Below are 273,088 nucleotides of genomic sequence, written 5' to 3'. Positions count from 1 at the left end.
CAGACTCTGCTACAGGAGGACAATCTATTCAGTGCAATTTATGCTTGTTCAGACGGTCCAAAAGCTTACTTTGAGCAAGCCCAAATGAACAACACTGTCACATTCTTCTTCCTTGTTGCCTTCTGAAGAGTCTTCCTCTTATATTTTAGTGTTAATGTGGCTTCTTTCACATGAAGAAGGACCCGCAGCGCTACTAGATTTAAAGGGCTGATTGTATGGAAATTCCCCAATTGCTTTGCTAAATTACCTGGAAACATAGCAGTTCATCGAGCAAAACAATTACCAACAGAAACAATTTCTCATCATTTCAACGCTTTGTTTGGTATAAGATCTTTTATGTTTTTATGCATCATAACTTCTTTACCACGACGCCCAATGATGAAGGAAGCACTGAGAAGATCCTTTACTGAAGTGAATGTCCTACTAGCAGAGAGTAAAAATTCTCTGTCATAAGTAAGAATATGTAATAATCATTAGTAATTAATATGTACTTAAATGACTAAGAGTAAAAGTGTTAAGGGTGGGAAAATGTTCCATGTCATCATATACAAGTAGATCATTGTTATAATCTTATGTGCACATTCATGGAAAAATGATGATATGACTTTTTAAATTAAGAATAGTCTGTGTAAAAAGTGTAATGAAACAAAACACTTAAACTTGTGCTTGAATAAAGTACTTGAGTGAATCTATTTACCTACCATTTACTTGTAGTCATACACACAAATTTTCTACTGACCACATGGAGGCAGTAGTGCCTAAGTTGTGAAGTCGCGTCATTGGTTCGTAGCCTCAGCAACCAGGCGGTTACAGTCCCATTATCTGTAGGAAAAAAATTCCAATTACAGAGCATCTTGCATTTTATGGTGATACAGTAAATCCGTCTGACACATTTCCATCTCAAACTTCTCATTTTAAATGCCACTAATTTTACAAATTGAATCCCCTGATATATTTTTTCTAATACTCAACCTTTTCCTTTGCTCTGCTCCCTTCGATTCTCTTCCATTTCCATTCTTTTCGATATAATTTAGTTTTGTGTTCTCAAAGCTGGCCACAGCAGGCGTTACGGACTTCCTACAGAGCAGGACTTTCTCAGTGGGTTCTTTTGTGCCTTTGTTCATCAACCCCAAAGGCACCACAGGCTTCCTGTGAAGCTGTAGCTTCAAATCCATGCCGGTGGTCTTCCTCTTTTGTAGCATACCCTAGAAGCTGCAGCCTGCTGTTAGAGCAGTTTTCTACTGTATATGAGAAAGGATATGTCCTTGTAAAAAAAAAAAGAAGTGCATTTTGAATAGTTGAGAAACAAGCAGTTTCCTTTGCATAGATGATGGCATACTTGATGTAGTATGTATACGAGACCTTATATAGTAGTGGAGTTGCACTCAACTGTTTTCTACTGTCATATGATGTGTGGTTTGGATATAACTGACGGCAAGATGTAACTGGAGGAAATGTTCTCTTTGTTATTATCTCATTTTTTGAGAGGACAGCAGAAATGGTCAAATCTCTCAGAAACCACTGAAAGAGAAAATCTTTCTCCTCCCTAGTCACACATGCACACACAATGCTGGGGCCTCCTGGAGAGGAGAGCAGGCATGGCCTGGGAGCACAGCCAGAAACACCTGCAACAGATTAGTGCTCCTAATGCTTGGTAATAAATCCTCTCACCCTTCTCTAGCATCTCTCTCATGCATAGATCTTACACGGTGAGGAGCTTGCAACCGAAACATAACTTACACACACAGAAAATATAGCAAACACCAGAACCTTAATGCATCAGTGAATGCATTGTCTTTTCTAGTGATGTGAACGTTTCAAATAAAACTTCACTCAGCTTGCGTAATAACCATATTTCTTCCGTATCACTGAAGTTTTCCCCAGGGTATAGTCTGGGCTCTTTGTCAAGATCAAACAATTTCATTATGACTGCAAACAGCCAAGGCCAGGACCAAAGCTGAGCCTGGCTGACTACTCATAAAACTTGAAAGGTGGCAGGCTGATTAACGTATCAGACTCCTACTTATTGAAGTTTGTAATGGAGGTTGAATTCTGCTTATCTCCATATCGCAGAATATAATTTCATGTACAGACACAGAAAGATTCTAGGTGTCTTACATTCGTAAAATCAAGTGAAAATGTAAGCCTATAAACTTTTTTTGGCATAGCATAAGCCCACTGTGTGTCTTCAGTTTTATATTTGTGCGCAAAGTTTGCTGATGCAGCAGGCATGTCATGATTCAGACCATAAATAGTCACTTATCCGTGACCAGTCCCACACACCTCAACCATTATACATCAGTCCCATGCTGTTTGATTCTTCTTTTTTGTCCTGCTTCTTTGAGCACAAAGGACACTGCTCCACAAATCTCTGCCAAACTTCATCCATCATTTACTTTGAGCTCTACAGAAATGAAGGCCTTGATGTACACACATACTGTATTTTTTGAGTTCACTGGCTTCCATGGATTCTCTATGTATGTGTTATCAATCATGACCTACCACTGGGCTGAGAATGGGTGACCAATTGGTGAGAATGGGACTCAGGAGCCTTGTGCGATGAGTTGCGCTTAAACTAGGGGCGGAGAAGCTCAGTGTTGTCGAGAGGTAAGGCAAGAATGTACAGTGTCTGTATTGGTGTAAACAGTTTACAAAAGAAAGACGTGTACGCTACATTACACCTGGTTCTTTGTTACTTAAAAAAAAGGTATTTTATTGACTAAATGTGTTCAGAAATATCCTTACAGGAATAGTTAGGCATCCTGTTTGAAAGCTTTAGGCCAAATTCATGTCAGCCTTGTCTGCATAATGCTAATTGATCAGGTCTCTGTGAGTGTACACCTAATTCTATTTATACTACAACCTAGGTAATTGCATCGAAGCTCTCCACAGATGCGCATTAAACTGATCCGTCCTGCTGCATTGGTGAAGCCTTGTAGAGGTGTGGATAACAGTGTCTCTGCTCAAAACAACCATCCATGTTGTGCTTGTCCTCCGTTCATTCTATCAAATCTGATTGTTTGTTTGTTTCTTTTTTTTTTTAATGGGAGAATGATCCAGGCGCATGAATTTTCAGCTTGCACAGTTCGAATATTTGGGCCACATGCAATTGGCTGCAGAGGGACGTGATGGACCCTCGAGGACTGGAATCATGGAAGGACAAAATTTGCGAGGCACAGGCCTGAGTGGATTAATAACCATGAATATGACTTTACTGGTAATGGTAATGGACCCCTTTACCATGGCCAGTACACAAAGTTATCTTTATCTTTGCTTTCTGTCTTCCTCCCTGTTGTGAAACATTTTCACCCGAAACAAACCACCAAACGATTTCAATAAGCAGCAGAAAGCAGCATTGATGACATTTAGGGCAGCTGACAGATTGAATGGTGCTTGAATGAAGAAGGGTGGAATTTATAGCTGACAAAGAGCCAAAGAGGTTTCCAACAGTGACATGTCGATTTTATATTAACTTTTGGAAAAGATATAAATTGAGCCCCTTTTACACTAGTAAAAAAACAGCAAACAACTGCCAACATCTGAACTTTAAGTGCAATGGTATAGTTTTCAACTGACATTTAGTTCTGCATTCAATGCATCTGCATTGGTTTTGGACATTAATCAAACTTGGCCCGAGTCAGGGTTTTGAATAACAAAACACTTGCTTGCACATGCTCATTTTCACTGAGAGTCTCATGCTCAGGACTACAGAAGCAGAAACAGCTCTCTCTTCTTTACAGAAACATATGTTTAGTTACCATATCCTAGCACGTGGAGGCTCTGAAACTGACAGCAACAAATTGCAAACAAAGGGGATGAGACTGATTGATAGTTCCCATCTGCAAGACAGTTGGCAGCTCAATCTCAGTTCCAGTGGACAGACTTCTATGGTCCAGTCAAAAATGATAAACTAACCTAATTATCTCAGAAAACCGTGCTTATCAGTGTGGTCTTACACTGCCTGCAGGATGCAGTGGATTACTCCACGTTCATGTTGTCCCACAGCTTAAAGTTTTCTTCCCTGGGAGGTGGTGGTTACTGGATGTATGGTAAACATGTAAATTCTGGCACTGAGAAAAGATTAAATCAGCTTGCCTTAGGGGGTGTGATTGTGTTTTTGAAAAAGTAAATATATCAATAAACCCACTGTTTTTGGTGGAAATGTTATTACAGTGTTTAGCCAAGTGTAAATTTTTCATCATTGCTAATAATTCCTGTAACTAATGCAGACATTTGTCTGGGGATTGAATGGTGCTTTGGTCCTGTCAAACTGATGAGCTAGATGTTACTTGGTCTTATTGTTTTGTTTTTTTTTTACTTTGAAGTTTATTTGACAGGGACAATAGATGAAACAATGCTAGAATGAGAAAAATGCAACCATAACAATGTATGAATGGACCTCTAGCTATGACTGATTTGCAGATCTTAGGATTTAAATGAAAACATACAAGCACAGAGGAACTGAACAACAAGAGTTCCATAAAAAAGAGCACAGTTATTAAATAAATACAAACAAGAACAGAAGAAAAAGAGACAGGCAGTGAGGAATCAGGTCTTGACTGTGTATTATTGTGTCCTGTATAAATTTAGTGTTCTCAGATTTGTCTTTGTTTCAGCCATTTTTTTATGATTGAGTTTGTTATCATTTGTATACATGCTGGCAAAGTATTCTAAATTTCAAAATCTCTGTCACGTAAAACTGTATCAGCATTACACACTTGACCTCTAATCGTACTGTGCATTGAAACAGCTTCTATAAAGTTAGAGCACAGAAAACGATTCTTAAGTCTCTATGAAACTCTTAGAAGTATGATTTTGAGCATTTAATAACTTGTTGTGAAAGGTTTGACATTTTAATCTTGTATTGAGGAATTTTATGGTTCACAGTATCGGAGGCCTTTTTCAGGTCTAAGAAAAACTGCCCCCTCTACCTTATCACTGTAGAGTGAGCAGTGTTCTTTCTGTCTGCTGTAATCAGTTAGCAAATTAGCTTTAGCAAAAAGCCTACTAGCTGGTTTCGCTATACTGTCTTTAGTCTTCAGATTAAACATTTTGTGACAGGGAAACTGAAGTTGGTAATAGGTGGATTTGATTGCACTGGAACAAATTGCCAACAAAAATGAAGTCATAATCAGATAGATATTTTAAAGATGGAGCTGTATTTTAAGTCTAATGGACATGTCAATTGACAACCTGGCGAATAACTACTGTGAAAAATTCACAGTTTATATCCAACTTAATCTTGTAATAGGCGCAGCATATACTGGACCAAACTATTACTTTTTCATAGAAGAATGATGAATTGAATTAAGATTTTTAAAGGGAGCTGTGCATGAGCACATATGCATACACATACAATACAAACAAATATAGCTTTCACGTACTGACTGAACTGAGTCATTTCACTTAATCCCTAGGCATTCTCACTCAGAGGGGAGTAAAACAGAGTCAAGTGTACCATTCCAAAGCCCCCCTCTCATTTAGGCTACCAGTCTATGGAGCCTACTTCTCTTAAGTTACTACAATGTACACATCATTCATGACCTACACTTGGAACGTAACACAATGTTCCGATTACGCTGCTTCGTAATGATGATGTAACGTTGACGTATTGCACCGTCTGTGCAGTAGCCAGACTGAATCATGAGCTTGAATCATAGTGCCAAGGTTAATGGACCTACATGGTGAGAAGAAGTCATTAACGACATGTTGTGCAAATGAGACACAGAAAAACTTTTGCACAAATGGCCCAGTTCTTATATACAGGCACCCTATGTCGCCTCAAAACCGTCCAACAATTCATTTGAATACTTTTATTATTGTAAATCTTTTCAGAATGGTTTTGAAGGTTTTAAGAGCAGTGCAGCAGTGTGTAGCCGTGTGTACTTACATAGCCTGAAAGATTCAAATTGTGGAACATAAAGAATCCACAAACATGCTGATAATCAAAAAGAAAAGTTAAGATATTACATTTAAAACTGAGTGTCCCATTGAATCCATTTTGTGGCTCTTTAAGTAAGCAGCCATTGATCTTTGTGGTTGTGTGAGCTGATTAATGTAGAAAAGAATGTTAATCTGCCTGAATATTGAGCTTGTGCATGACCTCTGAAAAGTTTTCACAAAACATCGCCCTATGATAACAAAAGGAGAGTGTGAGCGAGAGGAACAGAGGAAGAGGGGGAGCGAGATGAAAACCTGTGAAAGGGAGTGTCAGCGTGAATAAAAAGTGTGGGTGTGAGAGGTGGCTGAGGTGGCCCTGTGACCCCTGACCTCCTTCCCCCAGGTCCATTCAGAGCAGCACAATGGTTGACACCTGTGTCCATTCACTGCTGGTTGTGTTATTATTTACATCAGTCAGTAGCAGAGAGAGTGGGAGACAGAAAGAGGCCAGAGGTGCTGTGAAGCAGAGTGCACCAGCCTCATGCCAACATTCCCCCCACCTTCTCCGCCCCTCACTCTTTCAAAGACAGGTGCCTTCATATCTGTGCGTGTGTGTGTTTGCCAACCAGTTGCTCTCTAATTATTGCAGATAACTCCAAACACGATGGCGGAAGGAGAGGATCCACAAAGAGGACAGACAGGTGTTTTTACATCCTGTACCTAATGGTCTGACACTGCACAATTCTTTCTCCTCTGTATCACCATTAACACAGAGGGCAGCAAATTAGGGGGAACAAATCTGAGAATCTTACCCTCGTCGGATCAGCATTGCAGATGAGTTTAGTAAATATTTTTCATAAAAGTTGGGACAGTCTCAAACAGAAATTGCAAAATACAATGATCTGAAAATCTCATAAAACAAAAATTAATTCACAATAGAACATAGAAAACTTATAAAATGTCTAATAAAAATTTTGATCTGAGATTTGCAAATCATTGCCAAAAAGTTGAACTAAAGAAAAAAATTGAAATAAAGTCGAATATCATTTCTAAGGTTCAGACTTTAAGTGCTTTTAAATAAATGAGAATTAGTTTTTATCTTGTCACACAAACAGATTGTGAAGTACAATTTCACTTGATTTACAGAGGGTGTTTTGTGACGGTAGCCATTTCACATGCATTGATTTATGTCCTGTTAGTTTGAGTTGATCTCCAACCACAGTATGGTTGAAATGTTATCTTCATCCTCAACATAAAAGGAAAACAATCCAGACTGATTCTTCTTCTTTTTCTTATGCCTAGAGCTCTTACAGAAAGTTTCAGAAACTTTATTGTCAACACATGAATTTCATTTTCGAAATGCAAAACAAACAAATGAATACATAGAAGGTCCCTTTCATTATTTTCTCCTTAATGTCACCTTAATAGCTCTTCGAGGCACAAACAGAACATTTTCAGTTCCATTTCAGTAAAATATGGAGCGTGTAAAACTCTAATGATGTTCACAGGACAATCCTTTCGTTATGTGCTTGTCATTTATCCCTCTCTTGCTGATCAGGCTGGTGGGGAGAGTCACAGGGAGCTTGGGTGGCAGGCTGGGGGGATACATGAATTCTTCTTTTTTTCACTGGGGGAGAGAACGCCCAATTAACAAAGGATAAGAAGTGAACCGTAAACACCCTCAACAAGGCCCAACAAACCTACAAGAATAAGGGCTCTCTCTCTCTCTCTGCCCCCCCCTCCTATGCTGATCATCCAGCCCTCCTACCCCCTCTTGCGCACTCACTCTCTCTTCCACTTCCCTTACAAAAGGAAGGCTCAGAGCTTACAAAGTGCCAATTAACACTGAATGTTTGCCCCTCGCACCTCCCTCTCTGAACTGCTGACAGCTCTGGTGTTTGGGTTAATACCAAAGGCCTGCAAAGAATTATAATTCTTCTCCTTGCCCCATCCCCCCTTCTCTCCCTATCCTATTCTTTTATTTTGTTTCCAATGGGGTGGTTTTACAGTTCAATGCACAGTCAAAGGGTGATATAAAATGACTTTCCAAAGAATTTCATTTGGGGAGAAGAGGGGCTGTGTTGGATTGGGACGGCCAGGGGTGGGGAGGGGGGGGACAGTGGTTAGACAGTGAAGTGGGAACTTTGGAATTAAGGTAAATGATAAATTGATTGCAAAAACATAATAAAAATACATGTGTGAGTTTTACTTTAATTGCTCTGAGAGGGCTGTTGCTTGTTTCTACAAGCCTTAAATGATGAATTTCCCTTATCCCCCTTATGTTTACAATTTCTTCCTTCATAATCAGCTTGTTGTATGGAAAAAAAATTATCTTAATTCCAGTTCATACACTCACGGTTCCTTTCTCATGCTTTGGAACTTTAGTCCCACTTGAGATGAAGACAGCAGTGTGGGTCATTTGTCAAAGGCAAGGCTGATGGCTATACTATGCTTGTTTTTCTCCCTGGTGAACCCCAATAAATCAGCACACTGAATAAAGGAGCAGCCAAAGAGAAGAGGCAAGAAGGTTAAACTCTGGGAGAAACAGAGGCCACTAGACTGTTTAAAGGGAGCTTCTGCTTGCACTCAATTCCCTGCCTAAGCAGGGTCTGCCTCCACAATTTATGACCTCATGGGATTGGGTCTGTATTCTCCTCTTTCTTTACTTTGGGATCAGATCCCCGGTCAGAATGGATTTTTCTTGGGAACAGAGAAGAGATTGAATTGGATATTGCTTTAGTTGAAAAATTGTTCCTCTACTATGGAGACAATATTTTAACTTTTCAGATTTTCATGGAATAGTTTGCTGGTTTTGGGTGGGGGGGGTTACTTAAATATTCTTTGAAAGATAACAAGAGTAAAGCATCAGAATATTGTCGAGTCTTTCTAGTCTGCTCAACAACTCCTCCAGTCAAAAAGACCATATTAGTAATTTGCTCGTACCCTTGAATACGACAAGTGTCAGCAGTTAAATACAGCTCATATTAGCAGAGGTTGTTCTCAAGTCTTCACTTTAATGAGGAAGAAAAAAAATCAACATAAATCACAGGCAGTGTTTTTTGGCCATTCTGTCATTCAGATTTCCATTTGTATTCATAACTGAGCAAATTGGCTTTTAAGGGTCTATTTCAAATCAGTTGCAGATCAACAGAGTGGTCAGTGTCAGTGCATCTCTACTATTTTACAGCAGACTACCAGTTTTGAGGAGGAGACATATGGGTCCATCAGCTCTAAACTTTCCTAGGATGGAGAAAGAGGTGAGTCCCACATAAATCCAGCTGAAATTCCATCACCTGTGTGGTAGCCCCAAGATATGTTTATGCACGACCCCTCTGAATGGACTCCCTGAGCATGGTTATACCTGTATTTAGAGCTGTCCACTGTGACATGCTAGTACCAGGTGTGAACCGCATCTTCATGGTAATTGTTATTTCACTTTGTTTCACCTTGAACCCTTTGTTCTAGGCTCTTGTTAGAGGTGTGAGATCATTTTCAACTCGTATTCTTATTTACTGTCAAGTTAGGTTTAGGTAACAAAACCACCTGGTTAGGGTAAGGAGTAGATGATGGTTATTACGTTAAATACAACTGTTCAAAACCCTGCATGCTCTTGATGTGAGTGAGGTTCTTTTGAATGACAAACATTGAGATTAATATATCATTGGTTTCTCCAAACATTAAATAGCAACATTTTACTCCGGCATATGGCCTGAGCCATGCCAGGATAACTGTTTCCCATCGTTACTTGTCATTTTGTCTAGCCAACTTGCTGGCTCATAATTCTGCCACAGGTTAAAAGTGCAGAGATAAACAGCTGGTCTCACAGAAATATGTGAGATTAGGAGGAATTCTTCACACTGTGTAATAGAGGCATGAACAAAAATGATAGGAGGTTTGGAGATTGGCATAGAACAGGTCAATGTGCTGCACAGTGTCGTGGTTAGCAGCGTTGCCTCACAGCAAGAAGGTTCCCAGTTCAAATCTCAGTTGGGGCCTTTCCTATGTCGAGTTTTCATGTTCTCCTTGTGAATGTACGGGTTCTCTCTGGCCCTTCTGGCCTCTTCCCACAGGCCAAAAACATGCGTATTGGGGTGATACATGATTGACTGTTGGAGTGAATGTGAGCTTTCCTCTTTGTTCGTCTCTGTTTAAACCTTGTCATAGATAGCCGACCTGTCCACAGTGCACATTGCCTCTTTTCCATTGACAGCTGGAATAAACCCAAGCCCTGAACTCTTCAAACGTCCCTTTGCTTTGTTTTTACATTACCTTGATTTGTATCAGTATTGTCATTTATCTCTCCACTAGAAAGCAGTATTTCCCAAAAGGTGAAATTGTTTTTAAAGCATCTAAACTGAACAATTTCTCCATTAAGGACATTAAATACTCAAAAAATAATTATAAAAGACCTTCCTGTTAGGATGTTGTCTGTTAGCCTTGACAAAGAGTAGTGCTGGTGATGTGGAACCAAGCCAGACTGGCTTTATTTACATTCAAGTAAGGGGAGCTGAGCAAAGAGCTGACATGACCTGACACGGTTCATGGTTCCACCAGTGAGGGCTGGCTGGGCCTCTACCTCAACCCTGAGACACAGGGGGTCAAAATACTCTGCAGCCTCTCTGGGATGAAGGCAGCTGGAGAAACATGTGACTTTGGCCTCCACTTTAAATCCAGATTTCTAAGATTTACTTAAGATAAGGGGAGTGCAAAATGGGAACTTATAACCTGAGGCGATAGATGAAGAATTCATGTGGGAGTGAAAAAAAAAGTATGCAGTGGTAGAGAATCAGATTTCCACATTTCCAGACATATGATAGAGTTACACCATATCATTTTTTATCTTAAGATTTATTTGGAAACAGGTGCTCCTCCTCTGGCTGAGCTGCAAAGGAGTAGTCAGTCTTCCCTCTGTAACATCTGATTCACATGTACCATAATTTCTGCTTGCCAAATGACAGATCCAAAGGTCAGGGATGTGGCTGTGTCAAATGAGGGTCATGAGAAAAGCAGAGAGGAGCACATGCTTTGAATAAGATGCACGTCAAATTTTGCTCAAAAATGGATACAAGCAGACTCATTTTGGCTTGGTTAAACTTGCAGTTCTCTCTCAGGAAAACTGAGTTTTATTTTTCCTTCATTTTAACATTCTTTTCTCCCCCCACGGCAGTGTGTGCATGTCTGGAGTCTGTGTGACCCCATGAGCGCTGAGCAGAACAGAGCGGACCGTGGATAAGCCCTGTGGGACCCAAATTCTGGACCAGGATACACAAGCATACTGCGCCACCCTGGATCCCAGGCTGCAACCCACCCTCACCCTCACTGTCTGTGGTTTGGGATGTTGTGGAGGTCAGGGTGAATCGCAGGTCAGCCATGGAAAAGCTTGCTTTATTGTCTGTCTCAAAGAATGAAGGATAGAGGGATGAGTGAGGGATGATAGGAGGTGAGGGTGGACTGCAGAGGAGGGAGGCTGGAAGTTGTGCCAGCGGGTAAGAAGCGCAGGAATGAATTGGACATTAGGACAGAAGTAGAAGATTTCAGAAAAAGAGAGACTGAGCAAAAATGTGTAAAATCTCAAGGTAAAGAGATGGATCCCAACTCGGCATATCAGTTTTCCTGATCTTTGATTTTTATTTTTTCCATATGGCAGAGTGAAAGACAGATTCTCAACAGGAGAAAAGCTCCAGGGCACATGGGTTTCTTTTAAGCCATGCCAATACCCCTGACAATATTATCATCATATAGCAAACCCAAAGCAACTTTTCCACTGTGTATGTGCTTCACATTATAAGTAAAGTGCATACAAAATTCACACTGAGTGCACTTGACAACTCTGAAAAGCCTCACTGATAGGATCACTCACACACAATGGCAAGAATATGTAACTCTATCATTCGCATAAGGAGATTTGTGGATTTCTCTAATTTATCAAATGGGATGATTTCTTACAGATTTTGGGTGTCAGAGTTCTTTGTTGAAAGTGATTGATGAGTGCTCAGTTAATTCTCCATTGTGAGGAGACGTCAGAAGGAGACAGCGTGTCACCTCGCAGTGAGAGTAAAAGAGCCGGCAAATGGAAGTGATTAGATCTAATATTTCCCATCTGGGAGTGATTGCCTCAGAAGACGAGTTTCAAAGAGGAGCGAAGCAGGGAGAGAAGAAGGAGGCAACAGTAATTTGCACAGGATTTACAAATCTCCTGCATCAAATTTGGAAATCTTTGTGCACATCTTGAGCTGTTCCCTCAAGACTATCACTCACGAAATGTACGCATGCACACATAAACAGCATTGCTCATGTAAGATAGCTAGTTGCGCAAATTCCAACAATGACAGAGAACAAATATGAACTAAAGCGAGTTGGATTTGGAGGCTCACACACGAATACTCAATATATCTCACAGTCTGTCTGCGAGCAATCACAAACCACCCAAGAAATGGATGCCAGTGTGTCAGAGTTGAGCGGGAGCCAGGTCAGAAGTGATCAAAGACTGCTGAGGAGAGACAGAGGGGGTTATCTGGTCCCAATTACTTTCAATCATGGGAAATTGGCAAAGTGCACAGCCAGAGAGATCTTCATGATGAGAGCGGGAGGCCAGATGAGCTGAGGTGGTTTACTGACATCTCTGACTTCACAGGAGAGATTGGAACATTAACATCGGGACTCTGGTCGTAATGTTATTTATTTTTTTTTCCCTCTATGGTTGCAGTGACAATGACTTCAGCGCTGTCTTCTTTTTATCAAGAATTTTTCATTCTTGAGACTGGAATTCAAAGAAAGAACAGATTAAAGCTCATCCTGCTACTACAAGACGTAGCATCAGCTTCAGAAGAAATAAAAATGAAATTTATAGATTAATTAAGGAGGAAAACTGACAAACTGATGTAAAACAAAGAATTGAGTAAAAATGTAGGATGATATAAAATGGTAATATTGAAACTGTTGGTATGATCCAGGCTGCGACTTCCAGAAATACAGGCAACTTTTTTTTCATCACGCTGTGCGCTGTAAATAACAGAATTGAACAAAACGTTGTTACACTTACAGTTTTCGGCAGCGGTTCGCTTTGCAATGCATTACAATAATGTGGCTTTCAGCAGAACTAGAGGAATAGATCCATTTCTGCATCACAGCCACTGATCGCTGTAGAATTGCAATGAATGATGAATGATAAGGTAGTTACAGCCAGTGTTTATGATGTGAAACACTCCCCTACAGCAGGTGGCAGCATGCAGCATCAGCACTGGAAATCGTTTGCAATGCCAGTGAAATTTAAAATGTAAGCATGTAATGTGTAAAGCATGTCAAAAGGTTGGCTGTTCTGTTCTGTTCTGTTCTGACAGTTAACATCAGTACTACTGCAATCTTGAAAGTGCCTGGTTATAATCTTGTGGTGTATGAAAGAACAAATAGCTCGCTTGCTCAGAGATTACAGGAAGTTCATGACTCAGCAATATGAACTTGTGTGGTTGCACAGTTGCCATCTAAAGAGTTACACTTTAGATCTTATATCATTTTATAAGTTTATTTACAGGCTATGAGCTTCCTCTAAGCAAGTGACCTGCAGCCGACACATTTTCTATTTTGATAGAATGGGAATTTCTGGTTCCAATATATTAACCATGTACTTGTGAACATTGCACTGCGAAAATGTTTATATTTTCACATGGATAAACTTTTTCTTTTTTTAAAAGAAGGAACTTTCTGGTTCTAACGTTGAATGCTACCCAGCCTTTAATAAGAGTATCATTAGCTGAAATTAATGAACTTTTGTAAGGTTGTAAATTCTGTTTGGTTGCTATGTTGTGACAAAAGACAGGCGGGAGAGAGGAGAGACCAAGAACTGGGTGAGTAAGAGGACATATAGACAAAATTAAAGAGTTAGAAACATAAATACCATATGTTTGATTTGTTAAATTGTGTATCATTTGGTAGTTGCACGCAAAATGTTTGTGAATTGTCAAAACTTCAAAGAAAGTGAGATTGTTATCTGACTAGTTTGCTTAGGTGTATGAGGTTTATTGTGAGATACTTTTTCCATTGCTCGATGATGCTGTGGACCATCTTTGTATAGTTCAGAAACTAAGACAATATTAAGTAAATTTCTCCTCTTATTTGCTTTGCTGTAACTTTGCTCTTTTTTGACTCCTACAAGCATTTCAATAACTGATAAAGCAGGTGTATCCTATTTGAGTATATTCAAAACACTTCTCATACAATGAAATACAATGGCTATTCGGGTTGTCTCTGAAGTTAACAGAGTGTTAGTGTTTGAATAAAGGTTTGCCAAAGTAAAACGGGTAACTACCACAAGTTACTAATGATCCCTTGAAAGTAAGTGTTGTAAGTTAAAGCTCCATAATTACAGAAACGTTTTGTTTCATCATCCAGTGAAATATGTAATCTGCAGGGAAGGGGAACACTTTTGAAGGACACTGTTTACAAAGCCTTTTTTACAGTGGTTGAAAAACATGCAAATACCCACTAACATCTGGCTTTTGAGTTCACTATAAAAGTGTTTAATAGGCATTCAGTTCTGCATCAAATGACTCCGCAGTTGTTGCGAGTATTAATCGGTTCTGGTTCCAATTGAATACATTGATGCAACATCTGGGTTACCATGTTCATTTTCACTGAAGTTGCTGCACTCTGGGCTACGAGAGAGTGGACTCAGCTTAGTCTTTTTTTTTCATGGAAACACAGGCTTACTGCTCACAAGGCCTCATATGGAGGCTCTGAAACAACTTACTGACAAAAAGAGACGAGATTGTTCAACTTTACCTCTCAGCAAAAGAGCTGGAAGCTCCCTCTCAGTCCAACTGTGTGGGGATAATGTCCGCAGAACAGTAAAAAAAAACAAAAAAAAACAAAAAAAAACATTACCCAATTAAGTCAGCAAATGCTGATTATCAGAAACTGTGGTTCAAAACAGCCTGTAAGACACAGTGTAATGCTATTCCGCCATGCTGTCATACCTCACAAGCTTGGCCCCATGGTGGGTAGTGATAGTTACCTGATTGGTTCTGAAAACATTGTAGCCCCTAGAGCACAAAGATCAACTTCCTACTGATAGAAACATGTAGAAACATTTTGATAGATTTGGTGCCTATGGAGCAGGACACACCATAAAATAACAAGGCCAGTAGACATTTCCAACAGTCGACCATTGGGTCGTTGGGTTTAAGCTTTTATGTGGCTGAGGAAACAAAATGGGATTTTGTCTCATTTACAGATCGTCATGGCTACTATGTCACCTCAGTGTTCCCATCAGTGGTGCAAATGGGGGAAAAAAAGAGCCTTTGAAGATATGTAGTAATCAGCATCAAGTTACTCTAAGAGTCCCAAGAACTGTTCGTTCCAAAAGCACCTTTTGAGGTTTTTTAAGAACTTTTAAATTGTAAGTATTGTGATGTGATTACCGTACAGTTACCTGCTGAACTATTGATATGCAATATGCAAACAATTGCATTTCTTATTTAAACTTGTGTAACACTGCATTTAAAATATTCTTCAAATAAACTATTAAACTCAAGTCTGTGTTAATGGAGTGACAATAACCAAGATCGGGTCTGGAAAACCATTGAGAATAACTGATTTAAATAATTAATCATTGACAATGAGGGACAATGTGGTGATAAGTTAGGGAAACTTTAAAAGATGATCCAGCTCAAACAAAGGCTTTTATCTGTATACAATGGTGTTGAATAGACTACATTTCCCCATCTAATGAATGCTGATAAAAAGAGAGGAGATAACCAAACAGGCAAAACAAAAGGGATTTCACTTACTGTGGGTTTCACTCCGATTTGTCAGGTGGTTCCTTCTCATCTGCGATTGGTCAGAAGCTCCAACTAAAGAATGCCAACAAAAAAGTGACCCTCCACTGAGCACCTCCTCCCTGAAATCCCTCCATCCCCCACCTTACCCTCCCTGCTCCCTCACTCACCCCCCCTTTTCCTTCTACCCCCTAGCCCTCTACCACCTCTCTGCCTCACGCTCCCCCCTCTATCTCATTCTCTCCCAGTTGCCTCACGGCTTGCTTTGACCCATCTTGCACCTCCCGAAGCCCACAACAGACGCTTGGTGTGTGAAGAAGGTCAGGAGTTCAGGCTTGGCTGAGGCTCCATTCCTCCCTCTGCACAGAGGAGGCCTGCCCTGCGGGTTTATAATTATCTGCCGTTGGCATTCAGCACAGGTTCAAGCACAGTGCAAGCGCTGGCACCAGCGTGGGGGGATGCGCTTGGCTACACACTTAGTGATTAGTTGTCCCTAATTGTCAGTTCCTTGTTCCTTTTTACCTTTTTCTTCCTCTCACCGTGTCCCTGTCCTTCTCAGTAGTTAATACATCTTTACACAAAACTCTGGCTGGCTCATTCTCTTGCACTTGGCTATGCTTCACTCTGCGTCAAAATTCTTTGGATTAGTCTTTCAACTTTTCTTCTCACAAAACAAAAAGAGTCCACAGGCATCAGGTACCGTCTCACAGATTCATACAGACGTTGACTCTAATACTTGTGTTCTGTGAAAAACTGCCGAGAACTTAAAGAGCCTCGCTGTCAATGCGCGGAATCTTTCAGCTCACCGAACGAGACAGGTGGAGTCAAAGAACCAGAAAATGTCCCGATTCTTTGCTAATGTGGACAGATTTTTATGATAAATTTGAATGTGTCAAAGATATTCTCATAACAAATAACACAGTGAAGTGTAGTGCTTCTCTGACATGCACAGAACATCATGAAATCCTTTCAAGGTGGAAAATGAGGGCAGCCTAAGTTATGCCGGCTCCACAGATGGGCTGTACAGGCCAGAGTCACCAACATGGGAAAACCAGGTGGCCATTAAAACTGCGGTACTCCTGTTTGAATTTGCTTATTGCGGGGTTTCCATTGCAGTTTTTTATGCATATTTAAAAGGATGTGAGAATGCAAAGGCGAGTTATAAAACGTGAATGGAAACCATAAAAATTTCAAAAACTTCATCTAATGCAGCAAAAGTTACACGCTCAGTGGAGGCGGTTTAGAAGAAGTCTTGACACACTTGGAAACAAGTTTAAGAATCCAATTTGACCTGGAAGAAAGTAAAATGATGTGACTCACAAGCGGTTTCAAGTCAGGGCAATCAAACAAACTCAGGAGACTGACTGCTATTATCTCAGGTATCAAATAGTATCCCAGACGTTCCCAGACAGGAACGTTTTTCCTGACAAAGAGCTTTCTCCATTTTCCTCATGTGGTAGTCCACCACTATATCTGTTTTCTCTCTTGTCTATGTGAGTGAATAGCTCTAGTTTTTGGACTCTTACTTCTATTTAGTTACAATTACTTGCAACGTAAGCTATACCACCACCCTCTGGTGACACTATGCAGTCTAGTTTTTTAACGTCAAACCAATCAATGCAAACACGTCTGATTCATATTTCTTTTTTGCAGCTTTTCTTAAGATTGCTTCAGATTTATTTAGCTGGTTAAGGGAAACATGGCTACTATCTCTGGCTGTAACCACTGTCCTCCATACTCACCTTCAGCTAATAGGGTACTTCACAAAATTTCCAAGGAATGTACGCTTTGTTAGCTGCAGCATGTTCTTATGATGTGAATTTATTTTCAGTTTTAACAGGAATACAAATCTCTCTCGCTTAGATGTTGCAGTCATACTTTATCTTGTAATTCACTGCAGATTTTCTCCCTAGTTTCTGTGGAGCGACTGAGTCAGTTTCACTCAAAGGTGAATGTGTGCTTTCCATCAGGCTTTTTATATTGGCACTGACAGGCAGTGTGATAAATGACACTGGATAAATCCATTCTTCAATGCCTTCAGAGATGTCTCCGCGCCATTAGTCACTCACACTAGAGATCTCTGCAAGAGTCCATCATTGCTGCTCTGAGAAACACATCTGCAGACCTTGAGACAGACCCTGAAATGGGCTCACAAGTGAACCAATACTGTTGGGGGCTGTTGGGTGGAGGGAGGAAAAAGAGGAACAGCAGTCAGACAGATGTGTGGCCTGGATTCCTGCCAAGCAGCACCGTCATCCTATAGCAGACCCTTCATCTCAATATGAGTGAGGGGGAAAGGCAGACCGAAAGAGAAGGAGATGTGGAAAACAGCAGGGAGAAGAAGGAGTAAAGGGAGGACATGGAGAAATTTAGCATGAAGGCTATTCATCTAAGAACATTCACCAAAGTTCCTGGCTCAATTACATCGTGACTGCACACCCAGTGCAAGCTGATGTTAAAAAGCAAAAAACTAATTACGTTTGAAATAATTTATTGTGCAAACACCCAGTTGAATGCAACACCTTGAATAGCCTATTATTCTGTGACATTTTAGTGAAAAGTTGAGTTATTCCTTTGAGTCTTCCATAAAAATCTATATTTAACACATGCACAGATGGTTGGAATAAAAAAGAAACACACACACATTTGCCCCTCTTCCCTTCTGTTTTTGGTGCAAGGAAGAAGTTGAGATTTTTGCCAGTTTCCAAGAGCTGTGTGAGATGAGACATGGACTTTTGACAGGTGTTTGTTTGAATATCAAACAGAGCCGTTGAGGCCTGCAGATGGCAGGCAGATTGCATTCCAGACAGGGGATTCAGTCTGAGCGCAGAGCAGTGGGAGGGAGCCCATCTTTGCTCTTCGATGATTCTCTGGAGGAATTCACTTCCAAACCTCTTGTCTGCATGACTGTTATTGGCGTCATCATCAACATCACTGACTTTACCCCTGGACCAGATGTCTGTGGACACTTTGTCCACTGTGGAGCAGCAAAGAACTGTGCTATGTGCAGAGATGGGCTCAGCGTTGAGTCACAAAGACACGAGATAAGAGTTTGATGTTTGCTTTTGTGTGTTGGCAATGTTTATGTGGTTGAAGTTTGCATAACAGTTTACTGCTCTTCCATCTTGTTTTTCTGAGTTTATCAGAAATGATAATCATTCAGAGGAGATGTTGCATTGAAGATGTAGCTCACCTGCATACGGGTTTCATGTACACAGTTTACAGCATTTAATCGGCAGCAAAGGCCAGGCTGCAGGCATAACATTATCAGCTAATAGCTGCAAATATTCAACACTGTACACACACAAATTTCTTTGTTCAACTCTGACCTACTGTGAAAGAATAATGAAATAATAAAGCAATGATTATCATGGGCATTGCAAGCACTCTTTGTTTAATTTCAAAGGAAGTTATATTGAAATTTAGGCATGTTTACATCTGAATAATCCCCGGTCCTTTTTTTTTTATCAACATTCGATAATCAGAACTGAGGATACCAGCTGCAGGACCTTTGGGAGAGTAATGCTGTCCCATTGATGTCAGATACAGGATTTTTAGAGCTGGTGAAAGACTGGACTGCCGGTGGGCCAGTCCAGCACCCAGACTCTTCTATGCTGCTGTAATAGATGCAGTATGTGGTTTAGCACTGTCTTAATTAAATGTGCAAGGCCTTCCATTACAAAGACGTCAAGTGGATGGGAGCATATGTTGCTTTGAAACCTGTTTATATCTCTCAGCATTGATGCTGCTTATCCAGATGTGCAACTTGCCAGTTACATCGGCAATAATGCACCCCCACACCAACAGAGATGCAGGCTTTTGAATTGCGAGCTGATAACTAGCAGGATGGTCCCCCTAACCCTCATTAGTCTAGGCATTCATGATTTCTCCTTCAATTCGTCTGAGCACAGAACAGTTTTCCACTTTGCCTCAGTTCATTTTAAATGAGCTATAGTCCAGAGAAGATGCACAGTGACTTATGTTCACAGTCAATGGTTCCTGGAAGGGTTCCTGAGCCCACGTAGGGATTTTCATGACCGAATCATGCCAGTTTTCAATGTAATGCTGCATGAGGGCTCGAAGATCAAGGGTATTTAATGCTGATTTTCAGCCATGTCTCTTTATGCATGCATGCATATTTACATTTTACAGGGTCACATCTTTTTTTTGGACCAGCATCAGTGGCTTGTGCGCGTCAGTGAGCATTGTATAAGTGTGAAAACATCCTTCATGCTAAACAATATGGGCAAATTTTGGATTAAAATGTGCTGCTATCCAGGCAAGTTTTCTGCATTTCGAAAGGACAATGTCTAACCACATTCTGCTTGTAGTTCAATAGCGTCGCTCAGGAGTAAAAGAGACCCATTCACTGCATTCTGTTTTACTTTACTTTCAAATGTTCCAATATTTTTGGAAAAAGACATGTCGTAAACTCGATTACCACTTCCCACAAAACTTAAGACACTCATCTGAGCCCTAAGCAGAAGTTTAAGGACCATAAGTTAGACTGCTTCAAAGACTTTTGGCATTACCAAATAAGAACCGGGGCATTCACCAAGACACAACATTGTTGGGAAAGAAGGCTTTTATTAAGTTTGAACTTTCCTGTTACAAATGAATCTTCACTGCCAGGGAATGCAGGAAAGCCAAAGCATGAGATCCAGATACAACGTTTTTCCAGTCCTTTACCACCAGGTGAGTGTGTCAAGGTTTGACCTCAACAGCTAAACAACTGACATCACCTGTGATGCTGGTCGCCTCAGAGAGAACATTGTTTATGTTCTTTGCTTCCACAGGACGGAACAATGGTGTCAAGCTTTTACCGTCATTATTCTTTGTAGTTTTTGGGATAAGGGTGTCAGAGAGCTTTCTTTGAACATTTAGTTACTTACAAGATTTGTCGACTAGCTGATGGCAGGTTTAGCTGGCAAACTGACAAATGTACTGGAAAAAAAAGAGTGGGGGAAGGGGAATGAATAGCTGGCAAAAGATTCTTCTGTGAGTCAGCAGACACTGGCCACCTCCATAAGAAAAAAGTGGTGGACGTCTTATTGAATGGCAAGTAAATCAGATTTTTCACTCAAACCTGCATGCTCTGTTTCAGTCTTGTCAATGTTAATCCTCAGTCTTTGTGAGCCTTTTGTCATTTGCTGTCACTTTTTTTTTTCTTCACATCGGTCCTGTAAACATGTGAGCAGGAACGTGAACGACTGAGAAAGGGATGACAGGACCATACTCAGATCTTTCCCTGACGACTGGCCCTGAAGAACATGGCCAACTATAACAAAAGCCAGGCCACAGTTTGCAGCTCCTGCCCACTCATACCTCACCTCTTCGGGTCTCATTACATAACGTCTTTAAAGAACAAATGTTCAGTGTGCTGTTACTTGCTGCAGGTTTTTATTTTACCACAGAACTAAGCAGCTGTATCTGTGTTCACTTTTGCAGGGTCTTAATGCCCAGGAACACCTTAGGGATCAGCAAGATAGTTCATCCAAAAGGAAAATCCCCCTGGATTCCTCTTTCTTTTTTTTTTACTTTTACTTTTTTGTTGAATTAAGAGACTTTAAAAGAATCTAAGACCATCTGCACTTTCAAGAAAAAGGTCCACACAACATGTACCAGATGTGCTTTTAGACTCCACAGCCAATTCTCCATCAGCAGTCTGCACTCTCCTTCCCCTGAGGGTGGTGGGCCGACAGCATGCATAATGCCTGAGCTGTTTCATGCAATAGGTAGCCTCAGCTTCCACATTCTCCCCTGCAGCTTCGTAGAACAAAAAGGAATTCTGAAGATTTCTCTCCATGAACAACCCACAGAGCAGAAGAGAGTCTGTTCACCCCACTGCTCCATTGTGACTATCCCCATGCTGCTTTTTTACTGTAACAATGACCTGTAGATAAATTCACCAGCTCCCACCCCTGCCTCCACACTTCCCTGACCCCGACCCACAGTGAGGTAAAGGCACACTGTTATTTTTTTAGCCCAGATGTAAAACAAATAGAACTTCCAAAGAAGGGATCCAGGGGCTAAACTTGTCTTTTAATTCTCAAAAGATTGCCAAAAAGGCTGTGCAGTCTGGAATGTTTGACTCCCATTTTTCCAAGGGTTGGATCAGGGGGAGCATATGTTAGTCGAGTAGAACCAAGGAGTTAGTGGCTCTTTACAAGGAGGTTTCTCTCTTTTAGTCATATAACTTCAATCGGGGCTCTGAGAATTGCTCATCCCATAAACACGGAAAATGTTCATTGTACTTTCCCTCTGACAGAAACCACATGACACGGGTAATTGTGAAAAGCCAATAAAATAGCCCACATGCTAATACCGGCCTGACATTAGGACAACAGACTGTGACCACATGCCGCAAATGAACTGAAACCAAACAAATGGCTCCTGCCACTGATCTGTGACTCTGCAGAAAGTCAAACTCTCTCTGAATATATGGATCAAATCTCCCCCTGCAGCATTTGTGCCAGAGAGGCTGTTACTGAACCTCACCTCGTCTGACGCTGGTTAAGTCTACTCATATACAAGAGAGTTAAAGAAGAGGAAAGCCCCCCAAACAAAGTCAAACTTTGAACAAAAGCGGGATGGAGGAATCTGTGCTGAAAGAATGAGGCTCCTCTTTCAGCTGCTCGTATGCTCGCGGCACCTCCTGTCAAGAGAAGAAAAATCCCAGGAAGAAACAAACTGAAGAAATGCAAAACAATGCCACTCTCCTGCTGCCTGCTGATTGATTGATTAGGACTTGTCACATTTCTCTTCCTTTCATATGGCTGTAACCAGTGAGTCTGGACCTCTTGTTTAATTCACATGATAACACTTTGGCTTTTATTTAAAACACCTTTTAGATTCTATTAATGGTCTTTGAATGTATTTACATTCTAATTACCTCTATGTACATACTGTATAATGTACTGCTAGTGGTGAAATCCACCATCTCCACTGAAATCCAAATAGCCACAAGCATGAGGGACTCTTGGGAAACAGCTTTTTATGTCATCACGTTGATATCGGCATCAGTGTTTAGTGTTAATTTGCCTGTTACAGAACTGTGCTAAGTTCCTGTTAATGCAAACCAAACCACTCTGCCACTTCAGCACTGAAAGGATGCAATTAATCTTCTAATTAGTTTTCTTCGTCTCTGTGAGTGACTGACAAGGTGGTCGGGAGGTACCCCACCACTCGCCCAGTGGCCAGTGGGATAGGCTTGTCCTGCTGTGACCCTGAATATAGTGAATAAGCAATACTCCAATAAGTATGGAAAATGAATTAATTTCTTTAAAACAAGCAGCCCTTTCAATAACACGTTCATGTAGAGTGAAAATACTGAACACCAACAGATAATCATGACTTATAAATGAATAGCTCAGGACTCAAGGAAACCCAGCAGGGGTCTCCTTGTCACCAAGGATTTTTCATGCTGGTTTGGTCTATTAGAACCTTCTTTCTACTTCTCAGCTTCACTGTGTACTGTAACTCTGTGGAAAACTACTTGTGCTCCACTGCCAACTCCTTAAATTTGTTTGGGCGAAACATCTGGAGTGTTAGTGAACGTGTCTCATGTCTCTGGTGTGTAATGCACCCTTTGCACTGTCGGATCCCATCAACGTTTTATGAAAAATTTTGTTTTTAGCAGATACAGGAAGTTGAATCAGCATCAGATCTGTCAGTAAGGGAAAACTCTCTGACTGGCTGTTTAGCATACGTATCTGGAAAATCTATAATTTCACTCACTTAGTGAAATGTCACTTTATTTTTCCATCTGTCATCTTCATATCTTTTGCCACAACCAATAGGCCAAGTGTTGCCAGTGTTTGCCAAGTGTTTTGTCACTCCCAAAACAAAATCTTCATCTGCCATTTCCCCCGAGCTACACACAAACTTCTACAATGAGCGCCAGGCAGTGGTATCATAATTAGCAAATATGGCTTTGTTTATGTTTTCATCGACAGTCTTTTGAATACTCTAGATAGCCCCCCTGGCACAGGCATAGATGATATGTTCTGGCTAGCAGTTGGACATGTCCTTTGCAGTGTGTTTAGGCACTATTTTCCTGCCCAGACACTGATGATGCAAGGAGAGCAGACAGGTGGCCCTTTTGTTGATATTGGCATTGACATAAATTTCAAAGAGTTTACTGTGGTGTTAAACCTCACTTGCAGTAACTGTGGTTGCCAAATAAGTAAGATTAAGAACAGGGTTGAAGCTGTGTAAGTTGAAACCAAAATGCTTAACAGCATTACTGCTAAAAGAAAAAAAAATTCTTTCAAAAAGAATGAGCTAATCTGCAAGTTTTAGTTAGCTTTTTTTCCAATCCTATCCTAGTCACACACAAAGCGACTGGTTTGTTCTTCTCCTCTTGTTTTGATTTCCTCTGCTCAAGCTGCAAGTCTTTAGTCAGAGCTTTGCTTTGACAGGTGAAGATCAACCCAGAGTCATCGCTATTGGCAACCATGTGTGATTGGAGGGGAGGGGTGGCCACAGGGTCAGCGGCAGCAGAGTTATTCTATACCTATGCAATAACACACCCGGCCAGGCCAGAGTTCGCAACATGCCTTTGTTCACTTCCTGAAAGCACACTGAAGCATTATTTCAGATGTAACTCCAAAGGCAACAAGAGGAGAACCAGTCACTCATTCACTACCTGTGAAGATTCCTCTCCAGTCCATGAGAAATTATAAATGGCATCAATACAGGGGCATGAGTTAACTCACATTTGTTTTCCTTGTCACATGTACCATTAGAGGAAGACAGCTATCCTGTATCCTGCATCCTGTTCTCTGATGAATGGTCAGAGAGGAGTTGAGCATTTGAGCATTATTGACTTCCGCTGCAGACACTTAAAATGGTAAAACAGCGGTTGGAGTGATTAAGCAGTAATCACATTTGTAATTATGATAATGTCAATTGAGCTTGTCAAGGATGAATAATTTCAGGGGAGACAGTAAAATATACCTAACAAGGCTTTTCTCAGCGGTAAACATGGGGCTTTTAGAGCTGTAATTAGCGTTTTAATGTGTAACACATGGCTTACAAGCCATCCATGGGCCCAACTTCCCTTTGCTCAACCACTTTCCCCTTCTCTCTGTAGGACACACTTTTCTCATAGCTGGAAATCTAACCGCACAAATAGGAACCTCTCTCTGTGGAGTGGGGTTGAGAGATTTATTTCAGCAATTGCAGGACAAATTGTTATTTTCCTGTTCTTATAATAGACATACGGGTGATGCATAATAATACCTTTACTGGGCCTACCTTTAGCTGCATGCACTGAATTGTCTGTATAAAATTCTCCTAAGAATTGTGTACCAAATTTGCTTATTAGGAAGCTGAAACCCATGTTGACAGGATATATTTCACTGCAATCCCTCTGAAAAGTAAATAAAAGGGAAACGATCTGAAACTAACAAATACATCACCTTACTTTCAACCAACACGAGCGCACCCAGTATCTCAGCCTCTGCTACAAATGCCCATCCTGCGTCTTCTATATTACCAGCCAAAGCGTTTAAAAACTCTCTCTTGAGAGGCAATTTGTTGGCAGGTCACAAAGGGACCTTCTGTTCACACCCGACACAGCCGTATACTTCACCCATCTCTGTAGCCCTCTAGTTGTAGCCCCTCTGACATTTCCCCCACCATGAGCTCCACCATCAGGCAAAGGCTCACCAAAATATGGTCAATCTCACTGCCATAATAAACCTATTGGGTCACATGCCTCTTCTGACCCTGACCTAAAGCCCCTAGTGTCTAGCCTCCTTATGCCTCAAGGACTCAGTGACATCGCTGGAACCTTTGAATCTGTTACAAGTTCTCTTTGATAAAAGCTTTCCCACTAATTACAGATTCACTGCTCTTCATAAACGCACCTGATTCATAACTCAGCGTATTTTCCCAATCGAACTCCTGTCAATGATGACGATGTCAGAATATCTTTTTTGGCATGGGTTTTGTTGAAGTATGACCTACTATACAGATAAGGAACATTTGTCTCAGAAAGCCTAAGTAAGGGATCTATGCTGGAGAGCACATTTACACTCATGCAACGATGTGTCTGTTTTAGTCTACAGTCAGAATCACAAATGCTAGCTGGAGGTGAGGTTTCCTTGCCGCTGTGTCGAGTTTCGTTGTGTACTTCACACAAAGGCAACTGAAATAAAGTTACTTGATGTAACTCAGTTCTTTCGCCAATACCATGGGGATGTTGTAAGTCCCAACAATCAATTTTAGTGAAATTACTGCAGCAGGGACGATGGGTGAGGACATGGTGCATACTACCACTGAACTGAGTCTATACACAGATCGCATGCAGGTCCTTGAAAATGAGAAAATGGCATATAACCACCCCGCAGTGAATGGGTTCTAATTCACAAAATCATCCACCTGATCAGTCAGGCGATTTGATTACCAAAGCAAAGCAGTGCAACCAGAATTCAAAACTGTAACGCAAGATGTCAAGGCCATTCAGAGTTAATGAGAAGTGAAAGGCATACATATGAATTCTGCCTAACTGTCCAGAGGATAAAACAAGCACACCCATAAGGAGGCAGTAATGCCAGCATTTTAAGTGATACACACTCAAAGTGGAGAACACAACAGTTATACCCACAACAGTGAATCTGAGTGCAGACACAGTTTTGAGGTGGGGCGGTGCATTTTAGCACACAAGCACAGACTTTTTCTCAGTGTTAACGTAGAGTTTTGAGGGAGAAGAGTGCAATAACTGAGCGTGACAACAAGAAACTAACAGACAAATCAAAACATTTAAATTTCATGACAGAACGTGAAATTGCTACACTGGCCTACAACACAGAGTACTGCAAAACTGCAATACGTACGTTTTTTTCTCACTGGTTTGTCGGTACATTGATGTTCTTCGCTATGTCACCTTTCTATGTCTCCATTTGTTTGTATATGTGATGACATCTACTTTCCATTTCTCGTGTTCATTTGGTTACAAAGGCATAAAATAAAAGGACAATAGGATGGGGGAAGGTGCTAATCCCTGGACCTTTGTCTAAAGTATCAGTAACTTGAGAATTGTCCTGCAGAAGCTTTTTCACAGCCATTGCACTTTTTTGCTTCCCTCCTATGTGAGATTTTGTACTTTTCCACAATACTTTCACCCACATGGTTTGAGTTAGAATTAAAGTGGATGGTTAGGTGTAGATGTTACAAAATACTTGGTTAGAAAGTTAGAACAATCTACATGATGCTATATCCATCATGTCACATAGAAGCTGCCCCCACTGTCCAGATACATTGCCATCTTACAATTTGTAATTACAGTGAAACTATTATCTATTGGAGCATGGAGAAATGACTGGTCTGCACCGTCAGCTATATGTGATATATGACGTATTCGTCTTCTTGGGACCCCATATGAAGAAAAAGCATTATGACAATATATCAAATAGTTGAAGAATTTTTACAGTGGGTTACAGAAAGGTGAAGGTCCCATACTTTAGAATCACTCCATGAGTTAAGCTGATGAAGCTGGAACATTGTGTAACAGGCTGACAGTTCTGTCTGATGTCAAGCTACTCTCTGTATAGTACTTCTGGTATCGTGGCTAAAGATACACAAGTACAGAAATATAAGTAAAAGTCCTGAGTTTGATCAAATTGGACATGAGACACATATGGAACATACATATGGACATCTTACTATGTCGATTCCCTCAGGTAGAAAGTAGACTTAGGTTCATAACTTTATATAATGTTGTCCAGTTTAATTTTCATTTTGTAAACTTGAGCACATTGGAATCCGTCTGTATGAAAATGAATAGAGATGAAAAATACGTTCTGTCCTTCGTAAGTGCATATACTGAAGTTTAGCATTGTGATATAAGGCCCAAGTGTATGCATTTGTACTGCCTGTGGCAGGGTAGTTTAATCAATATCAATAACTGTACTTAATAATAACTGTATATTATTTCTGTAAGTGTTCAAATGATACTGTACTTGCTAGACATATAATCAATTTTCTGAAGCAAGAAATCAAACTATTTCTATTCTATGTCTTGGTAGATTTTCTTTTTTGTCTTTGATACAGTGATACTAAAACTTTGAGAACAAAACCCAGTCGTTCTTTTGGGAGTCACAGAGTGTTCAAACAGGAAACAGGGGAAAGTAGTGCAGCATGTTTCACCTTCAGTTTCTTGTACTTTCTCCCTCTTCTACCTAGCATAATGGATTGCATGTGCAGAGTCAGTATTGTGCTGAATACTAAGAAGACTAAAACAGGCATGAAACAGGAGAAAAGGAGGCGCAAGTGGGAAACTGGGGGTGGTGAAAGAAGTGAAAAGAAGAGAAGAAAAAGAAGGACCAGTGAGCATTGAGAAGAATTATATGATTACAATTCCAGTCACAAACTAGCACAGCAGTTTGTGTGCTGATCCTACATTTCTGGAGCAACCTCACAAAGCTGTTCCCAAGGGGCTCGTGGGAAGGCATAGGTCAACCACCCCTTTCCTGACTCACCACATGTTAAAGGAATTCAGCAGTGCATTGTGGGATATCACACCAGTAAACCCCTCAACTAAGTTTCCAAATTACTAACACATACATTCTCAAACCTGTCTGCCATTTCAGCTTTGGAAAAATGACAAATGTTGATGTAAAATGGGAATATGTAAAGTCATGCTACTAATACATGTGGATTAAAAACAAATGTGAACAAAAAAAGAGAAGGCGCATATAGGTTGTCATTGACTGAATGTGTTACATTTCTTTAATTATTCATTTAGCTATTAATATATTATTTGTTGATTTAATTTTTAGGTGACATAATTCCAGGTGTAAAACATGACACCACCTGTTCTCATAACTGTTCTCAGACTAAAGATAGCCCAAAACAGATCTCTATGATGGATGACTCCCAAACTCAAGTAGATTTGTTAGTATTTAATGAACTGTTTATCACAGAGCTCTTATTCTTATCTGTTTACTAAATGGAAACAGTGCGAGCTATTGTTGTGAAAAATCCAGATAAGACAGACAAATAAGATTGCTCCTCACATGCAAATGTTGACAATACAGTTCCAATAAGCAGGATTAGTTTCCTTTGTTACATTCCTCCTCTGTTTTCTTTTCTTCTCCTACCAAATTACAGGTTATTAGTTATCAAACCCAAAGCTTATGGACTGTAACTATCTGCAACCCAGCTGAAAATTGGGTTATGGAGATAAGGAGAACTCAAAGATAAGGAAAGCGCAGACTTGAATTTTTCAGATTCAGGGACAGAGAGTTACTGTATGTCATTATTAGATGAATTTGCATTGAGAAAGTTCCTGCCCAGCAGTGTGCTGCTTAAAGACCCAGACATAGTTCAGTGAGAGGAGAGTGATTAGAAGTCAACTGGAACAAACTTGGAAATTAAAAGTTTTTCTGACAGCTGATAGAATGATTATCATTATTCTGATCCTCATAATTATGGTAACACGTGTGGAAAAAAGTGACTTTTTGCACGCCGTCAAGATCCCGACAGCCACAATACTGCGTGTTCATGTAAGGGGCCCCATTTCATAGCTGCTTTTGCCAGTTTCTGCTCTCACTGTGGGGCCTGAAGCTGTGTTGGTGTGGGAGCAAACAGTGGAGCTGATGGACATCTGTCAGCCAGCCTGCTGAATGAGAAACAACCCATTAAAACTGGCAAAAAGAGAGAGATGTGAAGAGAGAGGAGAGTAAACATTGCTCTGATCACTTACTCAAGAATTTCTTTTGCATTGGAGGACAAATAGGAAATGGTTTATTAAGGCAGACATAACAATTAGATTTGTTCAGTCTTAGAGGGTTTTCCCTTTACCCCAACATCTCTAGCATCCACAGCCTGAGACCCTGTGAGCCCAGAGGGACTATTTGGTGCCACAAAAGGCCTAAGGGAAGGCCAAGCCACAGGTGGTATCCAGCAGCTGCTACAGCTCTGTACACACAAATACGCATAGCCAAGACTGATGCACATTCTCTGAACATGGTCTTTCAGGACACATGACATCAAACTGCTTGCATAAATGGGCATGTGGTGCATGCCAACATAATTGTCAAACATGAAGAACAGCATGCAAGTGCATGGCAGCAGCATGCACATATACATTCAGGACATACATTATATGACAATGAGTCATGCTAGTCCACTATTATACACAGTATATGCTAAAAGAGATTAAAAACACACACACAGTTGCACACAGAAAGTTTCACACAGATACTCTGTAAACAAAGCCTATTCCTCTGCAGTGCCAAATGATGCATACTGTTCACACGCATACTGACATCAGGCTTTTATTTTAAATCTACTCGCATCTGGTTTGCACACATACAAGCACAAAGTCTGCCTGTCGCTCAAAAGCAGTCATTACACAATGGAATAAACATGCAAACACTAAACATAAGTTGGATCGGCTGTTGGTCTTGCACAACCACAGTCACACAAGTAGATGAAGATAAAAAAGAAGAGGAATAAAGCACCTCTTTCTCAAAAAAGAAAAACGTACACTCATGTGCTGCTCATGTGCAGCCACTCTCACACCCACACAGATTCTTGGGAGGAAACTCCAATGCTGATGTCCGTCTTTCAGCTGTAATGGTAGACACACACCCCGAGGAGGGAAAACCCACAACTTTACAGTTTTATTGGCCGGGACTTACTCCATTTCTGCCATTTGACAGTCTTCGGCTCAAACACGTCTTTCCCCCTTGCAAACTCACTTTTGCTTAAAGGTCTCTTTGGGCTAGATTTTACTTCTCTTTTTATTAGTAGTATCAAAACAGCGGATCATGTTATATAGAGGCATATTTCCACTAGAAGGTACAAAACATGCAGTACATAGCAAAAGCAGTTTTCCGCAAATACTGAGTGATGTGACATTCCTTTTTCAGCAAACGTATGCAAACTTCTCTCTGTTTTGTAAGCTGGAACAACAATATGGTAAATAAATATGGTAAATGCTTGCTACGTTTCCAAGCAAGACTACCTATTTTGTAAGGAAGATGAACGGCGGAGACAATTTCTCCTGGATTCCAGAGCAATGAGGCAACAAATTAAAACAGGCATGAGTGGTGAATTTGAGCTCTCATAGGGAGTAACAAGACACATGACTGACAGACTCGTTATGCAAACCCTCCCACAATTGTCCCTTTCATTGGTCCCAGGGCACAGACTTGTTGCTTTCCAAAAACGTGTGACTTAAGGAGAAGGAGCTACAACTCGGTGGGTGGGATTCATAGTAAAAAATAAGAAATTCGCAGACAGCAGACCCTTAACTTCATAACAAAACAACTAAGACATCACAGGTGTCGTGTGGCACGGAACAAAACTAAATGAGCGCTTGTCTCATGCTCATGGTTTCCTTTTGGTCTTCAAATATTTGTGACCACAACATCCTAAGCAAAAAAAATAAAAAATGCAGTTGTGTGTCCCATCAGGACATACTTCTCCACCTACATTTGCAGATTGCCCCTCTCACATGCAGCAGCATGCAAGGGCATCTGATGATGTTGAAAGGGGCAAAATAACAGAGCAGGACCCCAGGGGGCTGCCAGCTGCGTTCATGCATTCCTTTTCCACAGGTGAGGGTCGAAATTCATGTTGTTTGTGCAACTTTTGGGCACGGAGACAGAGAAATTGAAAGAGGAGCAAGGTTCATCTTTGACCGTCTCCACCACTCAAACCCAATGCCTACATGTCAGAGTCTCTTGAGATGACACATTTCATGGTTGCCATAAAGACAAGACACTGCCCTCAATTTCCTGTGAGAGAGGTCTTTACAGGGTAGGTAGGGGGACGAAGGGTGGGCAGTGAGAAAAGATGGTCTAAACTGCTTGTAAAAGCTTGAAAGTGAATCTGTTGTTTATGGGGTGTCTACAGAAACATTAACAACTTTTTTTTTCTGTTTTTCTCCTCTTTGTTTCGGTTATCCACCGAAGGTACAGATGATGGATTTACAGTGTTTAAATCTTGTCAGGGATTTTGACTCTATAAGCAAAGAGAAAATGAATGGACTCTTCTATTTGATGAGTAGATTCAGTAATGCTGATGCATGAAAGTTAGGTGGGTGGTTATTTGTCAATACTGCAGGCTGTGTCTTGCCCCTCTATGTTCAGACGTTGTACTGTATATCTCTCATCACAACTGCGCTGGAGGCAAAGTGTGCAGCGAGCCTTCGTGGGAGCCCGTCTGAAATGATTGTGGCGCTCCTCTAACGTTTGTATTTGCCTTTCGGGAGACATGAGGAAGAGTGGGGGATGGGTTGGGGGCCTGCTCTAAAATCTGACAAATTGCTGAAAATTGCCTTCACACAGTCATTCCTGTTTGGACACACTTGGCACATCTGGTTGTGATCTGGCAACAAAAGTGCAGCGGCGGAGGGCTCAGCTCTCAGAGTGGTGCCACATATTATCCCCACTCTTCTCTGCCCCCTCCTCCTCCTCTCTTCTGGTTTGGCCTGCAAACATACTGATGATCACCACCCCCACTGTTTTCTCTCTGCGGGGCACTAGGAGCTGATGGTGCTGTGTCGTGATACTTGGCGGTTGTTCCACCAGAGCATTCCTGAGCACCTCTCTGACTTTTTAAGGGTATCAGTGGGTTGTAATTGAGGCATCTGCCAAGATGAGTGCAGCACTGTGATGCAGCTAGCAGCACTTAATTTCAAAGGAGGAAAGCTGTTCACAATCTGGCAACTTAAAACACAGCCAATTAAAAAAAAAAAAAAAAGCAGGGATAAATTATCTTTGTTTGGCACAATGGGGCATGGACCTGTCCAGACACATTGTGATTAATAGTTCAAAGGTGGAGCATCACAACCCGCAGAGAACTTTTACATTGTATAAATATTCACCTCAGTGTTTTACTGTACTGATCTCAGTACTCTGCACAACATCTGCAGGGATGACTGCCTGTTTTCCAGATTTGAACTACTCCACAGAAACACATGATACGGATAAGAAGTAAGCTGCTCCACTGACTCAAAGCACCCTGAAAAGTTATGCCAAGTTATAGCCAAGCAAAACTGAAAAACAAGCCTTTGACAGTACGTGACACAATGTTGTCTTTGTTTTTTCCTTTGCAGGAACACGTAGTATTAGCTGACAACAAATATTATTTTCTCTCATTAGAAGCTTGACCGTCTTCAGAATTCTTACTCTTTTAACATATGTGTCAAATAAACATGCTCTGCATTGAGAAGTAGAGGAGAGGTCATGGGTAAATACTTGCAGCATTGTCAGTCCTGCAGCTGTGTAGCTGGAAGAGGAAAAGTGAGTGCACAGCTGCAGACTGAGGCCTCAGCTTCTCAAATTGCGCCTGCCTCAGTTTCCTGCTTTTTCTTACTGACCAAGCCAAACCAGGGCCCTTATTAGACCTACCCCCACCTTAATAATCAATGATGTCATCTCAGCATCACTTTGTGCTTTTTTTTTTAAATCCCTACTGCTGGTGCCACCCTGGTTGCTGGCTGAATATTAACAGGTGTTGGAGCAGAGGAGGGGGGAGAGAAGTTAAGCTTTTCGGCTGAGTTTCTACTATTCCTGCTTCTCTTTCTGTGTCTGTCTACCGCTATCACCACATCTGCTTCAGTTTTGACTTCCCCTGGTTTGTTTGTCCATCTGTATTTGTATCCACCCCTCCTCTTCTCTCCTTCAGTGGAGGGAGGTTGAGGAATGATCAGTCAGGCTTTGATGCTGCTGGCCCCTGCCCTGGCTTTCCACAGCACATGAGCCCAGGCAATTACAAAAGCGCTCCTAGCTGCTTGCTATTACTCTGTAATGCCCCCGTCTGCTGCAGGAGGAAGAAGAGGGAGACAAAGGATAATAGAAATGAGGAGTAGGGGGAGAGGCAAGGATGAGGAAGAGGAGGAAGAGGAGAAGATGGAGAAAGGCAAGGAGGTGCAGTTTATTTTCTAATAGCGACACAAACTATATGATATTGAGTTGCAGACAAAAATCCACTTGACTGATTTCAATGAACACGAGGGTCCATCCTGGCCTGCAGTGCTGTGATTGACAGCTTTCTCCCTCAACCATTGACAGAAGCCAGCATGAAGTTTACTGTAGAAGTCTGGATACTGCAGCCAGCGCACATGTGGCAAACAGGAAGTACATGGGGCAAGGGGAGCTGAGGGGGATGGGGCAGGAAAGATGATGGTCTCTTTATTCCCAGCAATCATCAGACAAGACTTGAAAGGAAGTCAGAAATCACTATATCATATGGTCCATACTTCCCGCCTTCCCAGAGTAGGATTTGTGCTTTTTAAAACTATTCGCTCCACAGCTGGTTAAAGCTTTCCATTCAGTGTACATAATAGTCCGTCTGTCTCTGCACCATCCATTACAAATAAATGATGTGGCTCATCTGTTTGGCAGGGGTCAATTATGCTCTGCACTGACCGAGTGGTGGCATCTGCCAAGAATAATACACAGAGACAGCAACAGCAAAGGATAAACAAGCAGGGCTTTGTATCATATCTCTATATTGTGGAAGGTAAAGAGACTATGAGAAAGCGGCCACATACTATCTTTTGGGCCATGGCTATAATCACAGACTCGCTCAACGTTTATAACTCGATTAGACCTCTCAGGTCACTGGATGTAGATCGTATAGTTGAACACAGAATTACATCTAAGTATGGTGATGATGCCTTCAGTTACTGTAGTCATGCTCTCTACAACAAGCCGCTGCAGATTTGAAGTGTGTGTGTGTGAGAGAGGGTTAGGGGTGTGTGTGTGTGTACCATTGTTCTATATTTTGCTATTTGCGTGGCTCTTTAATTATGTTGATATTTCTGGGTTGTAATTGCTGCATGGTATGTCTGTGGCTTATTTGTATTGTGGGGGAATGATTGTATTTTTTTCTTGTAGTTTGTTTTTTGAGTTCTCCATTTCACTTACGCTTCTATTAAGTTGTTTATATTTCCTGTCTTAATACCAGTATGTCGACTGACTTTCATTGTAAATCAGTTTATGGATAACAAAATGTGCAAAATAAACAAAATTTCCACTGTCAGAGATGAAAGGTTCTTAACTGGGAATATGATTAATTTAGATCCAAAAATTTGCTTTCCCAGCAAAGCTTGGTATGTAGTGGAAAGTTAGTGCAGAGTCATAACAAATATCTTCAATTTTTCCATGGATTACTTTTTATTTAGATTCAGATTGAAATCACGACAATGAATTCATGTTTGCTTTGTGATTTTTTTGACAAAGCAGCTGTTATTTCGTATATGAGCTTGACTCTAGATTTGTGAGCGGGTGTCCTCTCATCACAATATCCTCTGCCTCTGCTTAACCTACTGCATGTTATGACAGCTTGGAAATGCAAAATCATCACTCTCTTTGATTCTGCGGCTAACCAAAGTCTTTTTCTCAAGCCAAGTTTATACCATGATGGTTTATGGGTAAGAAATAGGCAAGGAGAAGAATTTTTGTGTTCGCAAAATGCCACAAAAGTTGGATTAATCAATAGCGATCTACCACATATGGCAGATCTAATTTGATCATATTCCCTAAATGAATATGTGCTTATGCAGCATTAGAAGCCAAAAGTGCACGGCCAAAAGCTTGAATCCATAAAAGTTTCCAGAGTAATTCCAAAAGAGCACACACATTTGAAACAATAGAAATGCTGTTCTTAGGACTCCACATTGCCCAGCCTCGCCAAACAGGCCAGCTCTATCCTGCTCCACCTCACACCTGCTGTGTGCCGTGAGAGGAGGGAACAACTGGAGACATGCAAAGCGTGTGTATGTTAGGAGGAGAGAAGCACAACTGGGCATGCAAGCTCTTGTGTGTTTGCGTGTGCATGGACCTATAAGAATGCATCAGTGCTCGTGGCACAAAGCACGACCTTAGCTCGATTTAACCCTCCGCTGAATGCCACTGTGACGCCAGGCAGACTTTGTGTGGCCACATACCTCCACTGAAGAAGATATGGAAAAAATCTGTGGACCAGTAAGTCTTAGAGATTACATGGCAACTCTTGGCTCAGGCTTCAATAATTCTTCAAATCCAATGTTGCCATGTCGCTGCAATTTTGGGGGGGGTTTGTCTTCAGGAAAAAAAAAGAGTTAATCAAATATCCACTCCACCTTACAACACTGGTCACTGACATTCTTGCTGTCCATGAGCTTGTGTGTGTGGATGCCTGAGAAAGAGCTGGCATGAGTGTGTACAGAAAAGAGGGGGAGACATGAGAGAGGGGATTAATGTAGAAATAGCAATGGATCAACTAAAACACAACATTGGCTTGATTTTTTAATTGCCTCTCAGCTACAATGAATGGCCAGTGCAGCTGTCTGCGTTAACAGCTGCTAGCCTAGAAAGATTGGAGCGAACAGGCTCTGGGAGGGAGGAAATAACAGCGCAGAAGGAATCATATGCAGACAATGAGGTATTTTGCAATTTCACAACTTTGAAAAATGCATGCTGGATTAAGAATCTGTTTTATTGGAAATTGACATCTGTTTCCAAGGCGCATTTCCCAGGGAACTCACAAAGATGCATTCTGTGTGCTGTCTGGGCAAAGCAGAAACAGCATGGAGCAATATCCCATGAAGTAAACTATAGCAGATAATGTTTTCCTCTTCTTTCAGCTTTGTTAATGTGGAATTTGTGAGTTTACAAGTTACGATTTACAACTATGGAAGACCTGGAAAGGGGGGTGGGGGGTTGATGGAGCAGTCTGTATGGATTTCCTGCAGAATATTTGTCAGACTTGAATTAAGCACTGTTGTTTTGCTCGCTCCCTCCTTCTGCCTCAGCCTGAGGCCTTGTGGCTGACTTCTCCACATCTATAAATCACCGGGAACGCATGCTTATATCCTGAAGCAAGCGCGCTGAGTCAGTCTGGCAAATCACAATCACATCTCTCCGGCCTGTTTGCAGCAGCTAACTGATAACCAAACACACATTACAGGGCATGATCCCTCTTGTTTGAGCATTCTGCTCATATCATGTTTTAGCGGTGATGCCACATGAAAGAGTTGGATGTAGATTAAGCTGCGGCTCCATTCTGTTTTGGTGATTGTTACCAAGCATAAACTGCAGTATCTCAGGTGTTTGAACAACACAAATAAAGCCAAAGCACATAAAGAATTTGTGTAAAAAGAGAGTATGGGTTGTACGGAGGGAGATGGGGCTGTGAGGGATGATAATCAAGCATAGTCTTGCTGCACATATGCTCAGTTTACAGTGGGGCCAGTGTTTGGCTGCACTCATATCCTTCAGAATGTGTGTTTGATGGACTTTGAAGAATATGGGACGCTTTCCAAGTCTAAAACATGGTTTCAAGCCTATGCCTATCTCTAAAAATGACTAGTCTAACTGTTATATCAATATGGGTGTGTTTGCAAGTACGCCTTTGCAAGCATGCGATTGTGCTTCAGTCTTTTTTCCATTCGGCGCTTTCACTTTTTTTCTCCTCCTCTCAGAAGTGCCCTACCCAGATATGTAGGAATTAGGCCGCATCACTCACTACCATCCTGCTCTAATCAAAGTGCCGAATCGTGAAACAGACAGCTGTTGTCATGTGCCTTGATTCCAATGGCTATCTGTCCCTGGAGCTGCCTGGGTTCTTAGTTGGCCAGCTGAAGTTGTAGGGGGAGTGAGGGTTAACGCTGTCAGCCGTTTCAAACTGCTGTCAGAGAAACACTCCAATTCACATTACAGATTTTACCACAAGCATACTCATCCAAGGTAAGTTTCTTTTCTCTCTGTTCTCCACTCAGGAATGACTCATAACATCCTCAGATCTCTCCACACCTGAGTCTACTAATCAAGATCTCAAGATAAATGTGTTCATTTGTTTGAAATGTCTGTCTCCATTCTTGTTTAATGCAAAATCCAATGTAATTAGTAATACTAATATCTTTTGTAGCCTAACAGAGTGTTTATGGGACCTTTACTAACATAAGAGGTGATTTTGGTTTATGTCTTCGTTATGAATGATCCCATATAACTGTATAAAGGAGTGGCGTCTTCTGTGAATGTGGGAAACACATCTGCTGAAACGCAGAGGGGAGGAAAACAGACATATCGATTTCCAGCACTTCACACAAACTGTTCCACACCTTACAGCGCTGCTCTCAGTAGGTCTATATGCAACAATGTGAGTCAATCGACCCCGTTCACCCGTGACGATTTCCCCCACCTTTCAGTGCTTTGCATCGGTTCAAGAAGAGTGGGGAAAAAGCACCACTTGAGTACAAATTTAAAAAGAGATACAAATGGCTTGATTTGCACTTGCGTCAGTTATTGTCTTTCTATCTATTCCTGGTTCAGCACAGTTGTCTTGGGGGGCAGGGCAGAAACAATAGGCTACCAACTGTTACGGGTTAAGTGAGGGCTTTGACACAAATGCGGGATAAGCTTCACAAGAATACCCTCACATCACGAAAAAGATCTGACACGGAATTTAACCCTGATATAAAGAGCGCTGAACATCCAAATATCTTTTTCCGCTTCACCATAAGTTTAACTGCTGTCAAAGATGATTCGTGACATCTAACATTCAGCATCTTGGACTGGGGTGTTCCGTCTTTGTAAATGGAGAAGATTTGAAATACCAAACAAAGTTTTCAAGCAGAATAAGGTGTGTGCGTTTTCTCTGCCTTGCTTTAGCATTCTCACACACCTAGGTTCAGTTTGAAAGTTGGAAAATAGGTGCTGAGCTGATGAATGTGGAGGCATGTAAGCATTTTGGCTTCTGAGAGTGAAGAGAGCCCGACGAGAGCATGTTTAAACAAAGTCGTGCTTTGGAATAAGCCTCATGGCTGATCGCTGAAGTCACTTTGAAGTGTTTGCTTCTTGTTTATAAAAACTGAAACCTTCGAACAGGGAAAAAGAACCAGAAACATATTGACGAGTTTGTGTATTGGGAGAGGTTTAACTCTTAAAACACAACACGCACACACACTCAAACAGACAGGCAGTGCGTGGGTCAGAGGTCAAATGGCCCTGAACTCTCTCCCTTTAGGCCGAGGACATCAGAAGTCCCTCTGTGTGGTGCTCTCCATTTATTTTACTCATCATCCCTCATCAGGCTGGGATGACCCCGTGACCCCAGAGCTAGGGTTACCTGTCAGTGGACTGTCTATTCATGAGCATAGGGCTTGATGCTGTGTCAACATTTGTTCTTGGAGAAAAAGCCGGAAGGAGGAAGAGGGGGATTTGGTTTTGTGTGGTGAAGTTGTGTTAAAGTTACGCTGACGCACAATTGCAGAAAATTTCAAATGAGTAAATATAAAAAAAACTCCCCCTCATCTGCTTTCACATGAATATTATGAGTAGTACAGGTACCTGATTAGCTAACTTTCTACACAGGTGACATGCATGTGTGATAATTCCTGTTTACTCGGGGACAAAAGATTCAAAGATTCACAGTAAACAGATGCCTGCATGGATACCTACTGAGTGGTACCTAGAAAAACACTCCAAAAGCCCCCCCTGTGTATGCTGTCAGCTATCAATCAGAGTGCCGTAAGTGGGATCCTTGAGTGGAGATGCTATCAGCTTTGCCTCATATACACTCACACCACAGTTTCCCTTATCTCTGCAGAGATAACAGATCCCCCTCTAACGGCAAGCGGCCTGAACCAAGTAGACTCGCTTTCTACATCTCCCTCTCATTCTCTGTCTCGGCTGTGCTGGAAGCCCCTTCATTTCAGACCGGGGCCCTCAAAATAAAAACACACACACACACAAAAAAACAAACAAAAGGAAGAAAACAAACATAAATAAACAATCTATTTACTCTGGTTCCTGTGTTAAATTCAATAAGCGTGCCTCTTATATTGCAGCCGCGTGGTGCTTGCAGAGGCTACAGAGGGCGCGTGCTACCTCTGATTCCAATCTGTGATGTTATCAGCCGCTAGAAGAAACATGATACATGTCTCAGTTGACATATCTGGATGGGCATGAAATTAAACAAAAAATCAGAGGCATGAAACTTTATCAATTTCCTGCCCCTGTACTTTTTTTATTATTTTGTAAACAATCAATTTCCGGAAAAGCGAAATTGTTCAAGGTTTACTGTGTCTGCTAATAACTAAAGCCAACAGATGGTTCAGGGTTGTGCAATTAAGTGGCTTTAGAGGTCAAAAATGTGACTAGATGTGCGTGCGTATTAGGTTCGATGTGAAGTCTTTCGGTTCCATGTAAAGCGCAGTGTTTTTAGGATGTTCGGCTGCAGATATGTGATATCCGTACAGTCATTTTTAATTGGTTTGAGGACAGTGAGCCGTGGAGATAGTCCTGAGCTGGCCATGTTTTTGAGCTTCCACTAGACCACAGCAAGTTGGGCCTAATAACAAAAACAAGCATCCTGGTGTGGAGCTGGTCCCACAGTGTGAGGACCTTAATGAGGAACATGTGGAGCTGCCCAGACACACTGTCAGAGGAAACCCAATCCCTCACTCCCTCCTTCTCTCCCCCTTCCTCCTCCCTTCCCCCTATTCCCCCATTCTTTCTTCCTCACTCTCTTGCTTCACTCTGCATTCTCTGTCCTGTGTTTCAGCAATGTATCATTCATTTTAGGTCTTTTCGACTTCAAGCATTTCTTATATTTTCTGAGGACTTGAAAGTTGATCCTTTTTTATTTTTATTTTTTTAAGGAGCTGCCCCTTTAGGCTTACATTTAAAAAAAACAAAACTATTTTAAATGTTGTATTGTACTAGAACAAGTGCGCCACTGTGAGCTGGTCACTTGTTCTTGTTTTTCACCCGACGTGCGTCCTCCACCCGCTCCTCCACTCTCTTCAACATGTTTTAGACGTAACAGCGCATACATATGTGCTGGGGCATGCAATGCAATAGACTCATGTGGACAAAAAAAAAAGAAGAAAGAGCTCTTTCTCCACCCATCAAGCCTGACAGGCGGTCTCTGAATTTCTTTCATGTGCTGAATTCATCCTTACCATCCACCTGGATCAATTAACTGTTTGCTTCAGTGGTCATCAGCACCACAGTGTGGAACCTCAGATCATTTGGTAGACAATAGCTTATTGAGTGGAACTAGGGCTTTGATTTTGCTTCCTTTTATTTCTGTTTTTGCATAGGACGCATTCGGCATGCAGATTATTAGCTGCGTCACTCTTACGAAAACAAAGGAAGTATTCCATCTTAATCTGTCATCATGTGAGGTAAAAAAAAAAATAAAAAATTGTGCTTTCTTTCCCAGGAAATGCCACATCTTTCATTCGAAGACACGCATAACAGGTGAGGAAAATAAAAACTATTTCATTTGCTTCAAAACATGCAAATTAGCCGACAGATTTCTCTGCCACCCTGTGTTACTGCGCTGCACCCAAACGGTTACTGGGAATTTGATGTGCAACCTGTTGCAGGGGGGGGGGCGGGGGGTTTAAAGCATGACGTTAAAGCACAGCTATAGAGCAAATCACCTAAGCAAGGCTCCAAAATTAGCTGAACAAACAGAGCAAGGTAGATCCCTCCGGAGGGATAAACTTGGCACACTGGATCCAGTGTGACAGAGGCCCTTCTGGCAGCTCAGAACAATCCAGACATTGCATTTGGGCTGAGCTGTCTTCATCCCCCACCTCTACTATACATATACACATACATTTATATACCTATATATATATATATATATATATATATATATATATATATATATATATATATATATATATATATATATATACACACATATACATATATGTATAAATATATATATGTGGGAAGGTGTCCAAAAACTCTTGATTGGTATTGTGTATGTATACATATCAGACCCACACCAACAAGGTCCTGTGAAGACCTTTCAGGAGACTGACAGGCCCCCTGAATCACACAATTGTACTGCTGGAAGAGCCTGCATGTGTACAGAAAAACCAGTGATCCAATAACTGTCTGGGTTCACTTCTCTCTCATAAAATCAGAGGGGGGGGGGGCGCAGAGGGAGACCCACAGCTACAACCCCAATGTTCCAGCTGCACCAAAACAAAGCTTTAACTTTTGATTCCATTATAGACATTGCACACAGTTTGATTGCTGACCTACTTAATGGCGGTAATTTATTCATTAGTTGGTTGGCGTGCTGACATTCTTCACCTGCGTGGTACGAAAACCACAGAGTGTGTCTCAGACAGAGGGCTGAAATCTGGTGAGTCTATGTTCCTCGCAGATGGTCCGGGCTCACAGCAGCTGTGCAAATGAAAGACAGAGTGTCGTTGAAGGAGAGAGAGAGAGAGAGATGGAAAGTTGGCCACAAAGGGAAAAGAGCAACATACAAGTTGCTAACTGAAAATGTAATGGAAAATTTAATAGCGCGCTGAGATTTGCCGAGAGAAAAATTATTTTCTCTGAATTTTGGAGGGGACAAGAGCAAACAATAACCTTGTTTTTGCCAGGGAAAACATAGCTACAACTAGAGAAACTTGCAATGATAACTTGTGGTTTAATGAAGACAAAACCTTGGCTTAAGCCCAGCCTCACGCTACCAATGACTTCTCCTTCTTTAGTGTGAGGATAATGCAAGATCTAACCTCAAAATAAGGGCCTTGTTCTCCATTTTAATGACTCACTATATAAGCTAAGAGGGCCATGTCTGGTACTTTGAACTCACGATCCTCAATCAAACCCCATTATTTAAGCACTAAAGCTGGGGTGAGAAAACAACAGGTGACAAAACCCTGCTTGATGCTGAAAACACACAAACATTTGATCTTCTCATGAGCCTGCTGCATAAAGTTTTAATTTTGCATATGAAGACGTTTCACTTCTGATTAAAAAAAAACAAAAAAAAAACTTTCAGTTTCTGACATCAGCATAGATGTATGGTATTTGTACGGATAATAAGCAGTTGCATAACTAGTCTAACCACAACACTCTGTGATTATACGGTAATATTCAGAGCAATTATAAGTCCACACCACCCTCACTGTTGTTCAAACCACTTTTCCACTGTCCTCTTCCCCAGTAATTGCCACTACACGTAAATATCAAGTGTTTAGCGAATAATTAGTCTTTCATTGGCCAGAAATCACCTCTGGGCCCCGTCTACACTTTAGACCCCTCCCTCGTAGAGCCGCCCTGAAGACAGGGGCCCCTTTTGAATGACAGCGCTTGGGAAGGAAGACGAATTTTTGTCTGATTTCCCGCAGCCGCAGCGTCAATGAGAAGCAGTCGAGGAACTCCATTCTAACTGAATGGATTGGTATGGGGAGAAGCGGACCTCAAATCACGGCTAAGCGGCAGCTTTTGGACTGTGTAACGTTGACGATGGTTTTACTTTCCCTGCTGTTTCGACCAGGTAAGTGGTGTTTTTCTTCTTCTTCAATCCGTGCTCCCCCACTGCTGTCCTGCATGCGATGCAAAGCCGTGTCCCGCACTCACCGGGAATGAAGGTGGAGAAAGAAAAGTTAACTTTTCCCTGGCGTTGTGTGCTTGAAGTTTTTTTTTTGGTTTTTTTTTTTTGTCGATGTTTTTTTTCAGCACGTCTTGCACATGTTTCCCCCCAAGGTTTGCACGTTTTTCGGCGGTATCTGATAGGGAAAATGAAGTCGCTGTTGTTCCAAAGTTTCTCGCCCGCTCCGGGGACAAAGTAACTAATGTCCTGTAGCTGCAGAATCCCAGCCTCCAGCACTGCACTGCAACACTTGTATCGCTGCTAGCCGAGCAGCACGAGTTGACGCACTTTGCGGATCTCTCTTTGATTGCACTTATCACTTTTCTCACACCACACAACCACTATAAACGGTGTGCTACCCACCGCTTACCGGCTATCACATTTTGACCACATACGCGCATGGGTGTGGTTAATTATTTACAAAGTTGTGTTAATTTACGGGTTAGCTTACTGAGTTAGCATAGCTCACTAGCCACTGGCTTTCAGCACCCGCAGTCAAACGAAGGGGGAAACCACGGAGCTTTGTGTTTTCTTTTAAACCCCCCCAAAAATACCGCCAACCAGTTGTTTCTATTGTATTAAACGTAGCTGTGACTTTCCCAGCCGGTTGGTGCTCTTATAGTTGCTACGAAGCTAAAGAGGAGTACGGTATTTCATCTATTCATGCTTCAGTTATTAACTTTGTTAGCCACCATGCATGGGGGTCCAACTTTTTTTCTGGCCTCTGAACGTGTTGATCGCTCCTCTATCTCAGCCCGAGGTGTGGAATCACTGCTAAACTCAGAAACATGGCTTTTGATTAGTTGAGAACTGATTTATTTATTTATTTTCACCACACGTAGAGGCTTTGGCCAAGTTGATAGTTTTGTTTTGATCGAAATAGTTTTTTTTTCAGTTGTTAACCATCTAATGTTTCAAAACCATACAAGTTGTATTTTGATTTCTTCTTCAGTACGTACTGAGGAATATCCCAGTAATTATTAGTTAATTAATTGATTAGTTAATTTTGAATGTGGATTAAGTTCAGTTTAGGCATGTTTACTAAACTCTCATACTACCAAAGTTCGATAAGATGTTGAAATTCCCCAGGCACCACTAAAATAATTCTTTATACCACATTATTGTTATTATTATTACTATTATTAATGCGTTTATTGATCTGAAATCCACCACCAACTTTTGCAGTTTTTTCTTTTTCTTTTTTTTTTCAAATGTAGCTGGTGGCTGCTTAGATTGTAACTAATTATTACTTCTTATCTTTAAAAACAAGGAGACAGGTCATTGCAGAATGATTCAAACAGGGCTGTTGACTGTCCAGCATTACTTCTAAAGACATGCAGAAACTTTGTGTTTCCTCCTTATTGTTTGGGGGATTTTGTAAAGGTTAGTTTAAAGCTTGGGCTTAAAAGCTGTTTCTGTGGTTGAAATTTGCAAATCTAGCATCCGAAATCACTTGAAAAATCTGAGCTAGGCACTGATTTGTATTGAATAGTCATCAGTGTTTTCTTCTATTCAAATCCTTAGACCTGTAGCATCACTGCTGGTATTAAAAACCCAATAAGCACTGCTGTTGTTGTAACCCTGAGGTGGCTTTGGATCCAAAAAGGTATTCGTGGTACCTCTGCTGGAGAAACTGAGTATTGATAGACTAATTAATCTGGCCATTAGTAGAGAATAGGCATTAATCGACTACTTTATGGTCTTGGCAGCCTTTTTTCCTTTTTTTTTTTTTTTTTTGCCTAAAAAGGTTAGTAAACAAAAAGGAAATTAAGGTGGACACATCAGCCGTGGAAGCAACTTTGTCGGGGAGCCGGCTGCTTAAGACCATTTATGGTTATTTAGCAGATGCATTAAAGACAAAATCATCACATAAATATTCTGCTGACAGAGAGCAGATTCAATGACCTGAGCGAAAAGAGACAAAAGGACCACATAGTGTTGAACAGATGCTGGAGTTCAGCGGTTTTCTATCTCTCTTTACTCTGTTGAAGCTTATTTATGTGATTAGATTAAAAGGAAAAAAGTTACTGACATTGCGTGTCAGCCATCAGTCTCTAAATGATCAACCGATAAAACTGAGCGTTTAACCCTTTTTTCATGTCGTACCCAAGACTATCTCCTTTTATCCGTCTCCAACTTGCCTGTACTAATCTATGATATGCCCATATAAGTGCTATTTGTGTGGCTTCTTTTTTTTTTCCCCCTTTGGGGAGGTTGCTGTGGTTGATTGCTGCTCGGGCAAAGATTGTCAGAAAGTGTCAATCAGGGCAGACTCGGGTTGGGAGGCTGGGATTCGGAGGAGGGATGCGTCTAACCTGACCTCTGACACTCCATCACAGATTTATCTGAGCTTGTGTAGAAGTACAGTCGCTGTGAGAGATTTTAGTCATCTCTGCTGCGCCGTCACTTTATGAGACTCATCTGAATTTGAGGGGGGGGGGAGGGGTGCGAAAACATTCACGTGCACCACCCTGAAATCTCAGTTTTTCTTATCGTCTTCGTCCAAGTTGTTGGGAGATGAAGTGGAGTAAATGGAAGAGTATTCCGCTAAATTTGGAGAGCACTGTGTTGCAGTTGGTCCCATTTTTTTGCAGTAAAATTGATGTATATGTTTGAGATTCTGGCTCATCCTGGTCTGAGATGGATATTTCTCATCTCCCAGTCAGCACAGACTTCACATCCAAAAGTAGCCATAAAACTCGAATGAATTTGATGAATATCTGTTCTTTTTTTATTTCTCACAGTTGTAGCAGTATTTCTTTATGTTCCTTGGTAATAAATAACCCATGTGTGAGTCATTACTTAACCTGAGGCTCAGAATTTAGACCGACCACCTAAATATCGCATGCTGCGCTACTTTGCCTCGCTGCCTCCCAGCTTCCAGTTGGGATCCTGAGTTGCTGAGCAACTGTGACTCTGATATTATTCTTGTGATCCTCTTTGAGTTCATAACCCCAACACATTGAGCTTTACAGTGCTGTGTACTGTAGCTTAATAGGATTTCAATTACCTCACCAACAGCCAAACCACATTCAACACCCTCAGGCAAACGAACATTAGTTGGTTCCCTTCTACAATGAAGCTGTTTCTGTGAGGGCGAGTTGAGGGGAAATAAGTTTGGACTGACTCTGGAGCGCCGTCTGGCATCAGGGTCTCGTGAGCGCACACATATGGGGTTTAATGTTCTCCTGATTGAGCTAAATGTGATATTGGAAACATTCTGACATAAATGTGTCATGAATATTACTGTTCAAGTTGTTTTATAGCTATTATTTTTGAATGGGAGGGGTTGCCCTTGGAAAAATAGCAGAGAAGTTTCTTTTTGGAAAAGCTTCTCTTAGAGTTATTGTAACATTATCTTGCCGTTTCAGTTTTCATGATCATCATTTTTTGCTTTTCAGCTCATTGCCAGCAGTGTCGAATCCAGCGCTGTAATGCGGAGTACGTGGCTTCTACCTCACCCACTAGTGGTCTTCAGGAGGACGTGTCTCTAGATGTGGACTACTGCATTGCCCTACGGGCCTATGCCCTGTGCACCAAGCGGCAGGCGCGCAGCTGCAGAGGTGACCTGGTCTACCACTCGGCCGTCTTTCGCATTAAGGAGTTATTCTCACAGCACAACTGCTCCAGTGATGGGCCCACCTCTCCCGTGAAGGTCCCCAGCACGTCTCGGCCAGCGGTATCGGAGCTCTGCGACTACGAGAATCGGGTCCTCGTATCGGGCTCGGCCAGTCAGCAGAAGAAGTACGCCCATTGTGGATTATTCGGAGACCCACACCTGCGGACTTTCCGAGATGAGTTTCAGACCTGCAAAGTAGAAGGGGCGTGGCCTCTGATAGATAACCGCTTCCTGTCGGTACAGGTGACCAATGTGCCCGTTGTTCTAGGCTCCAGCGCAACGGCAACCAGCAAGGTAAGCATGCATGTTGAGCAGCAACAATAGCCTTTTAGCCTCTATCGTCTTCTCTCTGAGTTGTTTGTAAAGCTACTTTCCTTTCCTTTGTTTTATTTGGACACATTAGTGGGTATAGGCAAATCTGTGGTCATGTCCACATTCACACGGAGTTTGTAACCGAAGGCCTACACAAGTAGCCTGCTTCCTAAGTGCTAGCTTGCTAGCTCAAGCGCCGCCGAAAAGTATCAAACATGTGAAGTTAATCGTCATTCCACGGTGCCTCTCTAGTCTCCAGCATTCCTTGTGTCTTGGAGCTCCTTCAGATCTGTGAGGGGGGAAAAGAAAAGAGGAGGGGAGTCCTTCAGTGGTGTTGAATCGCAGACATGCTTGAGTGCTCTACCTTTAACACATGGGTGGTCATATGGTAGTGATTAACGCTCACTCAAACATTTTCCTCCACCGCCACGATCTGGAATGTTTTTTCACCCCTCTGGTCAAATAATTAACTCGGTGCTTTTTGTGTAAATATGGAATAATTTGGAAAAATAAAGGAATAATTGGCCCAGTAGCGAGGAGTTTTTTTTTATTCTGTTAATTAAATGGGCTGGTCTTTCCCTGCAGTTTTTGCAGTTGTTGAAACCTTTCATTATATATTCTGCCTGTGGCTACTTAGGACTGAAAGTTGCGTGTACATAATGTGTTCTTCTTGTGTTCATCAGTCTGCTACTTTACTTTGATGGTAAACAAATGCTTTTCCTTGCCACTGATTGTCACTGATTTCCCTAAACCCACTTGTTGTATTTCTTTTGATTCAAAGCAAATGACTTATGAAACAACAAAACGTGTCTCATTGGGTTAGAGGTTTCAGAATTGACTCTGGCAATGCGTGCTGGCTGCGCAGTACCACTGAAAACGTGTGCTGTTGGTGTATCTCTGCTCACACCCCCATGCCCCCATCCTGCTTTCAGTCCTTTTTTCCACTGCCAGACTTAAGACAGGAAATCAAGCATCAAATACAGTATTCTCCTCGAGTGTAAACGTTACCACAGGCAGTGCTTTGTGAAGAAACTCGGTAGAAATGTTCAGTTAGAAATGTTCAAAGCTTGGCTAAAGTACAAATCTGTCAGTGATGAAACCCCAACGGTAGAAATGGAGATTTAAGGCTTTTACACATCAGGTTTTATGTTTAGGGTTTAACATTTAGAATTTTTTTTAGGTTATAAATATGAGATAAATGTGAATATCAGAAACTGATTAAAACTAATTCAGTTTCGAATGACTTGATTCCAGATGTTACCAAAGAAAACAGCTGCCACTTACAAACAGGCCTGTGTGATGAATCAACACAGCTGACCCAACCTGTAAATATTTGTTTCCTGCTGCCACCATGTGGCTGTAATATGTACTACTTAGGAAATCCTTCAGCGTTTTATTTCTATTTGGATTCCCTGTCAAAATGTTTGTTGTGGCCTGAACTTATTGTTATTTTAAACTAGTTTTGCTTTCCCTCCGTTTTAGATCACAGTGATCTTCAAATCCTACCACGGCTGTACAGATCAGAAGGTGTACCAGGCAACCACTGAGGATCTGCCCCTGGCCTTTCAAGATGGGACTCGGAGTGGCGGGGAAAGTGGCAGCCTGACTATCGCAGAGCGAGGCGGCTCTGGAGTGGGGCGGCAGGTGAAAATACAGGCCCGGTACATCGGCACCTCCATCATCATCCGGCGCGTGGGCAGCTACCTGACCTTCGCCATTCGCATGCCAGAAGACACGCTGGACTTTTCCGAGGACAGCGGTGGTCTGCAGCTGTGCTTGCACGGCTGCCCGCGCAACGAGCTCATCAAAGAGCACACGCTGAGCCGCCAGGGCCAGCAACCCCGCCTGCAAGGCACCAGCACAGAGCTGGGTCCTCTGCGGCCTCCCCACCAGACCTACACGGTGGAGAGAGCCACAGCCAAATGTAGAGAGACCCTGCAGGTGGAAGATGTGTACTTTCAGTCCTGCGTGTTTGACTTGCTGACCACAGGAGACCCTGAGTTCTCTATGGCAGCCTATGGCGCTTTGGAGGATTTAAAGGCACTGCCACCAAGTAAACTCAAGCAGAATTTTCCAGGGCCTCCTCATGTTAACAACCGAGGAGCGTCACAGACGCTGGCTGCAGCAGCAGCCAAAAGCTCCCTGCTCTCAGTCCTGCTCCTCATTCTGCTGCTGTTGTGAAAAATAAATCAATTTAAATCATTTGTGGGAGGAAGAAAAAGAAGAAAAGTGGAGCATGGACACAAACAGGACATGGAAGCATTACCAGCTTGAGGAAAGAGTGACTTGAGCACAGACATTTCATATTTGTATTTTTTTTTTTTTTTTTTTGGGGGGGGTATGAATCTTGTAAACTTTACTGTTTTTTGTCATTTGAAGGATTTCACTTAAAAGATGACAGTTTCCCACTTTGCATCTACTTTGGACTCATGCACCATCATCCCATCATCTGAAGAGAAACCGAAATGTATAAAGCAAACCGTGATTATGTGATTGGAGCAAAGCGTGTGCGTCACACACAGTCGCAGTTAAGCGAAGAAAGTTAAACCCACGTGCTGACCCTATGATTCATTTTTGTAAATATTTCATTTTACTGAAAATGTGCACAACCTCTAAACACTCCACCATGTATGAAGTTTTTTTTTCTTCTCTATTCAGAACAATGTGGCTTCTAGATCCTGTATAATCCAGTAATATCAATAGCACTTAATGGTTTTTAGCAGCAAGTGTTGTGTGTTTAAATATGATCTTGTATTTCTTCCATCTGTTGTTCCAGAAATTGGCAAACTAAAGAAACAGGATCCAACAACTGTGTGTAAAAACTACCTATCCTTAAAGAATGACGTGTCGGTGCCGTTTTCATTTCCTGTGAAACACTCCCTCTTCAAGCTGTTTGGCTTCCAGTTTTAAAGGTTAAAAACACAAATCTTTATATAATAATATATTAAAAGAGTGTGTATATATGTGTTTTATATTGTGTACATTTGCCTGTGTATAGATGTTTTAACTGTAATATGTTTTCCATTTGTTGTGTTCTGTAGGTTATTTTGAGTCCTTGTAAGAAAAGTAAACTAATATGTGTTGTGCTGTATCTTTAATTTTCTGTATTAAAATGGTGGACACTCCAGACTAGAGTCTTTTCTCTTTGTCGCTCCTACCATTGCTCGTCTTAAATTGACAAGTTAAATATTGTTTACAACATTCCAGCAGAAGTGATAAATCGAAACATCTGGCCTTACTGGGTTGAAATGGTTCATAAGATGAGATCCAAAGAAGAATTTCTTTTTTTTTTCTTTCCAAACCGCGCTGTGTTTTACTGTATCGGAGCAATTCTCCCGACCATGTGCTTGCAAAGCCAGTTGTATCCTGGTGGTGTCCTCGTTCCACAAGGTCCCGCAGCTCGTAGCATAAAGACAGCTTTGACAAGCTGGCTGTGTAGCTGTAGGGTTCCACAGTATGTTCTCAGTCCCCAGTGTAAATGTTACTTTTGAATGCTGAGCTGGCTGCTGGCTTTGCTTTTGTCTGTCAGAGCGCTCCATGGTTTCAAATAGGATCTGGTCCATGGTTTAGACCAGGCTGGAGCCAACAGCGCCGGTACATAGTGCTAATATTTGCATTAAATATGAAGAATCGCAGCAATGATCAGAGAGAGGGGCTGTGATCGGTTTTCATTTCCATTAGAAATGCAATTAAGGAAGCTTGGGCACACTCCTTATGAAGACATTAAGAATTAATACTCCATAATCAGCACACTTGGATGTAATTTATATCTTGGATTGAGTTAAAGGTACCCTGATTTTACTTTGAGTGACAGCGTGTTTTATCACACATGCAATAATACTTAATCTCTCCATGTCCCATTTCTTTCAATAAAGACGGCGCAATGGAGAGCTGCATGATAAGGAAGATAGCAGATGAAATGTGTCATTCTGTGCTCTTTCACATGTGAAACACATTTCAGACGGCCTAAATAAGGTCTTTCCTGGGTGACTTCATCACCTCATTCTTAATATCAGGAGAAGGCTGGAAGAAGATTGAGAGGGAGGGAGGCTTTGGTGGAATGGAAGAAGCCTTCGGAGCCTTGTGTTGGAGCGTCCGCTGGAGGAAATATGCACAAAAAATTGACTCAATTACAGTTTTAAGTCAATGAATTACAGTCTTAACGCACATAAACTCCTTTAATCTCCTACTACTTTCTGCTCAACTACATTTCAGTTGATTATTGTGCTTACATCTTTCTTATATTTGTCCCTCGCATAACGTTACAAGCTGCTTAAAATGTAGATTTGGCATTCAAAGACATGGCAGAGTTTTAACATTCTTAAAGACTTTGACTTATGACAGTTTGGATTATTGTCTTGAGACGAATCATTTAGTCAGTCAGGTACCAGGAGCACACCTGTTCTGCGACTCACAGCCCAAAACTACATTCAGTTTATCATCAAGCAAAAAAAGAATTCCAGTTTAGAGGCTTGAATGAGCGACTGTTTGGGAATTTTCATTAAAAAATGACCTTAACCCCTAATTTCTTATGAAAATCGTTATGCTTATATCATAAGAAATAACTTAACTAACTGTATCAGCTATCAACATTCAATTTATCTCGTGAGCCACTAGTTGAGCCGAACTGAGGGGCCGAAACAGCTGGACTAAACTAGCTAATCGTATGTAACGTATGAAAACAGCTCAGTCTTTAAAACAGTAGAATGCTGCTGACGTTGTGATGTGTTAAAAGCAGGAATTCAATAACGCAGCACACAGTTTGTATTAGTCACTGCGGGGATTTCCTGCTCAACAGATAATATGAACATACATCACTACTTCTAAGGACCTATTCCTGTAGGAATTCTGGGCTATTTCTTGTGAGTAATTTAATTGTTTTTGCTTAAACTGTTTTCACTTTTTGCCCTGACTTTCATCTAAGCACACCATTTTCTCACAAAGTTTAATCGGTGATCGCGACGATGACATTCAGGCTGTTTTTGTCATTTCATTGGCTTTATCATTTTAAACAAAACTGGAAAGCTGCAAGTCTCTTGAGTGATTCATGTCATCTGTTGAGATGCAGCCATCTGACAGGACTGTCAGGCAGCAAAGCTTGTATAATAACCCCATATGAAACACCCTCCGTCTGTTGAAAGGCGGAGAGCTCTCTGACAACTTGTGAACCTTTCAAATTGGGGATCTTTGCTTTTTCACGCTGACTGACAGTGAAAGCGCGTTTTTGAAAAATGGAAATGAATAATGAGCCAAATCGTCCACATTGCAAAGACTTTAGAGGAATCCTGATCATGTAGTAGCAAGAAAATGTTAGAGCATGTTAGGATTGCTTGTCCACCCTCTTTGAGCCATCCCGTCCTGACTTTCCCCTGTAAACAAGGACAATTACTAAGCTAATGAGTTGAGAAAAAAGTACTCGAGTGATTGATACTCTCAATGGGGAAATTAATTTGATAATAATAAAGCACTTGGCAAGATAAATAGATAGTGGTGTGTGAGTCTTCTCCTTGATTGATAATAGATAGATTGATGGCTGTCTTAATGAATGTTGTTCCTTAGACAAAAATGAGGTGGCCTTGATGAGGAGAGATTCTTGCATCTTGAGTTGATTGTGTTTGCGAAGCACGAGCTGGCCTAAATGTACTTTTAAGGTAAGTCTGCATGAAGAGTGGAGGCCTTGGATACAGTTTTACGCAGCTTAGCTTTATCATGGGAGGAAACACCATGAATGACAGATAATGGATGTATACTGATGGAGGCACGCGCAAAAAAACATCTTCCATGAGGTGCCTTCTAACAGTTTAGACACTTCCCTGATTTATTGATGCTAAATGATGCATGAGATGTTGGTTAGCAATTGCTGTAAACTCATTCATCTGCTCTTGTGAGATTGTGTTTGCTCCTGAAATGATCCACCTTGCATCATTCCTGCTCTTCCTGATGACTCGTAACCTCAACCTTCTGTTGCTGGAGCATTTTGCTTAATGATGCACTCACAGCCTGATTGTTGCACCAAGTAGAAGACGTCCAGCATACACATGCATTGCACCCTGTTACATGGGTCACCGCTGCGGAACAAAGAGTGAGAAGTTTCTCATTTCCCCATGTGTGAGCATGTGTGCGTGCGTGTGGACTTTAGGATGCAGTGGCGGCAATCATACAGCTATCTCATACTGCAGGCTCTCTCATACTTGACCAACTCAATCTGTCTGTGTCTCTTCAATAATCAGAGTGACAGCGAGCAACCAGACATATCTCACCCACTAGCTCACTGCAGAATGGGTATTGACCTACATAATCATACACTCCTGGCTTATGTGATAGAAATGGTGGGGGAAGGCGCTGCATGATTGACAGCCACTTTAGTAAACACATTGCAACATGTTGCATCCCATGGGTTTCTGCCTCTTCACACGGATTCTCTGTTACAGGTGACATGGCATATCGGAGAAGAACTACACAAGCTCGGGGTACCTGCAGTTTCAGCAGTGTTCCCTCAGCTGCTGTAACAGCTGAGAACACCTGGTCGTCTGAGTGTGTGTTTTTATTAACGAGCCTATGCCACCAAACTTTTAACAAATGGCCCCCCGGCACCCTGACGCCCTGAAAAACCCAGCTCGGAAATTAGGCATCTGCATCATAAATCTTGGAAAGTTACAATAATTTGCAATTCACTCCCTCATCAAAGGCAATATTACCCTAATTTATTATCTCCCGGCACGAGGGGTGTGCAAAGGCCGTGGAGATAAGAGTTTATCAGGAGGGGGATTGATTTTCATTAACTGATTGTAATAAAGATGAACTGCCTGCCGTGCACACTGACCAAGAGCCACACTTTATTGTAATTGGGACAATTTATTTCATGAGCCAGCGACTCTTCTTTTATTTTTTTATTTTTTGGCCCTCACATCTTTTTTTATTATCTGTCGCTGCTTTTCAAAAATGGGAACCTTGTGTCTCAGCTGCAGCTTTTGTTGCATCGACTCATGATGCAAGAAGATGATGATTACAAGCTGTATGTGGAGAGGCAATCCCACTGTCAACTGACGTTGCATCAGATTTAGCTCACGGCATCCAGGCAGTGCAGCAGTTTTGCAAATTTAACTGATACTCAGCGCCTTGCTCATATCAACTTGTAGCTCCCCGCTTTTAAAACGACGATAAGATTATTTACTCTCTAACCTGCAGAGTTTCACAGAAACTGAGTTTCGGCTGAGAGTGGTCTGATGTTTATGTGCAATCATACATGTCATTGCACATATTTGAGATCGTCAGGTGACTCCTGCTAACTGCCAACAGTCATCAAGAATCGTACCACATTTTGTATGGCAGCGTTTCCATGAGCAATGAATCGCTGCGAATGAGTCTTCACCATGAAAGATGGATACCACATCTAACTCCTGTCTGGTGTGAGAGCTGCAGAACGGTGCTTTGTGTTTTTATGCTTCCATCCCAAACTTGAAAAGTAAAGCATTAGAATGATTTCACCCTATTATCCTTTAAAGGGTAATTACACAGGTATCCCAGCTTCATTCCTTAACATGTCAGTAACAGACTCTGATGCCGTGAGCTGGAGGAGGTTGCAGCATCTGCTTCTTGTGAACTTTCAACGTCCTTGAGATGCTGAAGGGGGAGCAATTTCTTGTGCAACAACTCCCCCTTTCTTTGCACCGTGGCTAAGCACTCCTTTCAATGTGACATAAGTGTGAGAAACAAAATGTCCAGTTTGAAATTTTATTGTAAAATTGGAAAAAAGGAGAGAAAGAGAGAAAAGCCCCAATAAGCATTTCTTTTTGATACATATCTTTATCTTACCATAAGCATAAAATAAAGAAAAAAGTGACCAAAAAATAAATAAAAATAAATAAATAAATAAATAAATAACATCAAGTTACATACTTGACTAGATAATTATAAAATTATTAAATCATCAATCATTAATATGAAGTAATCTAAGCAGCAAGTATTAAGAAACTTCAACAGGGGAAAAAATGTTTGGTTTCTCAGGCTAATACAGAACACATAGGTTTTTAAAAGTTTTTTTTTCCTTTTTTTTATAAAAAGATACTGCTTTCCCTGTCAGTTAATCCATGCTGTACTGACGCTGCCACAAAAACAGGTGGCACTCTCTTTTAAAAAAAAGAAAAGAAAGAAAAAAAAAACGGAACAAAAGAGTAACAATTCTACCTGTAAACAGCATTATCTCCCCCAGGTTTAATGAATAATACTGAGATTCCTCTTTTTGCGCCCTGTATGTCAGTAAAGTCTACTCACAGACTCCATACTGCTGTTTCTATGTTTTTGTTCGCTTTGTGCTGAGAAACCAGAAAGTCAACATCTTTATAAAGCGAATCCCCCCCCACCCCCACCCTCACCTCCCCCACATTTCAAACCCTAACCCACATGTACCCAAAGAAAGGTCCTGTGCTGATTTTCCATAATATACAGATTTAATATTTATAATAAGCTACTATCCTTAGCATTCAAACCATAGTTAAAGAGTCATACTATTAATACGAGCAATACCAGAATCTTTAACTGTTTCCCCTCCCGGCCCACATTGAGCATGCTCAGAGACTGAAAGGGCACCATGGCGACATGATAAATATCAAAAGAAGAAAATGATAAAAATGGATGCAAGAGTGGAAATTATGTCAGAGATCAACTTCAGCTCAACCACATGCAACTTCATTTGAAGCCTACAGGGATTCACTGATGTTTAAAAGCTCAATATCTTTTGGGGAATCAGTCACTTGATCACCCTTTCTTTTAGGCATCAGACATCAGATATGTAGGTTTAGGCTTCCGCACCCGTTTCCATCCACAAACCTTCAGTGCTTGCACAGCTTTTTCTCAGGTGGTGGTTGAAATGAACTTTCAAACATCTTTCAAACTCATTACATTTCAACCACAGCTGCCATCTTTAATTAGCTTTACTCAAGCTGTTGTGAAGGTAAAATTGAATTTGATTTTAATAATTAAGAAAAAACAAAAAAAACTTCTGAAGTAGAAATCCCACAAGAAAAGATATTTTTCAAAGAGTTTATAAGGCCCTCCATAGCCTGGGGGGAAGAGGGCATATATCACAGCTTCCTAAAGCTGCTTGGCTCTGACAGCAGTGAGGAAACTCACATTAACTCGCCAGGGGAAAGAAGCTGTCTTCTGGCAAATATATAAGAAATCTAACCTTTTCACTGGAAATCTATATTGTATATCATTACAGCCGGCGCTGACCCTCTTCCTACAATGTTACACTATATCACAAAATCAAATATTTCACTTTGCTAAACACTTCCTGAAAATCAGTATATTCATAAGACTACAGTTTTTTAGGAAGTCTGGCACATGTTAAAAGTCTGATGAGGAACTGCAGTGGATGTGCTTGCATAATTTGGCAATTCATGATGAGACAAGGCAAGTCTAAAATGTCTCCTTATAGCATTTAAACACTGCTTGCAACGGAGCAACATACAGTGAATAAGGGTAACACTAAGGCGTGCGATCTACTGAAAATTCTGCACCCCTTTTCTAGTACTGATCCAGTGAACCAGCAATCGCACAAATAAAAAAAGCAGCCAAGCTAAAGTAACATCAATTGCAAGGATTCAGTCATCAGGATCTGGGGAGTCACTGGGGAGAATTTCTGTCTTTTTCTTTTTTTGCAACAGACCACAAAGGCATAGTCGTCATCTTTTCAGAGGATTCTGCTTCAGTGGATGGGACAGGCGTTGTGATGTGATGTCTGAAGCACTGAAGTTTAGAGCGTCGAGGAGAGCGCTGAAGTCTCACAAAGTCCTGAGGGCCAAGATGCTTCAGAGAGCAAACTGAGACAATGAATGGCATTTAAAGTGAATAAATAAATGATAGAAAAAAAACCCATTAAGAAATGAAAAAATAAATAAAGTGAAACACAACTAAGTGGCAACAAGAACGATTCAGTACAAACAAACAAGTCATGGCAAAGATTTCATCTCGGGTGTACTGACTGTGTCTCTCAGTGCGGAAAACATCACTATGGATGACAGTACTTAATTAATCATATCTTATACAGTGTGATGTGTCATGACCACACTGTATAGGAGCCATGTGTGACTGGCGCTAATGGTAAGCTGTCGTCCTGTTGAAGCAGCAGCAGCTGTAGCAGCCACACTTACAGCCCTGCTGCTGTCTAATTGATGGATCATTTTGCTCTTAATTTGACCTCCTAAGGCTGGTAATGCCAGGCTGCCTCTCACTTTGTACAAGCTCTCACTGTGCTATTATACCCTTCAGGAAAAGAAAAAAAAATATATGTATATGCAGCTGCTCTTCACTGAAGAACTTGTACTAGCTACTCTAAACACTATGTACACACCTTGTTGCAGCAACGTAAACTTCAGAAATTTTAAGTGCCTTAAGAGAGGACATGATGCCGCCCTAAGATTCTGGATCCCAAATGGATGACAATAGGAGAGAAAAAGACTCCTGTCCAACCAGTGAGTGAAAGATGAACTCTGTCACTCAGTCAATTCATTGAAAATGCCAATGTGTAATTGATTGTGCATCTCTTGCCCTGCAGCGCTTCTCCCCATCTGATCGATATTATCATTATCGCAATTATGCTGTGGGTTAGCTTTGGGGCCCCCGATGGCGAACTGATGGTCCCTGTTAAGAGTGAGCTACGCTGGCACTTGGAGGTGAAGAAGAAGAAGAGGGGGTGGGGATAGGGTCTGCTCTATCCTGCTGAGAGCAGCTGGAGGAGCTTGGCAGTGGGAGGGGGCACGGCCCGGCAGCGACCACTGTGATGCATTCATGGAATTTTCTGACAACTGCTGTCAGGCTCATTTGTGTATTTTATTAAGCAACTACAAATGCTGTGCCATTTTACTGCTGTATCCAGCTCAGCTGGGCGGCACTTTTACCACAGTGCTTTATGGTCAGATTATTTGTACTATCAAGGCTTTAATGATAACATGGAATGATTCGCAATGACGATCACTTACAGAACGCCAGCATCCCAACAAGAATGGAGGGCAGTACTAGTTTGCTGAAGACAACCCTAAGTCTAAAAAAAGTTGGTACGCCGTATAAAAAGTCGATAAAAACGGAACGCAATAAAATGCAAATATCAATATCTAATATTTTCTTCACCAAAGAAAAAACAGAAAACATGTCAAATGTTGAATGTGAGACATTTCATCATTTCATGAAAAATATTCTATTTTGAATTTACCTTGAATTTGATGACACTAACATGTCTAAAAACAGTTGGATAAGGACAACGTTTCGTCAGTCTGGAGGAAGTGGGGTCCATGATTGAAAAGATCGAGGGGAACCAATATTGATGGTGGTATATTCGAAGTACTCTTACTGTGAGAAAAATTGTTCTGAAATTGCTCCACAATTTGTAGACGCAGTTTTGCAGATTGTTGAACCTCTGTCCACCTTTACATCCGAGAGACTCTGCCTCTCTAAACTCACTCACTTTACTGGCCTGTTACTGATCAGCTAACCTTAGTAGTTGCTCCTCCAGTTGTTTGTTTCTCGTAGCACATACTTTTCCAGCCTTTTCTTACCCCTGTCCCAACTTTTTTCAAGACATGTTGCTGCCATCAAATTCAAGATGAGCTAATATTTTTCTTGCAATAGTAAAATGTTTCACTTTTTACATTTGATACGTCTGCCATGGTTTCTTGTGAATGAAACTGTTTTTCTTTTATGGATTTTCAAAGCATCCCATTGTTATCATTTCCATCTTACACAGCATCCCAGCTTCTTTTTCTAATTGGGGTTGTATGCTGTAGTTCTTTGATTGTTGCTATCTGTCATTTCTCTTTTGGCACTGAGGGACTCGTTCCTTCTCATTGCGGCACACTTACACAGACAGATCACACTTCCGAGATGAAATGCTGGGATAATGATGAAGTGGCAAAAAGAACATATCTGAACATGCCCGAAAGAATGTCTAACCCATATATTCTACGTCACTAAAATAGTACAGCTTTATCTTCTTTTTTTTTTTTCAATACATTTTCTGTGTTGTTTTAATATTCTCAAACCCAGTAGCTATAAATGTAAAAGGAAAAGAAATCCAAAACCCTTGCTCTTTTTTTCAACCTGAAGCTAGTATTTCTTCTTAAGTTTAACTCGTAATATTATTAGTAGTAGTTTGTTGTATTAGTATCATTAATACTATATATTACTGTTCAGAACAATAAAAATGTTTGGTCCTTTGGTCCCTTAGGGGTGAAAGAATTGCAGTTCTACTGTTGATAATGGAAACCTCAGTGACCTCCAAGAGTCATAGTTCTGCGCTTGCTGAGAGAGACGGTGAGAGAATAAGAGAAAGAGGGATAGAGAAAGAAAGTCTGTCAGTGGACATATAGAATAGCTTCTTTTCTCCACTGTTTTTTTTTTTGATCTTCAAGTTTTAACCCTCATTTGTCCAGTAAATGCCACAAGCGCCTCTTTCCTTATATATATATATTCATATATGTGTGTGTGTATATAATATGTATATAGAAATCTATTTGTTGTTGCTGCTTTTTTGTTTGTTAGTTTGTTGCTTAATTAACAATTCAAGTCTCAACAAGAAAAAGTTCTGTTGTTCAGTCTCATCCCATCTCTTCCCGTTTTTTTTTTTCTTCTCGCGGTTCTCGCTCTGTGCCATCTGTTACTGTAACGTCCCCCGATGAGGTGCCTCCTCCTCTTTTGCATCTCCTTCTACTGCCCTAACCTATGTCTTCATGTGTAAATGCTGATATGTCTCCAAAAATTCCTTACGTGTTGATTTATTTTTTTTTTAAACGTATTTCGCCTTCAAAGAAAAAAACTTGAATTCCTCCACGATATCTTCATGTGTCCTCTAAAACCTAGAAAAGCAGAAGAAGAAGAAGAAGAAAAAAGGACTGTTTCAAATTTCACAGCTTGTTAAATTGTAAATCCAAATATCCATTTCTTTAACCTCTGGACGGGTCAGTATGGCTCCATTATATCAGTGTAATGGCCTGAAGAGAGCTGACCCACACTGGAGCACCAATCAATCTTCGTCAGTCACATTGACACATTTTCCCACAATTATCATCCTTGTTGGGCTGTATATGAAATCAAGTCCTTACAATTCTTTACATTTCAGCAGAGACTGTATTTTTTGGACAACACTTAACTTTGCATTAAGCAAAAATGTGAACGTGACGTTTTAAAACAACTGATAAAGGATAACACAACTCTTTATTGAATTCTTAGAATAGATTCAATGCATTTATTTGGGCACCCTGCGTTGACATCATTTGGAAAGTTCCCCATTGGAAATTTTTTTTTTGTGGCCAGCTAAGAGTCTTTCAATGGTTGGTTGCTTTCTTTTAATTTTTCCTCTAAAAGGCTTCCAGTTCCAGAGTGAGGGAGAGAGAGCAACACCTTAAACCTGCCCCTTTTGAAGCAGTCCAATCAAACTATCCTTTTTTCACTTTTATCTTCAAAGTATATGTTTATAATCTAAATTTACCCCACCCATTCAGTCAAATATGTTCCCCATGCCATTGACTAACACACAAGGCCAACTTGTAATTGATCCGACCTCATGCTTAACACGAGAGGTGCTATTTTCATAAAAGTCTTCAACTTTTTTCATAACAAATACCTTTGCTCATTGCAGCCAAGAAGTTATATCTTACCATAATCAGTCTGGCATCAGGCTTGTGCAGAAGTTAGTGTTTACATTTCTGATGCTCACATTGTGCTCAGGATACACTAAAAGTTCTCTTCTCGTGATTATTTCATGCATTTCATGTTTGTGCTGGTTTTGGCTGCACAGTAGAACAGTGCACCTGTGCAGTTTTCTCAAAAACTTTTCATGATCCTCCAGACCTCGACTTGACCTCCAACATTCCTGTTATGGTCATTTCTTATTTACACTACAAACAGAGGGAATGAATACCTGAAAAGGCTTTCTTTTTAAAGCGGCCTCCTGCTTTGTGTTCATGAATTATTTCAATTTTCAGAGTGCTAGGCAGCTTCTTACAGAGGCCCGTGGCTGCTGATTGTTAGGACAAGTTTTGAGGAGTCTGAGTATTTATAAAACATTAAATGTTGCATCACATAATGACTGGGACAAGCTACAGCCCGATGAAGTAAAGTCTGAAACATCTGTAATTTTTTTCCCCCTCAAAAATATACAAAACAGAAACATTTTTGCCTGGATTCTTGAAATAAGGTTTTTTGAAGGCTTTTTTTGGAGTTGGTTTTCTCATATAACTAAACCTTATGTAACTATCAAGTTTATATGGAATTTTAGTGCTTAAATTCATGCTTTTTTAAGAAGTCAGGAAGGCAGTGTTTGGACTTTAGCATGCCTGGCAAAATCAAGTGGTATTACTGAAACTAAAGTAAATCTTGGGCTTGTACAGAAAACACTTGTTAAGAACCAGTGACAGTGCTTAGGCACGTTTCTGAGCTCACCTGTGCTGCTGCAGTGAATACTGAAGGTAGGCTGTGTCAGTAAGGGCGGCTGGCATCCTTCGGTCTCTTTAGCTGGACTTTCAACCTCTTCATCCCAATTTGAAAGCCGTTCATGGCCTGAATAGCTGCCTGTGCACTAGCAGGGTTGTCGAAGCTTACGAAACCTGTGAGTGAGAAAGAACAAGTTAATTAAACCTATTAGAAGATGGGGTAGATGTAATTACCCAAATGAGATTCAAGGTGGGAATTCAAGTATAAATAAAGGTGAAAAAAAAACTAAGTACACTTGACTTCATCCTTACGCCCTGTCTACCTCTTGAAGAGGTTAACAGGCTTTAAGAGGCTAGATGGCAGTGTTGGGGCAGGAAGCACCATTGGGTCACAGAGCAGTCTTGGTGGGACGCTTTATGATTTATATTTGGGGCTGTTGGTCTTATAAGAATTCTCACTTCGTACTTGGCTGTTTTTGTCAGGAAGACGTTTAATATCAAGCGTCCTTCAAGCGAATTTTGCAAGAAAGGGAGGGTGCAACCACTTATTTTAGATGATCCAATTGAAAATGAAAGACATAATGAATCATTGATTTTTGTTAAGTATAAACAGTGTTATGGGAATGAAACATGTTTAACTGCACGCTGGTGCTGTGTTTAAAACTGCTTAAAATAACAGATCAGGTGTGTTCTGTACAATCAAAACAAGAGCAAACACGTCTCATCATTAGGAGACAAATTTGCTGCAGACACAAATCCATCAGTCCATTTCCTCAAGATAAGCCCCTCTTTAAACTCATGCTGAACATCCTGTTTCCATCATGTGTAAAAATAAAGCCTTGAGATTTCAGTGAGCGGAAACCGCAGTGGAGTGTGTCTCCGCTTGATGCACTCCCCTGTGTCTGCGGTGTCATTAGGTACAGCTGATGACCCATGAAAAAACAGCAGAGGCCTCTCCACATCCACAGCCACCTGGGATAGAGTCTGCCTGATGTGCCTGGCTCCAATTCGGCCCATTAGGGCGAAAGTTTGGCAGTGAGGGGGAGGCTTGAATGGAAGTCTGAAGAAAGTTCAGATGCAGGGAAACGAGGTGACCTCCCAATCCGCCATCAGCTTAACACATTTGGGCTGGCACAAGAGAATAGATGTAGGATCGGAGCCCCCTGCTCAGTCTAGTCTCTTCTGCACCACATAAATCTAAGTTTATACCCTCTTACTCCTTTCTAGATTAATTACACCTGTGTGCTCCCTCCTTCCCCAGGCCTAACATTATGTTGTAAACGTATAGTGTATTAGTCAATAGTACAAATAGCTCTTCTCTCATGAATTTATGTTATTAAGCCTCCCACACACACGCATAGGGAGTCAGCACTGGTGATCAATTTTGCCCAGAGTTCTGTGTTCCCCTGAGTGAAAACAAATGCTGATCCATAATTGCCCTGTTCCTTGCCCTCCACTCAACCATCACTGCCAGTCTAGTCTTCACCAGTGCTGCTAGGTTGTGTGTGCAGTCTGATGGAGCCAAAAAGGAGGTGTGTGAAGAAGCCTCAGCAGTGAAGGTATTAACAGATATTAGGATTAAAGAATGGCAATGAGGATGCTGATACAGCACCTGAAGATTTCAGGGGTTGTGCATCTACCAAGCAGAAACAAGGACATTGGGTCTGTTTGACTGCATCATGACTATTTTAACTAAGTCATTTACAGATAATTCATGCCAAAACACATGAAAATTCAGGTCAGCTAGTTAGCGGTAAGATCATTCAGTCCTCTGTGTCAGAGTGCTGTCAAACATAATCAGAGTCAAGAGCATCTGAGAAAATAAGTGTTAAATACAGTGAGTTTTTATGTGGCACTGCTGGGCATTTTTACAAATAGCATATTGGAAATCAGACTGGTGACCTGTGCATCAGTGTTATCATATGACACTGCATCTGTGTGTCTTGGGCTTAGTAGCTGTGTGAATGCAGCAGTGAGTAACTCACCAAAGCACTTGCTCTGGTTGGTTGCCCGGTCCATGAAGACCTTAGAAGAGATGACGGTACCGAAGGGCAAAAACATTTGCATGAGCTCATTGTCTCCAAACTCCTGTGGCAGGTGGTAGATGAACAGGTTACAACCCTCTGGACCTGGATACACAAAGAGAGAAACAGCTGTTAATTTGTCATTTTCATCTATGCAGCCTTACAAAATTATATAACAAGGTAACTGGAGACGGATCTGCCAGACCCTATCAGCTCTAAAACATCACTGTTCTGAGACACAAGGACAAAATAGTATCCACTTAGAATTTATACTTACGAACTTATCTAGCCAACTTTGAATATCAAATTCAAACAATGATTTTTATTTTCCTTTTTTTTCTCTCCAGCTATACGGAGACTTGCAGGTCTGAAGATTAACCTAAGATGACTTCGAGATGAACTTTACTCTTTGAACCTCAGCTTCCCTTTTGCTCCCCATTTCATGTGGGAAATACTGCATAGGGTTTCTTTTTCACTGTCAAACTTGCGTGAGTACAAAGATTGATCCTGGCATGCACATGAATTGCAAAACTGAGGGTTCGATTGCCTCATATAAGGCGTCTCCTGATATTCTTACACTTCCTGTCTGGCACAGCTCCGTCTCAAACAGGAGTGAACAAAATACTGCTCTTTCACTGCAAATTGTACAAGTTCAGAGTTTTTTGGTATGTGTGTGTGTTTTCTTTTTAAAGATAACTAGCAGGCGTAAGTCAAAATCATCACAATACATTCTGAATACGTTGAAGCAAGCTGCCCCAATTTCCTTGCAGTTGTACTTTCCACATCTTTGTAACTTTTGCTCCTCTAGGCTGCAACACCACTTTCCTCACAGATTTACTTCACAAGCTTCAATTCCAATTTATGAAAAAGAAACATTGGCCTCCGTTGACCATGTGTCAAAAAAAAAAAAGTAATATGGTTGTATTAACCCTGCTGTGTATCTACTTCCTCATTCTTTACATCTCTTTTCCTTAAGATGAGATGTGATCTGTTTTCCCCACCTTTTCACTCTATTTACTCTTACTTTACTGAGGGCATGTGGGGAAATTGATTCACATAAGAATCCCCCTTCTCATTTAGAATTGATTTATAAATTAGAAAATAGTTTTTTTTTTAAACTCGTTTTCCATGTCTGCAGCCTGCCATATCGATTACGTTTTGATGTTGTCGAGGAAGCACCAGGATGTGAGTTAGTCGCTGTGCTGCTGAAGTTAGTTTCAGTTTTTAGAGACAGTATCAATATGGAGCAGCAAGAAACTCAGCTAGTTCTACCTTCAGTGAGAACAAGCATTTGGGCTCATTTTGGATTCTACAATGTTCCAACGAAGAAGGAGCAGGATGTGACTCATTTAAAAGGCACAAGTACCAGAGCTCACATCATTTGTCATTTTCCAGATGAAAGAGGCCGAACAACAATACAATTCAGCTACTGACCAATGCTCATTGCACCATATAACCAAACTTATGGCAAATTTTGAATAATTTTGAATAAAAAGCAACAATAGGGGATGAATATCTCTTCTAAAGTTACTGCACAACTGTATATGTTCACCTTACAATTCAAGATACCTTTTAACATAATATAATACTTTTTAAAGAATGTGATTTCAATACAGTGGTGCATACATTAATCAAATGATAAGGAAGGGAGCCTGGTAATTATGAATTCCAACTAATTTTGGCAAAATGATGTATGCGATAGCCGTCATATATGAGAAAACAAACAGAAAAAAGGATGGACATCAGCTAGTGTTACTCTGAGAAATAAAAGGCCACGTCTAGCTTGATATTTAACTTTAACTTATATGGGTTAATGTATATTTTTTAAACATAAAATCACCATAAGCTTAGACACACTTCTACAACTCCACTTTGCTTATAAACTTGCCTTTTTTTTGCACAAAGTGGAGCTGAACAGATTGTAAAATTAGCACCCTTCGACTCCAAATTTCACAATTGGAATCGGGCTGAAAAGTGCTATACGCCAAGATTCACAACCCAACCATTTGCCCATTACACAGAATCAGAGGTGTACTGTGTTCACTGTATTGTTTAAAGTGACATTCTTCTCTCGCCCTTAGATTTTTATATAGGTAATAAGTGTTTGTAGTGTGAAGGTAATATTGCTCTCTCATGCTCATCTCCCCTTTTCTATCCATTGCAGGGGATGAATGAGATGTGTAAAGTGTAAAAGTAATAATGTTCTCTCACCCTCACCTTCTCTCTGCTGCTGCTGCTGGATGACCTGGGGCGGCTGGGGCAGTGTTTGGCCAATGGGTGTCAGCGTGGTGGCTGGGTAGATCGCTGCAGACAGGGTGAAGAAATTAAGAGAGAGGAGTGTAAAAAACGGCAATCCCACAGAGATGCTTAAGGTCTATCATAAAGGCATAACATTTGTAATCAAAGGCTCTCTGATCTTGTTTTCTAAGGCACTGTTCTACACTATCTGAATACACACAGCCTCACACTCGCACAGTAAATACCCTGCTAAATACCCTTCTAGCTGCTACTTATTTGGCATATATAACCAAGCATAAAAGCTCAGGAATACTGAGCAGTGAGCAAGCCATTCCTGCCTCTCACCTGTGTATTGCTGTACACCAGTGAAGGCTTGCTGGAGGGTGTCAGCAGCGGTGGGGCTCTGGGTGGAGTAGGGTGGCAGGCCGTTGGTATACACTGTCTCCACCGCAGGGTGTCCGTTGGGCTGATGAGGGATCCCAGTGAATCCATTGACGATGGGCGTGACGATGCTGGGCACTGCAGAGGTGGTGATGTTGGCTGGTGGAGAACTTAGGCCTGCTGGGAAAAAAATAAATAAAGTTCACTGTTACTGGATCAGGAGCACACCTTCTGTGTGCATCTACATGACCCTACAAACTGATTTTAATGCAGACAAATACAAGCATAGATACAGATACAACACAAACACACACACATTAGACACAGAACTCGTGACCACAAGCTACACTGCATCCTGTCTCTAATGCAAGGACACGGGTGCGATGTGAGTCTGTCACATATCCACCGTTTGCCGTGACACATCCTGTAGAATAGCTGGGAAGTCAACCTGTGAAAAATGAGCCTGTCTATTGTGTTTGTGCGATACCCTGCTGGCTCCTATTGCTCAAGATGATGAAACCACTATGCAACTTCTGAGAAAAAAAAAAAAGAAAAAGATCTGGTCTAGATAGAAGCAGATTACAGAGGGAGATTTGCTTGAGCGAGCAGGTAGCGTATACACAAAGATGCCGCTTACCTTTATACATCATAGAAAAAAAAAACCCAGAAGAACAACAGTTGGCAGTTTGACAAATGGGTAGGTTGTGACATATATGGTACATGCCTGACAGGCAGCTGCAGCGAGGCTCATGAGTGGAATCAAAATTGGCTGCTCCCTGTTCTCTGTCATTCAATGCATTTTAAAAGAATCCTGTGTTAGAAAGTGTTTCCAATTATTCTGGAGAAGTCAAAGTACCCATTCTGAGTGGAATCTCACTTTGCGATGGCCTCTCAAAGGGGGTTTCTCCGTGGCAAATCATCTGAGCTTGCTGAAGTACGGCTCCCCAGAGAACCTCCTCTCAATCTGGAAACCCTCACCCTGATTGGACAGACAGTCTAGGTTGTCACGGAAACCCTTCAGCTAGCCATATCCCCACAATCTGGTACCTCAATAAGGACCCCGCTGTGAGTGGGGGTTCAGAGAGGCTAAACAATCACATCCAGTATACACAAATCATACGCTGAGATGGAACTGTAAATAAGCTGTACATCACATGATCAAAACTCAGGCCCGAATACATGTGGGGTTGCTGTCGTTATTCTCTCCTTATGATATGTCTTTTTCTCTCATTTTCTTTCTCCCCCTTCTCTTTCTTCTCTCCTTGTCTCAGCGTTTAAGCTACGAGGAGTCTGACTGTCATGTATGCAACAGCAGTGATCAGGGGAATTGGGAGAACTGTTGTGTCTTTTGCACTATTTTCTTTTTTTTTCTTCTTCTTCTTTCTGAGAGGCCTCCCCACGTTGCTTGTTTCCTGTGTAACTGTGATGAATTAGACCCCAGTTTCAGCCCATTCTCCCACCAAAACCCAGGAGACTGCCGTTCCTACACCAAGGGCTAGAGGCAGCCAGTCTGCCCAGGCCACACGCACTCTACTGTACCACCAGATAATGCACCCTCTCCATCATCAGGCAAATTCATTTTCCAAAGTTTAACAGTGCTATGGGTGCTCACGCCCATGTATGTGCAGCAGTTGTAGTGATAGTGGGAGTAAGAGTAGAAGATGGCAGGTTAGACCAGTGCAATTACATAAGTTATAGGGTCAGCAGTTTAATAAGGTGTCTGTGGTAAAGGACAAATAAAAGTCCAGTTAGGTTACCTCGTGCAAAATGCCACAGCAGGGAATTGACAAAAGAATAACCAGCAAAATAAAGACTGCACTGATTGACAATAATGGAAAAAATGTCTGACACATTTGTGTGTCATATCTAAACTTAATGGTAAAAAGAGAGAAAAAAAAATTCTATCATGATATTGAAAAAAGACAATAAAACCATGTCCACAAAAACAATGATAACCCATTATGATGGGGAAACCATTTATGTGTCCTAGTCATCATCTTTGTCCATACTGGCCCAATGGCCTAACATTTAACATGAGGAGAGCCAAAAGATGCCTCTCTACAGTTGAGATAAGGAAGTATTTCCTGCTATCCTGAACTAGAAAATAAGACAATTTAATTTTATACCTCAGTGGACATATAGTTCTGCCACGGTGGAAAATTGTATTCATAGCTTGTTTACAATGCACACACAAGAATGCCAATCTACATGCGGCTGTCAGCTTGTTCGACGTGTATTGGCCTGTAATAATGACATGTTGTTCCCACTCCCCAAGCTAAGGGACTGCAGATTACATATTCTATACAGCTAGCTCTTAACTCAATCAATTTGCTCCTCATTATTACTGCACGAAAGGACTTTGCACAGCCAAACAGTAAGTACATGTGCATGTCACATACATTTATTTATGTTATGAAATCAAAATTGCATTCACATTTTTGCAGGTTCTACTGAGAGAGGGAAAGTGTTGATTTGCTCCCTGCAATGATTACCTCACAAAAGGAGTCTTCAAATGCGACAGAAGTATTTATTATGCTAATTATGCATTCAAATCATCGAGGAATGCCATATCCATACTGGAGAGTGCAGTCATTACCAACACAAGGACTGTCTTTTACTGGAGCAAGTAATAAGCACTCAAAACAGATGCTTTCATCTAACTGATTTAAAATGTGATGATTTAGAGTCAAGGAGAAAATGTCTGTCTGCTGTGAATAATAAATCTAAGTATGGGAAGAGCAGCTTATTCAAAGGCATGTTGGCATACAAAGAAAAACTATGTGACTTTGAACATTGCCCTTTAGATAAGGGATACATTTTTCCAGGGCAAATCAGTAGTGACATGAAATTTCTTCATCTCGGTGTTTAGTAGTCACTCAGCTTAATACAAAATTTCCTCTGGTAAATATTCAAATCCACACGAAGACACATTTTTTATGTAACAGAGGCATAGTGTGTTATGTTTTATTATGCATGACTCCTACCAATATTGTCCTTCACAGCTGTTTATAGATGTTATAAACCCTCTCCACTTCTACCAAAAATCAGTAATGCAGACCCCATCTGCAGTAAATAAGTTAAGGATTTGCTGCTAGGGGGAACATCAGTTAACTTGATAAGTTTTGCCTTGATTTATTATCCTCATCAATTATCATGTTAATGGCTGTCAGGATGTACTAGTATGCTGATGACACAACCCCTGTGCAGTCAAGAAACAGCATCTCTGGCATGAAAAGAAGCTAGTCTGAAAAAAAAGACAGAATAAACTGCATGAAAAGAGTTAGAACTTAGGTAAAAAGTTCACAGCACACCTGGGGGAAAGAATCTAGCAGATATCTAGCATCTGCTGAAGAGTTCAGCATCTTAATAGGAAACCATAATACAACTACTGAAAAGTTCCAAACACCCCATACATATCTCAACATTAACAAGAGAGTAACTGAGGGGAGTGGCTACTATACTAAACAAGTTGAGCCATAGTGGGTAAGGCACACAACTGCTGTGTCTTTAGTTCTTTTCACACAGTGGTTGTGCTGTACTGACACAGCGAAAAACGCTCCTGTTTACCACTTTGGTCATTCATAGGGACTGAACATAGATGGCAGAGCACTGTATCAGAATGTGCTATCGAATAGCAAGCCTGTGTCCTGGTGTGCTCGACTTCGACTCAACGTTCTCCCTCTGTGCCTCACAAACAGGAGGGTGATGCACAAGAAGGTATAACTCACGCTCTGAATGGGCAGCTTGAAAAGAGCTTCTTAGTGTGCTTCACTTTCAGTGTTTACTTTGGCTTTCTTAACAATATCTAAAGAAAAGCCTTGAAAAAAAAGTCAGAATAATCCCTCCAACATATGTTAGAATCTGTAGAACTTGCCTGGTCTATTTCCAAACTAAATAACACTCTTTCCAACCTCAGCAGCACACTCAGGGGAAAATCTTCATACAAACTTTTATTTGTAATTTATTCTCAGCTGACATTAAAAAAGACTATTTGAAACTTGATTGAGCAATTATTCGTATGAAATGTGCCAACTCTTCACAGTAGCACATATACTGAGGTGTCTGCTCTCCTTCTGAGGCTGATATACAGGCAGTGCACTAAATATTGCAAAGTGATCCCTGTGCAGAAGATCTGGGCAGCTTCTTGAAGCTCCATAGCTGGTGGACCTCAGTATTGCTCACACAGATTAGGTCTGTATAGACAAGAGCTGCCGGGAGAACACACTCATGCAGCTCAGTGGCTTTGCCATCATTTGTATCTAAAGACCCCTTGGAGATTTTTAATAGTTTTGCCCTTGAAGATAGAATTAATCTACAGTCTAAAGTACAACCAAGTACAATGTGTAGAAGCAGAGGAGTGTCTCTCTTATTCCTGTTAAATAGCTTAGAAATACTCAAACTACTATCGGCATGATTTTTTAATTTTCACATAATACTGACACAAAGAATACTTTGTCTGTACTCATAGATGCTTCAACAGAATTGTTATTGTAAAAAAGTTATTTGGAACTGCTAAACAATAAAAATGATAACAGCTAAGCTGCATGATGAACTGTGTTCTACATGTTCTTGGCTTGCTAAAGGCAACGCCCTCAGTTCTCTGTGTCACCTGGACCTAGTGGCCGCAGGCCAAGCAAAATCATGGCAAAGAACGGTGGTTGTTTAAAGGGACTCTGGCTGGCTTACACATCCCCAGGCCATCTAAGAGTTTCAGCAACTGTTGCGTTTCAAGTTTTATTCACTGACTGCCTGTCATTCAGCTTGACTGACAAAGCCTAGAATCATACACCGAATAAAAGAAATATACTGCCCCTGCAAGAGGTGCATTCTTTTCTTATCATGTTGGACTAAGAGAAGAGTGGATGCTACAGTGACTCATTACCCAGTTTTGGGATTGGTGTTATTATGAGATAAACAAGTCTGTGCAAACAGGATTAGCATCCTCACTACAGTAAACATCTCAAAAATACGACACACTGACAACTTTAACATCACATAAAAGCTGTTGTTTCTACACACTTGAACATTTCGGTTAGCTTACAGACATTTTTTAAAAAGTAAGTGTTTCATATGACAACTTTAAAGAAAGCAACTACGGTTGATCCATCATTACAATCTGAGAGGGACTGAGAGCTGAAGGTCACCCCATTTATTAGAACCGAAAGGTGTTAAAGTTGCCTGCTGTTTCATCAGGCTCTGATGTGGTGTGTAACTGATGTGTAAGCCTGTTAGCTGATATTCTGCGGTAAATAAACTTCCAAGCTTATCCATCCCTTTCGTTTGCTTGTTTTAGAATTACTCCTCAAAAATAATGTGTCTAAATAAAATGTGGCCATGAGCCATGGAGGGCAGGTAATATTAAGAAAGATCACCATGTCAAACAGTTCATTAGTTTCCTGGTGTTCGTCACCATGGAAGTGTTCTGCACCGGCGGTGTAACCATGTTTGAATCCAGCAGGGATGTTGTGGCTCATCCAGCCTCACTGTAAGTGGGTTGTCTCTGGCTGTGCAGCATCTGCAGTACATTTTGTGTAAAATGCACTTGTGCGTGTACATCTTCACTGTGGAACAGCACCATGCAACAGAACATTAGAGTGACTTTGATTACACACTTTTCTCATCCAAATAAAGCATCCTTGACTCTGCGTGTTCCTCACCACATATACCCAGCGGGATCCTTAGCTCTCGCCGTTTCTCTCCTCCTTGCTTCCCTCGCCCTCCCTCTTTCCCATCCTGTTTCTCCAGCTTTTCCTTGCTTTCCCTTGTTTTGTTTAACTTTTATTTCTTCTGCTGCACTCAGGAAGCAGCACCTGGTGAACATTATTTTCAAAAAGCATCATCATGCATCATTGTAAGGATACATGCTCTAATCAGCTGAACCATCTGGCAAACGGCTTATGCACCATCAAGCTTAAATGCTTTGCATCTGTTGATCAAATGGATGTCTCATTGTTTTCAGAGTAACACCCTTAACCTCTGAGCCTCTTTGTACTCCAGCCTGCTGTCAAACAAGATTCTTCTTGTTACAGAGGTTACCCTGATCATTTGAATAAAAGATTAAGATCACACATTTACCCAAAGATCAGAAAGGTTTTTCATATATTCAACCATCATCGTGGCTTTATGTGAATGCAGAGCTTTGTGCGTAATCAAGACAGGCTTTAGTGCAGCTGTCAATAGACAGCAGCTTTTATTTCTAAAGCAAAGGGGACTAATTCATTAAACTCCACCTTATATACTTTTGCACACAAAATTTCAAACTCTAATTTGGATGATGAGACAACTTAATGCAAAAATTACACCTCCATCAAAACAGAAATGCACTCTAAGATTCAGATATTACAATGAATTATACACCAACTTGTGGCAGGCGTCCTACAGTGTCTCAGTAGTGTCAGAATCTCTTGGCCTACTTATACAGACATCCTTGCCAGTAACGTTATGTATGCCTTCAACAAACGCTAAATAAGTCATGGTTGTGAGTGTGAAAAAGGAGAGCAAAAATAACTGTGCGCACCAAAGCAGCAAGCTACCACTCCTCCAGCTGCTGGCAGCGGCCCTCAAATTAATGAATGAAAAAAAAAAGAAAACAACAGATTTAATATTCACCACAGTCCCCAAAATCTTATAATCACCCTTTTCCCAAGGTCTCTGGTGGAAAATGATATCAATTGCACCACTTCACACAAACCTGATTTACAGGCGTCTCTCTTAATATATGTATCTTAAACATAAACATTTTTATTCTTTGCTTAAACCAGATTGGTAGCTCCCAGAATTGCCAGTGGATATGAAACTTAAATCTCCCTCTTCATAAGTAGTTGGTGTACTTTTCATAGACAACAAAAGCAAAATCAGCAATATTTCATTTGGAGCAAAGCACTGATTTCATATATTTCATGCACAAACCACAAAAACACTACAATCTTACAGGAGAACAAAGCCTCTCACACAAACACACGGCCTCACCCACCCACACACACACAAAGCCTGAGCTCCTTGCGACACAGTTGCACTATCTTCAATCAGCACTATTGTGTTGCAAAATACAGGTATGGGTGCTGAACACAAAGGTCTGAATTGCAATACTGTCAGTGCTATAGCTGTCAAAATAGGAGCTTCTCAGCAAGACTGAGCTCTGCTTTTAATCACTGTCTCAGATTGATTACGCCCGCCCAAAAGTGCACACTTTGCACTGGAAACATCACTGTGAATATTTGACAAATGGGTCTCCTCTCAAGATATATTGCCCCATGGTGAGAATGATATCATGTATGTCTACAGCATATGTGTCCACTGGCAACATCTTTCGTTACATATATGGGTTTGTGTGGCTTTAGGTGGAGACATGTTGAATTAAAGGCTACAATTTGTCCTGTGACACTCTCCTCTGTGCCCGCTCTGCAAATTTTCTACATATTCTGATTTAGCTTAATGTTGGGAATTATGTATGGAAAGAACAAACAGGATTTGAACAGTAAGACTGAGAGCACCTTGGTGGACAGAATATCTTTTATCTACAAAAACTGCAGCTCAACAAGAACGCAATAAAGTGCTGCAGGTTTGTAGAAACTGGGTTCATTTGATCGCTGTAAAGAACATCTAAAACTGGCCTTATTGTTCTGGTGATTGTAATGTTTCTTGCATGAACTCGATAAAAGCCACCAAAGACATCAGCTTAGAAACTGAATGCTGCAGAGTTGACAAAGTAGGTGAGCAGTACACAACAAAGACTTAGATACTGTATAATTTATCTGGGCTTATGCTTTTGTGAAGTGAAGAATCTTCAAGTTTCTTCTGTTTAAAGGAAAACAAAACACTGCTGAATAAGCAAAGCTTATGCAGTGGGTAGGTTATTTCAAAGTCCTTCCCTTTTCTCTATTATGGCAGATCTCTATAATGTTTCTGCATAGGGGCTGTTTGTCATGGAAAACAAAAACAACTGCATGCAGATCATGCACAAGTGCTTCACAGCGCAAGGTCAAAATACTATGGGGAAATTAATGCCTTATCTGTAAACTTAGTTATTGATATTCCTTACTCTTCTGCTGCAACAGTAACCCCAAATATTTTCAGCATTCGCAAACAACATAAACATGCAAATCTCATTGTACTCCTTCTTTCCCTCCAGAGGAATAATTTTGGATTACAACTAAGCAGGCGCTCTTTCTTTTGGCCATGCTGCAGCTCTAGATTTTAGTCTTAACACACATACAGAAAAGACTTGCACACCAATATGCATACAGACATGATTAAAACACAAGCTGACCCTGCTGGCGTGGTTTAGAAACAAAAACACACAAGAGGAGAGGGAATGAAACTGAGTGCTCACCCAGGGTTTGATGAAACTCACCCGACACCGGGGTCATGGGGGTGGGTGGGAGGCTGTTGATGTTGAGCGCCCCCATCTGGTGGATCTGTGTGGTGGGAAAAGCCACGCTAGGCGTGAGGTAACCTCCGTGGCTTGCTGCCATGATGGCCGCTTGCTGCTGCATGAGCTAAAGAAGAGGGACACGGAGAGATGGGTGGAGGAGAGGATGGTTGGATGGGATGTGCGAGAGAGAGCAGGAGGGAGACAGGGGAACGAGAGAGGTGAGGGGAGGACAGATGGCGATGAAAAATATAGTAAGTTGCAGAAGAGTCAGGGAAAGACGGAAGATGGGGAGCAAGAGAGAAACATGGCAAGGGTAGGGCAGAGGGAGGAAGGTATGTAGAGGTTGATGGATGGATAGTGCAAGGGAAGTGCAGAGAAAGTAGAGCAGAAGAAAAGAAAGAGAAGAAAAAAGAAGCCTGTCAACCTATGTTTAGTGAATCTGTCTTTCCTCCCAGCAGGAAGCCTGTCACCAGCTGCAGAAACGATTTAATAGCTGTCTGTTGGGCTCATACAAATCAAGGCATTGACATGTGCACATTATCTCTGTGCTCAGGGGACAGGGAAAGTTTGCAGAGTCGCAAAGGCTTTTTCCTTACAATTGTCAAACTTCACAATACTTTGTTTGGCTGTATGGAAATACCACAGTCGCCTCCCACTCTTGTCCATTTTTCCCCTGGCTCATCTCTGAATTTTCTGACGTATTTATGATGATTGCTGCTTGCAGGCTGACATGCATCCAGGACTTCAAATTTTCTTTGTTTTATATTCAAGTCGGACGTCATCTTGGCCTCTCACTTGGTTAGTATCTTGACAAAATGGAGGGTATTTTTCAGATATGATACATATTTGGGCTGGACCACCACTGAATGACCACAGTCTTTTCTGTTGAAAAGCTCCTTGTAAATTAAGTCACTAAATCACTAAAATTATATTCTTAAACCAAGCAATGACAAGTAACTCGAATTCAAGACCATGTTAGTAAAACAGCGTGTTTAGTCAGTCAATGGTAGTTGATTTTCACCTGCTGGACAATTCCACAAAAAGATAAAATCAATAGCCTTCATTCACTCTGCATTTCTATTTAGCATGAAGTGAGAAGTGAGAGCTGAAATTCTTTTCCATCAAATGCAGCCCATGGAGTGTCCATTCATATGCATAGGACAAGCTCAAATGCACCGCTGCCTTGAACTGCACTCGCACACAAAGATGCACACACACACGCATACAACATGCATGAAGAGTGATCAAGACTATTTGAGCTTCCACACTCTGCTTAAATCCTCCCAGTGCAAAACCACACTCTGAATGCCTAATTCGGAAGAAAATCCATCATTGTACAATGGCTTTTGCAGCTTGTGAACCAGTGGGTTTATCTAGGGAATCAATAATCTTTTGCTGGCTGTGTAGCTGCCCATCAGGCATGCAGACCTGTGTGGTATAGGAATACAAACACAGCAGGGCCAACCTCTTGCCCCCATTTCTGCATCTGTTTAATACTGCATAGCTTGTATGTGTCAAGGGAGCTGCTGATGTCCGTGGCCCGAGACTGACTCGTATAGGCAGAAATCAAACTCCTCTGCCACCGGCACTGATGCTAATGACTACAATGCGAGACTGTGAAGGTATAGAACTGCACTCTGCTTGTATTTGCATGTGGATCCGGCAACGGAAAAGCCAATTATTTTCCCTCAATGCCCCTGTCAGGTAACCTGAAAGTGGCTGTCCTGCTGTAGAGTGTCCAGTGCTGGCGTGTCATCCATTAGCCACATACCTCGCCACTGCTATCTATTAACGCCTTTTGTTATTTGCATAATTTTATCAACCTGACAAATGGGGATCATCTATTTCTTTCCAAATAAGATGAATTGAGCCTTCAAGGGGGGATAGCTAAAAAAGACAGAAGCAGAGCAAGAAACTTGACAAAAGCAATGGCAAAGAAACAAACAAAGAGGTCTGGGGCTGACCTGCTTTGGCAATGCTGTGACTGCCCTTCCATTAGGATGAGAACAGTGTTGGACTTTAGGCCGATGAGTCTGACTGGGCTGGTATTACAGAATAAATACACTGTCACAACCATTGAAGTTTTTTTGAGCGGGGGGTCTGTCTTTTCTTAGGCGAGGCTTTTTGAGAGGACTGAGGACTTTGGGCTGGTTCTAATGAGTCTGCAGCCTTTTCATTGTGGCCACTGTGAAGTTGTGGTAAATCGTAGCTTGTCCAGAATATCATCCTCTCTGTCTACTCATGTCTAAGATAATACAGGCCATCTGTCAGATTGTCATGGATAACTCTGGCACTAACTGATGCTTTGCTCCACATGAAAATCCAGCAAATAGGAAATTCAAGCATGTAATTATCTTTGAATGTAGTGGTTAATACACTGACTCTGATAAAGAAAAAAAATACCAAAAAAAAAAAAGCTTAAGAGCAGAAAGCAGAGTGGCAATATTGCCAGAATTAAAGTCACTCTATGTTACTTTTCATGTCCTTATTTCTTGTCTTTCAAAAATTCAAAAGCTCTACATTCAAAAGTCTCTGCCTTTTCTTTATTCATGCACTACCCAGCAGATAGAAAATGTCTCTGATGAAGAATGAGCACAACTAAGTCATCATCATCATAGACACAACCCTTTCTTACTACCTTTTCTCACCTCATGAAACAGGGAAGAGCAGGCAGACAGAAACAAGCAGAACAAAAGAGGAGTGCATGAGATAGAAGGGAAGAAAGGAAGCTACCCGAACTTCAGCTGCATTCATTTAGTGTCAGACATCTGCTTTTTTATTGCAACCTGATGGCATTACTCTCCCCTGGTGCTAGCAGGCAATCACCTCTTTATCACATGGCAATTATCTCTGTTGTGCCGCTCTGCGACTCACTGACTCCTAACCCTATGACATGTGACCCCTTACAGTCCAACAGCCAATGATGGAGGCAAGAGGGGGAGACAGAAACAAAGAGAGGCAAAGGGGGAGAGGTAGAGAGGGTGAAAAAGGTTGAAAAAATGAGAGAGAGGGAGACAGCAGTTCAATGAGGTGAACTAAAAGACTGAGGACTGGTGCTCAAGGGCCACATTTGTTACCACCATGGTAGCAGGCTGCATTACCACAGAAAGATTTTAATAGGATTTTTTTCATCTCCGATGCACTTTGCAGTGTGTGTGCATGAGTGCTTGAGTTGAGGCACATGCAAGGGCTGTCAAAAGCTAGTCCTCACAAGTATAATACAGTGAAATCAGGTCACACACACACATACTGGGGTGTGTATGTGTACGGGAGGTTTACAGTACAGCCAAATGATGCCGTAATTTGTTGCCATCATTTCTAGTGTGTGCTGTGTGGCAAAAAGATTTGTTTGACTGTGGATCCTGCCGACAGGGGGAGATGTTTCCTAATGTGAGTTTACAGCCATCGTCTTCCCTCTCATTCACACTCATACTGTCACTATTAGCAGCAAGTTAAGCCATCCCTCCTCCTCTTGTTTAAGTAGCCTACTATCTTATGGAGGCGAGAGCCGTGCCATGCTAGAGTTGCCCCTTAAATCTGAAACTTTTCACCTGTCCTTCGATACAAAAACCAAGAGGAGCTAAAATGGCTGGCTTTACCACGAGGCACCACCTCAGAAGATGAGGGGAAGAAAAGTGACATCTAACTGTGTACAAATATGATGTTTTTGTCTTGAAGGGAGGACACAAAAAAGTAATAAAGCTAGTTTTATTACTCATATTCAGCAATTCACGGAAGAGCTATTATCATTCAACACCGACACTGTACTGAAACATGAATCTCACTGTCTTGCTTTCCTTGGCTTGTGTTTTATGAAATCACCTTTGCAAATGGGATGTGTTCTGTCAGAGCACACCAGTGTCTGTGTCTGTCATAAAAATGGCACATTTCTCATTTTTGGCATATGTTGTCAGTGTTGTACCCCTCCAATTTGTGTTCAGAGCCCCTCCTTCTCCTGGTTTGACTAAAATCCAATTTACTGGCTGTCAGCTCAACTCTATAATCCTATCCACTGCTGTAGTGAAGAGCTAGCTCTTTGAATTTACCATTTACTGTATTCACTGGCTATAGCTATATATGCCATCTCTCCCTGTGTCTGCATCCCGTACTTTGCCATTTCGTCTTCTCTTGGCCAGTGTATATGGAGAGTAGGCGAACACGTAGTGTGTCTTTGGAGATAAAGTCCTTTTTCTGTCACTGCAGGTTTTTCGTCTTGGGGGAGTGTGCGTAGTTTATCTTGCAGAAACGAAACATTCATTGTATCACTTCAGCACACTCCCGGTGGTTGCAGTGAAATGAAGTCTGCACACCGTGCGTATGCAGCCAGCACCAATGAGTCGAAGGTAAACACAACTGCTGCACAAGCTGGACACCCACACTGAAGGGAACTAGTATTTTCTTTACTCCACTTCATTCGTATCTAGAAAGCCAGTCGTTAGTCATTAAATAAGTCTTTACTGAGCTGTGATAACGCAGACTTTACTGATAATCCATTACTGCCTCTTGCGTACTCATTACTTTGTCAAAAGTTGGGGGTGAGCTTATCTCCAAGGTTGCCTCTCCTCCGAGTTTCTGCGGCAACTTTTCTTATTTTGGTGAGTTTGTTTGTAATATTCAGGTTCATAGCATCCACAATCTCTGTGATTCATATTTCTAAATTCAAGGAGAATTTCACCTTCACAAGCATAATGTGTCTAAAAAACTCATATTTGCAATTTGTACTTTAGATTTAATGGTAACTGATTCTCTCTAATGCTGAAGTTTCCACCATGCCCTTGTTACTTTCACTCAAAACTGAATTTCAGAGCATTTTCCTGCATTTTTCTCTGTATGAGAGAGTGGAGGAGGAGAGAAGAAGTGCGTCTCTTGTGTGTGTCTGTATGAGCCAACACAGGTCTCTGCCACAGTAAATAAAAGTCATGGCCAACCTGAGCAGGGCACAATGGTCTCCCTGCAGACCACCACTGCCTCCTCCACCCCTTAAACATTTGCATTTCTCCACATTTCCCGGGAAAGGGCTGCATTTCATGAATGGTAATGAAGGTGGGAGTTTTACTGGAGAGTGCACAAGAGATGGCCTCGCAATTACTCTGGGATGGTCAATTTGCACATTTCACAGTGGGTCCCATGGCTGTGATATGAAAATGAGGGAAATGGATAAGCCCCCAAGACCTGGCTAACATCAACAATTAATCCTGGCATTTAGAAACTGCGAAAAAAATTTACTTCTACATCCAAATGAATACAGGAAACGATGAATTTGTGTTTCTCCTTCTCAGTAAATAAATTCTCTGAGATGCATTATGTGCATTTATGCAGTGTGTTGTGACAGGGGCCCAGGTTTTTATCTCAGTGCTGGATGGAAATTCATTTTAGTTTTTTTTCAAGCAGGTAGTGTGCATGCATATGCATATGGTAGTGTACGCTGTGAGGGGGTACGTATGTGTGCTCTGCCTCAGCAGGGAAGAAGAAAGTTTCTATGCAGATAAGTTGCCTGTGGAATATTCTGAGTCAACTGTGGACCCTGAAGCATCTCATAGGCCCAGAGGGAGGGACAGTGGGAGGGAGAGGGGCAGGGTTGAGAAGCAGTGTGATCGAGGGTAAAGGGGGGAGCATGGTGAGAGGGGCTGCACAGGCTGTCTGAACTCATCAAAGAGCCGAGGGTCTACTGTGTGTGTACGGTGCCATGCCCTGAGGGGTTGGGTGGGCGGTGGTGGGAGGGCAGAGGAGAGCTGATGAAGGGGTTGGAGGGTACAAGCCAACTAAATGTGCCTACGTGCTAAGAGTAGCCAAAACCTGGTTGTAATGGCACGGCAGCGCTGAGAAGGAAGAAGGGTGGGTGTGGAGCTGATGGTAGTGACAATAGTTAGCCAAGTTCTTTCTCACCTATGTATCTGCCATGTCCGAGAAAAAAATAAGTCAAATTCTACGAGTGTACTGAGAGACAACAACAATGACACTTACCCTGTGTTACAACATCAAAATGGTTATTAGGAATGAGTTAGAGGCGAGGAAAAAACTGTTCAGATGGAATGAGCTGTTTGTCCAATATGTGACGTGAGTTCTATAACATCTGTGGTACTGCCTGAATAAGACAGTGAGTAGCCCAACACGGTTCAGAACATAAACAGCAATTTAAGACTTGATATTTATAAGAAAACATCAGCACTACTTTTGACTGATTTTAGTCTTCAATGTCGTAAGGAAATACATCAGAAAATAATTCAGCTACATTCAAAGCCACACACATCTAACAAAAAAAACATTAGTTACTTATATATAATCACACTAATTTGTACTCATATCACTAAATATGAGTGCACAGGATGAAGAGCACGAACAACCATTATCTGACAAGTAGTCAATAGTCCTTTTTAATCTTTGTTAATTATCAGCTTTGGCTGGACAGTACTTTCACCAGGCCTTGCTTATTCAATCATTCATAAAGTACATATATAACCTGGATGAAACAACATGGTAAGAATGTAGGGTCTAAGGAAAGCTTTTGGTAGCCCAGCTTCACCACACAGGTCAAGTTGTTGAGGAAATAAAGAACTTCTAGACTATGTGACAGCACCTATGGATTTAAACCTATATTAACTGTGGTAAGCACCAGCAGCATTTACAGATTGTTCCTGCTCGAGATAAACGAGAAACAGTATTAGGTACGTTTTGTTTTGTCATGATTCACAAAGAAACGATCAGTATCTCTAGCTGCTGAATGTCTCCTTAGGTTTGAGAGTTTGAGATTTCTTCTGTTTGGTGCTGATGAAGCAGCATACAGTGGGTTTTAATTCCTGCCTATAATATGGCTGAAAGCTCTTTGACAAACTATGAGAGTGATTGAGTGAAATAGTCGAGCTTTGAGGGGAACTATAGAGCTGGGTGGTAAATCTCCATGGGTTCAACACTTTGAGCAGGAACTGTCACACACAAGTGGTCATTTGACACAATGATGACAGGACAATATATTGCATTATATGATAGCAGCTTTAAAGACTAGTATGCCTTGACCTAACAGTTTTATTGTCCAAGAACGACAGTGTCAAAAAGCGCTGAGTTTCATTGCACTTTTCAAATTCATTTCATAAATGTGCCCACTACGCAGTAGGCAATAATCCGTTCCAATGTACATAAATTACTCTAGGAGCTCTCATGCTTCATATGCCTTTTCCAACTCACCGCATGTGCGTAAGAGCTGTAGGTACTGAAGGGAAGGGCGATGGCTGGATTAAAGATGCCAAACTGCCCTACCATCTGCTGCATACGTCTGATGGTGCGCTCCTTGTCTGTGTCCGCGAACTTCACCACCAAGCTGGAGGAAGCACCCTAAGGAGCAAGGGGAACAAAACAAACAAAAAATCAGTGAAAAGAAGGCATGGACACTCAAACTGGCTATACTGAAAACCAGTTTCAGTGCATCACCAGGTCAGAAGACAAAGAAGGTGCACATTCCTGAAAGGCTTTCAGATAAATCCATGATCATGATGATTAACTGCATGTTCAGAGACAGACAGGAACAAAACCTTAAGAGATCCAATGCTGCTTATTATTTTGTATTTCTTAGTCTGGTATGTTTATTAATAACAACATCTGCTGTTACAATCAATACCTTGTGAGCTCCTCCACTTGCATGTCAGAGATTTTTTTTCTTTCTTTTGAAGGCGGAGGCAACATTTGAGATGCAACATCATTGCACATTTGGATTTCTGCCAAGAATGGCTTCTTCTCATTTTGTGGCTGGCATGTATATTCCCCTTTATGAGTGAATAGATCAACAACAGGCAGATGGGCAGAGAGGAAGCCTCGGTTCTTTCAATCAGTGTTACATAAAGTCACAGGGAACAAAGCTGCCTCACGGTGTATGACATGTACTTTCAATTTTCACCTCAGCTATTCTCCTTTTGTGCTGCTATAACTACTCCTCATAGTTGCTTTTCAAAGAAATTCTTTCCTTTTTAGGACACTTTCTCTGATTTTGTCCTCTGCCAGCTCTCTCGTTGTGCCTTTGGTGCAAGCTACACATCCCTTAATCAACATTACCTCTTTATACAGCCTAATAATGAAACCAGCAGGTGTGTCTGCCGCACACCCTTCATTAAGAATCTTCAAATGATTGAGCGCTACAGTTGACCTTTTGTGTGCACCGCCTCTTCCTTGCCCTCAGCGCCCCCAAACCAGCCAATCGATCCACATAAAAGGCCAAAATATTACTCTGATCTGACAGTTCAGAAAGGTTGAGTGTCAAACATGATAAGAGGTCCTGTGAAATTGATGCAAGGCTGTCAATAACAGTGGTGACTGTTGATGTGCTGGAACTGAAAGGGTGGGTGAGCACTTAAGGAATATGTGGCTGTTTGGGTGTGGATATATACAGTAGGAGCTGTGATGGACCACAAACATGCTATTCTAAATGGCATCAATCATAACAGGAATTGTTATCACAAAAAAAGTTTTTAATTTCTCTGTCTGGGATTTCTTCCCTAACTGAGGTCTCCTCCTAATAAAGACATGTACAGATAGCAAAAGATACCCTAAGACAGGCATTGGACCTTTCCACTGTAGTTTATAGATTTTATGCTCTCCTTTTCCCTTTCTCCCCACTTTGCTCAATATTCCCCCCCAACCCTCTCCTCTGGGCTTGCTCAGTCGAATCACAGGCTCGAAAGACTATAGGTGGATGGCCAGTTAGTTAGTTGGCTGTCTGAATTAATGACTGGTTGTCTAGATAGTTGAACGATTTACTGACTGGCAAACTAGCTTGCTAATTGTCCAACAGACTAGTCGTCAAACTAGCTGACACCTGTACTCCTCCCGGACAAATGACAAATTGTTTTGCTTCTTTATCCACCAGTATGTGCAATCCCTCCTCAGAGCCTTGTATGGTTCTGCAGTAAAACCAAGAGACAGGACACTTTAATATAAAATGCATCCCTTAAGCAATTTTTCTTAAATCAACAATAAGATTAGTCTCTCCAATCTTAATTTAAACACAATTGTAGTGCCATTTCTTATTCATTTGTTTACAATCAGCCTTCCTTACACCTTATCATAAGGTTTAATCCTGGGAGAGTGCGGGTCAGGACAGTGCATTTGCACATTTCTGTATCGTGTCTATTGAATATTTCAACTACCTCTCACAGTAAAAAAAAGAAAAAAAAAAGCTATTACCCTCCTGGTAATGAGAGCTGTGTGTTCCTGCTCTGCTGCTCTAATTTGGGGGGAAGGCTGAGATATATAATCTGAACAGATTAAGTTGGAACTTCGCAGTCAGCCTCTTTTCCAACTACAACTAGACAGGAGTGCGCCTGTTTAAATAACAGAAACAAGGTTTATCGTGAATTGACCTGTCTGGTTATATAAGAGCATTGTGCCATTCTCTTTCGTACTCTCGACTGTGTGTCGCACTATGTGCAAAGCTTTCCTCGAGGAGCTCAGTACACTCAGATTGCCCTCCCACCGGCTCTCCTCAGGACACCTGAATCATACAGCTTGTCGGCTAAGCATCCATTGCCACATTTGTTTATCTCAGATGTTTTCCCATTTAGGCCTGTCAGGATATCAGTAAGCAGAATCTCCATCGCTATAAAGGGAGGAGAATGAAGTGCAAAGTGAAAGTCTCATTAAATTTTTAAGCTGCCAAGTGTGAGCAGAATCCCCCTGCCGGGCGGCTCCCAGCTACCTTGAGAGCCACTGAAGGAAGAGGAGTTAAACAGGGAGAATAAAAAGGCACTACAGAGATTTGAACCAAAGCGAAAGTCTGCATCTTTATTGTCCCATCTCATTGGCCCCTGTCCAAGCTGCATAACCTAATGTGAATGAGAGAGATTAAGCTTCACTTTTTGATAAATTTGAAAAAATAGATTTTCAAACATAGGCATGCATGCATTTGTGATGGAAAGTTAAAAGGCTGACTAGTACTATTAACATATTTGGGCTAGCATACATTTCATTCTCTTGCAAAAATGACAACTAAAAATAAAGCTGATGTAGGTTAAACAAAATTTTTTAGAACTTTAGATTCAAATATGGGTTTTAACTTCTATAACTGTACGTTTTCGCATCTGAGCCAACCCTGCTCACAACTGTAACAGGTGGCACATGTCAAAGAATATTTTGTTTTTAATTACATTTTCTATTTTGTGTTTAACGTTTTACAGTGAACATGCATTTCTAAGCACTACATGAAAAATAAATACCGCAGACTGTTTTAATGCAGACTGTATTGTCAGTGAAAGTGGCCTTTTGACAGAACATCTGGCTTCATTCTGCATTCACGCTGCTCATTCGTCACAGCTTAAGAAACAATTTTATATTCAAGAAGTCACAACTACAAATGAAAAATTAATTTTAGCACAATGGTTTCTTCAGGAACGCAGCAGTATAGCATCTACTGTTCATCTGGAAACTAATTTTCCTCCGTCAGCTTCAGAGTTGGAAAATTGGATATGTATCCACAGGTAGAGATCATGTTGAGAACAGGTGGGATGTGATGATTTCCCTTCAAAGGAGATGATAATTGTAAAAAAGCATTTTAAAGTGAGAAAAAAAAACAAGGATACAGAGCTCTCAGTGGGAGCATGTTTACACAAGTATATCAGAGGCAGCTGAGCACCAGTAAGTATAGCTATTAGTTATATTTCTTCTCTTTGACCACTCAGAGGAATAAAACATATTTGCAGTTTTAACCAGACTGCATTTTGTCCGCTCCATTACCTCACAGTTTACGCAGGGCAGCTGCTTCTCACACTGTGGGTCTGTTGGGGCAGGAGGTCTATCCACAATTAAAATAACCCAAACTCACTGAATTTTCAACTAATCTTCAAGCTGTTTGGTTTGTTGCAAATGTCAGATGTGTACATATGACACAGGATACTTATTTATTGTTAGGTTTTCAAAACAGTTAATCTTTTGGTTAATTCCCCCTTCTTTTTACATCAATTTCCGACTGAAGTTCTCACCCATTAATTCTTGTATCGGGGAATCCCATTCAGATGTTTTTAAGCTTTCTTTTTCTTTTCTTCACTCACAATCATCCAGTTCTCTCTTCTAAACAATTCGTAACTCATTTGTTTTCCTTTGTTGTGTGCTTATCCTTCCATCATCCCGCCAACTCAGCTGACGGAATGTAGTAAAAAAAAATCAGTGTCGCTCTACGGACCTGACCCGCATCCCCTCCTGTCTCTTCGTAATTCTGTCCCTGGACTTACTTGCTACATGGCCCTGCTGAATCCAAGCAAATTGCTCTACAGCTCTTGCATTTAAATGTTTAATTGAGCCACTCATACCCAGAACAGAGGCTCTGCGACTGTGATCATCCGATAGCTGAAGAGGGCCAGAGGATGGCGTGCATGGAATGGAGCGGCATTTATGCCAACCTGCTGATGCTATGGGATTCTTACATTTTAGCCAGAATAAGTTGTTATTATTGTTTATATTGGTACGCAATTCTCATTTGGTGTCCATCATAAAAGCACATAGATGAATACACAAAAGAATGCAAAGGTGTGTATTCTCACAAATGCAAGTATATTTACTGTATATATGCAGTGACCTCAATTCATGCACACACACACTCCTCATGTGTGCACATACTTAATGCAGATTTCCTCCATCCCTTCCAACTCAGACATACATAGAATACATACAAAATGCTCATTTCCCTCTACATGAATAACACAAATGTATTCTGCTCAAGTCCTCCGAGCTGGAAAATAAGATCAGTCAGGGAGCCTTTGACCCTGGTCTGCGGCTGTACGAGTATGTGACAGTGAGGGGAGCATTATGGAAAGGGTGTGCGTGTATGCATGCAAATGTGCCACTCATGGGGCACCTCTGTTTGTACTTGTTTATGTGTGCACACACACTAATTCATGTGCGTGTGTGCACCGTCATAAACTCAAAGAAGTCAGTGTTCTCAAATTTTTGGATTGGCAGTAGATCTATCAAACTGCCACAGTTAGTTGCAGGGTTAGTAATCACTGCACTCTCACGCCAAGCTTTGTTTGTTGTTATCTGTTTGACTCAGGCCAATCGGCCACATCTTTAGTGTGACAGCAGATGTAGTATGCACACATTAAACAGCTCAGCTCAGTTTGTTTCAGTTCATGAGAACATTTAAATGAGGCCTTGATAAGCAGGAGTAAGGCAATTGTTTTATAGTCTGCAAGACAATTGGGTCCTTAAGAAGTTCAGGGTTTTTAAATTGGTTTCATTTACCTTTTGATTTATTATTTATGTTGTCTTTTAATTCACCCAAAAGTATGGTTGAGGAAAGGTTATTTTGTTAATTTATTCCATCTCTCTATGCATGTGCATTAAGTTATTTTATAGGTGTGACTCAGCTACTCATTTGGGTGACACTGAACACACAGGATCTATGGTCACTGGTCTTTTTCCAGGATTTTTGCTACATTAAAGGAGCTTTTGCTCTGAAAATCAGTCCTGCTGAGGCATAATAGTCCACCGGTGGTCTGCTAATCTCAGTGAGGCAGGCACACTGTGCCCTCTCTTCTTGCAGCCACAGGATATGAGATGCTGATCAGATTTCTATAATCAATTTAACAGAGCAGGAGGTATAAATCCTGTCCATTCACTCATTTTCCTTCTGCCTCTCTGTCCTCTTATTCTCTGTCTCAACCACCCACCCCTCCTTTCAGCACTCTGCTTATAGTTAGATGAATAATTCAGCAGCCAATGTGGTGAAAGGTGGAGTAAACAAGTCTATTCCCTAATATCCCGAGAGGCTGCCAAAGAGAGACGAGTGAGGGCAGAGAGCTTGCAGAGATAGTCGGATGGCGCAACACAAAAGGAGGGTTATCTATGGAGAATGGACATCCGAAGAGTTTCCTTGTGACCTGCAGTCATTTGCACTTAGATTGACTCAGAAGTTGTGCAGAAATGGGACAGTTGGCTTCCAGTGGTTCCCACAGCTCTCCCCTCTTGAACTGCACATCGGCAACCATTAATATAGATATCATACAGCGAAACACAACACCTGTGGCATGGGAGCACAAGAGTTCAGGATCTTTGCCTCTCTGAGACGAGAATTCTTGAATCAAAAACCAGGATAAAAGCAGAGTACCCTTCAGGCTACTGTACAATACAACATGTGACTTTCTGTCCTCTGTCCAAATGCCATGGAGAGTAACTCCATTCAGGCTTGGAGTGCAGACTAAGTAGCTTTGATTTTGACACCATCAGGTATACAGGGACCGTGCGTATACACTAACCACATACAAATGAGAAGTTTTTTGAGCTCACGGTAAATCCAATGCAGAGAGAATTTAGAGGATGCAGTGTGGGTACATAATGAACAAATGTAATCTCACACTGCAAGCAGAACTACTGTCTGATGACTCATCCAAAATTAAATCATTACTCTCAAGAGTTTTATCTAAAAATTAGATTAGGATTAGGATATTAGAAGTACCCTGCTAATAATAGAGACAGAAAGGTATTTCCGGTCCTGTCTGTTTTCCAAGCTGGGATAATAATGAGGATGGCTGCGCTTTCTGTAAGTTGATTAAAACCCTGAGGTTGGAGGTGAATCCAGAGCACAAACTTTACAGTTGGCAGTTTTAAATCCAGATATGAACTGCACTTAACTATTGTGAGTTGCAGGCTATGTGTGTCTGCTTTGTGTGCTACTGTATAAACACTTTGGGGAATTTGTATTTCACTGTGATGTTGGATTTGATAGAGAAAGCTGTACTCACTGGCATGGTCTGGCTGCCGTGCAGGGCACCAATTGCGGACTGAGCCTCAGTGTGTGTGGAGAACTTAACAAAGGCGCAACCTGAAAGAAAGAATAGAAGCACATCGCATGAATACAAGAACATGCAGAAAAAGCATACATGCACACACGCATAGTATATACTGTATATATATATATATATATATATATATGAAGGTATTCAACTGTGTGAGAATCTAAGACAATATTAATGAAGGATGTTGAATTATATTTGACACCACAGAAATCATTGTGTAGTCAAAAGCTCTCGTTGCACAGCAGGCTGCCCCACTCCAGGCGTTAGGCAGGCAGACAAGCAGGCAGAAGCTGCAGGCTAAAGATTGCACTGATGAAGCAGAAAAGCATGCTATTTAGCACCACATGCCTGTCTGTGCATATTAACTACTAGACAAAGTGACTAAACTCAAACAGAGAACCACGGAAGAACAATCTATTGTTCCCGTAAAGGGAAGTTCTGATCGATATTTGAGGATTTGAAGAAGACTGTCCAAACACCAGAAACCACAGAACTAATGCTTTTTGGTGTGATTGCTGTGAGGACTTTAAATGTTTAATAGCTTTTGTGGGATCAAAGTTTACCATCCAACACTATCGTCTCATTACTAGAAGTATGCCCTCTTTAACATAATGATTCATTAGTATGTTGTTGCTAAGTGTCATCCTCTAAATCTCCATAAAAGCACAAATTGTACATTTATTGACAACATAAGTGGAATTATTATCTATAATTTTAATTATGTTGCCATGTTATCCATTATATGCATTTACAGTCTTATTCTGTTTTTTTAGTTTTTTTTATCAGGATGTATGGTGTAGGTCGGGACCAATGGAAAACATGGCCATCTATTACAAAACTAATTCTCACATATTATCAGTGACACATGTGTGCAGTTAATAGCACCATGAAAAAATTGAGAAAAGAAAAATGTTGCTTTTAATCCAAAATCGGCATGTGCTGCACTCACGGCTGGATTCAGCGTATTGGTGGGTGGAGTTGTGGAGTAAAAGTCTGTTTCCAAAACTTCTAGCATGTCACTTTGTTGTTGACAGGTGGGAGGCTTCCGGTTTGTATGCAGTGTATGTTGAAAACAAGGGAGATGTGTCTGTGCTGTGCTAAAGAAAAAGTGCTAACACTGCCATTGAGAAGGAGAGGAGATCGTTGCATGAGTCAGTTTTTGCTGAAAAGTGCAGCAGAAAGGCGGGGTGTTTTCAGACAGTGGTCCTGTTGAGACAGGAAGCTACACCGTAAAGTTTTCTCATACAGCTCAAGGAATTTAGACACACACAGCATCAACTGTTCCTCTGTTTTGCTTTCTGTGCCTGTACAAATGCCTCGTGCCTATTGTCTGCGTGTGCGCTCTTGTCTTTGCACAGCACAAGCCATCAAAATAGGTTTCAGGGCAAAATGTATTTGATGCCTTTGTTCTGAAAGGGCTGTAGGAACCTAAATTGACCAAACCCAACTCCTGAATCCTATGCACAGAAACATGTGAGGAGTGAATCTACCCGTTGCCATGAAACAGCAGCCATTGACCCACCATGTCCTCTTGCGATTATACCCCATGTCACCTAATTTCATATTATGGTTCTTTTCTTTTATTCAGTCTTTCATGCTTCATTCTTCTTATCATCTATCCAGCTTGACCCAGTCACCCTGCCATTCTTCCTCTGTTAATGGGCCTACCCCTGTGGACACCAGCCGATCAAGATGCCCATTCAGCTGTCAAACCACTGCCCCCTATTGAGGTATGGATTGAAAAGACACAGAGCTCCCAATGACCTGTACAAGGTCTTTTCTACAGTAGTGCACACTATATACTGTTATAATTAGGCTTTTAACTCATAATATACTCTGCAAGTGATGCACTGGCTGCACCATGCTGAAATAAACCAAAGGTTCTTATTAATTTGAACTGTGCAAGTTACAGCATATAATTATATGCAAAACAACGGTTTGCTCTGTTGGTATTCATTAAATTTCATAAACATCTTTAGAAATAGTACAGAAAAGCAAAAGAAAGATTAATCTAATAGCAATGCTTGGAGTGTAATATTTCAAGCCTTGGCAGTTGACTCAGATAAGTACAAATATATTGCAGAGCCACAAAGAGGAATGCTACTTCCCTTGGCTGTCCCCATTCTCACAGTGGGGACACTTGAATTGTTTTGACATCCATCTTTTTCATCTCCTCCTCCAACCCACTGCGGAGTCAGAGCTCTTTGACTTCAAACCCCCTTAGATATAATTCCTCAACAATTTCTAAAAGCAGTGGTCAGGGAATAGACTGCAGAAACATGAAAAAAAAAAACTGTAATATCCTGTAATATATTTGACACGTTGATCCTGAACGCAGCTCATTGGAACAAGTCGTTGGTGTTGGAGTCGGATCAGTTCTTTATGGTATTTGGTGACCTCACCCCAGTGCACTATGGGATATGTGTTGCGGGAAGATATGCGCTTGCCGAAGAGTTGCTGTAATGACTGCCAACGTTGTTAATAAAAGTTATAACTTTGTACGTCTGGACCCTTTTGTGCCTACCAGCAATGATTTACAACACAAAGCAAGACAGTCGCTTCAGTGTCATATAAACTCGATATCGCCAAAAGTTTTCATAATATTAAAAAAGAATGCACTGTGCACTTTACAGACAGTGTTAGGGAAACAGAGATATTGTAAAGGACAGCAATACATCCCTATTAAAACTGAAAGCTGACACTGACGGAATTACTTTTATGATGTATATGCTGAGATTTCAGTGAAAAAATAATTTTATCAAACTTCAAGTAAATTTTTAATCATTGATATATTTGTTGTGATTACCAACTGATAAAAAAGGGTGCAGTGTGGCTATGGAGAGATTGTATTTGTGATCTGGCCTTTGGATTTTTTTGTAGATGATCCTTCAATCTAACAAAAAATATTTTTGGACTGCTATTAAAATCCACAAATGCCTGCATTTTAGAATGAAAGAGTACAACGTTGTAAAAACAACAATAACGCACAGGTTAACTCTACAGGAAAAAGACAAACTAACTGAAATCATGTTCTGAAAAACTGTGGTTCTTAAACTGAGCTGTCGAAATGTCAGAAAATTTTATTTCAAATAACATTTGAAATAAAATTTTTGAAGCCTTTATTGGATTGAGAATACAATTTGAATACAATGAAGACAACATCGCAAAATGAGTCAACAATGCTTTTCAATTAATTTAACCGAAAATGTTTATTTTATTACAAGAGAAACACCTGATGGAAAATCACACTGAACTTGTCAGATTAAATAATTCTTTCACATTAAGGGTAGAATGGGGGAGTGCAAAAATAGTGCAAACATTTTTTGGTGTAACATTGCCCAGAATGTCCATTATTTATAGTCACACCATCATTAAAGGAGCATCAGAGCATCCAGAGAAATATCTGTACAAAAGAAATAAGGCTATGCATAAGACATGAAATCGCCTCAGGCATTCAGGCAAAACTACATTAAAGACAGACATCATTGTATCGTGGAAATCCCTGTATGAGCTCAGGGACATTTCTGATAACTATTGTGAAAGAACACTCTTAATTGTTCTATCCAAAAAGGCAAGTTAAAACTCTACCACACAAAGAAAAAGTTCAGTTTGAACTAATTTAAAATGAACTTAAAAGAGCTTGAGGACATTGCATCCTACAGGCCAAGAAGGAGAAGAAATCTCCAGGTTGTTCATCTATGATGACATGGAGGTTTGCTAATGCATGCAGCCTGGGTAACTTGAGAATGTCTCCATCATAGAAGGCCTTGCTTATTTGAGCAAGAAAATGTCCAAACCGCATTATGAAAATATGACAACAGTATGGCTACATGCTAAATTTCTCTTTCAAAACTACAACGGATGATCTTATTGGTAACAAACACTTACAGAGTGCTGTTAAAAGAAGAGATGATTTAACGCAATGGTAAACATGGGAGCTCTTACAATATATTGTTGGCCTCATAATCAAAACAGGCATCTTTTTTATCTTCAAAAAGTACAATTTCTCAATTTCATCCTTTTATAAGTTTGTTTTCTTTCGTACTGTTGGCTGACTCGTTTGTACATATCTTTAAGTGATCTGCATATCCTTGCATTCTGTTTGGAATTACATTTTACACGGCCATTTTACCAACCCTTATGGGCTGCTTTTTTGCTTCTTATAGTTTGAAGAAAAAAAAAAGAGCAAAGCTGTATTTTGTCACGACTGGCGGTTGTCTTGCACATCAAACAGCATGGTGCTTAAATATTCCTAATTACATGAACATGCAACCTGACCTATATCTGATGCAAATGTCACGTATAATTTATACAGCCATGCCGATGTAGACACGCACACAAACCATCAATTCTCTGTCAGTGACCTAAATAATGCAGACAGCTGAATCATGGCTCCTACCTTTGCTGTTTCCGTCTGGACCTCTTAGGACTGTGCACTCCTCGATGACTCCATAGGGCTCGAAGAGGCGGTAAACATCCTCCTCGGTCTGTTGTTTGTTCAGCATCCCAACAAACAACTTCCTGTCTTCTAGAACAAAAAAGAGACAAAAGGTTACATTGTAACTGACCTCAATTATAAAGCTAATTTAGGAGCAGGCTGATAATGTTAGACATTGTCATTACAGTGGCAGAATTCCTTATTTCAAACTGTTTTCGCACAGAAGCAAATATATATGGTATGTTTGCAAGTACAGTGGAGTAACGACAGAATTTATTCGATGAAGGTTGGGCTTGAGTAATATTCTTTTACTTATTTTCCAGCACTGACAAATCTGTTGTACAACTAGGCTAAGTCCTATATGAGCACATGTGCCGTAGCTGCAAGGGGTAAGTGTGTGGTCAGAGAGTGGAATAAAGAAAGAAAAGAAAGGAGAGAAACGATAGACTAATGAAGCGGATTCGTACACACACACACAGACTCGAGACAATGAGCGAGTCTTTGGTCGTTTAAAAGCACGAGGGGCTCCAGGCGGCTCCAACCTCCTACACACCAAACTGCACTGGCTGGAGACTGAAGTTCTTTTCTTCTTTTACTCACTGCCTCTGCTCCCCCATTTGTTCATCTATCTCTTCCTTCTCTCTTTCCTGCTTTCCTTTTTCTCTCGCTGATTCTTCATTTTCAATATCACTCTTTTTCAACTGCCGTCCTTCCTCTCTTTATCTCTCTTCCACCCTACTAATTGCTGCTGATCCAGTGTTTTTTTGTGTAGCCGGAGAAATATTTCAGCGTGCTCTTCAGTGAACAATAGCGTGTCTCTCCAGCGAGCACAGAGGGCTGAGAGACATGCCATGAATAACGCTGACTTTTCAATAGATACCCTGTATGCTATTGAGTCCTGTTAAATGCTGTGGGATCTGATCTTTACCTTGACCTGACACACTGTGTTTACTGATGTTCTCTGGCACTGTATGATTAATGTTACAGTGCAGAGTGTCTCTGCTGGCAGCAGAAGCATTAAAACCTTCCCTTTATACGGATTATTTCTCCAACTGTGACCCGTGAAGTCACTGTGCACAGACTGACTGAGAGACAGGACTAACAACCACTGCTGTGAAGAGGCGGAGAGCAGCATAACTCTCAGCCAGAAGTGTTGCCCAGTGTCACGGTGACCCGTGATGACTACACACTGTGTTGTGATGTTGTCTTTCCTTGACCCAAACCCAAGCTTCTGGCAGCGAGCATGGCAGAGAGTGTATACAGACATGGCATCCAGCTTGGGTTTCACCACTCAGCACCATCAGTGATGCACCTTTAAAATAATAACCCATGTCAGAGCGTTGTCTAGGGAGGGGCGTCCCTAGTGCTGACTCCTTATTGCAAGTGGCAGGATCAGAGGCTATGTATCAAAATGGAAGTGATGCAATGTGACGTCTGTCAGGGTGGATTGGAGAGCATTTATCTGCAAAAAAAGGAAAGCCCTGAACTGGAAAATGAAAGGCCAAAATGGTCCTTCCTTTTGCTTGAGGGAGAATATAAATTCTGAGGTTGGATCGGGTAGATGAGTCAAGGATGGGGAGGGGATGTTGAAGGGGTGGGGTGGGGGGCTGCAAAGACTTTCCCCTGAAATATCACCAGAGTGCATCTCACGTATAATCCTGTACAAAGCCAGAGAGGCACATGAAGAGTCACTTACAGTATGTTCATATACCCTTTCGACTTCTTTCTGTCATGACTTTGGTTGCAACATCCCTCTTCAAGTGGGTAATAGGGTTATGACAAGTACTAAATTAGGGGTCATGCCCTTTATCAGTTTCATGACGCACACTTTGACAATCATACTATATCAAACTAACTGCTCCCGTGCAGTATGTCTTCAAAAAACCTGCAGCACCCATCCAGCAGCTTAAAGATAGCAAACTAACAAGCCACCTCCTCAATGGAATATTCAACAATGAAAGGATCATTGGTCACTATATATCACATACCTGTGTAATATTGCTTCCACTGAGCTACACAAAAGCCTCAAAGACTGGAGTCATGTTGAGCCTGTTCTCAATTTGCATTATGTTCGAGAGAGATACTAATCTGTAACACACACACAGGAGGTGACTGCTATTTCCGAAAGGTGTCGCATTGTGTGCATTTCATTTTTAAAATGTTTAGCAGGAGCTCTGTGGCTGAGGGAGAGGTGGCGTACATGTTCTGGAACATAAATCAGCTTTGAAAGTAAGCGAACAACGCATGAAAACAGATCATCTACAAGATCTGTTCCACCATCTAGGACTATGCTCTGGCAGCTCTCAGCTAAAACGCTCCATTGGGAATTCAGCTCTTGTGTTCATCGCCAATAGAAACATTATCTCATTTATCTACAACCCTCTAGCACAAGCAGCATGCAAACGGACACAAGCAGAGTGCAAAATACCTACAGTCATTTACACATATCTGACAGGGGAAGGAAAAAAGGAGTGAATGGAGGACAAAAGGAGGGTGGAACAAAATTACAAGCAGCAATCAGAAACTAGGATACCCTCGCTACTCTGATGCAGAGGATTAGAGATAACGGCTCTCCCACTATGACCACACACACAATATACACAAGTGTCTGCCCCTATGTTAACTATCTTGTAACAACATTGTATTGACTTTTTTCTCAGAAATCTGCTTGCATACTGCTTCTATTGCCAGCTTCTATTCATCAGTCACAGCTGCACAACAGCCTCCATTTATTTATTTTTTAATCTGGTTTCAGTTCTGCTGCTGCTAAGTGCTCAACTGCTGCTAGCTACAGTTGTTACTGCTAAATGCCTTAGTCACTTTTGCCTTATAAGAAACACACCGCAAATAATCCTTCAAACTGTATGTTTGCTCTTCTACAGCAATATGATATTGGTCTAAATTACATGCAGCCGTGCATCACAGTTGTATGTAATGGCTGTCATAGACCTTGATAATTATGACTTTAAAAGGAGAATTTTAGAATACTAAAAGTATTTAGAGAGCATCCTTATTTTTTAGCACAAGATTGGTTCATATACTGCTATAGACCGTTTAAGAAAACAGCCAACATACCATGATCTGTATATCTGTGTCTCCCTCCCAAATAATCTCAGAGCAGGGGTCAGTTTTGTAAAGGCCAAATGTTCCTTTACTGCAGACATAGCAGAAGCTGTGCCTCTTCTTCACTGTTGCTGTCAGTATCATGTTTCTTTACTTATGGTGCAAATGACTCACTTGGGTAGTGTCTGTATCCATCCATGCCAAAAAAAACCTGAGAGGTAATCAGGTTGGTGCATATGTGCATGGTTTTTCATGATGTTTGAAATGTACAAAACAAAACCATACATATGCAGAGCTCTATATATTTCTGGTGAAAATAATGTTTCCACTACGCAGTTTTATGATGAAACAACAGTTTTGTGCATCTGCTCCCTGGACTTGCTGGACAGTGCTGAGCTGAGTTCAGTTTTTGCAGAGCACTCATCCTTTATATGCAGTATGATTTCAATTTGATTTTCACTGAATAAAATGCAGCCTTTCATAGGATGCTACTTTGAACTTTCCATTCAGCCAAAGAGATGGCACGAAGAATGTTTTTGCCTGGATATATTTGTCAAACTCAGCTCCACTCAACTTTATTTATATAGCACTTATAAAATGCAAGTGCAACCCAAAGCACTTTACAAAGCAAAAGCAAAACTTAAGAGAAACAAGCATGGAAATAAAACACACAGCCCTAACATAGAGCTCTGACACGTGCAAATGTGGAAACATTTAGACATTAGTCATGGCAAATACTACTTTGGATATTGACACTTTTCTTAATATATATATGTACATATGTTTGAATTTCCCTCGGAATTAATAAATTATCTATCATCTATCTATCTATCTATCTATCTATCTATCTATCTATCTATCTATCTATCTATCTATCTATCTATCTATCTATCTATCTATCTATCTATCTATCTATCTATCTATCTATCTATCTATCTATCTATCTATCTATCTATCTATCTATCTATCTATATATCTATCATATTTTTTTCTGCTACCTTCAGGTAGCCTCTTACTATTCTTCAATAGTAAGTGGCTTCTGCATGAAGGATTACCACAAATAACATTGCAAGAGTTATTTTTAAGTCTGCTTTTCTTATAACAAAGCCTAGTCAACACGAACACTATCTCAATTTAGGGTGACTCGGTTCTGCAGTCTTTAAGAAGAATCATTTATAATTATATCACATAAACTATTCAGGGGTCCAGTAACAGCCACCTTCACTGCAACAATTGTACAGCATACTGGCATTAATATGCATTTACAGCTGATGCTGGCAGGGTTACTATATGCAAAATATACATACATCACTGGTGTTCTGAAATTCACCCCTACCCCCATCATATTTAATTAACTAAACAGATGCTTGTTTAGAACAAATGCATTAGAAATGAAACTCCAACTTAATTAACTGGTAGTGTGCTGATGATTATACATGGTGAGGATTTCCAGTTCTTGTTAAAGCTTTTCTAATCAATATAAGCTCTTCTGTGTAAGTTAGTACTCACATTAAAGCAGTAGCATCAATTCTTCTTGCTGTAATCTGAACACTACAGTGCATGCATTGCAAACAAAACCACTGTACCTCTTCCCTACTTTTGTTAAAGTATGTTTATCTCTGATGAAAGTCTGAAGGATCTCCCGCTCACACAGCGCACAGACACCATCTGCACCACAGTCCACTGTGCTGGACTTATTACACTGTGCTCTACGATTCCACTGGAGGCTGCAGGGGATTCTGACAGCAAACTGAGTCTTACCAAATGGAGAATGGGGAAGAGTAGTAGTTTTTGGAGCAAGAGAACAAAGACAGAAAGAGAGAATAAGGGGGAGCAGATTTAAAGAATGAGCAAGAGAGTGGAGGAGAGACTGAGAGAGTGAATATGTGGGAGAGTGAGAATGATGTGCCTGTACTGTAAGTTTCTGGGCAAACAGTCCTGCAGTCCTTGATAAGGCAGGATGGATGAAAGAGCTATGCCACCAGAGTTGGTAAATCATTGTCAGAGGTTTGGAGAATGAAGGAAGGGCAGAACACTGAGAATGAGTATGAGCCTTGGGGGGGTGGAGGGTTGAAGGAAAGCATACCAACTGCTTTGGATGCTCTCTGTTTTTCAGATTGCTCTTCTCTGTAGGCTTCTTTCTCAATTTTTGCAACAGCAAGGGAGAGAGAATGGAGGGAAAGGAGAGGGATATTGTGATAGAGGGGGGTGTGTGCTATAGAGAAAAAGTACTTGTCGGAAGGATGGGGAGGTTGCTATGACAACTACTTATACAGCGGGCTGTCAGTCATGTTTCATTGCAGTTTGGAGAGGAGGAGATGAATGAAGGGAGGAGAGGAGTTGGGGAAGGAGGGGCTGGGAGGGGGGTCATTTTTCCATCTGTCTGCTGAGCCGGAGTGCAAATTTGACTGTCAGGCTTGCAGATAAGGACAAATTATGAACAATATTAGCTGGACGATAAAAGGGAACAATAACGAATGGATAAATATATTAAAACCAAATGAGATAGCATCCAGGCAGAAACAGGGGCCCTGTGAAGCCATCCAGGTTTTGCCATTTGGAGGGGAAGATAAGAGCTAGAGAGAGGATGTGAAGGGTAAAGATACACCACATTAGAGTCAGCTACTGAAGCTTACTTCTTTGTTGAAAGAAGGGAAGAAAGAATCAAAATCACTTTAGAGAGGGAAACATTGTGGCTTCCTCTCCCTCCTTCATGAGCCTATTATACTTCTCCAATGAGCAGGATGCCACACAATAACAGTGTCAGCATGTGTTCAAGCAGAAAAAAATGTAGACAGAATGGACTGAAATTAATTAACCCTACGAGATCACAGTGCTTAGCCAGTGGAATTTAATCCAATTTATTACATATAGGGATCTAACTAGGGTTGTGTTTGCATTAATGAGATGGTGTGTTTGAATGTGTGTTCAGTTGTGTTTTGGTGTGCTAAGGACATCCTCTCCGTCTGCAATAGGAGTGGCAGAGACCAACAATGGAGGGAGCTTGAGGTTTGGCATGGCCTTAGGGAGAGAAAACACAGCCAAATTAACTCTTGAATAATGAGCCTTTTATGTACTGCATTATCACCACAGAGAGGATGACACCGTGTTTTGTCATCATGCTGGAGCCACTTCAGAAAGAACCCAGATTTTTAGGTTTCACCAGCTCACCTTCAACTGACCAAGAAAAGTGGGTTGATAGAAATAGTTTGTTTACCATTTCCTCTACCAAATTAGCACCCCTGTGTGCATGCATTGTATCTGCAGCTGTCTTTTGAAGTTTGCATTCTAGCCCACTGAGTTGACAGCACAAACTGTAAAGGCCTACCACGCGCCCGCCTTAATGAGGTAGCTTATTAGTGCCTGTTTCTTTACAACTTCAGAGATGTTGCTTGGAAACAGCATCACAAAGAAAAAATACAAATACTGTAGTTCAAACCCAGTCCTCCCTGATCTGCAATTTCCACACTTCTATAGAAACATATCGGAATGAAATGAGAATGAAAAATGGATTTGACTGTCTGATTATATGTGAATGCTAAACAGACTATGATGCCTGCCCAGGTTGCCCATGACTAGGACTGCATGTCTTCAGTCTATAATTTGATTTTGACATGTCTTCTTTATATCACACCTGCCTCTCACACAGCACCCACGATAGTGACACCGGCTTGATTTCATGTCATTGTTTCATCATTTTGGTAGCTCAGCTGCAATCCATTGAAGGTGCCAAAAAAATTCCATATAGCAGTGGATGCAAGGCCGTATTAGTAACGCTGCCAAAAGAGTGAGTTTCTCCTAAAAGACTTCCCTGGAATGGATTCCAACTTGTTTTTTTTCATATATTCATAAATCCAGCAAATATGTAGCACACTACACCCAAGTATTATATAAACCCACTCTCACATACGGCCAAAGAGAAATAGCAAATATAAACAGTTTCCAAATATAAGCAGCTACATCAACATGGACCCATACAGAAGCACATACAATATGTACAGTTGTTGGCGTTCTGTGTACAAACAAATATACAATTCCAAGAGGCAAAATAGCTTCATCACAGCATCGAGTGAGAGGTTGTGGTTGGTAACATTGCATCACAAGACCTATAACGTGTTAATCAGGCCAAAGAGCTTGAGATCAAACTGTAGTGTGTTAATGAGGGGCAGCCTTGCAGGAAACGAGAGCTTCTGCATACCAACTGTACACATGCACACCACTGAGATGATTCTATCTCGGTGGTGGGGTGGTGGGGTTGGGGGTGGTGGACCCCAATGGTCATGAATTCACTTTTTGCCTCTGGCAGATACAGTGAGGGATATTATACATGACAACTGAAAGATTCACACATGGGTCTACGTGCTCACTCGTCTACACACACATTTGTACGCACATAGACACTCAAAAAATGCGCATGTAGCACACAAGCAGGACCTCCTGTATGTCCCTCGATAGTCTCCAGAGAGGTCCAAAGACTTTATGCATTAGTGATATCTAATGGCCGCTCTGTTCAATGCTGCTGGCTGGGGGATTTCAGCTGCATGCTGGCCCAGCTGGGCGCCTTGAACATATAATCACAGCCTGCGACTTGATTCTCCCTTCTATAAACTGTAAAACCTCTGAGGTGTGTAAGTGTTGCCATGCATGAGTGTTCGGTGTGCTCTGGCTTTCTGTTACAGTTAAAGTCAGATCGTCGTCCAGCTGACGGCTTACACTCCCACCTCAGAACAGAGCAGGGGAGTAGAATGAGAAATTGCTTAAAATATTTTATCTCCACCATATACGTCCTAGAAAATTTACTCTCAATATGAAAACAAACGTGAAATATTACTCACAGCTTTGTGTCAACTTCAGTGCATTACTGCTCTGGTCATAAATCCTGAAACTGCTGCACAACATGCATACGACGCTACTGTACATAAACATTTACAATATAGCAGTGCTATATATATTGCCTGCCTTCATAATGCTATTTGAAGGGTATTTTGGCATCTGTTAGGTTATCTCCCCCACATGTTCCTCTATCCCATTTATTGCTATTCTTCTTTACCATCTAGCCCATGAATGAGATAGAATGAGCCTTTTACCTTTGGCAGCATTTAACACAGCACTAGCCTGTCTCTTAATTATTTTCTCGACGCTCCACTGACACTGATTCATAAAGGTAATGTAAGGCACACCCCCTTGGCAAGCCTTTTCAGCAAACCCCCACCTCCTGTTTTCTACACATAGTTTCTCCTCCATTTCTTCTCTTAGCTTTTTTCATCGCTCAGGCTTTTTTAACTTCATTTATTTATTTTTTTGTTGTGATCTGTTCACCCATATTTTGTGCCAATCTCTGATCTCAATCTTTCCTATTTTTCTCTCAGTACTTTGTGAGTACCATCGTGGTAATACATTAGTGTTCAGAGCTGTTCTAAAATAAAAATAAGAAATCCTGAAGTCCTGACTTGTATAATGCAGTAATTTTACAATTTTGTGACAGTTTCACATATCGATAAACAAAGATATTTTACAATTTGAAAAGCAGACATAGACGTGTAACAGTTTTGTAGCCTGGAAGTAATCCTATGATTTCTTTTTATCCTTTATCGTGAAACTGCTATGTTTTGCACCGCTAACCAGTGCTACTTCATATTCTGGTGTGAGACTACACAGCCCATGCAGACAGATAATGCTGTAGTCGTAGGGCTGCTCAATTACCATGTACAGTAAAACAAGAGAGAAAGCCAAAACATATATTTTGAGAAAAAAAAGTGTGAGAGAGAGAAAGCGAAATGAAATGGAGGAGGCTTAGGAGATATAGAGCGAGGGGCCATGCCCAGCACCAGCTCAAGAGAGAGTGAGGATGTACCAGAATACTGGCTATCTCTCTGAAGCTTTGTCTGCAAGAGCAACTGAGCTGGCAGATGACTCTGCTGCACATGGACAAAAGAGGCTTACAGGCCACCCTACTTGTCAGCTTTCCCCCCAACCAGAAGTGTGAGAGCTGTAGGGGAATATAGGGTGCACTTGAACACACCTGGCTAGACCTTGGTGAAAGTGGATTCAGATTTGTTCTATACGTATGTTACATCAGCCGGCAGCTTTAGTTTGCATGAACTCCGACTCAAGGGAGAGAATTTCTTTACTCTAAAAGAAATGCAGTGTTAACAGTTATGAGATAGGGAGTGGAATGATGTATGAGGTAAAACCGCAAATGTAAAAATAAATACATAAGCCCTAAAGCACGTCAGTGTATATTTACCCATTTCCATATTATTAGTTGGAGTTGGATTTTTGATTGGAGGCAAGATACTAAACTTAGAATTTCTCCACTTTTTCTTCCGTGAGCTTTTTGTATGCACGGCCTCTGTAGTGCTGATGTGACTGCAGGGGGAGAGCCTAACCCTGTCAGTCACACTGACAGCCAAGCTGTCTAATCTGCTCTCTGTTGGTGATGGTGCACTTTAATTAGGCTAGAAGGTCAATCAGCACCTTTTCAGAGGATGTGATTGTACTGAAAGCTTATCATAATCCAGGATAGGCATAGTGTTTTAGGGGCCTACGGCAAGCATATGTATGAGGCTCCCTTACACTCTACTTTCATTTTTATCATCCCTGCTTGTCTGAATAATCACATCATATTAAATGGTATATTTTTACTGAGTTCTGCACAAGTAAACTAATGAACTGCTGCAGGTTTTCACCACATCTCCTGTACAGTGTTGAGAAAAACAAATGTGCATGACTACTGAGGGTACTGGTATACAGTGCCAACACTGAAATGTAGGTTTCGACCTGCTTGCTGCTAAAAATAGCAGTGCTAGTCATATCTTTTATTATCGACATGGGAAGAAAAGGTTACAAGTTTGCCAGCAGTACCAATATTATAAGGGAAAAATGTGCTGCAATCATCATTAGGTAGAATGCCACCGAGTGAGCCAACATCATGTATTCTCGGAGCAGGCTGATCTTTTCTAGCACAAATGTGAGAATAATTCACTGAAGAGAAAAATAGCATGCAGCTATCATAACATAACATAACAATGTCCTTGTTTTCCTCCTCTTTTTTGTATTTTCTCAGCCCTGCTTGGATAAATGCATTTTAATTTTGTTGTACAAACTGTTATGAGTTGCTCCAGCATTAAATCAAATCAAATTAGCTCTCCTTGTCTGTGCATACTGTCATAACCCAGAAATGTAGACAATTGAGTTCAGAAGGTTCATTGACATTTCTAAAGTATGCTCTTTGCGGCATGTTTTTGGAGGGCAAGAGGGTGCATAGACATACGTACACAAATAAAGACAGTGGCGATTTCATATGAGTTTGCTGGAAGAACGGCCTCAAAATTTCTCTGTCTCACAAACACTCACAGGACTTTACTGTATCTCTTTGTCTCCCAATCTGCTTGTTTTAATTTCTAAGACATTTCTTTGATATCTGATAAAGTAAACATCTATACAGTAAGGGAATAATTGGGTGTAGGGTTGATCAATTAAGAGGGAGTTTGTTACACTTTTGCGTCACTGTTTTTTGAGAAAGAGGAAAGTTCAACTGGGCAGCAAGATGTCCAGCAGCAGGGGCAAAAGTGGAGGAGGACCCTCATGGGATACCAAGGGTTGGCGCTGAGCCCTCTGGAGGTGTCCTGCCTATCAACAAAACACCAATGAAGATGGAGGCGCACCAGATTACCCTGATGAAATCATATTCTCATTGTAATGTACCTGCACTGGTTGACTGTGGTTTAGTTGCTTTTCCTCCTCTGAGTCTAGGCTGGGGTGGGCAGGCTGTGGATACTCCTCCCTGGGCGGAGTTTGGTTTCTAGCTCTCCAGCTGTTGCACCTGTTGCTCATCAGCCTCATCACTGAGCAGCTCTTAAGGACCAGCTTGTGCAGCCACTCTCTGCCAGATTGTCTGCTCTTATAGCGTGGTAATCAGTCTGCTTCATGACTCTCTTTTAAGTAGTGATTTCCCTTGTTTTAACATTTGCTTTCCTATGTTTTCCAGTCCTTTCTTGCTGGTCAAGAAATGGTTCACTTACCTGTGCTTTCTACCAGCATTCTTCATTCAAGTCTGCTCCAGTAGAAGATTCCTTGTGGACTATTTACTCTTTCTGCTCTCCTTCCTGCCCAACCGCCTGTGACTTGAGCGCCCACCAAGGGCAACCAGTGGCTCACCTTGAAGCACCTTTGTCATTCACAACTAAGACTCAGTCCCTGTGGCTGGACAATTTCTTGGAATTCAATGTTTCCCACACTTTTAACAGTCTGTGTTCGGTCTTGTTTAAGGGTGGACATTCCATTGCCTCCTCTGGCCGTGACACCCATTTAAGAGATAAGACACCAGGCAATTGCTAATCATTTTTGGAGATTTTGAACAACAAGTCGTATGAGCTCCACATACCTTAGATTTATTCGTCCTATTTATTGACATAGCTCCTCATCCAGTGTACATATGTATTGATGTGGTATGCGTTAATATGGATTTCAAGCCTTCACTCTCTGTTGATAAAACCACTGAACTGTAGAGCAACCATAGTTTTTCATTTTCCATGCAGAAAGTCTAATCACAAAAAAATGAAATGATAGATATGAGGTGATGCAAAATTTTCAACCCGTCAAGCTTATACTTTGTGGCATTAAACTGTAAACGGTGTGACTTCTTTCTTTCATCAGCTTAGACTAACTATCAGGCTCATGGCCTTTTCCTCTAGCTCTCTATCTCTTCTTAGCGCTCACTTTCTTTCACTGACAAACCTAACAGTAAGCATTTTAATTCCCCCTGACCTTTACTGATCCCACTCAGGCAGTTGTGCCCATTGCTCAGGGCCAAAACAATATTAAATTTAAATTTCAGCTCAGAATAATTTAGGATCATCCTATCTGTGCTCAGAGTCTCAACTAACATAGTTTTGGTGCTGCCAGCTATTTAAATGGACTTTCTGAACAAGCTCTCTTCCTGTATTTCCTGCTTGCCTATGGGACTGTGGGATCGTATTCAGTATGAAGTGACCATGTGAGAAGGAGGACAACAGGGGGAATGAGTGAGCATAGCATCCCCAATATTCACAAGTAAGCACACAAGCTCATGGAGAGAACAAACTCACACTGACACACAAATGTGTTCCAGCTCCAGTGCACTGAGGACCAGAGGGCTCCGTGTTCAAGGCTGAGAAATGCCATGTCAGCACGTACCATGTGGAAGTTTAGAGGAAAAAGGCAGCTTGTGATGAAAAATGCATGGAGGGGAGAGGGTGACAGTGGCTCCACGTTCACAGTTGTCTACTTGGAAGCTCCTGTGGATCTTTATCCAGTTGCCTGAAATGACAGTGCTGTTTTCCTGACTGACCACGAAAACAGACGGCAGACACAAAATACAAAAGTGAGATCCGTCCAAACTAATGTGGTATTTGAAAGTTTTTCAGTCCTTTAAAGTCCAACTCCGGCAGTTATTAATCCCTTTAAAAACTCATCATTGATCCAAGATGCCTCGGTGCTGACTCTTCACCTTTCCAGTCGTTTAGAGAATAGGAATCTATGAATATGCTAATTGTCCCCGCCCACATCTCGCCTCCCAGCAGCTGACACTGGCCTTCCCCATTTACTCTGACTCTGTTTACTCTATGCTCTGTTTAACATTTCTTATATTGGGGCAATTCAGGCGTAAATGCTTGTGCAACAGAGTAATTCTTAGGAAGAGGAAGCTAATTTATACATGATGACATGCAAGAAGTATCAGAATGGTAATGTATTCATATTATGTGGCTTGCAACAGTGCTAGAAAGGCACTGCTTGCTGGCCAAGAGCTGTAGCATACAATGCCTTGTCTCAGCGGTGGGCAAACCTCTCAGCTCCCAGTCACCTAGTTCAAGAGTTCCTGGTCAAGAGTTTGGCTTAGAGGTCCCATCTCATTTGGCTGCCAGCTATGCTGGCAGAAAGTTCCCGGCATTGTGCTCTGGAGAATTCCTGACTTGCTTGATCAAGAGTTAGGAACTAAGGAGCTAGCTCTCGGGCAAAAAAACCTTGATCTCCAGAGCTGTTGGGATCCCTCAGCTAGGAATTACTCATTCAATCAAAATTGCTTAGCTAGCTTGGCTAGCTTGGGGCCCTCTCATTCGCCTGTTTCTGAGTGCTTGGCCAACTAGTTGGTTAAGAAGGCTGTCTTCTTAATCAGTACTGGACTCCCGTGGCTTACTCAGCTGGGCGAAGGCCTCTCTTGCTTATCATTGTTTCTACTGTCCTCTCCACTTATTTTGTGCTAACCTCTCATGCTCCTAGCTCCATGTTTCATAGGCTCATTGTGGGGAAAATTAACTGTACAGCCCCACACCCCCAATTATTTAGGTTCTATTGCTGAAAATAGTCTACATAGAACGTACAGGCTGTTTGACCTTACCTTTCTAAGGAGTGTTGTACTCCTTAGAAAAGGTAGATTAAAAGCACAAATCCTCAGCCAGAGCACTAATGACAGATTTGCCTTGTAACACAAAAAAACACCTTATAGACATGCTAATTGGGTTAAGCACTTGATTTCTAGAGGAGGGTGACATCAGAAATTAGATTCAGGTGTTTTCAACCAGTGGGATGAGTGAGTGCCCTATTTTACTGACAGAGAAGGGTTCTATCAGTCTGGACGCCTGAACGTCACATGTTGGCAGAAACTAAGTGTTTCTGAGAAGCTGAGAAAGAAAGCTTTTCATCAAGCTGGAAAAGGTCACAAAAATTATCTCTGCAGAGTTTGGACATCAATGATTCATAGTCAGACAGACTGTCCAGATGGAAGAAACTTAAGAGCACAGTTACCCTCCCCAGAGTGATCAACATGCAAAGATCACTCCAAGAACAAAGTTTTTAATAGTCATCAAGGTCTCAAAGGAACCCAGGCTAACTTCTAAGCAACTGAAGGCTTATTTCACATTGGCTGGTGTGAATGTTCATGAGTCCGCATGTTACATGTTACAAACATGAATGGCAGAAATTTTAGAAGCCAGAAGAATGTAGATTACAAACCCAGTGCGAATAGAAAAAAATCCCTAAATATTATGGCAAACATTGCTATTGATGCATTGTAGTTACAGCTAATAAAATGGCTGTAAAACTAGTTTATACAGCTTTTTCTTCACATCAGTTTTCTATATCTGATTTATCCTACCCAGGTTCCAAACAAGACTTGAAACGGAAAACTTCCTGCTGTGAGACAGCAGACAACAGCATGAAATATTGCACCATGCCTTCCCTAGATTTATAAATCAGGCTCAAACACTGAATCCATCTAACTTTTCCAAGTGTGTGCTGGACAATTATCTTTGAGCAACATGAACTTATTTTAAAAGAAGAAGAAAACAGAAACAAACCATAAGAAAAACACATTTTTCAAATGTGTTCAAATGCTTCTCTCTAAAAAGATAATACAATGCAGCACCAAGAATATATAAAAGCATTGTAAATATATACTTTTAAACCCAAGTAATATTTAAGAAATGCTCAAAATACTCCTGCAACATATTTCCCTTAGTTGATAATAGACCTCATAGGCTGTCAATCCCAAGTACCCAGTCCAGTGCTAATTAAAATCAATGAGTTCTGTTCCATTCACCCTCTTAACTCCTTTAGCACGGAGTACAGGTAATGTAAGGACAGCAAAACACTGGCAATTACACATGACACATGCAGACCAACTCAGTATAAAAAGAGCCTAAACCCTCTTAATTAACATAATTTTTTCACACTAATTTTGCATCACTGATCATACATGTGCATTTTTTGCACGTTAGAAATGTGCCCTCATTTTTAGTTTTCACAGAACACACTGATGGCTCATGTCAGGCTCTTTCATTGCCATGAAAACAGCATGATGTGCTCTTCACTCTACATCTGTCTGACATTGTAAATCTGCAGGAGACAGCCAAGTTGACAGAACACATTAAGGAGCTTTAGGGGGGAAAAAGGTTAGGTATCAACACCAGAACAGAATTTAAACTGGTAAACCTCTTACTAGACATGAACCTGTAGGAGCACAGGCTAACTAAGCGTAAAACTTGCCCTTTCAAATGAATCCATTACAGTTTGTGCTCTATTGCAGGATAGTAGTTGTGTTAAGTGCTCAAGGTAATGTTATGTGTCTGTGTGTCACTGTGTGTCATTTTCTATACCTTGTTATGATGAGACGTGCTTGTCAGACAGTACGCAGTCTTGTTGAGCTAGAATATTTTAATCTTCTTAATGCTCTATCAGCACTTTATCAGTCTTGTCAGCTTTAGGGGGTTCGAGTTGTTTAGTGAAATAACTGACTTTTGACAGTCTCCACTTCAAATATCAATAATTGTAATCAACATATTGAAGGATTATCTAAAATAAGTTGATCTAATTTATCATTTTAAGTGCAGCCCTATGGTCTCTGATTAGTTGTTGTACACACTTGTCAATTAAGGATCTCATGAAGACTGAAGTCTGCATCTGATTTGCGCATATGAGGAAAAGAAAGGGATACGGTAGGAGACCGTAATAAGAAGAAAGAGGAGTGTGAAAAATTGAAAAAGAAGGAATCACAGTTACAAAGATGATGTTAACATCACCTTGATCACCACGACCTGTGTTCAGATCTGCCCAACAAAAAAGACACTCTTCTCCTCTATCCAGTTAGAAATATCCTTTAGTTTATTAAAAAAAAAAGAAAAAAAACTTTTTCCCTGTTTGTTTGTGTAAGTGGATGTTGTATGGCAAAGGTGGTTCCAGAATTGGATGAATCAATGTGTGAGTCTTTGTACTATGAGGCCAAGTGGAGGCCATCATGTTGACCTCTCCACAGGTTTCTATTCCCATGGTTACTGTTGCTACGAAACAGAATTCAGCTCACTACTATGATGGCCAAACAGAGAAACTCTCATCAAAATCCTGTGAGAGATGACTGAATAAATATATTCAGCACTTCACTTGTTTTGTCGCAGTCACCCTTAGTTTTTATTCTGTACCTGGCCTGTTTTAAATAAACCATGTTCCTAAAAACAGCTCCCATTAATGTGTTTATTATTGAAGATGTGCTCTCAATATCCATGAGGGGGTTTCATCACATTTTCCCCAGAAGTTCCTTTTGTACCTCCATGTTGAGGTAAATATCTGAGCTCAAACATTATATTTAGTTTATTCAGCACTGAACAAGCATTTCTCTGATCCCCACAATTAATTTATAAAGTGCTTTCCTAGTTAATCCAGCAGCCCATGGGGAAATGTGAGAGACAATATGCCAATTTCATCTCAGTATATATTGTAAACACACACTTAAAAAAAACTCCTAAAAATAGGTTTCTTAAACTTGCATGTTTCCAGAAAATGCAAAGTGTAAGTCATCAAGGAGGCTAAAAGGAATTCTTTAACTCTGGTATAAAGAGGTATAACTTTTCAACTGATAATACAACCCTATTTAAGTGGTTTGCACAGTAATAACACTATATGTTGGCGACTAATAATTTCATGTTTGACAGTGGTTGATAGTCTTGTTCTAAAAAAGCCTGAGTGCTGGCTTTATTATTGGCATTTCTTACCTTTAGACATTTCTTCATTAATTTTCTCAATGGTTAGAGAAAAATGTCTTCTTTCTTCTATGTGTAAATGAGGCAACTATAGCAGCCACTTCCGTCAGGCATTTGGACTGGAGAATACAGATGCAACTAATTAAGCTGACAAAGGCTCCATGTAAAGGGCAGAATTTATCGCCATTACTAAGCAACACCAGGACCAAGGAATTTAGCCATTAATTTTCACATGTTTTCATATTTAAACGATATGTGAAAGGGACTTTTTAAAAATATACATTTAGTATACCTTATACAGAAAGTCTGTCTTGTGGATTTGCACAGCTCATACAAAATGTGCAGTTACCACAGTGAAAGTAAAACTACAATATGCCAATTTTAAACTGTGGTATATGTCTCACAAGTATCACAATGAACATCCCAGGTTTGTAATTTAGGCCCAGTTATTATATGAGCACTAATTTAAAAATCAGTGATGCTCCCAATAAAAGTAAAGTTTCCATCTTGTAGATTATTATTGATCCATCTGTAATGGAGATTTTGTTTTTTTAAAACTTGAATTGCAAGAAGGAAAATTATATATTAAGTGCCTAGCAAGTAAGTTCAATGCTACTCTCTTCTGAGCTATTACAAGAAGAATCTAAACAGATCTTAAAATGAGCTAATCTTAAAGGGTTGATTTTGACTGATGAGACCATAAATCAACCAGTCAAAGCTTGTGTGAAATTAAAAGGTTAAACATACTCTGTCATGCAAACGCTGTCTACCTCTTTCTACTCGGACTCCCCTAAAACTACCTCCACACACCTCAATATTGCACTAATATCACATCCCCTTTCCCAAAGGTATTTCATCCCAGCGAGCAATCCAACAAAATTTGACCCAATGTTCTCCTTGTAAAAGCAGAGCCAACCTCATCTGCACAGAGGGAGGCCAGATAGCAGAGACATGGAAAAAGCGATTTCATAAATGTAAACCAGTGGGGTCTGAAACCACAGGGGTGAATGTAACCTTCTGCATTTGAAGACAGCGTTATTAGACAAGCCAAAGACAGAGCAGTCATTCAGCTGTCTTCGCAATAACTGTCCTTTAGTTTCAATGCTGACTTCTGAAAACACAATAGTGAGTGAGAAAAAAAACACAAATGCCACAAAATGAAATAATAGAATGTTTCTACAATTTCCAATTCAATTTCCTCACGCTGACCCGCAGCTACAAGATAAATCAATGCAGCTGGAAGTAAAACCCTCTGAACTGAGGGATGGCAGTAGCCTTTTTTTTTTTCAAGCAAAATCGAAGAGCATCATTGTTTTGGAAAATCTCTCAGTGGGGAAAAAAAAGGAGAAAAAAAACCTCACTGACCCAGATGTACAGTATGCACTGCCCTCTCAACTTTCCATCTCTTGCAGAAACGTCATTAGTATATTACAGGTTTTCACTCCCACTTTTGCCCAGTAATGTCTCCACTTAGCACATATTTGTAACTGTTTGTTTTTCTACAAAGACAGGCAAAAATAACTTGACAAACAAAGATATATTTTCTTTTGACAAAGCAGAAAACAAATTAACCTTTACTGTTTCTGTAGAAGACTGCCGCAACAGAGGAAGTTGCACAAATGTCAATTACTAGAACTGACTGTAATTTCCTTCTATTTCTTGTCACACCTTGTATGAAAAAGGAGTAATGTGAGAGATCTCTGCCTTTTCCGTCTGCCTAAGGCAAAACCCATCCATCACTGGTATTGTCAACACAACAGTGTGGCCTGTAGGATCGTGGCGCATACACCCTTTCCACGTCTGAATGAAATCCTTGATCAGAGGTGTTACCTGGGATTAATTCAGGTGCATCTATTGAACACAGAGGCCTTAGAAAAGAAATATGGCCCAGAATTACAGCCCCAACTTCACTCTGAAGACATCAAAGACACAGGGATAATAGAGAAATGAGAGGGGGGAAATAAGTGCTGTCGCCATGGCAGCCGGTGATGGAGGCCTCACCCTCTGAGACCGACAGAACAACATCACATCTGCTGTCTTGAAAGCAAAAGCAAACCTTCAGTAGCACTACTTCATCACTCATGAAGAATGAAATGACAGATTTCACATTATGTAAAAAACACTATAAAACATACATTTTTGCCACAGTTTTTTCAACTTTCTGCAACTTAATGTGACTCGATTTTATAAAGATTATTATTCACCTCACATGGTCATGCTGACCTCATGATAATCCCCTTTTAGTTCTGCGGCCTGTTTATACGAAGCTAGTGAACAAACATAATGTAATATTTAATATGATGTAATATAACAAAAAAAAAAGGTCAAGTTGTATACAGATTTATAAATGTTAAAATCTAAGACCTCTTAACTTGTTTATTCCAATTATCCACAGAGTGAACATGACTAATTTTCTGCATGAAAACAAATCATGACTCCACACACACTGTGCCAAATTTTGTTGGGGTTGTTGTCTTTCACATACAAAATTACAACAGCTTTGAAAGTAGATACTTAACACTGAAGCGTTGCTCCATCCAGTCCCACTCACACATGTATAATAGCTGTATTTGTCCGCAGTGCAAAACATGAAAAATTAGTACATTTATTCCACTTTCTGGGCTCCAAAAATATAATATGTACATCATTATCTCAGTCAAACTTTCACAAAAGTGATATTATGCAACTATAAAATGTTTAAAAACACTTAAGATAAGAGGTAGGATGATGTGGAAGGTGGTTAAATTTAGGCATAAAAAGTACATAGGAGTTACATATTGATAAATGTTTGGTTACAGGGTGGTATTGCTGACTGCTGTCTTATATAAGATAAAAGGTTATATGACACGTTATCCTCTCACAATTTCTATGCCTTCATAGTAACGTAAGTACAAAGGTACATATTAGGCTGAGAATACGCTTGATGTTTTAGCTCACACTGAAGGAGGCAACGAGCTCTGCTCACATTTGCCCTATCCTGCCTCTATGCATAATGTAAAGTTGTGACAATGAGCACAACCGATGCTCCAAAGAAACACAATATACATGAAACCGTGACCATGTGATTGTGTCATTTAGTCATTAATATTTTGGCCTTTTTTGTCGCCTTATGAAACACCATCAACGGAAACTCTTCTGATAAATAACTTCATCATTCACATTTAGCATAATTTGGGCTTGACAGAAACTGACATGGCACCCTTTTTTTTACGACACTCAGCCAGTTTTACGTTACAGTTTCATCTTGCAGCCCTATTACAGGCATAACAAACTGAATACACACAAACAATCACACAGTCCATACACGTGTCATGTTAGCATTAGCACCTGTGAGTAATTTAGTGGTCACATGTGAGATAACAAGCAGGAAAGTGGACGTGGCCACAAATCTTACCATTTCAAATTCTAAATGTATGAGCAAGATAGGAGAGGCGGAGATGGTACAATGAGAAACGTAAGAAGATTTTAAGGAGTGTTTTGAGCTTGCAACAAATTTAAGCTGATCAGAAAAAAAAATGGTTTCAGTATTATATGCAAAATCTGAGCTGTCTGTACATGTTTTAAGCAGCTGTACTCATTAATTTTTGCCAGAATAGGGAATAGGAAACAACTGTTCTTCTGAAATTGTCTTCAAACATGCCCTTCAACAGACACATCTGAGAGGGGGACCTTTGCTTGTGTTCGACAAAAAAATAAAGGAAGGTGACTGACTGGCCAGAAGAAAAGAGCAAATAACTGTTGAAGCGTGAAAGTCAGAAAATTTTCTTTTCCTTTTTAGAGGAAAATAGTGCTTTCAAAGTCTAGAGATTGTGAAATGTTATTTTTCGTCTCCCTTTTCTGAGGCACAAGGAAACTTGAAAAGCCACAGTTACAGCAGTTTAGTAACCATCCTATTTCAAAATTGAGGTCTTTTCAGATGTTGTATGCCATTCATACCACCAGGGATTCTCTGCAGTGTGCTGCATGAGTTTTACCATGTCTATAGATGGAATAAAATTGTGGAAAGCCTTTTTGCAGTACGCCATCACACTTTCCCTGCTTCGCTTGTCTGGCATAGCCTGGAACCATGCAGATCTTCTTGCTCTGCTTGACATCATCAAGTCCTCCATTCCATCATTCTTATTCTCTTTCGTCTTTCATCATGTTTCTACATCCCTAACTTCAGCTGCGCACCATATTCTAGATGTTATTTCTCCATGATAATCTTGTCTCTTAGATGTATTTTTACATCTCCGCCAAGTATGTAGTTGTGTACGTTTTGCAGTTTTGGTGCGTAATTTCCAAGCTCCGAGACGTGCAATCAGTGTTTGGGCTGCTAGATGCCTTATCTGCTGTGACAAATAAGTGTCAAGCAGCAACAACAACAGCAGATTGCCATGCAGAACAGAGCCTTTAATGCAGCAGCAATACAAAGTGAAATAGCTGTGAAGAGACATGATGCTATAAACCACTCACTTAATTTGCTCCAGAACTGTTTTCTTCCATCATATTAGAGCTGTTAAACAGGACTGAGTTTTGCACAGAGATGTTATGTCTCTCTTATATAAAACTCATCTTCTCATTAGGAGAGCCTCCCAAGACAATTGTCGTCACTCATCATTGGAGGAACAATAAACCTTTGGTGCTCCAGATTTTCATAATAGCCATCTTGAAAAAAAACTTCTGGGAATACGCCTGCCAGCAAGCGTGTTAAGTGCACATTATGGTAATGCAACTATCAGAAAAAAAATTACATTTCTTGATTTTTACTTAACCCTCTTCCCCACCTCACCCATCTTCAGCTCCAAGAGACAATTTAGACTTGTCCTTGGCTCAAAGGCAGCACTACTTGAAATGCCTTTAGATTTGTTGCACACACACACTTCAAAGCGACCAGGAGCTTATTTTCAAGTGTTTTGCACCCTGAGGCTATGAGCTACTTCTGAGGCTCCTGTATTCAGAGTAAATAGCTCGGTTTTCTGTTCCACAGATCGTAGCAAAGCACCATCTAACAGACACCTGTGGGCACTGGCCTCCATGCTCCCCTATCAAAGGTAAGAGGAGAGAAAAAATCACTGTGCATAACAGTTCTGCTGATTGCTTTCCTAAGGTGTTGATCAGTAATGCTCACAACAGCTAAACTCAATTCAAGTCTGCAGGGGTGAAGGCACCTAAAGTATGTTCTACCTCTTGAAGATCAATCTTTAAATTGTTGCAGCCTTGTGATGTACTCTGTCTGTGCAGTATCAGTCGGGAGAGGAGCAAAACAAGAATCTTTCCATCTATTGCTGTCATAGTGTTGTCACTAATCAAAATAACATAAAAAAAAAACAGAATACCTATCATAGCTTTGCTATTTTGAATATATTTGCACACAAAGGTTATTTTCTGGTAATCACATAGATTGATATTAGTGATTCAACTTAAGAACTTCATGTGCACTCTATGTGCCGTCTCTTAACATATAGAACCAATCCTGATAAATTGGTAACATTCAGCTCTGCAACTGTGAGCTGCAGAAGACTGAGAATAATCACTGGTAAGTACCGAAAATGCAGGCCAAGAACTGAATGTCGGAAACCCCTACTCCTCTATCTCGCTCAAATAGCATCAATCACCATCAAAGATAATGGTATCTTCACTTGGTAGTAGAAATGTGCCTTTAAAGAGAGTTGTTTCACTCTACTGTTTCTACTGCTTTGTGTCTGATCATCTCTTCCACTTCTTCTTTGTAATGACTTCTGTCAGCCAGCAATTTTGATGCCTTGGAGTGAGCAGCCTGATTCATGGGAAAACATCTTGCTGTGATTAGCCCGATGCCTTAAACCATATATGTAAATTCATTTTAAATGTCCTTTAAAATCTATAAAACATCTATATTGACTTTGGGTTGCTAAGCTGCAGGGTGCTGCTAATCAGTTCCCTGTGTGGTTCATTTAACCTCTGTGCCATTAAAGATAATACAAATAAAACAATAGTTAACATGAAGCCACTTTGAATCCTTCCACTAAAAAAAAGATCAAAATCAACCTCCTTCACCAGCTGTCAATAATTTGCATTAGAAGACTCCTTTTTTTTTTTTTTTAGTTTCCCACGCTTGCAGCGCATTTGTGCTGAACAAATTCCAGTTAATTACAAGGCAAATGGTACAAAATGTGCTCTGCAACCATTACAATCCTGTTAGCTATGCTCAGCAAGGATTCATCACTCATCACACCCACACAAGCTCTGTGCACAGATAAATGAAAACACATATCATAGATGTAAAGACTCCAGTTAACAGATATACATTGCAGACTTCAGCACACCACACGCGCACACTGTTTTCTATCTTTCCTGATTAGACGGATTCAAAATTTCAACACTTTGTTCTACCCTCTCCAGACTTTGACCAATATTGTGAGGTAGTGGTATTCCAGCAACAGAACTTTAATGAAAGGTTTTGAAACGAGGCATAGATGCTTGGTTGATCTAATGAGATCCCTAACTGTTTCTGCCATCTGCCAGACCAGAGTCATGACATTAACTATGCAGCCATGCTAAGCCTCAAACCCCTTTTTGATGAAGCAGCTCATCTGCTCTTGTGCTGCAAAACAAACAAACAAATGCAAACCTCACATATAGCACTTAAGTCTTTCAATAACGTGACAAATATATTGCACTTTGTGTACACTCACAAAGAAAATTGCCTTGCTTTCCACTGAGTGAAGAATTTTTTTTCTTTCTTTGATATTGATGTGCGTGGTCTATAAGGCCTTGCTTTGAGTCATAGTCATCTGGATTTTTCGAGGGTACCATTGTTCGCATTGCTGGGGAGAGGTCACTGCGAGGGAGGAGAATAAATGTGGAGTGATTGACTGGTCTCTGTTGGAGAAATGAGTTCTCCATTCATTCACAGGCTTCCAGAGGTGAAACGTCCTTCAGAAAAGTAAACACAATCTGACAAGGCCCCACAACACATGCAAAAGCACAGCATGGCAGGGTCCATAAGGACAGCACTTTGCTCCACACTCCTCTACTCTCTTGTGTCAAGTCTCCAGTCACTGCATTAACCCACAACACTGCAGATTTCATTGAGGAATCTGGACATTTTTTTAGAAAGGTTTCTTTTTTCACAACTCTGCATATATATGCAACGCTCATAGTCAAGCCCAACTTTCCGTATTAAATAAAAATAGAGAGCATGAATCTAAGGGGATAGAAAGTGATAATTCATCTAAAGATGCAGTCCTCTCTCTGTAGGAAACCATCCCAGGACTGACCAGATCCCTCCTAGAAAGCAAATTAAAAACTGGAGTGCCCATCAGAGACCAGATTAGGCTGATTTCCCGACATGCTTAAATTGCAGTAATCTCAAATGCAGATCACATCTGCAACTAATTGATGGATTTGCAAGAAGATCTGAGAGCGGTTAGGCTCAACTGTGAGCTCCTGTTTATTTCCAGAAGGCTGATGCTTTAACCCTTACCTACCAACTCAATGAATCCTAGGGCTAGAAGCACACTGCCATCAACTGTGGCACGATTGTCCAAAGGCCAGCCCAGACGTTCACCCACAAACATACTCAGCCTAATTACAGAGAAAGATGTGCCTGGGTTTCTGTTGTACATTGGTTTTGCATGAATAATTCAAAGCACATACAGCTCAATGTTGTTCTTTATGCTCCCTCTTGCTATTCATAGTACAGTAGAGACACTAGTAGTGTAGGGGAGCCTGCCATTCTCTCACACAAATACACCATATACAGACATGGTGTATTTTTCGCAGCTAATCACATTATTGTCACGAAAAAAATTTTTTAAATGGAGCCACGAAAGTTAAATTCAAGGCAACCAGCTTGTGGAGATAAAAAACGTCAGCGACAGCTCTCGTGTTGCGTGTGAGGACAGAAGAAAGTCCCCTTAACAGTGGACATACGCACAAAGAAATATAACAAGGCTTTTAGGAAGCAAGCCTACAGTTAAGTCTTGCATAACAAATTATATTCTGCATGCATCAAAGACAAAAAAATCTATAAATGTATAGATAGAGGGACAGGAAAACCGAGACAATGTAAACGTGTTCGCTTATGTGAGAGCATTTCTGAACGTTGTTGCACAAAAAACACATGGGCATCATGTGTGTTTGGAGATGTGCTGTGTGTTGTGATTGTGGCAAGCAGTGATCTATTCTTCCCCATTACCCCACTGCATACGTGTGGTTCATTTACATTCATGGTTATCCAGATAATGAAGCTTTCAATCCGGGGGATCCTGCGGTGAGAACAATGAACCCAATTACCTCCCGCCGCCTGTGAGATGGGATGGCAGACTCTGAGACAGATGGGAGAGGCTGCACTCGGCCGGCAATCCAATCACATTCATCTCGCTCGGTTCCCGTTTCCGCCGTTCATGTGTTCTGCAGCAACTTATCAACAGGCAGGGGCCAAAGAACCTGGGATCAGTGCATCACACAACAGTTCAGCAAGCACACGTGCTTTTGTACAAATGAATACCCGGGAGTCCACTCAAGCTTCCACATTCTCCCCCTCCACTGACATGCATGACAGGTTTCTCTCTTTCACAAAAAACATCTAACCACGACGTTAAGAGTTTGCATACTTGACCTGCTACAGGAGGAAAAGGAGGGAAGGAAAGGGTTTTATGGGTGAGGTAATATCTACCATATCTTGATCTTCTTATCATTAAGTCAAGGTCTGACTGAAACTTCCTGATGAATTATGCAAGACACTCAAGTTTCTCTATTTTAACTTAATATTTCAGGTATAGGCTCCGGCTGAGATCCTTCAGTGACATTATCGGGCCTTATGTGCATTTGCCACTTAAAGGAAAGAAAACTGTGACAAACAAGAAGTTAAAGAAACATAATGATCAGTTTTCTGATAATTTCTCTAATGCAATCCCATGAAATGAAGTCTGTGAACAGAAATGTAGAGTGGGTGCTTTTACTGGAGTTATTTGTGTTTATAACCTACATTGATCTCATCTTGTTCTTTAATCTAAGGGTTTTCTTGGTGGGAACAATCAACGTAAAAATCTGAAAATAAAAACAAACTGATAACAAGTCTCTTATGACATTCATCCAGTTTGTGTTCATCATTGCCTTTCCAAAGAGTCTCTTTCAGTTCTGGGGATTTATGCATCAGAACATTAGAGGAAAACAATTACCTGGTCTTAACTAAGTCTTAAATTTATGTGAATACAACTTCAGATAAAAACCACATACAACACCTTTTTTATTCAACAAAAACTGATTAAAAATGTAAAATCAGCATGTGAATTCCACTCCATGATTAAGTAAGAAAATCTCCTGTATGACTTTATCAGGAATTTGATCTACTCCTCTTTACTTTGTTTTTTTTTTTTTATTTTACTGAGGTTTTTAGGCATTGGTTTATGCACAGGTCTCTTAAGGTCCCACCACAGCATTTCAGTCAGGTTGAGGTCTGGACCATTACAACTCCTTGATTTTTTTCTTTTTCAGCCATTCTGTTGTGGATTTGCTGATGCGTTTGGGACCATAGTCTTGTTTAATAACTAGATTTCAAGTTTTATCAGACATGTGTCCTCACATTTGACTCTAGAATACTTTGGCAAACAGAAGAGTTCATAGTAAACTCAATGACTGCAAGGTTCTGTGGCTGCAAAAGAAGCCCAAATCATCAGCCCTCTCCACTGTGCTTAACAGTTGGTATGAGGGTTTGCTGGTATGCTGTGTTTAGTGTTTATGACCAAACATCTTCACTTTGAACTCATCTGTCCAAAGGACATTGTTCCATAAGTTCTGAAGTTCTGCTAAACTAAGCCATGTCATGTTCTTTTCAGAGAAAAGAAACTTTCTCCTGGTAACCTTTCCAAACAAAGTCATACTTACTTCATCTAATTATACCGTTATGGAGTTTAACATTTAACACGCAAACTGAAGCTTGGAAAGTCTGAGACGTAGCTCTTACGTTTTTGGCAGTTTCCCTAAGCTTTGCACGGTCTGACTTTAGGGTGAACTTTCTGTAAGATTGACAACTTGAAAGTTTTTTTTAACTTATGAATAATCTTTCTCACTGTAGAATTAACTTCTCTAAATTGTTTGGAAGTGGCCTGAAAATGCTTTTCCCAGATTTATGAGCGGCATTAATTGCTTCTCTAGGATCATTGCTGATGTCTTTCCTCCTCAACGTTGTGTTAAAGCACATCTGAATGCTCCAGACCCGCAAAAAGACAAAACATCTGTTTTTATAGAGGTGCTCTCTTGCTGAGGAAATATTATTCAATTGCATTTGATTTGCATGTTAGCATCTTAATTTCAATGCTTCTGCATTTTGGCTTAGTTTTTGTGACATATATAATGACACATTTTGATATGTCATATGTTACAAATCATCTGTATTTATTTAAATATAAAAAACAGATTATTCCCATTATAATGCTGTGTTACATAAAACCTTCCAAATGAAAGAGGGTGTACTTTCTTTTTCACATGAACATTTAAGATGTGTAGCACCTGGTCTAATTTCTATACATCTTTCTGAAGTTAGACTAAATATGATTTTGCAACTCTTTAAAAGAACTTGACATTCAACAGCAGTCATACAGAGTGTGCTTGCACTTAGACAGTGCTTGAGGGTATGTATTCCTCTAGTAGATAATTAGCTGGTGATTGAATGGAAGCTGATACCGATTCTGCATAATGCTCCAATATTTTCTGCATGTTTAATGCAAAATATACCCTCATCTCATGTGCCCCACTCCACCCACCGTATGGCCCCTAATTTTGACACTCTGATCAATACTAACTGACTAAGTGATCAATGTGTCTCTTGAAGTTTCCCATCCACACTGCTACCAGCTATGTCTATACCCTTCCAGGGCAGTGTATGGTTTGCTAATAGGGATCTGCATGTTAATGCTTTTAGCAGCTCCCCTGAGTGTCATAAAGGTTTTTTAATGTTAATAAATATCACCAGCGGTACTTGTGTTGGCCATCCATGCACATAGGTGTTAAGATGCACACAACTCATACATTTTCCTGGCCAAGCATGCGTGCTCCCACCCAGCCGCACACACATTCACACAAACTCTTACATTTACGGACAGAGACTGCACACCCGCTGAACCCCTGGATGCATTATTGATAAGCTACTAATTACGCTTGTTGCAATTTCAGCTGACCTTTCTCTGGAACATCCTGGATCATTATATGTTGAATTCTCTCTTGAAATTGCAAAGGTAATCTACAGTCCAGCCTCCTCATTGTCCTTCTACCCAAACCACCACCACCCCACTCCCCACAATTCAGTGCTGGATGAAGATGTGTTTCTCTCTTCTAAAATAGGAGAAGTAAATGTCAAGAAAAGACAGGGCTTAGACAGAGGAAGAAAATAGAGAGAAAAAGTTGAAGAGTTGCAGTAAGTACAGCTGAGAAAAGTCTGTATCAGGTTTTTGCTTAATTTTTTTTTTTTTTTTGCAGAGCTTCTGCATTGCATGAAATCATCTCAGCAATGACTAAACACAATTCTTAGAGTGCCTCTTTAGACTTCTTAACAGTCTGATTAAGTCAGTTCAATGCATCAGCGGTTAAAAAAATAATCTTGCATAATCTTGGGTTATTACACCTGCTTACATGGCATTAAGACTCTTTAAAACCATACAAACATGATAGTGTACCATTATGGCAAATGAGTTTGTGCAATGACTTTCTAAATAGCTTTTTTTTCTCAGAAAAAATACATCTGATATTGTAAAAAAAAATAATAGGATTTGTTCTGTGGTTGTTGTTTTGGAAATTCAGCTGATGATAAAATAATCTGTGCTGTACAAATGATCAAATAATTCTACCAGAGCAAAAGATGTGGTGAGTAAAATGGAAAATTGTCTATGCTTATTTATTTATTGTCTAACAGGTCACCTGAAACACTTCTTAGTTTGATTGCCACGGTCTGGAAAACTGGAGTTATCAATCTGGTGGTCGGAACATTTGGACAGATAAAATCTGCATAATACTGTATTCAAAAAGAAAAAATAAGAAATATAGAGAAAAAAATACAAATTGCATAGTGATACATAATAGTTTTAGCTGATTTCTGAAGTTGAAACCATAGTATAGAACAGTCCATCAAAGTATACAGTCTGACTGTGATGATAACGCGAAAATAAACCCAAAGAACTTCAGTTTGAAGTGTAGAGTTACTAACTGGGTGTTTTCTTCTTTTGTTGTAGATGAATGTATGCACAGGTACTGTTTATCCCTGATAAATCATCTCAGCATGCATGATAGCTCTCCAGCTTTCTCAGACTCATAAATGAAGGAGAATTTTAGCTAAAGTAAAAGCTTAGCTTTTAGAGAAAACTGAAAATACCATGTGTAATTGCTTCCGCCTCAGACTGAAATGTTCTGTCACCATTTTTTCATCGACAGCCAACAAATTTGAAAAATGTGCTTTCAGCCTGCATCGTAAACTCTTTTTGTATAATGTTGTTCACTAAACTCAAAGGTTATAACAGCAGTTCTGTGCTCACTGCAGTACGCAACGATCAATCTGGGGCATTTCAGTGGTCACAAATCAACCAAAATGCCTCCCAAATGTGGGCGTACAGTAAAATGCCAATATCCACTGTGTGACCCTTCTCTGATCTTTGATCCAAGAGCTCATTGACTCTTTGAAATCTCTCTGTGGGAGGCAGTTTTCCTTATTGCTTAGCTTATCTGTCCCAGATCAAATGCACAACACAGAATTCTAGTTTTGATTAACAATTTTCTCAAGCAAATGTGCAGAGGAAAGGTCTAGTGTCTCTGTATTGTTTTTTCAGGTTTGCATGCTACTCACAAAGTAGCACTGTGTGAAGGATATGGTGACAGATCTCTGCTGGAGTTTATATCTGTCTACCTTTATTAAACTTATCCTTCCTCCTCTTCCCTCTTTCTCTGAAACACACGCATGCGCGCACAGAATACAAAATCATCTGAAAGAATCTGCAACTCTGTCTCCACAAAGTAAGTCTATTTGCCTAAATAGTTATTTTACTCCTACACTGCATTCAGAATTTGTTGATGGTGGGAGCTGACTCGGAACCAGAATAAAAAAGATAAACCAGAAAAAGGGCTGGGAACAGCAGTTTGCTGGCAGCACTGTGAACCAGGTGAGCCAGTGTGGGCAGGCACGACACCAGCCAAAGGATTAATGGTCTCAGGGGAAGCCGAGGTAAGCCTGCTGCTCCTGCTTGACATCTTTGTAGTTGTAAGAGCACAGAAATTAGCCAGGCAATGCAGTGAGTAATGGACAGGGTGCTTCCATCAGTCCCATTTAACAATGCATGCAAAGCCAACAGAAGAAAATGCAGGGAGGGAGACAAAGTTAAATGTTCTCTCTTGGGCCTGCGTGCAGAGTTCTATGGAGCAGTTCATCATATACAGCAAAGTCTAGTGCTGTGAATTAAACCGGAACATTGCACACATTTCAAAGAATAACCCCTACATTTTGGTGGCATTTGCAGACAAAAGCTGCAAAACTAAACAATGCATACAGATTTTATTTTGCACATTCTATAGCTTTAGTGTTATAATGGTAGTGATTAAGATCAAGATGGTTTTGATTTGTGAAGCTGTTTTTGAAGAATATGCAATAATTAGGGTTTATATTATCTTCAAGAAAGGCCATTTGAACATCTAAGAGCTTCTGAGTCGGTACAATGATGACACACAATCACCTGTAGTATTGAGTAATGGTGGAATGATATGTCATAACAGCCAGGGATATTTCAATAACCTGCCGTGCAGCACAGGCCACCTGTTTATTCGACTCACTGTTCTCTAGAAATACATTTGACATCAATTGAGGTTGATCTAAGTCACTGCAGTTTCAAGAGGGCCCAAAGTATGTATAACCATGAATCACCATGAGGATTATAGATCATATTGGTTTGAACAAATCTTCCTTACTCATTATATTAAGTCATTGTCTTATTTTCTACTTTATAAAGTATTTAAATAGTTGTCTGTTTTCCTCCAAAAGTTGCCTTTTGAATTATGACTTCTCTTAAATCAATGTCTATCATATTTATATGACCTCTATATATATATTCCTGCAACATTGAAGTGTTCCATATTCAGCCTACTTTCCACCTAATCCATAAACAGTGACAAGGAAATATGTATTATGCATGTTCTGTCATAAGTAATAATAAAATGCAGGCGCCACATATCATGAGTGCTGACACTGGTTCAGAGCTTCAAGATGCCGCAGCCCCTCCAGATGTTCACATACTGTATTATACAGACATAGTCACACTCTCTACACTCTACACAACAGAGACTTATGTCTTTGCAAACACCAAATGTCAGGGACTCATAAGTCAGATGGCACCACTACATGCTCAGAACACACATACAAACAGGAGCACCAGAAAAATAAGAGGCTAGATATACACGTAATTATCTGTGTCACTCCGTTTATCTGGCACACAATTATTGCTACTAATTTGGCTCCTTCCAAACAACAAAATATTCTACTTGTGAAGAGAGAAAAATAGGCTGAATGTAAAACCTTTCCACGATTTTGACTTTGGCTGCATCAAGGTCGTACATGCTGTGGAAACAAACTGTTTCGCATTGATTATATAAAAGGTAAAGAAAGTACAACTACCTAATAATCCATGTTGTGGATCTACTGTAGAATAAATGGATGTATTCATACCCTTTCAGATTCAGATACAAAGCTGACACAAAAATGCTTTAAAGAGCAAAACCCCTGAAAGCCACAAGGGCCTGGCTCTGAAACATTTTTGGCTCCGGTAGGCTTCCATTCAAGTAAGTCATAGAACCATAAAGATCTTGTTGGCTGGATTTAGTCGTTCTGATCAGTGTACTAGTGACACGTCTGAAAATCCTTTCTGTTATATACATTCATTCTTAAAGGAATGTAATGTATCCAATCAGTTTTCGAGTAGTACTCTGCAGCCCCCCCACCCCATTCAATCATGAAAACTCAAGGCTTCCAAACAGCATTTCACAAACTAATGGGGAATGTCTGCACTCATTTCATTTACTAAGATAAATTTGTGTGCAAATCTTTGCAAATTCTTCATAAACCTGCTTCCCAAAGCCAACCCTCTGCAACTACAGGAAAACACAACAGCTGGTGGTCCTGTTTTTCACTAAAAACTGTACCCTAATAAATGTTATCCCATCATTTTGAATGCTTGGCTCTTTCAAAATGTCAAAACTTGTAAATTAGATAATAATCCTGCCCATGGTCTCATACTCATACTCCAAAAACATGATCCAAACTGTTTTTCCTTGGCTCTTCTACACTTGCCACATTGAGGGAGTCTTTGTTAATCCTCTATGTGGAGCATGGAGGTTGAGAATATATATGATCTTTCTTGGCAGAGATGTAGGGCACAGATAGATGGAGGAATGAAGGGATGAGAGATGGAGGTCTCCCAGCTGTCAAAAACGTAGGTTCGTCCCAGCACACTGATTCCATCTAATGCCCAGAGGCCCTGAATTCCCCCAGCTTCCCTGGGACAACAGCTGCTGCCGTTCCAAGCTTCTCCACAGGCTTTGAAGGGAACATAGCAGTAGTTGAGCTGGCAATGCTCCTGCCAAGCCAAGCAGTAACTCAGGGATGGCGACAGGCAGTGTTGTCGTGCCAGCAGGGTGGCTAAGCCTGCTGAAACCCTACCCAGCCAATTACTCCCTCCGAATGCCAGGCTAGCTCTCTAATGGAGAAACTGGGGACCGCACGCTGTTTGGTCCCATGACAGATTTACAGGTTTTACAGGTGGGAAGGAACACTCGGATCAAGCATTTTTCTGTCCATTCTGACAGTTAGGACAAAACGGAGAAAAGGCCTCGGTTTGATTCTCTCCAAACCAATTTGTTTAAAATGACAAATTCCCTTTAGAGCCCTCGTTTCTGTCTTCCATCCACTCACACATAGCCTCTGGTTAAGCTTACCCTTTAGACTACTTTCAGAAAGAGAAAGTACTTTATATATAAGCAGGTACGGGTGGACCCATACAGTTCGAATACCTTATCATTCTGTCCACGTTGGTGCTGTTCAGATAAGCAGCACAGTGCCTCCAGTGAGTCTTCCCTCCATCGATGGCATACATACACTTTAACACAGCTAATTTGTGCAAGTTGTGCAGCACTTGCACACCATTTAGAGATACACTCCATATTTCACTCGAGAGCCAGCGAACCGTATGGCGAGATGGAGGTCAAAATAAATAGAGCTGCTACAACCCAGGAGAAATGAATTTAAAACGTGTTGTTTGAGTAACCATTGTTTTTGTCAAAGCTGTTGAAGTAGCAATCAACAATACTGATAGAAAATGTGGGTGAACAGTAAAATGGAAGTAGTTTTGTCGTGCCACAGAAAGCAACAAAAATTGCATCTAATTTTGTCCTTTCATTCAATTTTAAATAGAATAGCTGGGTTTTTGTGTGGCATTTTTAACTGCAGTGGGGCAACAAATTGTATCAAAGAGAAATATGGAATTACAGGGTTGAAAACATTTGTTTCACTACATGTGACAGCTTCCAGACTGCTTGCTTTTTTCCTCTGTGTTTACAAAACAATTTGTGAGAGTCCACTGAACCAACTTTCCTCGAACAATGTGTTATCAGATAGAGAAAAACAAGAGAGAATCAATAGGAGCTGTGCTCATGTATAATTTGCTGGGCCAGCACCTGGCTGCTAACAAATAAAGATTTTTTTTTTCCTTGTTGCATTCAAGGATATTGGACAATTTTGTTGGAAGAAGTCGGCTATTTTCTCCAAATCCTGGCTGCAGGTCAGCTGAAATGATTGAATCTCAGTGAGTTCTGTGGGTGCAGACAGCACAGTCCCCATGTAAACAGGAGGCCTCAGTGTGAGCGTCACACCTCGCAGGTTAAGTTTACATTCACACACAAGCTCAGCAGGGACACAATGACAAATAGCATCTTGCATAAGTCAGAAGAAAACGACATTGGTGGTAAATGTAATCTTCTCAGATGCACGTGAAGCAATACGTAAAATTTTCCTAAGCACATTCTCATCTTGTTTTCGTGTTTGTGTCTGTGTGTCTAGGGTTGGTTGGCAGGCTGTGAGACTGCCTTGGCTTGTCAGAGAGCTCTTCTCTCCAAACCAGCTGGGCCCTCCTGCCTCCCTACAAAGCAGTCAGCGCAGACCACATGGTCTCACCCCACTCTGAAAGGTGCCATTCAGCCTCACACAGTTAGACACAAACACAAACACTCTGCACACACACAGTGGAAGCCCTGACACAGGCATATTCTAAGGGATACCTTCCGCTGTCTACGCACATCAACCTTACCTGTTCAGCTTAGACTGTTGGTCACAATTGTTCTCTAAGAATATAGCAAGTGTGTCACTAAAAGCAAAAAAATAATGGCAGTATAAATGAGGTATCAGTTTAAAACTTTAATATCATACATGTATTGCTGTATGTTGGTACATTTTTAGTTACACCATATCCATTATATATAGTATATTATTGCATAAGTACAATTTACATCATACTAGTATTTTAGGTCTTTATCTTGGCTTTGATCAAACTTAAAAAAAATAACTTCTGATCATTAGGATTTCATATTTTGTCTTCTTCTCCACTACAAAAATGGTTGTTGCTTTAAAAAGACTTTGATGTAACTTTTTTAAGGCTTACTGTCAGTGGTTTACTGCAAATTCAGGTTGGAATTGTTCAGCAATTCTGTGATTTTGACCTGTTAATGTGGGTAAACAAATGCTATTTTGCATTCTGGTGTCATGTTTGGTGTCGTGTTAGCTTATAGACCAGAAAATGATCATGGTATGTAATTATGATGCTCTGCTTCGCTCATTCAGCATGATTTTACACTTAAGCCGCTGTTTGCATATCTAATTTCCAAAGACAAGTTTAAGTCAGTTGTAGCCGTTGTTGATTTTTCCTCCTTCTACATAAGCACAAATGCCATTATGTCAAAGTCTGCAAATGGTATTGTTTGCTGCTCTGAGTTGTATAATTCAGGCATATTTTGTGTAAAGAAGAAGGCCATATTGGCACTTTGCACTGTCAACATTGGTATGCTACAAAATCGGTGAACTTTTGAGCTGAGCTGTGTTTGCCGGAAAAGCCATTTGCTCCCAAAGGCTCGTTCTATCAGTCTCTCTGGATGGGGTCACTGGGGTGGATGGAGATAAAGAGATGGGTTCTGCAGAAAAGGCAAAGAGTAGGAGAAGAGCAAGAGCTAGATATAGGAGGGGGTCCAGGTCACATGGTGGGCCTCTGGAACTGGTGGTAGAGGTAGCGCACTTCCCCTGAGCTACATTTACCCTTTAGCTGCAGTCAGGCAGGCAGGAGGGAATGGACGGAGGTAGGCTGGGGAGGGGGAGTAAAAGGCATTGAGAAGATGACAGAGAAACACCAGACGAGTGAGTCGGAGAGAGAAATGTTGCATTGAATCCTAATGTCAGATCAGAGCTGAGCTGAACGCTGAGGCGATCTCTCCTGCCTGCAGCATTCAAATATGCATCTGTACCAAGGGTAAAATATTGTGATCTTTGATTATTCCCACTTTCACCTTTCATTAATGTCATCTAGATAGAAGGCAAGGCAGCTTGACATGCACACGAGCCAAGAAAGTATTTCACAGACATCACTGGTGAGATAGCACGGGATTTTGACAGAACCCTTTGTTTCCTCTGTGCTGTTGCTGTACATTGCCTCTCTGCAGTTGTAGGTCACATTCATTTCATACTGAGACGCAGCTCTTTGTTGACTGTTTTCAGCTTTTTATGTTCTGTTTGTGGGCGCGTGTGATAAGAATGGAAATAGGCAGTTTGCCTCCATCATGTGTAATAAAGACAGGGAGGGCATTAAGAAGTGGGTTGCGAACAAAGTCCCACATAAATGCCCTCGCTGTCGTCACAAAAATATGCGGTGCATGTGAAGGTTAAATTCAACCAAAGGAATGGTGCATAAGGATAATTTTTGACGTTGATATCATTACATTACTCTAACATGGCATGACAAATTCATGCAAAATCTAATGGAATTTATCTGGAAATTGTGCTCCGCCGTTTGCTTCTCTGGTTCATAAATTTGGCTAAAATCAATTTCTTGAACTGTAACAATAAATCAAAATAAAAACATTTTTGAGCTTAAGCCACATTAATAGTAAAATTGCATCACTGCTTATCTGAAATGGAGGTGGGTGTGTGGAAAATTCTTAATGGTCGGGTCACTTTGCCGACTTTAATGAAATCAAATGGGACAAATACAGCCCTCTTACACAGTCATGCAGGGATCCCATTTCTCAAGATAAATAATTCAGATTGTACATGCTGGCAGGCCAAGAATAGATTCCTAAAATAACAGGAGGCAGGAGGGAAGGTAGAAGGAGGGAAGCAGGAATGTGTGTGGTGACTACCCGAAGGGGCTGAAAGCCAGCAAGACAGAGACTTTGGCATCCCAGAGCATCTTAACCTCAGTCCCTCCTTGACCTGAGAAAGGGAGCATCTCTTGTTTCCATTGCTGGACTACAGCCATCATTACACCATGCAGCCTAAAGTTGATGTCATCTTGTCTGACGTCTTGTTTTGACATGTCATTCCTGTCATTGGCTGCCTCCCCTTATGTCAGATTGATGTTGTTAAACTAACCTACCTTACATTAAGAGACCATTTCACATTAGGATGGCAAATTGCCTTGCAAAAGCGCCCCCTCCTCTAAGAGTCAAAGTAAGATGGTCACAGAAGTGCTTCAAGGTTTCATTTTAACATTCAGGAATCAATCCCTGCTTCAAATCCAGCATATTAGGTTGATGTGTGCCAGCAGTCCAGGTAGGCAGCCGTCCAGGGCTGTACCTTTCCCTGAAGCACATTGTGCCTGCATTGCTCCCCGATTCCCTGATAACATTAATGCCAGGCAGATGTCCCTGAACTGGTCCAGACATTTTCTTAATATTAGACTCGTGGTCTGGCCACTTTTCTCAGCCCTTGCCGAATTTCTTGAAAATCCCCGATGGCTTTTAAGAGCAGCGCAATATTGACCCACAATATCTTCCACATCAACAACAACACAGCCATTCCCGTCCCTAATGGTAAGAAAATCAATAGGTAACGAATGGGTTTATTTATATTTCAAGCAATGGTGTGACATGATTTGGCTTTTGTGACAAGTTTATTGCTGTGGGGACACTGAGCATGAGAGGAAGAAGATGTGAGATATAATAATGGAAAAAAATATATCTGTGGATCTCTGTCAACTGTTGTCATTCTACAGCAAATAACATCTGTTCCTGATGGGGATCTCCTCCTTATCTCCCCAGTGCTCCACCTCTGTCATTAATCGAAGTCCAACTCCGTAGCTAATTTATTATGAAAAGACAGTTTGGCTCCCAGCTCTCATCCAGTAATTCCCTCCCTTTCAAAGTGCTCTTTGAAGTTCATGTTCTATAAGATTATTTTAAGTGTCGGGTCAGAGTTCCCGCAGCCAAAGGTACAGCAGTCATGCGAGGGCTTGCTCATTGCTCTACTTATTCCCCAATGATCCCTTGGCTGCCTTTGTATTCTTTAGCGGGGACTTTCTCTAAGTTTACTTAAAAGACACAATAAGATTGCATGTGTTTGGGCCTGGCCCCAAGCTCCCGACAGCTTAAATGTCTAGAGTCATACTTGAGAACTTCTTTGAGTCCCATTTGCTAGTCTTCCTTGATTATGCCAGTTTGACTGAGAGACTCAGCAGTGACATGGTGCTAGAGGAAAGGTCAACCCAGTAAGAAAGAAGAAGGAAGGGGAAGGGAAACAGAGCACACTTTAGCAGATTGTATAAACCTTGATCAAATATCAGTGTTACATCCAAGGGATCCAGTGAAAAGAGTAAAGTAGGAGAAATTACTACCCCACATGATGAGTTACCATGAACCGCAGCAAAGCCAGGGCGGCCTGAGCATGACCATACAAATACAAGTGTTTCATGCAGCAGTGCCGTGGTAATGGAGCAGTCAGCAAAATACTTTTACATACATCATACACATGCAAATACTTCTGAATAACTTTAAAACATCTTCTTCTTTCATGCATCAAAGCAAAGGTTACCCCTGTCATCATTTTGGCTGCAGCAGTTTTACGGGCCCAGAATGACTGCTTTTCTCTCTCCATTACCTCTGCACTCGTTTGACTGGCAGATGGGTGGAAAAAGGGTGGATGGAAAGTGGGCGGGTGGGTAATCATGGGACTGTGTGTCACAGTGTGTGCATGTTCGTGGTACTATTTGTCGTTTCAGTATGTGAGATGAAAAAGGCAGGTGAGATGTGGCCAGGCCTAATTTAAAAGCCTCTTTATGGTGCCCACTGAACCAACGTTGGCATTCCCTAATGGTGCATCACAAGCACGTTGCCCCATGATTTTCTCCTTTCCTATATCCTATGTCCTTGTCTGTTGTCATTGCTTTAATACCTGTCAGAGCTATGAGTCATAGACAATATAGATATAAGAAGCATTCATGCTATGTACAACTAAATACTGTATTTTTTATCCTGTAGGTGTGCTAATCTTTTTAATCCACTGCTTCCATATCTGTGCTTGAATCATTTGGTTGGAGCAGGTGTCCTTTCCAGTCCAGTGGTGCAGTGATTTAAGAGAAGTGACTGACAGTGAGAGAGACAGAGGGTGATATCAGAGGCTAATGGAGTTAATATCCTGAGATGGACAGATAAAGGAAAGGAGTGATTGCAAAGAGAGACACAGAGAGCAAGCTGAGTTACAGGAACTGTAATGAATACAGATCTAATTTTACAGCTGACTGTTTTCTCAGTAACGTTGTTTTTTGTTTCTCTAACTTACTGCTGCTCCATCTGGTTTTAAGCTTGCGCAGCCTAAATGTCCTCCAAAATGTATAACCGTCATTATACAAGTGCATAATGTGTAAAATTAGTATTTTATATTTGAAAATATTCAAATATATGAGCTCAAATTTTCATGTGTACATATACATATGTACATATGTATGTGTGTGTGTTTTAAACAAAGCAGTCACTAGTAGCTTTTGGCCTCTCAGTGGACATTTTTTGTCCAAGTGCAGTTTCAGGAGCAAATGTTTTTAGAAAATTGGAGCAGAGAATTCAGAGCTTGAGGAGGAGGGCAAACTCTAAAATCTGCTTTTGGCCTTAAAATAATCAAACCCCCTGAAGTATTTCTTGCTAATCTGCTACAATAAAAATAAATCATCTGCTACTTGTGTAACTTGTTAACTTGTATATTTAAGTTATCGTCCTCATATATATAACACAGTCTAACTCAACCCAAAATGAAGAGCAGAGCTTGTATCACTGGTGTATGAGTGCTACTTTTTATGTGAGTGTGTACAAATTTGCATGTGTACTTGCGTCTCCAGCCTGCCTTAATCTCCTCCCATCTGCTGGTGGACCTTCTCTCCCTGTTCAGAGGCCTGCAGTGCCCCGCCCGATCTGCTGAACTTGACCTCACTGTGTGTGAGTAAGAGAGTGCGTGTGCCTGTGTGTGTGGGTTGCTTGATGAGCCTGGTTCGTCATGAAGTGGTGTCATTAAAGCAGAGAGAAGAAGCAAACGGGTGATTGCAGTGATTTGGCAAAGGTTGCAAAGACTCTGTCCTCCAATCAAAGCCCTCGTCTGGCCTCTTTCAGCTCCACTGCAATCACAGAGCACCAAGTCTGAAGAGAGTAAGCACGCGCACTTACACACACATAAATCCACGTTCTACTTTCTTTGCCTCAGGTATAGGCTTGGCATTTTCTGCTTGCGCTGTGGGAAGATATACCAGAAGATTTCACATCACTATAAATCCTTTTGCTAATTAAAATGATCTGCACAAGAAAAAGTAAAAGTACTGCTTGTTCCAATTCGTATAAAAAAATTTGTATCAATCCTACATATAAGAAAAGGAATTTCAAAATTCAGATAAATCGAATGAAGGATTTACGCATAGACACAAAAGCGAACAATTCTTTGCAATCTAACAGGCTGCTACTGAAGCTGCTTTTCTCTGAAGCTAATGCACACATGTATGTAGAAGTTCTAAAAAAGGACTAAATAAGAAAAACCTCGGAAGTTTTCTGAGCACTGTAATTATCATCACCTTAAAGTCGCATGTGTATTTTTACAACCCAAAATCCCAATCAGGTTTTAACAGTACAGTAGACCACAAAAGAAGAGTCACATAAAGGCTCCTCACATGACAAATGATGCACATAATCGTTGTATCAAGAGAACATGGCTTAGCTGCTCCAAATTCAAAAGCAATTTGCAGTAGAATATGAAAGGACAAAAAAAGAGAAAAGAGGAAGATTGAATCTTAAAGTGTAGAGACTTGAGCACTAAAGTGATCTGCTGTTTGTTTGCCCCCAAATGGGTGGAGTCACTGTAATGAGCATGGCAGACCAGATGCATAGAGGGGCCGCTTCGTCCCCATCTCCATCCCTCTCTCTCAAAGAAGACAAGTTTGTTTCTCAAGGTGATTGTTGCGGTGATAAGGGAGAGGGTGTTATTAAGGGTGACAGCGAAGGGGCTGAGAGGCAGCGGCTGACTGGATAACCTTGTCTCCATCCCCGCCTCGCTTCCTTCTGCATGAGCATCTCCACCACCACTGGCCTGCCCTGCCTGCTTGCTCATCTGAACACAATCTGCTGGCTGGAATTACCTCGCGGCCCCAGGAAAACTAAACATGATTTCTGACCTTTCCTTTCTGTGTTCAACAATAACCTTTGCTGATCCGCCTACGCCACGAGACCACTGCAACGAGCAAGGGACTGAGCGGAAAGGATGTGTGTGTGTTCTCTCTTTTAAAGGGTAGTCAGGATACGTTTGCGTTTAGCTTAAAATATGTATGTGTGCATATTTCTAGATACAGGGCTGGAACAAGTGAAACATTTCAAACAGTACAATATGCACTAGCTTTGAGAAGCTTTCGATGTTCAGTTTTAGCCCGATTCAAAAGTTTTCAGGTAATTAAATGGTTAGCAATTATTATTGCTCCCAAGAATATGACCAAGAGCTGCCTTTCTCAACCACCTGGAAGGCTATAAATAAGTAAGCCGATATCACCCATGAGTTACAAAATCCACTTATGGAGGAAAAGGTCACAGAGGAGGAATAAGAACTTATTTTTGTCATTGTTTGGCTATATTCATATTAAAAAAACTTTCAGCTAAATAACTGACCATTACTTTTGAATTTTCGAAACTGTCGTCCTTCCCAAAAGAGTGGCAGTGTGGCATGTCGTTATTCAGACAGAAACCGCCAATTATTACAATAAAAAGGCAACTTCTAGCAGTCTTCAGAGCATCTGCATGTGAAGTGTAAAAATGGCGGCCATAATGGTGATGGTCCCGGTGCTTTTAGCCTTAAGCATGATTTATTCTAACACTACCAAAGTATTACTTAGTATTAGTAGTACTACCAGGTATAGTTTCGATGCTGCTTGTAGGGGCAATACTTTACAGAACATCACAATGAGTTGTATTAAAGGGTGTGAACAAAAAACCTATGTGACTGTTTCACTTGGAGAACCTGTTGGGATTTTTATTCAACTTTTGTTTTATTTTACTTTTGTTCTTTCCATTTTTAGTCGCGTTTTGGTCAGATTTCAACAGCAAAACTGTTAGTTCTTTAGTTAGTTCTAGGAAAATAGATTTATGTATTAAAATTGAACAAGATGAACAGTAGAACAGTGCAGGACAAATTTTACATGCACTTCTTCACAAGTGCGGTAGGCTGCCTACAGGATGTGGTAGATATAAAGATGGATGATACCTAACCAAATGTATGTGAGCAAAAGTATCATGATTTTTACATGAAAAACAGCAGTGTCCACACTCAATGACTTGAACATTTTGAGGTGTTGGCCTGTTAAATGTGGTTGGACTTTGGTGGCTGTCCCACTATCAAATCATCGAGTCCTCTGGTTTAAACTTCTTCTATTCTTGTCATTTCCAACAGAACTAGCTCATAGCAAAACTGATGACGGAAATCTTTGTTGTCATGCCCCCCCCCCCAAATAGAAAGGAATAAATGTCACGAATGGAGAGCGATTAGTACAAAGAAAAACAACAGCTCCTAAAGCGGCGACTGTCAAATACCGGAGGTGTTGCATTCTTTCTTTTCTCTGTTGTTTATTAATGGTGATGGGTTGTTTCTGGGCATTGTGCACTTTCCCCACAGTGTTCCCCGTTGATCCTTTATATACCATATCGAGCCCTCATGAACTCACACACTCAAGCAATATAGCTGCAATGTCGATTAAGTCTGTGAGGGTTTAGTGATTAAGCCTTCGGGTGGGGATTGAGTTTGGGCCTTTGTCTACTTTGTGTGAGCTGCTGCTGCTTCAATCTGCGTATGTGCTGACTGAGTGTAGCACAGAAGTTGCAATAGTGTATTTGTTTGGGAAAAGAAAGTGTTAGACACCCTGTTTGTAGAAATACTGCATCTTCCAATTAAATTCATTACATCATCACTCTGTGCTCTCATCTTGTTCTTTGCCTTGTCAGCGTGTTTGGCGTTTGTATTATCATTAGTAGTTTGTTAGATAAGGCTAATTGATCTCCACCTACTCTGTGTATAAGTGAATAGCTGTGATCTACTTCCACTGACTCTGCATAACTCCAACAGCCTCAGCAGAATCTGCCCCTTAGAGGCAAAGCACATCCCTAAAAAAAAAAGATTTCATCATCTTTCTCTTCTCCTGTGTTTGTCTGTTGCTCTTCCGCTCTCTCTCTCCTCTTGTCTTTCATCCACAGACCAAATTCACCCAGCCCCTTCTCTTCAAAATAAAGCAGTAATAAAGCAGTGTTCATGTTGATTTGAGGGTAAATTTCAGACCTTACAAGCAAATTGACCTGAACATCCAAGGCCAACTCGGTGGAGTTGGCTGACTGAACTTTTGTTTGTGTAGAAGCACCACCAGAGGGAATTTAGACAGGGAGTGTGATCTTTGAATGTGCGACCCAGAGCTGCCTGAGCGTTAGATTAGCTCACCCTGATCCCCACAACCTCTGAACATGCTCCCTACTATTTCAAGATCTCTCCATTTATGCCCAGCCAAGCACATTGTGAACAGTAATCTATAGTTTTCTTCTCTCCAAAGGGAGAAGATATACTGTTCAGCTTTTAGCTTTGCTACCCGCTACACCCCCCCATACTAGTTTATCCACACTTTTCTCTGTTTATTTTGCACTTGTTCTCACTCTCCATCTCCCCGATCGCAGTGCCTCAGAACAAATTCCCTTCTCTCACCTCTCCACACTCGCCATTCGTCTTTTCTCCCCTCATTCCTCTCCCTCTAACTACCCCTCTCTCCTTCATTTATCCTGACTTTTCTAAAGGGGATCAGTAGAGCTTAGAGGCCTTCCTGCTTGGTTCATTACTGAGCTGCTCTGACATGAGTAGCTCGTCTCCCTAGTAAAGAAAAAATATATAGAAATGAATAAAAAAGAAGAACACTACTGATGTTTAATACACCACTCTTTTACACCAGATAAATTCATCATCAAAAACTGAGCACGGAACAGTAACAGCGCACGTAGCCCTGCTCTCTCAATTTAGATCCCCAATCGTTCAGTTTTTGCTTTCCTTGCCCTCACTCTCCATTTAACTTAATGCTTCTTGTTCTGCTTCCCTCCTCTCCCTCTTTGCTCCGTCACATCTCAGTGATCTGGAGCAAACTTTTTCATTGTCCTTCAGTTTGAGTAAACATGCAAACACAATGTAACGCTGCGGCTCGGCCAACAACACTAAACACACAGCTCATGAAAATAAATTTGACCCGAGCCGTTCAGCATATGTGCACCTGCGTGTAAATATGTAACCTACACTGGGCATGTCCCTTTGTGTGCACACGTGTTCCTGTTATCATGTACCCAGCTTCCCACTGGGTGCGCGTTCGCATGAGAGAGGAAGCAAGCGAGTGTGTGTCAGAGCTGAATGTACTGTATGCGTTCGCCTGTTTGTCCTCTCTGCGTGGGTGTGTGCGTGGGCGGCAGGCCTGCCTTGAAAATGCCAGAGCCTGTTTCTAATCCAGGCCTCCTCAGTGGGCTGCAGCTCTAGCTGTGCCAGGCGGGCCTGCTGCAGCACCAACAGAGCCCCAGCTGACAGCTAGTCTGCTGCTGTCTCCGCTCTCTCAACAATCTCTGAGCTAAAAACCTTAACAATGGGTTAAGCTGGAAAATGAGAGGAGCCATTGCAGCAATTGCACAGAAAAGCTATTTAGCCTGTCAGTAGGATGGATCCTCAAGTTAAACTGAGCAACAAAAAAAAATTGAAATAAAAAAATCATATGCACTTACAGTCTGCAAAAAGAAAAAAAAAAAAAGAAATAACCCGAGAGGGGGCAGGTAGTGATGGTGGCAAAGGGACAGACAGTTTTGGTAACAGGTTTTGCAAGAAATCAGAGTGGTTAAATCTGATTTATCCTCTTTGAAGATGCCAAGCTCTCTAAGGAGGCACTGAACGGCCCTTCAAAAATGAAATATCAGCAGCAGTCAGTGCCAGTCATTAGTGCCACATGTGATGGAAAATCAATCTATTTCGTATCAGAGACCTGTGAAAATAAAATGAGAGAGACAGGTCCCTGCTGCCTCCTTGCTGTGCCTCTTTAAACGTCTCCCCTGCAGAAACATCCCTGAATGGTCTGCGTCACCACTGACGGAGACGTTCACCGTGCTGGTGGCTCAATGTGTAACGGCTGCTGTTCTGCTAGATTAGGTAGGTGATTGGCCATTAATATTCATTTCACAGTGTGTCTTTGTTAGGCGGCAGCAGGGGCTGACAGAGTGTTTGGATGGATTTACTCTACCGTGTATATTTCCGTTTAATTCCTATAGGAAAGATGGTTTCCTCATACAAACTCTATAGCGAATGTACAGTCATTTTTATCAATTTGTTCTTAATGTCCATGTGACCATCTGAACATTGCTCAGTTTTGATCAAATGTCCAAAATTCATAAAATATTTAGTCCAATGTTAGGAATAAGTTCTACTGTCTTCCTGTTTGATGACTGAGGTAGATTTAGATTTTCATCGCAACAAAAACCAGAGGTGAATGTTATCTCTTCTGTCCCTGTCTGGTCTTAATAACAGCAGAGATTCCTCCTGGAGTTGTGGACCTCTAGCAGGTATAAAACCACAGTAACAGGTCTTTCCCTAATGGACAGCCACCTGGCATAGACGATATGAACTGTCCTCGCCATAATGAGATTGAGGAACTAATTAGTTTGACTCTGTGTCGTGCTGTGACTGTGTTCACTCAGGAATATATGCCCCCTATCGGACTAGCAGTGTGGCCCCTGAGAGAGCAGGCCAGACTGAGTGTGTCCTGGGTGTCCCTCCCTCTGCTGAACTGAGAGGCTAATTAATATTTTTCCTTTTTGCATCCTCTATTCCAGCTCCCAAACGACCATGCTGAGTTTTAGTCCTGAAGCTATTGATTTAGATCCTGGCAACAGCGGACTAAAAAAAATTTTTTTTTAAATTTATTCGAGGCAGTTATGACAGTTAAATATAGTAATAATTGCAGGGCATATAAGAATCACAGAAAATACCATGCTAAAGCTTGTAAAAGTAGGCCATGGAGGAGCATCAGCATCATAGTCTACCAGCTAACAGCTTGAAGTGCAGCTAAAGACAGATCCAGATATGAAAAGCTAAATTATCTTTGCCAATGATAATTAAAGAAAAAATTCAGGCCAGCGGATTAGAAGCAAAACGAGAACAGGAGATTTAAAAATGGCAATCAGATACATCTGTCTTCGCTCTCTCCCTGTCTCCCTCTTTCACTCCTACCTCCTAACCTGTTAAAGTCACACATGTGTTTGATTGCCCCTGTGGCGGCTCTCTGACCTGTTCATTTAAGATGATGTGCGACTCTCAGGTCTGTTTCTGCACTCATTCGTTCCTCAGTAGAGCCCCAGCTGCTGGCCAGCAAAGAGGACCCCATACTGACCACTATGCCCTGGGAGCTCTAAAACCAACCACTCACCGCCAAGTAAAGAGACAGCTGAGTGTCATTGTTAATGTGGACACACAGCACCACAATAGCAAAATCAATGGAGCTATAGGGGACATCAATCTTGACAGCACAAGACCCTTTTGCTTGTCTCACCACTCCTCTAAAGCTCCAAATGAATAGCTACACGAAGTGAGGAGGATGAAAACAAACTGGAAGAGGAGAAAAATGGTGAAAGAAAGAAAGAAAGCATTGGGCACAGACAGTGATCTTTTATTAGCCTTTCCTCCATACATCTCAGGGGGTTATGTTGTCCTTTGAAGATTGTGTGCATCTGACAGGCAGCCAAGTGGCCAGCCATCCTAATTCACCTAAAACATGCAGAGGTTATTAGGTAAAGCCTAAGAAGTGCTGCACAGCAGCTGCGTGCATTTGGCATCATTTTTGCATTTTTTTTTCTGCTTCTGTTTTTCACTTCGAAATCTCCAATTTGCACTGGGATTGAGATAGACTGGAAACAACATAGCTTCCTGAAATAACAAAAAGCCACTCGCTTTGTTACCGGATGACACATGAGATGTGTGCAGAAAAATAACAGCAAGGTTCATTGTCTCTGCCACTGACTTGAAGGATGCCTTCTCAGTGCATTAACATATATGCAGATAGGCAGTGAGTAAATGAAAGCCTCCCAAAATGGGAGAGATCAAAGACGACAGAATTAAGGCCAAGTAATGAGGATCTTGGCAAGAGCCGTGCAAATTTATTGATTGTTTGGCAAGCTTTACATGCCCCTGCTCCATTTTCTTTGTGTCTATAACGTTTACTCGTGTGTTTCAAATACACAAAGATCAAGCAGTGTGGGCTTTAGCAGGGCCTTTGTATGGTTATGATTCCAATATGGAGCCTAATCACTTTATAATTTAGAGTGAAAACACAATGTATTTGGAATAAAAAACAAGAGAGGTGGGCAGCTGGGAAGCCCATCACAGCCCTACATACCTTCAATAACACAATCCTTAATCAATTACTGCCAGCATAAAAGGACAGGCAGGATGAGACAAGGTTAATCCACAAACCAAGAGGATTTGAACCAGTAACAAATGAAAAAAGCTCAAGTAAGATTACAGATATGCACTTGAATCAAGATGACATCAAATCTTCTTGTGTTTGATGTTGCGTGGTGTGTTTAATTTACACAATTTGATTTGTCTGTAATGATCAAATAACTCCTATTATGGATGTAAGTGCAACAACAGTGAAAATGAATTAGGACAAGACAGAAAAAAATGATATAGACCGAAGAAATATTACATTTAGAGCAGTGGAACAGATAAGATCAGAGGAGAAGAACAAAAAGACTCAGCCCAGATAGGGCAGAGGAAAACAGGGACATGAAAAATGATGAAGAAAAGAAGACAACTACCTCCACGACTCTCGCTGTCGGCCGGTTTCACCTGGATAGGGCGAGTCATCTGGAGGAGAGAAGAGAAGGAGCAACAGAGGAGTTAGCAATGCTGATTCAAGCTGTTGTTGCTAAAAAAAATCCACAAAGAAGAGGTGTCAAGGCCCTCTTGCCCGTACTAACAGCTGCTCTGCAAAACTGATCAAAGCCAACACACAGACAAAACCAACACACTATCATGCAGCTATGCTGACTTGGCGCAGTGGTGCTTTTTTTATGGTCCCTGTTTTTTCGCTGTAAACAAAACAACCTGCAAGAGCTTTTCTTCATATATTCTATATAATGTCTGTGTTTGTGTGCAACCTATCTGTGTACTTATTTGGGGTTTTCCATGGCAGCAGAGCTTACAGGGCTGCATATGTGTCTAAGTGAAAGAAGCCAAGGCAGTCCTAATAAAAGTGAATCCAGCCACAGGAGAGAGATCAATGCAGGCCTATTGATCCGGGCCCTTGGGCTGTGGAGAGTGTCTGGCTAGGAAGGATTCTCTGTTTAGGAGGCTCACTCTAATCCACTGGACCCTGATAAGAATGGCATTGCCTGGATTAGATGCCTCTGTCATCACAGTCTTTGTGTCACGCTCTCCTCCTTCTTCAATATTACCCTTTTCGGTTTTCATTATTGTTGTTTAAGCTGAACAAACCAGACTTTGGCCCTATTTGTTTGGTGGAAAAGTTAAACGGATGCCGCTCTTTGACTTTTTAAAAACAATATGTTTGTTGCATCTGCTGCTTTTTTCTCTTTTTTCTTTTTTTTTCTATAAAATTATGCCTCCTACTTCTGTTTCTCTTAATAAACCCACCTACACATGTTTATGATATGTATTCAGCAGCACCCAAAGCTTACAAGCTGATCCATGAGCAGAGACCTGACGCACCACAATCACCTAATGTAAGACAAACCCCAAACACGTACATTTAATATTACAAACAGCCAAATTTCAATAAACTTTGAACCCAATGTGGCCCAAATTTGTAATAACATTACAAGAACATGAGCAGCCGTTACTACACTGATCCATTTAAAGTAAACCACTTTCAATGACTATCTAAGGACCTTTTTATTGCTAAAAAACAACTTGCTCAGATCTGGAAGACCTTGTATCCAAGTCATATCACTGAAAACCATTTTTTCAGTTACATATGTGTCTTTTGACCAATCTTTCTATCATGCTTTTTTCTCGGTTTAATTTCAGAAGAGGAAGGAAAAGGTCAGATTTAAAGACAGGGCAGTCCAATAAAAGCATGACATGTTCAAGGAGAAACACTATAATGGGATTTTAAAATGTCTTAATAACATGCTGATATATGGGCGAGAGGCCCGGGCCCAATTCATTAAGTGCTAAATGTATCCATTTTAACCTTGAGGAACTGAGTAACCTTCCCTCACTGAAATTATTCCATAAATTTACCCACCGTAAATAATAACTAGCACCAGCTAACGCTTTGTGGGAAAAGGGGAGGATGTTATGCTTGTGAAGGTTGAGTTTTCAGCTACTTGTTTCCTGAGCAGTTCCCCGTCTACAAGTGTTTTTCTTTTACTCCACAGTAACTCCACAGTATGATAATGCCAAGGCACGGGGCGCACTGCTCCACAGCATGTACTGATAGATTACAGAATCAACCTCAATACACATGCTCAAAGCAGCCTCTGAGATGAAAACACCTCCAAACGGGCGAAAAGAGCACATCCATGACACAATTTTCACAGATAACTCTACCCCCTTCTGCTCCCTCGCAGAAACACAGGAAGTCTTTGAATTAGCTTTTGTCTTTCAAAGAAGCAAAAGACGCATCAATGCTGCCAACTTCTTCAAGTTCAGATGCATGATATTGTAGCCAAAACTGTGGCTGTGGCTCCTCTACCACGTTACTATCTCAGCCATCTCTATAGGGAGCATGTATGTGGGAGGAAACTCTCTAAAGCTAGTTACTGTTCAGCTTCCAACTTTCCAGCTTAATGGTCTATTTATTTGCCCGAGAGCAATGCATTATAGTCCTGACCATTCACAGTTGATAGTTTTCAGTTTGTTAAATTTCCCTTGAATACAGAGAGAAAATTGCACATTAAATTCACACTGTACACTTGTATATGCCTTCTTAAAAATGCACAGAGTTAGGGTTACATTTATTAAATATTAGTGTTGCCAAGGAAACCATTCGTTAATTCAGATACCTCAGGGCTTCTTTTCACAATGTCTTTTAGAGGGTGGAGTTTGTAGCTTATTGAGACATCAACAAAGACTGAGTGCAACAGTAACTGATGCACTCCCCACAAATAACCCCATTTTGATTGGAACATTTTTCAATTAAATGTTGATAAGTAAAGAGAGAGGTTGTGTGAAGGGTATGGAATCAAAAAGTTGGAAAAAATTAAATAAAGGGTGAGATTATTGACAAGGACAACAAGGGATGGAGAAAGAGTTACAAGAAAATTATGTTTGCAACTCTTAGATAAGATTACTTCTGTGCCAAACTGCATTTCAACCACTCTGACTCCACCTTCCTTCCTTCCTTCTTCCTTCCTTCTTTCCTTCCTTCCTTCCACTTTTCAAACACGTGGTGAAAAAAGTGGAACACCTGCACTCTACAAACACTGTATATTTACAGTACAAATGAACCACCTGCCTCTATGGCACATTCTGCTGAAAAGAACTGTTTGCTTTTTGTGAGGCATCAATTATAAATCGGGCAAATGATGAAAATGTGCTCTGAATAAATTATACAAGAGAGACTTTCAACTGGTTCCCTGATATTATTTTGCCTTGCCATATATGTCTACCAGAGGATGGCTTGACTTATGTGCCTCAATTTAGTCATAAAATTTCAAAAAAGGTAAAAAAAAAGAAAAGATGATTGGCATTCCTGTTCTTTAATATACACCAACAGACTGATAGACTGCCTTTCACTCTGCCTTTTAGCTGTATCATGTATAATAGTCCTATTTAATGTGTTAGGGGACAGAATTTAGGATGAAAACATATCATCTATATATTGCTGTAGATAATTCTATATGCAATATGTTGAATGTGTTTCTGTTTAATATTCTAGCTGTTTCTGTATTGTAGAAAATGAACTTACTGACATACAGTGTAAGGTCCTAATTTATTGCTTAAAAGAAAAATAGAACTAAATTTTTTTTAAACTGGTTATTTCAATTATCTTAAAATTCAAGCAAAGTAAACAGAGTGGGCTCATACAGTGGTGACTGCATGTGACAGGGCGTAAGATATACTGCTGAAGAAAGAGGCCCTATCTGAGAGAATTAGTGACACTAGAAGTACTCAAATTTAGTAACTTGCATTAAAATCTTTTGAATCTCAAAAGTCATAACCAGGTAGACGTAAAAGCTGCCTGTGTTTGACTCAGCAGAAATAAAAAAAAGACTTCAGAACGACTCAGTGCATTCACAACCTTTAAGTTACCCTACTTTATCTTCATCTTCGAAAATGTTTCCCGGCTGGAGCCCTGCTCTTACTTTATTTCCCACTCCACAAGCTGTGCTACTCCAAGGGCTTTGACAAATCTAGGGTTCCATATGCTTTTATTGAGCTGCCTCATTTGTCCAGTTAAGCTCCCAGTCAGTAGAATTAAAGTTCTTAGCGCTAGCATGCTGCTGTTTCATATGGAGGGTCAGATAGAAACCCTAGAGCCAACCGTACATAATGTGGTGTGCAATAGACCTGGAATATCCAGCTGGTTTGTCACTGTTCATTAATCTTCAAGAATCATGGTTAGCTATACTGTTTCTCAAGCTGGCTTAATCAAGCTGGTTGACCAGACACACATAATTTGGACCAATATAGGACTTTAAACATATCTAATTCTTTTGGACTTTATCTTATTTCAGTATCCTTTTAAAGTTTGGCCTAGTTGAGGAGCTCTTTATATTTAAATGATGAGTAAGCTACAGAGAGCATCAAAGGCTCCGGGCTCCAGACGCAAGAGATGCCCCATTATGGAATTTCAAAAAACAAGCAGCAAGTCAAGGAAGTAGACAAGACTTGGTCTGGTAGTTGTGTAGAGGATTTAGAATCTACTCTTGGCACCGTCTGTGACAGTAATGAGTTCATGACTGGTAGAGTTTAGGAGGATTCAGAGTGCCCACATGCTGGGACCTCAGAGAGGATCAGTAGCAAGGCAGCAATGCTGCTTCCAAATTCCTGGTGCAATTCCAAGTCTTAAACTTTGATAGTCTTTCATGCAAACTTTCCTATTTTCCAAATACGGGAACCTCCATTATTAGAAAATGCAATAAACAGATAACAGATTGCAGTAAATCTTATCCTGGCTTTTAAGAAACTCGTTCCTCAGGAGAGGAAGTCCTTTAAAAACAGTTGTGCAACATCACTTACTTACAGCGCTGCAATAAAATAACTCTAATAGCCATACAATATGTGTGATGTCTTCTGGCTTCCATTCAGGTCTAATATAGAGTAATGTTTGTCCTGGGATCATTAATACGTATTAGTGGGCCATCAAAGCTCATATTGCTGCACTGCTCAGTAACAGGAGCATAAACAGCCCCCATCTGACTGGGCTGTTTCAGCTAGTATAATTAATATTTCCAATTATTGATCTGAGGGAGTGCTGAGTGGTGACTGTCCGGGTGCTCCAGCTTCAGATAATAAATCTGTACTGTATACAGTAGGAAGAGGACAGAGTAGAGAGTAAGGGAGACAGTGAGAGGGCTGAGAGCCTCGGTGTTTAAAATTATGAAGAGCTTTGTTGAAACAATAATAGTTCTATAACAATAAAATTACAAGTGAAGATCAAATTCAAAATGCTTGCTCAAAAGACTGGTAATGGAGAATTTCTTAATATTCGAGATTAACTTGATATAATATCACCACTTTTACATCAGTACGTGATGATGTTGTCGTTTGGTTTTGCAACAAACGATATCATCACGATGCGCATTTTCAACGGAATAACACGAACAGTCTTTGTATTAAAACAGTTCTTGGTGTCCGAAAAAATAGTGTAGAAGGGGTACTTGCTTTTTTAGTGGAACCAGGCAAACATGCAGGGCTATTTCTGTTCTACAAATGTTCTGAACATTTCATTAAAACGATTCTTACGTCCATTCACTGAAAGAACCAAGCTGGCTTGCTATAGTACACGACCCAAACCTCTGTCAAAACTGGTTATTTATGGTTATGTCGCTTCTCGGAGATTGTTGTTTTTCCCATGGCAAGGGAAGGTTGGAAAACAGCAACATGCAAACACTAGCCGACACCACGTTAGTAAGACTTTGAAGGCATGTGCATTTTTGAGTGGCAATTCTGAATTAAGTATGATGAATGTACTTAAGCTGTCGCTGTTGCTCAGCCTGTGCGTGAATCTACTGAATCTATGTGAGCATGTTCACACATGAGCTTGAATGCATGTGGGAGAGTGTTTGTGGAAGTGATTTACAATTTAGCCATATGTGGAAATATGCTGGCAGCAGCAGTGTGGTGGTCCTGATAAGAAGCATCAGTCAGTGCTGAGGAGATGGCAGCCACTATAAGCTTTGGGATTCCTATCAGAGCCAACAGGATTTTGAGGTTGAGGCTCTGACATGGACTGAGAGACACCTGCAGACCTCAGCAAGTCATTATCAGATTTGTAAGTATAAAAAACTTTGTTGTGATTTTCTAAAGCACATTGTGCTTTAGAGGATGCATTCAAGGTTTTCTCATTTAAAGTTTTATTATTTTGGACAAGTGTTACTCTTTTACAAAGGCTGAGTAGCTCTATTTGGAACAAAACTGTTGATATCCATCTGTTGCACTAAATGTTTCTTGTAATACACCAATTAGCAATGAAGCTACAACTAACTCACAAATATGTACAATCTGTAGCACCATTACAACCAGCTCCACTACAACATCTCTGATTAAGACCATTAGACCTTCTGTTGTTTAATGCCATCCAAGTTACTGTTTATCTCTTTCCCCAAAGCATAAACTGCCTCCCAGTGGCAGCCTGAAGTCCATCTACCGAATGCTTCCGAAAGACTTTCCAACCCTCTCTATTATCATAGTTTTACTAGCTGAAGTGGTTAGCCAGCTGTCTGACTGCCACAGTCCTCATTACACAGATAGCAGAACTCAGCTCTCATCAAGATTTCATGAAGGTGAATGTCGCACATCAAAACCACCTCATTTGTGGCGCCCCATGACTCAGCAGACAGACTTACGTGGCATGAGTGTGTTGGCTCTCATCAAACTCTTTATTATCTCTGTACAGACCCTTATTAACTCAGAATTCCATATAAAACTCATGCCATCCACCTCTGAGGATACTTCTCACTATTGAAACCTTTTGTACAGATGCTGTCACTTTTTCTCATGACAAGCTTGTCTATATATGTGATTATTTCTTCCTGTCTCGCAGAATGTTAGCTCCCTAATGGTTTTCGTATAGAAGACTCTGAGTCCTATAAGATTCGTACAGTGGACTAGGGTATGTGAGTTATAGAAATAGTGTGCAATCATACGGGGGAGTAGATAGGGGGATTGAGCTAATGCCCAAATCCTGTCCGACTGAGCTTGTAGCAGAGCATCCACGAGATAAAGAGAAACAGGGGAGAAAAGAGCAAAAGATGTGGAGAGATGCAAAGAAATTAAAAGGAATTTAGAAAAGTGACAGAAAGGGGGAAACTAATGAAAAGATGGTTAAGAAGATGTAGAGATTGAGAGAAAAGACAACAATATAAATGAAAAGAGAAACACTTTCTTCTCCTCCACTTCCTGACTTGTGAGCCACATTTTGGTTATCAAGGGAAGGACATCGCTCTCAGACATCTTTGGCGTGGCTGCTTTTCAAGCCCAGAGAGCTATTGACATGGTGTGTTACTGTAATGCGTGAAGCAGTGGGAGACTCATTGTAAATCTGTGTCAACAAATGCTAGAGCAGCAGCGAGCTCAATCTCACACCCCCTCTCTGTGTGCCCCTCTCTTGCATTTACCGACCTATCTAATGAATCTTATCTGCACAACACACGGGAGGCTTAAGCTTTTGGTGGGCTAACATCTCTCCCACACACACACAGACACACTCTGTCTGTTTCAAATTCTGCTTGCTGTTTCATGTAGTCTGAGCTCTTCAGTTCATTTTGAGGAACTGTCCTTAGAAAGATAAGATTGTGTGGACAGACCAAGCCCAGTGGCTTTAGAAGGGCAGCATCATGCCAACACCCAGTATGTGCCACAGCAAGGGTCCAGAATGAGGAGGAAGAAACGAAATGGGAGAGTATGTTCCGTGACAGCATTACAGATCTAGAGTTGTGTGAGTCTTTCATTCTTAAAGGTGCCCTTATACACTCACGCCATGTTTCCTAGCTGCCTTTGATATTTGCTTTGAAGATTATGCCCTGGCTGATGGATCTGACCATCAGTGAGTTACCGTTAAGGTGGTTATGTGCAACATCCCATGCAAGAACACGACTGCATATGCACCGGAGGCAAGACAATATGACTTTATATCTATATCAAGATTAATAGTAATTAGTGTACAATAATAAAGGTATTTGTATCGCAGTTCATAGAGCAAGTGCAGCTGAATGTGCCTTACATTGATAAAAGTGAAAGAAAGTCAATAGAGAACATCGATAAAAGTAACGAGCATAGAAAATAAGAACAAAAGAAAATGTGAAAATATAATAAAGGTTTATGAAAACATTAAATGATAAAGGTAAAGACACAAGACCATAAAATACAAATGTCCATAACATATTATGTAACTGTGATCAGTAGCTCTAGTAGGAATATATATAACATATATAAAATATATAATGGAAAGTTTCATTACAGTTTGCTGAATCAAATTCTGATTTTCCCTGAGAAAATATCCCAGCATTGAACATTCGAAGTGCCCACAGAATGGCCATTTAAAGGTTCACAATTTGATTACAAGAGTAAGTTAGATGACATTTACATTGATTGAATGTGGAAAAAGCATGCTGCTATTCTTTTTACGTTGCTGCAGCAACTCTGCCTCCTGTTTAAAATGCACAAGTTCAGCTCCTGTCTCTTTTAAGCTGCCAACAGAAAGAGCCACAAATTGGCATGCTTTGAGAAAATATTTTTTTGTTTTAAGGTGTGCCAAACAAGTCACTAGGCAGGCATTATGTAAATTTGGCATGATTGTGTCATTCAGTCACAAAAGTAAAGTGTGGTCTAAAAGCACGGCATTACAGGTAGTTCAGGAGCAGTGTCTTCTGTGCGGGACAAAAAGTCTTGCTCATATAACACAGCATATTATTTCAATGAAAAAAAGCTATGAAATACATTAAAAGGGGGAAGAAATTGTTTATGTATACATATGCATGAGTCTCTGTTGTTTCTTTTTTCTTACCATGCACTTTTCATACATACGTGACATGTATATGTTGTGTTTCCCCAGATGAAACAAACTGCTGACATTTCTCCTTGAAGCCATAATTCTGGAGGCATTTAGCTTTGTTCTGTTCTGTTCTGTGTCCTGTTTCCTGAAGCCAAACTGCCTACACAAATGGCCCGGTATCTTCTTTTTTTTTAGCGCTGGCCCTATCTCCAACATGTGAGCTCCTTTCTGTAACCAAGTTAAGCATGATTAATACAGTTGCTTAAAAGTCAAAGGTGATACAATATGGATCTGGGTTCCGCAGTTTTGATTACACCCACATAAATGATACAAACACAGCGATTAGCTGTTTGTACGTAGGATAAGTGTGAATCATTGTAGCCCTCGTTGTACATGGTAAAAGGGTAGGTTGCAATTGACAACTTGCCCGATGGAATCAGTTTATTGATCATAACAACAAGATTTAAATGGTCATGAGAGATTCCCAATATGTAAGTTTTAACATTTTCCATTTACTGTGCAGCCCAAATGCAGTCAGCCACACATTTAGATTTAAAGAATAAATGGACACACATAAATAGACACGCACCCTTAGCTGCATGTTTCCTTTACCCTCTGTGTTGAGCCCAGAATGCTCCTGCTGCTGTCACAGCAACTCCAGGATTGTGACAGATTACGGCCTGCTGCCCCGACCAATAGGAGCCAAGAAGTGTTACCTGCCTACTGACTCATAATTCTTGGTATACCTATGCCGAGTTGACGTTTCTTTAATGGTCCCTGGACCTCCAGAAGGAATCCTTGTCCTGAGCACTATGATTGCCTATTAGAAATCCACCAGCACTTGCATTTTTTCCTCTACTCCTTATGCCACCCTGAACAGGAGAGGAGAGGAACAGCAGAAGGAGAAGCCAGAGGAGGATAGAGATAGATGGAATGAGGGAGCAAAAGAGGAACACAGCCAAGCATGTTGGCTTGGCTTTGAAGGAAGGTGTGATGGATGCCAGAAAAAAAGGGACCGACAAAAAAAGCTAACTGAAAGAGAAAGAAACCTACAGTATGTATTATAAAGAGAGGGCAACAAAACTTTTAAAATGGCATTGAGTACAAATATCATGTGTTGTCTCCTGTGTATCATTGCCTGTAACTATTCTTCACTGTTATAATTTCCTAAAATTGCCATAAATCACTGACTCTCAACTGGAAAATCTCCCTGGTCTCATTAACAAGCCACATCTGCCATAGCTATTGATCGAATGACATACTGGTTAGTAATGATGGGATGAACAAACATTTGTTATTGTATATGATAGTTATTAAGTTGGTGAAATTGGGGTTCAACACAGTTGCCACAGTTTGGACTGTGTGTATCTGTGTGTGTCCATCAAAGAGAGGATTGCGAGATTGAGCCAGAACTCACAGGATCGACATAGGACCAGCCTGCTCTGTCCATCTGCTCCAAGTTTCATTCCCAGCATATCAATACCCCATGTCTCATACACACACAACACTCACAAACACACACATCATTCTGTCACTTGCAACTCCTCCTCGTTCCATCACTCTCCCACCTCTCCAGCCCTTGGCTGTAACGCCTGCTTATGTTTCATCCTGACACTTAGAGAAAATCCATGTTTGTCTATAAGCGCATTCAGAGCCACACAAAAGGCACGGGTCTGTCTTCTAGCCCTCTCCGCCTTCTCCTCTCACGTCTGACACTGCAAAATGGTGAAATTGTTTACTAAATAAACACAAGAACCCCTCCCGCTTTGTCTGGTTCAACCTTGAACCGCAAAGAACCCGAGGCCCAGACGAGCAGCACACTGGCCTGACCTGTCGCCATTTCTCCAAATTTGCAGCAAACACACTCTGACGAAGTGAGAACAAGAAGCACTAGAGCGGAAAACACATTGGAGGTGTCCCTGCCAACTCCCACTCCTCACTGCATCCCCAGGCCTTGTGTGGCTTATTGCATTGGTAAGGTTTGGAGTGTGTAAGTGTACATGGTTTTGGGGCAGTGTTGAGTACTCGTGTTTAAAACTGGTCAACATTCTGGGCTCAGAGGGAATAAAAGAAGTTCCTGCCATGTACCAAAAGTTGTTTTAAAATGGAAAAGATGGAAACATGGACATGGAAGTACTGCAGGAGGCATTTGACATCATCTATACCCATATCCGTATTAACAAAAATGCATTAAACCTGTGTGATCATGAAATGAGGACACAGACTCTTTTTTCTTTTTTTGACTGTAAATTCCGTGGCTACATAATGCTTCTCTTTTTATGCATATGGCTCATAATTCATACATACAATACATAAATAAACTCTGTCATAAAGTCAAAACTAAATCTGCCCATTCTCACTCTGATGGTGTCACTGACTCAACCTTATGACAGAAAACAGTCATACTTGTCCACGGCACGAAAGCAGTATCACAATAGAGGCTGAAAAGGTTTGCAATTACTACATTTTTCTTACCCTGTTCCAAAATACAGCTTATGCTTAGTTTCATCATTATGTCAGTGTCCCCTATCTCAGAGAGGGTACCACTGATAATGATGGTCACTCTCTGTGAGTTGCCTGTTACCTGACCACATACGCTCAAAAAGTGATTCAGCAGTTCCTTCAGCAAGAGATTGCTGGTTTAAGACTTGTCCGACACAATGTTTAATGGCCATTGCCCTTTTCTTTCTCTCCCACTTGTTTTTACTTTTCAACTGATTAGGGTTGTGTTAAAAGAAAAAATCTTTAGGGTCAGGGTTAGTGTACTTGGTTAGGTTTTCATGCTACAAAATACATGGTTAGAGAGTTATAAAAACCGGAATTGTTGCAGTTTACACATTTTTTTTATTCGTGCCTGTGAGTGTTGGCCTTGAGAAAACATCTGCCATATCACAATTTTACAACCACGGACTGTAAAACTGTTACATTCAGGACATGTGGGAAAATGTACACATTACACAATTATTGATAAGACTGGGATGATGTCCCTTGCTGTTTCGTCATGAACCCTCGGTATTAAAGTGTTTTGTGTTACCTTTCTATGCTGTGGGTGAAAAAGAAAAGGTCATTTCTGCAGGACTACTTCATAAAATGTGCTGAATTATTGTTGTGAAGCTGTGTGAATTTTAGACCAAATTATTCTTCCTTCTAATATCTAACTTTGTAATTGTAATTTAAACCTAACCAAATAGTTTAATGCTTAAGCAAGAGAGCAGGAAATGTTGTTGTTTGAACAGAAACACATAATTATGTCTCCTGAACATTACAGTACTTTCCATGGACAAATCAAACTACCGTAAATAGTGAGTGAAACCATTAGTCAACACAGACTGAGAAAAAAACTGTCAAGAAACAAGATGGGAAAAACAGTTAATGACAATCCTAAACTGGTCTCAAATTCTGGTTTCAGGATTCTTGCTTTTATTTCAAACCATAAGTGAGAAAAAGAATCTGAGGAAATTATGCTCTTTTGTACAATAATGACTTTTAAATCACTAGGTATTTGGTAACTAAAGCATGCCCTGTGTCTACAAACTTTTAATCTGACCATGACTGCATCACTCTATAAAGGTGTGACACCAGTGATTCAGACCATAAAACAAAGACAATGTTTATTGAGGAAATGAAAAGAATTGAGAAGTAGTGCAACTTTCTCATGGACTACTATATGACAAGACTTTGTTTTGCAGCCACATACTGTAGTTCATCTCTGCTGGCCTCTATTCTCAGACCCAAAGATCACGTCATAGTCTAAGCTCCCAAATAAAACTAAACTATTAACAGAAGATACTAAATGCATTAATTTAGTTTTTTGTTAATTTGTGTTGCATAATCACAATACATTGTTCAACATTAGCATTGTTCAACATTAATATCAGTCTAGCATGAAATGGTTCTCATAATTCTGCTTAAACATTAAGATATTTGTATTAAGATACTATTTCTGTGTAGAACATTTGTGGACATGTCTGGAAGCAATGCGCAGAATGCTTCCCATGCCCGACATATTCTGAAAATAACACAAAGTCTAGTGACTCTGTCAAAAGCCTGTGAATAATATCAATCGAGCAAAAAAATTCAAGTCACAGGATCCACTGCCTACTTTGGGTTTTATCAGTGTTGTAAGTATTTGCCCCTCTTTAGATCAGGTCCTTGTGACATCTACTGAGATGCGATGGAAGAGAAATCTCTAGCTAATTCAAAGCAAAAAATCTATCAGTTTGGTTATGACGAGGTAAAAATAAAAGCTGCACAGCTGTCCGCACCATCATCCTCACCACTTACCGTATGTCATAATGCATACTCCTCCATTTTCACCACAACATTCTTGACAGCCCATGACCCCACTTGCACCTCATGCCTCCCACCTTCCAGATACATTTGTATGCATACATGTATTCATGAGCAGGTATTAAATTTGAATATGTTTTTTCCAGTGAAAAGTCACTGATACGCAGCTAATGCAGTCCAAGACGAGAGAGAGGCAGGGAGAGGGGGGTATTCTGTGCACTCTAAATGAACTCTAGCCAGATCACACTCACCTCCTACACTTCTCCTCCTCCTTGTTTGAGCTTTCATTATCTATTAATTTACACATTTCAATGATTTTAATCTGTCAGTTTTGAAGATTTTATATCCGGCTGCGATACAGGGCCTTAAATCCTGTTGAAATTATATTTGGACTGTGAGAGTCCCTTCTTTATCTTCTTTCCTGCAGTTGCGAGGTGGATGCTGTGTTTGTCATTCGGTGAGGTCAGGGCAGTCCTGAGAGCTTTAATGGCTGGTTTCTGCACGCTGTTTTGCATTATTTCCAAACTGAAAGTGCCATGGGGCCATGTTACCCAGAGAGCAAAACTAAAGCACTTACAAGTGTAACCCATATACACTCAGGCAAGGAGGGAAAATGCATACAAAAACACCAATACGTGAAGGTAAAGCATGCACACGTACACACTGAGACTTGAATAACAAGACACAGGGGAAAAGGGTCATACAGCGGACACTTTATTTGCTCTCAGACTGCACTACTCACAGACCTCAGCTAATACTGTGCACGGTACTTATTCTAAAGTAAAGAGAACCGAGAGAAAGAGGAAAATTAGAGGGAAGAGTGCACAGAAAATGGAAAGGGCCAAAGAAAGTGATTTTGCTTCATAGTTCATCTTCATCTGGGTGCCCTGTCCCAGCCCCCAGTTCATGAAATAAGTCCTGCTGAAAATCAATGACAGTCGGAGCCGTGTAAAGGTCAGCCATTCAGCTATGCTGGCCTTGGTGGACCAGTCAAGCCCAGGCTTGTACTGTGAAGCTCAGCTAAGTAGAATTAATGGGAGGATCGATTATTCTGCACACAACTTAAATTGAACTAAGCAGAGAATCATTTTAAGGCAGGAACTGTACCATGACGTAGAATGAGATGCATTTGCTACATAGCAAACCCCAGAACTGATTTAGCAGGCACAAAGTAAAAAGGTGGGAATAAAAAAAGAAAGATTTTTAAATAAAATATCTCACTCTCTCTTGCCTCCTACGCTCTGTGACTCCCACTCTGCCCCTTTCTTTTTGAGTTCACCCTTTGTTCAGTAACCTCTTGATAACACCCTGAAACCACCTGGGATCCAACCCATAGATTTGATACTCAGAACCACTTTTCCTATTTTTTCCCTGCTCACTCCCTTCTGCCCTTATCTCTTCTCTTTTCAATTTTTTTTTTCATGTCACCTCCCGCACCTCATTCTTCTTGTATTTTTCCCTTGTTTAAAACAAAATCGATATAGCACCGGAGGAGACAAATCAACGTATGGTGGCACTGCAGGGGGAGGCCCAGCTGGCTACCACCTCTCTGGTCACATGTTCCTCATTCACTTGCTCCCTCCATGGTAGGGGGGGACGAGAAAGTGAAAAAAAAAGAAGGGTTGATGAGACGATAAGAGACCAAAGGCCTGGAGAGGGATGAAAGGGAGCTGTTGAGGGATGAAACAGCGCTCCAATGGGAGGGCATATGGAAGGAGAAATGAATGGAAAGAGGGATGAGAGAAAAAGGGGAGAGGATAGGAGTGGGCAGCAGTAGGGTGATGTCAGTTGGGGGTGCATATCATGGAAAATTCTGCTCCAGTGACTTGAGTGCAGAATGGGAGCCCTCATCTATAATGTATATCATGGATCCATGAAAGATTTTCATACATATAAAAATGGATAGGCACCAGGAAGTGTCTCGCAGTCAAAGTACAGCCGAGAATTGTTGTGGGGGCAATTTGAATATTCTGTTCTGTTTGTACTTTTATACTGTTAATTCATATATACGCCATGTGTTCTTTCACGTTGCTTCATACTGTTAAAGACAAAAAAGATGAAAACGCCCAATGACTATGTAAACGCATTTTTTTACAATAATTTAAATATCTTACCACACTTACAGAGAACATGCGCTATCCGAAACAGCTTACTTATATAACTATGAAGCTATAGAGCATATATTTCCAACACAAGCCCCAGTCTTTCCCTCTGTTGTTGCTTTTCTTTTTAAACAGTTTGGACAGCAAACACAGACATCATGTGGGTATCTGGAAAAATGAAATAAATATACATGACAAGTGGCCACTTACCCAGAGTCTCCCTCATTGAAACCTGATGAGGGCCATGTCTCGGCGAACTTCAACAAACGTTAAGTGACATGCTTAAGTGGGTTCAGGTTGCGCATCCGGGGTAATTCAGTAAAAATACAAATGAGGCTGGCCCGGGAAACAGATCACCAGGCACTCATCGAATATAGAAAGATAGGGAGAGCCCCGCAAAGAGAGAAAGACTTTAATTGCTTCTTCTCTCTCCTTCAGAAGATCCGCTCAGTCGCACATTAATTTGGCTCAAACGCACTTTAGTCCTTGCCAAACCATAAACAGCCTTATATTGACCCAGCGATTCCCCTTATTGGAAATCGATAACAAATAACCTCAAATTTCACCGGCCATTATGGTCTGTGTCGGCCGTACCCAGTTGTCTTTATCTGCACGCCAATGTCACGTCCGACCTTGAGCTCTCTGCTCTCTCTGCCTCTCTGCTCCCCAGGTGGATTTCAAGCAGAGGGTTCAGTCCTGCTTTTTGGAAAGGTTCAAATTGAGCCTTATGGGACTGAAGACTGGGGAGCTGCCATCTCCCATGACAGATCAATGGTAGGTCTCACCACAGGGCAGGGGGCCAGCGCCTTGCACAACCTGTTAATAGAATCCCAATGTCACTGCTGACACTACATCGTATGGCCTGCTAGAGGTTATTCTGACATAGGACAGTAGGACAGGCACAGTTTTAAATGTGTTAGAGCTCCCTGTATGTCAGATACCTCTATCGTGTATATGCAAGCATGTGTATACAGAAAACAAAAATAGAGAGAAACAATTATCGACAATTTTGAGAGTTTTGAGCATGCTGTGTGTGAAGTCAGAGTGTAAAGATTACTCACATTTTTGTAGAAATGTATCATATAAGAAGACTCATAAAAGTAAAAAGCTGTGCAACTTTGTTTAACCTCCTTTAATCCCTTTAAACTCTATGCTCCTTTACAGCCTATGCTTTCCTCTTAAACTCAAGTCAAGCTGTTGCCTTCTCTCCTTTTGCATTTTTTAAATTCTCTTCCTCCTCCCTCTCAGTTCAAAGATACAGCAGCAAGTTAAGGCCTTCATTACCATCATGCGCATCCGAGGACAGCGTGGAGCATGACTCACTTTACAAATCATTCCATGTGCTCCACTTACACGACAGGCTGCAGTGGTTGTTAAGCTCCTAAAAACACCTATATTCACACACATGCAGATGCATGAGTGAGCAATGAGTGCAGGGGAAATCTTGGTCACCAGAGGCAACATATCTAACAGGGTCTTAAGAGCTCCTGATGAAGATGAAGAGAGGACTTAGACATGTGCATATTTTACTCCTACTTTTGGTCTCTTGTTGTTTAACTGTGTCAAACATACCCAGCATAATATTACAGGATTTATAGTTTTTTTATGCAGCTTGACTTTTACCCAATTTCCTCTTAAACACGCAAACTAAAACTTGCTGCTTGAGACACAATTTTAGAAACTTTGTGCTGAGCTCATAGAACACACATGTCATGTGGACTTTCATTATAGGTCCTGGCCCAAAGTGTGACGGGCAACACTGTGAAGCGTATAATATTAAAATGTCCAAACTGTGTCAACAGTTACCACACAGTTCATTTTCACGACCAACTTTAATTACTCATCGACCCATTGAGGTTCAGCCTCTTCCTCCTGTCAGTAGAGTCATGACATTTGCCATTTACATAGCATGTCAGCCCCAAGGGGCAGCTTGGAGATCTCCAGCAAACAGCAACTATATGTTAATTAATGACCATGAAATAGCATATTTTCAAGTGGCTGCCTCCATTACACTCTGCCCTCCATTTTTGCAAGACTTTGTCAAATTCAAGCGCAACTATAACATCATAGTACAGCAAAATGTGTTTGCTGTCCCCTGGGATAAAGAACATGGGCAGATAGACACATGCACATAGGCATAATTCAACAGAAATACATCAGTAGTGTGAGAAGTGTAACTGCCACCCTGAGCCTGATATCTATCAATGTTACAATCATGAAAAGTGAAGACTAAATAATGAATAAGCAGGACCTATGCATAATATGTGTCAGTATTAGCTCATCACAGATTTTTAGTTAGCAGCATGTTGAAAATAATAAGCAACAAATAGAGAAGGTTAAGGCTTGAAGAGAGTTTAAAATAGATTTAAAATATGTATCTAATCATATAGTCTTCTATATTCACATTCTTGGAAATGTAAATACCTTTTCCTGATCAGAAATTTTTGTCAGTGTTTTATATACAATAGCTTTGGTATTGCACCCCTTGATTTTTCACTCTGCACAAAAAGCGTGTTTCTAAAAACAAGAAGAGCTGCAGGTAATAGTGTACTGCAAGCAGGCATCAGAATGGCCTCTGAAGACCCCTGAAACCCCAAGAAGGCACAACTATTGCAAATGCATCGGGTACCATTTTATCAGTAGCGAGGCCTACTGTTTAGGTAGGAAAAATGTGGTGAATTCAGTATACCTGAAGAACCAGTGTGAAAGGTTATGTCAACAGTTGTGTCAACATTACACTATCACAACATTCAATCACAACGACCAATGCTGTAAGCATACTTTCAGTTTTTCTTTTTGGCAGAGATTGTCCTTTATAATATAGCCACAAATACAGTGGCAATATTCGTGTCAGCTCATCAAAGTTGATGCAGGATTAACAGTCCATGATCAGACAAAGATGTTTAACACACACACAGCCAGCAATAACAGGAAAAAATGGCTGTTTATTTTTAATTAAAAAAGTTTTTATAATAATAATTACAACTTTAGTATCTCTAACAAGCACAAAGTCTGGCAGCAGCCATATAAGAGCACCTGTTTACTGTTGCATAGGTAGGAACTGGATGGGCTTCACTGAGGAGTTGTCCCATCTCAATAAGAGGATCCAGATGGATTTAAATGGTTGGCTAATTTCAGTCTTCAATTATGTAAACAAACTCAAACATAAACATAAGGTTAACAAACAGACATATCTATTGAAAAACCAACACAGGGACACTTTCCAGACCAGGCAAGCGGAGAGGAGTTGTGCTTCTGCCCACATTAATACTGTTAATGATCACAGTGGGTCAGTCTGCCTGTGATCCCTGTCCTACCATTAAACAAATAAAAACAACACTGATTACCAGGATGTTCACTGGATGCATCAATCTCAAGTAATTAGAGAGTGGTGTTTTGACTCTCTTTCCTTTTCTTTTCCTCCCTTCTATTCCTTTTCCATGCTTATACCAAAGCCAGGTGGCAGACTCCTTTTAATGAACTAATAAGAGTGTGTGCTTGGTTAGCCAAGAATGAGACAGGAAAGAGACAAATAAGTAGGAAGAAAGGCTGCTTTACCAGCTAACTAATGCTGCTACAACACTAGCTTCACTGCCCTCCCACAGGAGGATTTCTCACTTTATATATTTTTTCAGAACAGAGGGAAATAGTACTGACTTCTGTGAAGAGATACCCAGTGTGTGTGTGTGACGGAGTGAGCTGCCGCCTGGAAAAGGACACAGCTGTCACATTAAGATCATGCAGGCCTGTAGCATTAATCTGTCTTGTAAAACCTTGAGACCTAGAGCACTGTGATTCTTAGGACTAGTGTGCGCGTGTATGAACATGTGAGCGGCTGCGCATGTAAGGAACATTGAGATGGAGATGCTTGTAGGCATATGGTTCAGGATTCACATCCAGATGCTCACGCAAGCTGATGGCATGGGAATGTAATATGGAAATAGAACACAACCGAGCAAGACAAGCAAAATGAGAAAAGATGAAAAACGGATCAGAAACAGGGTTTTTAAACATGGGATTTATTAGAAAATGAAGGAAATAATAAGAAAGGAGGTGACAGATGAGCAAGACACAGGTGCGACATCCAATATAAGCCTGAGCTTGATGATGAGCTGACCTGTTGCATAGACAGCACTGCTTTGAGCAATGCTGAATGGTGTTATTTGAAGTTTGCTGGCCTGTATTTGTCTAATACTAACCTGATAGTGCTGTTTGTGTGCTATGCTGCACAATGCTGTGGCACACTGTGATACACTGGCTATGTTGTTTCTTTGCTGTGCTGTCCTGGGTGGTGACAGCCTCAGCCACTGACAGGTCCTTTAAATTCACCACTGCCAATTAGAGTCACTCCAGACCTGGTGGTGGGTGGTGGAGGAGGTGGTGGGAGAGAAAGAAAACTGCTGGGACGATGGTTGCAGACCTGACAGGCCTGATGTGGAGATGGAAATACGGTAATTTGGAGTAATTCGGCAACTCGCTGGCGCCTGCCTTGCCTGCCCGTCTGTCTGTCCGCTGAAATAAATGGGGTCAGCAGCGTGTGATCGGCAACTTTCATTTATATGTAAATGACCCCATCGTTGCTGCAGCAGCTGCTGTGGAAGCTGCTGCTAAGTCTGTGCGCACAGTCAAATGTTGGACCGAAGAAAGGGAAAGCTCACTGGCCTGACAGACTTGTGTCTCAGCTTCCGCCTTCTTTTAGTTCTCTGTAGTCTTTTTTTTCACTCAGTCTTTTCCTCTTTCTTTCCCTGTCAATCTTCCCATGACACAAGCATAATAATCTACACATATTCTACTGTAATGACACTTCCAGGACATCCTGCTTTCTCAACTTAAACAAGTGAACATTAGTTAGCACGACGTAAATTAGCTCCACAGGCAAAATTCATAACATTGTTTATTAAGAGAGAGTGAGATTTCAAGTCTGAGAGCTTGAAATTCTGTTGTTTTGTGCAGTGAAAAGCCAACAATGACAGCAAATGCCATTTTAGCATTGCTATGACAATAAATAGTTGATAAAATGGACATGGCATGCCTTTTGTGAGATACTGCAGTTGTGAGGAGAATGTTGCAAAAGCAACTCTGAAAACAGGGGAGCAGATCAGATAGTGTGTTGTAGGGCCTGGAGGTGTGTTCACTTCATTACCTAGCTAGCCATTGTGCTGATGCAGAACCGGGGTCCTGTAAATTCCTGCCTGCTTCTGACACTGTAGATAATTACACTTCCATAAATAATGGAGTGTGCCTTGCCCACTTCCTATGGAACTCTTCTGATGAGATTAATATACAATGAGTAGCTGAAAACACATGGCAGATCTTAAATCTCTTTTTTCTTTGTTAAATGAATAATCAATCTTAAGAATATAATAACCGTGTCATTTACCACTAGCTTTGTATTATCAACTTTGGAGGCAATTCTAATGCAATCACCTTTAAAACCACCTGCATTATGTAATAATACATCAAATAGGACAGGGCATCCCTACCTGTTCTTCATATTAAAAGGTTAACAATTAACAGTTCGGTTCAAGTAAATATCGTTTGTAACAGACAAATGTTAGGGTTTAATTTGCTAAAGTACAAGGTTAATGTGACATCTACTATAAATCCTTATCTCAGAAAGTGTTTCTCAGAAGACATCTTTGAAGAGATCATTTACTTTTATTCCACTACATGTGCTGGATTTGATGTGTTCTAGCATTTGTCCAGAAGTGGAAAACAGTGCAACATACAGCGATTTGCTTTAGTGCAGCTGCAATGATGTTAAGCAGGGGAAAAGTTTTCATCTGACATCAGTGATTTATGTCAGTCTCTCTGGATAAGAGCAAGGCTTATTTATTTGCACTCATGTAGAATTATGGTCGCATGATATATCGAGCATATCTAACATAGACAATGAGAACAGTTGTGCTGTGACTCTTTATTTTCATTGCTGTTCTGCAAACTGGAACCTATGGCTTCTCTACTGTTTAGTACACTGAAACCACTTTTATGACACTACATTGGAACTAATACATCATTTTTTCTCTTTTTCAGTCTTTATTTTCTCTCTAGGTGCTCTCATGTAGAAAATCCCATCAATTATTCTAGATTTTTTTTTCTAAGTAAACCTTAAGTAAACTTTCTCAGTAAATTCAGAATCTTTTATGTTGCAATTTATATGAATAGGGGACAATATCTATTTTTCATATAATAATTATAGATAAAAGCTCTATAAGAGCAGTGTTACTTTCAATTGTATCTTACCAGTCACACGTAAAGATGCCCTCCTTCTCAAACCTCAAAAATGACTCACCCGCTGTCAGTCCTAAACACATTAAAGTGAGCTTTTATGTATATTGCTTCATTGCGTCTATATTTTTCAGTGCCATGAACCATGTTTATTTGTGATTACTAATTCATGAAAGAGATGCCTTTGATGATGCACTGATTTCACTATCAAAATCTTTAAGTTATCTTTCATCTAGTGTGTGCCTTTTATTTATGTTTGGTCTTCAAAGTTAAATGTGTAAAGATCTAATTTGCTTCTCTGGACTCAACTGTTATGGATTAAAGTTGAGTAAATTATTGATGTGCTCAAATAGCTCCTTCTGCAACACATATGGAAGATAGCAAAGAAAAAGAGGAGTGTCTTACATCTCTGTTGTGAAAATGAAATACCTTCTTGATAAATGTGTGTCTTCTGCTTCGTGACCCTTTCAAGTTAGAGATCTTAACATGTTCCAAAGTCTGAACCAAGATCTGATAAAAGTGTGACAGTAAACCCACAGAAGATGTTTCAAAGACAACCTTAAGAGACCTTAATTGTCTACCATGAGTGTGCACGCATGTGTGAGAGTGTGTGAAGTCATCAATAAAAACTTAAAGATTCCTCAGCGTTACTCCTGCAGACTGGACCATTTTTCTCACAGCGGTTGGCTAAACCATAAAGTGCCATTCTGTAGCAAGTGAAAATAGTTATGGACAGACACAGAAATACACACCTACTGTTACCAAACTTTCCTCTCTGTTATATTCACTCTTCTTGCCTGTCCCTTTCCTGCTGCCAAAGTAATAAAATCACATCAAAGTATAATGAATTTCATTGATTTGCACAGAAACACAACAATACAAACTGTTGGTGCCTCAAAATCTGCAATTCTATTGGAATTTAAAAAACACACACACACACACACACACACACACACACACACAAACACAATGCCATGGTCCATGACGTAATTCCAGTGTCACTGTTCTCGTATTGAACTATGGATAGAACAACTGTACTCAAAGGGCATCTAGGAGCAACAGTGTAGAAGAGCTTAATTACGTTGAACTTTGTTTGTTTTTCTTCAAATGGCAGCAGGCACTCCAATCTCTGCCTTCTCTCATCTAAGGGCTCTCATACACAAAAAACATAATTTAAAATCGGGGCCAACAAGAGGCTCCCTGCAGCATCACCTTTGTTTGTTGAGCCAAAAAGAAAAAAAGCATGTAATTACATCGCAAAGATGGCTTCAAACTGCTGGGGCACTCATAATCTCTCACCTATGCAAGAAGACATAGCTTGCCAGTTCTGAATTAGGCAGCAGAACGTACATTATACAATATGGGAAAGTGGAAGACGGTAGATTTAAAAGAGAAAAAAAAAAAAAAAACACGTAAACAAAGCAGCTGCTACTCTTCCCATGAGAATGATCCAGTCTACACATGGATTAAAAAAGAAAAAAATATTGCGCAAAGACTATTATTTGTGAGATTGACTGTTGAAGCCTGAAGGCTTTAGAAGTCATATTCCAACAAACATACCCATACAGTGCAGCTGTATGTACAGGTTGAATCACTCCATGTAAGTATAATTCCTTATTCTTCTTCATTTTTAATGGGGAGGCGCTCCATAAAGACACTGCGCCGTAACACAATAAACTGGGACTGAGAGGGGAAGATTTGAGGTAATAAGCTGTGGGAGTAAGGGGGCTCCCTTTAAACTTCAAACCACAGCTCCCCAGTACCACATCACTGTGGTAGGTTATAGCGAGGAACAAAATAGTTCCACTGATCATCCGAAAGCTCAACCACAATGTCTGGATGCGGAGGGAAAATAAAAGAAAAGACCTAATTAAAATTTCATAGGTACCAGCTAGGTGTCTGATCCCCCCCTCCCAGTGTCCTCATGTCTGGATTGAGACACACTCACCTTGATTTCTTCATTTATTAACCTTGACAGAAGCAAATCTGCATCCCTGCTCACAGTGCCACAAAGCATGGATAATGGGAAGAGTGTGCAAACATACAGTAAATGTGACACGCGCACACACACGCACACTGATATACATATACATTTCCACACACAAACTGCAAAATTATTAATACACCTGCACACACACGCATACACATATACACACACCCTGTAGGCCCAGACAAGGCCGTCCTTTAATGAACGGCTTAATGAGCAAAGGAAGATACAACAAAGCCGTCTGGGAGGACTGTTTGTAGTGAAGTGATCAAATACTCTCGGAAATTATATCCCTAGCATGAATAGTTATAATGATAAGCATGTAGGAATATGAAACCAGGCTCACTTTCAGCAAATCCAAGCATAATTTTTGCCAAAACGGCAGCTCTCGGTGACAGGCAGATCAACTGAGATGCTAATTCTTCATAATTTATCTTTCTAAAATGCACAGTTGTAGGATTTTAGTGTCACTTGGCATTCTGATTTCATTTTGTGCTTGATTGCTGTTTTACAGCTCTTTGTTTGTACATAGAGACTAAGAACTGAGAGCACAATGGCCTCACAGGACTGCGCATCTATATGTCCATGCATGTGCTGGTGAATGGTCAAGTGTGTGTGGTGTTTCCCCCAAGAGTCACTAAATTAAGGGCCGCATCTCCACTTTGCCTCCCGGATGGCGGCCTTGCAGCCCTGTCTCTGTGTGCTCTGTGACTGCGTAATGAAGACTTCAGGGCCAGGCAAACAAATTGTATTAAATGGCTGTACAGTGACTGAAAGGGAGGTGTTTTCGCCACATACACATACCAAAATAGTGGGAAACACATATGATATACACAGATTCCACACCTAAAAGATTTTTGCACACACATTCTTTGAATATTAGACATAGTGCATTCATTCTCATCAGCTCTAGAGAGAGACTTGTTGTGACTGTGTGTCCTGTGAATGCCTCTTGTTCCAGAGCTGCTTCCCCCTCGCATAATAAGCTCCTTTAATAAAAACATCACAACAGATATCTTATACCTCCAACTGAAACCTTTAAGGAAATAGCTGTGCCAAATGGGAAACATTTAACAGAAACATTTTAAAGAAACCTGAAGAAGGAGAGCAAAAAGAGCAATATCGTAGCTGAAGGACAGACTATAAAAGGGGAAGAGGGTAAGGTAATGTTAGTTTGAGTTTGCAGCTGCATGTTTGCTTTCATGTCTGCCCAATGTAGGAGTGTGTGTGTGTGTGTGTGTGTGTGTGTGTGTTTTGGCAGCGGGGGCTATCACCACAACAATGTCTGACCTTTAACAGTGTTCTGAAGTTGGGTGAAGTTGTCTTTCTTTCTCACTTAAAGTGGAGTGACATTTAATAGTCCCCACAGGTCGAAAAGGGTAACCAACACCAAATAAAGGCTGTCAGGTGCCTAAACAAAGGACAAATCTCACTTTGTGTAGATGATTGAATGATTGTGTTTTTGTGTGATATTGTGTGATTTTTGTGGTACTTTAATATAAAGCAACATAGGCCAGCCATTTGAATAATAGTATTGGCCTTGCTTAAGTTTTTCTCACTCTGCCTTTTCTTATGTGGACCCCAACACTGCTCCAATACAACCTATTTTCTCCCTGTTCCATGGCAATTACATGCTATCTATGGAGAGGTAGAGAGATGGAGGGATAAGGGGGAGGAGTGATGGCCAAAGGTGTGCAATGTACTCCAACAGACAGACCCCACTGCTATTGGCCACTGTAACAGATCTCTGTCTCTGGAGTTTTAAATGATTCAAACATTTGCCCTTCGCTGTTCCTGTGTTCCATGTCTCCTCTCCTGCCCCCACTACTCCTCCCCTGCCTCCCTCTCTTCTGTCCATTGTCACTCAGCTTTTTGGGCCTTTCCATTTGCATTTGCAGCCACAATTGTAACTCTGGGGAATCTTCCGACTCACACAAGTGAAACATCACCTAAGTAATTCATTACTATTACATTATCCTATATATAGCTTTGGTCTTTATTGCTAAAAAGGGGAGTTTGGCCATGCTTTAAAAAGCCCCTTACTGATCAGGGCTTTCTAGCAGGTCAGGGGAAAAAAGGGGTTTGAAACATCTAGTAGACCTTTCTCTCTCATCTAGAGTTAATTAAGCCCATGGCTCTTATTTTTGGTGGGTGTGTGTTTTAATAAACATCCGTACATTTGCATATGCATATCCAGAGCCCTCATGTGGACAAGCACTTATCAAATGCTTAATTCAATTTGAATTGCAAAAAAGAGAACACTGACTAGAGAGGATAGGAGATCGTAAGAATGAAAAACAACCTAATAATCATAAAACCGAAACAAAACAAATCTTGAACCCAAAACCTGGAGCAGAGAGAGATGTGTTTGGATGCAACAGGCACACTTTTCTCAGCACCGGCAGGCGCAGCGGTTGGTGTGCTGCATTCAGATGACAGAGCTCCAGAGAGGTATTTGGTTCATTTTCCAGAACAAAGCAGCAAAAGGTGAGCAGATGAGGGGGGAAATGGGAATGCAAAAGGTGATTGCAGGGGTGGGGGGGCGAGCAACACAAAAGCACTAAAGAAGCCCTAATAATGGACAGACAAAAGTAGGGAAGGTTGCAGTAAATCCATTAATTACACAGACCAAGGTCAAGCAGGGCTGAACTGCAGTCGAACTGAGCTGGGCACATTTGGGCAGGGCTGAGTTGTGTCCTGCTAAGCTGAGTTAGGCCTCAGTGCAGGGCTACTGAAAGATGCTGTGTCTCTGCAGAGCAGACTTTGCAATCCCCAGGCCTCATTAGGGATGAAGAGAGGTTCTGACTCCCATCACCTGCAAGCTTTTTTTATATCTGGCATAATCTCTTAGTAGATATTTCTTACATCCAATAATGAGCAAGTTATTGCTCCATGCAACAGAGGCAGGGAGAGAGGGAAGCAACGGAGAAAAGGGTGAAGCGAGAGGGTGATATAAAGCAAGCTAAAATGCAGAATGAGGTGGTAAATCCAGTCAAATTTCAAATACAGAAAAGGTGATCCGGCATTCCTGTTAAGGTCGGTTAGCATCAGCAGTGTTTACTACTTTGTGACCGTCCCCTGTCTACTGCTCATTTGTGCCACAGAGGGAGTGGAGGGAGAAAACAGTAGCACAGAAGGTAAGCAGAGCTGCCTAATAAATACACAAATAAGTGCATAAGTAAACAGAGCATCTGAGTGACAAGACACAGAAAGCACCTGAAGCACTGTAAGACAAGTCAGCCCTCTCTTCTCTCTTCCTTCTCTCTGCTGTCTGCATTGATTGATGTGTAGGAGGAGGATCAAAGGCTGCTGAATGCTAGTACTCAGGAAGATGGAGAGATAGATGGGAAAGGAGGGAAGAGAGTGGAGGTGATGGTGGGATGGAGGGGTAAAGTGGGAACAGATCAAAAAGTTTGGCCCCCTCTGTCTACCATTCAGCTCCATGAAATGACCCTGTAACTACAGGACTGAGTCAGACTGAGAGTCAAAGAAGTTTCACTCATTCTTATTCCACCTTCTCCTTCTCCGTTCACCCCACTCCCACAATCTCAGTCTCTCACTTTCTCCTTTATCTCTTCTCCTCTATGCCTCATCCTGAAGAGGAGGAGCAGGGCCAAGCACCATTAATCTCCCATCTAATAACACTGGTAATGTTACACATTATTGGAAAGAGATGGGCAAAATGAACCAATAAGTTATCTGATATGGGTCTCCCTACTTCATGCGCACTCCAATCCCAAGGACACTTAAGCAAAAGAAGAGACACAGATGTAGTGACAGGAGAAGATAGAGAGGGGGTCAGGAGAGAAGGAGAGAAAAGGGGAATTAGTAATGGAAAAAAGGGTGGACAATGTGAAATATTTCCTGCTATCGACCTCTTTGCCAGGGACATGCATAGATTTCTGTATGTGGAAGATAAGTGTCTTTGATAAAGTAGGTTAGCATTGATTAATCCATGAAATCTTGGGGCAGTGGACTTGAAGTTAATGAGTAAGGTTTTCTATTTTCACTACAATCTCTTACAACAAACGTCTTCAGCACAGCCGGGGGACCCCATGCCTGCAGCACGCCGGCCCTCCTGATTTTAGATGCCTGTTAGTTTGGCCAAAGACGGCCAATCAATGAAGTTGACATTTGTTACAATGAAGGATTCACAACGCAATCATAGAATAAGAGCTGTAAACGCCTGCTAGGTGCATATAGAGAGGGTGAAAAGGTCACAGCTAATCTAAAGGGAACAGGAGTTATTTATCCATACACACGAGAATGAAAAAAAAGATGTGAGACACAATCTATATATACAGCCCCTGTGGGGTTATGAAGGCATCGCACACTCATATCTGCACACAAACCAAGCGTCCTATATCTGCTACAAAAGTCATTTCCCTCCTATTTCAATTGGTAATAAACGCTGTGCATCAAGTGACCTATCTTGCAGCCCATAACTGAGTTTTGTAGCAGTATTCAACAACTCAAGGATAAGAAAATCTGAATATGCCATTAAACAGTCACCCCTGTATGAGGTTAGGCTGGAGACAGCGCTGTTTCAAACGTCCATCAAGATCATTTGAGCTGCATGTTCATGTCCCACATTTAATACGGTATGACAGTCTTTTTGCATGCGGCTGTAGTGAAGGAAAGCAAAGCAAACAGAACGCTGGCTGTACACATCAGTCACATTTAGAACAACCTTGAAACAAATAGCACCACGGACGCATCCTCAGGCACAAAGTGCAGGGAGAAAGAAATCAAGAGAGACTGACAGTCGGGCGTTACAGGCAGGCAAACAGGCATCTTTCTCCTTCTTTCTCTTCTACTGACTGTACATAAACACCTCTGTAGCCCACTCTTTCACATTCTAGTCTTTCCCTCTTCTCGCTCACAATAATCCATCTCTCTCTCCGCTGTAAATCATCCCTCTCTTTCACAACCTCAGCAGCAGCTGTGCGGAGGAGGTAGAGTGGATGTCAAAATATTTGGCAGCCATCTCTAGTGCCGGTGTAGCATTTTAACCTCCGTGGTTATTACACATATACAGGTTTGTCTGACATCCCCCCAGGCATTAGCCTTGAAATCTCCCTCTCTCTTCTCCCTCTCTCTCTCCCCCTCTCTCCCTCTCCATTCATCACATCATTATCCTTACAGGAAGGATACACAAACAACAAGCTCAGCCCCACCCTCCTTGCTCAGCGCTCTGTGAATGGCTGAAGCTTTAGTCCAAATTCAACATGCCCCTAATCCACCCGAGTGAAAACTGGAGAGCACAGAACTCACCTTTTCAACTCTATGCAGCCAATAAAGTGAGGACGGGCAAGTGGTGCAAATGAAATCATTCTAAGTTGCCCCCCTCCCACTTTATTTGTGTATATACCAATACATGCACATAAATAAACATGTCTCTCTCCGTCTCTCTCTCTCTCTGTCTCTCACTCTCTTTTACACATACACATATTTTGGTAGCTAATTATCTAATATCGTCCCTCAGCATCAGCTTGTGCGTAAATCACGAGTGCTGAAAGAACTCTCTGCCCCGGGCTCTGCCTCCACCACGCAAACACATCTAGCACACACATAATGCATTTCCACCCTCAGGTCTCCTCTGTTTTTTTTTTTTTCCTGGGGAGGTGTTGGTTATTCCAGGAAGAGAAGACAGTCCCACGGGGCTTTTGACAGGCTGTGTAAATCAGATGTCATTGAAAGACCTAATAGTGCTCCATGGACTTGATATGCGATGCAGTGGTGTGCTAACAGTTGCATTTGCTGTGCCTAAAAAGTACAACCTCCATATGTAGATACAAACAATGCAGAATCTGTAGGCAACACTTTTTTTCCTATCTATTTTAAAAATGTATTTGCTTTGCAAAATAACTGACACACAGAGCACGAAGCCTTGGCCTTCATATCTGTCATCTGTTGTCTGTATATCTGCTGGCTACACTGAAAGCCCAGAAATATTGACCCTTGCGGCCGACGGCACAATCATAAGATGATGGGTCAAGCTGGCACAATCACATGCAAATGCTCTCTTTGCTGGCCAAATTTGATGTTTCTAATAACACACAAATATATCAAAGGCAGCACATGCGAGCAATGTACTTTACCCGATTAACTTTTTTTCACAAACGCCAATAGTGTAAAAATCATTTATTTAATCCTCCACTAAGCTGAAGAAATAAAGTATATTTTTTTTCCAATGTAACACTTTTGTGAAGGATCCTTTTGAGATAAGAAGCACAAATGTGAATCAAAAAGTTAAACGATTTTTTTTTTCCTCATTGAAAAAAAAAAATAGTAAGGTCTAGTTGGCTTCTAAGAATGCTTCTTCTATTAATACAGATTCTCACAATGTGCCTTGCGTATAGAGAGAGTATTTGCAAGCACACATATATTATATGGAAAAAGGGAAAAAAACACATTCATCCCTCATGTTTGTGTATTTATTTTGTTATGGTGGATTAAAGGAGGCGCAAGAGGACTGCTGCAACTGCTCTGGTTATGATACACAAAAAAACAAACCTCCTTTCTGCCCCATTAAAACCTGTTCTCCTCTCCTGTGCCCTATTATCGTCGATTCTGTGTACCATCAAAAGATATTTCCCCACTGTGCATAATACACTAACCATCCATGAAAAAAAAAAAACACTTGTTAGCATGGTTCTTAGTATACTGTGACAAAAGCAAAACACACCAACAACACAGCTTGACAGTAAAGCAACAATGAACTAACTTTGTTAGTGTGAGCTCATTGTGGAGGCATAAGTAAGTTTTGGCCTCACAAAACCAACTTAAAGACGTACTGAATAAGGACACAAGATGTGGTTTAATGCATTTTTAGTATATTGGCTGATTTTGAACGTATATAACATTGTAATCCATTTTACATGTTGCTAAATCATATTAGACTTTCCCCTAGTGTATTACATTCCTTCTGATCTATGTTTCCACCGTTGTTCACACAATACAAATGAGGAGAACATATCATGATAAAAAAGATATATAAATTATTGTGTCTTCAACAGCAATAAGGATAACAGCATAGGCAAAAGTTAGGCAGGATCTGTGAGACTTCAGAGATTTGAAGCACGCAAGTTCAAAAGTGCATGGCTGTAGCTGTCTGAGTTAAATTTATAATTTTCCCCATCTGCCTGATGCATACTTATGCATGTCATGCTTCAGTCTGACAATTGATTTGACAGAGAAACCAAGCACAGAACATGATGTCCTGTAGGCTCACCACCCCAGGCATAAATATTTATAGGGAAACCAGGAGGCCAAGGAGAGTCATTATAACCTTGTGGAGACCCAAGTACAGCTTCCTCAAGTCAGAAGTCCTATTCCTCCTCATCATTATCACAGCAGTTGCTGCTGCTGCTGCAGGCCTCATTTGTAATGTTCAAATTAAAAAAAAAAAAGGATCAAGTGAAGAGAAGGAAACATGTTGTACGTTAAGTGTCAAGAAAGCAGCCGAAGTTCAGGGAAGGGAGCAAGCCACAGCAGACAGTCAGAGTCAGGGTGTGATATGAAATGGTTTGGGGTGAGGGGAGAGTAAGGATGATAATGAAGTATGAGTACATGGTCTGGAAGACAGAGCTGGATGCAGAAAGCAGCTTACTCACACTGGTGGTGAGTCATTGTGTCCTGCCTTATAAGCTCTGACTCACTGAGAGAAGTGGAAAACAGAGGAGAAAAAGTGCACGTTGTAGGTGGAAATCTAACTGAAAGTGTGTATGTGTGCATATGCCCATGTGTCCACCACATGCAATTTGGGCTGCTCTGTGCACAGAGTACACAAGTGTGTCCGTGTGTGTTGCTGTAGTGGTGACAGTGAAGGTCAGTAGGGTGGGTGTGTCTCAGGCCTGCTAGCAGTGGCCTGGGGCTACGGAGCCATCACTGTCACATCTCTGTCTCTCTGCTGTGTGCTGCTGCCCCTGCAGCACGGCAGCACGCAGTACTGACTCACAATTACTCACACAGCCCTTTAGCTCTTACACACACATAACCAACATCAGGAGACAAAGCACATGGAGATTCACATGTACACAGTGTAAGATGTCATAAGAGCATAAAATGTACATGCTCTGCTTGTAGAAACCTTCATTTAGCTACAGCATACACATAGACACACATCAATTAAACGATTTACATTCCAGAGATGGAAAGCATAATGCATGTCCCTTCTTTAATATGTTAAGTCGATGACCTTGTCCACACTCATTCAATCATCAGTAGAGAGAGCACATTTAATCCAGCAGTCTGCATCATAGTCTCTACTGTATCATCTCAGCCTTGCTCTGTGCTGTATTCAGCAAATATGTACAAAGAGTCTTGTGTGGAACTTTTGTGCTTCTACAAGCACAAAGTAAAGCACAGTGAAGGTTTAGAGGTGAACACAACCTCCTTGACATGATTCCTCAATCTTCAGCTCTAAGTCTCTAAGTAAAACTTTTCTCTCTGTGGTCTTCTACAACATGTCAGCTCAAACAAATACAACTAAAAAGAAAAACTTAAATCTGTTTTGACTCACATGTTCATTGTGCTGGTTGTAACTTTGATATATCAAACAAAATAGTCCATGACCATATCACTGAAACACAGTAAACTGATGCCTTATAATAGACTAACACAGCAGTCAGCAAAGGTGGCTGACTCTTTCATTCGCCCTCTCATAGAAGTACAGTTGGGCCCCTTGTACTCCCTTCAAAAACGACCAATATATGTGACCGCTGGCCGTATTATGTACCTGAAATGGGTTGATGCTTTAGCACATGCTTCACTGTCGCTCTCCTCCAGCCATCTTTACACTGGCCTCTTTATGGCCCAACGCATGGCACATAAAAAGGAGAGCACATTGCACAATTACTGCCTAATTAACTGGCTGGTATTTTATGTGGTCGGTGAGGCCGCAGACAGCCAGCAGATCATTTGCCAGGATTTTAGAAGATGTGTGCCTTCCTGGACCGCTCTGAAGCTGATGCCTTGACCTCCACATCAAATAATGAGCATCTATGTGTCTCCATGTGAACTTGCCTAAATCAGAAGAAAGCGCATATTAAATATCTCCGGCAGGAGGAGGTTATTTGTTTGACTCCTCTGAGTCATGGTTTTATCTTGCACACCGCTCCCCTTCCTCCTACCCCCACATCCCCGCCTCCCTCAGCCCTTAACAGCAGCAGGTTTGCATTGGGATTTGAGGTGTAATTAAATTCAATAAATAGGCGAAGGTGAAGAAATAAATCAAGCAGAAACTGATGAACAACAGGAGATTAAATGCCACTGAGCCGTGCAAACAAATATTTCAATAGAATTTTCAACAGAGGGCACTCAGGGCTCCCTGCAAACCTCGAAAACTTTTTAGACTTCAAGTCATTTTCAAAGCTCTGAATGTTATTAGTACGTTCTGAGCACTTTGTCCTCACTGACATCATAACACTGCTCATGATAAGGAAATAAATAACCATTTGAAGGACGTAGATTCTACTGTAGATGAGAGGCTGTATTTCCTGCCCTCTGTCTATCACACACCTCATCATCCCCCCGCATTATCGCTTATTTAGAGGCCAGTCAGTTCTTTATTAATGACTACTGAAGTAGCAATTAATGCTGCATAATACATGAACTACAGCTGTGCAAATCTGAAAAAATTCTGATTATGTGCTAAAGAGGGTAGAGGAGATACTCCTGCTGCATGCCAATGCTACCATTTTAGATTAGGGCTGCTCTTTGTGCCAGATCTGCTAGGACCAGACGATTAACACAACAAATCAGTTACACAGCCAGTCTTAAAAGTCACCAAGCAAGTCAGTAGCAGACTACAGCAACTCAAAGAGAGGCCAGAGAAGCCAAGCTCCTGTTCCTCAGTATGAGTGAAAGAGGCTTCACTCACTGATTTGCTTGCTTTACCTCTTTAGCACCACAGTGCCCTCCTGGGCATAACAAGCCTAAGTACTTAAAGTCCCCAGAATGGAAACAAGGTCTTTTTTTAAAAGGCATCGTTCATGGCCACACCTGATGCACTGACAGCAACCGAGTGCACCGCTATATGAATAAACGATGGTTCCCAGCAACACTGAGGTCAGACTCTCAACTACACATTCACAGAGCTCCGACTGGCTCGCAGGAAAACTTCAAAAACATATTTGCCTCCTTCCGGGAGGGGGTTTGTGTGCATGTATGCTCTCCATTGCGTTCAGACTGAAAGACACGGTACAATCTCATATTAAAATGAGAAAAGTGCTCCCACTTGGGCTTTTTAGAAATGATTACCCATGTCCATTCTTCTCTCTGATCCACTCTTTATTTTTCTTTGCTTCAACTAAATTGTGACTCAATAAATCTTTAATTCCTAAAAATACACTTTTGCCTTCCTGCAATCTCACTAATTTTCCTTTTTCCCCCTCTGCTGCTCCTTCCTTCTGTTTTGTCCTTCCCTCTTGTCCTCTTTTGAACAGCAGCACATCCTTTATTATGTTGCATTCTCTCTCTGCCTGTCTGGCCTTTCACTCTAATCCTCCAATGGCCTTTCACATGCACAATATTCCCCCCCTGAGCCCCCATTCCTCTGACAGGCTCTCACATAGAGTATTAGATTAGGCTTATAGCTGTGTTTTATATTTATTTATTTACTTATTTAGTCAAAGCTTTTGTCTATGAAACTTTCAACCTTCAGCTTATTTCTCTTTTCCAGCAACTGACCCTTGTGTTCTCTACTGCAGTCACTCTCCGAGGATACTTTTTGGCAGTGAACATGGCAGAACCCACATAGTGTTTAAGAACAGGCTGTCTAATGGAAGCTTGCACCATTTTGTGGTTTCCAGCTTTTTGGCAACAAAAGAAAAACACAGTAGCAAAGGGTTGAGTTGTCAACCATTAAGTAGGCAACCAGCACCTCTAATTGTGGTAAAGAAGTTCAGGCTGATCCTATAATGCGAGGGCCATACAGGCCGCCATTCTGATGCTTTTACAGACCTGACCTAAGTCATGACCCTCTCTTAGATAGGTTATTGGATAAGACGACAAGAGAAAATAAACAAGCTTGTCTGGCGGTACCCTTCAGCCTCTCCCCTTTGGTCTAGGCCCTGGAGCTGGCCTTCCATCTCTTTCTCCAAATCTATAACCTCTCTAGCGATCAGGCCCAATAAGGAATCAATAGTCATGTCGCAGGGAAACCACTTGGCTTTGACACTAGTGGATACGACAAAAAAAGTCTATTACATGGTAGTTATCTCCATTACTGCTGAGCAACTTGGTCCTGAGGAGGCACGGAATGGAGGAAGGCAGGCTAAGGAAAGCAGTGAGAATGGCGGTAGTGACAGGCTGTGAAACTCTAATTCAGTGCAACATGTCTGATTAACCTGCATCTCTCCTTTGGGATCTGGTGTGTGTGCCAGGCAGAAGACCAAACAGAAAGACACACATGCTCCAAAATGGGTAAACAGTATGTTCACCACCTGCAAATGCTTTGCCAAGGTATTTCAACACCTACTGTATACACTACATTTAATCATTATTCCTGTTCTGACCACGCATATGTTTTCTCACCACACCCAATAAAGCTGGAAATGGGAGGAGCATTCTCAATTACTTTTTTTTTTTCTCGTATGCCTCTTGAACCAGGAGCAAATGATATAGCTCTATTTGCAACACTACATTTCCCTGCTATGCTAAAGCAGGTCATTTGTCAGTGTCAGAATGTTCCACATTCACATAAATCTTTTCTGATCTGTCAGTCACAAGCTTGAAGCATTGTAACACTTACTGAAAAAAACAATATACCAAATAAAAGATACACTTTTGATTGGAAATTCTGGGGTCATGGGTTGAGGCGAATCTTACCTTTTTCCAACAGTGTCACCCAAACACACATTGTATACAGAATACGACTTTGAAGCATCAGTCTGTGTAGCTATCCATCCATCCTAAATCTTTTAAGAATCATAGTTGTCTTACTTCTACTCACACTTCTCTGGTGAGGGCAGTTTCAATACACAGAGTGCTTTAGTGCAATGCAGACTTCATACAGAAGGAGCCCAATGGGACAGCAGCCATAAAGCAATGTGACAGGCCTCTCTGGGCTTCACCTTGGCCCAGTAACCTTGATCAGTCAAGGCATCAGTCAATGTTTAATTGCTGAAATGTTCTGTGCAGGACGTGGGGTGCGGTGTGTATATATATTGTGTATTCCCAGAGGGTGGGGCTTTTTGCTTGGTGGGTTTCCCCATGATGCCTCTGGCTTGCTTTATGACACTCATTTGGCTGATTAGCTAAACAAATGCCAAACGTTGCCTCGCTCGCTTCTAGAAATACCCATGCATGGACCTTCGATCTCTGCTCATTGCCTGTGTAGACTATGCTCTCACATAAACACTAATGAAGTATAAATAATTTCTGTGTGCGAAGCCTCACAATGAACAATGTGTATGCTGAGAATGATCAGCTTTAAAAGTTCTCATAAATCAGAGCAGAGGTCTGAATCAGCAAACATTAATCAGTGGCTTTAGCAAAAATACTGTACAATTAATGCAATCTATTTATCTTCATTTCATATGTGGGGGCAGAACATACGGTACAAGCTTTACACTTTATAATATATGATGGGCTGAGAATGAAACAGAAAGAATCTAATAATATTTTCATGCAGCATTCTGTGTTCACAACAAGCATATGTATGGTATGCAAATGCACATTAAGACCCTCCCACCATTGAAGAATCAAGACATAACATTTATCTAAGTAAAATGCAGCCTTTGAAGCACACAGCTACAGTGGTAATGAAAGCAATAGGTCTCTGTAAGTGGAGATTGCTTTTCCAGAGCTTCATTTTACGGCCTTGAGTTGAATTCACTCCTCTGGCAACTCCTCTTGAATGTTTCATCACAGACCAGATCCCTTGGGTCGCTACAAGCCCCTCATCACACATACACACTAACTATGAGGAACCCTCACATCATGCATGGGGAGGATATGAGAGTCAACTGGATGCCATTTCATCTGCTAGGGGCACGATTAGATTGCATATTCAATGTGGTAGGATACAAACATGATATAATGTCATGACAGGCAACTATGGTAGTTACAGTCAGAAACTGTGTCAGAAAAGCTTTTGGTGGTGTCAAATCATTCTTACTTATCCTATGGTGGAAAGCTTCAAACACAGTTTTCAGTTGGCCACACATGCATGGTGAAACCATACCAATAAAGCACTGTAACAGTAATTCTGCTCATGTAAGGGCTTTTGGTTTATTATCTTTATTTTCCTGTTTGATTTATGACATAATCACAGGTTTTGAATTTACAGATCTGGAAAAACTAAAGATAACATAACACAGTGTTGTATGACATAACATTACATAAAGTAACATAACATGTTATATTAGTTATAATGTGACAACATTATTCATAAATAGTGGCCACAGTCAAGAGAAAGGCAGTGGAACTTGATCTGGTCTTTGAAGAATGTTGGGTGTGTTATAAATTGTGTGTGCATGTGTGTGTTTGAATCCACACACATTATGAAAAGTTTCTGTTTGTAAGAAGCCATAATACTATATTTGCATGTATTCTATGAGCATGACTGAGTTGATGGTAAATGATTCATTTAGCGTCTAGTATCGTAGCACTTATGATAGATCCTTTGGGCACGGCGTGTTGTGGGTTGGGGACTTTGTGAATTGAACTTGTTCCCCATAGATGCCATCAGATTCCTTCAGAATGGCATTTAGGGACTTTGGATGCTAAATGAACATCTCATAGTCTTCTTAGTGATTTTTAGGCTTTTCTTGAGTAATTTTTTACTGAACTGTTGTTGCTCTGCGGGCAGCACTATTAATCTGCAAAAACGTTTACATTCGTAGCAATTGTCAAAGTGACATCCAGGACCAGGATGCAGGGTTTCCCAGCAGAACATTGCATTGCACGTAGATCAGTAGTGATAATCACAAATCTGTTGTTGTGGTTTTAATGTTGTGGCTGATCGTGAATAAAGACGCCAGACAAGGATAAGACCAACACAGAATACAAGTAATTTCATAAGTCATATGAAATATCATACTGAATGCACATCCACTGAAATTTTCTGAAGCTCTCTTATTGTTTTTCCAAGTTTCGCAGCTGATAAGGTCAGCTATCAGTATGAACACATCTGTACATTACATTTTTCAAGATTAAAATATCACTGCCTTGAAATAATCGGTACTGGAACCATATATGTGTATCAGATTGTAAGACATCACAGGATGCAATAATGTACAAATTTTTTGCTTTGTGTTCAGAGGGTCCATAGTGACCTACTCTGTAATTATTTGAAGCAAAGAAAAAAGGGAAATATGAAAGAAGTTAACTCCCAGATGTTAATAGAGCACACATATTTGTGTGTAACGATTAACACATTTGCAACAGAGAACTAGACTCTTCTGTCATGGTTAGAATTGAACTCATTGCTCACAGGTCAAAGGATGCCTGCACATAAATTTTGTATCCAAATACATGAAATGTAGGCAAGAATAAAAAACAATATTGGTACTTCTCATGCCATGTGGGTAGCCTATGCTGAATATAGAGTATAGCATGTGCAAATATGCTGAGGCTTTATTAAATGAGAAGGAAAAGAATAAAGAAAAGGGTCTGATGCTTGAAACACAAGAAGACAATAAGGGCTAAAGCATTCAGCTTTTAATTAACATCAGCCATATCAGCATGAAGTACTTTGAAATTGTCTTTATGACTTCAGAGAGAAAGAGTGAGCGACAGAGACTTTAAACCATTAAGTTCAGCTGATAAACCAGTCATACCGGTGGAATCACTATCTCTTGCTAGAATTTGATGTCTCTGACTTTGTATTTTGATTTTTTTTTTTAGAAACAAATGGTGGTTTCCATCCTTCCCTGTTTTTCCTCCTCCCCCTTATTCTTTTGATCCAGCCTCCTTTCCTTTCCACACTCCTCTTCCTTCAAGCTCTATCTTTTTTTTCCCACATTCTTTTTTCCAGTGTTCTTTATTTCTTCTTGCTCTCAGCTTTTCTCCTTCTTTTATCTCCACTTCATACAGAATAACTGTGTGGCTTGGTGAGTATAATGAGGCTGTTCCTCTCCAACTTCAAACCTTCACTTCGCCCGTTTGCCAGAGTTCTAAAACAAACCCGGAACAAATATTTTGACATTCTGACACAAGGGAGGACGTGTGTAATAATTCTGAACACCCTGATTTATCTTCTATAAAAACAACAAAAAAAAAAACACTGAAAAGGAAATCTCTTTAAAACACTGTACCATACATGAGAAAGAGAGACCAATCAGATAATAGAATTTAATTGCTGTTTTAACTTTTTAACTGTAGTAATCTCTTTGATCCTGATATTAGCTGGCCTCTGGGGAATTAGTAAGCATGATATTGAATCTAAGCTAGAGGGATAGTAATTAAAGCCAAGAACCAACTCTACATGTTATCCTGTAAACAATTTAGCAGGCCAGCAGTACCACATTGTCATGGATCACAGTAAATTGGCCAGGGCAGCTCATTGTGCAGATTCACAGTCACCGTAGCACGTTTATAACTGTAATTGCTATGAATGAAATGCCCATGGTACAGCATAGCATGCCACTCTACAATAAACTTGATTATTATGGTAATTGTATAAGTATAAAACATTTAGCTTGAGTGCTTAGATCTATCATCACAATTGCTGTAAGTGCATTTACAGAGCTGGGAATTGGGACTCTAACTATTTAAAGGCCAAACAATTGAGTTGATGGTAGTCTTGCAAAATTTGAAATCCATCTATTGAAAAAGTAACTTTCCCACCATTCTGGTTATAATTATTTTTCTAGTTTTGCTCTTGATTTAATGAAGGATGCTCTGGTCGCTTCCTGCTAATAAGGGAAAGGAGTGGTTTAAGAAGGATGAAAAGATAGCAGGGTGGTGGGGTAAGGGGATGGAGAAGCAGGGTCAGAGATGAGTCTTGAGCCGCCCTGAGCAGTAATGAGGAAGTCGTAAAAATGACATGGCATTGTGTTGTACTTTAAGGTAGTTCATCTTTAAAATGAATAGTCCCTGAAGGGCCAGGTAGTTAATGCCATTTATTAATAGACAGACAGGGCCAGCAGTTTGGGCCGTGGCCCTCTGAGAGCCCTTAGTTAGGATGGAGAGAGAAGGTGTGTGAGTGACTACAATAACAAGAATAGGTTTGGAGAGGGGGGCTGAAGTAAAGAAAAGATGGATAGGAGGGTAGTAAGCCGGCCAGTTAATTGCAAGAATGAGTTATAAGGGGAGTTATCATGTTTTCAACTATCTTTAAAGAAAGATTGGATGAAATATTTGGTAGTCATCTCTCCATATCAAGCTAAGTGCCAGCTTAGACAAAACTATTTCTGCTTTGTCTCACATTGCACGAGTTGGTTCATTTGCTACGTTGTGTGTAAGTACACTATGTTGCAAGTATAGCTTCCTGCAGCTTCCGTAAGTACATAAATAATTTACTAATTTTAGGCAAAACATTTCTCAACCTTCATCTCGATAACTAATTTTCAGCCACAAGGAGGAAGGTAGTCTGTGACCGCAGATGTCAATGTGAAAGCTGGATAAGTAGCTAACAAAGGCAACTGAAAAATGTTATGAGTTGTGGTGTTATCTGGTATTGGATGGTAGTGCATTACCATGTTAGTTTTCCAGTCATTGTAGATATATAGTTAGAGCCTCAACTAGATGTAAACACTTACAAACTGTGGCTGCTACCAAGACAACTTTGGTCAAACATTGCTATTTGTATTTTCTATAAATGTACAACCTGCCATGTTTCGACTTGCAGCACTTTACTTTCAAATCTCATGTATTACATAAAGCCAGTACACACTGCAAATAGTGTATTTTATTAAGTGAACGGACAGAGGACAAGATAAAATGCTAGTGTCTTTGCTTTCTTGGAAAAAAACCTTCATGATTTGATTAAAAGGAGGATTTCAAGGAATGATTTTGACATATCAGTTCAAGTGAGCATAAAAGCAAGAAATGTAATACACTATTCCCATGCTGCATTAATGCATTCATATTTGAAAGTGGGCTATGCGTGTGTTTGTTTTTGAATATGAGAACAGTGTATTTGTCCATCATTTCTGAAACAAGGAACATAGAGCTGCACAAGTCTGGTCTTGAGCCCACAGTGACCAGGCCTACTAATGAAGCAACAGGAATTACCTCCCTGTTAGCCCACTGTGTGCCCCACCATTTGTCATAAACTGTGGGAGGAGCTGTCAGAGGAGTGCTGAGGATTGTGAAGATGCACAACATAATGGTACCACCAGGACAGAAGTCCTGAGCGTAGCACTGAGCTGTTTTCACTATGAGCCAGAGAATCTTTTGCTCCCTCCCTGAACGCCAGATAGTGACAGCTCTTGCCAAATAGCTTTCATTACATGGGATGCATCAATCTTGATAAAAGATCCAAACAAAGAGGAAGAGGTGAATTTACTGTGCTGCTCTACCCGGACTCTGATAATATTGTTGGTGTCTGGAGTAAAAAATCACCTCTGCCATTTGCACACATCTAAATCTACAACTGTAGATGGTGTTGGTGTGTAGCTTGCTATGGGCTATATTAATATTGATTGGTATGATAAAACAATTTCTTACCTAAGGTTGGAGATGCACCACAGGCGATGGCATGGGGGGGAGAGAAAAAGAGAAAATTTGATTAGTTGTGGCCTTGTACTGTATACAGTGCATGGTCAATACGGAAGTACTAAGGGAGCTGACTACGCTCCATTATTACACTACTGCAATCAACGTCTGCAAACTCCTCTGTGGGTTTACCATATTAAGTGCTTGAGCTTAATTTTACACATTTATTATGAGATCCTAAGGAGGCATTTTACATTCTCTAAATCAAGAGTGACACCACAACATTAAACCCCAACAGACACTTCAGTTTAAGTAGTGTATGTGTTTATTTAGATGCACTACTCTGGCTGCAGTGACTGCTTAGCTGAATGATGTTCTTTAATAACAAGTGACAATATGTTTTATTACTAATAATGCAACAAAATCTTATTCTATTCCCGCTTTCCTCTTGTACACGCATTTTTCTCTCTCATAGATAACTCAAATGACAGAGGACAATTTTACATTTTTAAATACATGGAGAGTGCATTTATGAATAGGATTCCCCCTGAGACAATGCTCCTTAACCCCCCCTTGACACTTACTTAGGCTCAGAGTCAAACTCTTGTTCTCAAATCCACAGGAGCCTCCCACCACAAATGTGCTTTAAACACATAATATGCATTGGCTTTGTACGTAAAGCCTATCCATACGCCAGCAAAAGTAGCCATCTGCATTAACAGGGCTCATGCTGTGAGCTCGGCTCCATCCACCACCCTTCTTCATATGGATATATATATCCGTTGGAGCCAAGACAAAGCCAAATCACAGCACCCGGTTTCATAGCAACATATACTTGGCAGATAAGATGGTGAAAAATGCAGCTTGACTATTGATACTGTAGCAACCCTGTGCTGTATATAGCTGTTCCACATGGTCTTACTTTGGGGTGTTTGGTGGGTGAGTGTTCCTTTTATGTGCTTTTATCAAATGCCTCCACGCAAAGCTGCAGTTTTGAGAATAAAACGTTTGTATGTTTTTGTGTGCTTTGCTTCTTGTTGGTCATACAAAGAGGCAGAGCACTGACGTATGTATAATTTCCTACCTTCTCCACCTTACACTGCATAAATAAAGACGGCTCTGCAACCATTCTCATACAATAGCTTAAACTGAAACAACTAAATCCAGTCTAAGACTCAGCATATTCAACCCCTCAGTAAACAGTGTGTCAGAAAAACAGCTGAACACCAGTGCTTCACTTTGCCAAAAAAAGGTTTATAAATCATACAATTTTTCAAGTAAAACTGGGCCACAGAAAAAAACCTAACCTCAGCTCTGCCTTAACTCTAAAGTAAGGATCATCCTGCTTTTTTCAGACCTTGCCACTCTGATAGTGCTCAGCCAACAGATTCCCTTTAAAGATAAAGCCTGGGGATCTCCAGCCAGATAGTATGTCACTAGAAAGCCGTTTTTCCCACAGATTACATCAGGCTTGGCGTTAAAACACCGAGGCAAACTGACACAGACACATACACGCAGGACGATCACACCTTTACCTATCTGGAGCCAGCTTTAAGAGGATATAAACTGCTATGTATGGAAGGGGTTAAAATTTCACTGAGCCCTGGCTTTCCATTCAGCTGCTCTGGTGGATTTCAGTATGTAATTATTTAAAGGCCCTGTATTACAGTCCACAACAGCAGCAAGCAGAGAGAGAGAGGAAGGGATGGATAGATGGAGGGATCAAGCTCATGCTGTGAAAGTATAAAGCCTTTTAAGTTGGTCCTATGCAGGCAGCAGCTAGTCTGAGTGTGTTACCTCCAGGTTACCATGCTGTGAGGTTGCTATAGTCTACAGCCAACAGCTGGCTCCTGGGATGAGCCACAAGTATAAACCAACTCCCTGTGAAATCAGAAATTAACCAACAGCACCACTGCGCACACATACGCACATATACGTCAGTACTAGTCAGGCTGCTGATTCTGATGCAACAACCCGGAGCAAGAATGCTCCAATGATGATAAACAAACAACATTTTGGATTGGGAGGGACGAATGCAGGGGTGGGTCGAGTGAGGGAGAGAGATGGAGAGGGAGAGCGTGGCAGTGCTGGGCAAATAAGACTCTGGGGCTTTTTTTCTAACATGAGATGGTTTTGGTTCTTTTAAATGTATGTTTGAAGTTGGGGTTCAGCAGAACACGAGCTGTTTGAAAAAGACTGATGCAAGAGGGGAGCAGGAGATGAGAGAGAGACCGAGAAGGATAGGGGGTTGGGGAAGGAGAGAAAAGGATCCACGGGAAAAGCATGCAGTGATAGAAATGGAAGGAAAGAACACAATGTTATAGTGGAAGACAAGAGAACAGATGCAGGAGACAGACAGGAAACAGAAAGGAGGCCCCCAGTGGTGCAAAGAAGATGTTGCAACAAAGAATCAAAATACAACTCGTAAAAAAAAAAAATTGGATGAAAACTAAAGAAAAAAACTAGACTAAATGGAAATGTCAGAATGGGTTTCTTTCAAGATAGAATTATTTCTAAGAAAAAAAATGCTACCAAGGTTGAAAATAAACATGGAAAATACTCCAAAGAGATTGAATCTGATTCAGAAGACTGAAAGGAGGATTCTCAAGTAGGAAGGTCAAAGATGACACAGTATTTTTTTTTCCCTTCCTACCATTCAAGACTCACACCCACATGCGTTGACACCGAGACAGAGTCCCACACATTCCTCTGACACTTTAATCAGAGTGTGGCATGTTCTCAGTCCAGACAAAGCCCAATCAGGGCGGTGATAATTTGGCCTCTCCTTCAATCAGCTCCAACGTAATTGCATCAGTCACAATCTCCATTTCATCTTTCATCTCCGTGTCAGGATGGCGGACAGGAGGCAGAAGGACACTCTGATGCTCAGACCTATCATTAAAACAGACAAGCAGCAAATCCTGGGGAGCAGGCAAGGAGAACAATACAAAAAATTCTTGTCATTTGAAAAAGGCTTCCTCAAGTCCTGCTTAGCCTGAATTCTGATGGCAAAATATGTCACATTTTTCTTTCCTATGCTAGTGTGAGAACTGTTTTGCTTCTTCTTTTGAATGACAATTAATTAAATGCAACTGAATAATCTGGTTGCATTACAATAGCTAAATACAATAAAGAAGTTGCATAAGAAAAAACAGATAAAGTGATTGAAAATTGGAAGAGAAGAGAAAGCATTACAAAGGGGCAAAAAAGAGGGGTTGATAGGTGACAGATTTTTCATAACCTCTGCTATCTTTTAGCTTAAGTGGTCACCTATATGTTTTTAATGTTCCATAATGCATATGACATGTAAGTGAAATTAGCTCATGAATAATTAATGGACTTTGAAATTTTCATAGGGAACACAGGGCACAGAGTGAGAGGAATCATATAACATATTAAAGATCATGCCAGACCAGCAGACGAGGACTGATGCAAGGATCTACAGCTATTACCACATAAAGCAAACATTCATCTATAGTTAATTTGCTTGAAATGCATATTATCAACATTAGAAATGGAGAATCAGTTAATTGAGACAGCCCCTTGCCTTGTTGTAAGTAGATGAGCAATTTGTCAGTTGTGTTGGTGATCAGCGATGCACAAAGCAGAGCTAAAGTACTGCAGAACATTTTTGAAGAAGAAAAGTGAGGAGATTGATGCATGAGCGCTGAAACTCCCCAATCAACTGTTACATCTGTGATAGCATTCATCCCGAACTGACGCACTCAAACGCACACATGCAAACACAACTGTTCTGATTTGTCTATATGTAACCAGCAACATGGAGGGCTTGTCTCTCACTTCAAACTAATGGATCCATGCTGGGCGGCGCAGATAAAAGAAGGCAGAAGGATCAATTTAGATGATCTATGAAAGTTATTAGTAATGACATTTATGAATATTTTATGGAAGGTAGAGAATGTCATCATAAATTTTATATAGGGAAATGAGGCAGGGATATAAAACAAACAGCATTAAACATTGAACGTGGCCCCCATGTCAAAAGGATTGAGTCCAGAATAATGGGTGAGTTAACAGGACGGAGAAGGTGGAATTAAAAGAGAGACGACAGCCAGTTGACTTGGATTTCTCTGCTTCTTTGAATAAATGGAAAGGTCAAGCCTGTGTGCCAAATGACCATTAGAGAGGGAGCATCATGTTGGACTGCTGTGTGGGTATTCAACAGTGCCTCGGAAGTTAAGAAGCATTATCATTTATTCATTTACTGATCTGACCTGTCCCCAACAGTTATGTTGTTGCTAATGTACTGTATTCAAAACAAAAGGCCAGCCCAATGTTTTATGTTTGTTGTGCCACATCCTGGCATTATCTTGCATTTGCAGCAATTTTACAAGAAGAAAGGAATTAGATGGGACACTTTGTCTCAAATAGCCATGATACACTCAGCAAAAAAGGAGACTATGGACACATGATCTGCCACTTCAGACTACACACACCGACTCTGTGTACACTACTGTCTTGTCTATCAGCTCTTGAATTGCAGCATGTTCTACATACACACAGTATCTGCTGTTTTGGCAAAAGCCTGCTTTTTTCCTGAAAAGCTAGGACCACTGCTGCCTGGGGCTTCCAGATTATTCTTGTGTTCATCCTGTCTTTTGCTCAGTCTCTACATCCATATTTACACAACAGTGAGTGGAGCAGTGTGTATCTCTGTCATGTCAGGCCTGTAAAAAGCACATTGAAAAGTTGATCCCCGTTGGCTGGGCAAAAGTAGAAATACAGAGATGTTGCTCATTTTCATTGGGGTGGCACTCAAGCAAAGATGGTGAAATGCACCATAAATACAGGTATAGGAGCTGACATTTTTACTCCACACCATAGTCACTGTGCAGCAGCTGAAGTAGTACATGCTGATGCCTTTGCCTCCGTTAGTGTATATCACTTTAAGGAGGCTATATTTTGCCATTTAGGCTGACGTGAGCAGATTTTGTTGGGACAGGAGAGGCGTGGAACATCTGGATGGCATTTAGGGTGTTTATAAAGACAGGAAGTCCTCTCTGACCTGTTTTTCACACTTCATTTAATGCCATGGATTGATGTCAAATATGAGAGTGTGTCTTCACTTGTGTTTCCCTGTACGCAGGCTCATGTGCACACATTAGCACAAGGAGTATAGGCTGCCATGACATAGTTCACACATAAGCCCACACATGCACTCCCCAATGTACATGTTTAACAAAAGCTCTACATTTTAACTACACTTGACATCAACAACTAAGCATCTCTGGGCAGCTTAATTATTGTCCACATGCATGTGGCTCTGAAGGACTGCGTAGCGTTGGAGTGTCTTTCCTTCTGCCAGTGACAGTTGGTTTGTCAGAGGCCAGGCAGAAGAATAGCATGTGGCCAAGGGGAGGGGATTAGCATTCACATGGCACCTGTTGCCAGCCAGTGTGCCCATGCAGCCTACAGATAATTACAGTGATTTTGTGGAGGAGACGAGTGCAGGGGTAATTGTAGTTTTGGCAAAGCAAAGGGAGAGGAGAGAAAAGAGGACAGCACTTTCGCTATCTCACAACTGCAGAGCTGTTGACGCCTGCTCATGGACATGTGCATGTTCATGCACACCAACCGACATAATACTGACATACGTGCATGCATATATAACACACACACACACACACTTATACAAAACATAATTAAGTCTTGGTTGCCATAGAAACATCCTGCTGGACTTATGATGGTGTTAAGCTACAGTGAGACAAATATTTACAAGGGAAATCAGGGGACTCAATGGCACTGATCTCTGCAGGACTGCTGTAAGTAGACCGGCCAGGATTCTTAGCGCTCTTCTATGGATTTGCCTTAATAAAATAATATCAAAAAAATCCCTAAAGCAGTTGTCTCTGCTCACTTAGCAAGCCTGTTGTGCCATTACTTCAGCCATTACAAATTATGTTATTTAGTAAGCGTCTGCAACAGCACCCGAGGGATGGTAGCAAGGGTGGGAGAGGGGGTGGGTGAAGCGAACGTATAATATTACATAAAGAGTTAGCATAGTGTTAAGCTTCAATGATTGGTGTTAAGGTTTTCACTACACAAAATGAGTAATTGGTTGTCATTTGGAGTTGGCATATCCCACAATCATCCTCACTTCTGTTCCATCAATCAAGCGTTTAAGTGCTGATGACTCTGCTCACATTTAAAGCAGGGCAGCCGAGCCACAATGCACTAGGAAAACTCATTGTTTGCTTCGTTACTCCTCAGAGCTCAGCTATTGTGTGTGTGTACGTGTACTTGTGCTTGTGCTTTGCATGTGTGTGTGTTGTAATGCGTGCTTATGTGTTTGGATGAAAAACAAGATCAGGATGTGGTCTTGCCTCTCTAAGTAGCACTTCATTCCTCAGTCCATAACATGTCTGGCAGTGCTGTGAAGAAGCTTCCAGGGCTTACCTGTGGGCAAAGATAATAAACCCAACCATGACCATAGCACAGTATTTATATTTTCTGTGTGCATGTGTGGGCTTATTTGTATGAGTGTGGTCTAGGCACAAAACAAACCACAAAAAAAATAAGAAAACTTACTGGTACTAACTTTAAAATTTAATGAGCGCCTTGTTGACTGTAAAGTGGGACAATTTCCACACACAGGCCACAACATTCACAGGCACACAACATTTGGATGGTGTTGCTGGAGTGAGGCCACAGATGTGTCCCATCTGCACCCATACAGCTCAATGGTCTTGGAGTTGTGACTTATCACTGCTTATAACCCTACTCATAACCAGCATGACATGGAGCAAACAGTAGCCCCAAACACACACACATACCCACACACTCAGCCCCTTCTACCCAATGTGGAGGAGAATGGCAGAGGAAAGAGTGGGACAGTAGATGAGGAAAAGGATGGCGAGCAGAGAAGTAGGAGCACATCATGCCAGTCAACCAAATGATTTACTCAGTAAAGTAAAACTCAAGTGGAACAACAGCAAAGTCTCCAGTCGAGCCTGAGCACATCATCTCTATCGCTTCCCCTCCCCTCCTCTCATCTTTCTCCCTCATCCCCTTTTTGCTCCCGATTCCAACCAAATCTCAAGCTTGGTTTGACAGCAATAAAGTGTGTTGCTGAAGCAGGGAGAGCTAGTCATATACCTTTTTCATATAGATCATTTTTGCCAGAAGGCAGATGAAAAATATAGCGCACAAAATGATGGCAACGAATGAGCCACAAACTACGGGGAAAGACAAAGATAGATGGACAATATGAGACTTAAACAGCATGTGAAATATTCTAAGACAACAGTAATATAAGGTTAGAAACATGAATATTTGATTTTGTAGTTTAGACTATAGAGAATAAATAATCATCATCATTCAGACCACATATTCCTGTTGTATCAGAGCTGCAGCTATTTTGCAGTAACCAGCTGTCAGCATCTCAGTTCTGTTGTGCTGGGTGCAAGCTGCTTCTCTTTGTTTATCCACCATGCACTAGCCCCATGTTGAGAGATGTCTGAAAAGTTATTCTCCTGCTGTAAGAATGGCAGATAGATGGGCAGACGGACAGGCAGCATGAAAATGAACTAGAGCCCAGGGCCAGGACAAAGTAAAGAGGTATTCATAGCCAGCACAGGGCCAAAGCCGGGGCAGAGAGAGATCAATAGCTTAATGGAATTAGCCTGGCTTTGAAACATGGCTGCCAATCATATTTACTGAAGGCTGTTTATGTTGCTATAGAGCCTCACTCAATATTTAAAAGTTGTGCAGAGAAACAGACAACAGCAAGAGAGACAACAGCTTTGCTGTTGACTGCCTGCAGTCTAATACTTCTCAAGGTATAACCGTGTAAGGCCACAGTTAGTCCTCATTGTTTCACATAGATATGCGTGGTTCTCATGCAGGCTTATTTATTTTCAATGATACCAACAATTTTCCATAAAATTAAATCTAAACCTGTATCTCACAGATGTTTTATCCTAATGTGGCCCCATTATCCACAACAAAGTCCTGTTTAATTTATAGTAGGAGAGCAGAAGGCTTACCTATCCCCATGAGAGTGACCACACATGCTGACCTATATCTGTGTGTTCACGTGTCTACTGACAAATCTCGAGTAATTATATGGAACACATTCTCAGTCTCAACTCGTCAGGAAGCATGCACTGAACAGTGACACCCCTGGGCATCGTTGTTCTATGCACAGAGAACCCATAACATTGTTCATCAATGTGCAAGATATTAATCCACATCTGTAACTTGTTGGAAAAAGACTAAGATCACTAAAGTCTTCATTTGTAATTCGAAGAGTAGTGGGGAAATTGCAGTCAGGGTATCTGAGTTCAAGACCCACAAATGGGCTTAATTTGACATAAATTTTGTGTCATTTTGTATAAATTTTGTGTTAAACTAAAATGTCAAACTAAATTTGACATATTTAGTTTTTTTGTTTTGTTTTTTTTGGTTAGATTTACTTTAGGAAGATACCAAGTATTGGATTAGAATACACTCTCTTAACAATTTATGTTAGAAGGCTCATTTTTCCCTTCTCATGGCATCTATTTAAGATAATGAGTGATTCTATTTAGGTCAGCTGGACTAACCTGAAAAGTGACGCTGTGCTATGCAGTGAACTGAAAAGGGGTCCTGACTGAGCATCCATATGTGACGTGTTTAAAGTGAGAACAGGCTGCTGTTTTTGTTTGGTAAACATGTGGTAAAAATGTTTTATTCACTTTCTTGCACTGCTGCTTCAGGAGACTCATCTTATGAAACTTGCTCTTATAAAACTTGCTTACACCGAGAGCCAATCAGCATCTCATCAAAGCATGTAATAGAACTGCTACTCCTGCTACAATAGAATATTGTATTAGTGTAAACTGTCAAGCATAGTTGAAAAATTGTTAAGCAATTTGATAGATTATAATACTTGTATTATTAGCAGTTATCAGCAAGACTATTAGTAATACATTGCATGTTTTCATTAGTATACAACAGATATCAAATCAAAATAAAAGTTGTTTTGTTTTCGAGAATAAGCCTGCAGCCAAATCTTTCAGCCTGCTTTTTCAACCCAAACACTGGCCCTTTCATAATTGTAACCAAGTACTTTGATGTGAAAACACAAATAAGTTGTTCTGGTTGCTAAACTAAACCAACCTCAAGAATTTAAAGTAAAAGTGCTGTGAAAGTCCAGCAATAAGAAGTCAAAGACACTGCAGCTCTCCTGTGTTTATTCTTCTGGTGCCTCTCCAACCTAAAAATGCCGACTTACAGTTCCTTCACATTCATTCATGTAATTTTCACATATGCAACTTAAAATGTGATACCGACACATCCTCTTATGTTGGATTGTCAGGTCCAATACTTGCTTTGCTACGGTGATTGTTGTCCAGAGATTGTATCCTCCGTACCCCTAATGGAAGGTGGCGGAGAGGTGACAAACCAAGACATGGATACTGTCCACAGAAAAAAATACATCCTTCCGCACAACCACACTCAGGCACACACAAAGAGCCAGACTCACCACAGGGATGGCGGGTGCGGCAAGCGATTAAGGGCATGGAACAGATGCCCACCTGCTCCCTATGAACCTGGCCATGCCTCAGCTATGCCAGGGTGCCTAGGGTTGCCCCTGGGTGCCTTAATACACTGTTTCCATCTGTTGCCTGGAAAGTGAAGGGCAGAGTTGTCCAAGTGTATGGGCATTACCTTCCAAACACCCCCCCCCCCCACCCCCCCACCCCCCATTCTCCTACTCTTTTTCTGTCAGCCCTTCTCCTCCAAGCCTGCCATCGATGTTGCATCCACCTACCAATCTACCGTGAGAAGAAAATTGTACATTATTGGAATAACACAATGTCTGACTCTTCCTTTCAAGCCGTCGCACCAACAAAGCAGAGTCTCCAGCTTTCAGCTGACAGACCAGTTCTGTACATTTAGCATAATGATGGCTGGGAGGGAAGAGATGAAGAAAGCTGCCCAGCATGTCTCCTTTGATTTAGCTCAATCTTATCCACTTATCAAAGAAAGGCCTGTATTTGCACACAGAACAAAACAGCAGCAAGATGAAAAAAAGGTCAGCCCATGTGCAGAGTGCATCGTGTTTACAGATGGGACAAAACATTAATAAGTACATATAAAGTGCTGAACTGCCTGTCTGTCAAATAATACGGATTCAGATTTTTTTCTCTCGCCTTTACTGCAGTCCTAAATGATTATTATCAGAACAAAGCCTGCCTTTATTCTAATTACCTTGTAAATAAACTTGCTTGTCATTACTTTCCAAACCAATTACAGGCTGCCTAATGGAAGTGCTTAATTAGTAGACACTCCACCAAAAAAAAAAGAAAGAGACAGAGGGGAAGAAAAGGAATGAATAGAAAAAAGGGAAAATTGTTGGTGGGGGGAGGCACTGCATTCACTGTGTAATTATACAGTCATCAGATGTTTTTTTTCATCTCCTCTGCTGTTTTGCAACGGTGCCACAATAGAGGTTGGACCGCTCTCTCCCCTCTCTGTCTGTTAAGCAGGGAGCTGACAATGGAGCACTCTGCAGGCGGTGACCCAGACCCCCTAATAGTGCTGTGGCAGCCATGAACCTCGCAGCTGGAGGACAGGAAACAGCAGAATACGGCATGATGGCCAATCCAGCCGTCCCCACCACCCCTCCACATCTCGTCCACATTACAGCCCCTACATTACTCCAATACACCCTCCTCAGCAGCCCATCATCAGCCCTGTTCACACTGATGCCACCCCAGCAACTAAAGACATCTTCTTCCTGCATAATAATGTCATCATTAACAATTTGTTTCGGGTTAAGATTTTACTTTAAAAGTTTTACTCTCCACGAATCTTTGAAAATTGCCTAAGCCACAGAAAATAAAAGCCATTTGTTCTTTGACATTGACGTTTCCATGTTTGGGATAATCGGGGGCCTTTCTATTGACTGTCAGGGTTGGCCACTATTATAATTCACAACCATTAATGGAAAGCTTCGGGAATGGGAAATTACACCTCTGTCATTTGCAGAATATCTTAAATCCCTAACTGCCCAGCATTATCATGGTAGTCATTACGTTTTGTCTAACGAATATGGCAGAAGGTCAGATAATATACAGTAATTATGATGGGAACAAAATTAAATATAGCACATCACTCTATATTGTTGGTGGGCAAGGAAATGGAAGACACAAAATCATCATCATGAGCACGCCTGTTAACTGTGACATGTATTCCCGCAATACAAAGAAGCTCAGAGGAAGTGTGAAACGCATTAAGGAAGACAGACGAAAACAGCTGTAACTATGTCCAAGCTGACAGCCGTGCTGGCCTATTCCACGCAGGAGGAAAAAATGTTTCTTCAGCAACGCTGTTATCAGCAACAATTCATCTGACTTGGGAGGATGGGGTAAGGAGAGGGGATGGATGTGGGAGAGTGGTGGTGGTGGGGGTGGGGTGGGGGGCGATTACAGCCATGTTAAGACCTGAGAGAGAGATCTGTGCCCACTGAGATTAGACACTCGTCATTCACAGTAAGGTAGGGATTGGAAGATAGAGGGGTGTCAGGTGAAGGAAAGGTAATGGAGGTGGTGGCAGCAGTGTTGTACCTGTGTTTTGGGTTTAATATAAGAATTCTGCCAGCATAATTGCATTTCGGCCCTTATCCTCTGCTGCATCAGGCCTCGTTTGGCGACAGTTTCGGGTGCCTTATCTGCTGCCATTCTCTCTCTATCCGGACCCAATCAAATTTGCTCCAGCTAGCGAGGGATAGCGGAGGGAGGAATACAGAAATGATAAGGGTGGGAACTTGTATTTTTTTTTGTGTGTGAGGGGATTTTTTTTTTATTATTTGAAATGAACAGTTTGCTTGGCATGCTTATCTTGCTTTCATTAGTGGACTGTCATACTGTGAAGGCAGCCACAGAGTAAGGCAGAAGTGAAACAGGCAGGCAGGCTTTTAGAGCAGTAGAAAGTCATGAAGGCAAGATATGATGGGGAAAAAAAGAGGCAGAGAATGGGTGTAAGCAGAAATGGAGACAGAACTATACCCCGGATAATCCTGATCCTACAACACATCATAAAGAAAATCCTCTTAACAACTTGTCAAAAACAACTAATTAATTGAAGTAAGCCAATGAAGGTGAAAATGCATCTACAGAAACGCCACTGTCATGTTCAATAAAGATAAATTCTAACATGAGTCTTGTGTTCATAACATGGACCATCCCTTCTATTTTCAGTGATAACATTGAAAGTAGTTGTGGAGATATGGGAACATACAGCTTCACTCCAAGAGTAAATGTACACAATTATTTACTTGAAATGACATATTAAACTACTTCTGAACAGGGAAAATGTGTGCATACAACTACAGAGTTTAACCAGAAGGTAAATCAGAAAACTGCCATTGCTATTTTTCAACAGGCTGTTTGAGTAATTATTTTTGTGTTAATCTTCATTTTCTTTCCTTTAACTCTTTATTCCTCTGTGGTGAGCCAGAAAACGGAGCGTGTTTCAGATAAGAGAACGCTTCAGAAATTGTTATTGTTATCACAGGGTGCACTGTTAATCAGTCCTAACCAGAGCATTTACTTTACGATTCCTTGATGATTATTTGTGTTATTTCAATGAATTTTCTACCTAAAAAAAAATCTGCAATGGATTGGTGACCTGTCCAGAGTGTACAATACCCTGAACTGGATGTTCTGGTAGAAAAATGAATGCATGAATTATTCAATTAATTAATTATCGGATGGATTAACCAATAAAATATGTTTTAGTGACTTAATCTAATCGAAAACAAAGAAAGTATATAAAATCAATAAGATTGTGATGTCGAGTTTGATTGGACTCAAAAAAAACAGCAGTACTGGCTATCCTGGTTATAACCTCTGTGGTTGGATTGGTGTTTGTAAAAGCGGGGCTTTTCACTGCTCTGAAACAAAAACACATCCATACAGTACTGTTTACCAAAAAAAATTCAGTCCACACAAAAACGCACAGACACAATTGACACTAACATTTTTGACAGGACAGGTATGTGATCTCTTCTGTACAGCCAAAGCATCACAGTAAATTCTCTAACCTTTTTTCACCTAAAACCACATCGCTTCAAAGATGTCCCACAGGCGCAAATTTTGACCGAGTCTGGTCCAAAACAGGCGACGTTGGCATCTGGTTGTGTCGAGTGTTGTTAAGTGTAGCAGTGCCCTCTATAAGCTGTTACAACAACTCCTCTCCTTAAAATAGTTGGTGTGTAACTGTACATTTATGTGCAAACATGTAAAAGGTCCTATTAGCCAGGTAAGCATTAGCACTATGACAGATAGGTCCACCATTGTCATGAAAACAAAAGGAAGACCTGCTCATATTCTGACGTTAAACCAGGAAGACAGCAGCACACAATCTAATGTCAAAATGCCAAAAACTTACATTTTCCAGTCAAAACATTAATGTTACAGTTGGAATTAGTAGAACTGCATGTGAGCAACAGATGTAGGGAAAAGCTTCCAGTTACTGCAATAACCACATTTGTGTGTGCAAGGCCTGTGTTTCATTCATCCAACAACCTGCCAAACTATTTTTGTGAATTTTGTCAGTTGTTAAAGGTCCCTGACCTAACAATACACAGATGTAGATCAATGCCTTACAATTCGAAATATAACACTTGAGGGTTCCCAGTGGCTAAAACACATTCTAACAGCTCCTGCCCGGCTCCTACCCAAGTGTCAGTATGTGACAGGTTGAGCGAGAGAGAAATGTGTTGCTTTCTTCTTTCATCTGACATCTTTTTGTTTTATGTTCATGTCACTCTCACTTATAGGAGCCCAGGGCAAATGATACCAGCGGTAACGTTCATTTAGTCTAGTACTTTCAGTGGGTTGAAGCAAAGGATGGGCTGCATTAAATCACAAAGATGCCGGTTGTCCATTAGCAGACATAATATGATGTATCAGCCACCTACTAGTGGCCTGGAGCAGCATGTACCCATGCACCCACATAGTACACGTGCACATTACTGTGCTATTGTGTAGGAGGTCTGTGAACAGCCTGTGCAGTTTCCACTTTAAAATATATTCCTCCTTGGACCGCAAAAAATAGCCTCCTCCATGCTCAGAATATTCCTGCCATTTTACTTGCATTAGTCACGGCCCTGTCTAAAAGAAAGGGATGAGGAAACTGCATAGGATGGCAATGTGAATGATGCATGTACTGCAAGATTTTGCATGTTGATGACAATTCGAAAAGATGTGAATGAAATGCTCATGTGCACGCATGTGAATATGTGTGTCACTCTGCTACTGTACTTGATTTGGTTCTCATTGTTCAGTAGAATAATTTATTTGAGAGTGAAAGAAAAAAGCCTTTAGAAATGGAAAATTAAATAAATACACACTGATAAATTCTCAAGTTAGGGCAAAAGCCCTCAGGGCATAGAGATGGATTTGAATTTTAAGCTTAATTTGTGCAAAAGAAATAAATAAAAAAACTGCAGTTACACTGGCCTTGAAGAAAGTCTGTGCTCTAAGATATACTGTATATTAATTTAAGTGAACATTTTTCTGCAATGAAACCTGATCCTATCTACTCTGCTGACTGATGATGAAAAATTGTGTGCGTGCACATGCTGAAACAACAACTTTAAATGATTTCTGTCTGCTGCAGATTACTAACTTCTGAAATAATCTAACGCAAGTAATATGCGGGCATATCATATTAAGATAGTACAGAGGGCAACTAATATTTGAAGGTAATTTCCATGCTGTAATATTATTTCAATTTTACTTTAAAGTGTCACAAGCACTACTGTGAATGATTTCTAAGTCTTTGCACGGTTGGCAACAGTAGTTGTAATCATTATAAAACTTCTTAATTTCATAGTTTTCCAAGCGAAACTGTGGGAAGTTGATGCCAGAACTGTTCTACAAATAAAAAGGGAAAGAAATGTGTATGGCATGTTATCAACAGCGTGTCAGGGGGCAAATGTAACATAGATTACCGAATGAATTAAAATGAGCTGAAATGAGCATGAAGTACATTTTTGTTCCTAGCCTGCAGTTTGTCTATATTTGGGCATGGGAACATTTAATAATCCAATCACGTTACGCAGTTGCACTTCAAAGTATTTACTGAATCATTGCCTGGGGTAAGGATTTAAATTCTGAATAAATGTGTTTATGGATGAGGCAGGTAGAGACGGATTTAATCTGACAGATTGGAACAGAGGAGCGGAATGTATGCTCGACCCAGGTGAAGGTTAGTATAGCGCCACAAGGCATCAATCTCCAAGACGGAACACGACAGACAGATGGAAAGCAAGTGAGAGCCGAGATGGAGAGAGTAACTAAAGAGAGACAGATAGATGGGGGAAAATCGAGAGCGAAGTGAGAGTGAAGGCGAATGTAAAAGGAGATGAGGGCTGGCTAGATCAATAGAGAAGTGTTGCTATGGCAACAGGTCATTGAGAGCCATCATTGTCACTATTTCCTCTCTTTTATTTTTGGCACCGTCTTCACAAAACAATGTAAAAAAAACAAAGTCTAAATGAGATGTGTCATTTCTAAAACTAAAATGGATGCTCCAATATAAACACAATGAATCACCAAGTCTTGGAGGCTGAAGTAACATCACGGACCTCTATTTGAGTATGCTTGATTGTAGGACCAGAAACCATTTTCAGGTAACAATGTGTTGAGGCTTAAAGTGGAATTGCTGTTGGTAAATGAAAAGGTGGATGGATTAGAGTGAACAATGTCCAATCAGACTTAAGAGGCCTCAGTCGTAGGTTTAAAGGGGAAATCTGTTGGAGGTAATCACACCTCAGACACAGGCAGCTACATCACATGCAAACCCAAATGAAAGCCTCACTCCTCCATCACACACAACCTGTTTAAACTCTAGTCTAACTATGAATAAGAAAAGAAAAAAAACATTCTACTGTAGTCTAAAATTACGGTTTTGTTACTGTCTGTGGTTAGAAATTACCCACAGATAATTTATTAGCTGATAGAAATCCTTCTGAGATTAGGTCCTTTACAGCCGATGCTCTAATCGCTTTGGATCTATGCAATCCATTTTTCAGCTGGAGAGAAGCTGCCGTCTTCCCTGGGTCCAGATGGTGTCATTACTCTGGTAAGGCTGAGTGATTATACACTGCTCACACTGGCAGAAACAATAGTTGAGCATTCTATAGGCATCTTTCATGACACAATCCCCCCCTTTGCTTTTCTCTTTTTCCATTTTTTCTTGTTTGCTTTATCATTTTATTTTCTTTACTCTGTAGTGCTTTTGTTTCCACTTCACACTTTAACCCCTTTTAGGCACCTTTCTACTTCACAGATAGACAGTTAATTCAGAGAAGTCTAAAAGGTTATTTAGCCACACACATCCTCGTATATAAATATGAGCTTGGCCACACACATGCACTCTCACTGCCTGATCTAAAGTCAGTCGCAGGATAAGATGGGGGCAGCTGAATGGAAGCAGTCAGAGTGGCAAAGTCACAGCGCATCAGCTGGAGCTTTTGTTGCCAAGCCATCTTGTCAATCCTTGCTGGCAAGGAGAGAAGTGTGAGAAGAGTAATTTCTAAGACAAAGGTCAACAAGTTGAGAGAGTGATGGAGAGAACTGTGACACACCTGTCACACCCCTGACAAACCAGGAGTCTAGACAGAGGGGGTGAGAGTACAGACAGAGAAGGAGAGAGGAACGAGGTAGGATGGCAGTGGAGGTATTCAAGGGAAACATTAGCAAGGCTACTCCCCTTCCCCTCCAAAAAAAAAAAAGAAAAAATATGAAACGAAATGAAAGATAAAGGGAAGCAAAGGGAGTCAGTGGTTTGAAACACAAAGGAATGGAGTGAAGATTGGGCTGGAGCTGCAGTCGGTTATCCGCTGGGAATTGGGGAGTGAGGCAGGGAGGAGAGACGAAGGGGGGTCAGATTTTGTTATTTTTCCTTTTCATGGTCTATTTGGTTTGCGACACCATGTGGCTTAAATACTCTCCTTCGTTCCAGCAGTGCAAATGTGTTTTTTTTTTTAGCCCAAAACACAAACATTTCATAGACATTTATAATAAAAAGTGTTTATATGCACATAATAACACACACTGCACGATACACAAAACAGCCTCGGATGAGACACTTACTGCTTTAGTGTATCACACACTCTACATTATTGGTAAAAGAGAGTCCTGTGTGTATGGAGTATGCTTTCACACAACATAAAACCTACATGTAGCACATACACAAAGATTTCAATTTTGTAATTTGCTGTATGTGCAAGCATTGTGTCCCCTAATCAATCAGCTTTTTAGGAGATACCAGTTTTTGTCCTAACAGTTGCTTTATTTTTGTTTTCAGAGAAGCAGCACACACTTCTCCACACTCTCTGCCGTGGCTCCTTTGAAAGCCACACAGGAACAAGACTCTCAGATACTCCCCTTCTCATGTTTTTCTACATGCCTTTGTGCCTCTCACAATATCTCCATGTCAGTTTTTTTTATGTCTTCTTTATTTCCCCTCTCTCCATTCTTGTCTCCCTTCTCTCATGACAGAAACCCTTCCATGTCTCCAGCAGAAACCCTCAGTTCCCTAGCAGCAGCATCTGCTTATGTAACTCAGTTAGCTTGTGTATTTGAGATGCTGGTTTTCTCCCGGTATCCCTCATTTTTCTTCTTTGATGTTCTTTGTGTCATATCTCCCTGTCTCAGTTGTTTCTATCTGCTGTACACTTGTGTTTCTTTTGCAATCTTTCTCATTTTAATGCCAATTTGTATTACAGCTGTCTCCTGCTCTGTCCGTCCACTTCGGCTCACGGCTTCACTCCCTCGCTATCCGCCCTCCACCCATTTGCTGTCTGTGCTGATTTTCATTCTCTCTTGTTCGCCTCCACTCTTGCTCTCTTCTTTGTCACACTCACTCCTTTTCCCTTTCTTTCTGTCTTTTTCACTCTTCTGTCACTCACAAGCTCTGCTCACTCACACCTCTTTCAGCGGGCTGAGATGGGAATCGCAAAATGCCAGTGAGGAGAAGGGGGTGGAGGTGGAGTGCCATCTTTACATAGTATTCACACTTCCTCTGGTGATGAGGTGAGAGAGCACTGTTTGGAGGGAAGAAAATATGTGGTAATATTTGAATACGTCGAAAGATAAAATTTCTTTTAAGCTATTGACAAACTAGTTTACATCCTAAAATCCAAAGTTTCACCCACAAAAACACAACCTAAATACTTGACAAAGCAACCAAAGGCAGAGTTTGGTGCCAGCCATGACACCGTATTACTGAGAAGATGGCACAGCCGTCTCAACGAGCGAACATGGCAAAGTGCCTAGACTTCTCATAAGGATGTGAGGAGTGAGGAATGATGCAGGGGGAGTGAGGAGAGAGGGAGAAGGGTAGAGAATTGGTAATGCTCTCCCCCAGCATACAGCGAGCCGCATGGAGGAACCAGATAAGACACCCTGGCCCCTGCTCTGACTGCTGGAGTAAAGCCTCTCCACCAACGCAAGCAATGACTGCAAGGCTTTGGCCGACGCTTCGCTCCATCCATCTATAGCCCAGTGATGCCTCTATTACAATGGCTGCCCCACAGCTACGTGGGCCCACGCCAGCTGCACAAGATTATAATTAGAGGAACCATGAAGTGCCCTGGACACTGGCAATTGATCTGACTGACAGTCCAATATTTCCACCAGGGAAATAAACCTTGGTTTGCCACTGAGGCAAAACAAGGATTGGGGGCTGGGAGTGGGAGTGTTATGGGTGCAGAGTGAACAAAGGTGGAAAGTGAAAACTAGAGGGGGCTTGCAGGGATTTTATTTTTCTTTACACCAACTGCACTGTTTATGTTTTCTACTCTTACTTAAGGTTTCTAGCAGACATTGAGTGTTGATTTGGAGCCTGTCTGTGTAAAACAGTGCATGTGCAATGTGAACTTTGCATGCTTTTGTGTGTGTGGACACACTTTGGTGCTTTATGATTAAAAGTGACTTCTATTCCCACCTTAACCTCAAGCAGCACCTCCCCCTCTCTTTGTTTGTTGTCGCAAGTTATCCTTGCTGGTAATCATGTCTAATTGACAGGGGTCTTTGAGCAGAGCACAGCTGCATCTAAAGGAGGGGAGCTACACCGGATGATGTCAAACCCATCTGCGTTTCTATCTCTCAAAAAGCAATATGTTGTGTGGTGACAGTTCTCGATGGGAAGACTGAGTGCCGTTTTAAGTAAATCCAGGTCAGCCTGACAAATACACAGGTTTGTGTAGACATTTGGGGGTTGATATAATGTTTCCTTATGCTTTTTCCAGTGGCTCAGGGGAGGCTTTCAGCCTGACAGCATCACTACAGTTCCCACAAGGCTGCAGCTAGGTCACATGCCCAGAGAGAGATAGGGAGAGACAGCTGGGGAGTGAAATCAGAGGTAGAGAGCAAGTTAGAACATAAATGGAGGATGATGACGATAACTTTTCTTATGGGGACACATCACACGGTCTTGCTTTGAACACTGTATACTCACCCTTCATTTAATTACTGCTATTTTCGTGTGACCCCCACATAAACAAGTGTTTCTTGCATCTTAATAAAATAGTTCACACAGCCATCCACGCATTATTAGAGGCTGTCCTCCTCCCAAATTAGTTTGTTCATGCAGGCTCAAACAACCTATACTTACGTTTGAAGAATATGCAACCTCTAGTGGTCATAAGAGCAACTGCATGTGACTGGTTAAAAATACTCTTATTGACATGCTGATTGCATTGTAAAATAAATGTATCTTTATCGATTTATTCTAGCTATAACATGATCCTTTTCTTATTATAACAGAGTAATTTTTACATATATATGCAATCAAGTAATGTTATGGCCGAAGCCCAATCAGTAAGTGACTAAAGTGTTTTGGTGAAGTGCTGTCGAGTTATTAACTGAAGTAAAAAAACAGCTGTCATATGTTGGTCTTGAACAGACGTCCCAAGGTTGATAATGCATGAATGACTGAAAGAAGCTGCTCGTAATGGTGCTCAAACACCACCCCCTACTTCTTTATGAGATTTTGTGGCTTGTTAAGGGAAAGACTTGAGAATGACATCTGCTTTAATGTGGAGATGCTCGTGTAAGTTGTATTTCCCTTTTTTTTTCATGGGATGCTGTTATGGGTCATATTTAACAACCTTTATGATTATTTGGATCAGAGAACTGGTTTTGATAGCATTCGCTCTTTGTAAACTTAGTCTTGGTCTAAAGTGATTTACACATATGGCTCTGGGAATAAAGAATTACAAAATGATAAGAAGAATAAAAAGAAAATTGATTGATAAATTTAATGCACGCAGTAAAAACACATGTTTCCACACAAGCAATTATACAACATAATATATAGCCTTCAAGTCAAGATAAGCTGCTTGTTTTACCAGCTTTACAGGTGAAAAAACAGCAGAATCCAATTAGTAAGCCTCACCATATCACAAAGTAGACTATGGACAATGAACCTTACACACCCTGGTTTGATTGAAGAGCACAGCACAATTTTTCTTTTTCAAAAATTGTCATCGAAACAATAAATTTTGGTTACTTTTGACAAACAGGGCTGTATTATAAACACAAATTACATTCTACATAATGTCTCAGCAGCCTACTTCCTGAATGGATGAACTACTTCTTCTCAAGCAGGAAAATTTCAGGAAAATCACGTTTTTTATGGCCATCACAGGTTAGTGGTTAAAAATATTCTCATGAAACGTCATGCTGCATATCACCTTAAAAGGACAAAAGTAACTTTACTCTGAAGCCCACAATTATGAGACTAGTCTGCTTTTCATCCGGATTCAAGACTTCAACAAAAACCCATATTTCTGCACTGATTTTCCCATTACGTCTCCAAAGGAGAGGCAAGCAAGCAAATGGTCTCTGTATCATACTCAACAGATTTAAGCAATATTTTACCACTTTGTGGTTTTGTGTTAACTTCTACATTGTTATTCTTTTCCTATCCATGAGTTCCTTTCCTTCCTAAAATGCCATCTAATAAAAGCTTGTTTTCCTGTTTTACCATTTTACCGAGGCTTCTTCTTCTTTTTTTCATATTTTTCTATACCTCAGCTTCCCGCTATAACATAAGGGCCACTCAAAGCAGGCATAGCGGGAGAGCTTCATGTGTCATCTGCCAGAGTGACAGTAATGCACTATTTCTTTTCATCTTCAAGCGATGCCTGCATTATCAGTATATAAGATAAATGGCAAGACAATATTAATAGCCTCCTTCTCTTGAGCGAAATGAAAGAGGCTTCAGCAAAACAAATAATTAGCTCTGTCTTCTTAAGGCAACTGAGCAGGTATATCAAGGGAGAGTAAAAAATTACATCTATGTGTGCCATTTGTCTCTGCTGGGTCACGAAAGGGATAGTTTTCCACTTTGAGGGCACAGTGATCAAGTTTATTCAGATCCTTAGTTTTACTTTACATGAGCAGGATCCATTGTTGAGTTGTGACTATTCTGCATTCTGTCATGAATGAGGGCCAACACAGTAGGAGATTATAAAACCCAGAGCAATATTTAGCAAGTATCCAAATGCTCAGGCAGAGTAATATATGATGCTGACAACACAGAATATTAACAAGATAAGTAATAAAATCAATTGAATCCTAAGATTTGGTATTACTCTGCATTGAATCATCATTCAGTACATAACCAGTCAGCATAATGCATCCCCCCTCAGACAAAATCCATATCAACTCAGAATAAGTCTCTCTAGGCATATGAGAAATTTGATGTTACTAAACATAGTGGCCACAAAGCTTGTGCATTTAGCAACTGGCCACAGAGGGCTTGAGGTAATTCTGTCATGAATCAGGTAAGAATGTGAATCCAGAGCTGTCTCTCTGCATTAAAATAAAAAGTACAACAACAATGGCTCTCCACATGAATGAGTGGGCAAAAAGTTATTGGATTTCCCTTCAACGTTTGAGTGAAGAAAGGGGTTCAGGATGCGAGTGGGAAGAGAATAGGCTCAACAGATTTTAATGCAGCTGACCTATACTGGCTAATTATGAACCATGAGCTTCACTGGAAACTAAAACATTTAATTCATACCCATAATCCTGTGAATGCATTTTCATTATCTGTTTTTTCTTTCTGCTCTGTTTGCTCTATTTATGTAATATAGATATGGATTTTAATGAGCCTCTCTCTTAAAAATTATGCACAAAGAACAAACTCTCTGATAGAGAATGGAAAAAGTGCATTAGTGAATAACCCATCATGTCTGCATTCATTCTTTTCAGGATCTACTTCATTTCAGCTGAATCTGTGCCTTCATTCCAGCCCAGAATAACGTCTAGAAATGACGGTGCAGCAGATTAAATCCCTTTCTATTTATTAAGCTTGGACGTTTCAATAATAACAGTTTATTGGAAAGCCAACGCTGCATTCAGCTGTTTATAATGCTCTCACATCCCCAGCAATGCATGGAAGGGTAATCTGCTTCTGAAGAGATACAGTATATTACAGCAGGAGATACCTCCAAAGCAAGTTATTGAAAACACTAAACCATTAGCTGGCAAAGATGGGGCTCACTCCTTCACTCTCCCGATCTCCTCACTGCTCTCATCTCCTGAAAGCCTAAAATTAGACAGAACATCCCTGACACACAAATACGCACAGCAGCACACTATAGTGCATGAACATCAATACACACACATAACTATTTATAGCACATTATCATAACAGTGACCTATTTGTTTGGTTCCAAACTGTCTGGGCTACACATTTTATACTGTACATGCTGAAGATTTAAATTAAATTATACTCTATATTAAATAGGACCTTTCAGTTTGAGGAATTTCCCTTTACAAACAGTGGTTTAAAAAAAAATGTTCTACAAGTTGCTGTATTATAGACTGCCACTTTAATCTACATTAACATCAGACCTTTTGTCTGCCTCCCAGTTATACAAAATCCAGATACTGGATGACTGTTGTTCATCTAAGCAGGACTAATACAAAGAAGTCCTGTCTGGTCTTAGACAGAGTCTGTTTGTAGGCTACGTTTTGGCTCCAAGGAACCCTGCGGCGTTCTAGCACCAATCGTCTCGAGAGGAGTGCCACCATCGGTGAGTGAGGATAAAAAATGGCTTTGAGACACAGAGATGGAAACATGGAGAAAAGAGGTATGAAGAGAAGAAGGCAGAGAGGGATAGAAGGAAAAGGTGAAAAAGAGTTAGAGTGAAAAAAAACAGACAAACATAATACAGAGAGGAGAGGAATGTGCACTCATGGGAATGAAGTATTTCCATCCTAAAGATAAAGACAGTATGAAGACAGATATGTACAATGACATAGCTATTATGATTTATGGTGCTTAGAGGGGGAAAGTAATGCACACATCATTACAACACTGATTAATTAGTCCAACAACAACCAAAATAAGGGGAAAAAAAGCAATGAGGACTAAAAATGTTTTTTTTTTCTGTCAACAGCTCAGGGAGAGTGAAAAATACTGTTACAGCCAGCCTCACATGGGCTTGGGTAATTCAAAGAGAGTTCGGCAGCATGACAAAAGACATAAATCAAAGGTATGCATTTTGGTTTATACAAAGGCTGAGCTAAAATTACAGGTCAGAAAAGCAATTACTCTTTTCTGAGGCTGTCAAATCGAATAAGAAATGTGTTTTAGACAAAAGAAGGAAAGCATTCTGCTAGATGGGTGTCATAACACGCAGCAGTTTTGCCTTGAGGTGGTAAGAATTGTTCTGCCTTGCAAAAAGTATTTTTTTAATGTGCATTTTTCACGGCAAACAGCCTGTATCACACACTCACATTTCATTCAGCTCACATCTACTGCAGAGAGATATGGTCCACTCCACTGGTATGAGGCACTGTGTTTCTCTCTAGTACTAACAGAGAACTGCAGTAAAGTTAATATCACAGAGAATGGGACACATTTCCTATTCAAACTAAAGCGAAATAGATGAATTTGTAGCTAGTAGAAATTGGTACCTACTGCTGCTAACAATTTCAGCACCTTGGACAGCACCACAGGCAGCAGACATCAATCTTTTTTCTCTTTTCTTGCAATGAATTTCCCACTCGGCATTACATTGCCGTTATAGAGGGATTAAATGTTTGTGCCATGCTTAAACCTGCAAAAAATTATGTCCCTTATTGGTTGCGACATAAAAACAGCACCGACCTAAAATCATTTTGCCTGATGTCACATGGCAACATAATTGCAACTCCACTCTCCACACCCTGTCATTATCCTGCTGGAAAACAACACATAAGCAAACAAACAAACTAGCAAACAAACAAATTAAAATAGGAGGCAACAAAAGCATATAACCCTGATTCTGGAAGCCAACACTCCAGTTAAAACCTCCATCTGTTGAAATGCATTCCCGAGGTGCTCCTAGAAACTGTGAACGCCCACATGCAGAAAACTCTGTCAGGAGAACAAAGACAAACATTTCAGTACTCCCGTGCACCTCTCGCACCACAGCGCATGAAGGAGAAAAAAAGCTTTCCCCTGCTAAATATATGGGTTTGACGTGGGAGCGTGTGGGTTGGTGAAAGCTAAAGAGGCAATGCTTTACTTCAGCAGAGCTCTGCAATATCAAGACAAACCTATCTCTCATCATTTCTCCTTACTCTGAGCAGTGCTCACATTCCCAAAACACGTAGCCTAGTTTAGCAGGATACATTTATCTCATAATATTTTGAGAGGAACAGTGAGAAATAAGCTCCCATGAATGATACAGTATCATTAATTTTCTAATAGTTTTGTCAAAGCAGAGATGCAAAAAGATTTATGTACACTGAAGTCTGTGATTCTATGTGCTTAAATCTCTTGGTGCTCCATGTTCCCTTGTTGTCAGTGCTCTTCTTCATAAACATTCACAAACAGCTCTAAGAAAAGATTTCTATACAATCCCCACCCCCAGTTCATTCATTTTTATACTCAACATCAAAGGGAGAGGCAATCCATTAGAGCCCATTTTGACTCAATGGGAGAATCCATTTCCACAATTACTCATAGCAGAACTGGCCTTGTCCTATAACCCATGGCAGTCCTAAATAACCCCCAGCCTGTGTTCAACAGTCAAAGAAAGAATTTGTGGAAATAATGTTAATTTAACTGTCTGACCTAATGGTATGCACACAGAGTGCCAAAAGGCCTTCAGATTTAACTCTATGGGCTCAGAGACATAAGTCTGACAAAGCCCTAAAGATATCAGACATACATTGTTCAATTTCCCCTTATGATAGAGCTGCATATGTATGTCTGGACAAAACAAGTACTAATTTTAACAGCAAGATTCAATTTGTGCTTTTCTTCTTTGACCATCTAATTTTTTGTCTCCAATATGGCTGACTCGGACAACAACAATGCTCAGGAATAAACCTCCCCTTAACCTCCATCCATCCATCACTGAGGATGTAACAGAATAACAGACACTTAAAAAGCACAGGGACATTCATTTTGATCACTGTGTTTGCAATTCACGGGGTGACACTAAGAGATCCCATCCACTTCTCTGTCAGAAGAAATCCATTAGTCAAACTAAACACTGACACTTAGAATGTCAAACACATAGGTAGCGTATAATTTGTTTCAAAGCAGCGTGATAGCTCTAAATGGCGGCTGGTGCCAAATGTCTCACTATTGTAGTAAAAAGCAAACTTTTGCCATCTAAATGTTTGTTCCCTAAATCTTTTGTTTGTGTAACAATACAGAAACAAACATAATCATGTTTTACCCATAAGATAATAATTTTCTCTCTTTTTTGGCTGCTAGACTGTTTGGAGAATGAAATGCACCTGTTAAAACTATGAATGTATTTGCAATTAAGATGTTTCTATTGTTTTTTTAAGCCCTCGTTTTTCAGTCTGTCAGAAAAACCTCCTGTCTCTTCCCATCTTCCTGCAATAAGAGAGGACGCAGTGCAAAAGGCTTTGTTGTTCTCCCTAATGTGAGCTAATCTGGACGCTGTCACATCAAACACAGGGACATCTTAGGTGTTATGAAGATAGTGTTAATAGAAACTTAGCCCTGCTATGTCCCCGTGGGCCTCCTCTCTTGCCTTTTCATTGGGCTGGAGGCACAGAGATAGGCCGTCTTCAAAGGCCTCTGTGTCTCTCTGTATCGACCATGCTCCTCTGCAGCCCTAGAGGCTTCCTATTAGAAAGGATATTCCCTACAAGCTGTATGTGCTGCCATTCAAAAATAAATAAAAATGGAGAAAAACATGTTATTAGAAGTGCAGTTCTGTTGTATTCCCTTCACTTTAAAATATTTTGATCTTATCCTTAATTCCACATCAACCCTTAATAAGTCTTCAGGCAGATATCATTGGATCTGACCAGGAGTGCCACATTAAGCTATCCAACAATCACCATCATATCTCCATTCTTAACACAGCCAACATATCATTGTTCTCCCCTTTTAAGCGGGGATAGCTTATTATACTTATTTGTTTTGCAGAAATAAAGACAATAAAAAAGCTCAGATTTAGCCCTGTGATCCTGGATTTTGATAGGTATGTTATTACTCTATGTCCTATTTCTGTAATTTATAGTCCCATATAGGGATGGGCTGTAAAAGATATCTGTGTTGACTGAAGGGAAAAAAGGAATTGTTGAATTGATAGCAAAGACTGAGAGAGCAAAAAAAAGAAAAGCCTTTTATTTTCTCTTTTTGCACCAAACTGAAATATACTCAAGCATTATCTCTATACTGTAGCTAGCAAGCCTATACCCACAGGGCTCACTCTATGCACGAACCCAACAATAAATCTGGCATTATCAGATCCTGGTCATTCAGCAGACGCAACCTAAGTGCTTTTAGATGTGTCAGAGGACATGACAGACTTTCACTGCTTCACTGATGACTTCCCATTCATCCTGTGGAAAGTTACTTAATAGTTCCCTGCAGAGCTTTAAATGTTCACAATCATTGTTTTGTGTAAATATTGCATTTTTCACCAAAATAGAGTGGATCCTTGCGGCCTAACAAGTCCACTGAATGCATTTCTCACTTTATGCACCATATGTACAGCTTTTCAGCTTTCTTTTTTTTTTCTTCTCTTCTAGTAGCCTGGACTAATGAGTCATTATTAACCAAGATTTGCTGCTTTGCTTTACCACAGGGCACCTTCTGAGTCAGAAGCCCCACAAAGTGCTTTATACCTTGTCAACAGGAAGAACAAGGGAATACTCGTAAGTCGTCCAGTCTAAGAAGCCGTAAGTTCTTTATCCATTCCATAAGATGCAACCCATGTAAGCATTTCTAAAACTCCACTCTCAAAAAGAGCCACAAAGTCCATATTTAGAGACTACACTTGTTGTGGATAAAGTACAACTTCAACTACTGTGTGACACCACATTTTCTTTTGGGCCTTAAGATTTTCTTTCCATCACTGCTTGACAAGGTTCAGGCAACAAAAATAGCTGGTTTCAGTCCAGAAAAGATAATAGTTGGGGTCACACTTAACTCTTTTCATAACTCTTTTGAAGACCAATAACTTTTTCCTAGTTCTTACAACTATTGGAGGGAATAACTCAGTAAGTGAGGACAATAAGTGTTTATAGGATATTTTTAAGCTCCTGCCTCAGTGATAGCACAAAAAAAAACATCTATAATATAGCTGTACAGTGATTGCTGCAGTAAAAGTAATTGTTAGAGATGTTTTACTATAATAGATATAAAATAAAAATAAGAAGCAGGTGACAGGTAATTGAGGTGTGGTTGAAATCTTCAGAGTTTACCATAAACTGAGTATGTGTTATTTTTGTAGCTTGGCAAACATTTATCTGATTATGTCACACAGCGTTGACATGTAACACAGGTGAATTCTCTTGGTAGACAGCTTTGGACAGAAACTCACCACCAACAGTTTTTCTGGAGTGCAGAGATGTACCTTCTCAGTGTCTTGTCTAGGATTACAGTATCTGTTGTTAACAAGCACTGCAATCCCTCCACCTTGTTATCTCTTTGTCTGCCCATACAGTGAGGTCTGAAAGCTGAGTAGAGAGGTATTATTGAATCGTTCCAGCAGCCATGTCTTAGTGAAACAAATAATATTACCTTTCAGATATTACCGCAGCATTCTCGTCAGGGCTCCGAGTTCCTTCATTTTAACTGCCCGTGATTTAAAATTTCCCACAACGATCAAGGGAAGAAATTACCCAAACTTTCTCCTCCTTACTCTTAATACTGTTCCTGATCAGCATCCTCAACGTCTCCTCTTCAACTCTTCTGAAATTGGGGTCTTATTCCAGGCACTACTTGGGCTCCCAGATGCAATCATCTTCTCCGTTGGCATGATTACACAACATAACAGATGTAGAAATGTACCAGAGATACCAGCAGAAATCTTTCCGGCAGCACAGCATCCAAAACAGTATTGAAAAAATAACATTAAGCAATCTCATGATGAACGCAAAGAAAGACACAATATTCCCAGAGCAACTGCAGAAGGTTGCCACTAGTGTGGCGCCCTTTGGGATCATTGGTTAATTGTGATCTATTATAAATCAAGCAGGGTGAAAAAGGGGCACGGTATGTGTAAGGTTTAACCATGGGATGAAACCTTAGGGAATGCAGAATGGCAGCGTCCACTGAGTTGTACAACCCAAAGAAACAAAACCCGGGACTCCAACATTGGCAGAGCTGTAATTTTATTCTTTTTCACTCACTTTTTTTTATATAGTTTACAACATGCATAGATTCCTTGTCTCCCCTCTCTAATCCACATTCCTCCCCAAGTATATTAAAATGGCCACAAGCATTCAGTGTCAACCTGAGGAGTTCATCAACAATTGTGACCCTTAAAAACATTTAATACATACTAGCGGTAAACACTATCCCAACATATATGCAATTACTTCACACCTAGCCCCCTTTACCAAACCAAAATAACCAATACTAATGAAGAAAAAAAAATAACTTGAACTTCTTTCCCCAATTTCCCCAAAATTTGTGTTTATGTGTTTTATTTTCTGTCTTTGTTCAGGGAGAGCCTCAAGCTAAATAAATTAATCAATTTATAAGGTTGCAACAATTCATACGCTGCAGTCTGTTAGTTTTTGATCAATTATTCACTGGGATAGGTCCAACTCAACTAACCTGCACTCTTTAGCTACTTGTACTTCTCTGGAGTGCAAGAAAGCTGTGACTATGGTGTACTTGGTAAGATGTTTTTAAAAGATCATATATGCCCTTTGTGGGGTTTCACTGGTGTGACTAGGTATATAACATTGGAAACCTACTAAATGGACAAAATACATATACAAGTAGTGGAAGTAACAGGGCTAGAAAGCAGAAGACCTTACCTATGAAATAAAAGGGGCAAATTAATATGTGGACTGAACAACAGACTCTGCCCTTTCCCATTCTTTAAAGAGGGGAACTGGCGAGCAGTCTTTCAGGAATATATTAATAACACAGCAGTAAAAGCACACCCATGAGGTGAGTGGGCACAAGCTGCTCTCATCAAATTAATCTAAGATAAATTTGCAAGTCATCCTCATAATTTAAGATTTTTTAGAGATGAAATAAACGATCAAAGAACGAAAGGGACTTGTCCGACAAAGACGGATGATAGAATGAGATGAGAAGCAGAAAAAGAGAAAGAAGATGAATAAGAGAGGAGCGCTTGCATAGCACATATTCTATATTTTGATTGATCCATAGTAGCTGGCAGATGGGATTATAGGCAGGAAACCAGCCAGTCAAATTCTACATGTTGCTGGTGTGTCATACTGACTGATAGATTCATAAATAATGAATCAAAAAAGAACAGGTACAATAAACTGTAAATAAATGTCCTCAGCTCTGGAGCCTAATGGATTGTGCTTGTGCACATCTTTTCCTCAGTCCATTTTTGTGTGACTGAACTGTGCTTTGTGTGTGTGTACTTGTGTGTGTGCAGGCCACGCTGCCATCATTTGCCTGAGCCGCATCACTGAAGTTGTGTGATGATGAGGAGAGGCAGCTGTATCCCACCTCATAAAAACACTCACACAGATACATATGCATCTTTATGTTTGTCTGTCAGTAAGCATATTCCACCTTGACATATTTATCAGCATTACCATTTTTAAAAAAAGATTTGATATAAAAGGCAATTTATATTCTGAATGCCATAAAACAAATGCAAACACCTAGAAACTTCCTGAAGCTTTACAACGTGCAAATGTACAGTATTACTTTTCATATAGGAATTAAGCTTCATTGACAGCAGCAGCTGTATACAATCAAACGAACAAACTGAACAGATTATTATATCCCAGTAACTCATGAGGAAACCAGGTCCACTTACTATCTATTAAATCAGAAAATGTATTTAAAAACTCTAATAAAAAATATTGACTTTGCTTTGGTGTGGTTTATACCCAGGAAGGTATGAACTGTACTGCACTTGACTCGTCTCTACTTTTCTTTCTGTTACATGTCCTCAATGTGTAAGCTGTGTGAGACAGAACACCAAACTTTGTGCATGCAGACACTGTGTAGATTGTGCAGAAGTGTTTAAGATCATTTCAGAAGGAATATACCAAAGCTCCCATCTATATTCAGTTTTAGGTAAAGGGTAGAAGTCAAGTCAAGCTATGCAACACTATACAATATAAATGGTCCTCATAATAGCCTGCAGAGAGCACATTAAAGGTTGCACGCTGGCTAAACTTGCAGAGCTGAAGCATCTTCTGAAACTCATCTCATGCATGTGTGCCACAGCTGTGCAGGGAACCACAGGGCCTGACAATAGTGAAAGGCCACTGAGTCTCCATGCAGGCATGCTAACTTTCGTTGAGTCACTCATGTAAATACACACTTGGATGCAAATCTCTCCACAGTGCCTGAAAACTCTTTGAACAAAAACAGGACTGTGCGATGTGTTCATCCCTACAAGCTCTTAACGGGTTTCTGAAACAGCCTTGCTTTGGTTTTAGGGTTCTGTAGGAACTAAGGGGTAAAAGAGAATTTGGTGTTTCACCTAAATGCGAGCTTGCAGCCTGGAGGACATCAAGTATCAAGTATACTGCTTTACTCTGAATTATTAAAAGCTGCCTCTTATTGGACCTGGGACTGAAACAGTTCAGAGGCCACAGACTATAGCTGCTGGCACAAAACTATATAATACGTATTCCCAGCATTTTCTGCAGCCATCGAGTTTATTGTTATCTTCTATAAGAAAGGCTTCAAGGCTGGCATGACAGACAAAACCGAACCACTAAAAATAAATGTCAGGTGAAATCCAAGTTTGATGAACGTGAAAAACAAAGAAAAAAACAAAGCTCCATAAATGCCTACAGAATCCTAACAGAAAGAAAGGTTGATTCTGCCGACATGCTTAATCTAGCTGATGCTAGCTCAGCGCCTGGGTGTTTTGTGGGGCAGACGACAGAAGCCCTCACCGTCAGCGATCACCCTGACACCGGCTCCCTGAGCAAGCCCCACTGCCAGCACTCCTCTGCAATGCAAATACCTCTTCCACATGAGCAGACCCATCACTAGCACTCCCTGTGCACTTGTATTCTGTGTCTTTACCCCTGGGGGAACCTTGCACATGCTGCTCTTCTCCTCTGCCCCGCACCTCATGCTACTGCCTTAACTAAGATGGAAAAGGTGGCTGAAGCCTATAAAACAAATCAGCTTGGCCATGATGGAAGGCTGCCACGGACTTTTTCTACTTATACCTCCTGTCAGTCACACTCTTCTCCTTGCCCTCCAGCCATGTGTACTGTATTTCATTAGTCCTGATTTTTGCTGACAAATGCTGGCTGCCATGCTGTGCAGCCCCTTTACCCTCTCTGTGGACATTACACCAAAGCATGGCTAGATCTGCCTTACAAATGAGCTCTCCCTGCTTCCACCACATGCATGTGTACCATTCCAGTCAAGCACGGACACAGTAGACAACACATGCTGTGTGCATACATGAACACAACATGCACGCAAACTCAAAGACTTGCAGGCAAGAAAATGGACGATTCAACTCTGAACGTATGACTTCAAGCTGTCAACATGACCCTGCGCCTCCTTTGCCCTCCTCTACTATTTTCTCAATATTTCAACTCTTCTGTCACTTCACCCCCCTTCTAATCTCTCACACACTCCTTACTCATCCCCCTCTTCCTCCCAAAGGCACGGCGTCCAACCAGTGAGATGTCAGCTCTGATTAGCCACATCGAGGGATTCGCTTTAAATGTGTCCTTCATTACAGAGTTCATGGCATGTTTTCAGCCACACTTGCTTTTGCTATCCATAACTTACGTCTTGTTTGGGTATCCAGTTTCTGTAAGTTAATCTTGACTCCCTTTTCTCTCATCATTCAAGAAAATACACAAACAAACAAACAAATGGAGGCCATATAGTTTATCATACATGCACTCCCTTTTGCTCACACCCACTCTTTTTCTTTGTGTCTGCAGGCAGTGGCACACCTGTACAAGCAGGGACTCACAGATGGAGTGTCACTCAGTATCTGGGCCTTGCCTCATGCACAGGTTTGCACAGCAATGCCCGCCAGCCTGGAATAAAACCAGACTCATCTGGTTTGGCCCCACTGGTGCAGATGATGCATCAGAGAGAAAAACTGACATTAGATCACCTGAACTACACAGCATCAAAATGGACCAAACCAGCACGTGTCAATCTGTTACACAAGCAGTGACATTCACGGTCAAAAACAAGCCTTCATAGACAGCATTTCCCCCTATTACACACCAAACCCTGCTCTATAACCCAGATCACAGTTGTGTCACATGATTGCATCTCACAGACAGACGGGCAAGCAGTCTCCAGCCACAACCAGAAATAGGTTAAACAGGCTAAAAATATCAAAAAACATTAATAATTCAGCTTTTTTGCAAACCTGCACCTCAGAAAAAATAGCACACTTCTCTCTTGGAAGTGGCTTAATGGGTGGAGCGTGCACTGGATTATTTTTGTATTTCATGTTGCATCTCCCCTGGAGGGCGAGATGTATCCTAACCAGTGGGAGGGGTGGGAGAAGCATTATAATGTCATCAGCGCTAATGTCACAGATGGGGTCACAACACAGTCATCTGTTACTCCAGGCAAGTTCATGAACTTTTCAAAGTTTGAGAGATTTGCTTTACATATCATGACAATGGGAATCTGACAATCTATAGTTTGGATACATGCAAATATATATACATATATATATACACACATATATATGTATACATTGTATATACATACATATATATGTATGTGTGCAACAAATATCTTACAATTACAATTTACAGAATTAATCTGTTGGCAACTTAAAGGAGGCCATTCTACAAAATGTTTGAAATTCAATGAAATTTCATGATGAAACATATTTTTAGAGTTTCAGTTCAGTTGTTATATTCTCCAAAGACAGGTGCAGAGTGCAAATAACACCACTCCCTTTTTCATTTATTTATTTCAAAATACCCTTGGAAGCCAACCCCCTGAGGAGAAGAAGGCTTCTCTAAATATGTGACTTATCCAGATCACTGAAACCCAGCTGAACAAAGCGGAGGTGTCTGTGTGTTTGTGTTAAAGAGGCACCAGAGGACCAGCACTGAGGAAGACGGTGAATAAAGGTAGAAGTTGGAAAACAAGCAACTGTGTGACAGTTACTCTGTGTGTTTTAGTGTATTTCTAGAACCCCTGTTTTAAGTGGTGTGCATGTTTGTGTACGTGAGTTCATGCACACAAAGATGTGTGTTTAACAATGTGTGGAATCAGTTCCCTTAGGAACACTTTAACGTAAGAGCTTTTTACTGTGTATATACTCTAACAGTATACCATTACTGAATGCACATCAATACATACACATAGAAGCGCTTAACTAAAACTAGTTATGTGGGTCTCACTGAATGGTAGAGGCAGCGTGGTGATATTGCCAGTGCAAAAAATAATAAGTACAATCACATGCTTGCCCATACTCTCACAACAACCTGTTAATGATACCATTTGTTCCCTCTATTCATAAATGGAAGATGTTCTGAGACAGTGGAATATGTTTTTTTTTTAATCTAAGCTTGAAAAATGTCTAACATTTTTTTATAATTCACTGACCAGAAAATATTTAAAGAAGAAAAGACCTTGATTCTGCCTTTTTCAATGAACTCTCGATGTGATCTTCTTACTGAAAACACACAGATACACAAAAACACACGTCCCCGCTACCCATTGGCTAAATTCTAACGAGTTCCCTCTCCTGTCTGCAAGGCCTCCAATCCTGCCAGCACCAATTGGCTTCACGCTGACCAGTCCGCTCCACTCCAGCCCCCACTCTTGCCCACTCAACGCAAGCGCATACTGTACACACACAATCACACAGTACACTACATTCATACCCTGCCAACCCTCATAGAGTGTGGCATTGAATTATTCAGCTTTTGCAGCCGCCTAACCATCACACATGGAAGCCTAGCTGTAGATAATCAAAAAGGTGGATAGCATGCACTTAGAAGTATGAGTAAATATGTGACGTGTCCTTGTAGGCCTACATGTGTGTGTGCACACAAAGCCATGCAAAGGAAGGCTGAGCTATTCGTGGCATGCCGAGGAATAGTTCCGTGAAACACAAGCCTCACTTCCACAGTACAGCCGTGCTCTGCTCCTCGCTCTTCACACATCCTGTTATGGTTCAGTTGAGCCACTGTCACATTCACACAATTACACATAGAAATAAGGTAAACTCACACCTGCACATATACAGAGACATTGAGGCATTGGCGTGTACTCACACAGAAGACTAACAGTGCAGGTATATGCAGAAAAGGGCACAGTGGAACAGTGAGAGAGACAGAAATGGAGACAGAGGGAGACAGAGGCATTCATGAGTGGGTATCTACTTCAAGTGTTGACATTGCATGAGCCCACATTGGTGCGCCGGAGCATAATCTTCTCTCTGCTCTCATTGGGTTTTTAATGCGGGTGCTATTTCCATAAACCTGCCTCCTGAATCCCTGCCAGCCGCTTTTACTCCCCCCAGGTTGAGAAGTACTAATACTAGGAGTGAATGCATGCAGCAAACATATTTCCACCAATGCCTCTCCGAGACAATCACTGTTGTACACAATGCTAGCATGGCAAAAAGGGGAGGGTGGCATGTTTTCTTGTGTATATAGACTTGCAGCAGTGACTGAGATTATTTCCGCGGATGTGCTGGATTTGAGGCGTGGCAGTGAGAGAACAGAGAGTTTGAGGGGAGTGAGGCATTTATCAAGAGGGAGGGGTAAGGGTGTGTGTGTGGGGTGGGGTGGATGGGGGGGTAGTTAGTGTGAAGGATTCAGGATTTTGTCATGATGCTAAGCTTGGTGGAGTAAATCTCCTGCGGACTTGTGTAGAGAGCTGTGACACTCACGAGCAACACCAGCTGCTGTAGGAAGAGCCACTGTGGGCCTCATCTATCAGAAATTAATCTTAATGTTTTACTTGGTTGTAGAAAAGGACTGATATTTGTTTTTTACTGGTTAGAAATGCGCCCATGGTCACATGCACAAATGCGCTCGTATTGTTGTGTAATAAAAACAAGTGTTGCAGCTCTTACAGCAGCAAAGTAGAACGAAGCAGCACACAAATAATATATTCACAACTCAGTGTCGTGGGTGGCCTGTGATCACGACAAGCTGTCATGTGCACATGTTGTTTTTCCCACCTTTATACATTACTATCTGTATCCACATTGAGCTGGCTGCAATGCAAAGCATGTTTACCGTGCACATGCACACAAACACACACAACTAATAGAGCCAAGCAGAACACACCTGGTAAACTGTCAGAGCTTTTCCTATTCTGGGGCCAAACTTATGTCAGGCACTCATGTCCCCGAGGTTCCCATCACACTTCACTGCAGGAATCTATATTACAGTCCAGTACACTTCCATTAGGCCATACTGTTCCTTTCAGCTGCTAATGTGCAACAAGGGGACATGGATTATGATGTCCGAGAACAACAGCGCTTCTTCCAAATAGTGCTGGGTAGTTGTGAGTGTCTCTATGTGTGGGAAAAATAATGCTAGCGCCAGAATGTATATAGAAATAATCACAAATAACTAGATTCAGATATCATGGTATTATCATGGTACTCTGTATCTTATACATTACAACTTAATAAGAAACAAGTCTTTCAACCGTAGAGTTGTTTCTTCCATTTAATTTAATTTAATTGACTTAAGTGTCTCTGAAATAAACTCTATATGTGTTTCCCCTTCTAGTCAAGCCAGTGGTTAGTGTAAGGAAGCTGTGTGGGTTACTGTGTTTATATAGTGCTTTTCTAGTCTAGTTGACCGCTTATTGCACTTTTACACTACAAGCCATTTCATATGTCTTGCAACCATGAATATGCATATCTTTACATGTATGAGGAGCCCACTTATTTGGTCTCCAACCACAACCAATGGTCTTTTACTGTATTTCAATTAATGAATAACTGATTTGGTTCTCATTTGCTCATTAGTTCTGTTTGGAAATCATGGGATGATCCCGTAGCCAACCTACACATTTTGATAAATTGACCTCAACATCAGTTCAAGTCACCCAAGTCAAGTTTTTTTTCTTTATGGCTTTTGTGCGAGCCCACTCAATTCTTGTCTGGATCCAATGGCCTTTTGGCTGTTGCTAGGACTGAGATTTAAGGTCACGAATCAGCTCTCTTTTGGTAAAAAGAGTTGTCATAGAACTCTGGACAAATCATAGGGTTGTTATAGAGACTGGAAAGGGTTCAAGGGAAAATTATGTGAAGAACAGTGGTCTCACTCTGAAATTGTATATTAGTCTTCCAAGAGAATTTCTAGCGATGCCACTTTTGCTGGATACAAATGTGAACTGGTTTGGCTACATGTCTTGTAAGCTTGCCGTTGGTAGGTGACAAGGCGTGCCCATCAAGAAACATAAAACTGAAATTTCAGAAATGTAGAACGTATATGTAAGTGGTGTCCTTAAAGATAACATGGCAACATCTTATACTGGCAATTGGACGAATGGTGTCTGTAGTTACTCTTCACTGTTTTGCATTGTATTTGCATGTTATAATGTTCCACTTTCTTTGTTCCACAAACTTTATCTATGGCCACTATAGGTCAAATGCATCTTCGAAATTACTGATAGTGTCACTTTCTCTCCTTTAAGTTATCATCGTTAAGGAAAATAGCAACAATCTTTTTATAATTCCCTTTTTGTCAGATGGCCAAACTTTCAATTCACAGGATTTAAAGTATCTATGCAAACAAACTGACACAAAAAGGATGAACCAGATATTCACATGGAAATATTTGGAATTAAAGAGCCAGGGCATGTGAACATTTTATGAAATTTTAACAACTCATGAGATCAAGACTATGAAAGCAAATGACACTTTTTTTTAAGTCCCCAGCTCTACTGTTTGCTTTAGTCTGCTAAGAGCAACATGTAATTCTCCAAGCTGCTCCCACAATTTCTACCCTGGTGGTCGGCACTAAACTCTAACACACCGTTGTCACTTGTAACCACACGTGATGTTGAATCAACCATAACTAAAATCTGACAGGCTGTAGGTTTAAAGTTATTTGCTCTTGCCCCGCTGAAAGCAAAACAGAAGCCAGAGAATCAGAGATTCATTGTTTTGCCCAAGGACATTAGAGCAAACACAGATTTTGATCTCCAACTGGTATCTTACCTAAAAATACAGAACAGTACATCTCATGAAATTCAAGTAAGTGCAGGCTTCTGTCCATGTCTGTGCTGTCATTTGTGCCTGTGGGGGTGCTTGTTTGTGAGCTCTGCATGAAAATCCCAAATTTTGGTAGGTGGTACAATTTTCATACATCATGCTAGTCCTTTGAAACAAGTCCAGCAGGATTAGGGTGGTTTGGCATGAATTTGACTTCAGGTATTTAAAAAAAAAATAGATATGGATTAGTAACCACACTGGTTTAAGCCCCCCAACAAAATAGCAGAAACGTGGGGGTAAACAGCAAAATGCAGGCATTAATAACTCAAAACCCATCTCTGGAGAATTCTTAGTTTACATTAATTAAACCATAGCCCATGGCAAACTGCATATGAAGCAGGATTTTGCAAACAAACAAATTGCGTATCTACTTACCACCGAGCAGAGAGGCAACAGGGGTCATATTTCAAAAGACAGAAGAGCAGGTGGCTCAAGGGATAAGGACAAGTGGTGACATAGGAGACAGCAAAACACACTAGCACAGTACAGTATGTATTCTTTGTTTCTATTCTTTTTTGTGTCTGTTAGATTCCTCTTGTTTTCCCTTCTAAAACTCTGAATGTGTTGCTCCTGTGTCATGAGAAATGCTACAAAAGTTGTGTGTAGCAATTGTTGTTTCTATTTGCTGCTGCAGCATCAAGCATATACCACCCATGTTTTTGTGGACCGGTGTTTGTGTGTGGGAGTAAAGTTGATGGCAAGGGAACAGCAGAGTAGCCCCAGCCTGACAACCATCAATGTCTGGCTGTTACATTTCTATGACATCCTCTGTCTTAGGATGAGCAGTGGCAGCAGAGCACGGGGAGTGGGGAGAGACTGGAGGATGCAGGGTGGACAGGACTGGGTGGGATAAAGGGGGTAGTCATCTGTATTGCTAAAGTAACACTGGACGATACCAGGAAACATTGTTATTTCTCACATGGCAACTTTCACTTTACTGAAAGTGCATGTGAATGCAAGGCTGTGTTTTTATAGTTATTTAATTGTTACTTTTTTATCATCATTTAGTGTTTTGCTATCACTATGAATTGCTTAATAAGGCACTCCACTCAGAGGAGTGTCTGGATTTCTGCACTACTTTTAGAATAAAGCTGTTTTCACGCACAAGCTTTGGACAATTCTGGTAAAATCAAGTCTGAAGTCAGACCAACATATAAGAAGTGAACATAGCTACCTATCACTTTGTTAATTGCTACTATGAAGCCTTGAGTTTGAGTTTTGGCTGTTGCCATCTTGGGCTTTTTTGGATATAGATGTGACTATAAATTTGAAGTATATTTTAGGCCTAATATCTATCAAATCGTGGAAGTGTTTTCTAAAAGGCCACCAGTACACTCATCAAAAGGAGTGGATTTAGCTAATGACACCATAATGTCTGGAGGGAAAAATATATTGATTTAGTATTTAATGAGAGAAATTGACATTTTCTAAATGGAAGTCTATTGGAGCCAGAGATGTTATGAAGCCAGCATATATCAGTGGTATTACAATTTAATGGACTTCAGCATCGCTTCACTTTTGAGAGCAGTCACTACGTCATCCATCTTTTATATACATATTATCTTTCTAACTATCTACATATATATTTATATGTATGTGTGTATATATATGTATGTATACATATGTCAGAGATGTTCACTATTGTAACCTCTCTCTTGAACATACCGTACTTGTGTGGAGAAAGTTTGTATCCCCGTTCTTTCACTTAATTATCTTTTATTATTCAAAATGCAGATCAAAACAGCCGTATAATGCCCCCTAGCCTCACACTTGGCTAATTTGCAGAATAAATTAAACATGTTATTTTTCGAGGAAGCCACTGGAAAAATGTTCAAAGTTGGTCGTCATATTTGCCTGCTTAATGTCAGACATCTGCCCTTTGGCTGAGTTTGTCAGGCTCTTTGTCCTCCATCGGATGGGGTGTGGGGTGGAGGGATATAGAGATTTTTATCGCTGCCTCTACTTTGTGCAGCGTGGTCTGTGCACGTTAAACCATGCTGCTTCTTTAGAGGGTCACTTCTACCCACCCATCCTTCCGTCTGTCTAACTGTGTCATCATCTCAACATAAACAGAATTTCACATAGATACAGCTTTGCACAGAGGCATATGAACAAATAAATGTGTAAACTGTAAACTAATTTTATAAATAGAGCTTGCAGGTGAATCCTATCTCACAGGATACACTGGACTCTACACAGACTTTTTTTCCTGTTCAGTTTTCCAGAACTGTACCGCTTTCTATTTCTATTTCTATTTCTATTTCTATTTCTATGTCATTCTATGCTGTTGGTTAAAAGCTATGAGGCAGAGTGTGTCTGATCAATGCTTCAGAATATCCTCTTGAGAACAGACACATGGAAAAGTCTTCAAAAGGCTCAGCTATTGATTGAAAAGCTCTCCAGTATTTTTATTTTCAGGACTATGCAAACTGGTGTGCAACCAGTTGCAGATGGCATAGCTGACCACCACAGAGGAGAAAGAGAAGGGTCAGAAGAGGAGGAAAGAAAGGCAGAGGCTTACCCCTGGCAGTGTTTTCTGTTCATGGAGCGCATTCTGGGCCTTGATGGCTGACTCACGAGCGCAGTAGGTGAGAAATGCACAACCTGCAACAAAGGATTAGCACATATAACCCTGATTAGAATAAGATAAATCTTAAAAGCAGAGTTTAAAAAAAAAAGTCACACAAATAAATAGTACTTAGCACAATTATGGAACCAAACTGCATATTAGGTCCCATAAGCTATTAAAAACACAAACCTTGCAAACATGTTTCGAATAAACAGAGCAATGGTCATAAAAACAAGCAATCATGCAAGACGCCAGGTGACTTGTGGGTATTCTCCTATCATCGCAAGGGGAGAGGAGATTAGAGAAAACCACAGCAAAAAACATATGAGATGAACAGAGTATTATTTGGGTAAATTGTCAGGCCTCCTCATTCCTAGTGCTATGTCTTGTCCAGAGCTCCTAACAGTCTGGTCAGTGTCCTCACCATGAATGGTTGTGACAGCAGTGTAGATAAAAGAAACAGGATTGCGGGAGTGTATTGAGGCAGGGGAAGAGAAGAAGAAAAGGGTCAGTGTCAGGATCAGCTCATACTACTGACAGAGTAAAAGGCAGGATATAGTGTTAAACCCTCTGGAGTGAATGTTCAACTGCAATATGTAAGGTATGCTTTATATGTATGTATATACATATATAGCATACAGAAACATTCAAAAGTGTGGGCAGTTTGGGTAGTGGTACCCTGCTCTGCTGTGTGGTCATACCTGTACAAATATATACTCTTATGGAAAACTGATCACAAGGAAACCTTTCCTCCAACCGATGGGATCAGGAACAATACATAGATCAAGGCAAGAAGAGATTCAATTGAATACTAGCAAAAAATAAAAATGTTCATAGAATAAAGCAAAAAGCTAAAGATAAAAAGCACTGTGATCTTAAACACACCCAATGATCCACAATACACTAGAGGCACAAGCTGATAGTTTTGCCAGAGCCCTCATGGTTTCCCTGCCTTAACATCAGTGAAATTGTAGAGAGACTTCTAAAATCTATGTATGCAGGACAGCTTAAGACTCTTGCAGATCTAAAAGTATTTTGCAGAAAGAATGGCTAAACTCTCTCAAACTAAAAGACATTTTGCAGCCAGCAACTTTTTTTACATGCTGTGAACCCTGCCAAATGGTTTGTTGCTAAGCACTGACCGTGCAGGGGGCCTGAAATGTTTGCTTCAGGCTGCTTTTCTGTTATTTTTTTTATTTTGAAACTAAAAGATAGAAACAAAAACGTGATATGTCTTTTTATCTGAAAATTTACCTGCCACTGTCTAGACACGTTTACACCCATCAGCCTTGAACCAATGCAAAGGATGCATGTGCAAGCATCACACATCTGTACACTTCAGCGAAAGAGAAGAGAAGAGAAGAGAAGAGAAGAGAAGAGAAGAGAAGAGAAGAGAAGAGAAGAGAAGAGAAGAGAAGAGAAGAGAAGAGAAGAGAAGAGAAGAGAAGAGAAGAGAAGAGAAGAGAAGAGAAGAGAAGAGAAGAGAAGAGAAGAGAAGAGAAGAGAAGAGAAGAGACAGAAGCAAAGAGATGGGAGGAAACCAGATTGAGAATTGAGGCAATCATTTTGCCCCTGACTATCTAGATAAATAGATTTGCTTGTGTTCTATTAATGAGGTTCATATGGGTTAGCATGCATCATATTTCTGCCACTCTGAAGATAGTTTATTAGCAGTCATTGCATTCTGGATCTCATTTCATCAGCCAAATGTATTCAGTGGGTGGTGATGTATTAAATATCTTTACACGGACAATATTCCAATCCATTTTTCTTGTCTCTTACGAGATCACTTTTATTCCTCCACACACCATATTTTTTGTGCCTTAGCACACCATGGTTATGTCTCCACTGTAGCTTGAACAGGACGGAATCAAGAAGTCATTGATCCATTAGCCGTATGGAACTTTTTTTTTTTATCCTCCTAAAGCGCTCTGGATCGAGTGTAAGTGCTTGCAACATTTTACCACTACTATTTAAAATAACGTTTAAGCTGCTGTTTTTCATGAAGATTCTCCCTCTGCCTGGGTTAGCCTTGCTGCCCACTGCCATGCATTACGGTACATGAAAGATAGACAATGCAGCATGTCCGGGGTCAGGACCTTTGAGGTCATTGTGCAACCCACTCCATATCCAATAGTGTCCCAGCACCCCGAACCTAATGATTTCCAATCGCCACCACCAAGTAAATCACTCAGTCACTCACACTGCTGTCTAATGCACCATCTCTACTCTGCATCAACTTAAAAGACCAAGACTGCAGGAAGCCATAGTGTTGGGTTTCTTTAGTGGGTGAGAGTAAAAGGGTGGAATGGCTCGATTTTGGCTTTTATTTTGTTCCTGCTCTCACTGGGCTTGTTGTTGTTGATTTACTCGACAAACACTGCCCCATCTCTGAATAAGAAACAAGTATTTTGCATTACAATCACAAAGACGATTTATTTGTTCATGTGTAATGCACAGGGCATTGAGAATAAATTAATAACAACCACAACGCTGGCAAACAAAAGAGAAACATGAACTCCATTTAAATGTGATTCTGTGCTCTTTAATGTATGGCTTAATAAGAATTTGCAGGCCACGGGCGAAAAAGCTTTAACAACTCCATAATTGGAATCCAAACACGTACAAATTGCCAGTGCTGCATTGCATACCAAGTGCAAAAGTGTGTGTGGGGGAAGCATGATGAAATAGTTTGAAACACGACAAAAAGCCACTGTAATCAAAGCCTGCTGACACAGCAACGGGGGATACCGTCCCTATCTAAGAGATGATCATCTGACAAAAACCTAAAACGGCTTTATCTTACACAAAGATTTCAGCTTCAAAGAGAAAAAAAATCCTCATCCTCCTTTGCAGTCCTTCTCTTTTTCCTTCTAACCACACTTGCCTCTTATCACCAATGGTAACTCGATGGCTCTGGACTTCTATTTCTTAATGATATATCCTTAAGTGTGCAATGTTTGTACAGTGACATATGACTGAGTCCCTAAAGCTCCATAGAAGTGGCATGTAATTAAAGAGTGCTGCATGAGCAAAAACAAACAACAAAAAAAAATGGTGAATCTGATTACAATGAACAGTACTGATGTCCTGGCATCCCTGAAGGGTCCCTCCGTGGCCCTCCTGATGTGTGAGCCTGGTCCTATATCTGCTCCAATGTTCTGGTGTCTTGGGCCAATTTCATATGCGTATTCATGTTCGTTATTACTTATCACTAGTATTGTCATCAGTTGTGGAAGTAGTAGTGGAAGTAATTCTATTTTTGCTACTATTAGCAGTATAACCATCACTATTATTACTAATGTTGTTATTATTATCATTTTTAGCATACTGTATTAATTAATTTTTTCCTTTTGTTTTATTTAATATTCTCTTTAGTTGCTCATACACACTCACACTCACCCTCATCACACCACTCGCTTATTGCACACACACTTTTAACACTTTCATTGTAATGTTTTGCTTGGTCGTGTACCTTGTCACTTCTTCCCCATGTTCTCCTCTTATGTTTTGTATCTTTCTACAGATTTTGCATGAACAAATCAGAGAGGCAGAGGATGAACAGGAGACAGAGTGAGTAAGAAGTGTGTTCCCGCTCACGCATTCGTGTGTCCACTGGGTCTGTGAGCCAATGCCCCACTTTCTTTACCTGCAAGACCTGTTTTTGTCGGCTTGGTTCACATCTGTGAAGTCAAAATCATACAAATTGTATCAACTGGAGTGTAATGAATATAGGTTATAGGGCCAAAAGTGACAAAACAAAATTTGTAAAAAATTGTTCAACTCTTGGAGATCAGAAAGACAGCGTGACAAGTCTGTTTATCTGTTTATCTGACTTAACACTGTACAACTGCACACATACCTGTTTATCTGCTCAAAATGAGCCAAATGAGCCTACAGGGTCCCAAATACAGCTAAGAAATGGATTTCTTTAGGTATCCTGCTTTTGTTAGGTTTTATTCTTTGTTTACTGGTGTTCCCTTTATTCTGCTACTATTGTATGCTGAGTTAGTAGCTACTTGAATTCTTGATGTAAGAGCTTTATTTTTTGTGTTCTTGGTTCTTGTCTATGTTTCTGAGTTTGGTTTTATCTGTTGTTATTTGTTCATTTCTCCTAGATGTCAGTTGCCTTTGTCCTGCTTCAACATCACCATATCACCTGTTCCCTGTTGCTCATCACTCAGCTGCAACCGCTCACCTAATCACTGATTCCACTACATATGCCCCTTGGTTTTCAGTGTTCACTGCCAGATTCCTGACATCACTTGTGATGTGTCAGTCAATGTTTTACCATCTCTACCTTGAGTCTTTGGAATTTAGCTCTTGGATTGTTCTGTTTGTCTTTGTTTTAGCTCCTTCAGTTCATCAAAAGTATGGTTCTGTGCCATTTGGATAGTTTCAGCTCTTCCACATTTTAGTTCATACCTTTTATACCTTCAGTCTGCAAACAGACTGCTCTCTCAGTTTCAAACCCCGTGGCTTTGGCCATTTTATCTACTGTCTAGTCTTACAGTAAAGTACTGTAATATTTCCTTTTTTTCACAATTAAATATCAGTTGATTACAAAACAGAAAACATTTTTGACTAATCATGCTTAACAATACAGAGACGTTTATTTAATTGTGACTCAGTACTTAAACTTCTCAACCGTGATCATTCTAAATTAATTGAGCAGCCTTTTGACCTCTGTGAGCAAATCAATTCAAGCAAAGCATTTCTTTTTTCTAAATTTGGCAAATAACCATTAATTAACAGGATTGAATCAGAATGTAAAAGACAGGTTTGGCTCATTGTTTTTCGTTGTTGTTTTATTTTGTGTTTGTTTGTTTGTTTTGTTTTTCTCAAATAATGAACTACTTCAGCAGCTGATAAGCACCAGCAGAAACATGAAAAGATTAATTTACACCCACCACCATGATTATGATTATTGACTGCAGGCTGTGGTATCAACTGCAGCGGCTCAATATAAACGTCCTACTTCTATACTGGCACTGGGCATAAATCGTGTACTGCAGAATTGTCAAATGTCAATGCAAGTCCCAGGAGACTAGGCCGGTTTAAACCACAACCTCTCTCTTTTCACTCCACCTTTCATATCTTCTTTGCTCCTGTTCTCTCCATCTCCTTGCCCCAGAGGAGCCATGCTGCCCCAGTGTAATGAAAAAGTGTGAACTTGCTCTCACTGTGGCATTTCCGTGGTCAGAAAGTGTGAAGGTAGCAGAAACCAAGCCAGTCCTGGCACCGATCTCGCCCGCTACCTCACACATCATTTGCACTTTTTGGAAAATACTATCACTGTTGGTAGATTACTTGCTTACTCCATTTACTGCTGTGTGGGGCTCTGGGGGAACTGATGGGCTTGCAGAGGGGTTGGAAGCTGAAACACACATCATTCCCAACATCAGTGATACAATGTAATGATGACCTGAATCACTGCCAGGCAGGGAGGCAGGAGGCTCAGTGGTCCAGATTGACCATGAGGGCGGCAATCAGTTTGGTCTCAGAGAAACTTTGAACTCGTAACATCTCTTCTCAGCTTTGAAAAATACTCTTGTCGGTTTACATGCTAAAACAATAATACCAATATTCAGAGTGATAAAGGACACACAAGAAAGTTTAATAAAGGGAAACAGCTGAAGGCAGGAATTTCCCACGATAATCTCAGTCATTGTTCTGACAACAATACATTCTTTGCCCTGGCCAAATGGGCTCATAATGATTGTATAATAAAAGCAGTAGCCTAGTGGAACTTGTAAAGCTTAATTAAACCAGACAGTCATCTTAAAAGACACCAACAAGTGTGCTCATTTAAAACCTCCTGAATCCGACCTCATTCTTCCATCCTTCCTTCATCAAATCTCCCCATCCCCTCATCTCTGCTGCATCCAGCTCCAAAATATCTTTCATTTCTCCTTTCTCAATCATACCCCAACAGTTATCCCATCACCTTGAGCAATAAGCTGGGGTAGGATGAACGCTGCTGAGCACTGAAGAGCATCGGTTTCTATCATGAAGGCAAGAAATAGTCCCCCTCACCCTCCCTGGTATCCTCTCTGACCCCTGAGCAGGAAACCCTTAGCCATTGATTTGTTGCTACTTCCTCACATAGACTACACTAGCCTCCAAGAATCAGTCAAACAGATCCATAGGCAGCACATCCCAAAGGAGAGACTGTGTGTGTATAAGTGTATTTACAAAACGTATATATGTACATGTTACGGTGTGAAAGCAATGCTTAATGAGTGCGACAAAAGCAATAAACCTGCTCTAAAGGGGCCAAACATGTTTGAGAATCAATATAAGTGAAAAGAAGCCTTCATAGCCAAGCATTTTGATAGGCTGTGACGCCTTAACACTCACAATCTATTGCGTGGTACCGAGGTTAAATAGTTCTCTTAAGGTACAAGTGGTACTTCATATAAATCCAACTGTAGAGCATTTCTCTCTCAAGCGGCCATATGCACTTATGACTACATATAGTGAGTGCACCAGCATTGAGAAGGTTAAAACTGTACAGTTCCAACTTGTTCCCTGATAAAGATAAGGCTGTTTGGCAGCCAATGCAGTATGGAGGGGTGACATGATGTATTGCAGCTGGCAATTCCCCGCCCAAAGTCAGCCAGCGCTACTTCAACATGTGGCTAGATAACACTTATGATGCAGCACTTTGGCATCTACCACCGTTCTGTAGCCTTTAAAGTCAGCCTTGACTTTTGTAGACTAGCTGGGCACTTCATCCCTCTTTTGCCATTAAAGCAATGACCCGATCTATAAAGACATCTAGTGCCCTGCATCCCTGATGAACAGGCTAATTGACACCGTTAATGGATGGAGTTTCATAGGCTGTAAATAATGCGTAGGTTCACACTTACTGCCTCCTGCTGTGTTACTTTTGGGAGGTCAACAAGAGTTTACCTGCCAAGTGCCATCTCTCCAAGTCTTCGTTCCTCCTTCCCTCAAAGTGTGCTCCGACCAAGGGATTTACAGAAATCAATAAAAGTTTCTCTGAGCCCCCTGCCTAATTCAAAGTCAGAAAACTCAATCTCCTCCTCTTCATGAACTGGAACAACCGCTTCGAAAAACAAACAGGATTACAAGAGAGGAAATAATAAAATCATTTCCACCCGGCTCTCAACCATTTGGCTCGTGCTGCTCACAGTATAGTACAATACATTTCAATCTGTTAGAATAATGCAGAGTCTTCAGAGTCATCTTCTTCTAATGTATCTGACTGGCATATTTGATGGAATATACTAAATAAGATCTCTCTTCTCTCAGAGGGTGAAAGGCATTTCAACCTTTGAAACAGATCAATAGATCATAGCAAAGCCACAATCATAGATGACTGGCAGCTGCAAACTGACTGTAAACTAGGACAAGGATCAGGTTCTCAGTCCCTTTGATTTTACAAATTGAAAGTTACCTTTAAAGACACTGCTTCAAAGGCCCAGAGGTTGCTTGGATGGATTGGTTGAAAGAGGGATCAGGAAGAAAGATGTGAGAAAATGGGAAGAAAAAAATACCCAGACAAACCATAAAAGCACACATTCCTCATCACCACATATGTAGACAACATAAGAGAAAACGATCATTACATAGGACTTTACAAATAAACTTACAATGAGTCCTCTGCTTCTCATAGTTCTCCTTTCTATCAAATGCTTACTTTGAATTTAAAATGAGCAAACACATATTTTTACTTTTAACTTGCATACCAAATATTTTACTTGTCTCTTTTTATTTATCTCATGTCACCACTGGAGCTGTAGAAGATTAATAATTACCTCTAATGGTGTGACTAACAAGCAAGCACCAGGGTGTTAATTGCATTGACGTACATTTCCTAGTAACCACATTAAGCCCAGAGGATGCCAGAAATACTGTTCGCTAATGAAGAAGTGATCAAAGATGTACATAGATAGATAGATAGATAGATAGATAGATAGATAGATAGATAGATAGATAGATAGTCACACTAGCAGAAAACATCATCTAAACTTAATTCAAAAAGCAGACAAAACAAAAAAGAGAACCCATCAGCCATTAATTACTTTTAAACTTCTTCTCTTTTTTAATTAAGCCAGATCTACCGTTGATCTATACCCTGATCAGGTGCCATGTTGGAGCTCTTATAAAATTCATATACCGTACTCATTAAACCAAATTATCATTTGATCATCAAAAAAGAAACACAAATTCCATCTCTCATCTCACTATTCTGCAATATCTGGCAGGCAATTTGCTCTTATCACACAAAGAGAAAAAATGTGGATGCGACACATCTCCAGTACAAAGCCTCTAACCAGTTTGTGTCACTGGCAATAAAGCACAGAGACTGTTGGCCACAGTGACGCTCCGTCGGTGAGAAAAATACAGGAGGGAGTGATTGAAGGATGGAGGGAGAGATGGCAGAGTGATGGAAGGGACAGTGTGTAAGGGGAGGTGGGGGAAAGGCGCTGAAAAGGACGGGGACAGAGCTCTGCAGTCGCCAACAGATGCTCCCTCTGTGTCTCCCCCTCACTCCGTTCCTTCTTTCTGAGCAGTGCTGGAGCAGTTTTTTTTTTTTTTTTTTGGAGGGGGTTAGGCTGGCAGGCAATCAGTGATGTCATGCCAGCAGTGCAGCGATGGCAGCTTAACCTATTTTCGGAAATACCACAGAATTTCTATTTATAATCATGCTGAGCAGCATGTATCTTCACACATGGATTTGATCATTCGTAGACATTTTTTTAATTCTAAAATGTGTCTTCCTTACATTTTAAGGTTTGAATAATATCTTTAGATAACAAGGCTGATCATGTAACTTATAACTCATCCTCGCTATAGATCCCACTTAGGCTGGAAAAGAAGAGCACCTCAGTGTTGTAAAAACGCTGACATTTTTTTTAGAATTATTCATTTAATCATTTCTCACGTAAGATCTTTGGCATTGTCGCTTGTACGTTCGACTAGTAATTTGAACCATACTATGAAATTACAAATAACCTCAGCGTCAGACTCAGTAATAGCAGAAGCAGTTGTAGCATCAAAATTGTGTATTGCTAGTGATACTAGAGGGGTTTTCTCATGTCAACAGCTTTCAGGTGATTATTTTTTCTGCCATACTTGTATTCTGCTCCTCCTCTTCCACCTTCCATCTATCCCGCCCTCCGGTGCCAAAACGCTACTCGACCTGTCAGACTCATCCTCCGTGTCCCGAGCTGAGCCATCACTCTACTCTCCCAGTGCCTCGGGATAAAAGCTACCATTTGTTTCTGCATCTCTGACAAACACTTCATCTTTTCCTCTACACTTATCCATCCGTCCATACATCCATTTTTCGGTGCCATGTGTCTGTCTGTCATTTGCCTTGTGGGCCGCGCTGCATACATGTGCCACCGACCCCATTCAATTCCTCTCTGTCACACTGGGCTGTACGACAGAGAAGGATTGGGTGACAGTGCTGAGGCATATCCACAAAGCCTTGTGCTCACATGCACTCTCAGGCAGATACATGAACAACATTTATGCATTGTTCATTTGTGCCAACATCAAGGGCTCAGCTATTTGGCAATCAGAGAGATGTGACAGCTTGACTAATCTGTGATTGTTTTTTTTGGCCAAAACATGGGGGTTAGCAGGCCCTCCAAGGGCACACTACTATAAAGCAAGACAAATAACTTATTATTTTCTCAGCTTGTACAAGGCTTTATCGCATGAGTTCTCCTGAACCATTCCAAAATGTAGAGGGATTATCACAAAACATTGCATTAAAATCTCCTCTCTCCCTTCTCCCTTGTTATTTCATTTTCCTTCTAAAATGAATCTGTGCTCAGTCAGGCTCAAACACAACATTAAAGAGTTAATGCTATTCTAACAGAAACCACCAATCCCCTCCTGCCTCGCTCCTTACCTCTTTTTTTTCCCTCTGTGCCTTTATAACCCCGTCATAAAAGTACACTTTGCTCTGTAGGCAATGGCACTCTCTGCAAAGCTACCCATACAAAATAGATGTGCTTCTATCCCTATGTTTAGAGCAAGAAAATAGCCACGACCTTTGTGCATGAACGAGAGGGCGGTATGCCTCTGAAAACTCTACCATTTAGAAAAGAAATGTGACCCAGCACCAAAACAAACATGCATAAAATAAATTCAAGTCAAAATATAAAAGGAAGAGAATCAAAAGCAGACTAAACGTTCATAAAAAAAATTGTTAAATTCAAATTTACATCCTGTCTTGTATGAATCAAATCAACAAAACAACTGAGATAGAGAGCTTGTGGAATTTTTAGCTTTAACAGGGTCATATGAAGTAATTGTGTTTTTCCCGCTGTAGACAGCGATCAGAGCACTCTCCATTTGGAGGAGCAGGAAGGAGGGCCAACGGGCGAACCAAGCTAACAGCTACTTAATATAAGGGCAGCAGAGGGGAAATTTTAATCATCTAAAACAAGTTAAACTTCAAAAATGTCATAGGTGTTCAAGCAAATGCAGTGTGGTGGATTTCCATACAACATCCCCTTTGAATCAGATAGGTATTTATTAATTTCATAACGTACTAACGTACAGTTAAGTTACCGAGGTGGCTAACTCACCTGTTACAAACTGAAAGCATGCTGACTTCTGTCTACGACTGAATGAATCCTTCACAAAACCTTACAAAAAATCTCTTCAAAAACAACTAAATCAGGCTATCAACAAATCATTTTGTGATGCAGTAATGAAAAACTTTTTTAGTGACTTTAAAAGCAAAGCTGCAAATAACTTAATTTATTCAGCTTTATGAACAACATAGGGTATGTGCATTTTTTCAGTAAGTCTGTCAGATAAAATAGGTTTGCTTTTCCTGGGAGCTCATCACAGATATACCCATGTCGCTCTCTGCTCCAGGTGCCCATTCAGAGCAAAAATATTGCAAAAAGGTCATAGAATAAGAGCACTTACAACTTACTGAAAGTATTATATAGTGCAAGCTGTAATAAATGTTGCATTGGAGCTGGAAATCAATCCATCTGAAAGGCTCTCACAGGTAGGGATTAAGGGAGAATGAAAGAAGTGGAGACAAGATAAAAGTCAGGTGAGTCTGGTGTGCGGATGCTAACCTCCAACGGAGCGCTGCCTTGTCTGTATCCAAGATTACCAAGATTCTCCTTGGGAAACCAACAGAAGTAAGCAGGAGAAAGGGGGAGGCAGCACTCCTCATCCTGAAGTCAAGGCCCATAGCGCCTGTCAGTACCAGTTGAACTGCTGCATATTTTATGAGGAAAGCCCTGTTGCTTATTACAATATTTACAGATGTTTAAAGATTGCGAAGCGAGTGTTTTTGCTGCATTAGCTTGGCTCAATGGCCTTTGCTCACGGGCCTGACAGAACATTTTTTCACTCAGATTTGTTCAATCACACCATTGCACAAAACTTCAAGGAGACTGAGAATTGCTTTTCCTTTCTTATGAATGGAAAACAAATGTGAAAATTGAAATATTTGTGAAACTGTTTAGTTCTACTTCCTAAAAGCCTATGAAATCCTGATGAGTATTCAATTTGTAATTGTACCACAGCATGTTGTGTACCATTCATAACACATCTACAGCTTTGTTTATGGTCTGCAAGGGAGTTTATCCCAGCTGTTTCCTCAGGAGGGATGCTGTCCTACAGCAGTACCATGATCTTTGACACTTTTCATAAGGCACACACAACTCTAAGACATGTAGATGGACTTGTACTTCTTATCAAAGAATCGAAAGTTGCTTTAACAAACCAGAGATTATTTTAATCAATATCACAACCTCTAGGATACGGTATTATTTGGGAAAATTGCTGTTGAATCTTACAAAGTCTTTTGTTTTTCCTTTGTTTTTTTGTGCACATGCTTGACCAACTATTCTGCTTTCTTCCTTTTTCTCCTCCTTAGCGCGAAGACAACTCGCAGAGAAACCCTATCCATCAGACAGGCTCGAAGCGGAAAAAAAATAAAAACTTGGATAAATATTTCATCAGATTATTCCGTGATTTAATATGCTTCTGCTTGGCTGGGGTCTATGGCAATATCTCCATTTATAAATGCATTAACAGAATGATAGCAGACACAAGCTTAATATTGATATGAGGGCTGGCCTGGCAAGCAGATTGAAGCAGCATAGGGATTGTTTGTCTGTCTGTCTGCTGTGCTGAATCCTATACTATTTTTTCTGTCTGATTTGAGCGTACAGTCTGGCCAAAGATAGTTGCTTTCCATAAAAACATCCACTTTTTCAAGACAGAGTTGTTCATTTGGAAAATAAAAAAGCTTAAAAAGTAAAAAGAGCCTCCGTTCTGCATAAATGCATGTGCATAAATATTCAAGAATGTGTACTCCATGTGCTGTAAGCATGAGCTAATAAGAGCCAAAAGGAGAAGTTTTCATTATATGTGATAAATTTAACATCAGGAAATCCTCTACCTATTAATACCATTTGGGCGACAATAATTGGCAGGCCATCGACAGCGTGGGCAGAATTAATCATTTGAAGAGGCAGACTAGACTGAATTTTTAATTGGGAGAGGCAGCCACTGTTTAGGGAGGCAACCAGCTGATCACCCAAGAGACTGCTGCTTCAGACAATGCGCATTTGCTAATCCTCTTGAGTCAAGTTATTATGGCCATGCATTATTATCACGCTTTACAAACTAATTCCATGTTTTCCCCCAAGGATTACCAAAGGGGGGAAAATAGCTGCATAAGAAAAGACGAAATAATAAACACAGAGAGCCAAATGTAGATGAAATGAAAATCAAAATGACAGAATGTGAAACACTTAGTCTAATGAAAATGGTGCTTAAAGTTTGTTTACATGTGTGTGTGTGTGTGTGTGTGTGTGTGTGTGTGTGTGTGTGTGTGTGTGTGTGTGTGTGTGTGTGTGTGAATCCCACTGTCCATCTATGCCTTTGTTAGAGTGAGTGTGCTTTTTAGAGAGTGCTGTCCCAGTGTCTCCATCAGGATGGAGCACCCATAATCCCCTTCTATTTAATAACACGATTAACTATAAAAGATCACTGACATATTAGAGTTTGATAACGTGTTGTTAATTGCGCAGCCAGGCATAATTACATTCTTAGACATTTAATTTGAGTGAACTCTGCTTATCTAAAATTAATGAGTTGTTTGTAATTTAATGAATGAGGGTAAATATTCACTGAGTCGTACATTTGAAATGATGTTGGTATCATTTTCACTTGGATGAGGTTATCTCTATGATCTACCTACATTTACAGTACACATTTTTCGTCATCCATGAAATGAAAACAAAAGAATGAAACTTCAAACTTCAAATTTTATTAGTTGTTTAGTAATTTGTGTTAGTTGAAAAATTTAGTTGATCATTCGATGAGAGTTCACTTTTTTCCCAATCGAAGATTTCTTTTCTTTTAAAGGGGGGATTTGTCTTTATTACAAGTCTGTTTTGAGTTTGAGTTTTGCATTGCAAACCCACAAGCTGCCCAGAGGAGATGATCATACAAGACTCTTGTGGAAGGCGAGCAGTACATCTCAATTGCAGACTTAAAAGCTAAGACGCCCCCCCCCCCCCCTCTTCTTTATCTATACAAGGAGAAATTACGTAATCAACCGACAATACTCGTGATTAATGTATAAGGCCAATTTAAAAAAAACTTCTCAAATATGAGAATCAAGAAAAAAAGATACTTCATTAAATTAACAAAAAGGATCCACTAAGATTGTAATTGTGACATATATTTCTCTAGAATTATACTCACACCTACCAAGGAGCTGTTTTAGGCTTGGGGTATGGTTTTATGTCCTGTCGTATGTCAAAGAGCCTGATTTTTATTTTCTCTTCCCCGGGACCACAATCAGTCAAAGAGCCAAATACTGCAATCATTACGCAACACAGTGCAATGATGCTGTCGTATATGCAAGCACACCACAATCACAAAATCATCAAAAACTATTGACTGTCAAATGAGTACTACACTAAAAATAAGAAGGAAAAAAAAGGGAAAGGAAAAAAAAATCAATTTCTACAAGCTGAAAACATCAACTGTTGGAGCCGTGAAATGTGAAGCCATGTGGGTAATATTCAAACAAAACCTTCACAAACTTCAACATTCTATGACCGAATATGGACTAAATTTAAAGTCAGTGTTTTCTGGCAACTGCAAGCTGCCTCTATGATAGTAACAAAAGTCACTTTCATCTTTTGCTGACGTCTTCATATGTGGCATGACGAGGGTTACGATGTTTGCAAATGGCATTTACATCACTGTCATTTATTGTTATGTGTCTTTTCTAAACGTCACCATGACAAAAGGTTTATCTCCTGTGAAAAACAAAATTAAGAGAAAAAAAAAACAATGTGACAAATGACAGTCATAGCTTCTGCATGTTTTGGTCTCTGGCTTCTATGTGGCAGTTTTAGGAACACTAAGACCAAATCCAAAAATGTAACCATAAATGTCATGCAGAAGCAGTGAGATTGCCAAAGCTTTTTCTCTCTCCTTTTGCTTAATGGTTATCGAACTGAAAACTACAGTGTGTCAATGCATTTTCCTATTTGCTCAGTTGTAATTACAATGAAATGGCAGCGGTCCCATGCATGAATATCATGACAGACAAATGCCACTGACTATTCCAACTGCTGTTGCACCCCCAAGACGTTGTTTTTGTAGAGCCTGGCTGGGTGCTAACGTCAGAATTAAAGTTGGGTGAAAGTGATGATGAGTGGTGGTGATGACGACAGTAATGGTAAGGACGATGACGTTTACTCCCCGTTTGGGGGGAGGGCTGGGGGGACACGTAGGTCCGTTGTAAAATGGTTTTCCCACCCAAGGCAGCGATCTGCACACCTTTTACTCCTGCTAACCAACTTCATTAGAGCTGTGGAAGATGGAAGCTGCCACTGTGGTCTATATATAGTGAGCTGAGTGGATTTACACCCTCTGCTTCCCTTAGCCTTCCATTTCAGCAGAGGCAGCGCAGCATCACAATCTCCGTGGCGACGTCCGTCATCTTGTGACAGCTCTTGCGCCCCTTTGGAGACATTGTAGTATGAACAGATTTCGCTGTGACGGCTTTGCACTCGGCCCGTGCCGTTCCCACATGGAGGGATGTTAAAGAAAGCATATGAATGAATAAATCATGCTGCCCCTCCGCAAAAGATGGGACTGGCAAGGGATGGCTCTTTAAAAATGCATCCTTTCCGAGCGCCCCTGCCCCACTTAGGAGCGTGTTAAGGAAATACTCTTCGATTACAATTACACAAAAGAATCCTTCCTGGAAGAAAGCACTCACTATAAGTGAAAATGTCATGTTTTGTCTGGATTCTTTAAGATATGGATGGAAATGCAAACGTTAATAAATTCATTAGGCTGTCAAAAATTTATAAGAACTTGTGTTTTGGGAAACCAATCATAGTTGGAATGAAATTCCAAGCCTCATGCATGTTAGATGATATTCTGAGCGATGATGAACATGATGGTAGAGACAAATTGTTTGGACATTTCAAGAGCTAACCAAATAAAAGGTAAGCTTTAAAGTGGCAAATACCAGCATTTCACTACACATCAGTTGAAAATATACAGGCAACAGACTAATAACGACTTATTGAGCTCATGTGGTCCTCGCGGCCATTTGAGGGATGACACGTTACCTTTGTGCATGCCGGTGTATCGGTCCTTGAGAACTGTCAGTTCGTGGATTTTCCCAAACTGTTCAAACAGGGGTTTCAGGTCTTTTTCTTCCAAGTTCCGCGGTATCTGCCCGATAAACAGCTTAATGGCATCTTGGTCTTTCATGTTGCCGCTCTCCGGATGAATTGAAATGGGTTCTGACCCGTTCATGGGTTTCGGAAATGTGAACTGAGGGTACTGGTGCTGATGTGGGATAAGTAGTAGTGGTTGTTGGGTAGGTGGTGCCCCCGGTCCGGTGAAAACCAGGCTGGAGAGAGCGGGCTGGGGCTGCTGTGGATGGTGCTGCCTTCTTGTTTCAGTCTGAGTGAATCTGGCCATTCTGAGCTGGGAGCAGAGTGGATAATAATGACAACACACACACACACACACACTGTGAGAGAGCAAGCACTCAGCTGGAAACCAGGCTGACTTTCTACCCGACACACAACGCACCCGCACACACAGTCAAGAGCGGAGGGGGGAGATATTGGAGGAATAAGCGCACGGGGACGATATCAGACACTCTGGAGCGACACCCAGTGGTGTTTATGAAGGAGCTCAACTCGGGTCTGTTACCTTCTTTACAGGTTCTGTTCAAACTGCAAAACAACTTGTGTTTGCGAATTTGTTTAATTTTATAGTTGTGTGCGATCTTTGATGGAAGTTGCACACTATGGGAAACACTCCACAGCAGACATTTTAACTGGTAGTTGTTCGTTGGTATACTAATGCTGGCACCCTTAAATTGAATCGTTCCAGTAAGATATGTTGGCATCAGGGTACTAATGCACCATTTACACTTGTACATTTCTCACTATGAAGTGTCAGATTGTTATCAATTTAAGGGTTAACTACAATTAGGTGTAAACTGAAAGAGTTCCGTGAAATGATGTGAGAAGGAACTGACAGTAATGCTTGCATACAGACAGATGACAAACTAGAAGACAGAATTGAACCCTTACGCTATACAGTGAGATGATCTGCTGGCTGTGGGAAGCATTTTGTTTGCATTGTGCAGGTCCATTTTTCCACTATGTCACTGACCATTTCGAATATACTCATTTCCTCTTGATAACTGGAGTTATGGAGAATCCAATGTTATATGTATATGTTATATGTGGCAAACGTATTGTATCAGTAAGAAGCAATGGAATAACAATCAGTTGTGAGTGGACACCCTATTTATCTGAACAAAAATGATTTAAAAAAAACTTTGATTTCCATGAAATTTTTGTGAAAGTCTATGATGACACGAATAAAGGAGTTTTCTGAAGACTTCATACTTGTTAAGCCGGAAAAAGCTACAAAATTTTCTCTAAAGAGGCTGGACTTCAACAATCCAGTCAAATAGGTTGTGGACAAATGTGGGAAACTCAGGACCATCATTACTCAACCCAAGAGTGTTCGATAGACAAAGATCCCTCTGAGATCAAGGTAAGTGTTAGAGTCTGGAAGTAACTGAGAACCTAAAGTAACTTTTAATCATCTAAAGTCCTCCACAGAAGAATACTGAACAACAACAGGGCTGCGATAAGATGACTACTCATCTGAAGTTGGCTAAAAGGTCATGATGCAAGCCAAGAGGCAGTTGGAAAATTCCTTATGAACAGATGGGACTAAAATGTATTTTTGTTTGAATGAAAAGGTTTATGTTGGGTAAAGGAAAACACACAATTTTAGCATAAGAACCTTATCCCAGCTGTGAAACACGGTGATGTTAGTGTCTTGGTTTGGGATTATTTTGTTGCATCTGGACAGTTTGTCTGAAGTGACGGAATGATGGATTTTGAAATATTACAATGAATTATTGGCACATTGGCCAGTGAACTGGATCCTAAAAGAGAGTTGATTAAACAACGAGGCACCAACCCTGAGCACTAATATTATTCTACGGAAGAATGATCAAAGGAGAATAAAATCCATTTGTCAAATGTCCAAGTAGAGTGACCTCACCTTAATTCAGACTAGATGTGAGCAGTTAAATGGGGAAATCTACCAGCATCACAGAGTTGCAGCTGTTCTGTACGAACGAATGGGCTAAAGCTGATCAATAGTTACAGGAAATGTTGAAAGCAAAGCAGGTTTGCATACTTCTTCCACTCACAGATATGGAAAATTGAATTTTTTTTTAACACATACATCACTTAATATAATCTCTCTACTTAAAGCACTTTGAATTGAATTGTGTTTTAGGCATGCCTTTGCAGGAATATGAATAGTTCTGAAGGGTTCACACACTTCTGAAACCCACAAACAAAAATCCTACAGCTTCAGAGTTTCTCACAGTTTCCAGCCTCTGTGTTTTGAAGGGACTGTGATGACTGTGGGCTCTCCCACTCCTGGAAATGCACTTATTAAATTTTCAGCTTTGCTGCTATGATAATTGGTCCGGCTTATAATAATAAATAAAGTCATTGGATGTTTAGTTGTCCACTGACTTCTAGATATACTCATTATAGTGAAATAGGATTTCATCAACTAAAATGTTTTTAATTACATGGTTTTTGTTCCTCACATCTAATTTCTTGCTTTAACAAGTTCAAATGCCTGCTTTGAAAAAGGTCTATTGGTCATCAGATTGAGTCAAGGGACCAACAAACATTAACTACAATTAAGGGACTTACTGTAAATACTTTTCAAATGCCATGTAGGCTAATCCCCCAGGAGAGAATTTATTTGCATCATTTGCTTTCCCTTTGCAGGTGATGTTTAAAAGCACACAGATTAAAATCCATCATGAAAATATAATAGTCAAATGAGAACAACATCTCTTAAAACTATAATGCACAACAATGTAGACAGTCTTCCAAACTCAATCACAAGCCACCCTTTAAATTAAACACATCTTCAGAACAGATTTCTAATTACAGCCTATTTAACAGTGGATTAAATGAAGTGATACACTGCCTGTGACAACTGGCTCAAGGCTGCAAGGTGAATCAATACTGCTGCTGCTTCTCTTACTGTGAAGGAACAACACCATAGGGGTGCCCTCTCAGAACTTTGACTTCCTAATATCTGCATCACTGCATGAGAGAATTGCCCTCAGCTGCCTCTGTTGCTCCAAGATCAACTGTACACCTAAAGAGCAAGGAAAGTCTCACTTCCAAATGGCCTCGTAGAAATGTACTGGTCAAGAAAGTTCGGAGCTGAGAAGTTTGGGAAAAGACATAGAGCTAAAAAGAGATGGTTGTTTTCTTTGTGAGGGAATTGGGGATCATTTCAGCTCTATTGAACTCTGCTCATAATATTTATTTTTGCCAGTTCAATAAGAGCGAATGCAGAGGAAATGCAGGGGTACACATTGACATTCCCAGTCGATAGAGCAGTGGGTGGCAGCTACACAGACACAATGCCTTTTTATTTATTGTAAATGTGTTCTTTTGAAATGGGAATTTAATTCTTCAAAGCAGCAGCAGGTCCCAGAACGCCACCTTAGTTACATTTGCTGAAAATACTGTTTGTTTTTTCAAAGTCAAAGTGTTATTTTATGCTCCGCTCGTCATGCTATAAATGTATTGATTAAAAGAGGCAGGGTTCTCATTGAATGTGGCTGGCTATCTGAATGGGTACTGGCAGGGACAGGAGTCAAAGTGTTTGGCGGATGGCTCAGCGTGTTAGCCAGCTTGCATCTGTAGTGAGGAAACAAACAGGGGCGCAGTTCAGCTCATATTGAATAAGAGTAGTGAGCTGTCATGGCACTGGCTCAGCAGCCTCTGAGGGAGGTTGAATGGCTATTTTTAGGGATGTGGTCAACGCAGGGGGAGGGGTATTGAGAACTTCCACTTCATGGATTTTTATTGACCAAAGCCATTAGTGTTTCACCAAGCTGAAGGCAGAGACAAGAAATCAATAAAGGTCACACTATTAGTGCAAACTAAAAAGTTACATACAATTTAACTTGCTGGCGTTTTATTCTGCTGCTTGTTAACCAGCCTGGACCCTGAGAGAGAGGCAGCCTGGCTTGATCTGTTCAGCTTGGGAAGTCTTCAGGCCCTGAGGGAGACTCAGGCAGCTAAGGGGAAAAAAAATTTGCATTCTCTGTGCTGTTGTAGACATACAGTCTAGACATACATACAGTCTCTCACACATACATACTCTTCATAGGTATCTAAATTCAGCATTTCTCTCCACATCAAGTAACACACAAACAGTAAACAAGAAAACATACACTGCATATGCAAAAGGTTTAAATGGCACATGCCTCCTACTTATGAGCTGAACACAGTGAGTGAATCAGGAGCTTGACTTTGCAGTTAAGGGAAAGATCCTGTCAAAGTTCAGAAAGTGTAGTAGTGGTTTAGTAAGTGCTATGAGAGAGTTGTGTCCCTTGGTACTTAATTCACCATTGCATGCTGGTTGTGCATTGAAGAGCATGCTTGTTGGACTGTAAGGTGTTGTTAAAGAAAATTAGGGTGTGACATGATGATGGCATATCCCAGTGGGGACAGTTTCATGGACCAGTGACTTAACAGACGGATGAGATGTGATAAGACCAGGCTGGATGTGGAGATGGTTTGCCGCACCTTTCTCTTCCAGTCTCGGGTCCCTGGATGAAAAGTAGCGTAAAACTCATTGATATTGATCAGTTTTTCTACTGACAAAAGACAACTCAACATGTCTTTCCTGATGCTGAATCAGCTTCAGTAATTGAAACAGTTCCTGCCAAGCATTATATTTCTGCTCAAGGCAGAATTTAGAGCTGCTCGACTTCATCTGTTAGCTATAATGAAATCCCACAACCCAGAATGACAAAAATAAAGATTTGTACAAAAGTAGTAAAAGTTTTATAAATTCTATATTCTTGTCAAGAGGAAAGAAATAGACTGAAGTGAATTTGACTGGCATTTGAGCACTCTAACGTCCTAGGTTTTAAATTCAATATTTGCTGTAAATTTTTTACTCAAATGATAAGAGTAGGGCCAAGTATTAATACAATACCCCCCCCCCCCCCCCCCCCCCCCAAAAAAAGGTGTTCAAACCGATTTTCTCCATATTTACCTTTTGTACAGCTTACATATACAACTGTATTGTAAGTATAGATCATTTTGCAATGGTATAACACCAGCAGTGACACTTGGTGGTCAACCATGATGACCATAGCTCATTGAGTTTTAAGTTCTCAGATCTGAATCATGACTGGAGCACTGATGTAATAGTTCAGTAAAAAGAGGGTGGTGAGCTGTATGATAAGGTGGATGCATGGAACACCTGTACGTACAGGTCAGACAACACCCCTCTTCAAACTTGACCTTCATTTTGATCACAATTACACATGTTTTGACATGAGTTTAATAGAACTGAATTATACTTGTGCTTATATTAATCCCCAAAGGGACATTCTATTGTTGCAGTATATAAGAAATGGTTGTTTTAGAGAGTCTTTAAGTGAAGAGAATGTTTGTGTTTGCTATGCATCACTTCATGCACACGGCTGAGTAATGCATCCTGCTGATTATCTTCTGAGTCCGTCAGGAGTTGTGGCAGACTTGTTGGATAGTTCACTGCTGGGTATTATTTTCACAAACATTTAAAAGATGGTAAGGTAAGTTTAAACAACTTTCTCTATCTCATACTCTGTGGGTTTAGACCAACGGAATTATCACAGCTGATCAGCAGCAGGATAAATCACCCTGTGATGCACAGCAACAAGGACAATCTTTGACAGATTAATATCAAGGTAATCAAAGCATTTCTTTGATGCAAAAAGGTAAGCAGTGTAAAATTCACTGTAAATTGCTTTCACTTGAACCCCCATGAAATTTTTTGAGGTTGAGTTGTTTTAGATAAAAACAAAAGTGTACTCCTCTGCAGTACCTTGTCAGGGTCTGTGTTTTGTGTCAGTTTACTCTTTTCATTTTGATAGCCTCGTCTCTGTGTTCACTCCCTGTTCCCCGTTGATTACCCATCCTCACCCTTATGTGTTTCACCTATGTGTTGTTATTCCTACCCTCCTGTGTGTGTTTATAACCAGTGCTCCCCTATATGTCAGTGCCAGATTGTCTTGTCTCATAGAGCATCTTTCCAGTGTTTTGTAAAAGAGAATTCCCTGCGTCTGATTGTTTTCATTCCCATTTTTTTGAGTCTGGCCTTCCGATCTTGTACCACTGACTGACTTTGACCCTTGGACCGAATAGATAACCCTGAGAACTGAATACCGTCTGTCTGGCTGCAGTCTCCTAGTTCTTGATATAACTGTTCTGAGAGGCTTTTATAGCTTGGCTCAGTGTCGACCAAAAGCTAAAAGGGCTGGCTATAGTTTGAAATCAGTCAGCACAGTTCCATGCACAGTTCGGTTGAGCTACAGTTACAGTGTGACTTGGCCATTTAACAGGACAAAAGTCCTTGCAATATACCTATTATTCACCTTGTTTAGAATAAAACAATGTTCAGAGTCTAGTTTTTGCATGAGTTGTGTACTGGATATTCCAGATATCCCCCCATGTCCTATGCCACTGTAATATTTGTACCCATCCAAAGCCTTCATCATATCCATATCCCTGAAAACACAGAGCATTACTCAGGGTTCTTTCTTGTCCCTGAGGTGTTTTTTTCTTTTTGCCAACAGGTTCTCTGCTGCTGCTGCTGCTCCTGCTGGAGCTAGTGTTGCTAAATCCTGTGACAGAAGCAATAAAAACAGGTGTGACACAATCAAATGTGTTTGCTTTAAAAAGAAGATCAAAGTCATCTATAAATAAAGGGCATGACAACTGCAGCAACACAGCTATGCATTGTAGTGGTAGTGCAGTGTGTGAAAACTCCAACAATTCATAATAATGTGACAAAGTCTATACATACATAACCGCATTAAGCCAGCCTCAGTTTTGGAAGTGCCTCTCTCTGTCATCTGCTTTTCTGTCTGCTTTTTCTCAGTGTAGCTGGTGGAGCTGCATTTAAAGAGACTTTTCAGATCCTTCAGCAATTCTTTTTTTTTAAAAAAAGACCCCAGGGGCATGTCTGGAGACTTTTGAGACAGGCAAACACCAGTGCTCCCTCTTGGGAGTGAAGTTTCTCTTCCACTGATGTTGTTTGTAGTTTGAGTAGTGTGAGAGACATTGTTGCTTCTGGCTTTCTCTCTGAGTAATTGTCTTGCATGTGAATATTGACAAAGTTACTGCACTGTTGGTCTCTTCCTACTATATATAGTTATTTTGAAATAACACGGAGTCTGGCCCACGTTTTGATTCAATTTGTTTAGCTACACAGAGATACAGTAGCTTTAATGTGAGCATTAAGGAATCCAGATGCAATGTTCAGTTATTGATTATGACTCCAATTTCCCTTGTGTTTTCTTTAGTTTATTTTATTGTTATTCTTTTAACATGTTCAAAATAAATAAATCCAATAAATCAAATGTTGAAAAATTATGGTATCAAAGAGATTTTTTTCAGCACGCATTACATTTTTATATAAAATGCTGAAACTAAATTCCTCCACAATAACATATGGGGTCATACAGAAACATGATTGCTTCAAGTTCTTTCTTTAGAGGTGGTTCCACAGGCTGTTGAATTGTGGGGTGTACTTAGTTTTTTTTACACACTGCCACTGTATTTTATCTTAGTTTTTGTTATTAAATGATTATATGATGTAATGTCTATGATGTTTTTCGTGTGAGGTTGTATTTTAGCCCTGGTAAGAACAAGATATTTGGGTGGGTTTCTTCTTGTTGTTTTTATCTGATATGTAGAAGTAAAAGAGGATGTGCTATTATTTTGAAATGACAAGAAAAGGTTCCAGCCAAGGTCCAGCAGTAATAAATATGTTTTAAGTTTCTTGCAGAAAACAATGTGATAGCCAAATATGCATGATTTCTCTGTAAGTATACATTACTCCTTTTTCTTCTTAAGGATATTTGGATTTATGTACTAACAATCCAGGTGAGCCTATAATTCTGACCATTGAACAGACATGTTCATGGAGGGATAAATACACTATAGTGCCAAAAATATTCACTCACCCATCCAAATAATCAAATTCAGGTGTTCCAATCACAGGTGTACAAATTCAAGCACCTAGGCATGCAAACATTTGTGAAAGAATACGTGATAGGATACCACCTGTGCATCAAGTGCAGTCGGGATATTTCCTCGCTGTTAAATATTCCACAGTCAACTGTCAGTGGTGTTATAAAAAAGTGGAAGCCATTGAAAACGACAGCAGCTCAGCCACAAAGTGTTGGCCACGTAAAATGACAGAGCAGGGTCAGTGGATGTTGAGGTGCGTAGTGCTCAGAGATTGCCAACTTTCTGCAGAATCAATCGCTACAGACCGCCAAACTTCATGTGGCCTTCAGATTAGCTCAAGAACAGTGCGTAGAGAGCTTCATGGAATGGGTTTCCATGGCCGAGCAGCTGCATCCAAGCCAGACATCACTAAGTGCAATGCAAAGCGTTGGATGGTACTTGTCTAACTGCACTGTGCCAAGTGTAAAGTTTGGTGGAAGGGGGATTATGGTGTGGGGTTGTTTTTCAGGAACTGGACTTGGCCCCTTAGTTCCAGTGAAAGGAACTTTTAATGCTTCAGCATACCAAGAGATTTTGGACAATTTCATGCTTGGTACTTTATTTGTGGAAACAGTTTGGGGATGGCCCCGTCCTGTTCCAACATGACTGTGCACCAGTGCACAAAGCTAGGTCCATAAAGACTTGGATGAGCGAGCTTGGTGTGGAAGAACTTGACTGACCTGCACAGAGTCGTGACCTCAACCCGATGGAACACCTTTGGGATGAATTAGAGCGAAGACTGCAAGCCAGGCCCCCTCGTCCAACATCAGTATCTAACCTCACAAATGCGGTGCTGGAAGAATGGTCAAAAATTCCCATAAACACACTGCTAAACCTTGTGGAAAGCTTGCCCAGAAAAGTTGAAGCTGTTACAGCTGCAAAGAGTGGGCCGACGTCATGTTAAACCCTATGGATTAAGAATGGGATGTCACTTAAATTCATATGCGTGTAAAGGTAGGTGAGCAAATACTTTTGGCAATATAGTGTATATTACACATAAAACAGAGTGTGGGATAAGCACATTAAATTGTGAAGGTGTCATTTTCCCCTTACTGATTGCCCCACTTCCACAGCCCATTTCTCAGTAACCATGAATTGGAAAGCATCCATTTTTAAAAGTCTGTTTCACATCTTGTAATGTTATGATCCAAGAAAAGACTTGGACCTTAACTCTGTATTTTCTTAATTTTGTACTTACAATACCATAACACCAGATGGCGGCAACGATCTGCTTTAATTTTCTCTCTGATCCTTTTATGTAATTTCATGACTTTTGAGTCTTGATAATGACTAACCTATGATAGATTACTGCCGATGGCCTTAAAGCTGTATCTTATTCTTAATCTGCAGAAAATATACTCATAAAAAAGGGTAAGGGTAAGGCAGCTGGCAAGCAGAGTTTAGCTGTAATCTCTGGCTATTTGACCTTTTTGTGTAATAGTTATCACTCTCTGCTTTTGACATAATGCAAACAGATATGGTTTTCGAACAGCATAGATATTATGTTACTGAAAAGCAACTGCTACTGTTGCTACTGCTGCTTAAAGCACTGCAGTAGCAACAGTAGTGTTGTCAATTAGAAAAACTAGCTATTCCTTCACTTCTTTTCTAATGTTTTGCTAAAAAGCTAAAGTTCTTTGGCTCTCAAGGACCTGTTATCACTACTTGCAAACATACGCGACTTAAATAATCTGTGGACAAGAAAGATATTTATATTTCCCTCATTAGTATTGGGATAAAACATGAGAATTATATTTCTATTTAAAGATATCCCTCAATGCTTTACTCTGAGGAGCGCTGTTACAGTGAGGTGCTGCTACAGGGTAAAAAAGAGATGTATGTGCGTAGGAGGGGATAGGGTGCGACGAATGTCAAACAATTTGATGAGGAACTGCACTCAAGTAGAGATATGTGGCACTTATGCATTTCCATTTCATGTCAAGTTATAGTTTAACTCAGAAAATACAACCCCAACTTCACAATTTGGGATTCTGAGTAAAAAAAAAAAAAGAAACAGACCACAATTATTTGCAGATTTCATAAACTAATATCTTGATCACAACATAATGCAGAATTAATCAAATGTTGAAAGAGAGATATCTTAATATCTAATTAAAAAAAATATCAGCTCATCTTTCATTTGATGGCAGCATAAAAGTTGGAATGAGGGCAACAAAATGCTGAAAAAGTCATTAAAATAGTGAGTCTCACTTTCAACTTTTGATATGTGTTCCTTCTACTGTTGTGTATAAAATACTGATTTATGAGATTTGCAAATCATTGCATTCTGGTTTTAATCACATTTTACACAGCTTTCCAACTTTTTGGGAATTAGAATTGTGTCAAATTACTATAGCTTTAAGTTCATTATTAACCTTGTTGGTTTCTTGTTGTTTTAGAATATGATGCAATACACAGGACTGAATTATCTAACTCTATGGACTGTAAAACTGCTTTACTTAGTTCTAATTTTACAGTGATTTTCTTATTTTTTTTAACACTTTTACAATATAAATGCAACTCTAAAGGCTATAATGCTGCCCTAAGCACTTTAACATTTGCTGTATTAAAGGGAAGACATATGACCTTAGGAAACTATGTTTCATGCTTGAGCAGCTACAACTTATAACCAAACAAAGATAATCAAAACAGGAGGGAAACCAAAGGTGCAACCATTCAAACAGGAAGGAAAGAGACTTAACACACCAGGAAGAACATTAATCAGTATAGCTTAATTTAGCCAATAGTTCTTTGCTCCTCTAATAAGGTTTAAAATATCCTTTAAAAAAAGGAACTTGATGTAACCCTTTTGGCTATTGTGCATTTTCCATATACAAGCTTTGTCTCTTTTTCAGTTTTCTACTTTTAGTTGATAAAGAAATTTGGACACTTCCTTAAACACCGCTTCAGACAAAAGGTAAAGCAGATAATGCTGTCTGTGTTAACAGTCCAGTCCAATTTGTCATCCAGCTGTAGTCCCAGGTACTTCTAGGTCCTGACCTCCTCCATGTCAGAGCCCTCGATGGAAATAGGCTGGAGATGGGGTCTCTTCCTCCTGAAGTACACCACCATCTCCTTGGTCTTGGAGGTGTTAAGCTGCAGGTGGTTAGACCTGCACCATCCAACAATGTCCTCCGCCAGGCCCCTGTACTCCGTCTCTTGTACATCTGCAATGCATCCAACAATCGCAGTGTCTGCATGTGGCAGAGCTCTGACGCGTGCTGGAAGTCGGATGTATAGAGTGTGAACAGGACAGGGGAGAGCACTGTCCTTTGGGACACCCCTGTGCTGCAGAGCATGATGTCCGAAGTGCAGCCGCCCAGCCTCACAAACTGTGGTCTCTCTGTGAGGTAATCCACAATCCAGGAGCCCAGGTGTTGAGGTGGTCGGTAGGGGAGCAGGGTGGTTTGGAGACCCATTAGCAATTGTCAAACCTGTTGAAGAAGTGGTTAAACTGCTTTGCTCTCTCGGCGTCCCCCTCTGTGATGCTGCAGCTCTTCTTGCAGCCTGTGATGGTCTTCATCCCCTCCCAGACCTCTTTTAGATTTTTTTGTTAAGGATAAAGCAAAAACGTGGCCTACTGCCGCCCAACTTTAATTTTTTTTAACTGACGTCACCATGAGGTGCATTCAGTTTCTCATCAATATCTCTTTAAATGAATCCATCTTTATCCTCATCCAATGTGACCTGACAATGCAGTGAGAAGTGAAAATGGATTTTAAGTTTGATGTGTCACGTGCTAAAAGGGAGTGACTTCAAATCCAGTTGATTTAAAAAGGTCAGCTGTTATAAATGATGTTAAATCATTTCCTACAACATCGGATGAGAGTTTGACAATTCTGCTAAGTTAATCATTTTTATCTCAGGACACTTTGCCATGCTTCACTGAGCTAATGCCATTATAATGTACTGGGAAATAAACACAGATCCTCAAACACTCTATCTATTCTTCTTAGAATAGAAGACTGAAAACACCCTTCACCGGTTTTGACAGCCCATAAAATTGGATGCCATTTTGTTGTGTCACATAGGATTATAGCAAAAAGCAATGCAGCACACTTGATAATGCTGTTTCTTTAGCAAAATTACTATTTTGTCACATAAAATGACAGCCCTATAAAAAAAATCATGTTAAAGGACAAGAAATTCTAGACTTCTCATTGAAAGATGCAATATTTAAAGGAATACAAATCAAACATTTTCTGAAGCATGTAGCATAGTGGAAAGCAAAGTTCCAATAAAAAAAGTTCCAAGTAATCATTGGACTTACTTATTTGAAAGTAGATGCAAATTAATTAACAAGTAAATTAAAGTTAATGCTCTCAAGACGTCCAACAAAGACACCCCTTTATAACACATATTGCTACTTAATGTTCAATGGTTTTTCACTGCCAATAGAGCATAAATGTGTGTGGCAAGAGTGCCCCAATATTTTTTGAACTAAACTATCAATAGTGAGCAACGAAAAGGTCATGCCTCTGAGCCAGAGACAATCACAAATAAATGAGATCCTCTGAAGTATAAAGCATTCTGAAAGCATAACATTTTCAATTAAGCTTGTTTGAATTTTTAATATAGATAAGGACTGGAAGTCATTGCTAGATCGTTTTTTTTCATATCCACTGCTTCACTGCCATTGATTTATTGATCTCTTGCACATATTAATAACAATAAGCATTAAGAAGACACTTTACAATATCAAATCTAATAAAAATAAAAAACACCAGCCTGCAGTTTTCTTATTATAGTCTTCAACATATTCTCATTCGCAAATTGTCACATTGTCATGGTCACTAGCCCTTCACATCAGTTTTTAATGTACAAGGTGCCCATTTACCATCACTGTCAGAGGCAAGAGAAAACGCTCTACAGCTCTAACTAGCACATTGCCAGTTATTCCTCTGTGGTTTTAAGTGATGCACTGGTGCACCTGCTTCCAGTATGTAGACTCATGCTCAAATCTAACCTCAACTCTTCGGTTTTTTACTTCCTTTTTTGTCTTTAGTCCTTTCACTCTACTACTGTGCTGCATTTCTATGCAAATATAATGCATTTCAAGCATTTATGCCTATTTTTCACAAACTGACATAATTCCAAGATGTCCTAATAAAATGTTTGCGACTTGATTTGGTCAAAAGAACACATAGAGACAGAAAAGCAACTCATATTTCTTCCATTATATTAGACTTTTATTCAAACAGATGATTTCAGTGGCGTGAAGTGACCCACTGGACTCTAGACACTCCTCTTCTCCTCTACTCCTCCTCTCTTTCTGAGGGTCTGCCTCTTTTGAGAATTGTCTTAATTAAAAAACCTTTGGAGCATGTTATTATGGTATGAGAGAGCATACAGTGACTAGCCAGAGAGCTCAGACCACATTCTCCACTGATGTGGAGAGATGCAGTTCTATTCTCAATTACTGACATTACCCTCGTCTGCAGTTCGGACATGGACAACTGGTTGGTTACCACGAGTCACGTGTTGACCAGCCCTTGTTGTTGAAACAAGCACAGCTAATTTAAACCACTGTTGGTCAGTGACAGTAATAGCGCCATTGAGAACTCACATCATAATTCCTCCATCACATATCTATTTCTTTATATTTTCATTGATTTATTTATCAAGTTAAGTTATTTGATATTAACAGCAAAGCAAAAAGTAAGAGCAAAAGAGTTTCAGCTCTCACCTCCAAGGGACAGCGAATTCAATATCATCTAAAGATAAGGCTGGCAGAGATACTGAGAATGGAGGCTGGACAACCTTGTGAAATGATGCAAGTTTCCCCCTGATAACACGAACAGCTCACTGAATTAAACATTTTTCAAAACAAAATGTCAGAGCTTTTTTTTTTCAGTTGGTAGTAACCTAAGTCCCCTTTAAAAGTACTTGGTTAGGGTTGGAAAAAAAATCATGGCTTGGAAGTAAAATACACAGTTTCATTACGGAGAGCTTACTCTCCACATTAACATAGTGATGTATCCTCTGGCTATTACATTTCCAGCTCGGGAAACCCCACAAATCCAAAAGAGATAGTTTGGTGTTACCTTCTACAATAAAAAATAGACACAGAAGGCCTAAAACCAAGCATCAATATGTGAGAACAGGGTTTATAAGCAGCAACTTGTGCTCCCAAAGTATTGGCAAATTAACCCTACAACAATATGGAATATATGAGATTTGTGAGCGAAATATCCAGTGTGTAAATGTAACCTCAATATTGACTTTCTTTTTCTTTTTCTTGGACAACTACTGAGAAAAATCTCTCCTCACCGGTGCCCTTTAGCTCTGGCTGATCCTTCCCATGCTTGATACGAATAATCAGAATTTCTAAGTGTATCTGGGTCAGCCATACACACCAGTAAACCACAATAAAATTGCACATAGAGGCTCAAGTTTTTGGCTCGCAAGGAGTTAAGAGTAGCAACCTGTATAACCTGTGGCTAACACACTTTAGCAGAGGAACGCAAACAATACGACAGTTTGATCCTAATATTGCTTTTGGTGCACAGATTGGGGCACTGCTTGTGGCTGTAAGGAGAACATTTTCAACTATTGTCACTATAGTTTTTACAGCTCTGGGTTCCAGAGGGCAGGAGCCTATCACAGCTCACATTCATCACATAAGGACACACAGGGCAACAAGCAATCACAATCAGGCCAACGGGTAATTTTAAGAATCACCTGATCTGCACTGTTCTGCCGGTGGGGTGAAATTGGAGCAACATGAAGAACGGATGAACATTCTCAAAGGTAGGCTACTGTTCCTATGTTGAAAGCTAAAGCATACAATTGATTTTGAGTTACTTTGTAACATCCTCTTTATAACCTCTCTAACCACCTTATTTATGTTGAAGAAAAGTGAAGAAAAAAAAAGTTTCCAAACTGAGGAACTGCATAGGCAAGTTGAAGTTGAAACTGGACTGTTGAAAACTGGAACTTGCCCCTTCTTCAGGCCATAGAAGAAATTAGTTAGAAAGGCATGTATGCCAAGTTTGTTAACCAAGAGTTTGCACCAACAATATCAAAAGTGTTGAACACTTTGTTCTTCTGCAGGACAATGGATGTAGATTTTAGCTCTGGTATACAACAGGACTGGAGGGTAATAGTATTCTGGTACTCTCAGCTTTATTTCTTATCTTTAGCAGTTACTTGGTGAACTCATTTCTTGTGACCCTGATGGCGTTGTAATGGTGCGTTTGCATGCATTATACAAGGTCTACATTTCTTTAAAAAAAAATTAAAAAAACAAACAATCATAAAAAATTCCACACTGTTAACAAAATTGACGGTCATGATTTATGTTAGTGTGACCATATTTTCATCACTGAATTGAATTATTACTATTACTATTATTATTATTATTATTATTATGCTTGAAGTTGTAGTAGTGGTTTTCCACCGATTTTTTTCAGGTATTGTTTTTTGCCCCCCCCCCAGATGAGCTAACTGTCCACCCACACACGCCATTCTGGTCACACCTCTGGTGCTCAATATGCTTGAAATAATTGGTTGCCTTTGTGGTCTCTTGTACAACGTAGTGGTTTTCACCTCATTTTATACCTGAGGACAAAATAATCCCCAAGACCTACAATTGTTCTGTGCTTCATCGACAATTGATATGAATGTCTGCAAGATGAAAATATCAGCATTAATGAAATGCCTCATAGTTGTTATTATCAAACATATACAGATAAACCAATCACAATATTCATGTTTGCATTAACAATTCCACAAAATGTAAAATCTGTCAGCTGCATTTTTTTTATATATATATCACTGGATTTAAAGATTTTTATGTTTATTTAGAATAATGCTTCTCAGCTGGGAGGTCTTGCAGTGTTACTGTTCTTGTCAGGCTGGCATTTACTGTAATGATTGGCATTTGGTCTTCAGCATCTAAAATCTCAGTACAGTGTTGTTTTTCTGAGGTTCATTACCATATTTCCCCTCCAACTTTCAATTAGGAATATATTGACATCTGACCCTCGTTTCAGAATTCCAGAAAACTGTGTGAAAGTGGGACATTCAGATGGGGAATTAATGATGCTTTGGCAAATGTCATATCAACTCATCAACAACAGACAGTACACAACTCACTGCACAGGTTTGGCTCTGCAAGCTTCACCTCGCCTCAATGCATTGACGGCAACTAGCCTTGACTTTATAAAAGAACCTCTCCAGGGATTTTTTATGTAAATGTTCTAAAATAAAGTCAATTATAGAAAAGAAATAGTGAGTTAAATATCCTGCTGCATCTCCCCAGACAACTTTAAATGAATGTCTCACTGTTCTGTCAGAGTGATGGCATTATAGTTAAAAGACTGTCCTTGAGGCGCAGGTGAGGGCTCATGTAGAGCTGAATACTGTGCTCTCTGCATTTGTTAATACCAAATCAACCACTATATGCCTCCATATAAAATATTCTTAAAGAAAATCATGCATTCATTTTTATAATTTGGCTGAACAAGTTTGCTATTTGGATTCATGCAACTGAGGGAGGTTAAAATTAGTCTTGTTTTAATATTATCTTTTTGCAGGATGCTTCTCTTTTTTTTTTACCCTTGCTGCTGTCATGAGGCCATTCTTCCATTCTTGATACCTGTGTGTTTGTTTTGAGTGTGATGTGGGTGTGGTACTGGCCATCGAGAGTTTCTACCTTACCTTTCCGAATGAAACTGAACCGATGCACATCGGAAGGAATCCCCATTGCTATATCCAGAAATGTAACCTGAAACTGTATTAGGCAAACTGGGAGCCATGTATCAGAAATTCTGCTGAGTTCTCCTGGCAGGAGCTCACACTGTACATGTGTTATGTGGTTAGATGAGTTAACGTTTCAGCTGCCATAGGAGAAAAAACTATTGTCTGGTTCTTTGGTTCTACATTTCAGAGATGGGAAAGACTATCTATTAAGGTATGTTGATTCATGAGTTCCTACAACATAACCTTCATATGTGTGATCCAGAAGCACATATTAAAATTGACTGGCCTGTCTGCAGCCTAGATCTGTCTCCCTTTGAGAATGTATTGAGCATCATGAAGAAGAGAATCAGACCAAAAAAACAAGGACTACTGAGCAGCTGAAATCTTTTATTCAAGAAGAATTCATGCAAATCTTTCAGAATTCATGCAAATCTTTCAGCTATAATACATGAATCACTATCTTCAGTTCCCAAATTATGAAAAAGTATCATTAAAAGGAAGGGTGATGTCACACAATGGTAAACATGACTGTCCTAACCTTTTGTGACCATGGTGTGTGATGATGGTAGTAAAATGAAATACAATTTCTTCTGTGGAATTTGTCCCATCTTTTCTGGAAATGGTATTTGTATTTCAAGAAATCTTATTAAGTATGATTACATTATTACAGCATCAGATATGTTCACTTGTTTCTACTCTGTATGTTCTTGAGAGAAACACTAATTACTTATATTAAGATTCATTTTGACACTCTACTGGAACCATACACCAACTTCACAAATAACAATCTATTAAAAGGCTGAGATTACGAATTCCGTGGAGTTAGAGATAGGGAGAACAAAGCAGACACAATGATGACACATGAAACACGCCTGCCTTTCTAAGAATGATGAAACCAACAATAGACTGAGACTGAGAATTGACTGAGGCAATATTCTACTTTCCTCTATCTGTGTGTTTGCGTTGAACTTCTCACAGAACTTTTAACAAAACCGAAGTTTTCAAAATCAGTTTGAAGAGTAATTAGAGTTTTTGCCCTTTGGAACTTTCCCCCATCAGATAACAAAGCAATAACGATTATGCAATGCCTCTTATGAAAACTAAGTACACTACATGAGACAACAGCCTTCACTCTTCCAGTTGCTACAGCTGCTTAATAAATCCTCTTTGATGCAGCTTCTGCTCATGCTCTGCCATTGTTATCCAATTACAGTTTACGGCTGAGGTAGCTTTGCAAAGTTGGTGAGGAAAAAATTGTCTGCTGCTCCATCCAAATTATTTATCATACACTGTCTATTCTGCACCACTGCAGCAAGGAGCTTCTATTACTAACAGGAGATTCAGGTCACCAAGCCAAAATACTGCTGCTGTCTTGAGAGCAACATGAGCTCAGTAACTGACAAAGTGATGGTTGCAGGTGGTGACCTCATTGCACATTTGATGTACTTTTCATGGGGTAGCTCATAAATGAAGTGAGGGTGAGATTTTGGTGGAGCAGTACAAATCATTTCCTTCAAGTGGTCGAACATGGTTGTCATGCAGGTAGACACACTCTGATAAGAGGCTTTAAGATTTTTATGACATTTTTTTGCAATGCTGCAAACTGCTTATTGTAGATTTGGATTACAAGTGAGTGGTGCAAGAAGCTGGTTTACTATACGACAAACAATTGGGGAAACAGGTCCAAAATTATTAAGATATATATCCAGCCTCATCCCAGAAACTTGTGTCTGAAAACTGTCTGTCAAACAAACTTTTCATTTAAAGTGTCTGCCTGTGTGTCCACGTAAATATCAATGAAAAACACCGACTCAACTAATTAATGCAAAAAGCTTAACCTGCTGCCTTCCTCCAGTCACAGCTCCTGTTTTTGTGTATTGTTTCATTCTGTTGTGTTCAAACATTGACATTAACCCCATAAAGCAACCGCCCAGATTGTTTCGTGCAGGATTTTTAATATTCAGGGTTATCTATTTTGGTTTGGTGGCAATATAATTACACCCTTATGCAAATCTCCTTGTGTTTTTTGCAGGATGCTAGATGAAATATGAACAGGAACCTGAGGCTGCTGATAAAGAATTGTTTTTTTTCATTTTTTTTTCATTTGTGAGCAAACAAAGACATATTTGACTGATGTAACATGACATGTCTGTGGTACTGGTGAACTCTAAAAAGCACAATGTTCAAGATAGTAAAGTAGCAACTGTACTATAATTACCTTTAGCTATAGTTTGTGCCTCAGCATTGCTGCTATAAACATACTGGTAGCATTTCAAGCAAAATGGAAAAACTGACATGGTCCCAGCTGGGGAAAAGGAAAGAGTTGCTACAAATATGATATATAATTATAAGAAAACTATTAAACAATACTGCACAACTTTAGAAATTAATTATTCATCATTGCATTTTTTAAAACCACTCTGAAACCACAATAATTAACCTGTCTGTTGTGTTTATTGTGTTATGAATATATTCCAAAGGTCAGAGCTATCCTTAAATCAATATGCTATCAAAGAAAGAAAAAGCAAAAAGGAAGCACCAGACTTTGCCCTGTCTGATGTCTCACATCTTACTGGAGACTTCATGTCCTCTGGCTCCAGACAGACCAGCTTATGGGTTAGTCAGTTGTGTACACTCTGCTGCACAGTAGATTACTGGTATCTCTTCTGTTGGCCAATTACAATAAAGCAAGCAAGTCAGCTGGGTGTGCTATGTTGGAGTTTAAACTTTGGACCTGAGAAGAGAAGCTGAGAGATACAGTGAAGACTCTTTAGGAAGACAGAAAGAGTTTTCCACAACAAATATCAGATATTTTGACCGGATCTCAGTTGTTTTGAGGGTTTCACCTTGGCAAGGAAGCAATGGAGCACTACCCAGAACAGGTAAACTTTTTTTTTGTTTGTTTTTTTCATTCTAATTTGCCAGAAAGAGGTTACTGTGGAAGGGGAAACTGGAAAGTCCGGATGAGCAAAGTTCAAGCTTGATTGTAAATTCAATTGGAACATATAAATCTTAAATCTAAATATTTACCTTAAACTGTGTGTAGAATGCGATAAAGAATCCATAAGTATTGGACGTGTCATTTACTTTTGAAAAAAAATTACACAAAATTGGTAAAGATATTGTGAAATGTCTTCTGACATTGCAGCATAACAAACCTTCATTGTCTTGACTTTTCTGATGAAAATATGACAAAACAATGGTGAAATAGTGTGATTTATAATACAATGTCTCATTCCAGGGTTGTGATTGCACTGAACTGCTTGACTGGCTGTTTGATAAAAATGACGGTATTCTCCGTCACGAGGAAACAGGGAACCGTGGCAACCATCACAGCTGGCCATACCAGGAACAAAATGTATGTGAGGCTGTTGAATGTGCTGCAAAATCTGATTTCTATCTGTTGTATGCTCCTATATTGAAAGACTCTGTCTGTAGGCGTATTTCTTTGCACATTGTCCCATTTCTCATCATGATAGGTTATGATCTCACAAAGAAACACTCACGGTAGTGCACTTTTCACCCAACAGATGCTGCAGCCAGCTGAGCAGACAGATGATGACTTTCTGAATGCCCTTCTGAGTGGAAGTGATTCTGTGTCAACTTCGCCACTGTGGTCTCCGTCTCACAGCGATAGTGGGATCAGTGAGGACCCTCCATCAGACCAGATGGACAGTCCTCAGCGCCCTGAGAGCCCCCCTGAAGACACATATTTTGGGACTATAAGACCACAAACCAAGGCAGCCCTGGAAACCAGTGAAAACGACATGAGTATGCTACATAAATCCAAAGCATGACAGATTATAAAATCAAAGGTTGCTCTAAAAGATTATTTTCACTGGGTATTTTCTCTATTAATCAAGTATTGTTCTTTAAATTCGCATTGAATTTGTGACATGTATCATCAATATCGAAAAAGAATCTCTCGAAAAATAATGTAGGGTCTTTGTACTTTTTGCACTCTTATTGCGGATTTTTTTTCACATTATTCAAAAGGAAATATCTTTGAAATGCTGATTCATTTATTTACTGTCACTTCTATGATATTTGCCTACATGCTCTCTATTTTTAATTGTGTCTTTGTGGCTGCAGATGGCTGGGAGTTTGGCTTCCCAATGGGCAAGACAAGGATAACACAGTATCCCTCAGATGTACACAGACCACAGCTGTCCTCTGGCTTCCCGCTGACTGTCAAAGATCTGCTACTATCCGGCACACCGGAGCCAGTAAGTCTAACCTAGTTGTGTTTGTCAGCAGGGATGGTACAGGTGGTATGGTATTTGCAAGCTTTATTCATATGCAGAAGGCATTGTTTAGTTTAGTTAGTGCATAATAGTGACTGTGTACTTTGGCAAAAACAAGGGAGTGATTCTCTTGTTCCATGAAATCAAAAATTCACCTCAGGGAAATACCTTTGGAATTGCAAATTAATTTTTTTCAATGAAATTTTGGCTATGGAAAGATCTGCTGAGCATGTTTTCTGAGGGGAGGAATACACTTAAGATTCATTAATATTCTGTTGACGCTGATACTTTGCCCAAACTCTCTCATTATGTGTTCATTACCTTGTGACTTTTGAGACCTGACCTAATTAAAGTGTGTAGACTTTGTAGTTCTGGAAACCCAGTGGGCTATATTTTGTGAGGAGGTTCCTTGCCTCAACTTATCACATTTCTAATAATCATCAATTTTACAAAGAAAGTATTGCTAACATAAAGTCAGAAGAATATGTCAGTGCTTGTAAAAGATGGCAGTATGCAGGGGGGATGGATTTCACCTCACTCTGAGTATTGATCCCCTATTCTCAGAGCAGTTTAATCAGATAAAGAGGAAAGTGACAGAATGCAACTTAGATTTTCAAACCATAATTGCTTCGAAGTGGCCATGAAATGAGGGTGATGAATGTGGCCTGATAGCGTGCACTCATTCAAGTACTTCCTGTAAGACTAATGCAAGCGGAAGGGGAGCGTAGATAATGAGAAGGGAGCATCTATAATCAAACCGCAACAACAATGTTTAAATATTAGTATTCATATTTATCCAACAGCCCCCACAACCATCACAAAAGTCAATTCAAGAATTAATTCTCAATGAAGATGAGAAGAAGCTTTTGGCAAAGGAGGGGGTCACTCTGCCCAGCCAGCTCCCTCTCACAAAGGTAAATATTACTAGCTATCAATACCTGAACAAACTCCCAGAGTTTTTCCTGTGGAGTCTCAGAATGTAAATGTTTACTCCTCCGTCGATCAGTATGAAGAAAGGATTCTGAAGAAAATACGCAGAAAGATTCGAAACAAGCAGTCTGCCCAGGAGAGCAGGAAGAAGAAGAAGGAGTATATTGATGGACTGGAGAGCAGGTAAGGTGTTAATTTACACAAGAGCAAAAACAGAGACAATAATGATTTTGCGTGCTTTCGCATAGTAACCACAAATCCCATATGGAAGATATAGAAATCACAAAGTCTTTTCTTAATTATGTTTCCTATTTTACCCTAAGGGCAGCCTTTGGCAGTTTAATTAGCGTAGTCATATGGCGACCATGAATGTCACCATATGTCACAGTGGTTTGAATCTGGCATTTTCCATGTTCGTGTTAAAGCCAGTAATTACTTGGCAGTGCTGGGAATCCTATCCATAATAACTATTTGGTTCTTTGTAATTGAAATTGGTATTAGAGAAAACTAGACCTCTGAACCTCCTCTAGGCTATGTTTTCAGGCATAAGAAAATGTAACACATGACAAGAGCCTTGAGCAAACCACAGGTCGCCGCTGACCAAATTAGGTGAAGAGCAACAAAGGCCCAGTAAGTAGTGGGAGCCGAGTCCTGTTGAGTGTTTGATCGCTTGTCATGTGGAAGGAGCTGAGGGAAGAGAGGGATGAGAGGCTAGCTGCAGGAGGAAGGTCAGTGTAAGGCTTTTGCTTTGTTATATTTTTTCATCCGAGACAAACATCTGTAAAAACAGAAAACTGGGTGCAAGACTAGCTTCCCATTGTGCAGTTGTTTTAATTGTTTAATGGAAAATACTTTTGTGCAGTAGCAATTCTTTTTTAAAACAAAAAAGAAGCTCTGGTCACATAACTCGGCTAATTTACTCTCCTCTGTCGCAGTAGTTTAACTACAAAAATGGTCAGCTGCTGAAGTGTTTTTCTTTTTTTTTTTGTTGAACAATTTTGGACTTGTCCACAAGCGTGTCCTAAATCCTCTGCTAGACTGAGAATTACACTTTAAGAATCATTGAGAACTGACTTGGGTCTCAACTATGAGCTCAACTGTTCCTGAGTTCAATATTCAAACCTTCAAGGCAACTAGATTCTCATTTACAGATTGGAGATCAAAGGAGATTAGGTCAGATAAAGTTGGTCCACCTACCTGGTAATTATACATCGCTATGTGTTCACTGGATAAATAATACGGCTTTACGTAAATATCTAGACACTGTTTTGTTTTGTTTTTATCAAAAAGATTAATTTTAGTTAAAATATCCTAAATGTATCTGTATTCACAAATGTTTGTTTGTGATTAGAAGCTTAAATCAATAATCATTACATGCACAGATAAGAGGTGTATTCATCATTTTTGTTCTTTTTTTTTTGGTTGTTGTTGGTCTGTTATGCCTTTCTGCCCCCCAGATTTAATAGTTTCTGAGACATGAAAAGTGCTTCAAACACATCCACAATTTCATCATCGTTTTTTTTGTTGTTGTTGTTTTGCCAAAGTCTCCTTTTTGTTAAACTGATCAAAAGTAAGAGGCTGCCCTGCCCAAGTGGAGTTTGTTCGTGCAGGCATGCACAATCGATAATTACGTTTACAGAAAATGAGACCTATGGTGGTCTCATAAAACCCTTAATCACGATTATTGACTAAACCTGCTCATGGATTTTAAGCCACGACAAAGTGATGTTATTTTCCAAAGCCAAACCGAAACTGACAACACTTTTAAGCTCACTTTGGCCCCCACAGACACAGCTATTTAATCAATGCAGACAGACAAAAAGGAAACAATGCACACGCTCAGGAGATGCAAACCCCATGTTGATCGAATACTTGTTGGTTAAAAGTTAGCTTCAGCTGGCTAGAGCCAGGAGGGGCCAACAAACGATTTCAACCAGGATCATATACTAAACCATAATTAGTAAAGAAGCACAGGTGGTAAACTAAGACAAGAACTGCACTGTACAATATTAATCATCTTAAAAATGTGTTTCTCTCCATTACAAAACAGGTCTTTGTCCACATTGACTTTGGTCTTTTCAACATCAGAGCAAAGCTAAAGGAACAGCAACAGTACCAACACAACCAAAAGTTGATTGTTCCACATATTTTTGAGACTGTCTCCAAGTGGTTGCGAAACGCTAAACCATGTGGATGTCTTCTCCAAGTTTAGACATTCACAATCCACATTTTGCTACATGTGAATACAATATGGCATCCATGTTCTCCATGCCTCTAAGCAACTGACCGCACATTTGTCTGTGTCTGATTTGATCACAATCTCTTATGGGATAAGGAAGAGGAAATTAACAATTCTAATCCACACACTTTCATCCAAGAGATTGCAAATTCGAAACTTTTACTCCTCAATTTCTCCCCAGTCCTTTCACTTTTCTTCTTCTCTCCCAGTCATGATTCCATACTTTTCTACTATGCTCTCACCTATGATGGGTTAGGGTTAGAATTAAAATGTACATGCTTTTGGGTAGAAGTAATGTGCATTGTTAGGATCCGAAGCTACAAAGTAGATGGTTAGGATTATACAAATGTTCACCAAAGGGTGAAAATCTCCTGTGTGCTCCGTCAAATCAATTCTTGGATGAGATTTACAGAATTTATAAAAGGATTTCAATCTAAAGTTAGTAAATTAAATAATTTGACACCTGAAAGATTTCACCTTGTTCTCCCCCTGCTGTGTATCATTCCCTCTAGGATGGCTGCCTGCAGCGTGCAAAACCATGAACTGCAGAGAAAGGTTTCCCAGCTTGAGAAATGCAACATGTGAGCAGTTTTTAAATGGAGCTTCCCTTTTCATTTCAAGACATCCCTTCCTGTAATCTTGTTGCTGTTTGTTATGACATTCATCCTACTGCCTTTCCCTTACATTTTTTTCTTTTCCCTTAAACCTTGTTAATCCAATTATTTTTCTCCCTCTCTTTTATCTTTGTCTCTCCTTTATTCCTCATTTCTCTTGGCAGATCACTAATGGAACAGCTGCGCAGATTACAGGCTCTGGTCATGAATTCATCAAATAAGCCAGCGCAGACTGGGACATGTATACTGGTATGGCTTGTGTTTGTGCTTGTGTCACAACCAAACAAACTGCTCTAACACATATTCTGATACAACATTAGAAATAAGTTGCCTGAATGCCAAGCCAGAAAGACGCAAGCTAGATTCCCCATTGAAAGAAGTACAATTTATAAAAGAACATAACAGCACAAAGCACATAAATAGAATTACTTCCCATGTTTACAGCTTCTCCTCAACATTCAAACCTAGGAGACAAATCACACATATTCCATTATAATGTTAACCAAAGCAGAAAAGCTGGTTTTCTACCTAACTCTATGTTTTCTGCATTTTATTTTTAGGTGCTCTTGCTGTCCTTCTCCCTAATCCTGTTCCCCAGCCTCAAGCCTTTCTCCGACAGTAAGGTCAGCCAAGGAGACTTCAGTCCAGTCAGAAGTGAGTAACGTTCAGCACCAAACAGCTCCGTGCGACTGGCAGCTAAGTTATGCAGCTCCTCTGTGTCACAGTTGCAAAGCTTGTTAGAACTGTGGTCTGTCACTTACAGAGCCTCATAGCTTGCTTTGCATGTCTGAGGGTTTGCTATCGATTTGAGATCTCAAAGACTAGAAGCCATGTGCTATCATTAAGATTGTTTAGAAACTGCTCTGGTGACAGCTTTTTCTGAATTAGTTCTCGTTAATTACTTTAATACTAAATATATTGGAATCACCTCAGGGGCAAAAAGAAAATGATTTAATTGAATGAAGCGAGGATGATATTTTGTGTATGAGATGGTTTTGGCCTTGGGGAAGGAGAAATGAAAATTAGTTGTCTTTTTCACAACTCAAGTCTTTGGTTGTGTAAAGACCTTGGAAAAAAGACTTTCCCAAATGGACAGGGTCAACTTTTATTTTCATTACTGCATTTTTCTCTCTGGGAGAAGATAGGTCATCAGGGTTTTTAGGATATATTACTAGTCTTTCAAGCAACATTTTTTTTCCCGCAGAAATGTATCCAACTACACTTGTCTACCACTCACTTGTTCCAGCATAAAAAAGTAATAATCAAAAGCTTCATACCCACAGAGGCTTGGCCTTATTTATTTTTTCTTTGTCTTCTTCTCTGTTCAGTCCAATCACGGTCCTTGCAGAACCTTCAGGCTTCCCGTGTGCTGCATGTCACTGACTCCCCATTTTCCAACGAGGATGAATTCGAGCCTCTGCACCAGCATTTCTCCAGAGAGCAGGGATTGGAGGATATTTCTACGCTGATGGGAAATCTGGGAGTAAAACAAGAACAGTCCAGTTTGGAGTCCATGCCTCAAAACAGAAGTGAGGAGGACAGAAACAGTCATTACGATATAGACCCAATTACCGGTCACATAGCTACTGTGACTTTGAATCCCCAGCGATCTGCCAGTCTACGACCACATGCAGATGATATGTAACTGAAATTAAGAAATAAATCCCACATAAACTGGTCCTACGAATAGAGGAGCAGATAATGATTAGGGAACTTATGTTTACAAAGATGGGGATATAAAGTTTTGATTGTTCCTGTTTTACTTTCAATTCATAGGCAACCTTTTCCTCATTTGTCATAGTGTTTTCTTTTTTTCTATTGATTGATGGATTTTAATCTCACACTGAAATGACTTGTTCATAAAGAAGTGTGTACGATTTTCCCTCTGTTTTTGTTGTTTAAAAAATTAGTGATTTAGCATGTGAAAAACTGGACAAAAAAGTTCTGATGTCTATTAAAGTGTTGATTCAGGTGGCTAATTTAGAAAAGTCAGGTTTTTTTACAGCTTGTTTATTCTGAATAATTGATTGCGACTGTTCAGATTCATTCATGGATGAAATACAACAAACAAAAGGTGTCAAAACAAGAAGGATGTTTATGAAATACTGTGATGTGACGTGGTATAATGTGATGCTTCTGTTCTTTAATAATTAATATGCCACTCAAACCCATGGTGTTACTTCTTTCTTGACAGTTCTGCTGTAAAAGATCCCATTTTTGGACGGGCAGTCTCTCAAAGAGCAGGTTCAGTAGGTTTGATGCCAGGGCAGACAGCATTCACCGAGAAGAAAAAACTGGGTTAAAGGTGATACAGATGGCCTCTTATCTCATGAGTCAGACCTGGCACTCAATGACATATGCTGATAAATTCACTTGTTGAAGGGACCTTGTTTCCAAGGCTCTCTAGCTAGAAAGTCTAGTTAGTCTCTGCTGTCCACAAAATGATGGAACTGAAGTGTTTTTAACCTCGCTGGACCTGTTCAGGCTGACATTTCAGTGTCTGAGTAGACTTAACTTCAAGGAAGGACAACAGATTGAATTCTAAGATTGATTGATGCATTGTACAAACTATCCGACTGACTGAACAGAATAATTCAAATTTCAATTTCAATATCGGAACAACATAAATTTCGGAAATTTCACAACCTTCACCAGCATAAACCTTCAGTTTTTGCTTTCATAAAGCACTTCCACCTGACATGTGGTCTATGCGGCAAACCAAATTTACAGGGAAGTGATGTCTTTCTGTAAAAACTGCATTTTCTTCTTGCAGTGTTACAATATATCACATGAGGCAGAAAGGTGTAACTCTCCAAAAAAGTATATCCAGGGGAACACAAATTCCATAGTAATACATCAGATTGTTCTCAAACTTTCCAGTTTAAGTGCATGCACAACAAAATGACTACCACAATCTGGTCTCACAGAAATATGTCAGATGAAAATATACTCCCATTATGTCATAGTGGAACATTTCGTGTTGAAATTATAAACCAACACAGATTTGTTTAGCTTTTTTGTATAGTTGGGTTCATTCATTTCTTCATTCAAGTGATCTGCACAGAAAAAAAAAGATGACAAAAGCCCACATTTGAATGTAGAACGGGAGAATAGAGAAGTGGCACAAATTCATGTCTTTCAACTACTTAACCCTGAGTCAGTTTCTCTGGCCATTAGTCTGTAGTAAATTAATTAGTGTTTTTTTTTTTATTATTATACTATTTTCATTGTCTTAGACAGTTAGAACTGTGCTGTATTTTGTTACCCTGGTAATGAGTTTGTCACATGTTGAAGTTCCACCATGAAATATTTAGGACAGAAATGCAGCATAACATGTTTAGCCATATTCTCTTTTGTGTGAAAATTTGAAAATTCTAAGGTCTCCATTTCATATCCAAAGACTGTGTGTCTATGCTCCACCACTATATTTGGCTTTCATCGCCACTGTAATATTCCTACACTCTTAAATGGGGAAGAGGGGAATACTTATTTGGTTGCAGTTTGCTGTTCTTACCATTAGATATCACTAAATTCTGTACACTGCACCTTTAAAGCAAAATATATATGCCCAAATAGAATACCATTGTCTACCCATGAATATAAAATAAATTGTGCACTTCACCCTGCATGACTTCTGAGGTCAAAGACACTGAGGTCATGTCCTTTGTAGGAAATAGGGTGTTGAGGTTATGTATCTTTTTTCAGATGCAGAACCTTTTGACCCAGCCTAGTCTCTCGAGAATTATGTTGCCATTTCATGTATCTGGAAAGCAAAATGACATACCTGGTGTGCATTCCTGAGCCAAAGGAGCTGCCCATGTCAGCATATGACATAGTTGTAAGGAACATTTCAGTTGTGCAAACGCTGCATTTAATGCCAAGCCCATGGCTCTCAGCACAAATGAACCAACTACTAAAATATGACACCCGCTTAGAATGATTAACACAGGTAGGACAGTCCTTATCATGAAGGATCTCTAGAAGGGGCAAGTTCCATTCCACTATGCCAATAACTTACCTCTGTAGAACATGGATGCTCCCATCGGGCATCAGAGTGAGTGAGCACGTGGTTAAGCATATGCGTGGGGTCCAGAGAGAAATCGGGAGTAAAGAAGCTAAACCATCGATTAACAGAATCATCATCCAAGACTATAAAATCAGACATAAGAATCTAGACTGACAAGGAGAGAACGTACGACTCGATGTTGTACTCTTGAATACTGAAATGCTTGGAAGTCCACAAAATCAGCAGGACACTAATCCTTCTCGCCAAGAACTCAATGGAGCTGCGGAAGAAAGCCATAGAGGCCAATTCAAAACCAGTTGGACAAGTTACCATCAAGTGCATTTGATGTTCTGCAAATGCCTGAACTCCCTTAACTGGATACTGGTGTGGTTAACCAGTTAATGGGAAGAGCAAAATCTGTTCTATCAACACACAAGCCCTGGTAGTTATCAGATATGCCATTGGTATAATAACCTGATCAAAGGACGAGATAGAAGCCAAGTCAAGCTCCCAGCTCTCAAGAAAAGGATCTAAGTTTGAAAGAGCTACCACTGCGGTCAGCCCTTAGATTCACAAGCCAAAGGGTACTGGTGTTATGTAATGCTTCTTTCTCCCATATGTACATACGCTCTTCTTATTATGTTTAGTATTATTTCTGGTTGTGTCTAGTTTAAAGTCATTAAAATTGGTGGAGGGCATCTTACTTATTCTCCTGGCTTCTGCTTCTCTGATGTACCTTCTCCAGCTGGTGGCCATTGCTATGAGTTCTTGTTTGGCAGATTCCAGTGCCTCAGGAGTCTTTGTTTCAATTCTAAACTCTACTGGCAGCCAGTGTAAAGAGTATAAAATAGGAGTAATGTGAGCTTGCTTACTACAACATGTTAATAGGCTGGCTGTAGCATTCTTTAGCCTTGAAAGAAATAATTTATCTGAGTCTAATGAACCTAGGTGGCCAAAGCTGTCTTTGTTTGGCATTTACCATGCATCAGGTATGAACAGTTTTTTGTTTTTTCCTAGAAGTTATTTCTTCTTTCCATCTTTCTGCTGCTCTGATAGCTAACTCTCTTTGTTGCCCTCTGCTCCATGGGAGACATTGCTCTAACTGCTCTTGAGTTGTTCATCTTCAAGTCAACCATCTCTACAGTCACTGCTGTTGTGGTGTACATAGGCTTACTGGGCTCTGTTCTGGTCCCAGTTGGTATCGATTGTGGTGCAGCGTTCACATCTTTAAGAAGACTTTCTGGAGTTTGTTCACCTTGGCAAAAGGCCATATAGGTTCCAGCTTATTTATGATCTCCCATTTTAGGTCAGCTGCTCTTGCATTAGGATTATCAGGGCTTTACAATGAAAATAATTACAACCTGAACAGAACATATTATTCTAGCATTTACAACTGGCCAGGGTAGATGCTTATAAAGGTTTCTGCTTCGCACCATTTACTAATTACCGGTACATTGCTTTCAACTAATTTGATGTTTATTCAAATACATGTAACACTAATGTCAACATAAAACAGTAATAATTTATGAAGATAAGAAGTCTTATCCGCCGTTTTGAACATGCGGTAAACAAAACATTGCGATTGCCTCCAAGCGCTCTCCCCAAGCAGCACTCCGGAATTTCCAATTGTTAAAATGCATCTAGAGCAGAGAATCTCACGCTGGGAAGTATATATGTGACTGGCAAATGCAGACAGAGAGTACAGAGCTAATTCTTTGCCCTTTCATCAGTAACTCTCCATTGTTCATGTGTGAAAATGGTGTAACTGTTTTTGTGTCAATGCACAGATTAAAGCTGTGTACAAGAAAACAAATCAATAGATTATGTTTATTGACAGTTTGCTATGAGACTGTGCTCAGCCAAGATAATGGAGGAGAAGCCTGTTGCTTTCCATTAATACCCAATTTTACCACTTTTTCTCCACATGATGAAACAGTGTGCTTGAGGTTGTATTTGCTTCTCGCATTTCTGTGAAACCATTCGTTCTCGAATGCATTCAATGAAACTCTTTTATTCCTGTATTTAAATAATAATAGAAATACACCTCTTGCACTGACAGTTGTGAATGCAAAAGGCATGTCTGACTCCTTGTATAACCTTTTGGCGATGATGATTCATCAATATACCAGTAAAATTGATTGTCAGCTTTCAGATTTTTACTGGCTGACTTTGCTCAAGGCTTGTTTTTTATAGCCATGTTAATTAGTTTCAGCTGTCTGCACTATTCAACTACTCATATAATACAAACAATACTTGTTAAGTAAACAATACCTATGTGTCAGCATAAACTTGAGATGGCTGACTCATCGTCTCTTTAGATGTGATCACCACCTGTTTTGTCCTTTAATCAGGGGGAAAGTCTCTCCACCATCAGCTTTTCTAATCAGCACCATAAGCCATTGCTTTGATTAACCAGGTCCCGATGGAGCCGAGAGGGATCTGCACGTCCACTGAGTTAGGCTAGAGTCAATCAAAGAGACCCCACATCTTCTTTTTTAATCTGCAAATGGGCTTTTTTTTCTTTCAAAGTGTTATCCTCAACCAGATGGTGGGTTATCTTGTTTGGTGGAGTAAAAGTTTCGAGAACCTCCAAACTTTTGTATTAAGAAAATTGGTCTTTGTGTTTCGGAGAGAAAATGGGGGGAATTAGATAACTAACCACCTACTCAAGCTTGAGTGCTTGTGATTCAATCAATATTTCACACCTCAGAAAAAGTGGCTGGGCGGTTAAAAGTTGATTGTTTAATGGGTTGAGCAACAAAAACTGCATCATTCTAACCTTACAGCACACAATTTTATCTCTCAATATCAAGCAATACACAGGATTTATAAATTGTTATTATAGCTGCAGAATCCGGTGAGATGCCGTTTCAAAAGCTGGTCCTTACTTTAATCTGAGATCGCTTTGTTAATAAATTAGATTAACCTTTATAGTCACATGAGCTCATATTGCTTGCTATCCATTTTTCTACAGTCTCTTAAAGAAACTCACTTCAGTCTTTTCTGTACACTGTAAGCTGTCCAAATATGACATGTGTGCAACCTCTCTGACTTTTGACCCCAGGCACACATCAGCACAGGGAATTGCCATTGATATTACCGAAGTGTTGATAGTCTTATGGCGAAAGTCTCTGCGTTTACCCTGAAACTGAAGGGGCTAATGTAATTTATCTTGGTGGGTGCATTGAAAAGTTTCCTCTTGTGCATGTAATATTTTACACACAACATACTAATAACAGCTTATATTTAGGGAGAATACTCAATATGTGTGACTAACTGGTAAATTATAATTATTTATACATTGGTTATTACAGTAATGTTATCCTCTCGACTAAACCAAAGCAATATAAATAGCCAAAAATGTGACAATACAGCTTTTATCTTTTTGCACATCAAAGGTGCCTTCTCTAATTTATTGTCACACAAAATTCTTGGATGTTAGCTGCATATAGTAGCTTTTGTGTATCTCTTAATATTTGTCTCCTTGCTGATATCAGGATACTGCAGAAAAACATCATTCATACTGTTCGTTTGCTGTGCTTAAAATTGCTGTGGCCCAATTTTGTAAACTGTGTGAATAGCTGACTCTGCCCAGACAGGCTTTAAGGTTCAGCTTGACAGATTGAAAATCTAACCTTCATTGCAGACACACATCCAACCATGGACAGAGTAACAGTGACTTCCAAATAAATTACATTATAACTTGTTAAAAAAGTGATTGTCCTTGAAATATTATCTGTGGGACTGATAGAATATTCTTCTATGTACTGTGCAGTTGTGTATATTTACGAGAAATAAATAGAATCACCTTCGACAGTACATTTTTACCACAACTTAGATTGTAACCTTAAAAATTATTTTGATTAAAAAAAAAAAACAATTGAGGTTGTTAAATCTCATAATGGTTTGGATGGTCAAATCTAAATAAACTATGAAGGCACCGACATTATCACAATGTCTAAATGTCGCTTCAATTCCTGCTGCCTCTGATCACCATGTCAGAACTGCAGCTTGGGTGAGAACTCTCAAATATTAGCAGGGCAGACAGCTCACAGTGAGTAGGAAGCATTTTAAATCAGGTTTGGATCCAGTCACCCTGGCAAGATGCTTCCAATTTAAATGTAATGTTCATCTGGTGCACCATTTGACCCCTTAAAGAGATAAATACCTCTGATGTTATAATAAACTGAGGCCCAATCTTAGTCATCTGAATCTTCAGTTAGGTATTAAAATATCTTAGTTCAGGTTGCCTTTCCAATCATGAGATGGCTGTGGCTCAGATAGTTGATTAGTTGTCTTCCAATTGAAAGACCCATGGTCTGATTTATATACCCTGTATGACTGTATAGATTAATAGGTTAATTACTAATTACGACAATATAGCAGAAACTATACAAAATACAAAGGTAGAACCTTTTCAGAGTCCTGTTAAAACAAACTAATTCTATCACTTGAATTGAATAAGCTGAGGCATTCTGAAGAACAAATACAACTAAATGTTCCTTTACGGGTTTTGAATAGAGGATACAAGCAAATGTTTGCAAAAAATTGGTGTGAAAAGTTTACAAATGGGTGCATTTAAATTGTCATGTAAGCTGTGATGTTGAGGTGTCTGGTAGCACATTTTCGACAGCAGAATTTCATACTCAAACTACAGTATGTCCCAAATATTAGCTTGATAGATGAGAATCTGAAATTGTTCCTTTTCCACACTGGAATACTAATCATTCACAAGGTTATCCCGAACGTTTGCCGACAGCCATCTGTGCAAACTGATACTCTCCAGCGAGAGACTAATACTTAATCAGTATTCAGTAAGCATATCTATTGCCCTACAGGACAAAATAATAAACTGTTATTCATTCAAGCTGACACTCACATTGACTTAAATTTTATCAATCTTGTCACATCTAATCATACTTTTTTTTTACTTTCATTCTACCATGTAGACGATTGAACAGAGATAACATATTCCCTTGGGGTCAGTAAGACAGTGGTCAGTTCAGTATCAGCAGTCTCATCAGCCAGAGTTTGATCACGTACTGCACTCAAATTTGCATAAACAATCAAGATATCTGCAACCTTTACCATTTACTCTAACCTCACACTCACTTCCTTTTAGTGAAGGAAAAAGCAACTCAAAAACTATGAACCTATGGTTCCCCTCTCTTTATATGTGAGTCCTACAACAGTAACTGATCTTTTTATCGTGAATGTTTTGCTGGAGATTCCTGACTATCTCTTAATTTCTATCATTTAAAATACAAATGGTTCTGTAATTTCATCACTTTGTCTTAACTCTTAAGAAGAAGTCAAATGTGGTTGCTTCAATAGCGCCTCACTAACTGTCACTTGAAGGTACACTGTATTGCCAAAAGTATTCACTCACCCATCCAAATAATTCAATTCAGGAATTCCAATCACTTCCATGGCCACAGATTAATAAATTCAAGCACTTAAGCATGCAGACTGCTTCTACATACATTTGTGAAAAAATGCGTTAGGAGCTCAGTGAATTCCGGCGTGATACCGTGATAGGATGCCATCTGTGCAACAAGTCCAGCCATGAAATTTCCTCACTACTAAATATTCCACAGTCAACTGTCAGTGGTGTTATAACAAAGTGGAAGTGATTGGGAATGACAGCAACTCAGCCACGAAGTGGTAGGCCACGTAAAATGACAGAGCGGGGTTAGCAGATACTGAGGCACATAGTGTGCAGAGGTCAGCAACTTTCTGCAGAGTCAATCGCTACAGACCTCCAAACTTCATGTGGTCTTCAGATTAGCTCAAGAACAGTGCATAGAGAGCTTCAAAGAATGGGTTTCCATGGCCGAGCAGCTGCATCCAAACCATACATCATCAAGTGCAATGCAAAGCGTCGGATGCAGTGGTGTAAAGGACGCCGCTACTGAACTGGCGTTCTCTGGATTGACCAATAAGGCTTCTCCATCTGGCAATGTGATGGACAAGTCTGGGTTTAGCAGTTGCCAGGAGAACGGTAGAACTTCAAAAACTACTTGGTTAGTTTGAGGAAAACATGATTTTGGTTTTTCAGTACAGTCACCTCCTACCAAGAAGGTTCTCAGGTCAAATCTCAGTTGGTGCCGTTCTGTGTGGAGTGTGTGGAGTGTTGTATGATCTCCATGGATACTACAGTTTACTCCCAGAGCTCAACAACATCAATGTTTGGTCAATTGGTGGTTCTAAATTGACCCTTGGAGTTAAGTGTGAGCGTGCATGATTGTTTGTCTCCGACCTCGAGGGTCTTAACTGAGGTCTATCAAACTCCACTGCACATTTCAAAATGATGCTGGGGCATTAGGCCACCTTGTGCATTGAACAGTGAACCTGAGAAGTCCTGACCAAGCTTACATCTGTATGTAGTTTAAAGTCAGGCTTAGACTTGGCCTAAGGTCATACCATGAGTCACCTCTTGTGGCCTTGATGACGGCTCTGACTTTGTGGTTGACCATGTCAGATTGGATAAGCAGCCGTATACAGCAAGCAAATATCTTGGGGGGACTCGTGGTGTTTGAAATTGAATGACCAAATCATTTCTTTCTTTTTTGCAGTATCATCCAATATAGTCAAAAACAATGGAAAAATTCACTGTATAGCCTTTATTGTACAGATAAATGGGGTACAAAAGAACGAATGTAGCAAGTCTAAAATGCTTTGCATTTGAAATACAATCACTGCTGGCTGTTAGGTGTGCTTCACCAATGAATAACAACTCTGCAAAGGTGAAAAAAATAAAATGTCAGGTTTCTCGTTACACACTTGTTTTTCATCGAAGATTTGAATGCTTAGAACACTAAAGTAATTATACTGTCACCGCCTGTGCTTTTAGTGGTTTAAGAATCGTTAAGATGACAGGAAAGGGGTCACGATGGATTAAAAGTGGCAGATTATTTTTTTCCTTCATTTTGTGTCTTTTTAATTTGTTCAGAACTTTTCAGCTTGGGATTACTTCTACAGACTTGACAGAAACAGGGTAGTGCAGCATTTACTTTACTTGTTGTGGTAGATTTTACACATGATTTAATCATGGCCCTGAAATCAACCATGTTTTGGAAAAATAATAACAGCTAACAGAAGGCTGAACAGAAGGCACACTTCCTTTCTTGATGCCGACTGGCAGCCAGCAAGGACTCAAGAAATGTTTATTGACATTTTTTTAAAATTTGTGATATCGAAGAGGCACATTGTCATAAGTTAAGACGGACAAAAAAGATGCAGATGGTGTCATTAATTCAACAAAAAGAAATTAAACCACAAATGATTCTATAACAGTATTTAAACGATCTGTGGACTTTCTATAAACATTGTGGGCGTAATAAGGAGTTGATTAATCTGTTTGCACATTTCACTTAATGTTTGTGAAATTGTGTTAACCAAATTTAATTTGGTTAATTTGTTCCAAAATATTAAATCGACATACACAGCCAGCACAACAGACCAGTCATGGTGCAAAGTAAACTTGACACCTTTGTTTGTGAGACTGTCCCACTTCTTCAACTGTGCCCATATGTAATTTGTTCAGGCAGGCAAATACAGAGAATAATTATGCATCATTACATTTTACTACATGTATTACGTTCAGAGAATGTCTGACCTCTAGTGGTAGTGACAGAAATCACATGTGAAGGACAGAAATTGTCAATACAGTCACGTTGTAAAAAGATTTTTTAATAATTATTATTCCACGTTATTTAACCATGTTAGGGCTAAATAATAATGTTTTCCAACCCAGTCTCTGTTCTTAAGGGTCAGACATAGTCCTATAAATATATGAAACAGTCTGAGCTGTGGACTGCTCTTGGTTGTGTTAGTGCTTTTGTTGTTCCTTTAGCTTCGCTGTGCTGTGGTAAAACAAAAAAAAAAGCAACTCAGCCAGTAAAACTAAATGTTAAGAGCATGAAAACTGTACAGTCCAGATTTTTCACCTACTATTTATGGTTGTTACCGTTCTGATTTATATTGTGAAACTTGTTTTTGTCAGCTTAAGGCAACTTTCAAACAGTATTCATTCAACACGTAGTATCATCATAGGAATATGTGGCTTTTCCCTTTTTTGGGGGACTACACATCTTCCCATCTGCTTTGAAAAGATGGCCATCTGCAGATTAACCTCTAAAATCATATCTCAGTCTCGTTTCTAAGCCTTATAACCAAGTCCGTGGAAAATGACAATAATAACAATACCGTGACTCACTACAACCCACTACACATGACTCTTTAAAATGAACACATCGCCGAATGCAAATGGGCGTATTATGATTTGTTAACGTCAATAAATTAGCTTAAAAACGCCTCTTGCATAATACAACATATATAACATATTTCAATGTA

At 40.4% G+C, this 273,088-nt stretch overlaps 3 protein-coding genes across 7 annotated transcripts; 2 read left to right on the top strand and 1 right to left on the bottom strand.

Moving 5' to 3' along the window:
- The first annotated feature begins 37,090 nt into the window (after window positions 1–37,090).
- On the top strand, window positions 37,091–50,071 carry rgmd (RGM domain family, member D). The gene is made up of 5 exons (XM_072389755.1): window positions 37,091–37,345; window positions 40,827–40,864; window positions 42,769–42,917; window positions 46,415–46,926; window positions 48,427–50,071. Exons 2-5 carry the CDS (start codon window positions 40,830–40,832, stop codon window positions 49,123–49,125), a joined length of 1,395 nt encoding a protein of 464 aa, XP_072245856.1. The 5' UTR covers window positions 37,091–37,345; window positions 40,827–40,829; the 3' UTR covers window positions 49,126–50,071.
- A 5,257-nt stretch (window positions 50,072–55,328) lies between these two features.
- Window positions 55,329–236,364, bottom strand: celf5a (cugbp, Elav-like family member 5a). Of its 5 annotated transcripts, none has more exons than XM_072389750.1 (12): window positions 235,973–236,364; window positions 220,302–220,384; window positions 139,532–139,580; window positions 92,559–92,687; window positions 88,106–88,185; window positions 81,570–81,716; window positions 74,346–74,511; window positions 65,978–66,193; window positions 65,606–65,698; window positions 63,356–63,499; window positions 61,381–61,544; window positions 55,329–59,795 (listed from the first exon to the last, which is right to left on the bottom strand). In XM_072389750.1, exons 1-11 carry the CDS (start codon window positions 236,328–236,330, stop codon window positions 61,417–61,419), a joined length of 1,593 nt encoding a protein of 530 aa, XP_072245851.1. In that variant the 5' UTR covers window positions 236,331–236,364; the 3' UTR covers window positions 55,329–59,795; window positions 61,381–61,416. The 5 variants fall into 5 exon arrangements, with proteins under 5 accessions (XP_072245851.1, XP_072245853.1, XP_072245852.1 ...); XM_072389752.1 differs by having other exon boundaries at window positions 65,612–65,698; XM_072389751.1 differs by having other exon boundaries at window positions 65,978–66,190.
- A 19,068-nt stretch (window positions 236,365–255,432) lies between these two features.
- On the top strand, window positions 255,433–262,998 carry creb3l3a (cAMP responsive element binding protein 3-like 3a). The gene is made up of 10 exons (XM_072389749.1): window positions 255,433–255,582; window positions 255,942–256,058; window positions 256,231–256,471; window positions 256,793–256,926; window positions 257,748–257,858; window positions 257,951–258,057; window positions 260,626–260,694; window positions 260,892–260,976; window positions 261,288–261,381; window positions 262,056–262,998. The coding sequence occupies exons 1-10, from the start codon at window positions 255,562–255,564 to the stop codon at window positions 262,370–262,372; spliced, it is 1,296 nt and encodes a 431-aa protein (XP_072245850.1). The 5' UTR covers window positions 255,433–255,561; the 3' UTR covers window positions 262,373–262,998.
- Window positions 262,999–273,088: the final 10,090 nt, after the last annotated feature.

This window comes from Leuresthes tenuis, unplaced genomic scaffold (assembly GCF_036924035.1).
Source record: "Leuresthes tenuis unplaced genomic scaffold, fLeuTen1.0.hap1 SCAF_7, whole genome shotgun sequence".
NCBI classification, from domain to species: Eukaryota; Metazoa; Chordata; class Actinopteri; order Atheriniformes; family Atherinopsidae; genus Leuresthes; species Leuresthes tenuis.
The sequence above is the reverse complement of the archived record's forward strand: the minus strand, read 5'-3'. Positions and strand labels throughout refer to the sequence as shown.

Coding starts and splice junctions, on each gene's coding strand:
- rgmd (XM_072389755.1), top strand. CDS start 40,830: ATGCCACATCTTTCATTCGAAGACACGCATAACAG. Junction 40,865..42,768: donor TTCGAAGACACGCATAACAG/GTGAGGAAAATA, acceptor GATTTCCCGCAG/CCGCAGCGTCAATGAGAAGC. Junction 46,927..48,426: donor GCGCAACGGCAACCAGCAAG/GTAAGCATGCAT, acceptor CCTCCGTTTTAG/ATCACAGTGATCTTCAAATC.
- celf5a (XM_072389750.1), bottom strand. CDS start 236,330: ATGGCCAGATTCACTCAGACTGAAACAAGAAGGCAGCACCATCCACAG. Junction 220,385..235,972: donor ATACACCGGCATGCACAAAG/GTAACGTGTCAT, acceptor CCTTTGTTGCAG/GTTGTGCATTTCTCACCTAC. Junction 88,186..92,558: donor TCCAGACGGAAACAGCAAAG/GTAGGAGCCATG, acceptor TCTTTCTTTCAG/GTTGCGCCTTTGTTAAGTTC.
- creb3l3a (XM_072389749.1), top strand. CDS start 255,562: ATGGAGCACTACCCAGAACAG. Junction 260,695..260,891: donor CAGCTTGAGAAATGCAACAT/GTGAGCAGTTTT, acceptor TTCTCTTGGCAG/ATCACTAATGGAACAGCTGC. Junction 261,382..262,055: donor AGACTTCAGTCCAGTCAGAA/GTGAGTAACGTT, acceptor TTCTCTGTTCAG/TCCAATCACGGTCCTTGCAG.